Source organism: Giraffa tippelskirchi, chromosome 11, assembly GCF_054371585.1.
Source record: "Giraffa tippelskirchi isolate mGirTip1 chromosome 11, T2T-mGirTip1v1.2.pri, whole genome shotgun sequence".
Lineage (NCBI taxonomy): Eukaryota > Metazoa > Chordata > Mammalia > Artiodactyla > Giraffidae > Giraffa > Giraffa tippelskirchi.
Genome location: NC_137285.1, coordinates 133,815,632 through 134,097,451, shown reverse-complemented (window position 1 = coordinate 134,097,451; position 281,820 = coordinate 133,815,632). Strand labels below are relative to the sequence as shown.

Here is a 281,820-nt window from a genome sequence, read left to right as displayed (position 1 = left end):
AAGTGGTCCTAAGGAAACTTTTAGTCTTAAAAGTGTTTTTTAAATTAATAATCTTTACTTTTTAGAGCAGTTTGGGGCAAAACTGAATGGGAAGTATAGAAAGCTCATGTATAACCCACCATCACAAATGAACAACCTCACCCACTAACAATGTCCCATGTCATAGAGGTACATGGTCATTATAACTGATAAACTGACATTGACACATCTTTATTACCTGAAGTCCATAGTCTATTATGGTTCACTCTTGGAGTTGTCTGTGCATTTGAACAAATGTATAATGACATGTATCCACCACTACCATGTCATACAGAGTAGTTTCCCTGCTCTAAAAATCCTCTATCCTCCACCTATTCCTTCTCCACACCCACCCACTCACCCAATCCCTGATACCACTGATCTTCTTACATCTTCCTAGTTTTGCCATTTCCAGAAAGTCATACAGTTGTAATCATACAGTTTGTAGCCTTTTGAGATTGGCTTTTTTGGCTTAGTAATGTTCATTTAAGTTTCCATTTTGTCTTTTTATGGTTTGATAGCTCATTTCTTTTTAGTGGTGAATAATATTCCATTATCTAAATTTACCACTATTTATCTATTTGCGTTCTGAAGGACAACTTGGTTGCTTTCAAGTTCTGGCAACTGTAAGTAAGGCTGTTATAAACATCCATATGCAGGTTTCTGTGTGGACCTAAAGTTTCCAACCCATTTGGGTAAGTACCAGGGAGCATAACTGCTGGATCAAATGGTAAAAATGTTTAGTTTTACAAGGAACTGCCAAACTGTCTTTCAAAGTGGCTGCACCATTTTGCATTCCAGTGAGCAATAAATGAGAGTTCATTTTGCTCCACATCCTAACCAACATTTAATGTTGTCAGAGTTCTGGATTTTGGCCATTTTAATAGGTGTGTACCTCTTTGTTGTTTTGACTTGCAATTCTTTAATGATATGCTGTTGGACATGTTTTCATATGCTTGTTACCTAATCATCTTTTTTGGTGAGATATCTGTTCAAGTCTTTTGCCCATATTTTAAATCAGGTTATTCCTTTTCTTATTGTTGAATTCTAAGGGTTCTTTGTATAATTTGGATAATAGTCCTTTATCAGATGTATCTTTTGCAAATGTTTTCTCCTAGTCACTAGCTTGGCTTCTCATTCCTTTGACTAAAGTAATTTTAAGGAGTATAAGTATTAACATTTATGTATTAATCAACTGGATAAAAAATTTAAGGAGGTCTAAATGTTGAACATAATGTAATATTTAATAAAACAGTTCATTTATCTGTATGATACATAGTATTACTTAATGTGCTTCTCTTATGTTGGTGGTACTGTTACTCCTATAATTTAGTATAACCTTACTATATTAAAAAAAAATTTAATTTATGTATAGATAAAGGTCACAGAAGTAAATTCAGTTTTAAGCAGTAATATATTATAAATTTGCCTCAAACAATATATTAAATATTAAAACTGTGCTAAGGAAAATAGCACTTTCACAATTGCAATTAAATTGTTTAAATAGAAAGTTAGCACCCCCAAGTGAAAGACAGATACAGCAATACCATGCTGTAAACATTGTTTTGAAAACATGCAATACATTGTTTACATAATTATGTGCCATTATATGAGGAATAACAATTAAACATTCTTCAAATAAACATTGAAACAAGCAACAAATATTTACTTAGCATAAAGTTTATTCACATGTATAAAAAAAGTCTGTAATAGGAAATCCATTAAAGCCAAAATATAATCAAGCATGTAGGAAAAAATGCATTCAAATGCGAGTTGCTTTTTCCAGATAATGAAAGTGCTGATAATACTGAATTGCCTTAAACTTTTAACTGTTAGGGAAACATTTTTAAACAACAAAAAAATGCTGAAGGAAACACAATACGGAAGGTTAAAGGTATCAATATATGTCATACATGTTCCAAAATGCTACATAGGCAGGATTTACAAAAGAATCTAGTTTTTTGTTTTTAAATTACAGAAATTCTAGACATTCTTCTAGTAGTATAAATGCCACATGCAATATTTCAAATAGACCAGTAACTAATACAAACTTATTTCACATTCAGTTAGAATAAAAACAGTATGAGTAATATGAAATTAAGCTTTCAAACAGCACTAACACACTTCTTCTCATTAAAAAATTCACTTATATGTATAGGAAAAGTACACATACACATAACTTATCTGAGAAATAGAAAAAAATTGTTAGAATTTTATAGGCAAACAGGAAACCAGACACAGAGAACATCATTGCTCTAGTTTTCAATTGTTCTGAGAATTTTCACTGAACTCTGTGTATTCACTCAGAGGACATAATATTAATGGTTGCAAAACTTTGACACATAGGTTGTGCTCTCTTTGATTTTTTTCATCTTAAAAAGAGAATATTCTGTGTAGAATTGTCTATCCTATTGAAGGCAGAACCCCATAAATGTGTATTTGTCTTTTTCTAGTCTTTTTCCCTGGTGGCTCAGATGATAAAGAATCTGCCTGCAACGCGGAAGACCCGATTTGATCCCTGGGTTGTGAAGATCCCTTGGAGAAGGAAATGGCAATCCACTCCAGTATTCTTGTCTGGAAAAACCCATGAGCAGAGGAGCCTGGCAGGCTACAATCGCTGGGGTTGCAAAGAGTCGGATATGAGTGTGTGACTTTTTCTTTTCCTTTCCTTTTCCTTTTTCGTACCCGTATTACATTCATTTCCTGATTGTAATAGAGGGGAAAACTGTGTAATTAACTATAAAGTTTTCTGTCAAGATAGATTTAATGGTTAACACTAATCAGTTACTCAGGGAAGAAGCACAAACAAAAACAAATTAATCAAACCAAAAAACCCACTACCAAAAATACAACAGGAATAGAAAAGGGTGAATGGGACAGAAATACATGTCAATAATTTTATGTTAATATTTTCCTTTTAATTATCATAAGTATTTGTTGGTTATGATTTCATCACATTTTCTGTTTTATATTTAAAGTATTATGGATTGGATTCTCAACGTTGGATTCTCTACAAACACCAGTTATTTCATAATCTTGATGAACTCCAGATTTGTTCAGGTTAGAGCAACAGTTTTACAGTAAGTGATGGCATATGACAAATCTATGCTGCTACTGGGTGACAGGGGTTGTCACAGACCCTGAAGCCGGATTTACAGTAAGATTTCTGTAAGTCAACTGGAGTAAACAAGTTCATGGAATATTCAGATTGTGATTCAATAAAAGATAAATCGTATCTTATATTTTTATCCATCTTAAGAAACACATATGTGAGAAAATATAGATGTGTAATATACATTTATGTATAAATGACAAATGTCTATACATTTCTCATACCGACTTAGAATTGTCTATACTTTATAATTTGAGACAGTGTAATTCTATAGGTATAAGATGGGGCTGAGAAAAGCGTGCTTGCTCATTCTAAACCTAGCTCTCACCAACATGTTAGATTTGGGGCAAGTTATCCTTGCATGCCTTAGAGTGATTGCTAAAATGACAGAGTTTGCTTCTAATCTATTTTTAATGTTTCCTAGTTAGCCTCAGAACCAGCATTAGGTGCTTGCTTGCTTTATTTATTTATTGGCTGTGTGACATGTGGAATCTTAGTTCCCTGCCCAGGAATCAAACCCATGCCCCTTGCATTGCAAGTGCAGAGTCGTAACCACTAGATTGCACAGTGGAAACTGAAACAACACTGTAAAGCAACTATACTCCAATAAAAAGTAATTCAAAACAAAACCAAACACCAAACAACAAAAAATTTTGTCAGATGATTTCTTTGCAACAAGTAACCAAAGAGACTCTGAAAATATCAAAGGTAAAGTCTGTAATGATTAAGATCTTTCTTTCATCTGCATTAAGATCACACTGTCTTAAAAGAGAAACATACACTCAAACACAGTGTAATATGATTTATACTTTTTAAACATTTAATTTGGAAGGAACTACCAAATGCATGTGAGTTTTAATCTCATCTCTCTAAAAATTATTAAAAAAATACAATTTTATAAATGGTATTACATAGAAAAAAGCAATGCCTGGCAAAAACATAAAGAACAGAATTTTCTATTTCTCAGGAGTATGTTATTTTTTGAGTTCCTGCAAAGAGGAAACAAATTCACATACACATACACTCAAATAAATTTGTGCACACACATTAATCCCAGTAATTTATAGCTTATACTCTATTATGTTTGTAAGGGGAGACTGGTCACATACACAATTAGAAGAAGATACAAACTATAGGTCAAAATGATTACCTATGATCTTCTGTGTCCAGACATTAAAAGATACAAGGGGTTGCTGGTAACTTTAATCAATATAATTTTGATAGCAGATAAGTAAGTTACTTCTAGGTTCTCAAACTACTATTTATAAACTTTGACAAATTTTCCAGATTAATAGTTATGCATAGTCAGATACAAAGAACTTAGCAAAGAAAATGAGTATGTCTACTCATCAGTAATATGCACAAATTTATCAAGCTCTACTCACTCCTAGATTTGAGGCCTATAATTTACTTCGTGGTATAACAACCCTTGCAAATCCTTGCCATTGCAACCATGTTCCCTCTGAAGAAGTAACTCCCTAGTGTTTGTTTTTTAAAGAAAACTATTGACCACCGCCCCCATAATAAAGTATGACTGATAGCAACAGTTCATGACTAAAATGTGCAAAATCTAGTGAATGCTATGCAATAATTTAAGATAAAGAAACTGATTTTATTAAGGTTATTGATTTATATTTAAATGTCAGATTCTGTGAAGTATTTCCAACCAAAAAGAAATCATAAAAAAAGAGTAGGTCCAATATTATAACTTGGAATAATCTAATAATTAGAATTTTTTTTTTTTTTTCAGTATTCAATACAAAAAAATCTATGGGGCTTCCCCGGTGGCTCAGACAGTAAACAATCTGCCTTCAATGCAGGAGACCCTGGGTTAATCCCTGGATCTGGAAGATCCCCTAGAGAAGGGAATGATTACCCACTCCAGTATTCTTGCCTGGAGAATTCCATGGACAGAGAAGCCTGGCAGGCTACAGTCCACGGGGTCGGAAAGAGTTGGACATAACTGAGTGACTAACACAACAACAAATCTGCAACCTTTTTCTGTACAAAGGATACAGACAGTTCACCAGTTCTAGCTGTGACATCCATAACAGATTCTTTTGAACAGAACAGTGCTCAATTCTTGACCGCAAGGATACACAATTCCTTATCCAGCTGCTAATGATCAAATTCAGGTTAAAGATGCCGACAGAACTCCAGTGGCAGAGAACACATGCTTATTTCTCCTTTACTCTCTACAGTTTGTCATAAAGGGCTGAATTGACCTGTCTTTTTTGGTTCAGGGAAAAGCACCACTTAAATAATGTGAATATCCTATATCACCAAGACAATGAGGGCTTAGTGAGATGGGAGTGACATAGACTTTTTAAATACCCTAAAATCATTTGCTGTCCCGGGGTAAGGTGGTGGTGGTGAAACACTCTGTTTTCTGGTCAATGCCACTGCTTGTTCATAAGAAGGTAATCCTGTATCTTCCAATGTAGGTGGCGATGGAGACAGGACAGCCTCCTCTGGTCTTCTGAAGATAATGGAAGGGGTGTGTCTGCCCCTTCTTACGTAGGTATCTGCAGACCTAAACAGAGATAGCATTGAGGTCTAGGAAAGGCAATATTTTAGGTTAAGACAGCAATATTAAGAAATCCAACTATTTTGATCAAAGTTGAACCTGCTGTATTAGTATAACAAGTTTTATTTTACCCATAAACTCTGAATGAGTCTTGGTTTAGTGGGAAGATCAAGAGCTTTGAAGTCAGTCATGGGTATGAAACAAGATCCTATCATTTCATAGCAATGTGACCAAAGGCAAGGTAACCTAACTCAGGTTTCTTCCTCTGTAAAATGGGAATAATAATAGCTATGTCAACAGAGATGTTTTGTGTGGATTGAGAAAGATTATGTAAGGCATCTAAGCAGTGTCTGGAATACTGTAACGAGGACTCAAAACACGTGAATTCTTTTTTTCTCCTATTCCTGAATTAAAATTTTCTCAAAGTATGGTGTTAAACCAAATCCAGGCTTTGTTGAAAGGCACTACAAATCAAAGCTAAGGAAATTGATGCCACAGAGGTAATAACATCAGTGGATGCCCATCTCTCTCCTTTGTTACCCCTGCAGCCCTGCTACCTGGTCCATCCCTCCTCAGCAGGACTTCTATCCCATCATTCTTCTCCACAAAAGTCTAACTTGAAGTCTACTTTCTACTGAATCAACTTCCAACTCCTGTGCCTCCTTTTCAAAGCCTCCCTTAATCTAGCCTTGCTTTATTTTATAGCTCTCTGCCCTTGCCAAGGCACTCTCCAAGGTACTCTCCATTGATCTCCACAGATCCAAGCCTAACAATTAAAAAAAATTTTTTTTTAATTAAAAAAAAATGGCTTAGTTCAAGTTCCACCATTTTTCACAAAACTTTGTCACCTATACCAGCCAATGAAAACTGAAATGCAATACTGGTCTGGTGTTCCGAAACTACATTTCCCCTTCTCACTTGTGAATTACAAATTATAATTTAAACATAAGTAAATTGATCCATTTAGACTGTGAAGTTGGCTGTCTATGAAGCATCTATGCAGAAATTAACCTCCTATAGTATGGTTAATAAGATAATTAAAATATATAGATAATCCTGAACCTATAGTCAATATTTATAATAGTATTCTTTCTAATAAGAGAGAGTTTAGCAGACCCAAAATACTGTACACTTTTGCAAACTAAATTAATATCAACTTGCCTCTTAGAATACCTTTTCCATTGAGAATTATAATGAGATCTGAGATTCAAAGGAAAGAGAGGAAAAGAGCAGAGAGAGAAGAAAAGAAAAAGGTCTATGTAAATCAAGGAATTGGATAATCTGCCCTCTAATAGTTGAGAGGTGACTGAGAGGCTCAGAAGTTTAGTTGGAGGGCTCGATACAATTCCTCCTCTGTCGGAAATCTGAAATGTACGCATGGTAGGCTTGTCACTTGCCACATTCATTAGCTTGTGATGAAAAGTTCTACTTGTTTGCTTATAGGAAACAGGAGAGACAGATGTTTTATTTGAACAAATAAATTTTTCCATGTTGACTTTCAAAATCTGTTACAGGAACAGTATAATTATATTAAAATCATTAAGTGTTTTCACAGTGATTTTTTATGTACACCTTACATGACTGAAATCAGAAAGTACACACCAAGAACATCTCAGATAAGCTGACAGCATTATAGTATGCCTATTTTCCCCCATAAAATATAGGGACTAAGAAATGAAAAGATCTTGTTTTCTATTTCTTGGCATGGTTTTACAAAAGAATGAGACAAACTTCTAACAATGATCTCATTTTTTACTCTCTTCTTTTTCAAAATATTCCTCACCCTTCCCCCACTTCCAGACTTGGCAAAAATGTAGAAAGAGAACATGTAACTCTGTTGGAAGAATTTCTTGGGACAAATGATAAAAAGTACTTTAGTCAGTGAGTAAGTATTTAAAAGTTAATCTTAACACAAAGGAATGTCTGGTTAACCTAGTTTGAAATGTCCCCTGTAAAGGGTTGCTCTGAGAATCAAAGTGAGACAGTAGATGTAAAAACGACCTGTAAATGGGACAGCATTCTACTGTACTAACACTAAGGATAACTAATCTTACTTTTAAAATAAGAGATACTGGGTTTTCAAAATGTAAGAATGACATACACAGAAAACATGCATAATAATGGCACCTCTTTACTCCATGTGTCTGAATTCTGCTTCTACTCATGCAGCAAAGAAGCTAGAAGGCTTCAGAGAAAAAAAGGCATAAGGTAAGAAGGTGTAGTGGTGTAGAAGAGCAGAAAAAGGAAGAAAAACAGGAAAGAGAAGAGAACGATGTTGAGCATGACCCTGAACAATGGCTCTGTTCACAGATCTTCAGGGAAATTATTAAATACTGAGAGCATACACATGGACTTTGGGGAAAAATATTGTAAATGGGATAGAAAAGAAGGAAAGATAAAAGACAAGGAAAGTCTTTAAAGATAAATATTCCAATTTCTTCATTAACCCATGAATTTCCAGGTATCCTGCAGCTTGTGGAAAAAGCCATATTAAATAAGATCTTAGTCAAAAGCCCTTGAAAATGGGAAGAACTTGCTGATTTTCTGTCTGTTACGTAGGTGAAATTAATAGAAACCTCAGCTTAAAGATAGTGGCTTAAGAAAAATTACACAAAGTTTTCCTTACTTTCTTTCACTTTTCAAACTTTTAGAGGATTTATAGAACTCTCAGTCTCCTTAGTTGCTGCCCATGATCACGTAATGCCTCAGGGGACAGTTTAGTAATTCCAGCTGGGGCACAGAATTATGCTTTACTTTGCCCCTGTCCTCTGCCCCCTTTGCTGGCATGTCCTCCTCTTCAGGGGCTTCCCAGGAAGCAGTGGTAAACAATTTGCCTGCAATGCAGAGGACACGAATTCAATCCCTGGGTTGGAAGGATTCCCTGGAGAAGGAAATGGCAACTCACTCCACTATGGCTGCAGAGAAACTCCATCGACAGAGGAGCCTGGTGGGCTACAGCCCGTGGGATCACAAAAGAGCTGGATACAACTAAGAGACTAGAACAACAGCAACAACCACCTTCCTCTGCATTCTTACTATGGGCATCCTTTCAGACTTGCCTCTGCCTTTGCCTCTGTCCTTTCATCACACTCAGAAAACTTGCCTACTCTCACGGCTTCAGCTTTTATCTTCCAATGGATTTATCCTAATTCCATCTCTATTGCCCTAAACTCTTACCTTAACAATAAAGAAAAAATTTTTATTATGGTAAAATATGCATAACATAAAATTTGTCATTATAACCATTTTCAGGTGTACAATTAATGGTATTAATTATATGCACAATGTTGTACAGCCATCACCACTATCTATTTCCATAATCGTTTTATCACCTGGTCAATAATGAGCGTCTTTGTAGAATTTGGAAGCGTAAATAGGGTAAATAAGGATATACAAGAAATAATTCTGATTGCCTGTTTCGCATGTGTTGCTTTTTTTTTTAAATAAGGTAGTTCTACACTTTTATCTATACTTACAGGTAAGAATATGAATGATAATAACTTTTTATTCTAATGATGTTGAGATTTATTATGCAAACAATGATGGCCTTTAGGAAGCTTTACTAATATGCTGGAATTCAGTTAATAGCAATGTATTAATATTGGCTTGTGTTAGTCACTCAGTCATGTCCGCATGGACATGGATTCTTTGTGACCGCATGGATGGGAGCCTGCCAGGCTTCTCTGTCCATTGAATCCTCCAGGCAAGATTACTGGAAGTGGCTACCCATTGCTTTCTCCAGGGGAATCTTCCTAATCTAGGGATGGAACCCAGGTTTCCTGTGTTGCAGGCATTCTTTACCATCTGAGCCACCCAGGAAGCCCAAAGTTGGCTTGTTAGTTTTACAAATGTAATATGGTAACATAAGAGGTTAACAATGAGGGAACTGGTGAAGGATATATAGGAACTCTCTGTGCTATCTTTGTAACTTTCCTGTATATCTGAAATTATTCCAAAATGAAAAATGTACTTCAAAATATAGGCAGTCATTTTTTTAGCCATTTAAAAATAATAGTATAGAAAGTATAATCGTGAATTAACTATTTTCACTTGATACTTACCCAGGATATTGTTGCCTGTGACACTTGGTGATACAAAGATAGTAACCAACTAATCCCAAAATAACCAAAAATACTCCAGCAGCAATTAATCCGGTCAGAAGGCCCATAACGTCGATTTTCTCTCTGTTAGCATCTTAAGAGAAATCATTAAACTAACATAAATATAACAACTGAAATGCACCACCTATGATTTCAATAAATTTAACATTGAGTGTAAGCACATTATTAAGCATCTAATAATTAATATTGGTTACTTTTAAAAGTCTGTGCCAGAGACATGACCAGAAAAAAAAAAAAAAGATATACTTCCTAAAAGCCCTAGGTATGGCTTCATTTATTTTTATTATTTTAATTAAAATTATTTATTCATTTTGGCTGTGCTGGGTCTTAGTCGTGGCATGTGGGATCTAGATCCCTGACCAGGGATAGAACCTGGGTTCCCTGCATTGGGAGTTCAGAGACTTAGCCACTGGACCACCAGGGAAAGTCCCTGATTTATTTTAAATGTCTTCTTAAATGGATAAAAGTCAAGACTAAGCGGGATAAACATATTCTTTGTTCAACTATACACATTTTGGTATTAACTACTGAGAGAAATTTACTAAGCAACTCCAGAGTAGCTATGTAATACAGTCTCCCTACAGCTGGAGCCCTGCCTATGAGGAATAAAAAAATTGCTGGCAAAAACAAAACAAACCTGAGTAAAAAGCAGCTAGAGATGATCAATGCAGATAAGACAAAGAATCTCCCCTCTCTAGAAATTACTTAATTCTATCTAACAATCTTAATTTACTTAGTAGCACAAGTATTCCATTCACTTGTAATGGTAAAAAAGAAAAGAAATTAAAATAGCTTACTACTTAAAAGTAACAGTCTTACTTTTATTCTGTGCAAGTCCTGACTTAGCTGAGCTGTTTAAAAGAGCGAATTAAACCTATTATCTCATTTCCCTAGTATCTCACCAAACTTGATTTTCAGTGTGTAAATAGATGAATGCGGCCTTCTCTGTCTTAGATAGCCCAGTGTATAATTGAGAAATCTTCAAGGTTTACAAGGTATGTATGTTGTGCAACAACCGAACTCAAACAATGAAACTAAAAATGTACTATGATAGAGGGTGGGAAAAAAACATTAAAATTGATCCATTCTTGCCTTACCTGATTTTGTGGTTGGTCCTTTAACTGAATATTCTTGCCAAAATTTCATCTAAGAGAAAGGTAAAAATTTCCAAGTTTATTTAATTTCTTTAATGTCATTTCATTTGGTCTTAAGGACCTAGACTAGGGGTGATAAACGCTTGGCGTGTGCCACAGGTAGGACACCAGTTCATTCATGCTGGAGCAAGTGACTCACTCTATTAAACAATTAAAGCATTGCCACCCACCACCGTTTCTTCCAACTCTGAAATTGGCCAGGGGTTTACTGCTAGTGCCGGCTCTTTACCACTGGACCCCGATATTCTTCCTTCATTGGCTCAGGGCCCTCACTCAGGTATCCAGAGACACTATCGAATTAGAGAGTCAGTGAAAACAGCAGAGGTGGAAGTTGAAGCAGGGGACTCATGATCGTGTTTGGAAAGGAGTCTGACTTTTTTCTACACTAGGTGAGCCTTCAGTTTGCTAGGAGATTTTTATAGGTTTTTTAAAAAAGTAATTTATTTTTGGCTGTGCTGGGTCTATGTTGTTTGCAGGCAGGTTTTCTTTTTGGCAATCAGGAGCTACTCTCTAGTTGCAGTGCGAGGGCTTTTCATTGCGGTGTCTTCTCTTGTTGCGGAGCACGGACTCAGTCGTTGTGGCCCACGGTTCACGTGCCCCGGGGCATGTGGGATCTTCTGGGGCCAGGGATCTAATCCGTGTCCTCTGCATTGGCAGGCAGGCTTTCAACCACTGGACCACCAGCGAAGCCCTTGCTCAGAGATTTTATTGAAAGGTATTTATTGATTTGGAAAGACATCCCTGAGACTTTTTAAGTTCAGTGTTACTTGAGAGAATGGAAGCCGTTTTTAAGGAACCGTGGTAAAACTAGAAAATGGGTTTGTGAGAAACAGAATAGAATTTCAACAGACACAGCTACAAGGCAGAGAGTCTTTGTTTCCTTTCTCTAATAGATGCAGCAGATAGTAGCAGGGAATGGGAGGCTGGGGATAATTTGGGAAGAAAAAGAGGTAAGTTTCAGTAACACCTTCATTTGAAGAATACCTAGAGAGGTTCTTATTGACTAAAGAGTAAAATGGGATTCTTGAGGAAGGGGAAAAAGAGCTGAGGTTATTTAAGCTTGGGGTTATTTACAAAAATAAAGAATCTGGGTCACTTGATATTCTTAAAGAATATGCTAGATTATAACAGGGACAGTGCTGGCTATTTGTTTTGTACTTTTCAGGATTAACAGACGGAAGTTAATTATATTTTAAGGGAGAAATTCTAGAAGTTTATTGCCAAGCTCCTGAATGCAAGGAATATATATTTTATCCTCAGTTTTTAGGGGAGCATATGACATATAGTAGATTGTCAATAAATACTCAAAATCTGAATATACTCATCAAAAAGCTAAGTCTTGATAGGAAAAATTTCTTTGAGTTTTGACCGATTGAAGCCTGAGTCAGAGAACTCAATATCCTGAAGTTTAATTCACTGTGCTTCAAGACTGTCTTTGAATATCATAAATGTTAAACACAAAATTATAACATAATTGATAATTTACTAATTACTGTAAACTCAGGAAAGTATAAAGTAAAATCTAAATGGGTTAATTAGCATTTTAAGAAAGTAGAAAGAGATAACAGGTATACAATCCTAATTTTATTTAAGGCATATAATTTCTAATGCCTGAAAGTACCAATTTTTAAAATACAATTTAATAAATGTCTAGCCAATTAACATCATCAACAAAATTACCGTTTTATCTTCATCCACAAAAATCTCTCTGGCTTCCTCATAATTACAAAGTTCTTCTATGCATTCTCTTTCTAGGTCACCAGGAGTGAAGAGCTCCAAATCAAATCTATTATATAGGAGGTGTCTATGTATGAACAGGTTTGCTTCTTCTTTTGATGTAAAAACTAACAAAGAAATAGAAAGATTTCAAACATTGATAAAAATAAGGCAAAAATTCCTGTTTTAATTATGGGAAGAGCACATAGTTCCCTTGATGTGGTAAGTTATGCCCAACTTTCTTCTGTGGTTTTAAAATCTGACAAAAAGAAATATCATCAGTAAAAATAATTCCTGCTAAAGACGAAATACAGATATCAATCAAATTCCAGGACATACTTGAGTAGATTATGTCCAAAGTTACCAGCATAAGTGAAAAAAAATTGAGTTTCATTTTTTCCTCTAGACAATTATTTTTCCAATAAATGACAGGCCAGACTACGCTATTTCTAAAGCACTGGCTTCCTATTATTTTGACTGAGAAAAATTAGTCTGGTGTAGTGGCAGAGTATTAGACACAGAAGACACAGATTTTTCTTTTCTGATTTGGCTTAGCTATCAGCTGTATATCCAGGGATAAGTCACTTACATCTCTGAGTTGCCATTTCCTAAATCACTTTTTTTTTTGGCAGTGCTGTGTCGCATGCAGGATCTTAGTTCCCAACCAGGAGCGAACCCATGCCCCCTGCATTAGTAGCACAGAGTCCGGCCCAAGACTGCCGGACCACCAGGGAAGTCCCAGGTGTGAGTCTTAACATAGCTGTTTTGTCCAGTATAGCAGCCACTAGTCACATATGGTATAGAGGACCTGAAATGTGGCTAGTGTGAATTGAATGTGCTGTAAGTGTAGAATTCAGACTTAAATCGAAGAAAGTGGAGAAAACCACTAGACCATTCAGGTATGACCTAAATCAAGTCCCTTATAGAAAAAAAAAATACCACAGTGGAAGTGAGAAATAGATTCAAGGGATTAGATCTGATAGACAGAACACCTGATGAACTATGGATAGAGGTTCACTAACATTGTATAGGAGACAGGGATCAAGACCATCCCCAAGAAAAAGAAATGCAAAAAAGCAAAATGGCTGTCTGAGGAGGCCTTACAAATGGCTGTGAAAAGAAGAGAAGCCAAAAGCAAAGGAGAAAAGGAAAGATATACCCATTTGAATGCAGAGTTCCAAAGAATAGCAAGGAGAGATAAGAAAGCCTTCTTCAGTGATCAATGCAAAGAAATAGAGGAAAACAAGAAACAATAGAATGGGAAAGACTAGAGATCTCTTCAAGAAAATTAGAGATACCAAGAGAACATTTCATGCAAAGATGGGCTCAATAAAGGACAGAAATGGTATGGACCTGACAGAAGCAGAAGATATTAAGAAGAGGTGGCAAGAACACACAGAAGAACTGTAAAAAAGATCTTCACGACCCAGATAATCACGACCGTGTGATTACTCACCTAGAGCCAGACATCCTGGAATGTGAAGTCAAGTGGGCCTTAGGAAGCATCACTACGAACAAGGCTAGTGGAGGTGATGGAATTCCAGTTGAGCTATTTCAAATCCTCAAAGATGATGCTGTGAAAGTGCTGCACTCGATATGCCAGCAAATTTGGAAAACTCAGCAGTGGCCACAGGACTAGAAAAGGTCAGTTTTCATTCCAATCCCAAAGAAAGGCAATGCCAAAGAATGCTCAAACTACCGCACAGTTGCACTCATCTCACACGCTAGTAAAGTAATGCTCAAAATTCTCCAAGCCAGGCTTCAGTAATACGTGAACTGTGAAATTCCAGATGTTCAAGCTGGTTTTAGAAAAGGCAGAGGAACCAGAGATCAAATTGCCAACATCCGCTGGATCATCGAAAAAGCAAGAGAGTTCCAGAAAAACATCTATTTCTGCTTTATTGACTATGCCAAAGCCTTTGTGTGGATCACAATAAACTGTGGAAAATTCTGAAAGAGATGGGAATACCAGACCACCTGACCTGCCTCCTGAGAAACCTGTATGCAGGTCAGGAAGCAACAGTTAGAACTGGACATGAACAACAGACTGGTTCCAAATAGGGAAAGGAGTATGTCAAGGCTGTATATTGTCACCCTGCTTATTTAACTTATATGTGGAGTACATCATGAGAAACGCTGGGCTCGATGAAGCATAAGCTGGAATCAAGATTGCCAGGAGAAATATCAATAACCTCAGATATGCAGATGATGCCACCCTTATGGAAGAAAGTGAAGAACTAAAGAGCCTCTTGATGCAAGTGAAAGAGGAGAGTGAAAAAGTTGGCTTAAAGCTCAACATTCAGAAAACTAAGATCATGGCATTCAGTCTCATCATGAACTCAGTCCATGGTTCATTCAGTCTCATCATTTCATGGCAAATAGATGGGGAAACAGTGGCTGACTTTATTTTGGGGGGGCTCCAAAATCACTGCAGATTGTGACTGCAGCCATGAAATTAAAAGACGCTTGCTCCCTGGAAGGGAAGTTATGACCAACCTAGACAGTATATTAGAAAGCAGAGACATTACTTTGCCAACAAAGGTCCGTCTAGTCAAGGCTATGGTTTTTCCAGTAGTCATGTATGGATGTGAGAGTTGGACTATAAAGAAAGCTGAGCACCGAAGAATTGATGCTTTTGAACTGTGGTGTTGGAGAAGACTCTTGAGAGTCCCTTGGACTGCAAGGAGATCTAACCAGTCCATCCTAAAGGAGATCAGTCCTAGGTGTTCATTGGAAGGATTGATGTTGAAACTAAAACTCCAGTACTCTGGCCACCTGATGTGAAAAGCTGACTCATTTGAAAAGACCCTGTTGCTGGGAAAGATTGAAGGCAGGAGGAGAAGGGGAGGACAGAGGATGAGATGGTTGAATGGCATCTCCAACTCAAAGGAGATGAGTTTGAGTAGACTCCGGGAGTTGGTGATGGACAGGGAGGCCTGGTGTGCTGTCGTCCACGGGGTCGCAAACAGTTGGACACAAGTGAGCGACTGAACTGAACTGAACACCAAGTGTAGAAAGGGACTTCAAAGACATGGTTAAGAAAAATGTAAAGTATCTCAATGTTTTCTATTACTTATATTTGTAATATTAGGTTAAATATTTGGAATATATTGGGTTAAATTAAATACTTTATCAAAATTAATTGCACCTATTTCTTTTACTTTGTAAAATGTGGCTGCTAGAAAATTTTAAATTATTATTGTGGTGCACATTCTATTTCTACTGGCCAGTGCTCTTCTAGCATCTTCATTTCTATGTTATAAATAAGATTTATGAGCTATTTGAACCAAGGAGGGGAGCCAGAATGGGTTCATTAGTGCTAGTTGTTTTGAGAAATATTCTAAAAAGGTAGACCATTCTGTCCTGTGACAAAATGTTGGTTCTTTCCTCTGCTTTGTCTTCTTGTGGATTTTACGCAACCATGAAACAGAATGAAAAATTTTCCAACTCGCCATCATTTCTCATTGGGATTCTTATAATGGCCCTCTAAGGCCCTGTCCATGACAGCGACAGCACATTTCCAATGTGCCTGGATCTCTCCTGCCTTTGAACTTGCTTTCCACTGACTAGAACTTTCCTCTTTTAGTTTGCATTCTCACTTCCTTCCGCATTTTGTTCAGTGTTACCTTGAACCCCATCCCTACTCACCCACCTCTGGCAATCCCCATCCCACACTGTGTTTTTCTTCATGGCACTTTCCAGCTAGTGTTCTATATGCTTTATTTACTCTTCTGTTACCACTCTGTTCCCCTAGCTAGAAGGAAAATTCCATTAAAGCAGGGATGTTGACACATAGAGGTGCCCTCCAAATTACTTATAATAAATGAATGAACTTGACTTTCCTCTTGGACCTAAATTCTCGGAGTTGAGGCAATTCAGAGGTATGGTGTGTTACTCAGCTTGGCACAGGTTTATAACAGTAAACCAGTGATGAAGTAACTTTGAGTCTGCTTAACTTAGCTGTATTCTGCTTACTTACAAGATGTAAAATCTGATTTCAGAACGGAGAATTAGAAATCTGCCTCTGCATTGCTACTTCTCAAATATGCCCAGATCTTTACATTTTACTGGCTAGAAAAGCAGTGCCAAATTTCTCATTGTTGGCCTCCTGTTATCTGAGTTACAAAACACCCCTGACCTCCAAATGGGACTTTCAACTTAAAAGGAAAAATAAGAAAGTGAGTCACAAACACTTTTATTGTTCCTGAAGTGATATTTATGCCAGTGAAAGTCTTGACTGCTGTATAAAACATGCCTTCTGGGAGGGACTGTTGTCCAGTACTTCCCTGAGGTTGAAAGTTCTAAATCAGTCCATGGTTCATCTTAGACCTTCAATGCCTTATCAAACTTCTTGCCTCCCTTATGATCTCAGGAGTAATACTGTCCTTTGTTATTTGGGTTCTAAGTAGCCTGGATTTGCTTTTAATTAAAAGAGGCAAACTCCCGTGCCCCTGGAGCATCCTGAACTTGCAGCAAGGGTTCCTGTTTTTCCTCTGGCCATTGCCAGATACACTGGCCTTTGCACTTTTGTATCTGCTGCTTCAGATTGTCTTCTCATCTTTATTTCTCCTGTCTTAGACCGTCCTAAGAGGCTGTCTATTCCCCTGTTTTAAACCCACCAACTGAGATATTCTATTCTCCTCCTCTCTCCTGTCTCTCCATGCTTTCTAAATAAATTCCCTTTGAGTCATTTAAATCCCACTTCTCGGCTTTATCAGAACACAACTGAAGGTCCTTTATTTTCCTAGTTACTTTTCATATCTCCATGTGTTATATCTCATTTGCAGAGAGCACTGGCTTCTGTGCTATACAACTCTCCAGAGACATAGCTATTATGCTAACTAATACCTAACTAATACTAATGCTAACTAATACTGCTAACCAATACCTCTGCTCTTGAACTCTCTGTTTCTACTTCTGTCATAGAGTTTATGGAGATTATCAGTTTACACCCTGTCTCGCCCACTAGATGAAGCAGTCCATGCGGATTTCCACTCAAGAATACTGGAGTAGGTTGCCATTTCCTTCCCCAGGAGATCTTCCTGACCTGGAAATCAAACCCAGGTCTCCTGCACTGCAAGCAGACTCTTTTTTTTTTTTCCATTAAAAAAATTTATTTACTTTTTAATTGAAGGATAATTGCTTTACAGAATTTTGTTTTTGTTAAATCTCAACATGAATTAACCATAGGTATACATATGCCCCCTCCGTCTTGAACTTCCCTCCAAGCGCCCTCCCAATCCCACCCTTCTAGGTTGATACAGAGCCCCTGTTTGAGTTCCTGCAGGCAGATTCTTTAGCAACTGAACCACCAGAGAAGCCTTTTAAATATACACACTTCCTCATTTATATTTCCCAGAGATATCTCCAGCCTTCTGCACCCAAGTATGATCTCTAACTTCCTTCCATAGTTTATGATGTCCTGGAGAGTGTCTTTTATGCCTATATCTTGTGAATGAATGAATGTACTCATAAACATTCTGGACCCAGCATGTGGTCCTGCTGAGTGTGGATCATCAACCTTATATATGAATGGACTTACATATACGGTGCAACGTGGAAGGCATCAAGGATTTCCTTCCAAATCTCCCCCTGTTCCACTAACTACCTTATCCGGTTGCTTAGGATTCTGTGGTCAGTGTTTGATTCCTTAAGGTTAAGATATTGCCCTGTTTTAACACACACACACTCTCCTAGAAGGCTTGAGACACTAAGCTGTATTAACCATTATTAGCGTTATGATTAGGAATTTTAGTGTAACAGATCCTTCTCAAAAGAGAATGAGAGTAGGACCTGAAGAGAATGAATGTGGGACAGATATGTGTGGGGAGGTGGATCCAAAGCATTGGCACCAGGTAGGGAAGCACAGTGACTTGGCAGGGATAAAGGAAAGCCAAGTTTTTTCTTTCCTGTTTTCTGGGTTAGGATTTCAGAATGTGGTCAGGAATCTGTTTATGACCTGGAGACTACAAGGTGCAATTCTAGGTTAGCAAGCCCCAAATCTAATCTTCTCACATCATCCAACTTTACCCAGATAACCAGACATTTAAAAGTAAAAAAGGACCTCAGAGATCACTCCACTCCTCACTCCCTCATTTTAAAAGCTGAAAGGGGGTTAAGTAACTTGCCCCGAGTCTGCTAACAAATCCAGACTAGGTCCTGGACTCCTTGTCCTTCTTTCCAAGAAGAACAGCTAATTATGCTCATCAGAATTACTACACAGCCTCATCTAGAAAAACGGCACTCACTGATTTTCAGAAGTTAAAACAGGTTTCCATTCAGTTAACCACCAACGTGGTCTTAAATACATATTTACAAAAGTAACTCTCAGAAATAAAAATTGCAGTTAACATAACAAACCACAACATTACCAAATAAACCACAAATTAAAGCGCATTTTAGCGTTTCTACGATTGATGAGGGCATGTAATTTCAAAGACTACACTTTCTCGTTTGAGCCCTGGAATACAGGCTCGGGTTTTCAGCATGGTTTTCTTGGGATCTGCAGCCAGGCTTACCTTCTTCTCTCGCATGCCTAGACTCCTCCGGACTTCTTGTGAAATGAGGAAACGCGAAGCTAACTACGGGCAGTTGGCTGAGTAGCACCAGGAGTGGAAACATAGTCCGGCGACTGTCAAACAAACTGAAACAAAATAACCAACCAACCAAAAACACAGGTCAAAAGTGCCCCCAGCTCAACAGTTTAAATTCCTGTGGGAACGAGTCACCGACCTGTTGTGCTCAAAGTCATCGCGTGACTGCGCCCCGCGCGCGGTTTCGGTCGCTAGGGTCCGACCCGCGCCCGGAAAGCGGCCCCGAGAGCTCCGGGGCACAAATGCCGCCTCCCCTCCATCCACCCGCCCAACACCCCTGTCCCCACCTCCCTAGCCCCCGCCCTCCGGACTCTGCGGCCGGCTGAGCGGGCGCCTGTCGCCGCGACGACCCTCTGCGTTGCAATCGGACCCATTCCGCCGAGGAGGCCCCCTCCCAGCCACCCATTCCCTGCCGGGGCCGAGCCGCCGGGCCCCCGCACCTGCAGCTCCGGGCGCATGTTCCAGCAGCAGCCGGGCCGGAGCCCCGTGCTTCGGTCGTCCCTGCGGCCGCCAGACCCTCGGTCTCCGCGCCCCCCGAATCCGCGCCTTGCTCTCCGCAGGGCGGGAGGGGGCCCCACGCTCGGGCCGAAGAAGAGCCTAGAGTCCGCGGAGGGGGCGCCCTGGCCGGCTCCGGGACGCGCGGCGCGAGTCCTGCCTGGATCCCGGGAGGCCGCGGAGTAGAGCGGTGAGAACCGGAGAAGGCAGCTACCTGGGAGCACCTGGCCGCGCTCCTCCCCGCGGGGGCCGGCGCACCTGCGGCGGGCGGGCGGTAGGCTGGCGTCTCCAGGAGCCGCGCCTCGCAGCCGCCGCCACCTCTTTCTGCGCTAAGCCCTGGGCGAGTCCGGCCGCCTGCAGCCAGTTTTGGCCCCGCCTTGGCGCGCGGGTGGCGGGTTTGGGACTGTTTCTAGACCCTGCGTCCTCCGCTGACTCGGGGCAGCGTGAGTTCACCTCCCAGCGCTAAACAGAAACCACCTGCTGAACCCTCTCGCCCGGGCGCGTCCGGGGATTTTCGATTTGGGTTTTACTAGGCGACGAGCTCTATCTTAAGACCTTAGGTCTCAAAGGGTGGTCCGCGAAGGAGAACAAAATCTTTATCAGAGCATATGAAATGGGAAGTGACCTTAAAAATTAACTGATTACGTTGGTTTTCAAATCGTGGTCCGCCAGGTCTGGGCCATCTCCAAGATCCTTTCAAGGGGTCTCCGTGGTCAAAACTATTTTCTTTATGATACAAAGACGTAATTTGCCTTTTTCGCCGTCAGTGTCTCCTGAATGTACAGCGGAAATTTCCAGAGGCCATTCGACGTGTAATGATGTCATCACCCAGCTAATAGAGTGCTTCATGTGTGTTGTGCTTTCCATTATTTTCTATGGTAGTAGATTTAAGTATCAGCATGTACGTTTTTTTTATAGAGATTAATAAAATCTGCCTGTTCTTAGTTTTTTGTTTTTTCCTGTACTTTTACTAGCTAGCTTTAGTCATACTTGGCAGGATATCTATAACCTCACTTTTTTTTTTTTTAATAAGTAGTCGTCTGGAATCTTGAGCTTTGCTTTGAGCCTATGCAGAAATACAACCAAAAGTAAGTACAATTTGTTGTCTTGATTTGAAATAATATTATGAAAATTTCTCAGTTTAACAGATAATATGATAAATATCAGGGCTTCCCTGGTAGCTCAGCTGGTAAAGAATCCGCCTGCAATTCAGGAGATCCCGGTTCGATTCCTGGGTCAGGAAGATTCCCTGGAGAAGGGATAGGCTACCCTCTCCAGTATTCTTGGGCTTCCCTGGTGGCTCAAACAGTAAAGAATCCACCTGCAATGGGGGAGACCTGGATTCGATCCCTGGGTTGGGAAGATCCCCCGGAGGAGGGCATGGCAACCCCCTCCAGTATTGCCTGGAGAACCACATGGACAGAGGAGCCTGGCGGGGCTACAGACCATGGGATCCCAAAGAGTGGGACACCCCCGACTGACTAAGCACAGCACAGCATGGTATATATCATTAGATATAATTCATGTAAGTAAGAGCTCTTTGTAGATCCTTAATAATGTTAAAAAATGTGAAGAGGTCTTGAGACCAAAGAGTTTGAGAATTACCTACCACCTCAAGTTTTGAAGGCAGCAGGTGGACAGAGCACATACTGGGTGTTCACATACTGCCTTGTCCAAACAACACTTATAACAACTCTTTGAAACATTATTTAAGGTTCCATGCTCTGGCCAAAGTGGCTCAACACTTGGTAGAAGCCAGAAGAAACGTTTTTTCCCCCTTTCTAATCATTGATTAATTCAATTTCCACCAAATTTTATTTTTTCCTGCAAAGGTAATTGCCTACTTTATTCTAAATATTTAGAATCAGCTGAGTTCTTTCTGTTTTCTGCAGAAATTTTGTTTTCACTGATTCCTTCTCAGTTCAGTTCAGTCACTCAGTCATGTCCGACTCTTTGCGACCCCATGGACTGCAGCATGCCAGGCCTCCCTGTCCATCACCAACTCCCAGAGTTTACTCAAACTCATGTCCATTGAGTCGGTGATGCCATCCAACCATCTCATCCTTTGTCGTCCCCTTCTCCTCCTGCCTTCAATCTTTCCCAGCATCAGGGTCTTATCAAATGAGTCAACTCTTCGCATCAGGTAGCCAAAGTATTGGAGTTTCAGCTTCAACATCAGTCCTTCAAATGAACACTCGGGACTAATCTCCTTTAGGATGGACTGGTTGGAGAGTCTCCAAGGGACTCTCAAGAGTCTTCTCCAACACCACAGTTCAAAAGCATCAGTTCTTTGGTGCTCAGCTTTCTTTACAGTCCAACTCTCACATCCATACATGACTACTGGAAAAACCATAGCCTTGACTAGACGGACCTTTTTTGGCCAAGTAATGTCTCTGCTTTTTAATATGCTATCTAGGTTGGTCATAACTTTTCTTCCAAGAAGTAAGCGTCTTTTAACTTCATGGCTGCAATCACCATCTGCAGTGATTTTGGAGCCCCCCCAAAATAAAGTCAGCCTGTGTTTCCTTCTAGACAGTGCTTTTTCTTTTTCCTTCTCCCAGTCTTTCCTCGATTGCCATTTGTCCACCCTGTTCTTTAAACTGTTTCTATGATAGATATCTCCTCAATCCTTTTATTGTTCTTAAGCAATTTCGATTACACTGTGAAGGGGCTAAAAATGATTTCTTGTAGTTTACATCTTAAACAGGGAACATCTCTACTAGAACATTCATTCTTCTATTTATTCATTCATTTAGCCCTGAGGTTAGAGAGAAAAACACCACAATCTCTGTTCTGTAGAATTTAATCTAAGAGCTATATCTAAGAATGTGGGCTGAGTAAAGTTCTTATCAAAGGAAAGAACAGACTTACTTATCTTTAGCCTCCAGAGAACCGGACAGAGTTCTTTTATGTTGTTCATGCTCAGTACATTTTTATTTTTAATTTTTAATTTTTAAAATACTATTTCATTTTATGTTTTGGCTGTGCCCTGTGGCTTGTGGGATCTTAGTTCTCTGACCAAGAGTTGAACCCAGGCCCTCAGCGGTGGAAATATGGAGCCCTAAACACTGGACTGCCAGGGAATTCCTTCAATACCCTTTTTTGGAGTGATGAAAGCGATTTGTTTTCAGGTAGAAGAAGTGCGTTATATTGTATTTGGAGATGCAAATAGTCAGATGCTTCATGCTGTGGAATAAACAGACATAAACTTTGATGACATTCCTTGGTCGAATTCATCCACCCACATATCTGGGTATCTGGATCAAAACAAATGAGGCTTTGTGTTCACATCAAATATCAGAGTTTATAGTCTGAGAGGGGAGTCAGATACTGAAATAAAAGTCTGTTTCTCAGTGGTGAATGACAGCCCTGCACATTTCCCTGTGATAATATTGGCTCCCAGAGAATACTACAGCACTTGGCAGTATGAACACAGACTTCAACCACTGTGGAGCTGCAAGGTGTTTTGAAATTAGGTAGCAAAGAGAGAAAATAGTAACAACATTGTTTAAGATTGTCTATTTCTTCTGCTATTTATTTGCTCTATTTATTTCTTATTTTGTGCCACTTGCTTTTTTAAAGTCACAGTGTTCTTATGCTTTTTCTCCCATAACATTTTAAGTGATTTTATTCTGGTCATCTGCAGAACTGGACTAAATATTGTGATTCTCTTTTTACAGAGAAGAATACTGAAGCATGAAGTGTAAAGGGTCTCAGAGAGTCATGGGCCAAGTGGTAGCCCAGCTCTTGACTCTTCCCAGTGCCTTTTATTATCAAGCAGTGGGGGTCAGGAGGTAAGAATTGTTTAATTTCAAAAGAAAGAAAAAAAATTAGAGCAGTGAGATTAATGGACTTGGATTAATGTGATAATACATCTCTGAGTTTGAGCGCATACCCACCCACTTACATGTGTCAACTCAAGAATGAAATGGAAACTCGCTGTATTGTGTGGGCATGAGGATTGACTCAAAGACTGTGACAGGAAATGTTAAGGCTGCAGCCTTGAAGCTCTGCAATGTTTAGGTCACATCCACATCCTTAAAGACACAGTGATAACTGTGTCACTAGACTACTTGGAGCAGAAGATGTGACTTCACGGAACTTAGGTGTCGGTGACATTTTAGCCTTGATATTTCATCATCGGATTTTTGCTGTTCTAATTTATCCCAGTAAAATCAGTAGGTGGAAGATAAAAGACTCCTATGCTTCAAGGCTGATTATATCTCTGTATGCAAGTATTTTCAGATTCAACAGATATGCAGAAGGGTTAAAGATTTTATTTTAAACATTTACTTAAAGCTCCCTAAAGGAACTTTTGACTAGAGCTCCCATTTAATTCTATCATTTAAGAATAATGACTGTTAATAGCAAGATAAAATAAAAAACAGTATGGGAGGTTATCTGGCTTCCTGATCACTTGATTTTGTGTCATGCTGTGGGTGGTAACAAGAACCACATCATGGTTAAAAACCAGTAATCCTTAGAGTCTATATGGAGCACATAGGAAACTTGAATCAGTATGGTTCTGAGATGCTCTCTGGGGCCTGTGACATGGTCAGAAAACTCTTACTCTTTGTTTAGACCTTGGCATTTTTACAGCTATAACTATTTGTTTCACTCATTGGGCTCATTTTATCATCATAATCTTACTCTCTGATTGCTGCACAATTTTTTTGACCTCTTTTTTGTAAATCCATGTTCAAGTAATCATAGTGTTCTAACTAAACAGATTTTTTTCATACAGAAGTTTATTTGGCATCAGTTGCAAAACCATACTTTCATGTACAATGTCTAAAGAGAGAGTTTAGACAAATCACATACTTTTAGCTATGCAACTGAGAGTGTTTAAGAATCATTCATTTATTCTGCATCAAAGAAGGATAATAATGAAGTATTAATGTTGCTGGTACTGATTAAAGACACAACATTGTATAGAAGACCTGTTAGGAAATCCACAACTTAGGATCCTGTTTATTCTTCATTGGTATAGAGTTCTCTTTTGTTATTTTATGTACCACCCTGGCTTCAAGCTCTCAAAATGGGAGTTCTCAATGACTAAATTTTGATATATATAATGGGGGTTTTAAAACACTGCTTATTTTACTGGTGCACACTAATAGCTTTAGTAGAGTTTATGGGTCTCCTTTGCTTTCCTGGTGGGTTAGCAGTAAAGAATCCACCTGCTAATGCAGGAGGCACAGGTTCGATCCCTGAGTTGGGAAGATCCCCTGGTAGAGGAGATGGCAACCTACTCCAGTATTCTTGCCTGGGAAATCCCATGGACAGAAGGGCCTGGCCGGCTACAGCCCATGGGGTCGCAAAGAGTCGGACACGACTTGGTTACTAAACAATAACAATAACAAAAATAGGTCTCCTTTACCCACCCTTGACACTGCCATTATGATATCAGCTTGAGAGCCGGAAACAAAGTTTACCAGTTTTTGTACTTTGTAAGGCACGTGGCAGGATCTCCTGACTATGAAGTGAATAAAAGAAGGATAAGTTCTATTCCTGGGTCTGTTTCTCTCTAGCTTTGAACAGATCATTTCTCATCACTCTCTCTGCCTCTTGAGACACTGAGGTGGTAGTGGCTTAGTTGCTAAGTCGTGTCCAACTCGTGCGACTCCATGGACTATAACCTGCCAGGCTCTTTTGTCCATGGGATTTACCAGGTAAACATACTGGAATGGATTGTCATTTCGTTCACCAGGGGATCGTCTCAATCCTGGGATCGATCCCAGATCTCCTTCATTGCAGGTGGTCTCCTGCATTGCAGGTGGATTCTTTACCAACTGAGCCACCGAGGAAGCTCTGGGACATTGAGGGTTTGGTCTGAATGAATTTTGACTCCTTTCTGTGCTAAAATTTTATGTATCTTTGGTCATTAATGATAAAAGTGAAAGTGATAGTCACTTTGGTCACTCAATTGTGTCTGACTCAGTGAACCCAGAGACTGTAGCCTGCCAGGCTGCTCTGTCCATGAGGATTCTCCAGGCAAGAATATGGGAGTGAGTTGTCATTTCCTACTCCAGGGGATCTTCCCAAGCTAGGGATCGAACCCGCGTTTCTTGTGTCTCCTGCATTGCAGGCAGATTCTTTACCGTCTGAGCCACCTATAGAGGGCTCTATTTAAGTAATTTTCTAATTTTATTTTCTATCTGAATAGTATTGGATTATTTGTTTTCATGTAATTTATTAAGAGGAAATCATTATATCAAAATATAAAATTTGAGGGGAACTCACTGGCGGTCCAGTGGTTAAGACTCTGCATTTCCAATGTAGGAGGTACAGGTTCCATCCTTGGTTGGGGAAATAAGATTCCCCCCGTGCCTTGTGGTGCAGCCAAAAATAATTATATTTATATATATTTGGAATTTACCTGTATACACAAATTGTCTATTTTATTATTTGTTTGCCTTCAATTATACAAAATTGGAAGTAAATATAACTTTCTATGCAGCAAAAGAGATTTTATTTTTTTATTTTATTATTTTTTTAAAATTTTATTATTTTTTTAAAGTCTTTATTGAATTTGTTACACTATTGCTTCTATTTTCTGTTTTGGTTTTCTGGCCGTGAGGCATGTGGGATCTTAGCTCCCTGACCAGGAAGCGAACCTGCATCCCCTGCATTGGAAGGCAAAAGCTTAACCCACTAGGCCACCAGGGAAGTCCCAAAAGAGATTTTAAAACGTTTTAAAATTTACTTTCTTTGGCTTCTCTGATAATTTGATTTACACTTTTCATTCTTGTGTTAACAGGTGACACTGACACAGAATCTTTTCCCTATTATCAGGACTCCTATTTTATTTCTTTCCAACTTTGCTGTCTTTTTCTTGGATTTGTATTGAATTTATACCTTTTTTTTTTTTTTTGGTAATTCTACTACCATTTTCCCTGTTTTAGCTCTTCCAGTGCCTCAATATTTTTTTTTTTTTCGTTTTCTCTTTTATCCTGTGAATTTAGAATGTAAAAACAGGGGGGCACTTTGATCTTTCTTCTCTAAGGAGAATCATGTTTTCTCTTCCTTTTGTACCTACTCTGAAATTATCTGTATAGTGTTAGACACTCAGTATCTATTAAATGAATTAAATTATTAAGAATTTATTAGTTTTTCAACAGACAAACAGAAACTCAAGCTCATAGATGCAGGGAACAGAGTAGGTTGTTAGAGGTGGGAGGTGGGGAGTGGGTGAAATGGGTGAAGAGGGGTCAAAAGGTGCAAACTTCCAGTTCTAAAATAAATAAGTAATGGGGATGTAATGTACAGCATGGTGACTATAGTTAATAATACTGTATTGCATATTTGAAAGTTGCTGAGTAGATCTTAAAAGTCCTCATTATAAGAAAAAAAATTTTTTGTAAATATGTATGGTGATGGATGTTAATGAAATTTATAATGGTAATCATTTCACAGTAGTATGTATAAATATTGAATCATTATGTTGTATACTTGAAACTAATATAATGTTGCGTGTCAATTATGTGCTTCTTAGGTGGTGCTAATAAACTAATATAATGTAGTACGTCAATTATACTTCAATTTAAAAAATTTAAAAATAATTTTTAAGTTTTTATTGCCATATAGTTTTATTATTCTGTTTTTGTTTATGTATTCCCTATTTCCCATTTCCTGATTCCATGTTTTTTCCTTTTCCTTTCTTTCCCTCTTATTTCTTCTGTTATTTTGGAAAATTTTTTCTTGTGATTGTTAGCTATCTTATCTTCTTTCCCTACCTAAGGAATCTCTGTAATTTTCATGGGTTGAACTACATGAAATTACCACTGTTGTAAGTAAAAAAACAAATGTTTGACTATCAGCCATTTCATGTGGTTGAACCTAATAGTTTTCCTCAGTGTCTAGCACAGTGGTTGGCAGATGCTCAATTCATATCTGCTGAATTAATTAAGAAATAAATTTTCCTTTTCACTGGTTTTTCTGAGGGCCTGGGTAACACTAAGCAGAGAGTGTTTTACCAGTTGTGGATTCCGAAGTTTTTAGTCATCAATAATCTTACTGATTTGCTCACTACCTGGTTTTATTAGTTCTCTTCAGTAATATGTGAAAGATAAATCTGAGGATATGCTTGTGAGCATGTGTTTACATACATAATGTTATTGTACACATATTTGCATGAGTGTTAGTAAACATAAATTTCTGGAGCATATGTCTTTTTGTGAGCTTTTTTGGACATCTGTGTGATTAGGGTCTTGGAAAAGACCCCGATTATGGGAAAGATTGAAGGCAGAAGGAGAAGAGGGCAACAGAGGATGAAATGGTTGGATGGCATTGCTGATGCAATGAACATGAACTTAGGCAAACTCTGGGAGAGAGTGAAGGACAGGGAAGCCTGGGGTGCTCCAGTCCATGGGGTCATGAAGAGTTGGACACGACTTGGAGACTGAACAACAACAGTGTGATTAGCAACTCACAAAGCTGAAATATCTTAAAAGAGAAGTAGCATAAATTGAGAGGAAGGTTAGATTTCTTTTATACATATATGTAATTTTATTTATTTATGTATTTTGGTTGTGCTGGATCTTCATTGCTGTGAGGGTTTTTCTCTAGTTACGGTAAATGTGAGCTACTCTCTAGGGCTTCTTATTGCAGTAGCTTCTCTTGTTGCGGAGCACAGGCTCCAGGGAGAGTGGGCTTCAGTGATTGAGGCACGTGGGCTCAGTAGTTATGGCTCATGGGTTCTAAACCACAGGCTCAATTGTTGTGGCCCACGGGTTTAGTCACTCCACAGCCTGTGGAATCTTCCCAGGCCAGAGACTGAACCCGTGTCTCCTACGTTGGCCTGTGGATTCTTTACCAGTGAGCTATCAGGGAAGTCCTAGATTTCTTAAAATACTGTTTCAGTCTCATTAGCAGTAACATGAAATATCTGTTATTCCAAAAACATTCACCTCTGATGTTCTATGACCCTCATTGAGCCTTTGAGAATTCATGCACACTGAAATAACTGCTCAGCCTTGGAGAGTAGACATTAAATAAGGAAATATTTTAGGTTTCCTAAGCTGTGACGACTAGAACGGCTGACCTTGTTAGGGAAGATTTTTAGTTCAAGATGCTTTTAATATCTAACATGTTAACTCATAATCCCGTCTTTTCTAAGATCCTTGTTTCATGCACTGGCAAACAGGTGCAGATATTTTAAGAAATTTATCTAAGGAAATTTACCAAGTGAATCGGGGAGCACTGAAACTAGGATTTCTGGTTTCTACCCAATAGGATTTCCACTTCACTCCATTGTCATTAGTATTCACTTCATCATTCAGTAGTTTTGTTTATGATTCACACCCTATGAATCATGAAGTTTCTTTTATTTTCTTTTAGTCATGAAAAGGTGAAATTCAAGATGTCTCTGACATGTGATATCAGTCTCTCATTCAATGAAGAACATACGTTTTCTTTCTTTTTTTAAAATAAATTTCCATTTAATAGCAAAGCAGTATGTGCTGCTGCTGTGTTGCTTGTTGTATCTGACTCTTTGTGACCCCGTGGACTTGAGCCCTCTAGGCTCCTCTGTCCATAGGATTCTCCAGGCAAGAATACTGGAGTGGGTTGCCATGCTTGCCTCCAGGGGATCTTCCCGACCCAGGGATCGAACCTATGTCTCTTATGTCTCCTGCATTGGCAAGCGGGTTCTTAACCACTAGCACCATCTGGGAAGCCTTCTTTGTAAAACATCCAAACAATATAAAAGATAATTAGTAAAAAGACAACTGTTCCAAAAGAAAACTGTTAAAAGTCAGTTTCCACATAGCCCAATCTTTTCTGAGTGAGCTCTGAAGAAACTGTTTAAAAGCTTATGTCATAGGAAATTTTGTTAAGTGATGACTCCTTGGACACATTTAATATTGCAATTATTTTCTTTGTACAGACTCTGTTATAATGTGTAATGTCTTAAAAATGTGTTTTTAAGAGTTGTCTCTCTCACATCTATTTCCAAAATAAACTCCAGATGGCTTTAAGAATAAAATAAAATAAAAAATGACCCCATAAAAGAGTTAGAAAAAAAGACAGGTGGAGAATATCTTCTCCGAGAGTGAAGAACTCTCTAATAATGAAAGTAAAGGAAAAATGATAAAGAACAAGATTGATACATTTGACCTCATAAAAATTTAACATTTTTAGCCTTATAAGACACCATTAAAGTTAAAAGAAGAAATCTGAATAGCCAATAAATAAATCTTAAAAAATGTTCAGTTTTACTAATAATGGAAGAGATGAAAAGTAAATGTTTGTTAGTTACATTCAGTACCGAGAAGGATATGATAAAAAGGCAGTCTCTGTTCGCTATTGGAATAATCATTTTAGACAGCAATTTAGTTATTCACTTCAATTAAGATTGAATTCTTAGTTCAATCTTATTTCTATTCTTAAACATCATAAAAGATTATTGCCTTGGCTATTTTCATGAACCTGACCATTGTACTTTTGCATTACTGGTTTGTAAAGGTAATATCTCATGGATCGTCCATCTAATTGTAGATCTAATGTCTCCTCAATTACTTCTATATTTTACCTATTTATCATTTTTTAGATATACCACTAATGAGCTTAATAGTGTCCTAGTTTACTCATAAAAGTAAAAAAATCGACAAGTTGACTGCAACAAAGTGAACTGGTTCCTCCTGCCTCCACTTTTCAAAAAACTTTTAATTTTCTATTACAAAAGCAACATTTATGTTTATAGTAGAAAATTTTAGATGATGAGGACAGGGGACAAAGTTGTCTCATTCTACATCCAAGTGTACCACTTGGAGGACATCATTTTAGACCTTTTTCTAGCCATAAATGTATGTATGTAGTATGATGGTGGTGGTTTAGTTCCCAAGTCATCTCCGACTCTTTTGACCCCATGGACTGCAGCCCGCCAGACTACACTGTCTATGAGATTTCCAAGGCAAGAATATTGGAGTGGGTTGCCATTTCCTTCTGTGGGGTATCTTCCCAACCCAGGGGATCTTCTTCGAACCTGCTTCTCTTGCCTTGCAGAAGGATTCTTTTCCACTGAGCCACCAAGGAGACCCGTGTATGTAGTATAACATATTGTCAAGTTAACCTTCGGAAAGCTTATAAATGTGTATGCCCACCTGCGTATAGTGGGAAATGACAAACAAGATCATCATTTCCCCTTGTCAATGTGTTTATTAATATTTAAAAAATGATTTTAAGTGGTTTAAAAATAGCCATTTTGTTTTAATTAGGTTTTTTAAAAAATATAATCAGTGAATATATATAGATCTTCTTTAGTTCCCCATTAATACTTTTTGCTGGCTTGTATTTTAGCTAAGTGTAATCCCAGGATTGTTGGAACTGTTTTGTTTTAGTTGGGCCTAGTCTATTCTTGGAATTTCTACAGAGCAATAAATGATCATTTGTCTATGATTTGTTCTGCATGCAAATTATAATAATATAATCTATAGAAGTTGCTCAAATCATTTCACCTTAGCATTTAAGGTCATATCTTTCCCTTAAAAAAACACACTTCCTTAATAATATCTCTTTAGACATTCGAGGGGATACAAAGATAAATAGTAATATAAATAACATTCTTCAATAATGAGATATTCACATAACATAACATTTATCATTTTAACCATATTAAAATGCACAATTCCTTGGGTTTTAGTATATTCACAACAGTGTACAGCCATCACCACCATCTAATTCTAGAACATTTTCATCACTCAAAAAAGAAGCCTCATACCTCAACTTAATCAGTCCCTCTTCTTTCCCCCTTATCCTCTACTGGCAACCACTAATCTACTTCTGTCTCTATGGATTTGCTTATTCTGGATATTTCATATAAATGGAACCATACAATATTATATGATCATTTGTGACTGACTTCTTTCATTTAGCATGTTTTCAAGGTTCATCTATGTTGTAGTTTGCATCAATACCGCATTCACTTTTATGGCTGAATATTCCATTGTGTGAATATACCACATATTATTTATTCATCAATTGATGGAATTTGGGCTACTTCCAATTTTGACTCAAAAAATAATGCTATTAGGAACATTTATTTACTGTATAAGTTTTTGCATGAACATATGTGAACAAAATTCTCTTGGATTTATACCTAGAAACGGAATTTCTAAGTCATATGGTAACCCTACATTTAAATTTTTGAAAAATATGTAACATTTCTGAAGACTTAATATGTGTGTGGCACTTAGCTAAGGAGTTGACTTGCATTTTCTCATTGAATCCTCACAGCTTTCTGTGGTTGGTCCAGTTTTTATGTCCATTTTAAAGATGAGGGCACTACAACCCAAAGATGTTAAAAAGCTTGCTCGAATATCCAGAGCTAGTTGAAACAGATCCAGGATTTGAACCACTTCAGTCTGGTTATAGACTCTGAACTCTTTACTACTATTGCCTTGACACGTATGATTCAACAAGGGCAGAAGATAGCTCACAAGTAATAAAACAAGATGAAATGAAGTAATGGGTTAAGAGGATTGGAGGTGGAGAGCAGATTTGGGAAAGGCTCATTAGAAATGAGCCTTAATTTATGGGAACAAGTTCAAGAGAGGAGCTGGGATAAAAGCCAACTAGGTGAAAGGACTATTACAGGGATGGCAAGTTAGTTTTATATCAAGTGCCAATTCCAGTTCATTGGTAGTGACTCTCTGTAGCACTGTGTGGAGATACTATATGCCAGCTCAGTGGGAAAGAGAATGATGAGTAATTAGCAAACTCTGCCATGGGCAAGGGAGGGGAGATTTGAAGACCTTATGATACGAATTTTCATCGCTGGACTATTACGCTCTGGAAATGAGAAATTATGGGTCATGTTCTGGAAAACAATGACTATATGATTTTGACCAGATCATAAGGTATGTGTGGGAAAGTTGAGGCTGAAACAAGATTGGAAATTTGTGATGAGGCCAGATTGAGCAGCATTTTAGATGATAGACTGATGAGTTTGTACTTAAGTAGATAGTGAGGAGTCATTGAAGATTTTTCAACAGGGGAATACTGGCATAGGAATCCTACTATAAGAAGATTAATCATACATGGCATACAGAATGAACTGACATGGAGAAAGATCAGAAACAAGGAGACCAGTTAGGCTGATGTTAAAAAAATTTAGTAGATGGTGATAAAGTCATGTTAAAACAGGAAATTACCATCCTTTCTCACTAATTCCTTGAAGATTAGAATGTAGGTGTGAGGAAACGAACACTCTAATATTCTGCTAGTGATACATTAGTTCAGCTTTTCTGGAGGACATTTTGGCAATGTGTATAAAAAGCCTTAAAAATGGTTTATTCTTTTTAATGCAGTATCTAGAAATTTGTGCCAAGGAAGTAATTCTGAACATATGCAGAGATGTAATTCCAAGGGTGTTCATTGCATTGCCATTAAAAAAAAAAAAAGTAGCCCAGAAACTGGCTGTGTAGTTTCTCTTCATGTCACCAGCCCACCTGAGTCATGACTTGGCATTTAATTCACTGTGGAGAGCTCCCTGCATGAAAATAATTTAGTTAGTAATGGTGAGTTTGCTAAAGATTATGTAGGGGAGAAAGAAAAAAGACTTTAAAAAAAGATTGACAAACATTCAGTAAACTTGATAAATGCTCCTTAGATATCTCTGCTTTCTCCACAGTGCTGAGCAGGGGTCATGTCTCTGCCCCTTCCCCCACTAGCACTTAGACCTGCTGCTTCTCTTCTCATTTTTACTGTTCTGAGTTACTTTTTCTGTTTGACTTTGAGAATCAAAGTCTATTCTGAGTAGGCCTCTTTGGAAAGCTGGTTTCTATTAGAAAAAAAGTGTCTCTAACTATTTCTTCCCCCCATTCTTCCCTGGAATACACTGCATATTTAAAATGGATAACCAACAAGGTCCTACTGTATAGCCCAGGGAACTCTGCTCAATTCTATGTGGCAGCCTGGATGGGAGGGCCGTGTGGAGGAGAATGGATACATGTACATGTATGGCTGAGTCCCTTTGGTGTCCACCTGAAATTATCACAAATTGTTAATCAGCTATGCTCCAATGTAAAATTAAAACTCTAAAAAAAGAAAAGAAAGTGTTGAATATTTGTGGAGGATATAAAAATTACTTGTGAATTACACAAAACTTTGGGGAAATACATGTTTAAAAAATAGAAGGGACTTGTTGAATAAATTATGACAATTTGTTACTACTTAACAAAAAAAATTTTTATGCAGGGCACATCATGAGAAACGCTGGGCTGGAAGAAACACAAGCTGGAATCAAGATTGCCAGGAGAAATATCAATAACCTCAGATACGCAGATGACACCGCCCTTATGGCAGAAAGTGAAGAAGAACTAAAGAGCCTCTTGATGACAGTGAAAGAGGAGAGTGAAAAAGTTGGCTTAAAGCTCAACGTTCAGAAAACTAAGATCATGGCATCCGGTCCCATCACTTCATGGGAAATAGATGGGGAAACAGTGGAAACAGTGTCAGACTTTATTTTTTTGGGCTCCAAAATCACTGTTGATGGTGATTGCAGCCATGAAATTAAAGGACGCTTGCTCCTTGGAAGGAAGGTTATGGCCAACCTTGATAGCATATTTAAAAGCAGAGACATTACTTTGCCAACAAAAGTCCATCTAGTCAAGGCTATGGTTTTTCCAGTGGTCATGTATGGATGTGAGAGTTCGACAGTGAAGAAAGCTGAGCGCCGTAGAATTGATGCTTTCGAACTGTGGTGTTGGAGAAGACTCTTGAGAGTCCCTTGGACTGCAAGGAGATCCAATCAATCCATTCTAAAGGAGATCAGTTCTGGGTGTTCATTGGAAGGTCTGATGTTGAAGCTGAAACTCCAATACTTTGGCCACCTCATGCGAAGTGTTGACTCATTGGAAAAGACCCTAATGCTGGGTAGGATTGGGGGCAGGAGGAGAAGGGGACAACAGAGGATGAGATGGTTGGATGGCATCACTGACTCGATGGACATGGGTTTGGGTAGACTCCGGGAGTTGGTGATGGACAGAGAGGCCTGGCATGCTGCAATTCATGGGGTCTCAAAGAGTCGGACACGACTGAGTGAGTGAACTGAACTGATAGCTAGAGTATATTTGGAAAGTGATGGATTATAGATTTTCATTGTGTTAGTATTTACAGGGGTTTGGGTTGATTCCTTTTCATTCCTTTGAAGGCAGAGTTGTTACATAGTTTTCTGTTTTTGGTTGTTGTTTCACAGTTTTTACAAGTATATACTCTCTAAATTCAGGAGAAGGAAATAGCAACCCACTCCAGTGTTCTTGCCTGGAAAATCCCGTCCATGGTGGAACCCCATGGATGCAAAGAGTCGGATATGACTGAGCAAAAAGAAAAAAAAAACCACTTATTGAGCACTCTTTGGAAACATTTTCTCCCTAGGTGACTGTATTTATTTTTGTGGTTTTAAACATTACTTTTGTGCTGACAACTCCCAGATGTATACCTCTAGCACAAATATTTCCTTTGTATTCTAAACACATATTATCTCACTCCAAACTAATATATCTATCTTTGGTATCTCTACTTGATGTCTCATGGACAGCTTAGAGTTACCATGTTAAACCTGGTGCTCCCTGATCCTGGTCTTCCTAAACTTGGAAAGTGGTAGTACCACCTGAAAAGTTATTTAAGTCAGAAGCTTAAATTCTGACTTAAGTCAGGCAATCTTAATTCCTGATTCTTTCCTGCTGCTGCTTCAGTCGTGTCCGACTCTGTGCGACCCCAGAGACGGCAGCCCACCAGGTTCCCCCGTCCCTGGGACTCTCCAGGCAAGAACACTGGCGTGGGTTGCCATTTCCTTCTCCAGTGCATGAAAGTGAAAAGTGAAAGTGAAGTTGCTCAGTCGTGTCCGACTCTTAGCGACCCCATGGACTGCAGCCCACCAGGCTCCTCTGTCCATGGGATTCTACAAGCAAGAGTACTGGAGTCGGGTGCCATTGCCTTCTCCAAGATTCTTTCCTACCCTGTATCTAATTTATTTGCAAGTTCTTTTGAGTACTGCCTCCAAAAGAAAGCTACCAATCTGTCTCTCTTTTTATTTGCCCCAGGTCTCAGTTGCAATATACAGGATCTAGTTCCTTGACCAGGGATCAAACCCAGGCTTCCTGCACCGGGAATGTGGACTCAACCACTGGACCACAAGGGAAGTCCTGACGTTAACAGCTTTTTCATGATTGCTACCCCTACACCAGAAGTTTCCATGCAGAGAGCACATGATGTGTAGAGGCACAGAGACCTAGGAGGACTGGATTATCTGAGGAAACCACAAGCGCATCAGGCTGGTAAGTCCATGTGGTTTTAAGGAGATGAGGCTGGAAAGGAGGTCCCTGGGGAAGCAGGAGAGGATGGGCAAAGGCAGCAGGCAGGTTTGTGTGAGGACCTCAGCAGGCAACTGGAATAAATACTCAGGCCACCTCTTTTTAGAAATACTAGTAAAGAAAAAAAAAATCTTACCTGTACAAAGCAACATAAGCCACAGTATTTTTAATAAGCAAACAGATGTTACAAAACTGTTTCCATTTCATCTGGAAGGATAGGTATTTCTACATGTACAATATCAAAGGAATTACTATTAAAAGTAGTTATTAGAAAACTAAAAATAATACAAGCATAAATATTCCTTCTGAGTCATGAGTGAATGGATTTAATCTCAAAGTCAGAACTAGTTTTGCACTGGCAGGTTTTTATATGTATATCCAATACGTATACTTGCTTGCTTTCTTCTCTCTCTATGTTAAAAATTTGAAATATACCGTAAAATTCACCTTTTTAACATGTTCAATTCAATGTTTTTAGTATTTTCACAAAGTTGTGAAACGATCACAATGATCTAATTCCTGGACATTTTTTATCACCTCCAAAATAAACCCTACATCCATTAGCACTGACTTCTGATTCTCTCTCTTTATACTCCTTAGGAATCTGCTTTCTATCGCTATGGATAGTCCTATTCAAGATAGTTCATGTACATGAAATTGTACCATATATAGCCCTTCTGTGACTAGTTTCTTTTCACTTAGCATAATGCTTTCAAAGTTCATCCATGTTGTAGCATGTATCAGTACTTCATCCCTTTATATGGCCAAATAATATCTCATTGTGTGGATATACCACATTTTATCTATCCATTCATCACTTGATGGGCATTTGGGTTGTTTCCACTTTTCGACTATTATGAATAATGTTGCAATGAATATTTGCTTACAAGTTTTTTTTTTCTTATTGGAACTATTTTTCACAATGAGGATTTTTCCCCCCAGACCCTGAATTTCTTCCAAATCTACATTGATCAAACCACATGTTTGAGAACATTTCTTCTGAGGTCCATTCTCTGATGAAAAAGATCAGTTCCAACTGGGGAAAGTTACCTGAGTCTCTGCCTTTTCAGCTGAACATTACACCTATTGCCTAGAAAAATAAATCAAATACCCAAGAACTCATCTTGGGTCAAAGGAAAAAAGTTATTTGTGCTTATAACAAAAAAGTTATTTATGTTTTTATCTTATTTTTCATATGATGTGAAATGTCATAAAGTCAGATGAGCTGCATAAAGCATTATCACTTTCTTTTAGGAGAAAGGAGAACTTTCTTCACTTTTTTCTTCACTCCTCTATGTCCAAAATTGAAGGCAGTTGACACTGTAGGGTCCATCACATCTTCTGAACAAAAAACCACTTATGACACTTTTCTTCCATCCCTAGAAGCAAGTAAAACTGAGTCTCAAGTGCTACATGTGCATGTGCTTAGTCGTGTCTAACTCTTTGCAACCCCATGAACTATAGCCCACCAGGCTCCTCTGTTCATGGGGATTCTCCAGGCAAGAATACTGGAATGGATTGCCATGCTCTGCTCCAGGGGATCTTCCTGACCCAGGAATCAAACCGGGGTCTCCTGCATTACAGGTGGATTTTCTACCAGGAGAGCTACCAGGGAAGACCCAAGAGCTATATTCAGTTCAGTTCAGTCACTTAGTCGTGTCCGACTCTTTGCGACCCCATGAATTGCAGCACAACAGGCCTCCCTGTCCATCACCAACTCCCGGAGTCCACCCAAACGCATGTCCATCGAGTCAGTGATGCCATCCAACCATCTCATCCTCTGTCGTCCCCTTCTCCTCCTGCCCCCAATCCTTCCCAACATTAGGGTCTTTTCCAATGAGTCAACTCTTCGCATGAGGTGGCCAAAGTATTGGAGTTTCAGCTTCAACATCAATCCTTCCAATGAACACCCAGGACTGATCTCCTTTAGGATGGATTGATTGGATCTCCTTGCAGTCCAAGGGACTCTCAAGAGTCTTCTCCAACACCACAGTTCAAAAGCATCAATTCTGCAGCGCTCAGCTTTCTTCACTGTCCAGCTCTCACATCCATACATGACTACTGGAAAAACCATAGCCTTGACTAGACAGACTTTTGTTGGCAAATTAATGTCTCTGCTTTTAAATATGCTATTTAGGTTGGCTATAACCTTCCTTCCAAGGAGTAAGCGTCTTTTAATTTCATGGCTGCAATCACCATCAGCAGTGATTTTGGAGCCCCCAAAAAATAAAGTCTGACACTGTTTCCACTGTTTCCCCATCTATTTCCCATGAAGTGATGGGACCAGATGCCATGATCTTAGTTATATAAGAGCTATATAAGACTTCTATATAAGACTATATAAGAGTTATACAAGAGCTATATGAGACTCCACAAAAAAGAATGTGTACTTTGTACTACAGTAGTCTCCCATCTGGGGCTTCCCAGGTGGTGCTAGTGGTAAAGAACCTGCCTGCCAGTACAGGAGACATAGAGACTCCTGTTTGATCCCTGGGTCAGGAAGATCCCCTGGAGGAGGGCATGCAACCTCCTCCAGCATTCTTGCCTGGAGAACCTCATGGGCAGAAAAGCCTGGAGGGGTACAGTCCATGGGGTCACAAAGAGACGGACAAGGCTGAAGCAGCTTAGCATGCACTCATGCAGTCTCCCACCCTAGAGAGGTGAAGAGGGGTTCCATCACTGGACTTAAAAACTGTTTTGTTTCCTTTTACCAACCTTTTGCTAAACCCAAGAATGCATTCATAGGGTAAACATGTGCATGGTATAGTCATTCCTTAGATGAATGAAAAACATTAAAAAACAAAACAAAACCAAATATCCAAAGGCTTCTGAGAAAGAAGTCAACCACAGCTTCCTTCTCCAGGAGAAAAATCCCTCTTACCATCCCAAACTGTGAACTCAAATGTGGGAAAATATATATTTATAGAGTTGTGATGGTTTATTCACATATCTTGTGATATCTTGTCTTTAGGCTTCTTTATCACGTCAACAGTTTTATTGCAAAATTGGACCTTTTTTCTTATCCAGTAAATCTATGGTAAAGGATGAGTCAGAATTTAAATATATATGTAACTCTTTAAGCATCTCCCATTTCAAGTTAGAACATATATTTGGAATTTACTGCTTCAAGTCTCAGCTGTGCTTGTCATGATATTGGCTAAAACTGGAAGACATTTAAAAAAAACAAAACCGTGATGTCACCTGTTTGTTGTTGTTGTTTAATCACTAACTTGTGTCTGACTCTTTGTGACCCCATGGACTATAGCCTACCAGGCTCCTCTGTCCATAGGATTTCCCAGGCAAGAATACTGGCATGGGTTGCCATTTTCCTTCTCTAGGGGATTTGCCTGATCCAGAACTCAAACCTGATTCTCCTGCATTGGCAGGCAGATTCTTTACCTCTGAGCCACTGGGGAAGCCCCCATAGTTGCTATTTATGTTCAGTGTTCTTGTTTGGAACAAAAGATAAAGAATTCACAAATACCACCATCTAAACACCTGTTTCAAATCAGATATCAGCCTTCAGCTTGTAAAATAATTTCTTTGTGATTAAGCAAATAGCAGCAGAAGATGCGTGTCAGTTGCTTCTTTCTTCCTAGAGAAACTGCCAGGGATGACTGCCACCCAGGAGCTTCTCTGTGTTGAATTTCAATTCCAAACTGAACTTCAATAACTTCTTCTGGTTGAAAACAAGACAGTTGTGATTCAAAACCTCACACGGTGCAGAAGCACTCCAGCACCTGGGCTAGGCGGCCTGCTGGCTGAAAGGCCAGCTAGCCTCAACACACCCCACCCTGCTGTCTTTGCTCCTTTTTAAGTCCACTAACCCTCTGTTTACAAGTCTTTTTATGGATGTATGTTTTCTCTCTTTGAAGTCTTATTTCACTTGGGGGCTGAAAGCTGACATTTCACTTATTATTCTTCATTTTAAATCATCTGAGGATTATCAAAATTGGCAGCCTACACAGTGTTTAAAAAATCAGGAAATTTCCAGAAAGTCTAGAATATTTGGAAGTTCTAGTAACATTTGGCATCGATTGGCTGGAGCTGAGTAGAGCCCCTCCAACCTTCATCATCTTCTCCTGTCTTATACTTGGGCTGCTTTTCACATTGTTCTTACTTGGCTCCACAGATAATTGAGTTTTCAAGTCCTGGTTAAAGCCATTTGGCATGAGTTCATTGTGAATATTGACTCGCAGAGCAAAGTATAATGTTCTTCACATAGAAATAGATTTTGAAGCAAATCTAATCAAGAAGGTACATAAACTTTATAGGGAAGATTATAAAACTTTACTGAAAGAAATCAAAGAAGACCTAAATAAATGAAGAAAAATAACATGTTTAAGGATAGAAAGATTGAATTCTCCCTCATATAATCTAAGTCAGTGCAATACAATAAAATAAATACAATACAATAAAAATTCTGACAGGCTTTTTGTGAAAACTTGACACAGAGTCTATAACTGTGTCATTATATTTCTAAAGTTGATTTAGAAAAGCAAAAGGCCAAGAAAAAACAAGACACTCCTGAAGAAGAACATGGTGATGGGAAAGTTATTCTACCAGATTTCCACATGACTTAGAAGAAGTGTGGCATTACAAATCAAAAGGATAAAAGGACTCTGCAATAAAGGGTACTGAAACCATTTGTTATCTGTATGGGAAAAGAGTTCAGTCTTCATACATATAATATATGAAAATAAATTTTAGGCTGATTATTGTTAGTATCATTTTGGCCACACCCAAGATAAGGGGTCTATTTCTTTACATCTTAATGTCAAAAAAATTGAGGAAAGGTACATATTTTGTTTATTATTCTATGTAAGAGATGACTACCCCTCAGGGTGTAGGAACTGCAAACATGAAAAACACTAACAATGTGAAACATACAGTAAAGGAATTTCCTTTTCCCCTCCTTTAAATAGCTTGATGAATTTGAAAGACCACTGGATTAAGAGTCAGAAACCCAAGTTTCTAGTTTTCCTCTATCTTTAGTTGTGTGAGCTTGGGTAATTAATTTAGTCTTACTGCATCTGTTTCCTTAACAAGATTATTTCTAAGACTCAGCTTTAAGTTCAGTCATTCTGTAAGTTAGAGAGCCTCTCAACCAAAAAGAAAGTAGGCATCTATATTCATCATTTTAATAAAGATATATTCTATTAATTTGGAAAAGCAGAAGAGAGTATTAATTTTCCTCCCACAGTCTTAATGAAGAAATAAAGAAACTAATTTTCCATTACTATTCAAGGGGCAGTCCACTCCTTCACAGATTGTAAATTAATGTAACAGATCCAACCAACTGAACAGTCCATGCATCTTTTTTCCCCTCTCCAGTTCTAAGCCCAGGAACTGTGTTTTATATAAACAAAGTTGAAAAAGTTAACTAAAAATGAATGCTATCTTAAAACTTAAGTTTATACATAATATTGTAGTTACCTGCAGACAGTTTCCAGTGTCTTTGACCTTGGAACATTTATTAAGCATTTTGTGTGTCTAAAGCACAGCAAATATTATGATTTTTACTAATTATAATTTTCCTAATTAAAGTAACTTGTATCTATAATGTCTTGCTTTCCTAAGGTGTTCAATGTAGTTAGCATATATTAAATCATTTATCTTTCCAACATATCAGTGAAGCTAGTAGGAGAAGTACTGTTCTCATAGTATTTAGGAGAGTATTAAAAGCCAATAATCATAGGTCATAATCACAAAGTAATTTTTGTCATGAATATTACAATTAGATCTCTCTTTCTCTCTCTATGTATTTTCCTCCCCCATTTACTTAGTATTTAGGGGGAATTCCCTACCACGTCCATCCTAGTTGGATGCAGGGATCTGCCTTCCACTACTGAAACCAAAGAGCAGTGATATTCCCTCTCCCTGGTGAGTAAGGGCATCTTTTCTAGCATCCAGGATTTGGGCACTCCAGCTCAGGGCCTAGAATCTTTTTTTTTTTTTTTTTTAATATTGGAGTATAGTTGATTTTGGGGTGCAGATCTTTCTCAATGCTCAGTTGTGTCCAACTCTTGTGTGATCCCATAGACTGTAGCCCACCAGACTCCTGTGTCCATGGGATTTTCCAGGCAAGTATACTGGAATGGGTTGCCGTTTCCTACTCCAGGGGATCTTCCCGACACAGGGATTGAATTTGCATCTCTTGTGTCTTTTGCATTGGCATGCATTTACCACTGACGATAGGAAAAGGGGACAGCAGAGGTTGGGTTAGATAGATAGCATCACCGACTCAATGGATATGAATTTGAGCAAACTCTGGGAAGTAGTGAAGGACAGAGGAACCTGGCATGCTGCAGTCCGTGGGGTCGCAAAGAGTCAGACATGACTTAACGACTGAACAACAACAAGTAATAGCTGATTTAACAATGCTGTGCACGTTTCAGGTGTAAAGTGATTCAGTTATACATATGCATATGTCTATTCTTTTTCAGTTTCTTTCCCCATATAAGGTTATTAGAGTATTGAGAGTAGAGTTCCCTGTGCTGTACAGTGGGTCCTTGTTTAATTGTCTATTTTATATATAGTAGTGTGTATATGTTGATTCCAACCTCCTAATTTATCCCTCCGCCCCACCATCTTTCCCCTTTGGTAACTGTAAGTTTGTTTTTCTATGTTTGTCAGTCTGTTTCTGTTTTGTAAATAAGTTAATTCATATCAAATTTTTAGATTCTGCATATAAGTGATATCATATGATATTTGCCTTTCTCTTTCTGGCTTACTTCACTTAGTATGACCGTCTCTAGGTCCATCCATGTTGCTGCAAGTGGCATTATTTCTCTCTTTCTTTGTATTGACTGCACCACAGGCATGCAGGAACTTAGTTCCCCAACCAAGAATTGAACCCCTGCCCCCTGCAGTGGAAGTGCAGAATCCTAACCACTGGACTGCCAGGGAATTTCTAATTTCTTTCTTTTTTGTGGTTGAGGAATATTCAGCTGTATATATGTACCACACTTTTTTTTTGCTTTTGCTTTTTATTTATTTATTTTTGGTGGTGCTGGGTTTTTGTTGCTGCACAGGCTTTTCTCTAGTTGCAGAGAGTGGAGGGTATTCTTTGTTGCTGTGCACAGGCTTCTCATTGTGGTGGCTTCTCTTGTTGTAGAGCATGGGTTCTAGAGTGCTCAAACTTCTGTTCATTCCAGCATGTGGTCTCAATAGTTGCCCTTCCTGGGCTCTAGAGCACCGGCTCAATAGTTGTGGCACTCAGGCTTAGTTGCTCTGAGGCAAGTGGGATCTTACCAGACTAGGGATTGAACCTGTGTCTCCTGCATTGGCAAGCCGATTGTTTACCACTGAGCCACGAGGGAAGCCCATACCACACTTTCAGTATCCATTCATCTGTTGAAGGACATTTAGGTTGCTTCCATGTCTTGGCTATTGTAAATATTGCTGCAATGAGCACTGGAGTACCTGTATCTTTTCAAATTATGGTTTTCTCCAGATATATGCCCAGGAGTGGGATTGTAGGATCATAGGGTTGATCTACTTTTACTTTTTTTTTTATGTTCATAGCAGCTTTATTCAGAATAGCCAGAAGGTGGAGGCAATCCAAGTGTCTGAATAGGTAAACAAAATGTGGTCTGTACATACATGCAGTGGAATTGAGGCAGGAGAGAGATAAACTCCATGTTGAGCAACTGAAGTCTGTCCCCTGTGGACAGACACTCCAAGATAAAGACAATGGCAGGGACAGAGAGGAGCTGTGTCCTGTCCAGATAAAAGATAAAGAGACCATCTCAAAAAGCATACTTTTACTTTTTTAAAGAACCTCCACACTGCTCTCTGTAGTGGCTACACCAAATTGCAGTCCCACCAACAGTGTAGAAGCATTTCCTTTTCTCCCCACCCTCTCCAGCAAATATTGTTTGTAGACTATTTTTTTAAAGATTTTTTCATGTGGACCGCTTTTAAAGTCTTTATTGAATTTGTTACAATATTGTTTCTGTTTTGGTTTTTTGGACCTCCAGGCACGAGGGATCTTTGCTCCCGGACTAGGAATCAAACCCACACCCCCTGCATTGGAAGGCAAAGTCTTAACCACTTTTGATGATAGCCATTCTGACTGGCATGAAGTGATACCTCATTGTAGTTTTAATTTTCATTAGCTGTGGTTTGTCCGGTAATCATGTATGGATGTGAGAGTTGGGCTATAAAGAAAGCTGAACGCTGAAGAATTGATGCTTTTGAATGTGTTGGAGAAGACTCTTGAGAGTCCTTTGGGCTGCAAAGAGATCAAACCCGCCCATCCTAAAGGAGATCAGTCCTGAATATTCATTGGAAGGACTGATGCTGAAACTGAAAGTCCAATACTTTGGCCACCTAATGCAAAGAACCTACTCATTGGAAAAGACCCTGATGCTGGGAAAGATTGAAGGCAGGAGGAGAAGGGGATGACAGGGGATGAGATAGTTGGACAGCATCACCGACTCAACAGACATGAGTCTGAGCAAGCTCTGGGAGTTGGTGATGGACAGGGAAGCCTTGTGTGCTGCAGGCCATGGGGTTGCAAAGAGTCGGACATGACTGAGTGACTGAACTTAACTGAACTGAATAATTAGCAATCTTGAGCACCTTTTCATGTGCTTTTTGGTCAGGCCCTTGAATCTTGAGGGAGTAACATACAGATGCAGAAACAATTTAGGAATTACTTGTGCAGACTAGCAAAGACAGCCAGAATCTACAATGGTGTTGAATGTCTGATGTCAATCATATCCTGTGGTGTGACCTCAGCCAGCCTCCAAGCCAGACCATTCCTCTGGTATTATCTGGGTTGTGGCTCCTGATGATCAATGTTCCTTGGCTTCAGCCCATTTTCTGAATCTTCTCCCCCAGGGTTCTCAATAGTTTTGTGAGCTGCCCAATACCCTTCTAATATTAACTCCTCTTCTTCTTATGCTAGTCATAGTTGATTTCAATTACTTGCACACAAGAACACAGATTTCCTTAATCTAACTGCTGTTGAAGGCTTCATATTTTAATCAATGAATTGTCCTGTGTATTTAGGATGTTTAAGTTTTGCACTAAATTTAAAATGTTCTCTACATATTAGTTGAAGTCTAGGAAATACAAAGCAGAATGTGTAAAATATTCTCAATTTTATAGACATTTGTGAGTAGAAAAAAGTACCAGAAGAATAGATAATGAAAATACTAATAAATGTAGTGGGAAATAGGTTTGATTTCTTTGTGCTCTATTTTGACATTAAAAAAATTAACATTAATTATTTTATACTTAAGAAAAACCTGTAATAACTTAAAATTCTGTTTTTCCAAATGGAAATTTACTGTTAAACATATCCACACACAATTTACTGATTTGTGAAAGTGTTAGTTGCTCAGTCATGTCCGACTCTCTATTACCCGAATCTTTATGACCCCATGGTCTGTAGACAGCCAGGCTTCTCTGTCCATGGGATTTCTCAGGCAAGAATACTGGAGTGGGTTGCTATTTCTTTCTCCAGGGGATCTTCCCAACCCAGGGTTTGAACCCGGGTCTCCCGCATTGCGGGCAGATTCTTTACTGTCTGAGCCACCAGGAAAGCCCCAATGATTACTGATTTGGTAGGCTTTTATTCAACTATTCATGAATTGGGCAGCATTTAAACTAGCAGATGGACAAGCGCTCTGAAGAACTGCACAAGATGGTTTAGTCGCTCAGTCATGTCCGAGTCTTTGGGACCCCGTGGACTGCAGCACCTGAGCCTTCCCTGCCCTTCACTATCGCCCTGAGTTTGCTCAAACTCGTGTCTGTTGAGTCAGTGATGCCATCCAATTATATCAGCCTCTGCCGCCCTCTTCTTCTCCTGCCCTCAGTCTTTCCCAGCATCAAGGTTAGAGATTTTTATAGACCAAAGTGAGCAGGAACAAGGAAGTTGTACTGGGCATTTGCTGGTTGGTTAGAGCAGGGTTTCTTTCTAATATGAAGTGAAAGAGCATCTTGGAGCAGGTCGGGTAACTTAGGCTGAGCAGGCAAGCACTGATCGGTTGACCTAGGACTTCCTTTCCTAGGAGAGCCAAGCGTAGAAACATAGTTAAGTTTTGGTTTGCTGACATGGGGTTTACCATGAGTAAATCAGCTTGAGCCTCACTTGTTTACTTTAACATGATAAAAACAGGAAAAAACTGGTCCTCATCTTACAAATATAGAAAGAAAAGTCATCATTTGGTTTCAACAATTACCAACATATGGCTTTCTTGTTTCATCTGATGTGTCCTTTACTTCCACTCATGCTAAATTATCAACTCAGAAAAATTTTTTTAGTTTAATTGATTATTACTTCTTTTGCATATGTTACTCTCCCTTTTAGGAATTCTTAACCAACATCTGCTTCTTTCACTCCTCTAAACCTATTATAGTTTTCTTTCCTTTATCATTTGTCTCTTTATTCTGGTCAAGTTTCTATGCTTGCCTCCTCCTTTACTAATCCTGCTTCTAACTTTGTTGTGTGCTTCAATGCAATTTTAAATGCAGTCTTTCCTATTTTCAAAGTGTTTCGTTTTTGTGAATGATTATTTTGTTCTCATAAATGCAATCTATTCAATCTTATTGAGAAAAGAAATCAAAATCAGAAATTTTTCTAAACTTTTTTTGTTTTCATATTGAATTTATTTTAGAGGGAACCATTCCTCTGATTATCCTAGATCAGGAGTGGTTACACTACAGATCTCAGGTGCCTGCTTTTGGAAACAGTTTTATTGTAATACAGCCATGCCCCTCTGTTTACATAGTGTCCATGGCTGCTGTTGTATTGTAAAGTCTAAGATAACAACTTTCCTGCTACAATACAACTGTTTAGTTGCCACAGACTGTTTGGCCTGCAGAAGCTAAGATATTTACTGTTTGGCCCTTTATAAACAAAGTTTGTTGACGATTTTCCGAGGCGGCATATTACTTTTGAATTTCAGAATGTTTTCATAGTTTTGGAGATTTTTATTTGCATATCAACACGGATTATGAACAAGAGGTTAGTACCAGAATCCAAAGGAGGTCTTTTCAAATTTTTCCTGCTTGGGGCCCCACATTAGACCTACCAAATCAGAATTCTCTATTGTGCCAACCTTCTTTCTCTCATTACCCTGGCTCCACTGTCAAGAAGATACCCTGACCGTCTACTTTTATGGCCAGCTCTTTAATTTGTACCTGGGAAGGGAGGCTAGCTGTCTGGAAAAAGTCTGCTTGGGAAGATTAGCTTTTCTCTTCATGCTTTTCCTTGTTTCTCCTCTGTGTTAATACAAACCAATGGGAATCAAAATGTTATTTTAAGCTGTTTGAGCTTGTCACAAATAACAGTAATAAGTAACCCAAATAAACTTGCATTTTTAGCCTCCTTTAATTGGTTTCCTACTCAGAGTATAGATTATACACATTTATACATATTAACTCACATAGGGTAATGTGAGTGAACACCACTATTATCTCAGGTCAGATGACTTTGCCACTTCATAACAAGAAAAGAGGACTTTCTAAAATGAGTCTTACACCCTAAATAGGCAAAAAATTAATCATAAATTTGGAATTATTGTCAGCCTCTTTGTGATTTGTGATTTAAGTCTTTGAATTTTTTGCCCTTCTGGTTATTCAAGTTTCAGAATTGGAGTAGGAATTGAGAATTTTATTTCCTTCTGACTTTAAAATTCTTTACCATAACAATACTTGAATATAGCTCTGGAGCTTATACTAGTGGTAAGCTCTAAGTCTCCACAGAGGAGCTCTGCTGGCTAAGAGGGCTGGCTAGGAGACAGGGGAAGGGCAAAATGATGTAGAAAATAATTGAAAAAATAATACCATAGTTTTTCCCAGGACTGGTCCAGGTCTCCGTTACTTGATCTTATGAAGTTGCTTTTAACTGACTTAATAGGGATGTTTCAAGTCACATTTGGTTAGAATATGAATTTATTAGATAAATATGATCTTCAGAAAATTACCTCAATTTGGCTTTGTGTTTTATATCTTTCTTTAACTTAGATCCACATTTCAGATACAGGTTTTTACTTACTTAACTCTGTGAATAAAGGAGCCCAACAAGCATTTTAGTATATTTTATAGCAGTATAAGTTTTAAGAGTTCTTTCATCCTTTCCCTACTTATGTGGAATTCTTATTAATGTCAGTGGGATTTACTGTGATTGAAATGAAAGAAGTCTGTGTCCTTAAAAGTTTGTAAGCAGACTTTAGATATATAAGTTGTATTGCAAATTTATGAACAACGTATAAAATTTTAAATAGCATTAACATGAATAGAACAAAATAAGATGTTAAAGATATGTCTGTATTAGGTATTGAAGAGAATCAGAGAGGAAATTGAATTAATTATCTGGGTTATTGCCTTCTTTTATTACTTTAAGTTTGAGGCAGAGTATTGGGAAAGGCTTACTTCTTGGGTTGAATGATGAAGTGCTTTCTTTGAGATATAAGATTCAGTATGTTTGCATTAGTAAATCAAGGACTGCAAGGATAAAATCACTGTCTTCCAGGTCAATTTCTCTTTGCATCCTTTCCTTTATCTCACAGTTTGAGTCATACAGGTGAGTGTTTTATCTGTGTTCTACAACTAATTTTGGAGGAAGAAGGGGGTGGGTGTTGTACATTCCATTATATACTACAGCATAAGTGAGTCTCTATTTTGTCTCAATGTAATTACTCAGTGAGGAATAGTCCAGCTTCATTGATCGAAACTATATAGACAAGGCTTAAGTATATCTTTGTTTTGAGGTTATAGGCTAAAATTTTAATCTAGTAAAAAAAGAAAGAAGAGGAAAGAGAGTGTAGAAGATTCAGAGCAGCACATTCACACTATTTCCAGGAAAATATTTGGCCTATTGAACAGGGTAATACCCAGCATTTGAAGCCCTAGGCAAAATCCATCAGTAAGTCCTAAAACTTGGAAGAATGGAATAAAAGAAAGGAAAAGACAGGAATACTGTTACTGTGAAGTCTTTATCTTGATTAACTAGGAGAATAATGCTATAGCAATGGCATAATATAAGTAAAGGGGTCAGAAAGAGTATCTGGTTGAGGGGGCAAGTGAGATAAATTTCATAAACTTGCTGGGTTTGTCTCATCCCTTTTCATTAAGATTTGGATTGGAAGTTAAAAGAAAAACTCAGTATATTAGGAGGCAAAAAGTCTTAGGAAGAATATGTTTAATGCAAATTTTATGATATGAGGTATTTTGGGGGGCAGGGCAAGCATCTTGTGAGATCTTACTTTCCCTAGTTCCCCAGCGAGGGATTGAACCTGGGCTCTTGGCAGTGAAAGTGTAGAGTCCTAACAACTAGACCAACAGGAAAGTCTCAGGGAAGTTTTGATTTGTTCTCCTATGTAGGGTATATATATACACCACATAAGGTTAAATGAAGTCAACTAATCATAAGTTAAAAAAAACTCCCACCAAATTATAAGCTCACAATAAAACCTCTCCCATAGTGTATGTAGTACAAATAGTAAATGTTTTATAGTTGATTAATCTGTTGTCCTGATATTGACATCTAAAATTCAATAGTTAATTGATATGTTACATTGTTATATATGTCAAAATGAAACACCAGAGTGAAGATCCAATAGGTACAAGAATTTTAGAGAGATTTTTGACTACAATTTATGGCAACATGAAATTCTTTGTTACGTACAATTTTTACTTTAAGTATATATCCATAAATATATATTAAATGTCTATCATGTGCTGAACACTGTGCTGAGGCTGCAGATACAAAGATGAGTAAGATACAATCTCTGCCCACAAACATGGAAACAAATAACTATGATGAAATGTGGTAAGTGCTGTGACTAACAAGTTATAAGCACTTGTTTTCACTATAGCATTTATATAAGCTATAGAACCTGTTCATTTACTTTGTGCAGATAACATTTTTCTTCAGTGTACATATTATCTCCTGTTATTTTCCTAGGGAGTCACTGTGCTTATTCCTGACAAACTCTAAGTAGCTCCAGGCCTATTAATATAGGATATGGAAACTGTGATTATAGAGAACCTAGTTTGGGAGACATGTAAATATGCTCACTCCCTTTAGACACCAAGTAAAAATGACATACTCTCACTCTCTGACAATTATGGTTAGGGTTGGATTAAAACATTCTGAAGCCTTAATCTGTGTCAAGTGTAAAAGTGATTCTACATTATAATAAAGATCTATAGTTTATTCATAAAGGAACACATTCTGTAGTGAGGAAAATTCTTACTTTGCATATATGTAAAGTTTGTTGTTGTTGTGCAGTGGCTAAGTTATATCTGACCCTTTGCGACACCATGGACTGCAGCATGCCAGGCTTTTCTGTCTTTCACTGTCTCCCAGAGTTTGCTCACACTCATGTCCATTGAGTTGATGATGCCATCCAACCATCTCATCCTCTGTCACCCCCTTATCCCCCTGCCTTTGATCTTTCCCAGCATGAGGGTCTTTTCCAGCGAGTCAGCTCTTCGCATCAGGTGACCAAAGTATTGGAGCTTCAGTTTCAGCATCAGTCATTCCAATGAATATTCAGGTTTAATTTCCTTTAGGATTGACTGGTTTGATCTCCTTGCAGTCTAAGAAACTCTCAAGAGTCTTCTCCAGCACCACATTCAAAAGCATATGTAAAGTTACAACAGATTGAGAGGATGAAGTGAGGACAGAGAGCTAAAAGGGGGAAAAAAAGAGAGAGTGCAGAAGAAAGAAGAAATTTCCCATCAACTGGGCTTGGATTTAAATGCCTGATAGCCACTTAACATTATTTCACTCATTCATTAATTCATTTAATCATTTAATACTTATTGAGTTCTTATAAACAATAGGCATAATAATAATACATAATAACAGTTATCAAGTATGGAGTGCTCACTACCTGTCAGGCACAGTACTGGGCTCTTTATGCACCTTACCTATTGTATTTATATCTTATAGTTGGACACTACTATTTATTCCCATTTACTGATGTGGATGTTGTGGCACAAAGAGATTCAATACCATGCCCAAGGTCATCAGCTAGTAAATGACAGAATCAGAATTTGTATCAAGCCATGTGCTCTTAACCACTAGATATGTGCCATCCACTCTGCTAGCCTTTGGGGATTTAAATGTAAGTATGACCAGAGTCCCTGTCCTGAAAGGGTATGCCAGGCAAGTGAAAGAAGTGTATGGAATTCTAAAAAGTTTTATTATGTTTATTAACTTTTAGATAAGGCATGTCTCTATTAGCAAGTTATTCAACAAGATAGTCATCCACTAAATAGAATTCATTATAAGTAAAATAAAATTTTAAAAATTAAATGACTTTTTCAACAGTTATTTTCACTTCAAGGGTATCACTTTCACTTCTGGGATGTCAGTTTTAGGCCTTTGTACACACAGAAATTTTTAAAAACAAATTTCCATTTTATTACACTATATTAAAATACCTTTTAGATATTTTGACACAGATATCTGGACTAGGTAGTTTCCATCTGGCTGCTGCTGCTGCTGCTGCTAAGTCGCTTCAGTCATGTCCGACTCTGTGCGACCCCATAGACGACAGCCCACCAGGCTCCCCTGTCCCTGGGATTCTCCAGGCAAGAACACTGGAGTGGTTTGCCATTTCCTTCTCCAGTGCATGAAAGGGAAAGTGAAGTCGCTCAGTCGTGCCTGACTCGTAGCGACCCCATGGACTGCAGCCTACCAGGCTCCTCCGTCCATAGGATTTTCCAGGCAAGAGGATTGGAGTGGGCTGCCGTTGCCTTCTCCGGCCACTAGCATCAAAATTCTGGTGTTCAGAGATGATAAAACAAGGTCGGCAACATAACTTACAGAATGAAGTCTTAAGGCTTCTGTCTATGCAGTACGAAACAGAAAATCTCAACTTGGGGAATGGTGTCTAACTTAAAATGAATCCTCACTTAGGTCCTCAGGCCCTTTCATAAAAAATCTGCAACTGGGATCAAAGAATCTGAAAGTCCTCCTTTAGGATTTTTTACTTCTTGTCTTTAGACTCTTCCTTTCATCTCTTTCCCACACAATTGACTAAGGCAGTAAATTAGATCTTGAAAGGTACACAAGGGTTGGTAGCACCATTTCTAGTATGAGTCCATTAAATAATCATGTGATAACTATGTAATTATGTATTATGGCAATCATATGATAAATAGTTGTATACAATAAAAATGTTACGATTATAATAGAAAGGGGTTTGTTCCCTCACAATTTCCTTATTATTTTTTGTGTAATCTTCAAAATATCAGTTTAGTGCACTATAATTTACTCATTCTTTAATTTGATATTTAGATTATTTTCAATTTCATACTATTACAGATAATGCTGCAGTAAATAGCATTGCATGCATATTTTTCCCACACGTTTTTTCTTTAATATAAATTCTTAAGTGAGAGAAAAAATATTATTTTCATAGCTTTTCTGTGTATTACCATATTGATTTCCAAAAAGGGCATGCTGTTTATAAAGGCATCAAAGATATGAATGACCTATTTAATCACATACTTCACTGACATCAGATCTTACAATTCAACCACAAAAATTGCTAATATAGAGACTTCCCTGGAGGTCCAGTGGTTAAAACTCTGTGCTTCCACTGCCGGGGGCCTGGGTTTGATCCCTGGCCAGGGAACTAAGATCCCACATGCTGCATGGCTCTGTCAAACACTACCAAAAATTTGCTAATATAATAGGAATAAAAAAAAATCTCAAGAAGATGTGATAGATATATATAATGAAATATTACTCAACCATCAAAAAGAATGAAATAATGTCATTTGCAGCAACATGGATTAGACCTAGAGACTGTCACACTGAGGGAAGTGAGTCTGACAGAGAAGCAGAAACATTATATGAATCCTTGTATTTGGAATCTAAAAAGACATGATACAAATGAATTTATTTATAAAACAGAAACAGACTCACAGATTTAGAGAATGAATTTATGGTTGCCTGGGGGGAAGGATAAGGGGAAAGGATAGTTAGGGAGTTTGGGATGGACAAGTCCACACTGCTATATTTAAAATGGATAACCAACAAGGACCTACTGTGTAACACAGGGAACCCTGCTCAATGTTATGTGGCAGCCTAGATGGGAGGGGTGTCTGGGGGAGAATGGGTACATGTATATAGATGAATCCCTTTGCTGTCCATCTGAAACTATCACAACATTGTTAGATGGCCATACTCCAATACAAAATAAAAAGTTTAATTAAAAAATTAAAGAAAGTAAAAAAAAAGTCTCAAGTTTATTTTGACTTGCAATTCTTTGAGGGACTACAGGGATGGTCATCTCATGAGTTCTCTTGCTATATATAAAAGAAAATTTCAATTATCGCTTAAGGCAAGTCTACATAGTTATAACATAAAAGAATAAGTTGTTAGAACTTATCAGGTCTTGTTAAATATTAAAAAAATTTTTTTAATTCCATAAATTTAATTGATGTCACATTGTGCTAAAGTTTTCTCTGATTCTTCTTGGAATTCAAAGTTATAGTTTTAATCAGCATACCTGTTGCTGTGTTCTTTGAGATTACTTATATTTTTATGCTTTGAAACTGTATACTTATTTTTTAAAAGTTTGAATATATTAATATGCTATGTAGTTTTCTAAATATTCGACATTTCAGAATGATTATTTCAAAGTTTTCATTACTATAGATAGCACTGCTATGAACATCTCTGTACAATTGTTATTCTTCCTTCTCCTGTCTCCATCTGATTATTCTCCTTGGAATGTTATCTCATAACTGGGATTACTAGGTCAAAGGATGTGCCTAATTCTAATTATTAATTGTTGTTAACATAAGAATGCATTATTTTAATCAATTAACTACTCTTGTTTTAAAGTAGGCACTTCAGTGGAAACCAGCTGTTTTCCATTGAATCAGATGTCTATAGAGAATATTTTAGAAAAGGAGAAATGGCAAAAAATTTTCCAAAAGTTATTTTAAATATTTCTTCTAGGGACAAGTTATATTTTATATTTACCAACCACTGAGAAATTTGCATTGAATTATAAGGACATTCCTTGTAGCTCAGCTGGTAAAGAATCCACCTGCAAAGGTGGAGACCTAGGTTTGATCTCTGGGTTGGGAAGATCCCCTGGAGAAGGGAAAGGCTACCCACGGGAGTATTCTGGCCTGGAGAATTCCATGGGCTGCATGCAGTCCATGGAGTCACAAAGTCTGACACGACTGAGCAACTTTCACTTTCACTTTATAAGGAGATCAGAAGTCATTAAGTTCAATTCCTTAACCTCTCTGAACACCTTTTCTTAATGTGCAAAAAGTATGTAGTAACAGTTGTTGTGGAGACTGAAACAAGATAATACATGTGAAACATTTAGCTCATTGTATGACACAGTAAATTATCAGTAAATACTAGTCATTATTAGAGTATAGCTGTTATAGTTAGCATATACCAGAGTGAAAGGTTGTATTCCATCCATTCATTTATTTGGCATTTATGTACCAGGCATTGTCTGAGAATTTGGTATGCAAAAATGAACAGAATTACACAGGAAAGGAAACCACAGACAAAATGAAAGGCAACCAACTGAATGGGAGAAGAAATTTACAAATGCTGTGACTGATAAGGGGTTAACATCCCAAGTATATAAACAGCTCATACAACTCAACATTAAAAAAACAAACTACCTGATTGAAAAATGGACAGAAGACCTGAATAGACATTTTCCCAATTAGGACATGCAAATGACCAACAGGCCTATGAAAAGATGCTCAACATCACTAATCATCAAGGAAATGCAAATCAAAACCACAATGAGATATCACCTCACACCTGTCAGAATGACTGTCATCAAAATGAACACAAATAACAAATGTTGTTGAGGGTGTGGAGAAGAGGGGACTTTCATTCACTATAGGTGGGAATGTCAATTGGTGCAGCTACTTTGGAAGCAGGAGGTTTCTCAAAAAACTAAAATAGAACTACCATCAGTTCAGTTCAGTTGAGTTGCTCATTCGTGTCTGACTCTCTGGAACCCTGTGGGCTGCAACACGCCAGGCCTCCCTGTCCATCACCAACTCCTGGAGTTTACTCATACTCATGTCCATTGAGTCGGTGATGCCATCCAACCATCTCATTCTCTGTTGTCCCCTTCTCCTCCCGCCTTCACTCTCCCAGCATCAGGGTCTTTTCAAATGAGTCAGCTCTTCGCATCAGGTGGCCAAAGTATTGAAGTTTCAGCTTCAACATCAGTCCTTCCAATGAACACTCAGGACTGATCTCCTTTAGGATGGACTGGTTAGATCTCCTTGCAGTCCAAGGGACTCTCAAGAGTCTTCTCCAACACCACAGTTCAAAAGCATCAGTTCTTCGGCGCTCAGCTTTATTTATAGTCCAACTCTCACATCCATAGATGACTACTGGAAAAACCATAGCCTTGACTAGATGGACCTTTGTTGGCAAAGTAATGTCTCTGCCTTTTAATATGCCGTCTAGGTTGGTCATAACTTTTCTTCCAAGCAGTAAGCGTCTTTTAATTTCATGGCTGTAGTCACCATCTGCAGTGATTTTGGAGCCCCCCCGCAAAATAAAGTCAGCCTCTGTTTCCACTGATTCCTTCTAGACAGTGCTTTTTCTTTTTTCTTCTCCTAGTCTTTCCTCAATTTCCATTTGTCCACCTTGTTCTTTAAACTGTTTCTATGATAGATATCATAGAAAGACTTCCCTGGTGGCTCAGATGGTAAAGCGTCTGCCTACACTGTGGGAGACCTGGGTTCGATCCCTGGGTGGGGAAGATCCTCTGGAGAAGGAAATGGCAACCCAATCCAGTACTCTTGCATGGAAAATCCCATGGACGGAGGAACCTGGTAGGCTACAGTCCATGGGGTCACAAAGAGTCGGACACGACTCAGCGACTTCACTTCACTTCATGATAGATATCTCCTCAATCCTTTTATTGTTCATAAGCAATTTCGATTATACTGTGAAGAGGCTAGAAATGATTTCTTGTAGTTTACATCTTAAACAGGGAACATCTCCACTAGAACACTCATTCTTCTATTTATTCATTCATTTAGCCCTGAAGATAGAGAGAAAAACATCACAGTCTCTGTTCTGGAGGAGAATTTAATCTAAGAGCTATATCTAAGAATGTGGGCTGAGTAAAGTTCTTATCAAAGGCAAGAACAGACTTCCTCATCTTTTGCCTCCAGAGAACCCAACAGAGTTCTTTTATGTTCTTCAGCGCTCAGCTTTCTTTATAGTCCAACTCTCACATCCATACATGACTGCTGGAAAAACCATAGCTTTGACTAGATGGACCTTTGTTGGCAAAGTAATGTCTCTGCTTTTAAATATGCTGTCTAGGTTTGTCATAACGTTTCTTCCAAGGAGTAAGCGTCTCTTAATTTCATGGCTGCAGTCACCATCTGCAGTGATTTTGGAGTCCCCAAAAAATAAAGTCTGTCACTGTTTCCACTGTTTCCCCATCTATTTGCCATGAAGTGATGGGACAAGATGCCATGATCTTAGTTTTTGAATGGTGAGCTTTAAGCCAACTTTTTCACTCTCCTCTTTCACTTTCATAAAGAGGATCTTTAGTTCTTCTTTGCTTTCTGCCATAAGGGTGGTGTCATCTGCATATCTGAGCTTATTGATATTTCTCTTGGCAATCTTGATTCCAGCTTGTGCTTCACCCAATCCGTTTCTCATGATGTACTCTGCATATAAGTTAAATAAGCAAGGTGACAATATACAGCCTTGACCTACTCCTTTTCCTATTTGGAACCAGTCTGTTGTTCCATGTCCAGTTCTAACTGTTGTTTCCTGACTTGCATACAGGTTTCTCAAGAGGCAGGTCAGGTGGTCTGGTGTTCCCATCTATTTAAGAATAAAACAGTAATTTGAACAGACACATGAACCCCAATGTTCATAGCAGTGTTAGTTACAATTGTCAGGGTATGGAAGCAACCTAGATGTCCATTAATAGATGAATGTATAAAGAAGTGCTGGTATATATATACACAAGGGCCTACTGCTCATGCATTGAAGAAATGAAATTTTGCCATTTGCAGCAACATGGATGGACTTGGAGGGTGTTATGCTTAGTGAAATAAATCAGACAGAGAAAGACAAATACTGTATTTGTATGTGGAATCTAAAAAAATACAGCAAACTACTGAATACAAGAAAAAGAAACAGACCCACAGATAAAGGGGATAAACTAATGATTACCATTGTGGTGAGGGAAGGTGGGGAGAGGCAAGAAAGGGGCAATAGAGGGTTAATAGAGGTACGAACTATTATGTACAAAATAAATAAGATACAAGGATATATAGTAAAATACAGGGAATGTAATCAATGTTTTATAGAGTATGTGCTTCCCTGGTGGCTCAAACTGTAAAGAATCTGCCTGCAGTGTGGGAGACCTGGGTTTGATCCCTGGGTTGGGAAGATGCCCTGGAGAAGGGAATGGCTATCCACTCCAGTATTCTTGCCTGGAGAATTCTATAGACAGAGGAGTCTAGCAGGCTACAATCCATGGGGGTCACAAAGATTCAGACATGGCTGAGCGACTAACACTTTGGCTTTCATAAATGGAATATAACCTTTAAAAATTGTGAATCACTAAGTTATACACCTGTAAGATATAATATCATAGGTGAACTATAGTTTAAAATATTTTTTTAAAAGTAAACAAAACTAGTCTCTGCCTACATGGAGCTTATGTTTCGGGTTATAGACAGTAGACAAACATACCATGTTAGCTGGTGATTGTGTTACAGAGTATAAAGCAAGAGGCAGGTGGCGGAATTCCCAGCAGTCCAATGCTTAAGGATTCTGTGCTTTCACTGCTGTGCCCCTGAGTTCATTCCCTGGTGGGGGAACTAAGATCCCACAAGCTAGCCCTGCAGCTCCACCAACAAAACAGAGAAACTCAAGACCTTGTGGAAGCCCAATAGGGAAGCCAATAGTGCAGTCTATTACAAAGTTTCATTTCAGGGGCACTGTTTACATAAAAAAAAAAAAAAGCAAGGGAAAGGGGTAGTAGGCTACATGTATGGGTGTTACTGTTTTATTTAGGGTAGTCAAGCAAGGTCTCCCTAAAATGGTGACATTTGGGCAAAGACCTGAAGGAAGTGAGAGAGTTAAAAGAGAGTTCCAGATAGACTTTTACCTGCAAATATGGTTAAAAATTTGAGGACAGGAACCATTTCTTTCAGATTTTGATAACAGAGCAAAAACTATAGATAGGAGGCCTGAAATACATTGGAGGCCTGAACTATATTGTATTCTACATTAGTTAGGTGCTGGAATAGGTGTTGTGATTATCTCTTTATTATTTCACTTAAAATCAACATTTAATTTTTTGCATGGATAATATTTTCACCTGATTCAAACATAAAAAGTATATAAAGATCAGTGAGGGCTCTCTCTTTCTCCTGTCCCCATTCGCAGTTCCTATTGCTCCTATTAGGTTTCACTTTATCCTTTCAAAGATTTTTTTTCTCTTCTTAGGAGGTCTCAAACTGAAAACTTGAGATCATGCACCATCACACCATCACACACGGCTGCCACTCATCAAGCTCCTTGTAAGCTGATTCTGTTGGATGCCTGTCAGCTGTGAACCCGTTCACTCTCAGAAACACAAACAGAATCCCAATAATTTTTTTTTTTAACACAGATATGTAAACCAGTACTTAGAGGAAACAAAGAAAAACATGGAGCATCTAGAGATAAGTTTCCAGGAGCTGTATCTTAAAAACAACCAACCAAACAAAAAAAACAATCGTATCACCCCAGGTGCTCAAGATTCTCCACCCACGCTCAACTACAGAGCCAGAGGAATGAAAACCGGAAACGCTGTAAGGCGAACCGGAAGTACTGTAAGGCGAACCGGAAGCGTGGGGCGGCGGGGCGATAGAGGCCTTCGACTGAGGTAACTCGGAGTGGTCAATAGCTTGCGGGTGACTGTTTGGAGGCAGTCCCGGTTTTTTTCGTCTAAGGTCCATTTAAGAGTTTGACCTGCATCTCTGGCTGCTCAGGGTATTTGACTTGCCCCCAGGTCCCCTGATTTTTGCGTTGTGGCGTCTAGAATCTTACACCCGCCGGACCTGGGAGGGTCCTGCACTGTCTGACCTCTCTCTCTTTGGGCTTCTCGTGGCTTTTCCTGAAAACGTTGTGGAGGCTGCAGGTTAGTACGTGGGTCTTGTGTGTTCGTTATAGGGAAGGGTAGCCGCATCCATCTTATACGCGTGCTTTAGGGTTGTTTTGTTTGTAAACATCGTATTTGCATTTTAGAATCTATAATCATGTTGGTCACTCTTGTGAAAAATTTAGGAGTTTGGTGCTCAAAGTTAGTATCATTTCAGACTCTGACTGATGGGTTTTAATTACAAACAAACAAACAAAACCAGTACAATTCATTTAGAAAAAAAGTGAAGATTCCCCATCTGTTCTGAAAAGCATTCGGTCTTGTATGTAGAAGTTACTTAATAAATTCATATTGAACCAAACCCATATACTTATTATTATACGTTTCTTTGTTATACTCTTAACTCCAGAAAGATTTGTAATAATCTTAAAAAAGTGTGAAGATTCCACTAAGGCTCTTCCCCCTAGATTAATGAAATTCTTTATTTTTGATTATTTGCTGCTTTTCGTTTGTTGTTATAAATGTCTGTGGATATTTTTGTTTTGTACCTTGAATGGAAAACCATTGCTGAAATATTCCAACCTGAAAATCAACAAATACTTTGTAGGTGGAATTTATTCTGCAGGCCTTCACAGTTCTCTTTGCTGTTATTTCTTTAGCCAATCTGAGTGTTTATGGTAACCCTACCTGGTTTGAGGGTTAGTTTGGAGTAGTTAGTGAATTTTTCAAAATTACATTTTCTGCTCGATGATTTATGAAGTGTGCTAATATAACTTCAATATTTTCATACCATATTATCAGGAACTAGCATTAATTTTTATATCAGAGTGCCACTAGGTGGCAGCATAGTGTTTTTTTAATAGTTTCTTTAGTTTTGACTATGAATTTCATAACTCCTCCTGCTGTCATAGTGCTGTTCTGATTGTAGTAGGTATCTGTCATGCTGAATGCCAGGCACTGGACTAAATAGGCATATTATCTCATTTAATCCTAAACAACAAATCCACCCTCCAACATAACTATTCCCATTATTCTTTTATCATCTGAGGAGGATGTGGGAAAGTGATTAAATAATAATGCAAGGCCTATAAACTACAAGGCTGATAAACTACACAACCAATAAGTGGTAGAGCCAGAATTGGAATACAGGTGCTTAATTACAACTTCTTGCTAGTCAAATTAAAGTTATTGGGAGTTTGACCAAGTGGTGAAGAACCAGCAATTAAAATGAGAAATCTGTGGATATTCTGAGAGAGGTGAGAACTGAACATTGTTTTTTAGTTTTTTGTTTTGTGTTTTGACGTGGATCATTTTTAACATCTTTATTGAATTTGTTACAAATTGCTTCTGTTTTATGTTTTGTCTTGAATTTGTTACAGTATTGCTTCTGTTTTATGTTTTGGCTTTTTGGGCATGAGGGCATGTGGGATCTTAGCTTCCCAAAGGGATCAAACCCACACCCCCTGCATTCGAAGGTGAAGTCTTAACTACTTGACTGCCAGGGAAGTCCCTGAACGTTGATTTTGTATAATGTGCATCAAGACAGTTGGAGGTGTGTGGTTTCCAAAAGCCAGTATTTCCTAAATTGTCTTCCAAGGAGCACTAGTCCTTGGAGATGCTTCAGTAAAAAAAAAAAAGTTCCTGTAACCAGAAATGCTTGGAAATTTCAATAAAGGCTCTCAAAAATCCTGCAGTAAGGAAACCTGTTTAACCCAACTCTTTTGGAATATTCCACATTGAAAAATACATTTTATGTGTAGGCCAATATAAACATGTTGGTCAAAAAGTTTGTTCGAGTTTTTCTGTAAGATGTTATGGAAAAACTCAAACTCATTTTTGGCCAACCCAATATTTACATCTGAAATAAAATACTAAAATACACATGAGGAAATACTTACCTTTATATTTTTTATTTTATTTTTTTCCAGTCTTTTTTTAAAAATGGTAAATATCTGTTGATATTTATTCTTCTATTAGTCCTGATAATATTTGAATGATGAGAGGATGAGATGGTTGGATGGCAACACCGACTCGATGGACCTGAGTTTGAGTAAGCTCCGGGAGTTGGTGATGGACAGGGAAGCCTGGTGTGCTGCAGTCCATGGGGTCGCAAAGAGTCAGACACGACTGAGTGACTGAACTGAATAGTTGAATGAACACAGTGTTTCTTGCAGGGAAATTATCCTTGATAATAATTCAGGCAAAGTAATTCAGGAAAAATTTTATTGATGAAATTCCCCAAAATACATTCTTTGGAACACATATTCCCCAGAATATTAATTGACATTATGAATAATCAAAAAAGTGTTTCCTGGTCAAGATAAACTTGGGGGATTTAGGTTAAATTTAAACCAATTCTACCTATGCTAGTGGTACTATTCATCTCTAAGATGAGGAGTTAATATTCAGTGTTTCCCAGATTTATTTGACCATGAAACCTATTTTTAGAGGTTTACCTTGTGACCTTGTGCCCATTAGAATACACTTTGGGAAATGATCATGTTGATAATTAGGGCCAAAATGTTTTTGTTGTAATGTGTGCATTTCAGGTGAAAATTTTGTTGTAAATTATTTACCTAATTTTTATAACTCATTTATCCTATTTGGTGGTATTGACATGGCAGAAAATATGTCAGAAAGCCTTTCAGCTTCTTAGTTTTCTTACCCATGGAAACTTTCTGTTAATAAGAAAAGTCTTTATGAAATTCTCCAGCACTGGTTAATTTCATATAAACTAAAACTTTTATTTGCAGTTTAAATTCAGTAAGCAGTAAATTTCCAGGTGTGTTAGAGTGAGCCACATGAAGACATTTTGGTAATTTTTGTTTCATATTTGGGAACATTTGGAGTTTAGTTAAAGGTTAAGTGTTTAAGAAATGGGTAAAGGATTTTCCTACATTTTATTTATAAGCTGGCCAAAGTCAGTGCTTATGTACTTGATCCAGAGATCTCTGTTGTGTTGTTTTAGATTAGTTGAATTTATGGTACCTGTAATAGTTTATTTCGTGTTTGGTTCCATAATGATCATTAGGGAGAGAATTTCCAGTTCTCTCTTTCACACATCTCAGACTATTCATTTTTAGAATTTAAGTATTTCTGACTTTACAAAATTTGTATATGAAATTCCTACTCCTTTTCTTAAATCAAGAAGAAATTTGGCAAAGATTTTACTGTAAATAGAGAATATTTTACTCATGATAGTGTAAAACATTTTCTGTAAGAAGCTCGGTGTTTTGGTAACTACACATAATTTATAGAAAATTTGAAGAAATACTTACCATAGTGTGTTTCTCACTGGAGCTTAAGAAACCTTAAGAAACCTGTAAACACAAAACAGTTAATGAAAAATAACTTTTGTGGCAGCATTATCAATTGACATAATATACAAGATTATGTGAACTAGACAATAAGAACAGGGCAGTATACACAGTAAGGTGCTAATCTTATGGGCAGCAAGTACAGGAGCAGTTGGTGAAAAATAGATTTGTAAGAAAGTTTTATGGAGGAAATGGAGTTTGATCTGATTTTTGTTTAAATATGTTTAAACAGAAAAAGTAGAGAAAGACCTTCTATGTTAGAGAATGAATGTGTGATGACGTTAATCAGTTCAAGTTCCTTAACATGGCTTGAAATATGCTCAAGACCTGCCTGCCTGCCCTCTCTTTTTGTATTGAATCACATGATCTTTTTTCTGTAAAATGTTTGAATTTCTTCTCTTCTGTCCCCTACTTTTCCTTGATTGCGTGCGTGCTAAGTTGCTTCAATTACTTATGACCTTAAATCTCACTTAATGTTTCATTTTGTGAAAACTGCTCATTAACAACCTCCTTTCAGTGTCATATCTTTTTGCCTTTTTTATACAGTTCATGGGGTTCTCAAGGCAAGAATACTGAAGTGGTTTGCCATTCCCTCCTCCAGTGGACCACGTTTTGTCAGAACTCTCCACCATGACCTGTCCGTCTTGGGTGGCCCTACAGGCCATGGTTCATGGTTTCATTGAGTTAGACAAGGCTGTGGTCCATGTGATCAGATTGGTTAGTTTTCTATGATTGTGGTTTTCAGTCTGTCTGCCCTCTGATGGAGAGGGATAAGAGGCTTATGGAAGCTTCCTAAAGGGAGAGACTGACTGAAGAATTGATGCTTTTGAATTGTGGTGTTGGACTCTTGAGAGTCCCTTGGACTTCAAGGAGATCCAACCAGTCCATCTTAAAGGAACTCAGTCTTGAATATTCACTGAAAGTACTGATGCTGAAGCTGAAACTCCAATACTTTGGCCACCTGATGCCAAGAACTGACTCATTTGAAAAGACCCTGTTGCTGGGAGAGATTGAAGGTGGGAGGAGAAGGGGATGACAGAGGATGAGATGGCTGGATGGCATCACCGACTCGATGGACATGGGTTTGGGTGGATTCCGGGAGTTGGTGATGGACAGGGACGCCTGGCATGCTACAGTCCATGGGGTCGCAAAGAGTCGAACGCGACTGAGTGACTCAACTGAACTGAACAACCTCCTCCTTTCCAAATCAATTTGTGTCTGTTCGAACTACCCTCCTGTCCTTCAGCCAAATTTGATTTCCCTTTATTTGAGTCTGTCTCATGAACTGTTTCTTGAATTCCTCAATAGACTAAAATCTCTTCTCTGAAGGTTAATTAAGTCAGAGTTTTACAGCTAGAAGTAGCACTAGACATCATCTGCTTCAATTTGCTATTGTACTTATAACTATCTGGGTAATGAGACAGAATATTTACAAATTAACAGTCAAATTATAATTTAAATTTAGCTTAACATGCTTATTTTATAGGTGAATAAATGAGGCTTGGGCACTATGTACTTTGAACCCTTGAGAGTGAAAGTTGAAAGTGTTAGTCACATCCAACTCTTTGGGACCCCATGGACTGTAGCCCACCAGGCTCTTTTGTCCATGGAATTTTCTAGGCAAGAATACTGGAGTGGCTAGCCATTCCGTTCTCCAGGGGATCTTCCCAACTCAGGAACTGAACCCAGCTTTCCCGCATTGCAAGCAAATTCTTTACCATCTGAGCCACCAGGGAAGCCCCTTAGGAAACCCTTTTTTAATCTATCATGTCTTTTATATCATGCCTAATGTTAATCTGTCTGGGTTTACACTTATTTGAATAAATGTTTTATCTACCTTTCTAGACTTTGACGATAAAGGCCATTAACTCACATTTGTATCACTTGCAGTTTCTTGAACAGAGAATGCATTTAATTATATTCTCTTATTCTTTGCTATCTCTATATAAGAAGTCTAATTTAAGAAATCCATAGTGGACACTTTGTCATTTTTCTTCATTACATAATTATTCTTCACTATGATATCCTTAAGATGTCTTAGGATATAAACACATATATTTTCAGATATCTTAAGATACACATACAGTTTCAGGAAACACTTTCAGCACAACATGCAGTGCAACAAAAATTGAGTGCCTGACTTTAGTAAATTACTGTATAAGGCAGTATAAGGAGGGAGGTGGTCACTCAGGCCCTTTGCTCAGTTGTATGACTTGTACCTCTCAACTTTTGTCCTATCTATTAAATATATGCTATGTAATTAGATGCTTTAAAGAAAGAAAAAAAAAAAAAGAAACTTGGCCACTAGTCTCACTACTTAAAAGGTAATAGCTAACACACAGTTATTGCTAATACAAGATAGAATGTGAGTGCAAATTTAATCAGTTCCAGTTTGACACTGTGACACTGTGCCATGTGGAACATAAAAAACCCTTTGGTTCTTCACTTTTAGAGGGAATACACTCTAGGAAATATTTGACATGATTATCATACTGTTACAAATGGTCCTGATGGACTTAAGGTGATTTTCCAATGAATCTTGTAACAATCCAAGGTTAGATACTTAAATAATGATTGTGTATTTTTAAATCCTGTTTTGTTCATTTTTTCTCAGTCTTTTTCAATCTGTACACACTAGCTTGTGTGTAATTAATGAATGCAGTATTTTACATGTGGGCTCACTTTTTTGACATGTCATTCATGTTTTACACAAATATTAATAAATTACTTATGAAGGAGACATGCTTATAAAATTGCTATGGCATTCAGTTCAAGTCATAAGAGTATTTCCAAGAATAAAAAGTATGATGAAAAGCTAACTATGGGCTATCTAAGAAAAAAAAGGTAACTTGGAACTTACAGCTTTTTAACAGAGAGTTTTGGGGGAAAAGCTCTTCAAGTTTTAGTAACTGAAAAATCAAATTTTTGTTAAATATTTGTAAAGTTGTATTTGATGATTTTGTTTATACTCTGAATGTTTTAGCTAATGTCAAAGACTACCAGTTGTTATTATGTGAAATGATAGTGTGAAATTGATGCTGTTATAGTATAACAATAAGGACGTGACTCATGTATTTTATGTACACATGCATTCAACTGTAGTGACAAATGGCTTCATGCTGTGTGATTAAATGCATATTAGCGTTTGCCCTAGGCATTTGATTATTACCATCTTTACTTCATTACATTACCACACTGTATGGCCATATAATTTATAAGATAATACACACATCACTTTGTTGCTGATAGGAATTATTCTGTTTTATGGATGGTGTCCTTTAATTTTGCCTTTCATGGATTATAAAATTGGTTAATATCTGCTGAAGTGAATCACTGGAGAAGCAAATAAAGATGTTGGCCTCAGGTCACAGTGTCATTTGTGATACTGGCAAAATCTTACAGGCTCATTTATCCCTGTACATGATTGATAACAGCATGGGTTAAATGGAGAAAGCTTTGCTTCTATTAAAGGATCATCATGAATGAAGACCTCCCACTTAAAAGTCAGGCATGATGAGAAGACAAGAGACTATCTACAGGTCAAATTAAATAACTTAAATAATTTAAGTAGAATGACAGTGTAATTTGTCCATTCTATGTTATTACTCTAACCCCTATCAGAATTATAGGCTAACTTACTTTCTTCTGTAGAGTATTTAAAATGTAATTTTTAATAAATACTTACAAAGGTAAAAAGGCCTTTAGAGCTCTTAAATTGTGGTAAAATATAGATATTTTTTATGTGTTTCTGAAAAAAATCTCTTTTTTAAAAAAAATTGCAATACTTGTAAAATACTGAATCAAGTTTTATGGTGAATGCTGAGATAATGCTTTAGGCATTTTATGGTATTATGACTTTATTTTAAAATGTTTTAATAATGAAATATAGATAATATAAATATAGTTTTTTATTATAAACGTGTTTACAAATTCTATCAATACATTTATTATAATAAACTTCTATAAATGAACTATTTACAAGAGTTTATTAGTAACATTACAATGCCAAATGTTAAAAATAAAGATACAGTCAGCATTTTTTAATGACTGCTTTCCTATATGGAATCATTGTTTGAGTTTAGCTGTTCAAATTGTCTTTCAGGGTAGGGAAGCCCTATGCATTTTTGGATAATAAAAGCAGTATTGAAATGTGAGAATGTTTTGATCTGTTAAGAGTAAAATATGGATGAAACCTCAAATTAAATATTACATGTCTCCTTTAAATGACCAAAGAGATGTGTTTTGTGCATAAAAGCATTCTCATTTCTTGTTCATTAGCTGTTGAACCCTTACTATGTGCCAGGACTTTAATATACTACCTTATTTAATCCTCACACCCTCTGAAATAAGTATCCCTGTTTATAGATGAGGAAACCGAGACCCAGAGAAGTCATACAGCTGATAAGAAGAGACAGAATTTCAACCCACATCTGTTGGGGATTCTTAAAGGAATAAAGGTGGATATGTTGTTTTCAAAATACATTATAAAAATCTATATTTTACCACAAATCTTCAAAACTAATGTATTTCTCACTTTATCAAGCTGGTTGTGTCATATTGTGAAAGCTGTTTTTGGATTGTGACTCTCAGTAAAAAATACATTTCACATCATGATCCAGCACACATACATGTGTTTGCATTTACATATGATTAAAAGTTATGAAATTTCTCACAAGTGAAGATTGCTGGTATATTCTAATCTATTCTGTTCTTGTCTATTCTTTTTCATGGTAAGAACTGCCACTTGCAACTAAACTGATTTTATATCTCTCTAAGGCATCTGATCCCATCACTTCATGGGAAATAGATGGGGAAACAGTGGAAACAGTGTCAGACTTTATTTCTTTGGGCTCCAAAATCACTGCAGATGGTGATGACAGCCATGAAATTAAAAGACGTTTACTCCTTGGAAGGAAAGTTATGACCAACCCAGATAGCATATTAAAAAGCAGAGACATTGCTTTGCCAACAAAGGTCCATCTAGTCAAAGCTATGTTTTTTCCAGTAGTCATGTATGGATGTGAGAGTTGGACGGTGAAGACAGCTGACCGCCTCAGAATTGATGCTTTTGAACTGTGGTGTTGGAGAAGACTCTTGAGAGTCCCTTGGACTGCAAGGAGATCCAACCAGTCCATCCTAAGGAGATCAGTCCTGGGTGTTCATTGGAAGGACTGATGTTGAAGCTGAAACTCCAATACTTTGGCCACCTCATGCGAAGTGTTGACTCATTGGAAAAGACCCTGATGCTGGGAAGGATTGGGGGCAGGAGGAGAAGGGGACGACAGAGGATGAGATGTTTAGATGGCATCACCGACTTGATGGACATGGGTTTGGGTAGACTCCGGGAGTTGGTGATGGACAGAGAGGCCTGTTGTGCTGCAATTCATGGGGTTGCAAAGAGTCGGACACAACTGAGCAACTGAACTGAACTGAATGGGGCTGAATGCCATGATCTTAGTTTTTTTAATATTTAGTTTTAAGTCGGATATAGTAAGTGCTTGCATATAGTTAGTGCTCAATAAATATTAGTTGTTATCCTTTCATTTTAGGTGATGACATATATCATCAGGTAGTGATAACTTGACTATTTTCTTATTACTGGACATTTAGTTGTTTCCAATTTTTCTTTCTTGTTTTTATTAAGTATTTAGTAGTAAACATCTATTAACATGAAAGTTATCCTGCATTTAGTATTTTTTCTTTTGAATAGAGTCTTCTAAATGGAATCTGTATAGTTTATGACTCTTGGGATATTCTCAGTTCTTTTCCAAAGGATTGTTTTCACTTCATTTCTACCAGAACCATTTGAATGCCTGTTTTACTATCCTTTTACCAGTACTAAATATTAATTAAAAAAAAAAAAAACCTTTGCTAATTTGGTAGATAAAAATGTCATTTTAACATACATTTTTTGGCTTACTAGTACAACAGTTTTAAAGAAGAAAAGCAGTCAGTTTTATCTTGTTTTTTAGCTCATTTAGAGATATGTAGTAAACTATCATGGAAAATTGTTTTATTGACCCACATACATTCTTCCTTTTTTTTTTTTTTTGGCCATGCTCTGTGGCTTGTGGATTCTTATTTCCCAGATCAAGGATTGAATTCAGGTCCTCAGCAGGAAAAACGTGGAGTCCTAACCACTGGACCACCGGGGAATTCCCTCTTCCTCTTTCTTGATGACAGTACTTGACATTTCCCGAAGTAGTCCTCTTCACTTTCTCAGGCATGTGATGTTTATGAGATTAACCTGGATTGACTTCATCTCTAGCTCCAAAGGTTGAGTTTGTTGAACTGTGTCTACATAAACCTGGAGCTCAGTAATTGGTTCAGGGATGGAAAGGTAACCCAAGCATTCCCAGTGTGGTACCTTTAGGACTTTTATTGGGACACAGGCTCTCCTATTTCTTGTTGAAAGAAGGAATAAGGAAGTGTGTAGCCTTGGTAGCTGGTTGCAGAAGTTTTGACATTATGAAATGATAGCCTGTTGAAAATGTAGCCAACATTAAGGGAACATAAGCAAAAATTAAAAGAATAACAATACAAGTACTGGTCACGTAGATTACCTTAAGCCAAATCTAATTCTAGTCTTTAAATCAGTCAGTTCAGTTGCTCAGTCGTGTCCGACTCTTTGGGACCCCATGGACTGCAGCATGCCAGGCCTCCCTATCCATCACCAACTCCTAGAATTTACTCAAACTCATGTCCATTGAGTCGGTGATGCCATCCAAGCATCTCAATCTCTGTCATCCCCTTCTCCTGCCTTTAATCTTTCCCATCATCAGAATCTTTTCAAATGAGTCAGTTCTTCGCATCAAGTGGCCACAGCATTGGAGTTTCAGCTTCAGCATCAGACCTTCCAATGAATATTCAGGACTGATTTCTTTTAGGATGGACTGGTTGGATCTCCTTGCAGTCCAAGGGACTCTCAAGAGTCTTCTCCAACACCACAGTTCAAAAGCATCAATTCTTCAGTGCTCAGCTTTCTTTATACTCCAACTCTCACATCCATACATGACTACTGTAAAAACCATAGCTTTGACTAGACAGATCTTTGTTGGCAAAATAATGTCTCTGCTTTTTAAATCAGACAAGCCAATAAATTTTCTTTTCTTTTCTTTTTTTTGTTTACTTGAGGGAAAATTTTTATTGGAAATGTCCTCTTAATGGAGGGTGGGAGGTGGATAACATGGTTTCCATTAACGAAAGCTCTTTTGGCCAATATTTTAAATTATCCTTGTTTGGCTTTTTTTTTCCCCCAGTGAAAAAAACTCGGTGCTCAGCTTTCTTTATAGTCCAATTCTCACAGCCATACATGACTACTGGGAAAATCGTAGCCTCGACTAGATGGACCTTTGTCGACAAAGTAATGTCTCTGCTTTTTAATAGGCTGTCTAGATTGGTCATAACTTTCCTTCCAAAGAGTAAGCATCTTTCAATTTCATGGCTTCAATCACCATCTGCAGTGATTTTGGAGCCCAAAAAATAAAGTCAGCCACTGTTTCCACTGTTTCCCTATCTATTTGCCATGAAGTGATGGGACCAGATGCCATGATCTTAGTTTTCTGAACGTTGAGCTTTAAGCCAACTTTTTCACTCTCCTCTTTCACTTTCATCAAGAGGCTCTTTAGTTCTTCTTCATTTTCTGCCATAAGGGTGGTGTCATCTGCATGTCTGAGGTTATTGATATTTCTCCCAGCAATCTTGATTCCAGCTTGTGCTTCTTCTAGCCCAGCATTTCTCATGATGTACTCTGCATATAAGTTAAATAAGCAGGGTGACAATATACAGCCTTCATGTACTCCTTTTCCTATTTGGAACCAGTCTGTTGTTCATGTCCAGTTCTAACTGTTGCTTCCTGACCTGCATACAGGTTTCTCAAGAGGCAGGTCAGGTGGTCTGGTATTCCCATCTCTTTCAAAATTTTCCACAGGTTATTGTGATCCCCACAGTCAAAGGCTTTGGCATAGTCAATAAAGCAGAAATAGATGTTTTTCTGTAACTCTCTTGCTTTTTTGATGATCCAGCGGATGTTGGCAATTTGATTTCTGGTTCCTCTGCCTTTTCCAAAACAAGCTTGAACACCTGGAAGTTCACAGTTCACATATTGCTGAAGCCTGGCTTGGAGAATTTTGAGCATTACTTTACTAGCGTGTGAGATGAGTGCAATTGTGCGGTAGTTTGAGCATTCTTTGGCATTGCCTTTCTTAGAGATTGGAATGAAAACTGACCTTTTCCAGTCCTGTGGGCACTGCTGAGTTTTCCAAATTTGATGGCATATTGAGTGCAGCACTTTCACAGCAGCATCTTTTAGGATTTGAAATAGGTCAACTGTAATTCCATCACCTCCACTAGTTTTGTTCATAGTGATGCTTCCTAAGGCCCACTTGACTTCACATTCCAGGATGTCTGGCTCTAGGTGACTGATCACATGGTCGTGATTATCTGGGTTGTGAAAATCTTTTTTGTACAGTTCTTCTGTGTATTCTTGCCACCTCTTAATATCTTCTGCTGCTGTTAGGTCCATGCTATTTCTGTCCTTTATTGAGCCCATCTTTGCATGAAATGTTCCCTTGGTATCTCTAATTTTCTTGAAGAGATCTCTAGTCTTTTCCATTCTATTGTTTTCCTCTATTTCTTTGCACTGATTGCTGAGGAAGGCTGTCTTATCTCTCCTTGCTATTCTTTGGAACTCTGCATTCAAATAGGTATATCTTTCCTTTTCTCCTTTGCTTTTGGCTTCTCTTCTTTTCACAGTTATTTGTAAGGCCTCCTCAGACAGCCATTTTGGATTTTTGCATTTCTTTTTCTTGAGGATGGTCTTGATCCCTTCTCCTGTACAGTGTCACGAACCTCCATCCATAGTTCATCAGGCAATCTGTCTATCAGATCAGTCCATTAAATCTATTTCTCACTTCCACTGTATAATCATAAGGAACTGTAAAGTGTTTTTTGTTGTTGTTGTTATAGCAAGCCTCTTTAAGCACACCTGAGTTTGTGTTAAGGAGGTGATTTTGTTTATTTTATCCTTTTTTAAAATTGTAGTTGATTTACAGTGTTGTGTTAGTTACTGCTGTACAGCAGAGGGATTCAGTTATGCATATCTCTTAAAAGCTTCTTTTCCATTATGGCTTTATCATAGTATATTGATAGAAATTCTCTATGCTATACAGTAGGATCTTATTGTTATCCATTCTGTATATAAAAGCTTACCTCTGCTAACTCCAAACTCCCACTCCACCTCTCTCCCAACCCTTTTCCTCTTGGCAATCAACAGTTTGTTCTCTTGTGTCTGTGGTTTTGGTTTTTTTTCATAGATAGGTTCATTTGCGTCATGTTTTAGATTCCACATATAAGTGATATCATATGGTATTTGTCTTTCTGACTTCACTAGTATGATAATTTTTGGTTGCATCTATGTTGCTACAAATGGCATTACTTTGTTCGTTTTTGTGGCTGAATAGTATTTCATTATATGTATATACCATATCTACTTTATCTATCCATCTGTCACTGGACATTTGGTTCCACTTCTTGGCTATCATGATTAGTGCTGCTGTGAACTTAGGGGTACATGTATCTTTCTGAATTATGTTTTTGTCTGGATATATGTCCAAAAATGGGATTGCTCCATCATATGGTAATTCTATTTTTAGTTTTCTGAGGACCCTTCTTACTGTTTTCCATAGTGGCTGCACCAACTTATATTCCCAACAGGGTAGAAGAGTTCCCTTTTCTCCACACCCTCTTTAGTTTTTGTTATTTGTAGACTTTTTGATGATGGCCATTCTGACTGGTGTAAGGTGATGCCTCATTGTGGTTTTGATTTGCATTTCTCTAGTAATTAGTGATGTTGAGCATCTTTTCATGTGCCAATTGGCCTTAAGGAGGTGGTTTTTGGAAAACCCCTTAACATGGGAACTGGTTGCCAGGAGAAGCAACCCTGTGATTAAAAAGATAGGAACTTTCAGCCTCTCAACCCCCAGCTAGACCTCCTGGTAGGGGTAAAGAGCTGGAGAATGACTTGGTCACTAATGATCAATCAATCATGTTTATTTAATAAAGCCTCCATAAAGATCCCTGAACTACAGGCATTTGGAGAGACTGATAAACAAGGATGCTTCTATGTGCTGAGAAGGCGACACACTCCGGACTCTACAGAGACCGAGGCTCCTTTGCTTGGGACCCTTTTAGGTCTCTCTCTGTGTATCTCTTCATCTGGCTGTTTATTCACATCTTTTCATTTCCTTTATAAACTGATAATCTAGTGAGTAAACATTTACCTGAGTTCTGTGAGTTGCTCTAGCAAACTGATCAAACCTACAGAGGGGGAGTCATGGAAACCTCTGCTTTACAGCTAGTTGTTCAGACATACAGGTGACAACCTGGACTTGTGATTGGCATCTGAAGTGGTGGTGGGGATAGTCTTGTAGGCCTGAGTCCTTAACCTGTGGATCTGATTCTGTCTCTAGGTAGATAATGTCAGAATTAAGATAAATTGTAGGACACCCAGCTAGTGTTGCAGAAATGCTTGGTGTGGGCAAAACCCCTACACATTTGGTGACTAGAATGGTTAGAAGTGAAGTATTGTGTATAAAGGAAAACAATAGAGTTGTTCTTTATAGTATTCATTATAGTATTCATTCTGCTCCTTGGACGTGTTCTCCAGTCCTTTGTTTTCCTCTTGTCTCTACCTCTGGATTCTTGGCTCAGTTCTTTGAAAGGCTTTTCATTTTCCATGAGGAATAGTCTCTGCAACTGAGTAGCTGTTTCAGTCATGTTTTCTACCTGTAGAACTTTATGGCCCAGAAGATCCTTCACTTTGAGCTGACTCAGTCTTTTTTAGTCCAAGCTGGTAGTGCTCCTACTAATACCATGAAAAGACAAAAGCAAAAAAACTCACCAAAACCCAAAACCCATTAAACTAACTCAAAAAGCATAACACTTTCTGGATTTCCTATGAATTTTTTCTCCAAAGCCATACCCATAATTCTAAGATGGACTTCTGTCTACTTTGGACATATCAGGCTGCTCTGAGATAATGCCCTTGAGATTCTTATATAGTAATATTGCCTTGCATTTTCTAAGGCATTAAAGGCTCTTGGTTTTATATTTATTTTGAGCTCTTTCTTACTATGAGAATTTTTGTTGATTAGAGACTGGAAGTGTGAAATGGTTTTAATTTTCCAACCTAGCACATATTGGGCCCTTTATATTTCCTCTAGATTTGAATGGATGAACCTAAATATTTCCTTCTTTAATTTATCTGTCTTTACATACCTTTAATATTCCACTAGAAAAAAAGACCAGTTGACACTTGCAACATTCTCCCTGGAAATCTCCTTAGTCATATTCACATTTTAATTAGGTATATTTTTGTTTTTTTAATCTTCCAAGTTGCTTTAGTCCTCTGGCCAGTTACTAGATTTACAGACTCTAGTAACACTTCCTCATTGCTCTTCCAGTTTTGCCTCTGCTTACCATGCAGTCCCCAAGTCAGTGCTACATATTTTGGGTTTTTGTGTGGTATCATTTCATTTCTAATATTCTTTTCTGTATCATTTACTTGTTGCTGAATAACAAACCACCCCAAACTAGGTGGCTAAAACAACAATAATTTATTATTTCTCATAATTTTGTAGATTGGGATGTTAATCTGTTGATTTTATTAGGCTATTTCATACAAGTATTATTTAATTGATGGGTTTGCTCAGAGCTGAGTTCAGATAGAAAAATTAGAACTCTTGGGTTTTTATATGTTTTTTTCATCCCAGATTTCATAAAGCAGGGTTTTCTCTGGGGATCTTTCTAAGAGTTCAAAGGCAGAAGCTACAAGACTTCTTGAAGTCTAAACTCTGGTACTCTAAACTCTGGTGTCAATTCTCGCACATTCTATTGATCAAAGAATGTTATACAGCTAGCCTAGACTCAAAAGAGGAAAGAAATACATTCCATTTCTGGATGGGAGAAGCAAGAAAGTCATTTTGAAAGAGGTATGAGTGCTGAATGGGAGGAATTTGTGGCTGTTAAACATGTATGTAAGAATATATACACAGTATATAAAAAACTACCAGATAAGAGAGGTTTTTATGTTCATAAAACAGAAACAGGATGCTATGAAAAAAATACAGTTCTGTAACAGAAAAGAACTTTTGGACATTAAAAAGATAAATTTCAACAGAATGATTGGGAGATAAAGGGGAGGAGATCTCTCAGAAAGTGGAACAAAAGTACAATAAGATAGAAATAAGAAAATAGGAGAGATAAGGAAATTAATGATCAATATATGCAATTCAGCATCTTGCTAAAAGGAGTTTCAGAGAGAACAGAGAATGATGGGAGGATGTTATGAAATAAATAGTATAGGCCCCCTTTTCTATAACTGAGGCCAAACTGTCATATTAAGTATGAGGTTGGAATAGTGTAATTTTGAGACATTTTTACGTTAAAAGAACTTAGCTTCCATTCACCCATCCATAGGAAGCTACTGGGGGGTTACTTTTTATTAAGACTAGGAAAAAAACAAACAAAAAAAGAAGGCATAGGAGACAGGAAACAACAGTTCCATATAAGAAGATGTCAGTGGAAAACTGGAAAACAATGGCTGTGCATCCAGACCAGGCCAGGTTGGAGCAACAGAATGGAAGGATGTGGGAGAGTCATGACTGAAATAATTTGATGTTTTTGAAAACTTAGAAAAATTGTTGACTGACATTTTTTTGGTGCATTTGAAAAAAGAAAATAGCAGGTACAAAGCAAAATAAGAAATGGGAAGAAAGTCTTAACAGTTACTAAACTTGAGAACAACTCAAAAGGACATATAACAAATGATACTTTTCCTGGCTTGGCAGTAAACAACATCTGTGTGTGTGCTCATTTGCTCAGTTGTGCAAGAATACACAGAACAACTGTACAAAAAAGATCTTCACGACCCAGATAATCACGACCGTGTGATCACTCGCCTAGAGCCAGACATCCTGGAATGTGAAGTCAAGTGGGCCTTACAAAGCATCACTACGAACAAAGCTAGTGGAGGTGATGGAATTCCAGTTGAGCTACTTCAAATCCTGAAAGATGATGCTGTGAAAGTGCTGCACTCGATATGCCATCAAATTTGGAAAACTCAGCAGTGCCCACAGGACTGGAAAAGGTCAGTTTTCGTTCCAGTCCCAAAGAAAGGCAATGCCAAAGAATGCTCGAACTACCGCACAATTGCACTCATCTCACACGCTAGTAAAGTAATGCTCAAAATTCTCCAATCCAGGCTTCAGCAATATGTGAACTGTGAACTTCCAGATGTTCAAGCTGGATTTAGAAAAGGCAGAGGAACCAGAGATCAAATTGCCAACATCTGCTGGATCACCGAAAAAGCAAGAGAGTTCCAGAAAAACATCTATTTCTGCTTTATTGACTATGCCAAAGCCTTTGACTGTGGGGATCACAATAACCTGTGGAAAATTTTGAAAGAGATGGGAATACCAGACCACCTGACCTGCCTCTTGAGAAACCTGTATGCAGGTCAGGAAGCAACAGTTAGAACTGGACATGGAACAACAGACTGGTTCCAAATAGGAAAAGGAGTACATGAAGGCTGTATATTGTCACCCTGCTTATTTAACTTATATACAGAGTACATCATGAGGAACGCTGGGCTGGAAGAAACACAAGCTGGAATCAAGATTGCTGGGAGAAATATCAATAACCTCAGATATGCAGATGACACCACCCTTATGGCAGAAAGTGAAGAAGAACTAAAGAGCCTCTTGATGAAAGTGAAAGAGGAGAGTGAAGAAGTTGGCTTAAAGCTCAGCGTTCAGAAAACTAAGATCATGGCATCTGGTCCCATCACTTCATGGGAAATAAATAGGGAAACAGTGGAAACAGTGTCAGACTTGATTTTTTTGGGCTCCAAAATCACTGCTGATGGTGATTGCAGCCATGAAATTAAAAGACACTTACTCCTGGGAAGGAAGGTTATGGCCAACCTAGATAGCATATTTAAAAGCAGAGACATTACTTTGCCAACAGAAGTCCGTCTAGTCAAGGCTATGGTTTTTCCAGTGGTCATGTATGGATGTGAGAGTTGGACAGTGAAGAAAGCTGAGCGCTTCAGAATTGATGCTTTTGAACTGTGGTGTTGGAGAAGACTCTTGAGAGTCCCTTGGACTGCAAGGAGATCCAATCAATCCATCCTAAAGGAGATCAATCCTGGGAGTTCATTGGAAGGACTGATGTTGAAGCTGAAACTCCAATACTTTGGCCACCTCATGCAAAGAGTTGACCCATTGGAAAAGACCCTAATGCTGGGTAGGATTGGGGGCAGGAGGAGAAGGGGACGACAGAGGATGAGATGGTTGGCTGGTATCACTGACTCGATGGACATGGGTTTGGGTAGACTCCGGGAGTTGGTGATGGACAGAGAGGCCTGTCGTGCTGCAATTCATGGGGTCGCAAAGAGTCGGACATGACTGAGCGACTGAACTGAACTGAACTGTAGCTTGGGAGGCTTCGCTGTCCATGGAATTTTCCTGGCAAGAATATTGGAGTGGGTTGCCATTTCCTACCCCAGGTGATCGTCCTGACCCAAGGGTTGAATTTACATAGTTACAATAATTTAAGCCAGTAGTTCTCAAAGGTTTAAAGATACTTTTAAAGATTATTAAAGATCTTAGAAAACTTTTGTTTATATGGGATATATCTTTTGCTGTTTTCTGTATGAGATGAGAAATTAAAACTGAGAAAATTTTTTGATGTTTATTCAAATAAAAATAAATCATAAATTGTAATGTGAAATGACATTTTTATAAAAAAGAACATATTTTCCTAAACAAAAAAACTTAGTAATAAAAATGACATTGTTTTCTATTTGTGAATCTCCTTCATATCTGGCTTAAGAGCACACAACTAGATTATCGTATCTGCTTTTACATTTTTCTGTTGCAATATCATATTATGTAGCTTATGGAAAATTCCACTGTGCACTAGTGAGAATAGGAAAATAAAGAAGGCATATAACATGGTAGTATTATAATGAAAATACTTTTTAAGTTGCAGACCTCCTTAAAGATCTTCTTACATTTTTATAACTATTGATGTAAACTGACCTTTGAGTCAACCTAAAATTGTGCTGTGAGTTTGTTGAGAAGATGGAAGAAGTGAGCTGAATTAATTACTATAACAGGATGTAAAAAAATACAGTAAAAATAGATACATTAAAAAAGAGTTAAAGCATTTAGAAATATTTAGGTATATATCAGAAGAAACAGCCAAAATAATTGAAAGTGACTCTGGGAAGAGGGAATGGCGAAATGTAGATCAGCTGATCACTGCTTTCCAATGTTTGCTCTCTGGCTCTTTTTTTTTATTTTAACACAAATGCAAATATTACTTTGGGTAAAATTAAAAATTAACAAACACAGGAAAGAAAGAAAATTAAATGAGATATAACCCTGCCCTTAGGGGTCATCTAATGTAAGAGTGATCTTATATACCAATTGTTGTTGTTGTTCAGTCACTCATTTGTGACCCCATGGACTGCAGCAGGCCAGGCTTCCCTGGCCTGGCCTTCATTATCTCCTTGAGTTTGCTCAAACTCATGTCCATTGGATCTATGATGCCATTCAACCATCTCATCCTCTGTCATCCCCTTCTTCTCCTGCCCTCAGTCGTTCCAAGCATCAGGGTCTTTTCCAATAAGTCAGCTTTTCACATCAGGTGGCCAAAGTATTGGAGCTTCAGCATCAGTCCTTCCAATTACTGTTAAACATAGGTAGATGTACATAGTTATAATAGATTCTCAGTTATATGGTAGCATGATAGATTGTAATTCCTTGGCAACAGATAACAAAATTTTACTAAAACTGCCTTAAACAAGAAGGACATTTATTGTCTTAATTATACAAATATAGAGGTTTAGTAGATCCCTGGTATGGTATAGTTGGTGCCTGAGCAATGTTGTCAGGGACCAAGGTTCCTTCTTTTCACCACTCTGCCATCCTTACTGCCCTCAAGCTGACTCCCTTTGTGGTCAAATGGGGCTTCAGCAATTCCAAGTGTTAAGATGAGACAGAACAATATCCAGCATAAGAAAAGGCATTTCTTCCTGTGACTCCTAGGAGCAAAAAGAACTTTCTTACAAGCCGCCTTTCAGAATATACTTTCCTTCTGAACTCTTTGACCAGGATTGAGTTGCTTGCCTATTTATAAATCAATCAGTGGCTATGGTATGGAATTATGTGACTGGTTTAATTTAATCTTGAATGGTGAAGAGAATGGGGATTAACCACTGTGACTCCAGATATAAGACGTATTTTAAGATAGTTACATATTATTATAATTGTTCAGCAAAAGAGAGAGTGAACATCCTTTTATTGTTTCTGATCTTGGAGGAAGATCTTGCAGCTTTTTGCCATTATAATGTTAGCTGTGGGCTTTTCATATATGGCCTTTATTATGTTGAGGTAATAAAGAAGAGCAATGCCAAAGACAGTTCAAACTATCACACAATTGCACTCATCTCACACACTAGCAAAGTAATGCTCAAAATTCTCCAAGCTAGGCTTCAGCAGTAGGTGAACTGAGAACTTCCAGATGTTCAAGCTGGATTTAGAAAAGACAGGAACCAGAGATCAAATTGCCAACACCCATTGGATCATAGAAAAAGCAAGAAGATTCCAGGAAAACATCTACTTCTGCTTCATTGACTACGTTAAAGCCTTTGACTATGTGGATCACAACAAACTGTGGAACATCCTTAAAGAGATGGGAATACCAGACAAGCTTCCCTGCCTCTTGCTAAACCAGTATGCAGATCAAAAAGCAACAGTTAGAACCAGAGGTAGAACAACCGACTGGTTCCAAGTTGGGAAAGGAGTACATCAAGGCTGTATATTGTCACCCTGCTTATTTAACTTATATGCAGAGTACATCATGTGAAACGCTGGGCTGGATGAAGCACAAGCTGGAATCAAGATTGCCAGGAGAAATATCAATAACCTCAGATATGCAGATGACACCACCCTTAAGGCAGAAAGTGAAGAGGAATTAAAGAGCCTCTTGATGAAGGTCAAAGAGGAGAGTGAAAAATCTGGCTTAAAATTCAGCATTCAGAAAACTAAGATCATGGCATCTGGTCCCATCGCTTCATGGCAAATAGATGGGTAAACAATGGAAGCAGTGACAGACTTTATTTTTTTGGGCTCCAAAATCACTGCAGTTGGTGACTGCAGCCATGAAATTAAAAGACGCTTACTCCTTGGAAGAAAAGCTATGACCAACCTAAACAGCATATTAAAAAGCAGAGACATTACTTTGCCGACAAAGGTCTGTCTAGTCAAAGCTGTGGTTTTTCCAGTAGTCATGTATGGATGTGGGAGTTGGACCATAAAGAAAGCTGAGAGCCAAAGAATTGATGCTTTTGAACTGTGGTGTTGGAGAAGACTCGTGAGAGTCCCTTAGACTGCAAGGAGATCCAACCAGTCCATCCTAAAGGAAATCAGTCCTGAATATTCATTAGGACTGATGCTGAAGCTGAAACTCCAATACTTTGGCCACCTAATGCGAAGAACTGACTCATTGGAAACACCCTGATCCTGGGAAAGATTGAGGGAAGGAGAAGAAGGGGATGACAGAGGATGACTTGGTTGGATGGCATCACTTACTCAGTTGACATGAGTTTGAGCAAGCCCCAGGGGTTTGTGATGAACAGGGAAGCCTGGCATGTTGCAGCCCATGGGATCGTAAAGAGTTGGACACAACTAAGGGACTGAACAACAAGTGTACTTCAAATGTTGAGGTACTTGTTTTGTTTTTTAATCGTTGTTATTTTAACCCATTAGGTTTTCAGGGGGCTGTTACAACTGATAAAGGATTTATATATTTAACTTATACTTCCAAACTGTTTTCCAAAGTGGTTTTACCAGTTTACACACTGACAGTGTCTAGGAGTTTCCATTGTTTCACTTCTTCATTAATACTTGGTAATGTCCAATTTAAAAATTTTTTTTAATCTGATGAGTATGTCTGTGGAATCTTGGAGTTTTAGTTTTCATTTTCCTAATTACCAATGAAACTGAGCACATTTTCCTGTGTATATTGGCTATTTGAATATCTTTTTTTATGAAGTACCTGTTTAAATACTTTGCATACTTTTCTGTTAGTTTATCTGTCATTTTTTTCTTACTACATTTAAAATATATTCTTGGTGTTAGTCTTTTTTTTTTTGGTTGTATGTGTTAAAAAGAACTTTTTCCAGTTTTTGATTTATCTTTTTATTCTCTTTGATATTTTTTGGTGAACAGAATTTCTTAATTTCAGTAGTAAAGAGATTAGTCTTTTGCTTCATTATTAGTCCTTTTGGTGTCTTGTTTAAAAAAATCCTTCCTCAGTTCAAGAGCAACTAGTATATTCTGTAGTATCTCACAACAGGATTATACTTGTGCTTTAAAATTGGTTCTCTGATCCATTTGGGATTATCTTTGCATATTATGTGAAGCAGGGGTCAAATTTCACTTTTTTCTGAAATAGATGTGTAGTCATCCCAGAACTATTTATTGAAAATAAGTAGTTCTTCCTTGTGTATATGATATATAAGTATGTGCACACACACAAGAACATCCATTGGTCTGGATTCCCGGTTTTATTTCATAGGTCTTTTTGTATTTTTCTGCAACATTGTCACATTGTCTTAATTACTCTAGTGCTATAATAAAACTTCATAACTGATGGAGCAAGTCTTCCCACTTTTTAAAAGAGTATCTTGGCTATTCTTCGTCTTTTGCATTTCTGTTTCCATATTAATTTAAAAATTATGTTACTAAGTTTTGTAAGAACTATTAGGATTTGTCTGAGATTGCATTGAATTGAGTTTTTCAATTTGGGGATAATTGGCTTCTTTTCACTTTTGAGGCTTCTGGTATATGAATATGGTATATTTCTTCATTTATTTAGATATTATTTAATCAAGTTTTATATTTTTCTGCCTAAAAATCTTAAACATGTTTTGTTAGATCTATTCTAGCTATTGCAAATGTTATTTTAAGTTTTATTCTCAAGATTTTTTTCTTAGTGTACAGGAATACAGTTGGTTATTGTGTATTATTTTTATTTCCCTCTAGTTTGCTGATTCTCTTATTTATTCTAGTATTCATTTGTAGTTTTAAAAAGATATTTTTATTTGCAGTTATTTCTTCAGTGACTTGCTTTTCAGTCTATACACCTTTTATTTCTTTTTCTTGCTTTCTCATACTACCTTTAATAAAATGTAGTGGTAACTGAAATTCTTGCCTTATTCATGATCTCAAAGAGAATGCTTTCAATTTTTTACTATTAAGCATGATGTTGCTGAAACCTTTTTGTAGATTCTGCTGATTAAGGAAATTCTCATTTCTTTATTGTTTTCTGAGAGCTTTAAAAAGTATCATAAACAATTGTTGCATATTTTCAGATGCTTTTAAAAAAATCTGTGATCATGTAGTTTTTTTTCTTTTAACATCTTAGTATATAGAATTACATTAACTGATTCTCTATTGTTAAATCTTATGTTTCTGTGGTAAACTTACTTTATTATCATACATCATTTTTATCTATTGTTAGCTTCAGTATGTGCTGTTATTTTGTTTAGAATTTGGATCTACTTTCATCAGCTATACTTGCCTATAATATTTCATTTCTATATTTTGATTCCTTGTTTTGGTATTATCTGTATGGTTTAAGTCCTTTGAAATTTTTTCTGACACTTTACTGTGCTATCTGTAGATACGGATTTTTAAAAATCCATTGTGGACTAACTGCAATTTTTTCCTCTATAATAAAATAGACTTTATGACAATTAATATGCATACATACATACACTATACATACACTATGTACATTAAAAAGGGTAACTATAGCTTTAAGGATGCATATCAAAAGTATTAGAGGTGCTCTGTAAAGGTTTGGAAAAGGAATGGAATTAGAAAACAAGCACAAAGTATTCAAGTACAGAATTCTGCAGGACCAAACAGGTGAGCCGTGAACTAAGTACAATTAATTTAACGTGAGATTAAAACAAAGTGATCCTTTTCTCCTCAGTTTCTCAGTCAGAGTTAAATCAAATGCAGCATTTTTTGATTCGTTGGGATTCTTGATCTGAAGCTTGATGTTTTCTTCATTTTTGGATAATTCTCAGTTATTAGGTTTTCAGAATGTAGCCTATTTCTCTCTTCTTTTGGGAATGCTTTTATAGCCTCTCACTTTATACTTCATCTTTCTTAACTTTCTTCTGTACTTTCCAGTTTTCAGTTTCCTTGCTGCATCCTCCCTATTGTACCTGGTCGCTTTTCTAGTACACTGATTCTCTTTTCAACTATGTCCAGTCTTCTACCAGACATACGGATTGAGTTATCAATTGTTGATTATATATCTTTCGTACCCAGAGATTATGCTGGGATCTTTAAAAAAATCTCGTATTCTTTGCAGATATAATAGTTTCAACCTTGACTTTATTTCTTTAAACATACTAAGCATATTTGTTTTGAAAGTCTGTTTGTGATAATGCCAGAAATCTACGATATGTGTGTGCCTGTTTCTGTTATCTGTTTTTTTTTAAACTTATTCTCATTATTCAGTGCTTCTTTCCATGCCTGATTATCTTTATGTGCTACTCACTCTCCCTGAAAAATTATCCAGAAGATTCCTTGAATACCTACAATAAAGAGAGAGACTTTATATTTGCTTAATTAGCACTTCCAGTATGGAAACATTTAAAATCATATTCACAGATCACGTAGCTTTCACTATCCTGTGAAGTAACTTTTGTTAACAAATTCATCTGAAGTTAAATTTTTAAAAACTTGTTGGGATGATACTTTTTGTTTAATCTTCTCTTTCTTCCTTTCCCCTCCCTTTTCTCCTTTATACTTTGTTTGTTTGGCACCAAAGTAACTCTCCTATTGAAGATGATTATTTTTCCTTCAGTTTTATCTGAGAGTTAACTCTTCTGAATTCTACTTAATATAGTTGGCCTTTTATTAGACTCCCTGCTTTGGCAGGCCCTAGGTTTGAATTCTGTATCTAAGCCAGAGGCCGCCAAAGCTGTTACTAAATTTTATAACCATGTAACATTCATCAGTGGAGAAGGCAGTGGCAACCCACTCCGGTACTCTTGCCTGGAAAATCCCATGGATGGAGGAGCCTGGTAGGCTGCAGTCCATGGGGTCGCAAAGAGTCGGACTCGACTGAGTGACTTCACTTTCACTTTTCACTTTCAAGTATTGGAGAAGGAAATGGCATCCCACTCCAGTGTTCTTGCCTGGAGAATCCCAGGGACGGCAGAGCCTGGTGGGCTGCTGTCTATGGGGTCGCACAGAGTCGGACACGACTGAAGCGACTTAGCAGCAGCAGCAGCAGCAGCAACATTCATCAGTTCTTTCAGTAAGACAGTTTCATTCATTGAAAATAATAAACCACTTAAAAACAGTAGTTTTCATTCATGTGTCATATAAGGCTGTCAAATGAAAAGTATTCCTTATAATGGGCCATTGTCCAAGAAATCTATTTCACTCTGAAAGTAGATTCCACCCCTTTGCTCACCTTTTCAGTCTCTCTCAAACAAGTTTCACAGCAGAAAAATATTTGTGAGCAGAGAAGTCAAATTCAGGAAGAAACTTAGATTCCTTTTTTGTATTCTTCTGCCAGTAACTTCATAACCACGGAGTTGGGTTTGGCAAACTTTAAAATTCTATTGACCTGAGACTTCCCTGGAGATCAGTGTTTAAGACTCTGTGCTTCCGCTGCAGGGGGTGCGGGTTTGATTCCCGGTTGGGAAACTTAAGATCCCGCATGCTGGGCGGTACAGCCAAGGGAAAAAAAATATCTATTGACCTAATCAGTGAGCATCATTAAGCTATAACAACATAAAATTCATAGTCAAAATACCTTGATTTATAGAGACTGGTAGGAACTTGACACAATAAAAGTGTTGATATTTTATTAAAATCAAGGCAATTTAAAAACATGAACAGCATCCTACATCATTTAGTAATGCAGAACTCTATTTTAGTCAACTCTGAAAACTTGAAAGGGCAGCAGTATCTTGATTTCATTAAAATGGAAGAACATTAGGTTCCCAAGCACTGCAAAGACAGTACAATATAGTGTTTGGGGCAGGGACTCTGGAGTCAAAGTGTCTGTTTTCAAATTCTACTTTCACCACTTACTAGCTGCGAAACCTCTGGAAGTTTACTAACCTCTCTGTTCCTCAGTTTCTTCACCTGCAAAAGTGGGGATGATGATTTTACCTATCCAAGAAAGATTTGTTTTGAGGATTGAGTTATAATAATATATATTATGAGCTGAGACCTCCACCTGGCAGGTAGTATGTGTCCTTTAAGTGTTAACTGTTATTTCTAAACAACCATTTGTCTAAAAGCCTTCACCTGAACACATGAATAGCAATAGAATGGAACACTGAAATGGAATGGAATACTAAAATGGAATGGAATACTGCATTTCTGTTAAGAGGGAATAATGGGAAACTTGAAGATAAAAGAAGTTCCCATTGCCCTCTTCTTACTGATATCTCTTGACACATCACCACAACTTGTGGAACCACTCCCCCTCAGCTCCACAGCACGTATCCACTTACCTTGATGTCTGCTCCATTTGAACAGCCAAAATCCATGTCCAAAACCGAGCTCCTGAACTTCCCAGCCCTGCCTCCCCAAATGCTCCAGCCTGCAGTCTTCCCTCCACTGTTCAATCCACCCAGGTGGTGCTCAGGCCAAAAACTTCAAAATTATCCTTGACTCCTCTCTTTGTCTCACCTCACATGGAATCCGTCAGTCAATCCTACTGGCTAGGTCTTTGATGCTTTTAAGATTTTAAAAATATTTTATTTGCAATTGTTAATTGTTTTTAGTTGGACTGTTAGTCCAAATAACCTAGCCCATTATTTTCAGGAATGGAAGTTTCCCTTTTAGAAAGTTTCATACATACACAATTGTGATGGTTAATTTTTTTGTCAAATTGGCTGTGTCACAGTACCCAGATACGTGGTCAAACTATCTGTGAAGATAATTTTTAGATGAGATCAACATTTAAATCAGTAGACTTCGAGTAAAGCAAATTACCCTTTATAATGTGGATGGGCCTCATCTAATCAGTTGAAGGTTGTAAGAAAAAAAGATTGAGGTTCCCTAAGGAAGAAGGAATTCTGCTTCCAGATTGTTTCTGGACTTGAGTTGCAATATTACCTATTTCCTGGGTCTCCAGCCTTTTGGCCTGTCCTAAAGATTTTCGATTTGTCAGGCCCCACAATCACATGAACCAGTTCCTTGAAATAAACATTTCTATATATACATACTCTATTAGTTCTCTTTTCTCTGAAGAACATTTGCTAATATAATACCTATGAGGATGGCTAAAATAAAAAGTAGTAATAATACCAAATACTGTTGGGGCTTTGGAGAAACTGAACGCTTGTACATTGCCAAATGGGGTGTAAAATGGCATAACCACTCTGGAAAATAGTTTGACAGTTTCTTTGAAAACTGAAAATTGACTCAATATTTATTCAGCCCAGCAGTTACACTCTTGGACACTTATCCCTAAGAAATGAAGACATTTGTTCATGTAGAAACTTGTACATGAATGTTTATAGCAGCTTTATTCATAAGAGCCAAAAACTGAGAACAACTCAGATGTCTTTCAGTGAGTGCATGATTAAACCATAATATGTCTATACCATGGAATATTGCTCAGCAATAGAAAGGAATGAACTATTGATATGCACAACAACGTGGATGAATCTCAGTGTAATTATTATGAGTGAAAAAAGTCCAGTCTCAATGGGTTGCATGATAAATGATTCCATTTATATAATATTCTGGAAATAATAAAATTAGGGAAAAGATCAGTGTACTGGGTATGGAGACAAAGAAGCTGCACGAGGGAGCCTATGTTGATGGTACAGTTCTATATTGTGATTATAGTGGTACTTGAATGAAGCTATATGGATAATAAACTTTCACAGAATTATAAACACAGATGCATACACAAACTAGTGTATGTATAATGAGTAAAATCATCATAAGCTCTCTGAGTTGTACCAATGTCAGATACACAGTTTTATTATTGTCCTGTTATTATACAAAATGTTAACATTAGGAGAGGCTGAGCGAATGGTGCATAGGACTCCTTGTACATTTCTTTGCAACCACTTGTGAATCACTTATTAGAATGAAAAGTTAAAAAGAAAAGCTTCTTGCAGCCTGATTCATACTTTTTTCTGGGTTGAGAAAGACATTTAAATGCCTTAGTTTGCAAAAGGCAGTTATCACATTCCTCCTTTCCCAACTTTGTTGGGTTTAAAGATTGCATTTCTGTTAATTAGTATTCACACTGTCCTTACAAAATGCTTTCTATCAAAGCAAAGTTAAGAAGCACAGTATCTGTCCCAGACTTGGTATGATCAGGTTAGTACTGACCAAAGCCTTGTCTGTAACATTAGGAACCCAGTCTTTGGGTGTTTAGGAGCAGAAAATTTGTTCTCAAGGGTACTAAGGTAACACAAAAACCCTCAGCCACCGAGAGATAGAATAGGATCATTGTTGCTGAGTGTTTTGTGTATCAAGATCGGAATAACAGTGATGACAAAACTGTTATTCATTGTTAAACCTGGAGGGTTACGGGATACAAGTTGTTTTATTTTTACGGTAACTGTGCTTTTACTTGAAAAGCCTAAATAATTTTTTTTCAGTTAAAACCTTTTTATATTACAGGATATAAATGTTAATATGGAGAACGATTTTAAGACTGAGTCAGCGTCATCTGCCTTCTCTCTTCAAAGTTCTTCAGAGACATTGTTTTCTATTCAGCTATTAGATTTCAAAACAAATTTACTGGAAGCATTAGAAGAATTACGTATGAGAAGGGTAAGTTTCTTTTTAAAACGTTAAGTCAGAGAACTTGATTTTGTTCACTATTTTTTTGTCTTGAGAGAAAAAGACAACAAAATAGCTTCTTATTTAGAAAAAAGAAATTTAGCCTCGCTAATGGAGTAAAAGAGAAAAGGTCAGATTTAGTCAACATCAGGAGGCGGAAAAGAACTTATAAACTAAGGTAAAAAATAGAAGAGATTTGGTAAGGTAGCTAGCACTGAGTGCCTTGGAATGCATAGATGGCATTACAGTTGGATACTGTGACTGATAAAAAAAAAGAACTGCTGTTTCAGAAGATTACAGTTTTGATAGATGCTAATAAAATGATTAAATGATTAAACAAATAACATGATTAAGTGACAGAATAAATATATAGTATTTTGACTTCAAATAATAAAATATCCCTGTTTTTAAAAATGATAACCCTGAGATTTTTAGAAAGGGGATATCTAGTATTAAATTGTAAAAGATGTTTGGTTTTAGCAGGAGATTTGCATTGGACAAAAACCCTTAAAAGCATTTCATTTCTGAGACTCTGTAGGTCTGAATTTGCAGAACATGTTGTCAGCTCTGTGTTAGATTTGAGTTGGTAAGATTATGAAATGAAAAAAATAAATTCTTAATCATTGTAATATTGATCTAGGGATGAAGTAATTAGGACTTACGTTTAACTGAAGGTAGAACAGAAGAGAGAGAATCAGTAATATTTGGTGACTTCCTGGAAATAAAGTATAAGCAGGAGTAAAAAAAAATCTGAAACATTTTTATCATATGAACCCTGTTTTAAGATTTAAAAATATTGAGATTTGTTGTCATAATAAGAAAATTTAATTACCACAATGTTTATCCTATATATAAAGCTACTTTCAACCAATATAACAGAAGTATTACAAAGGAGAAATTCTGCTTTAAAAAATAAATATCTTGGATAAGTATTGAAAATAACTTTTTATAAAGCTAGCTTAAAATAGTATCTTTTCTGAGTAAAGTCCCCTACTATTATTGTGTTGCTGTTGATTTCTTTTTTTATGTCTGATAATATTTGTCTTATATATTGAGGTGTTCCTATATTAGGTGCATATATATTTATAACTGTTATATCTTCTTTCATTGATCTCTTGATCTATGTAGTGTTGTTCTTTGTCTCTTCTAATAGTCTTAGTCTTTATTTTAAAGTCTGTTTTGTCTGATATAAGTATTGCTGCTCTGGCCTTCTTTAGATTTCCATTTGCATGTAATACCTTTTTCCATCCCCTCACTTTGAGTTTATGTGTGTGTCTTTAGATCTGAAGCGAGTCTTTTATAGACAGTGTATATATGGGTCGTGTTTCTGTATCCATTCAGCCACACTGTGTCTTTTGGTTGGAACATTTAGTTCATTACATTTAAGATAATTATCATTATGTATGTTCTTATTGACATTTTGTTAATTGTTTGAATTTGGTTTTATAAGCCTTTCTTCTTCTTTATTCTTTTGTGATTTGATGACTCTCTTTAGAGTTATGTTTGCATTTCTTTTTCTTGTGTATATCTGTTACAGAGTTTTGGTTTGTGGTTTACTATGAAGTTTTTGTATAGCAATCTAAATATATTCATGATTGTTTTAAGTTATTCATCTCTTAATTTCAAATGCATTTTAAAAACCCTATATTTATACTCTGCTCCCCTAATTATTGCTGTTGTTGATAGCATATTTTACATCTAATCATTTTGTGTATCCCTTAATTGCTTATTGTGGATATAAATACTTTTGTCTTTCAACACCCTACTAACTTTGTATGTGGATGATTTCCTACCTTTACTGTTTCTTTCCCTTTACTGATGAGCTTTTTCATTTCCTCATTTTCTTGTTTCTAGTTGTGGCCTCTTCTTTCTCCTAGAGAAGTTCCTCTAACCGTTGCTGTAAAGGAGAAGATATTTGCAAGTGATATGACCAATAAGGGGTTAATATCCAAAATATATAAACAGTTCATATAACTCAACATCAGAAAAACAAACAACCTGTTTAAAAATAGGCAGGAGAACTGAATAGATATTTTTCTGAGGAGGATATGCAGATGGCTAACAGGCACATGAAAAGATGCTCAACATTGCTAATCATTAGGGAAATGCAAATCAAAACCACACTGATTCATACCCATCAGAATGGCTGTCATCAAATAGAACACAAACAACAAATGCTGGCAAGGATGTGGAGAAAAGGGCACCCTCATGCACTGTTGGTGGGAACGTAAATTGATGTAGCCACTGTGGATAACAGTATGGAGATTTCTTGAAAAACTAAAAATAGGACTACCATATGACCCAGCTATTCCACTCCTGGATATATATTTGAAAAAACTCAGATGCTAATTCAAACAGATACATCACACACACACACACACACACACACACACACACACACACACACACACACATATATATCCATCCATCCATTCATTTGTCCATACATGTGCAATGGAATACTTAAAGTGAAAATGTTAGTTGCTCAGTTGTGTCTGACTCTTTGCGACCCCATGGACTGTAGCCCACCAGGCTCCTTTGTTCATGTAATTCTCCAGGCAAGAGTACTGGAGTGGGTAGCCATTTTCTTCTCCAGGGAATCTTCCCAACCAAGGGATTGAACCCAGGTCTCCTGCATTGGAATACTACTACAATGGAATACTACTAATCCATAAAAAATGAAATTTTGCCATTTGCAGCAACATAGATGGACTTGGAGGGCATTATGCAAAATGAAATAAGTTAGAGAAAGTCGAATACCATATGATGCCACTTAAATGTGAAATCTAAAAATTATAACAGACTAGTGTGTATGTGAAAGTCACTCAGTCGTGTCTGACTCTTTGCGACCCCATGGACTGTATAGTCCATGGAATTCTCCAGGCCAGAATACTGGAGTGGGTAGCCTTTCTCTCTCCAGGGGATCTTCCCAACCCAGGGATCGAACCCAGGTCTCGTGCATTGCAGGTGGATTCTTTACCAGCGGAGCCACAAGGGAAGCCCAAGAATACTGGAGTGGGTAGCCTATCCCTTCTCCAGCGGATCTTCTCGACCTAGCAATTGAACCGGGTCTCCTGCATTGTAGGCGGATTCTTTACCAACTGAGCTATGAGGGAAGCCCAGCAGACTGGTGAATAAAACAGAAAAGCTGACTCATAGATGAAGAGAACAAAATAGTGGTTACTAATAGGGATAAGGAAAGGGAGGAGGAGGGACATACAGGGGTAGGTGAAAAAAAGGGTTATTATGAGGTTATGTGAAAAAGATGCTTGCTCCTTGGAAGGAAAGCCATGACAAACCTAGACAGTGTATTAAAAAAGAAGAGCCATCACTTTGCCAACAAAGATCCATATAGTCAAAGCTATGGTTTTTCTAGTAGTTATTTACAGATGTGAGAATTGCACCATAAAGTAAGCTGAGCGCTGAAGAATTGATGCTTTTGAACTGTGATTTTGAAGAAGACTCTTGAGAGTCCCTTGGCCTGCAAGGAGATCCAAACAGTCCATCCTAAATGAAATCAACCCTAAATATTCATTGGAAGGACTGATGCTGAAGCTGAAAGTGTAATACTTTGGCCACCAGATGTGAAGAGCCGATTCACTGGCAAAGATCCTGATGCTGGGAAAGATTGAAGGTAAAAGACGAAGGGGCGGCAGAGGATGATATGGTTAGGTAGCATCACCAACGTGATGGACATGAATTTGAGCAAACTCCGGGAGATGGTGAAGGACAGGGAAGCCTGAAATGCTGCAGTCCATGGGGTGACAAAGAGTTGGACATGACTGAGCGACTGAACAACAACAACAGTGCAAAATCATGTATGTGAAACTTTTGAGAATTGTGAAGCATTGTAGAATTTGAAGAATCTTTCATTCAGTAATAATAATAAAATACACAAGTGGGAAATCTGAAAAGCAGTCAGAAGTGGGAAAAGATTCATTATTTTCAAAAGAACAATAATACTATTAATAGTGGACTTCTTGATAATAATTGTTTAGTCCAGGAGACAGTGACATGATACTTTAAAGTGCTTAAAAGAATTCTGTTCCCCCCCAAAACAGCCCCAAAAGTGACATCATGAGTATTGAACGAGTTTTTCTAAGTGGAAGAAGTAATATGTAAGTCTTAATACTATGCAGTGCATTTGTATGGCATTCTGGAAGAGGCAAGACTATGGGGATGAGAAACAAATCAATAGTTGCCAGGTGTTGAAGGATGGGATAGGGATTATCTATAACTGGAATGCATAAGAGAATTTTGAGGAGTGATGGACTCTTCTGTATGGTACACTGATGGGAGAAACACTTCTCCATGCTTCTGTCAAAATCCATAAAACTGTACACCACAGTGAACTATACTATATGCAACCTTTATAAAAATTCAACCGGAGTGTGGGGAGAATTTCAGGATGGAATGCAGACTGTGAAAATATATGTATCTGTTTCACCATTACTTCAGTGAAAGAAGTGGGTGGGAAAAGAAGCTGATTTAAAAACTTTAGAGAATGTACGTTGAGTTGATCAGTTCAGTCGCTCAGTCATGTCCAACCCTTTGAGACCCCATGGACTGCAGCATGCCAGGCTTCCCTGTCCATCACCAACTCCTGGACCTTGCTCAAATTCATGTCCATCAAGTCGGTGATATAAGGCTGAAGACAAAAATGCTTAAATGTTTGCATTAAACACTCCCTGGTTGGCAAATTTCTTTTTTCTTTTCTTTTTTTTTAATATTTATTATTTATTTTGGCTGCACCAGGTCTTAGTTGCAGCACATAGGATCTTCAGTCTTCATTGCAGCATGTAAACCCTTAGCTGCAGTATGCAGGATCTTTAGTTGCAGCATATGGGATCTAGTTCCCTGACCAGGGATTGAACCCAGGCCCCCTACATAGGGAACACGAAGTCTTAGCCACTGGACCACCAGGGAAGTCCCGGCAAATTTATTTTTCATAGGAGTAATACTAAGACTACTTATAGCTATGCTAGGGTTGAACAAATTAAGCAAGTTATTGAGCTGGATAGAATTTTTTTGTCTGTTGAAGGAAAAAGTTACAAATAAGTATGTGTTGGGGGAGTCTAGAATGAATTCTGTAGTGTGGTATTAAAGTTGAAGATATCAGTATGAACTCATTTAGTATAAACAGATACAGAAATACAGACATGTATACACATTGGTTAAACTATATACATAGATTTTCTGGCTCTGCTGAAAGGACATAGAGGTAGCAACACTCCCATAGCAGGAACCATGTATAGTACTCACTTTGTGGTTCTAAATGTCATTATCTAATAAAGGAACCAGGACCCCTTGAAGAAGTGGCTTATTCTAGAGTTGGATATCTTGTAGTGCTGGAAGGTACTTTAAGAAGTTACTTAAAACAGAGTGTCAAAAGGATACGGAAACCAGCCTGGAAGAATTTCCATGAACATAGCTGGAAGAATTTGAGCAACAAAATAAATGATGATAGTGTTGGATTGTAACCCAAAGAATAAAATAAATATCCATTATACCCTACTAACATAAGTGAATGATAAATAAATGAGGGAGATGGGAAAAATCTTTTATTCCAATTAATAAATGTAGGAGGAAGCAGAGAAATAGAAACTATCCTTAAAGCATCACAGTAATAATTACTGCAGCAAGATCCACTGATGAATGCTAAAATTAGTAGATGAAACTTTAAGGAGAAATAGGATAGTTGCAGTACCTTTGCCAAATTGTTAGTAAGTTACTGTGGTGGTTTTATACATGTTCACAAATTGCTTGATACTCTTTTCTCTAGGAAGTGAAGCTTAATTTCCCTCGCCTTGATTGTGGACTAAGTTTTAACAGATAGAAAATATAAAGGAAAAAATAGTTTACTGTGGAGAAGCTTGGCAAATACCACCTTAACTAAGTGATTAAGTTTAAGATCCCCAGAAAGAATTGGGTGGTGTAGTAATTCATATGAACATCAAGTACTCATGATATGATGTGATGAGACGGGAACTTTACTGCTGTGGTATTCTTCTTGAAACATAGTTTAATCATGAAAAAATATCAGACAAACACCATATTTGGAACATTCTACAAGATATCTCATCAATGTTTGTCAGAGCAAGGTCATAAAAAACAAGAGAGAAATTATTACAGATTGGAGAAGTCTAAGGAGACATGATAAACTGTAACGTGGTGTCCAATATTATATCCTGGAACAGATATTGGTGGAAAAACTAGTGAAATGTGAAGAAATCTTGTAGTCTAATCAATAATATTGCAACATTGTTATTTTCTTAACTTTGATAAATGTACCCTTCTTATGTATGATTTTAATGTTAGGGAAGCTGGGTAAAGGGTATATATGAACTCTACTATCTTTATAAGTCTTCTGTAAGTCTAAAATAATTTCAAAATAAAAAGTTTGTAAAAGAAAATTTAGACTTTGAAACTGAAAGTTCAAGAAATACTATAGTACAAATCAATATGATTTTTTTTTTAATTTTAAAGAGATAATAAGCAAAACTATATCTGATCATTCATTTACTATTTCCTGAACACTTATGCCAGGTTTTAAAGAATATAATACCATGTAATAATAAAGGAGTGCAGAATATACTGTGAGTCTGGACAAGGAAATGTCTAATTTTACTAAGGGGAGTGAGGAAAGCTTCATAGAAGAAATAACTGATGCAGAGATGTTGTGAATGAGTAGAATTTCAGATCAGTCTTTTTCGGGGTTTATCAGTTATGCTGTTCTTTTCAGGGAATTCATTTTCCCCTTTGATTCTCTCTGTTGCTTGTTTGTTTTGTGTTTTATTACTATCCACTCTGATCTTTATTATTTCCTTACTTTGTTTAATTTGTTATTCTTTTTGTCTTGAACTTCTAAAGACAGTATTTAGTTGATTAGTTTTCACCTTTTTCCTTTTCTAATGTACAGTGTATAAGATTCTAAACTTTTCTCTTAGCATGCCTTTAGTTGGATCCCACAAACTTATGTAGATTGATTAACTATGTTACCTACATCTTTATTATCATTCAGTTCAGATTACTTTCTAATTTGAATTGTAATTTATTCTTTGACCCATGCATTACCTAGATGTGTACTACTACTTCTACAAATATTTGAGAGTTTCATTTTACTTTTTATTAACTTTGAAAAATGATTTTTTGGATAATTTTATGTCAGATTATAAGCTCTACATAATTTCAGTCACTTAATATTTGTGGAGCTTTGTTCTCTAGTCAAGCATATAATCAGGTTTGGTGAATAGGCTAACAGAGATGAACTTGAAAAATATATAATATGTATTCTGTATTTCTTGGGTACAATATAGAATGACTGTGAATTTAGTGAACTTTGTCAATCTTGTTCATATCTTCTGTATAATTACTATTTTTTTTGTCTGCATTTTCCTTCTCCTTTTTCTTTATCTGTACGTATTTCAGTCTGGTTATATTTTCCCCTTCCTTTGTTAATGAATTTTCAGTTTATGTAGTTTGCTGATTGGGTCAATCTATTGAGTTCTTAATTTTCCTTCTTATATTTTCAGTCCTAATATTTTCATTTGGTTCTTCTTCTATAACTTTCATTCCTCTGCTGAAATTGATATTGTCATATAGTTTCTTGCATCTAGTTTCATATATCTATATCTATATCTATAGATATAGTCTATATCTATATGTAGTATATATATATATCTATGAACAGTATGAAAAAGCAAAAAGATATGGCTCCAGAATATGAACCCCCAGGTTGGTAGGTGTCCAATATGCCACTGGGGAAAAGCAGAGAAATAGCTCTAGAAAGAATGAAGAATCTGGGCCAAAGTGGAAATGACACTCAGCTGTGGATGTGTCTAGTGGTAAAAGTAAAATCTGAGGCTATAAAGAACAGTATTGCATAGGAACTTAGAATGTTAGGTTCATGAGTCAAGATAAATTGGACATGGTCAAGCAGGAGATGGTGTGAATGAACATTGACATTTGAGGAATGGGTGATTTTAATTCAGATGACTGTTATATCTACTAATGTGGGCAAGAATCCTTAGAAGGATTGGAGTAGCCCTTATAGTCAACAAAAGAGTCTGAAATGCAGTACTTGGGTGCAATCTCAAAACCAACAGAATGATCTCTGTTCATTTCCAAGGCAAACCATTCAACATCACAGTAATCCAAGTCTATGCCCCAACCACTAAGGCCAAAGAAGCTGAAGTTGAACGGTTCTATGAAGACTTACAAGACTTTCTAGAACTAACACCAAAATAATATATCCTTTTCATCATAGGGGATTGGAATGCACAAGTAGGAAGTCAAGAATATAATCAATCAGATTTAAATATTGACCCTCTGGTGATGTCCATGTGTAGAGTCGTCTCTTGTGTTGTTGGAAGAGGATGTTTGCTATTACCAATGTGTTCTCTTGGCAAAACTCTGTTAGCCTTTGTGCTGGTTCATTTTGTAGTCCAAGGCCAAACTTGCCTGTTATTTCAGATATAGATGGGGAGAAGTGGAAACAGTAATAGATTTTATCTTCTTGGGCTCCAAAATCAAGTCACTGCAGACAGTGACTGCAGCCATGAAATTAAAAGATGCTTGCTCCTTGGAAGGAAAGCTGTGACAAATCTAGACAACATATTAAAAAGCAGATACACCACTTTACCGGCAAAGGTATGTATAGCTAAAGCTATGGTTTTTCCAGTAGTCATGTATGGATGTGAGAGTTCGACCATAAAGAAGGCAAGAATTGATGCTTTCAAACTGTGGTGCTGGAGAAGACTCTTGAGAGTTACTTGGACCGCAAGGAGATCAAACCAGTCAGTCCTAAAGGAAATCCTCTGAATATTCATTGGATTAAAGCTCCAATACCACCTGATGGGAAGAACTGACTCATTGGAAAAGACCCTGATGCTGGGAAAGATTGAGGGCAGGAGAAGGGAGTGACAAAGGATGAGATGGTTGGATAGCATCACTGACTCAATAGGAGTGAGTTAGAGCAAACTCTGGGAGATAGTGAAGGACAGGGAAGCCTGGCATGATGCAGTATATGGGGTTGCAAAGAACTGGACACGACTTAGTGACTGAATAACAATATCTATAAACTCAAATATATGGACCTGTAGATCTGTTTCTGTTGTCTTTTTTTCCTTCATTTTTGGGTCATTTGACTTTTTGGTGGGACGCAGACAAAAAAAAAGCAATGATTTGCTAAGGAAATTAGTAGGAAGGAAACTGGGTAATTAATGGTGTAATTCTTGCCAGGATAATCCCATGGACAGAGGAGCCCAGGGGGCTACAGTCCATGGGGTCAAAAAGTCGTACATAACTGACCAACTGAACATGCATGCAATGTGGTAAATAACATTAAGCAGCATTTCAGTTCCCCATAAAATTAGTTGTGCTGTTATAACCCTTTTGCAATTATAATAATTTGTAGAATCTGTATCCTGAACTACATGGAAAACTGGGAAAATGAGTGTTATCCACATTGCTGAAAGATAACATTATAATATACTTCTACTATGTTAGGATTTTGGTATAACTTCTTGCTTTTTATTAATAAATATTATTTACATTTTATTTGAACTTTTCACTTTTATTCATTCTTCAGGCAGTTATCAAAAATCATTAATAAAAATTCTTATTAAATTGTCAGTGAGAAAAAAATACGATAAATTTGGTAAGGAAATCCCATATGTAACTTCAGTAAAATATCCAGAAATATAGAACCTTAAAAAAGGTTTTAAAGACTAAACCTTAAAGTGTTTATTTTTTATTAGCTGCCTTAGGACTGCAAGCATTTTATTGTTTTTACAAAAACAATAAAAGAGGAGTAATTTGCTGGTTTATTTACTCTTTATAACCTTTAGAAAGTGACATGCTTTTTTTAAAGTACTTGCTTCAGGCTGTAGTTTTACACGATGGACTGTGTATTGGTCAGGCCTCTTCAATTCTTGACCCTGAACAGATTTAGGGACGTAGTATATATAGTAGGCTCTTGTCCAAGTAGCCAAAACTGTAACTGGGTACTTTTATTCTCCTTTTCAAACTCATAATCCACCTCCCACGAAATGGCCCAATTCAGTTTTTCATGTTGTCTAATACAATACTAATCACTTTTTCAGAGGGTTTTTTGGTTTGATTAAGTACAAAGTATCAAAAATAAATATTTCTAATATGCATGGCATAGCCTAAATGTTCACAGTTAAAGAAAAGCTGTTTCCTAAGAAAGAAATTTCTCTTTTAGGAGCTTTTGAATTTATGGTTATTGAGCTGTTGAAGATTTTGTTTATATCCTTAGATGAGGTTTGGTAGTTTGTCGTTTGGAATAATTGGTCTGTCTCTGTAAGTTGTCACATTTATGAGCATAAACTTGTTTGTAGCATTCCCTTAACTTTTTAATGACTATAGAACTTCTGTACATGTTTTCTTTTAGCATTTTGCACATATTTAAAATTATTGATTTAAAGTCTGCCTAGGTCCATTGTCTGCATTTGCTCAGAAACAGTTACTATTAAATTGTTTGTTTTTTCCTGTGTATGAATCACTCTTCTGTTTACCTGGATGCCTTATAATTTTTTGTTGAGAAATGGAGATGGACATTTTGAGTATGTGACAACTCTGGAAATAAGATTCCTCCGTCTCTCCAGGGTTGCTGCTTGTTTTTGTCAGTTTGTTTAGTGACTTTGCTGAAATAATTTTAAGTCTTCAGTTTTTGTCATGTGTGTCATGTTCTTAGCTTAGTGATCAGCTAGTGCTTTGTCTGACAGAGACAGCCTAAAATACCTGGAAGCAAAACAAACAAGAAAACCTCTCAGTCTTTGCAGAAGAGCTGGGTGTGAGTGTGTGTGTGTGTGTGATGAGTGTGTGTGTGTGGTGACAGTCCTTTAACACTCAACCAGCCCCCTTTCAAGTCTACCTGTCAAAGTTTCCAATAGAAGCCTCAGATTTCTCTTGTGATACTTGTGTTTATTGTGTGGACGAATTCAAGAGTATTACAGTATTTTAAACAAAATCAGAGTTTTTCTAAATAACTGCTTCCTGGTTGACTTTAGACTTTCTTCCTTGATTTGGGGTCTCTTTGTGCTGCTTCCCAGAGCGGGTCTGTTTTTGCAACTCTTCCAGCTATATCTCACTGTTTTTAACTTGACCCTAATTAGTTGGGGTGGTGGTGTCAGGTAGGGAATAGGAGCATTTTCTGATGTTTCTATTAAGCCCTCAGCCTTTGGTGAACCTGATTCTCAAGGTGAAGCCTTCACTAGAATTCTGATCCCTCTTCAGTATTTAATGGTAGGCCTAGCATGTATTCCTTCCCCTGCCCCAGTGATAGAGCTGTTGTTTTATTTTCTAGCCTTCTCTCGGCTTCAGTGGGTTTCCACAAGTGCTCTCATGCTACAGTTTTTATTGCCCTTCCCCCCCGTAGATTAAGGGTTTTGTTCTTTCGAAGAGATAAGAAAGATAGTCTTGTCTAAGTAAGTTTTTAGTGTTGTCGGTTGATTCCTTTTCCTAGCTGCAGAGGTTTTCCACTAGTGTCCTTAGATATACTTTTGATTGTCCTTTCCCCTGCAGATTAAGTTTTTGGTCTGTAGGAGATTTAGGGAAGATGGTTTGTGACTGCTCTTCTCCTCTCCAACCACTACCACAGGGGGAAAGTTTTCTCAGATTCTTTCCTTCCTTCTCTGTAAGCACCTTGTGGGTTTCATGGAAGAAAAACCTGTCAGAAAGCATTAACCTCCTTATTTTTCGAGCCGTCAGGAGATTCATCTTCTTACACCAGCCCATGCTCTGCCTTTAGAAATGTATTAAGGACTTGTAGCTGAGCTTTCTTATCAGTACTCAGTGGCTTATGTCCCAGGTAAGCAAATGCTGTGGTTCTTTTCTCCCTGCAGGCACCTGTCTCAATCCAGATTTTGGATTACTTGGTTGATATGGGACCTCAGTTCTCTGATGAATTTAACTAACTTGCAAAATTTCCAACTTTTTTTTCTTGTTGTAAGGGTGGGAGGATGTTGTTTTTTTATCTCTTTAGATCTTTCTCTTTACTGCCATTTTTCTTCTTTTTGACTTAGGAAGCAGAAACTCAGTGTGAAGAGCAGATTGGTAAAATTATCATGGAGACACAAGAACTTAAATGGCAAAAAGTAAGTATTTCCTCCTCTGATTATCATTTTATTTAAAAATGTATTTTAATCCTTACTTGCAAAGCTAATTTTTAAATTTCCAAAACATAATATTTGGAGAATTGTGCATCATTTTAGAGAGTCTCCAGAAAATTACAACTAAAACTGTTAATAACATTTGGGCTGCCAGAAAACAGATTAGCCATTTTTTTTTCAGGCTTTCTAATAAAAAATAGCAAAGGATAACTCTGGAAACTATTGTGAATTATTTCATATCTGAAAAACATATTGTGTATTATAGAAGAGTCAAAGTATTTTTTAAGAAATGAAACCTCAGAATAGTACCATGTTTTCCTAGGCTATTATTACATATTATAACCAAATATTAAAAAAAAATCTGATTCTCTTTTGATCCTTATCCATATAGAAGCATTTTTGATAGTGCTTCTCTTGCCTTTCCAGAAAAGTAATTTTAACAGCTAAAAACTTAAAGCTTAACCAAGATGGCCCTTCTTTTCAGTGTTTGGCAGTTTTGAAACAGGAACTTGGAGATAACATGTCAGAATCAGAATTCACATAATAGAGAGGATAGGCGTACGATGGGAATTTTGAGGCCAGACAGATCGACAAGGTTGTGTAGAAATGGAAGTAAAACCAGAGTTGGGTTACATGAGGGACAGGTCTGAAATAAAGAAACCTGTCTGTGGAGAGGAAAAAACAGGTGAATTCCAAATACAATTTAAACTTCCAAGCATATTTCAGAACGTGAAGTCATATCTTGTTACGAATAGAGAGCATTAACAGTCGAAAGTTATTGGAATCCTTAAGTTACTCAGTAAGTTTAATAAGTCCAGTTTAAATACCAGTTAGAGATCAGTCCTGGGTGTTCATTGGAAGGACTGATGTTGAAGCTGAAACTCCAATACTTTGGCCACCTCATGTGAAGAGTTGACTCATTGGAAAAGACCCTAATGCGGGAGGGATTGGGGGCAGGAGGAGAAGGGGACGACAGAGGATGAGATGGCTAGATGGCATCACTGACTCGATGGACATGTGTCTGGGTAGACTCCAAGAGTTGGTGATGGACAGGGAGGCCTGGCGTGCTGCGATTCATGGGGTTGCAAAGAGTCGGACACGACTGAGCGACTGAACTGAACTGAAATACCACTTGTGTATTTGGGATACTTACACTGATTCTAAGGTTTATGTGGAAATAAACTTGAAAAAACTGACTGGGAAAGTTTTGAAAAGAAGGAGGATGAAATAGTCACACTAGAATCTTAAACATATTTTAAAGCTGCAATAATTGAAATAGCTTGATGTAGTATACATGAACAGATAGTATATAACAGAGTCCAGAAATAGATCCAAATACATGAGATAATTTAGTGAATGGTAACACCAGACCACCTGATCTGCCTCCTGAGAAATCTGTATGCAGGTCAAGAAGCAACAGTTAGAACTGAACATGAACAACAGACTGGTTCCAAATTGGGAAAGGAGTACATCAAGGCTGTATATTGTCACCCTGCTTATTTAACTTATATGCAGAGTACATCATGGGAAATGCTGTACTGGATGAAGCACAAGCTGGAATCAAGATTGCCAGGAGAAATATCAATAACCTTAGCTATGCAGATGACACAACCCTTACGGCAGAGAGAGAAGAAGAACTAAAGAGCCTCTTGATGAAAGTGAAAGAGGAGAGTGAAAAAGTTGGCTTAAAATGCACCATTCAGAAAACTAAGATCGTGGCATCTGGTCCCATCACTTCATGGCAAATAGATGGGGAAACATGGAAACATTAACAGACTTTATTTTGGGGGGCTCCAAAATCACTGCAGATGGTGACTGAAGCCATGAAATTAAAAGACACTTGCTCCTTGGAAGAAAAGTTATGACTGACCTAGACAGCATATTAAAAAGCAGAGACATTATTTTGCCAAAAAAGGTCCATCTAGTCAAAGCTATGGTTTTTCCAGTAGTCATGTATGGATGTGAGAGTTGGACTATAAAGGAAGCTGAGCACCAAAGAATTGATGATTTTGAACTGTGGTGTTGGAGAAGACTCTTGAGAGTCCCTTGGACTGCAAGGAGATCCAACCAGTCCATCCTAAAGGAAATCAGTCCTGAATATTCATTGGAAGGACTGATGTTGAAGCTGAAAGTCCAATACTTTGGCCACCTGATGCAAAGAACTGACTCATTTGAAAAGACCGTGATTCTGGGAAAGATTGAAGGTGGGAGGAGAAGGGGGTGACAGGATGAGATGGTTGGATGGCATCACTGACTGAATGGACATGAGTTTGAGTAAGCTCCGGGAGTTGGTGATGGACAGGGAGGCCTAGAATGCTGCAGTCCATGGGGTCTCAAAGAGTTGGACACAACTGAGCAACTGAACTGAACTGAACTGAAAGGTGGCTTTTCAAATCTGTGGGGAAAAGTAGATTTTTCAAGAAATGCTATTAGAACTGGGTACCATCTGAAGCAAAATAAAACCAGATTTCTTCCTTATTTTACGAACTTGTAGAAAAGTAGAACTTTCATATATTCTTATTGGCAATGTAAATTAAAAGTGTCTTGTTGAATTTCCCAAAATACATAGGTCCCATAACTTTCTATATAACCCAATTCTAACTTGTCCCTTTTGAGATACTGCTAAGACTGTCTGCATCTGATAGAGTGCCTGATGAACTATGGATAGATGTTCGTGACATTGTACAGGAGATAGGGATCAAGACCATCCCCAAGAAAAAGAAATGCAAAAAAGCAAAAAGGCTGTCTGAGGAGGGAAAAGCAAAGGAGAAAAGGAAAGATATACCCATCTGAATGCAGAGTTCCAAAGCATAGCAAGGAGAGATAAGAAACCCTTGCTCAGCAATCAGTGCAAAGAAATAGAGGAAAACAATAGAATGGAAAAGACTAGAGATCTCTTCAAGAAAATTAGAGATACCAAGGGAACATTTCATGCAAAGATGGGCTCAATAAAGGACAGAAATGGTATGGACCTAACAGAAGCAGAAGATATTAAGAGGTGGCAAGAATACACAGAAAAACTGTACAAAAAAGATCTTCATGACCCATATAATCACGATGGTGTGATCACTCACCTAGAGCCAGACATCCTGGAATGTGAAGTCAAGTGGGCCTTAGGAAGCATCACTATGAACAAAGCTAGTGGAGGTGATGGAATTCCAGTTGAGCTATTTCAAATCCTGAAAGATGCTGCTGTGGAAGTGCTGCACTCAATATGCCATCAAATTTGGAAAACTCAGCAGTGGCCACAGGACTGGAAAAGGTCAGTTTTCATTCCAATCTCTAAGAAAGGCAATGCCAAAGAATGCTCAAACTACTGCACAATTGCACTCATCTCACATGCTAGTAATGCTCAAAATTCTCCAAGCTAGGCTTCAGCAATACGTGAACCGTGAGCTTACAGATGTTCAAGCTGGATTTAGAAAAGGCAGAGGAACCAGAGATCAAATTGCCAACATCCGCTGGATCATCGAAAAAGCAAGAGAGTTCCAGAAAAACATCTATTTCTGCTTTATTGACTATGCCAAAGCCTTTGACTGTGTGGATCACAATAAATTGTGGAAAATTCTTAAAGAGATGGGAATACCAGACCACCTAACTTGCATCTTGAGAAACCTGTATGCAGGCCAGGAAGCAGCAGTTAGAACTGGGCATGGAACAGCCAACTGGTTCCAAATAGGAAAAGGAGTACTTCCAGGCTGTATATTGTCACCCTGCTTATTTAACTTACATGCAGAGTACATCATGAGAAACGCTGGGCTGGAAGAAGCGCAAGCTGGAATCAAGATTGCCGGCAGAAATATCAGTAACCTCAGATATGCAGATGACACCACCCTTATGGCAGAAAGCGAAGAGGAACTAAAGAGCCTCTTCATGAAAGTGAAAGAGGAGAGTGAAAGAGTTGAGTTAAAGCTCAACATTCAGAAAACTAAGATCATGGCATCTGGTCCCATCACTTCATGGTAAATAGATGGGATAACAGTGGCTGATTTTGTTTTTTTGGGCTCCAAAATCACTGCATATGGTGATTGCAGCCATGAAATTAAAAGACGCTTACTCCTTGGAAGAAATGTTATGACCAACCTAGACAGCATATTAAAAAGCAGAGAACTACTTTGCCAACAAAGGTCCATCTAATCAAGGCTATGGTTTTTCCAGTAATCATGTGTGGACGTAAGAGTTGGACTATAAAGAATGCTGACGCCAAAGAATTGATGCTTTTGAACTGTGGTGTTGGAGAAGACTCTTGAGAGTCCCTTGGACCACAAGGAGATCCAACCAGTCCATCCTAAAGGAGATCAGCCCTAGGTGTTCATTGGAAGGACTGATGTTGAAGCTGAAACTCCCAATACTTTGTCCACTTGCTGCGAAGAGCTGACTCATTTGATAAGACCCTGATCCTGGGAAAGATTGAAGGCAGGAAGAGAAGGGGACGACAGAGGATGAGATAATTAAATGGCATTACTGACTCAATGGACATGAGTTTGAGTAAATTCTGGGAGTTGGTGATGGACAGGGAGGCCTGGCGTGCTGCGGTCCATGGGGTCGCAAAGAGTCGCACATGACTGAGCAACTAAACTGAACTGAAGACTCTATCAAGGTAGTGTCCTCAGTTACTGCAGTGAATTCTAATAAACATGATTTTGCTTTGTTAACAGGTTGTTTGGGTGTTTTGTTGAGTTCATTTTTGTATATGGTGTTAGGTAAGTGTTCAGCTTCATTCTTTTGCATGTGTGTATCCAGTTTTTCTAGAACCTTTGGTTGGAAAGACTGTTCTTTCCCCGTTGAATGATCTTGGCACCTTTGTCAAAAATAATTTGACTATGTGAGAGGGCTTATTTCTGGGATGTTTATTTTGTCCCATTGGTCCATGTGTTTTTCTTTATGCCAGTACTATACTAGTTTGATTCCTAGAGCTTTCCAGTACATTTTGAAATCAGGACGTGTGAATCCCCGAACTTTGTTCTTCTTTTTCAAGATTATTTGACTGTTTCGGGTTCCTTGAGATTCCATTTGAATTTTAGGATGAGTTTTTCTATTTCTGCAAAAATATCATTGGGATTCTGATAGAGATTACATTGAATCTATAGAAAACTTTGGATAGTATTGGCATCTTACTAACATGAAGCTTTCTAATCCCAGCACAAAGGATGTGTTTACATTTTTTATGTTTTATTTAATTTAATTTCTTTTGGCACTGTTTTGTAGTTTTCATTATACAGGTCTTTTATCTCCTTGGTTGAGTTAATTCCTATGTATTTTATTCTTGTTAGTGCTATTGTAAATGTAACTGTTTTCTTAATTTCATTTTTGGATTGTTCACTGTATTGAACATGCAGCTGATTTTGGTGTGACTGTATCTTATTACTTTGCTAAATTCATTTAATCAATTTTTTGGTGGAATCTTTAGGGTTCTATACATATAAGACCTGCAGATCGATAATTCTACTTTTTCTTTTCCAAACTGGATTTCTTTTTCTTGCCTTATGCTTTGACTAAGGCTTCCAATACTATGTTGAGTAGAAGCTGTAAAAGTGGGCATCCTTCCTTTCTTGCTAACCTTAGAGGAAAAGCTTTCAGTCCTTTATCATTGAGTGTTATGTTCACTGTGGGGTTTTCAAGTATGGCTTTTGTTATGTTGAGGTAGTTTCCTTCTTTTCCTAGTTTGTTTTTTTTGTAAATCATGAAAGGGTATTGAATTTTGTCATTTCCTTTTTATTTCATAAGTTGAGATGATTGTGTGCTTTCCCCCCCTTCATTGTGTTAATGTGGTTTATTGCATTGATTGACTTTTTATGTGTTGAACTCTTCTCTTATCCCAAGGATAAATCCTACTTGGTCATGGTGTATGATCCTTTTAATATACTTGTGAATTCAGTTTGCTAGTGTTTTTTTTTGAGAAACGTTGCATCACTGTTCTTTAGGGGTACTGGTCTATAGTATTCTTTTTCTGATATGTTTTTTCATGTGGCTTTGGTATCAAGGTAATACTGGCTTCAAAGCATGAGTTAGAAAGTGTTCCTTCCTTTTCAACTCTTTGGAAAAGTTTGAGGAGGATTGCTGTTAATTCTTCTTTAAATGTTTGATCAGGCTCAGGGCTTTCTGTGTTGGGAGTTTTTTTTAATTACAGATTCAATCTCCTTAATAGTTATAAGCTAAATTGAAGTCACTCGGTCGTGTCTGACTCTTTGTGACCCCATGGATAGTAGCCTCCCGTGCTTCTCCGTCCATGGGATTTTCCAGGCAAGAATACTGGAGTGGGTTGCCATTTTCTTCTCCAGGAGATCTTCCTGACCCAGGGATTGAACCTGGGACTCCTGCGTTGTAGGCAGACGCTTTACTGTCTGAGCCACCAGGGAAGTCCTAATAGTTATAGGTCTATTAAATTTTTCTGTTTCTTTGTTATTTGGTAGGTTTTGGATTTCTAGGAATTCTCCGTTTCATATAGATTACCCAATTTGTTGGCATACAATTGTTCATAGCGCTCTTATCAGTTCAGTTCAGTTGCTCAGTCGTGTCCGACTCTTTGCAACCCCATGCACTGCAACACTCCAGGCCTCCCTGTCCATCACCAACTCCTGCAGTTTACCCAAACTCATGTCCATTGAGTTGGTGATGCCATCCAACCATCTCATCCTCTGTCGTCCCCTTTTCCTCCTGCCTTCAATCTTTCCCAGCATCAGGGTCTTTTCAAATGAGTTAGCTCTTTGCATGAGGTGGCCAAAGTATTGGAGTTTCAGCTTCAACATCAGTCCTCCCAATGAACACCCAGGACTGATCTCCTTTAGGATGGACTGGTTGGATCTCCTTGCAGTCCAAAGTACTCTTATAATACTTATTATTTGTGCAGGATCAGTAGTAATGTCCCCACTTTCATTTTTGAAATTTGAGCACTTTCAAAATTTGAGCCTCTTCTTTTTTTCTTAGTCCATCTGTCCTGTGTTTAGTCGCTCAGTCATGTCTGGCTCTTTGCAACCTCATGGACTGAGGCCCTCCAGGCTCTTCTGTCCATGGGGATTCACCAGGCAAGAATACTGGAGTAAGTTGCCATGCCCTCCTCCAGGGAATCTTCCCATTCCAGGGATCGAACCATGGTCTGCCTCATTGCAGGCAGATTCTTTACCGTATGAGTCATCAGGGAAGCCCAGTCTATCTAGGTAAAGGTTTGTCAGTTTTGTTAACTTTTCAAAGAATCAACTTTTAATTTCACTGATTTTCTCTATTCTATTTTTCTTTTCTAAAGTTTTTAAATTTATTTTTGGCTGTGTTGGGTCTTCGTTTCTGCGTGGGCTTTTGTCAAGTTGCAGAGAGCGGGGGCTACCCTCTAGTTGTGGTGCACAAGTGTCTCACTGCAGTGGATTCTGTTGTGGAGCGTGGGCTCTAGGGCACCCGGGCTTCAGTAGTTGCAGCTCACAGACTCTAGAGCACAGGCTCAGTAGTTGTGGTGCATGGGGTTAGTTGCTCCACGGCATGTGGAATTTTCCCAGATTAGGGATTAAACCCATATCTCGAACCTGTGTCTCCCACATTGGCAGGCTGTTTCTTTACCACTGAGCCACAAGGGAAGCCCTCTCTATTGTTTTTCTATTCTCTATTTTATTTATCTCTGCTGTAATCTTCATTATTTTCTTTCGCTGGCTAACTTTGGGTTTAGTTTGTTCTTCTCTTTATCAAGTGTAAAGTTAGGTTGTTGATTTGAGATCTTTCTTGTTTTTTAATGTAAGCATTTACGTTATAAATGTTCCCATTACCATGTCTTTTGTTGCATCCCATCAGTTTTGGTATGTTGTATATTTGTTTTCATTTGTCTTTCTTTATTTTCTAACTTTCTTTGTGATTTCTTTAATCACAGTTGTTTAATTTCCACAAATATATGGGTTTTCTAGTTTTCCTCCTGTTACTGACTTCTAACTTCTTCCCATTGTGATCAGAGAGGATACTTTGAATGCAATCAAAATCTATTGCAACTTAGTTTATAGCCTAGCATATGGTCTGTCCTGGAAAAATGTCCAATGTGCACTTGAGAAGAATGTATGTTTTGTTTTGGGGTAGAGTGTTCTATTTATGTCTGTTAGATCTAAGTTGTTTACTGTGTTATTCCAGTCTCCTCTATTTCCTTGGTTATCTTCTGTCTGGTTGTTCTGTTTTTGAGAATGAGATGTTGAAGTCTTCAACTGTTATTATAAAACTATTTATCACTTCAATTCTGTCCATTTTTGCTTCATATATCTTGGTGGTCCGTCATTTGGTTCATAAATGTTTATGATTGTTATCTTTTTCCTTATTGAATGTTTTATGAATATATAATGTCTTTCTGTGTCTATTGTAATTTTTTAAAATTTAAAGTCTACTTTTTTGTTTGTTTGTTTGGTTGGTTGATTGTTATTTTGGTGAAATATCTTTTTCCACTTTTTAATTTTAACATATTTATGTCTTTAGATCTAAAGTCAGTCTCTTGTAGTTAGCATAAAGTTGAATCACATTTTCTGTGCATTCTTCCAGTGCTTGTGTTTTGATGAGAGACTTTAAATGTACATTTAAAGTTATTACTGATAAAGAATGATTAACTTCTATCATTTTGCTATCTGTTTTACAAGTATCTGATAGATTTTTGTCCCTCATTTCCTGATTACCATCATCTTTTGTGTTTAGTTGATTTTTTATGGTGAGATGTTTGAATTCCTTTCTCATTTCCTTTTGTGTATATTCTCTAGCTATTTTCTTTTTGGTTACCATAGGGATTACAGTTAGCATCTATCATTATAGCACTCTAATTTGAATATGTAACATCAATAACTCTATTCCTTTATAGTTCTATCTACACCCCTTTCAGTTGTTGATATGACAAAATTACATCTTTATATATTGTGTGCTCAAGAGAATAAACTAGTAGTTTTAAATATGTATTAATCTCTGAATTTTTTTATAATAGCAACTTCATTGATTTTTAACAATGTTTATTTATTTATTTGGCTGCACTGGGTCTTAGTTGCAACACATAAAATCTTTGTTGCCACATGTGGGATCTTCATTATGGCTTGCAGGATCTTTAGTTGCAGTAGGCAGGATCTAGTTCCCTGACTAGAGACTGAACCCAGGCTCCTTGCACTGGGAGCATGGAGTCTTAACCACTGGACCAACAGGGAATTCCCTAGTCTCTAAATTACATAGAAAACAAATGTGGAGTTACAAATCAAAGTTACAGTAATACTAGCTTTTAGTCTAATAATTTTTTAAGTATTAGTTTCTTAAATCATGTAGAAACAAACAAAAAAATTGTTAGAGTAATACAAGCTTTTGTAAATTTCTCAGGTATTTACCTTTACTGAGATTTTTATTTCTTCATATGGAAATAAAGACTTTTTTTCTTCATATGGAATAAAGACTTTTTTTCTTCATATGGAAATAAAGATTTTTATTTCTTCATATGGACTCTTTTGTGTCCTTTCATTTCAACCTTCAGGTCTCCTTTTATCATTTCTTGCAGGGCAGGTCTAATGGGTAATGAATTCTCTCAGCTTTTATCTGCATTTTAGATCATGTAGAGGAAAGGCAATTTAGATGAGATGGTAATAGGACTGTGCAGTATATTTACTGAGTCCTTGGAGTATAATACTTTGCTCATTTATCCAAAATAAAAAAATGTCCAAGGTTGGGGTATCAGTAGCCAGTTTCATGTGGTAAGCTCTAACAGATGTGTGTGGTGAAAGCCAATGAGTGTAGGAGAGTGTGGACTTAATGGTCTTGAGTGTTAGACATAACCTTCTTGATCACGGCAGTTCAAGAATGTGAGATTTAAGATGCCATTAACTTTCTACTTTCCTTCAAGATTGGAAATGATTGGGACAATGAAATATCTAAATAAATGACAAGACTTTGCAAAATTCCCTAATAACAGGTCCAGTAAAAAATGCCTCTGTTACTGGAAATACTCCTATTGGGAGCACAAAATCAAGTAATTTTTTCATACTCTCATAATTATAGCTCTCTCTCAGGAAAAAGTTTCGATCCATCCAGAAAAGTAGTAAGCAATGATCAGAACACATTCAGAATCCTTTACAAGGGTTAATTTTAGGAAATCCATTTGGACACGTTCAGTGGAGGATCCTGAAGCTTGGGTTTACAAGGATAACAGTTTTACTAGGATTGTGAGGGAGATGTAAGATTTGCACCAGAGACATCCTCAAAAATCTTATTAAGATTACCCCACCAATGCTAATTGAATATAGTTTTTAATATGTCCTTGTTCCGATGGGTAATTTCTTGTAAATGTTTGCAGAGTTCCATTGAGGTTCTCTGGTGCCACCAAGTGTCTGTCCTGAAAGTGTCAGGGATTCTCTTGTATTTTACAACCATGTATTCTTTTCAGACTCTGGAGCCAGTTGTGGGAATTCCAAAATAGCATTTGTTGTTGTTGTTGTTTTTATCTCCAGGAAGATTTAGCTTTTTAGAGTATCATTGGGCCAGGAGCTAACTGAGGGCTGCCTATGTGTCATAAAGATAAACTGGAATATTTCTTTTAGGCTTTATTATCCTGTATAGTGTGGTTTCATGATAGCCACCTCTTTAGGAAGCATTAGAGTACTTAAAAACTGTTGTTCATTTTAATTGGTAATCCTATTGAGGTTAGAAACTCGCATTGTTTTTACAGTATTACAAAATCATGGACTACTCCAGATACTATTCCAAATAACCTTGATATTATTGATAGTTTTATGTTAACTCTGTTATCTCTTGACACTTGGCAAACTCTGCTGAGTGGGTAAGAACTGTCATCTGAACTGGTTTTACCTCTGGTAAAGAGTCTTGTTTTAGGGGTCAGTTGAGACTCTTACAGTATACCTTACCTGATAGTTCCAATTTCAGTTTCGAAAAATGATATATCAATAGATAATACCTGGGTTCAATCCCTGGGTTGGGAAGATCCCCTGGAGGAGGGCATGGCAGCCCACTCCAGTATTCTTGCCTGGAGAATCCCCATGAACAGAGAAGCCTGGCAGACTACAGTCTGTGGGGTCGCAGAGTCAGACATGACTGAATGACCAAGCACGCAATATTAAACCCAGATTTTCTAGGAGTTTTAATAAATCCATTTGAGACATAGTGATTGTTTGAACAGAGGCTAGATCTCGTGAAATTCCTCTTCTTTGGGTAATTAGGAAAAGAGTAGCAATCTTTAGAGGATAGCCCTGAGTTGAAATGTATGAGGGAGAAAGTAATAAAAAATTCATAGGAAGTAAGCCTGCTTGCTGAGAAATGTGTTTTTAGTAAGTGTCCAGGCTTGTTCAGCATATAGAACTATCAAAAATTTAAACAAGATCCTTAAACCAAGTCAAGTAGAAGCTTCTGCTAGTTTGGCTGCTGCTAATACTATCCTTAAATAAGGAGTAGGATTTTCCCAGTGGGTCAAGGGGAAGATTGTAGTAAGCAGTTGGGTCCTGCCGGTACTTGTGGTGTTCTGTTCGAGTATTAAGGACTTGTCTGCATTGCTCAGATACAAATAGAGAGAAAGCTTTGTGACAATTTGGAGGGCTCTAACTGCAGGTGTGTGTGTGTGGGGGGGAGCTATTGACAAGTTATTTTTAAATGACAAAATTCTTGTTTTTAAGTTCCTAAGGGAAAAGTTCCATTATTGAGAAATTAGCCAATATCTGTAGTAGTCAGTGAAATCTAGACAACTTCCTAATTTTCTCTTAGTAAGCAGTCTTAGAAATTACTGAGTGGCTCATAATTTATCAGGAGTGAGAGATTTACCCCCCCTTGGGGTAAATTATACCCTAAATAATGTACTTTATTCTTACAAAATACTAAAGCTTTTTTTTTTTGGAATTTTCATGCCCTTTACGAGCTTAAACAGTAAATAGATAAATGGAGTTAGTCTTAGAGCTCTTTTTATCTTTAGATCTTAGCAAAAACTTGCCTACATATTGAATAAGTGTAGAGAGTTACAGGGAGATTTAAGGTCCCTAAATTCCTCAGTAAACCCCTGAAGCATCACTGTTCAGGTAAATTGTTGACTCTTCCAGGACAAAACAAACAGGTGAAACTGGCTTGATCTAAAGGTACACAATAGAAAGCAGAACACACAAATATAGAGTAGTAAAATATATAGACTCAGGAGGCCCTGAAGATAAAATAGTTTTTGGGCTCAGTACTATCATGAGTTGGAGAAGTGGTTATTTTATTTATGGCCTTAAGGTCTTGAACAAACATTCACCCTTTGGGTTCTTGAATGGGGAACAGTAGTGTTTTAACGCCAGTATGGGTATGATTGGGCTTCTCAGGTGGCTCAGTGATAAAGAATTTGCCTGCCTAATAGTAGATGCAGGTTTGATCCCTGGGTCAAAACGATCCTGGAGAAGGAAATAGCAATCCACTCCAGTATTCTTGCTTGAGAAATCACATAAAGACAGAGAAGCTTTTTGGGCTACAGTCCAAGGGGTCACAGAGTCAGGCATAACTTAGCAACTGAGCATGCACATGGAAATCTCCTATTTCTAGATTTACAGCTATTCACAAAAAGTGGGGAGAGAGCTGGAGTTCACACCTACTTCATAATCCTCTCCTCAAAGTACTTGTCCCTGATGTTTCCTATAAATTCATTCTTTCCTTGTTGCAGCAGTAGATTAGAGTCTAATAAACTGGGCAGTAACCTCTGAAAAATTTTGTGCAATATCTACAGGTTTTCTAAATGCCTAATTTTTGGGTAATTCTCTGGTGGTCCAGTGGTTAGGACTTGTTGCTTTCACTGCTGGGGCCCAGGTTGAATCCCTGGTCAGGGAACTAAGATCCTCCAAGCTGCATGATTTGGCCAAAAAAAATTTTTAATGTCTGGTTTCCTATGCAGCTTGGGATTTCTTAAGTCATTCTTGGGGTCTTCTTACTTTGCCTTTTCTATTCTTTTTTGCAGCTGAACCAATTGATACAGACCTTGGAAATGGCGTATTACTTTTTAAAATTAGTTATGAGAATTAAAATATTTTAAAGTAATTGCTAGCTTCAGAAAAAATAAAAGTTGTGTGAGAATAGAAATGTAATCATGATATACCATGTGGCTTAGCATTGAATAAAAGTTGCATGATTACAAGAGGATAAATACTATTAATACTTGCCACATTTTTTGTATAACTCTGTTGGAAGAATAGAGGGAGGACATGTAGGATTATGGTTGTACAAGAGCCAAATTCCCAACTATCACAATAGATCAGTAGATCATTAAAAAAATTCTTTTAATTGATTCAGTTCAATTCAGTCGCTCAGTTGTGTCCGACTCTTTGTGACCCCATGAATCTCAGCACACCAGGCCTCTCTGTCCATCAACAACTCCCGGAGTCTACCCAAACCCATGTCCATTGAATCGGTGATGCCATCTAGCCATCTCATCCTCTGTCGTCCCCTTCTCCTCCTGCCCTCAATCTTTCCCAGCATCAGGGTCTTTTCCAATGAGTCAGCTCTTCTCGTCAGGTGGCGAAAGTATTGGAGTTTCAGCTTCAACATCAGTCCTTCCAATGAACACTCAGGACTGATCTCCTTTAGGATGGACTAGTTGGGTCTCCTTGCAGTCCAAGGGACTCTCAAGAGTCTTCTCCAACACCACAGTTCAAAAGCATCAATTCTTCTGCACTCAGCTTTCTTCATAGTCCAGCTCTCACGTTGTTGACAAAGTAATATCTCTGCTTTTTCATATGCTGTCTAGGTTGGTCATAACTTTCCTTCCAAGGAGTTAGCGTCTTTTAATTTCATGGCTGTAATCACCATCTGCAGTGATTTTGGAGCCCCCAAAAATAAAGTCAGCCGCTGTTCCTACTGTTTCCCCCTCTATTTGCCATGAAGTGATGGGACCAGATGCCATGATCTTAGTTTTCTGAATGTTGAGCTTTAAGCCAACTTTTTCACTCTCCTCTTTCACTTTCATTGTATATGTAGGACTATGGAATAAAATAAACATTTGAAAGTGGTTATCAGTTTTAGATCTAATTTTTTTAATTATAAGAAGTATTTGATAAAGGTAGAAGAAAAAATTCGTCTTGAATCTGAAGGACAGGACACAACTTCAACTAAAAAAAGGTGGAGAGGAAAGAAATGAAATTGTGTATATGAATTTTTTTTTTTAATGCTCTATGGTACTTCTGGTTTTTTAAAAAATTATTTCAGTGAGTTTAAAGAACATATGTTACCATGTAAACACTTGCGCTTAGGTAATAAAATTGTTTTTTTTGAAACTCTTAAGACTAGTCTGCTTGTGTAGTGGACTGTTAATTTTAATAATTTTGATGATGTTTTCTTGAAGAAAACTTTGGATGAGCTATATTCAGAGTTTAAAATTTTAAAAAGCAACATGTTTTATCATGAAGAAGCAACTGGAAGCAAAATTATTGTATGCTGAGTTCATGACAGTTAAAAAAATCATAAAATTGTCATAAGTTGCATCTTAAGAGCCTAAAATAATATGTACAATGAAGATGTTTAATTTGTGAATCTAATAAAAATTTAAAACTGAGTTGCTGTAATTTATGTTTTAACTTTTCGTAATTTTTAAAATAGGAAACTCTTCAGAATCAAAAGGAAACATTAACAAAGCAACACAAAGAAGCCATGGCAGTTTTTAAAAAGCAGGTAATTTCTTAAGGATAGACAAACACTACAGTTTTAAATATTGCACTTTTCCCACTTCTCATGAATATTATGACATGTTGTTCTTCATACTCACTGAAGACAGAAAGTGTGTTATTGGAAGCAGGAAATGAATAAGGTTATTTTGAATCACAACTGATAATACTGTAATGTAGTAGAATGACTTAATTAAGGAGAAAATTATTTTCTTGGAGAGGTGTTTTCATTTGTCCTAAATAAACTATGTAAGTGAAGGTGTATTCTTGCTCTTTCTATCCCTTCTCCCCCAAGTCTTTAATTAGCATATCCAGGGGCTTACGTTTTCACATTATTCCTTTACCCAAGCAAGAATTATAACACTGGTGAAAAGCTAAGATGCAAGTAGGGAGATACAAAGGATGAGGAGATATGATTATCATTCACCTCTGTAAATTTCAAGTATCAGCATATAAAAGAAAAATCAGTAGAAAAATAGAAAAAATAAAGGAAAAATATTTTAAAGAAATGAAAAACAACTCCTTCCATTATTTTGAATTCTAAATTCTATAGCTCTTCTTTACTACCTCAAATTTCTTTTCAGTCCCTAGTTATAAAATATAAGTGTAAGAAATGTGCCTAAGGAAAATATACTCTGAAAGTGCTTTTCCTATAGCCATGCCAACATCACCATTTTTTCTTCTTTTTTCCTTTCCTCTTTTTGTTTTTATCTCTATACAAGTGTGTGTGTTTAGAAAGAAATGCATAAAAAGAAATAAACCTATATAACCGAAATTACTAGTGGGTTACTGCTGCTGCTGCTGCTAAGTCGCGTCAGTCGTGTCCGACTCTGTGTGACCCCATAGACGGCAGCCCACCAGGCTCCTCCGTACCTGGGATTCTCCAGGCAAGAATACTGGAGTGGGTTGCCATTTCCTCCTCCAGTGCATGAAAGTGAAAAGTGAAAGTGAAGTCACTCAGTCGTGTCTGACTCTTCGCCACCCCATGGGCTGCAGCCTACCAGGCTCCTCTGTCCGTGGGGTTTCCCAGGCAGGAGTACTGAAGTGGGGTGACCAGTGGGTTAAGGTTATGGATAATTTACACTGTAGCGTGGATTTGTTTGAGCAGATGGTAAACTTCTTCCTTGTAGTCCGAAATTGGCTTTACTTAAGTTATGGGAGTTTTAATTGAAGGGTAAGGAAGCAGAAACCAACTATACAGCATAGTATTCTTTAGGGGAGAGCAAGTCTAAGTCTCTGTTACCACAAGGGACTCTGGGCAAGAAAGAAATCCAGGTATCTGAAGGTTAGAGGAGAAAGTGCTATTGCATTCTTTATTTTTTCCTTTAAAAAATATTTGTTTCTTTTTTTTTTTTTAAAGAAGGGATTCTTGAATGTAAGTGAGGAATATGGACAATGAGATGGAGAAATGCCAAAGAAGTTTTATTTCTTAACAACTTTGCCTAGTATCCTTGTGTTGCTTGGAATATTTAATTACTTTCCTTTGGCAAGTTCACTTTAGTTTTCCTATTTTAAAATGTCATTTATTTATGTATTAGACTGACACATGCATTTTTTAAAAATTTCAGAAAATACTGTCAGTGCAAATATAAACTATATCAATTTCATAAAAGTGTGCTTTTAGAAAATGTTATATGTTATTGTTATGAGTAGATGCGACATACTGAAACATTTAAGAAACTGGGGGAAAAAGCGTTCAAGGATGATTGATACTCTGATCATAAGATTAAATTGTTCATTTACTTTGGTGACTGGCTTGTCCCCCAATTTTATATTTTTATTATTTATTTTCTCAGTGTAAAAGCATAATCATGTTGTACTAAGTTCAAACAATATAGACATTTCTGTAGTCTCATTGGGCTTCCCATGTGGCGCTAGTGGTGAAGAACCTGCCTCCTGATGCAGGAGACATAAACGACACGGGTTCAATTCTTGGGTCAGAAAGCTCTCCTGGAGGAGGGCATGGCAACCCACTCCAGTATTCTTGCCTGGATAATACTGTGGACAGAGGAGCCTGGCAGGCTGCAGACCATAGGGTCGCAAAGAGTTGGATACCACTGAAGTGACTTAGCACACACATAGTCTCATTGCCCAGTGCAAATCACTGGTAACATTTCATTTACCTGTATTTTGATTTTTAAAATTCTTTATCAGTTGCAAATGAAGATGTGTGCCTTGGAAGAAGAAAAGGTATTTATTAATTTTTTAATAATTTGAAACATAGTTAAATGCTTTTAATGATCAATTGTTCACTATAATGGAAAGGAGCATCGGTAATAAACAATGGAGACTATTAATTTCCTAAAATTTTAGAAACAGGAAGGATTTAAGGGAATCTTGTTACTTCAGCTCTTATCATTTTACATTTAAGAGTATTGGGGCCTAGTAAGATTTAAATGACTTGCTGAAGCTCCCATTTTGAAGTGGTAAAGTTGAAACTAGAACCTAGATTTCTTCAGCCTTCAAATTAATGCTCTTTCCACTACACTGCAGTGTTTCTATTAAGTATAATATGTTTTTAATGCCTTTTCAATGAAATTACATTCTTTAAAACACAGTAAAATAGCTAATACATGTTTTTATTATATCAAAAGATATGCCATTTATAATATTAAAATTTGTAGCTATTTTTAGCAAAAGACCTTTCTTAAAAATTTTTATAATATCCCTATATTTATAAAGCAAATGCAATTGTATCTCATTAATTAGATTATATTTATTCTAGCTATATGAATTAAATAATTATATAGTGTCCATAAGTTCTCAGGAATGCTCTACTGATAAAATGATTTATTGTTATGATGAGGTTTTCCATTTCATGATATTTGTAATCTTGTGTAGACCTTATTATAATTTTATGATATTTTATAGTCACTAGAAATATAGGTTATAGTACAGTTACAAGTTTAAAGTCTGTGAAGTATTTAGTTTCAAGTAGAGATTTTGGTTCTTGAGCTCTTGTTTTCTCTGTTAATAATGTCACTTACATTGGAAATTAGTGAAATACAGTTTTTTTGCTTAAAGGGAAAATTTCAACTTGCTACAGAAATAAAGGAAAAAGAAATAGAAGGATTGAAGGAAACATTAAAGACATTACAGGTAAAGTAACTTAGTACTGCTTGAGAAGTAATTTGGTATTTTAGCGTTGTATCAGTAAAACACCATTAAACATGTAATCTAGCAAAGTGAAGCTGACAAAAATTCATGTCATATATTATATAACTCAGTCCTTTTTTTTGAGAGCCTTTGATTTCAAATTAGTAGGATTTTTGCTTTACTTTTTGTTTTAAAAGGAAATATTAAAATGGCTTTTATTATTTTTAACAGTACTATAATTAGATATATGTTATTTTTAACACTTTATAGACAAAAAACAAGTTAGGCATATATATTATAACTGATTTATCTGTGGTCCTTAAAAATTAACATAAATAGCCTTTATTTAGTTATTATTATTTGCTAAGTGGAAAACTATGCTTATTTTCTGCAAATACAAAGGTAAAGAAATACCCCTTGCCTTTAAGTTGTTCAGTCTCATAGAGAATACAGAGGTATACAACAAATGATAGTTAATTAAAGACATATTTATTAAGGTCTGCTATGTGCTAAATGCTGCTCTAAGCACTGGGAATACAGCAGTGAATAAAAGAGACTTTTATCCTCTGTCCTTGTGGAGTTTACATTCTAAACTAAATAAAAAGTTAAGTAGAGATTTTTGGGGGAAAAGATATTCATATGATTTCAGAGTACCACTTACAGATAATTATAAAGAGCAAAGTATATTTTCACAATGGAAGGATTCTGATGGTTACTACCTTAATCAGATAATTATACCGTACTATGCATTTGTTTAAGCAGTTGACAAGCTTTCTTCCTTTAGTCTGATTACAGTAAGGACAAGCACTCCTTTTCTCCATATCTTCACCAACACTTCTTATCTCTTGTCTTTTTGATCACAGCCATTCTATTAGATGTGAGTTAATAACCTCATTATGAATTTGATTTGCATTTCCCTGATTATTGTGGTGATGAGCATGTTTTCATATTCCTGTTGGTCATTTGTATGTCTTCCTTTGAGAAAATGTCTATTTAGTTCCTCAACTCATTTTTTAATACTGAAATCCTGAAATACTGAAGCCATAAAACTACTAAAAGGAAATGAGCTTTTCTTAGTCTAAGCAATGATTTTTTTAGATATGACACCAAAAGACTAGGCAACAAAAACATAAATAGAAAAGTGGGACTACATGAAACTAAAAAGCTTCTGCACAGCAAAGGAAATAATCAACAGAGTGAAAAGGCACTCTGGTTGTTTGGGGTTTTCTGATATTGAATACGTATGTATGAGTTCCTTCTATGTTTTGGATGTGTGTGTGTGTCTATGTGTGTGTGTCTGTGTGTGTGTGCATGCTCAATCACTCAGTCGTGTCTGACTCTTTGTGATCCCATGGACTGTAGCTTGCCAGGTTCCTCTGTCCATGGGATTTTTCAGGCAAGAATACTGGAGCAGCTTGACATTTTCTACTCCAGGGGATCTTCCTGACCCAGGGATTGAACCCACATATCTTGTGTCTCCTGCATTGGCAGGTGGATTCTTTACCACTGTGCCACCTGGGCAGCCCCTATATTTTGGATATTAATCCCTAATCAGATACATGGTTTGCAAATGTTTCTTCCATTGTGTAGGTTGCCTTTTCACTCTGTTGATTATTTCCTTTGCTGTGCAGAAGCTTTTTAGTTTCATGTAGTCCCACTTTTCTATTTTTGTTTTTGTTGCCTAGTCTTTTGGTGTCATATCTAAAAAAATCATTGCTTAGACTAAGAAAAGCTCATTTCCTTTTAGTAGTTTTATGGCTTCAGTATTTAAGTCTTTAATCTGTTTTGTGTTGATTTTTGTTTATGGTATGAAATCTTGTGCATTGTTTGAAATATGGGTCCAATTTCCTTGTTCTGTATGTGGATATCCAGTTTTTCCAACACCATTTATTGAAGACCGTCATTTCTCCATTATGTTCTTGGTGTCCTTGTCAGAGATCAGTTGGCTACAGACATGTGGATTTATTTCTGGGCTTTCTAGTCTGTTCCATTGGTTGATATGTCTCTTGTTGGTTTTTGTTTTGTGTTGTTTCTTGTCAGTACCATGCTGCTTTGATTACTATAGCTTTGAAATATATTTTGGGATCAGGAAGTATGATGTCTTCGGTTTTATTCATCTTGCTTAAGATTGCTTTGGCCATTTAGGGTCTTTGATGGTTCTACATAAATTTTAGGATTTTATTTTTTCTATTTCTGTAGAGATTGGCAATGTGATTTTGATAAGGATTGCACTTAATCTGTAGATCACTTTGGGTAGTATACACATTTAAGCAATATTAATTTTTCCATCCATGAACACAAGATTCCTTTGTATTTATATATGTTGTTGTTCATTTGCTGTCATGTCCGACTCTTTGCGACCCCATGGACTGCAGCATACCAGGCTTCCCTGTCTTTCACTATCTCTTGGAGTTTGCTCAAACTCATGCCCATTGAGTTGATGATGCCATTCAACCATCACATTTATATATGTCTTTTAAATTTCTTTTTATCAGTGTTTTATAGTATTCAGTGTACAAGCTTTACCACTTTGCTTAAATCTGTTCCTAAATATTTTATTCATTTTGTTGCTATTGTGATTTTCTTTTCAAATAGTTTGTTTTTTGCTTATAGAAATGTGGCTGATTTTTGTATGTGGATTTTGTATCCTCAGTTTTATTGAATTCATTTATTAGTTCTAACAAGTTTTGTTGAGCTTTTAAGGTTTTCTATATGTATGATTATGTTAACCTCAAATACCAATAATCTTACTTCTTCCTTTGTCTTTTGGATGCCTTTCATTTTTTTTTTTTCTTTTTTCATTGCTCTGGCTAGGACTTCTAGTACTCTGTTGAATAGAAGTGATGAGAATAGGCACTCATGCCTTATACAGGATTGATTATGATGATCACTGTGGGTTTTTTATATATGACCTTTATTGTGCTGAGGTAAGTTTCTTATATGGCCTTCCTTGGTGGCTCAGTGGTAAAGAATACACCTGCCAATGCAGGAGACATATGTTCAGTCCCTGGGTCAGGAAGATCCCCTGGAGAAGGAAATGGCAACTCACTCCAGTATTCTTGCCTAGAAAATCCCATGGACAGAGGAGCCTGGCAGGCTGCAACCCATGGGGTTGCAAAGAGTCCAACATGACTTAGCAACTGAGCACACACACAGGTTTCTTATATACCTGTTCTGTTGAGAGTTTTTTAACTTGAATGAATGTTGAATTTCATCAAATGCTTTTTCTGTGTCTATTGAGATGAACGTGTGGTTTTTTTCTTTCATTTTGTCAGTGTGGTGTATCGCATTGGTTGATTTGCATATGGTTGACTATCCTTTTATCCCAAGGACTGAAGTGCATTTGTTAATGGTGTATGGACCTTTTAATATGCTCTTGAATTTGATTTTCTAGAATTTTATTAAAGATTTTTGCATCTTTGTTCATCAGGGCTACTGGCTTATAGTTTTCTAATAGTGTCTTTGTCTGGTTTTGCTGTCAGAATGGTGCTGGCTTCATAAAATGAGTTTGGAAGTGTTCCCTGCTCTGTATTTTGGAAGAATTTAAGAAGGATTTCTGTTAAATCTTCTTGGAATGTTTGGTAGAACTCTTCCACAAAGCCATCTAGTCCTGGGCTTTTCTTTGTTGAAAGGTTTTAAATTACTGATTAAGTGTCCTCATTTGCTATTGGTATGTTCAGACTTTTTAGTTCATTCAAATTCAGTTTTGGTAGGTTGTGTTTTTCTAGGAATTTATCCATTTCTTCTAATGGGAGAATTTATTGGCATATAATTATTTTTAATAGTCTCTTATGATACTTTTTATTTCTGAGGCATCCACTGTAATGTCTCCTTTTCATTTCTAATTTTGTTTACTTGAGTCTTCTGTCTTTTTCTTAGTCTAGCTAATGGTTTGTCAATTTCACTTATTCTTCCCAAAAAACTTAAGTCTTAGTTTTGTTGATTTTTTTCTATTGTTTTTCAATTTGCTATTTGATTTATTTCTGTTTAAATTCTACTATTTTCTTCCTTCTGCTGATTTTGGCATAGTTCTTTTTGTTTTTTCTAGGTCTCTGAGATGTAAAGTTAGATTGTGTGAGTTTTTTTTTTTTAATGTAGTCGTTTATCATTATGAAATCTATTATATTGCTTTTGGTGCATTCCATAAGTTTTTGTATGTTGTGTTGTTGTTTTCATTTTGTCATGAGATATTTTTAAAATTCTCCTTTTCTAAAAAAATAACATAATGAATGTTCAAGAATTTGTCATTTATTTTCCAAGTACTCATGAATTTTCTATTTTCTTACCATTAATAATTTCTAATTTTATTCCATTGTGACCAGAAAAAATACTTGAAATGCTTTTGATCTTCTTAAATGTAAGACTTTTCTGTGGCCTATCACATAAAAGTTGATTTTTCTGTGATAGACATATGATCTGTCTTGGAGAATGTTCCATGTGTGCTTGAGAAGAATGTGTGTTCTTCTTCCTTTGAGTGAAACTTCTGTATATGTCTGTTAGGTCCATTTGATCTGTAGTGATGTTCAAGTCAACTGTTTCTTTAGTGATTTTCTTTCTTCTATCTGTTATGGAATGTCAGGTATTGGAGTCTCCACCATTATTGTGTTTTTGTCGATTTCTCCCTTCAAGTCTATTGATATTTGCTTTGCATATTTAAGTGCTCTGATGTTGGATACATATATATTTATTGCATCTTCCAAATTGACTCTTGAGCACTATATAATGACCTTTTTTGTCTCTAGAGCCAGTTTTGACTTAGTTTATTTTATCTGATGGGGCTTCCCTGGTGGCTCAGATGGTAAAGAGTCTGCCTGCAGTGCAGCAGACCTGGGTTCAATCCCTGGGTCAGGAAGATCCCCTGGAGAAGGAAATGGCAAACCACTCCAGTATCCTTGCCTGGAAAATTCCATGGACAGAGGAGCCTGGCAGACTACAGTCCACAGGGTCACAAAAAGTCAGACACAACTGAGTGACTTCAGGCAATTTTATCTGATGTAAGTTTAGCCACCCTGCTTTCTTTTGGTTACTCTTTGGTATGTCTTTTTCATCTTTTTACTTTTAGTCTCTGTGTGTCCTTGACTTCCCTGGTGGCTCAAATGGTAAAGCGTCTGCCTACAATGCGGGAGACCCAGGTTCAATCCCTGGGTCAGGAAGATCTCCTGGAGAGGGAAATGGCAACCCACTCCAGTACTCTTGCCTGGAAAATCCCATGGACAGAGGAACCTGGTAGGCTACAGTCCATGGGGTCGCAAAGAGTCGCACACAACTGAGCGACTTCACTTTCACTATGTGTGTCCTTAAATCTACATTGAGTCTCTTACAGATACTATGTCACTGGCTTTTTAAAAAATTCATTTAGCTACTCTATGCCTTTTTATTGGAAAGTTTAATCTATTTACATTTAACATAATTATTAATTGGTGTGGAATTACTGTTGTCATTCTGTTGACTGTTTCTGTTTTAGTTGTTTTATACATCTCTTCATCTCTTGTTTTGTTATTTGAAGTTTTTGCAGTGATTTTAAAAAGTCTTATCTTTTGATGGGTGTTCCATAAACCTTATATCCTTTCTTCACTCTCGTTCATTTTTCTTTTCACTGGTCAATTTAAAATGACCTGTCTTTGAGTTCACTGGGTTTTTTCCCTCCTGTTTCATTGAATGTGCAGTTGGAACTCTCTATTACATTTTTCATTTCATTCATTGTGTTCTTCAGCTCTAGAGGTTTTTTGGGTTTTTTTTTTGATTCTTTCCTTATGACTTTTACCTCTGTTGAACTTCTCATTTTATTCATGTAATTTTTTTTCTAATTTTGTTGCATTTTCTATCTGTGTTGTCTTAAAATTTACTGAGCTTCTTTAAAACAATTTTTTTGAGTTCTTTTTCAGGTAGTTCATAGATATCTAATTCTTTCAGGTCAGTTACTAGAAATTTGCAAAGTTCCTTTGGTGGTTTCATGGTTCCTTAATTTTTTGTGTTCCTGTAGCCCTTTGCTGGTATTTGTGCATTGAAGGAGCAGTGCTTTTGGACTAGCTCTGGTGAGTATGAATCTTGACCTACTGGTGGGTGTGAGAATGCTAGCCGAGTAGGGTATATGGTGGTGGTGGTACCGGGTATAGTGCTGGGTCTGGCATCTCTGACTTGGTTTGGGAGCAGTGGTGCCTCTGGCTCCCAAGAAAGAGCACAGTGGCCTGGGCTCCAGGGAGCTCCATCAACTCAAGTAGGTATAGACATGGCAAAGACTTTAAGGGTCCTTGGAGGTGAAGGTTGCTCATGTCCATGGTAGTGATAAGGGCTTTTGAGGTGTTTGGTGGTGAAGGCTGCTAGTGTCTTCCTGCTCTCCTTTTCTCCTATTTGGGGAGAGTTGTGGCTGAGGGCATTTCTTTGGCACCAAGCTGGGTGAGCCTAGAGGATGGAATGACACAGATGAATTGCTGCCTATACTTTTCTGTTCAGACATCCTTGTTTTTTGGTGCTGTACTGGGTTCCTACAGCTTCTTAATTGTACTCCAGAGGTCTTCCAGAACTGTTTTCATTCATAGGTACTTGTTAAGTCATGTGGAGGAAGTAGAATTGGGGGAAAAGGACTGGGTCCTCCTGATCGACCATCTTTCTGATATCACTCCTGTGAATTCTTTATATTTCTCAGAAATAAGCCCTTTTTGTTTGTGTTCTGGGCTTCAGATGGTTTTTTCAGTTTGTCATTTGTATTTTGATTTTGTTTGACTTTTACCATTTGCTATAAATTATTTTCCTTTTATGGCTTTTGAAGTTTGTCATGGTTAGAAAGGCATTCACAACTACAAAGTTATACAAAGGATTTGCCCATATTCTTTTATTACATCTATGTACTCAAATTTTACATTATACCTTTGATCAATTTGATGTTTATCTTTTGTAACACAGTATGAGATATGGATCTAAGTCTATATTTTTTCAAGTTATTAAGTTGTCTTGACACTGTTTAGATTCTCCTCATTTGAGATATTAAGCAATTTTTATTTTGAATTTCTTTAGTTACTTTGATGTAACAAAGTAAATAAAAATTAAGTAAAACAAAATGTCAATGAGTTCCAAGAAGAATGTTTTCAGTAAAAAGAAGGGCATAGATTCTGTTCATCAGATTGGATGAATAAGAGGCTGGAAGATACTGATATAGTAAAAAGTCCTTATATCTTGTTTCAGCAACAACAGCAATGCAACAACAAACCAGTAAGTGATCAGAAACTCCAGAGAAAACAGATGACTTGATAACTAGGATATAAAGTATATTACAGTTTGGAATGGTTTTGAGCAATTGATGGGTTAAAACAAAAGAGAAGATATTTAGGTCCTGACCCTAGTAAAATCATCCTTCATGTAGCATATTGGTCCCAGAAAAAAATGTGGTATTAACATCCTGTTAGGTTTTGCATTAAAAAAATCTGTATTGTTTTTAATGACATAAACAAGCACTGTTGACTTCCCATTTTTTTAGAGTTAACCTATAAGCAAAGCATGGAAGACTTAATTTTGGTTACATAATAAAATTTAAATGTTACTAACCTTGTTGATGAAAAAGTAAAAATGTAGGGCATGAAGTTGATGGTGATATCCAGAAATATTCTTTCAAGTAGATGGAAAAGAAATAGAAGTTTAAGGCTACTATTTAAAGTTTATATAGTTACACAGTTTAGTGATTCTTTTCATACCTTAGATATCTAGTTAAAGATGATCCCAGTAGAGAAATTTAAAAAATTGTTACTGTAGTTGAGTAAACAAATTACTATTATAGCTCTTTTAAAAGACTCTCTAATGTGTTTTTTTACAGTGTTTTAAACTAGGCATAACATCTCTTTTTTTCTGGATAAATACTGAAAAATGTTACATTTTTTCCTACTAAAATGTTGTCAATCAAGAAATACATCAATTTTGTTATAAATGCTTTGTTCTTTTAGTATTTTTTTTCTTAAATTGTTTCATTTGATACCACTCATGCATGTTTAATTATCAGATTAATTATCCCCTTCTCCTCCTGCCCTCAGTCTTTCCCAGAATCAAGGTCTTTTCCAGAGTCAGCTCTTTGCATCAGGTGGCCAGAGTATTGGCACCTCACCATCAGTCCTTCCAATGAGTATTCAGGGTTGATTTCCCTTAGGATTGACTGGTTTGATCTCCTTGCAGTCCAAGGGACTCTCAAGAGTCTTCTCCAACACCACAGTTCAAAAACATCAATTCTTTAGTAATGCTGCATTACAGAATGTATTTTCTTGAATGATTTAAAAGTAATATGCGAATCTGATGCCCTATCTCCTCCAATGCTATACTGTCTCTCCTATAATCAAGGACATTCTCCTGCAAAACCATAACACAACCATAAAATTTTAAAGTTAATTTTGATATATAATTGTAATCTAATTCTCACATTCCATTCAGGTTTTACCAGTTGTCTTAGCAAAAGGATCCAGTTTAAAATCTTACATTACTCTTAGTTGTCATGTCTCTTTGATCTCTTTCAGTCTTTAACAGTTCCCCAGTGTTTGCATGATTTTTATGCCTTTGAAACTCTTGAAGATCACAGACCAGTTATTTTGTAGAATGTCCCTCAGTTTCTGTTCATATGATATTTCTTCATGAGTAGAATCAGTTTATGCACTTTTGGCAGGACTATTACAGACATAAGGCCTTGTTCCTATAATTTAATCCTGTCAGATAATTGGTTATTTCAGTTTTATTTATTTTGATGCTCAGATTGTCATTAGTTTGGCCAGTAGCTATCCATTCAGCTGCTTTTTTAGCCTTATGGACATGTCTTTATCATTCTTCAGTGTTTTCTTGCTCTTAGGTAAAAACAAAATATGCCAGGATCACCTTGTAGTTTAACTAACTAACCTTGCCTTAGAATAAATCATTTCTCAACAGTGCCCTGGTTCCTTTCAGTGGAAAATGGAATGTAGACATGCAGATCTCAGCACTGTTACACTCATTACTATTGGGGTGTCACTGGTCTCAGACTCTGTCAATGGACAGAGCTAGGGAATTGATGTATGTATTTATATACACACAAATATATAAGCATGCATTTTTAATTATGTTTGTTTCTCTATCAATCTATATATGTCAAAAACCATGAATTCACATTACTTCCAATTCTAATCCAAAATTCAAGGTTAATTTTAATTTCTTTCCCTTCCATATTTATATATTTCCTTTCTTTTACTATAAAAATATGACTTTTTTTATTCTTAATAGATTTACTTATTTGATAAATTACCCTATATGTGACCAGGCTACCATGCTGCTACGCCTTCCTTCCTAATGTGGATACCCTCTTTTCCCTGCTTCAACTCCCACACCTGGGTCACCCTTTTTCAACACTGCCTACTAACCACCTTGCTCAGCTTTTGACTTCCCACAGTAAATTGCCTCACCATTCAGGCCTGATTCACTGTTCTGGAATGCTGCTGCCATGACCCTTTCACTTCTTCCCCACCTAATGAACTTGGGACTGATTTGTTCAGGAATGGGATAAGTTAAATATTTTTTATCACAGTATTTTAAAAAATTTATTTCCAAGTAACATAAATCTAGTTAATGGAAAGTTAATGGAAAAATAGATTTGCTCTAAACAAATGTATTTTACAGTCAGTTTTTCATAAAATTTTCCATAAAGTGAGGGATAACTAGGAAAACATTTGTGCTTTATCTTTGAAATTGCTTTCTATAGTTAATACATTAATTAGTATTAGTATCTTTTTGATCCTGTGTTAGAAAGATGCCTATATCTGATATTGCAAGCCCATTTTATGTGATTTCAGAATGAAAAATCATTATATAGAACATCCACAAAAATTTCATATCAATCTAGTTACGTTACTTTCAGATTTGATTTGTCATAGGAATGCAGCTACATGGTAGTTTTTTAAGTTGGGAAGTGCTCTAGAGGTATTAATAAAATAGAGTTGTGAGTCATGGTTCAGAAAGAATAAAAGGGATATTAATGCAGGATATTAATGTTTCAAGGACAGTGACCTGAAAAAATTTGGTAAATTTTCTCTGTTTATCTGTTTTCTCTTTGGGTAATGGTAGTTGTATTAGTAACGGTTCACCTGGGAAACCGAACCAATATTGTATATGTATATGTATATGTATATGAATATACACACACACACACACACATAGGGGCTTCCCAGGTGGTGCTACTGGTAAAGAATCCACCTGCCAATGCAGGAGAAAGTAAGAGATGCAGGTTCCATCCCTGGGTCAGAAAGATACCCTAGAAGAAGAAATGGCAACCCACTCCAGTATTCTTGCCTGGAGAACCCTATGTACAAAGAAGCCTGGCAGGCTACAGTCCGTAGGGTTGCAAAAAGTCGGACATGACTGAAGTGACTTAGCCCGCATATATCTATGGAATTGACTCACACATTCACACTTCACAGAATTTGGAGGCAGAAAAGTGCTATGAAAGCTGAAAGTGTAATTCCAGTCTGAGTTCCAAGGATTGTCTTTTTTTTTTTCCTCTTATTTTTCTAGGTGGGCTTCCCTCGTGGCTCAGCTGGTAAAGAATCTGCCTGTAATGCGGGAGATCTGGGTTTGATCCCGGGGTTGGGAAGATACCCTGGAGAAGGGACTGGTTACCCACTCCAGTATTCTGGCCTAGAGAATTCCAAGGACTGTTTAGTCCATGGGGTTGCGAAGAGTCGGACACGACTGAGAGACTTTCACTTCACTTCACTTCTACCCTTTTACTTTTCTTTTGTCTGTTTCCCCTAAAAATTACTCTGATCTCATCCAGTGTCTTTTCTTTAAAATGGGATTACATGCAAAGGGCTTCCAAATGTTTATCTCTAGCTCCAGATGCAGCCTGGATTGACTATTGGATGTCTAAAAGACATCTCAAACTTGACGTGTTCAAAACTAAGTTCCTAAAGTCTCATCCCCCTGAAAACTAAATAACTTATTTGTCTCTTTGTTGTTGTTAATTACAACTTCTTTCTTCCTGTTGCAGATTTTTTTTTAGCTTTTCTCTCAGAGTATATCAAGAATCCACACTTCTCACTATGTATTTTACTAACACTCTGATCCTCTTTTATCATCCTCTTTCATCTCAATTGCAGTCATTTGTTAAGTGTTTTTCCTGCTGCCACTTGTGTTCTCCTTCAGTTTTAACATAACAGAGTGATCCTTTTAAAGAATAAGTTAGGTTATGTCACATTTGTGCTTGCAACTCCTCAGTGGCTTCCTGTCTCATTCAGTGCAAATCATTATCATGTGCTACAAGACCTACAGTGGTTTGGTGCTACCCCCTCTCCTACTCTCCTCTGAACTCATTTTTTGCTGTTTTTTTTTCCCTTGCTTACTAAACCTTCCAGCCACATTGGCTTCCTTGCTGTTCTATGACTACACAAGACATTTTCTCACCTTAGGGCCTTTGCAGTTGCTGCAGTAATCTTCCTTACTTTCTGTTGAGTCTTTACTCACAAGTTGCCCTTTCAGAAAGACTTTCCTGGCCATCTGTGTAATTCTCTTCAGTATCTAGTAGAGCCATATATTTTAACTTATTTATATTGCTCATTATCTACATTCCCCAGAATTTATACTGGACAGGATTTTTTGGTCCAATACTAGACCTTCAATGTCTACATGAGTGCTTTACTTATAGTAAGCATTCATTGTTTGTTGAAGAAATGAATCACACATAACTGATTCCACCAAAATGAAATGAAATTATTAACTTACTCAAGGCAGCATGCTGAAAAATTTATTTCATAGGAAATGTGAAGTAATGACTCTTGTTTAAATTTTAATAAATACTCGGTGAGTTCAAGTAAATAAGCACTCGTACATGGCTTTGTTGTTTTTGTTAAGTCGCTCAGTCACGTCTGACTCTGTGACCTCATGGCCTGTAGCCCACCTGGCTCCTCTGTCCTGGGATTTCCTGGGCAAGAATACTGGAGTTGGGTTGTCATTTCCTTCTCCAGGGGATCTTCCTGACCAGGGATCAAACCCACATCTCCTGTATTGGCAGGCAGATTCATTACTGCTGAGCAAGCAGAGAAGCATTCATACATGGCTAGTTGGAGCTTAACTTGGCCTACCACTCTGGAGGACTACTATGTGACAATTGTTAAGTCTATAAAAATGAATGCATCTTAGGAGTTCTGCTTCATGGAATTCATTCTGCTGAAATGAATAACTACAGAGTTTTTTTTGGTACAGCATGTTTATTTCAGAATTCTTTCATAGAACTGAAAACTGGGTAAGTCTACAAAAATAGCAATTTGATGAAACTACGGTAGAAGGTTAAACAGTGGAATACTATGTAGCCATTAAAAACTTGTGTTGTAGATTAATTTGTGATATAAAAGTGTTTGCTATATATTAAGTAAAAATAACGTTACAAAATAGTACATATATTATTATTCTACACCCCACTGACTCTTTTTTAAAATACATAGAAAAATACCTGGAAGCACCATGGTATTAATGATTGTTATTTCTGGGTTGTGAGATGGTTTTTTTAAGACAGCATTTTTCCTTGTGCTTATCTATTTTATCAAAATTTTTTCAACCAATGAGCTAATGTTAAGTAGCAACCTGCCTAGAGTTCTTTGCTGTTCTTGCTTTATTTTTCTTCATAGTAGCTGTCACTCTCTAACTTCTATACTTTTTGCTTATATTTTATCGTCTGTCTGCCACCACCCCCACTAGACAGAAAGCTTGTTAAGGACAGGGACTTGGTTTGCTGTTGTATCCCAGGATCCTAGGAAAATGGCTGGCATATAGTACTTGCTCTATAAATACGTGTTGAATAAATAAACGAATGTATTTTGTTATGAGAAATAAAGTTATGGTAAATAACACTTTGAAAAAATGTCATTAGAAGTGCATAGAAGATAAATGTCATATTATATAGCATACAATTTTAGTTTCAGATGGAATTTATAGAAAATAGCTAAAAAGTTTTAATGAAGTTTTTTCTGCTTATTTTATTCAAGGTTTCTAAATATTCTTTACAGAAGAAAGTAAGTGAAATGGTAAGGAAATTTCAAAATATTTACCCACTCACCCCAAATTAGTACATAATGTGTACAGTATTTTTGTCAAATTAATGTGATGCTTACAGTAAAAAGGAGTTGAAACTGGATATTGATATCCGTTTTAAAGGACTGAATTATAATTTCAGATGTAGCTTAAATGAATTATTTCACAAGTTTATTTCCAGTTTACACAGTGTTTACGTGTGTGTGTGTTAGTCACTCAGTCTTGTCTGACTCTTTGCAACCCCATGGCCTGTAGCCTGCCAGGCTCTCTCTGTCCATGGGATTTCCCAGGTAGGAATACTGGAGTGGGTTGCCATTCCCTTCTCCAGGGGATATTCTCAACCCAAGGATCAAATCTGGGTCTCTTGCATTGCAGGCAGATTCTTTACCATCTCAGTCACCAGGGCTCAGTGTTTACATATGATAAAATAAATTTAACATAGTTCCTGAATTATTGGTAGAGGTCTGTATCAAAATTGAACAACAAAGAAGTGAAATCAGAACTGTGAAATCCCTTACTTTAATGATGTCTTTTATAGGTATTTGTGTAAACGTGTAGTTATTACTTTTAGCCTGAAAAATTGAAATAACATGAAGTAATGTTTGAATACTGCACTTGGGATATGGTACTCACCCTTTATCATTCAACAAGTGTTTTTTTGTTGCATATTCCTCTTATGTAATATATTAAAATTAATATTTGCATTTTTACAACAATATTTTAGGAAATATTTACTTTGATATTCTCTCTATCCCTATTTGATACAAAATAATTTTTTCTCTGTATTTTTGACTGAGCAAAATCCTCCCATATCCACTTATATCTTAAGAGGGCTTTTTGGGTGTCTTTTTGCTATTTCATTCACTTTGGAGCAGACTATAAGGCAAGTGAAACTAATTTTTGAGTAAGGTTTGTATATTTATGAGAAGTAAGAAATGAGAAATCAATCCTTATGACATTGAATACAAAAATATAAAGTAAGTATTTTGCTTATTGAAATGTTTTGATGGGTTAGAAAATAAATGCCTCAAGAGAGATTGCTAAGCTTGATTGAGTAAAAGACCTGAAAATTCTGTCACTGTTCAACTGGAAAGACTAAAGATAATATTGTCAGACTCTTTTAAACTATGATTTTAATTAAGGAGCTGAAAAACTAGATTCCGGTTTAGCTTTAAGTACCATGACATTTGTACTGAAAGTCATCTTCAACGCTACAGTGGTTTTACACAAAATATAGTGAAATTGAATAATGTACCCTCTGACCTGGGAGATAAGGCTACAAGTTAAAGATCAAAGGCAACATAAAATGTGGTTTTTTTTATTCCACTTTAAAATTTCATCAGACAGATACTTGTAATCTTAAAAACAAATGAAAACATGTAGTATACTTGTGATAGTGTTTGGTCAGTTTTGAGCATTTTATTATTGTGAATTAAGGTTCTTAAGAACCGACTAAAATGATATTTGAATTATAGTTATAATTTTTTTCTGACATTTCAAGGCATTAAATGAATCACTTTGCATTAAAATTATTTTATATATTGATAGGCAGACTGTATATTTTAGATGATTGACTTAAAAGTTAAAAATAATCTTTTTTATAAACATTCTTTTATTATTCATTTTACATTATTCTTATATAGCTCAGGTGACTTTAAAAAAAAATTTGTTTATTTTTGGCTGTGCTGAGTCTTCATTGCTGAGCAGAATTTCCTCTAGTTGTGAGCAGGGGCTACTCTCTAGTTGCAGTGTGCAGCTTTCTCGTTGCACTGGCTTCTCCTATGGAGCATAGGCTCTGGGCTGTGTGGTCTTCAGTAGTTATGGCACATAGGCTCAGTAGTTGAGGCTTGCAGGCTCCGGGGCACAGGCTTGGTCATTGTGGTGCACGGGTTCAGTTTGCCCTGCAGCATGTGGGATCTTCCCAGATCAGATTCTGAACCTTGTCTCCTACATTGGCAGGCAGATTCTTTCCCACTGAGCCATCAGGGAAGTACTAAACAGCGTTCAATAATCCAATTAATTTTATTCAGATTAGCACAGTATCTTTTTATATTACTTGACTGTGCAAGACAGGAAACGATAGTCATTTGTGTCAAGGCAGGACTTTGGGAAGCATTTGATAAAGTTGTGTCCCAAAAGAAATCATTTAAAAATAGTACTAATCTAATATTATAAAGAAGTTCATGATTTCCTATAGGCAGGCTCTTAACTATTAGTAAAATTCTGTCATGTGGGAATTCAGTAAGGTGATTTTCATGTGGTGGTGGTATGTCTCTAGATAAATTAACTCAATTATGGATGGAAAGATTCACCTGTCTCTAAAAGTACCAAAACCTTCTCTTGAACAAATGATCATATCGATCATTACCAATAAGACAAATACAATAAAATATGGTAAAAAATAAAGTATAGAACATCAAATTAATTGATTTGGTCATTGATGAAAATCTTTCCTGTTTTGTATAGGTGACTATGTTGTGTAACTGAGTAACCAATAGAACTAATGAACAAAATAAAACTTATCTAACCATCTCTTAGTTACAGTTTCTTTTTTGTATATTACTTTTCCTCTAAAGAAAAGACTTACGAGAAGGATTTAGTTTTCTTTATTATAACAAAATTTCAGCATTGAAGGTTTTGATGAGATTTGGAATTACCACATATTTTCATTCAGAGTAGAACATTTTTAGACTAAAGATTTGTCTGGAAATAATCTTTGTGATTATAATATTATATACATCTGTACACATAAAATATGTAACTTTAGTGTTTTTGAGTTGTGACCGAAAAGGTGGAAATAGCTTAAGGTTACCATGAGTTTTTTAAAAGTGAATTTTATAGCCCATTGATTTATTTTGGGTTTATATTGAAGAAATTGAAAGGTGATTTGCAAAATGAGGAAATATATAAAGTTTATTTATAAATATATAAATAGAATGAGGACTATATAAAGTTTGGTTTTGGGTTTTGAATCTTTTTCTCTAAAATTATATAAACTAATTGTTCATTTATTTCCTTATAGAGATTTTTCAAATCAGTCTCTATAAGGAAACAAGAAAGGAGAAAATGAGCAGCTTTGGTTTATTAGTAAGTATAGTTGTAGAAAGTTGAGTGTAAATGTCATTTTTAAATTATTTCTATTTTAAGTGCCTTAAGGGTCTTTTAAGTAAACTTTTAGACCACACACACACATAAACACACACGCTCATAATTATGTATATGCTGTTTTTCTCTAATCTTGATTTTCAAAGATTAAATTTGTTTAAAATAAGGTATGTATGTATTTAGAAAGCAGTGAATCCTGACATTATTTTCTTGTGAACAGTCTTTCCATTTAGTAGTAAAATTGTGTGAAAGAGAAAACAAGTTGACACAATTCACAGCATTAAAAAGAACAAGAACACTATATACTCAGTGATTTCTTAGTCATAATCTTTATTATGGTACCATCTGGTGGCTCAGATGGTGAAGAATCTGCCTGCATTGTTGGAGACCGGAGTTTGATCCTGTGTTGGAAAGATCCCCTGGAGAAGGGAATGGCAACTCACTCCAGTATTCTTGCCTGGAGAATTCCATGGACAGAGGAGCTTGGTGGGCTATAGTTATGGGGTCACAAAGAGTTGAACACAACTGAGCAACTAACACACACATGTATGTAATGTTATAACAGCACCATCACTATAGTTGTATTATTTTTTATAATGTTCTTAGGTTTCTCAGGCAGGTGTTACCAATCTGCTTTTTGTTGCTGCCCAAAGAATTTACACTGTTGACAGTCATGCAGTTAGTGGCAAACTGCCCTCTTCATCTCAAAACTAAATCAAGGCAGCCAACTAGGTTCATATGTGAACAGTCCTACAGGGTCCTATGTGAGCCAGTGAACTCTAGGAGCCTACTGTGATTTGAAAGACTTTATAGCATTTATCATGGCCATTGAATAGACTAATTGTATTTGAAAATCAGAGTTGTGTCATGCAGAACAAATGAAACTGTATTTTAATTCAACTTTGCCTTCAAGCAAAGGATGTTGGAATAGGGTATATTACAAACTAATCTAATGTGTATAGAGCTCTATGTATGTAGAGAATACCTGTGAACTCGCTTTAATCTTTGCTGCATTTTTTTTTTTTTTTGGCTGCACCATGCGGCATGCAGGATCGTAGTTCCCCAACCAGGGATCGAACTTGTGCCCCCTACAGTGGAAGTGCAGAGTCCTAACTCCTGGACTACCAGGGAATTCCCCTTTGCTCATTTTTAATTATCAGGATTAGTTAACCTCTGCAGGCACTGACAGTATTAATGTCTGATTATATGTAGTAGACAGTATTCTCATAAAGACTGTATGAAAATTGATTTGGCTTATAGATTGAGAGAATTCCTTAAATTGAAAAAAAATGTTTTTAGACCAATCTTTAGTGAAATTGTATTGGGTTGCTATACATTTCCTGAAAGGAATGTAATTCTCTCAGTTCAGTTCAGTTGATCAGTCGTGTCCGACTCTTTGTGACCCCATGGACTGCAGCACGCTAGACTTCCCTGTCCATCACCAACTCCTGGAGCTTACTTAAACTCATGTCTGTGATGCCACAAACTCACATCCGTGATGCCATCCAACCATCTCATTCTCTGTCGTCCCCTTCTTCTCCCACCTTCAATCTTTCCCAGCGTCAGGGTCTTTTCCAGTGAGTTGGTTCTTTGCATTAAGTGGCCAAAGTATTGGAGTTTCAGCTTTAGCATCAGTCCTTCCAATGAATATTCAGGACTGATTTCCTTTAGGATGGACTGGTTGGATCTTCTTGCAGTCCAAGGGACTCTCAAGAGTCTTCTCCAACAACACAGTTCAAAAGCATCAATTCTTCGGCACTCAGCTTTCTTTATAGTCCAACTCTCACATCCATACGTGACTACTGGAACAATCATAACTTTGACTAGATAGACCTCTAGATTAGAGAATTAAGTGGTGTTTTAGAGGAACAGAATATGGGTCATTATTTTTCATTGTTTAGTTATTGATAATAGTGACTACCTAGGTAAGCATAAGTGGAGAAGGGCATGGCAACTCATTCCAATATTCTTGCCTGGGAAATCCCATGGACAGAGGAGCCTGGCAGGCTGCAGTCCATGGGATCGCAAAGAGTCAGACACAGCTGAAGCGACTGAACAGGTAAGCATAAGATCTCAGGAGTAAGTGTACTTGTCAGTTTGTTTGCATTTATGACTGCTGCATGCCTAATTCAAATGATTTAAGTAGTGAATTTGAAAAGCCCATAGAAGTACAGGAAAAAATTTAACTGATCTTTTAGGAACGTTGCCAGCTTATCATTTTGCTTAAAATCATTAAAAAAAAAAATCTTTGAAAAGATGTTCACCAGATTTGCCAAGTCAATATAGTTAGGTACAACTTAAATTATAACATATGTTCCTTATTAATATTACAGAGGGTTATTCTTATTCCAAATAAAAACTAATTAATCTATTGAAGGCACCTTTATCATTTAAGGAATAGTAATAACAAAACATTATAATGTACTTGTTATATAACAGGCTCTTGTTTTAGTGCTCTGTATTTATTATTAATAATTTGTGTTATCGTCACAACTCTATGAGGGAGATGCTGTTATAATCTATTTTAAGGACAGGGTAGATTATTTTCCCAAGGTCACACAGCAACTAAATTACATAGGCAGACTATCTTTTGACCACTCTACTATACTGCCTGTTTTTTGGTGTTAAGCAGTATAAAATGGCTCTGTTTAACTTATGCAAAAGGAAATTTAGCGGAGACACAATCAGAGAGTCAGGAATGGTTTTGAAAATGAACAGGGACTAGGTTAATACCAGGGTTTGTGAAGCTGGATGTAGGAACCCAGGACAGAGGTCTCATCAGTCCAGATAGGGTCACCACTGAACTTCTTTAATTTTATGGTCTCTTTCGCTCACAATTGAAATTCCAATAAAGTAGAAATCAGTTGGTTTATTTGGGGTAATATGCCCTACACTTTACTAGGGAAGTATAGGACCCTGTGAATTTTAGTCCTGCCAGATTGTAATGAAAAAGTATTTCAAAGAAATACTTGAAATTGTGTTACTTTTGTGTAAGGGAAATAGACGCTGGCTAGGTAAATCTAACAAATTGCCAATGTTGGAACTGTATGAAATAGCAGTTCACTCAGAAAGTAATTACTGAGTACTTGTTGATAGACCTAGATTGTTCTTTGTTTTTCATCTCTCAATAGAAATGAAGCATGTGGCAGAAATGAATGAAAGTTATGAAACCAATCAATGATTCTGCTAATGCCAAAATCAAAAACTTGAAGAGTGTTACTGATTCTGTTAACATAATATTTCTTTTAAAAACTTTAAGTCATTTTTCTAAGTATGGAAAGACAGGCTCCTTTAGCTGAAAGCAGTCAAGGCCCATATTATATTATATTGATACATAGGGTCCAGTTTTTACCAACTATGTCTCCCAGCTTAACTTTCTGCTATATTATATTGTCTCCCTGTCACTGATAGATATTGTTTTTATGATTCCATTTTTAACACAGTGAGAAGGTGCTGTATCATTAAAATTAATTTCAAAAAAATTATCTGAGTTTGGATAATGCATATTATGATTATGCCAGCAAATTTAGAGAAAAATTTATTTCCTAAATTGTCAAAAAGTATTGCTTTAATAATACTCCCCTCACTTTGCTTAGTGCTGTACTGGACTAACTAACTTTTCTATATACAACCAACTGATTTTTTAAAAGAAATTATAAACAAGGGAAATAAAATTTTAAGTGACTATTTTGTTATAGGAAAAAAAGTGCTTTAATTTTGCCTAAATTTAGAAATATCTGTTAACTAGCATTTTCTCCCTAAGGTATACTCAGAGAATACTTTTTCATGACATATTTATGTTAATAACAATAGTTATTAAAAATGATAAATATTTATATATGTTTAATAAATGTGTGTATATGTATGAAGTGTGTTATGTATGTAGAACATTTAAAATAACTCTTCAAAATAGGAACAGAAAGTCCAGTTACATCTTCTGGCTAAAGAAGATCATCAGAAGCAACTGAATGAAATTGAGAAATACTATGCTATAATAACAGGTCAATTTGGATTGGTAAAAGAGAATCATGCAAAGTTAGAACAAAATGGTAGGTTCTATCTTACTTAAACTTACATATTTAATAGGAAATGTTTAAATGGACTTATTTATAATGAATAAATTGAACTTATCTGATACTGGTAATAGTAAATGGCAGTTTAATTAACATTATTAAATTCAGCAATAACTAAATATATATTTCATTGAGGTCATTTTCCTTGTCCATGTTAGTAGTATTTCCTTAAAATGTACTTTGAAATAATGTTTTCCTAACTGTCTTTCATGTTGCAGTACAGGAAGCAATACAGTTAAACAAAGGACTTTCGGCTTTAAATAAAAAACAAGAATCTGAGATACACAGTTTAAAGAAGGTATGATTGATATAACTTTTTGTATTAAATAAAAATTGACCTAACATAATTAGTTTTATAAAATAATATCAGGAAAGTTGGGTAGTTTTATTTGTAGAAAGATAAAGAAAATGTTTTAAATACAGATTTATAAACTTTGAGTTAAGATTTCAATAAGTGTAATGAATGAATTTGTTCTAACCCACTCAAAATATTGCTTCTTTGACACATTACTAGTGGCAAACATTTTTATGGTGATACGTATTATCAGTAAGCATTCGTTATATGTTAATCTCATTAGCACCATTCATTCATTCAGTATTTGAGTAGCTCTATGTGCCAGGTACTATATGACACTGAGGATACAGATATGAAGAAAATAAACATGTTCCTGCTTTGTTGAGTTATAGTCCAATGGAGGAGTTATATATAAAACAGTTACACAGATAAAATAATTTAAAATTGTTATAAATGATATGAAGAAAAAATAAAGGATGTGATGATATTTTCATAGGTGACTTTATTACATTGGAGGTAAAGTGGTTGGGGAGGGAAGAGATTAATAGTTCAGGCAAAGGAATGGCAAAAGCCTTGATAAAGGAAAGAGTTTAGTATATTTAAGGAACTAGAAAAAGTCTGGTATGGCTGGAGCACTTTGAGTGAAGGAGTGCATTGGATATTTATTGGTTGCTTACTGAGCATCAATATCCCGTTTGTCCTTCCTAAACTTACCCAGGTTCTTGTTTTCATGCCTCCAGCTTTAGAGAGGAACCCTAAATTGGCAAAAAGCCAAAAACATATTTCATTACTCTAGCCAAAATCATTGGTTCAGGAATAGATAAATGACCTTAGCCAGTGGTTATAAACCAGGAAGAATGTAACTCCTACTGGGACTGGCAGTCATACTATTAATACAATCATGAGAAGCTAAAAGGAGCAAGCTGACGATATGGATGCCAGATTGCTGTGATGTGAAGAAACCTGTTCTTTGATGACATTTATGAGTTCCTGAATGGATCAACCCTATATTTGCCCTTCCTCTAGACTTTCAGTTTTGTGAGCCAGTGAATCCCCATTATTTTTTTAAGCCAGTTTCATTAGGACTAGTTTAATTTTCCATTATTTGCAACTAAAAATATCTCCACTGATACAAGGGGAGAGTGGTATGAGAGGAAAGAGAAGTAGGCAAGGCCTTTTTCTTTTTACTGAGCATGACCTCTTATTTCCTTCTCCTAATCTTTTCAAAGCCCTAAATGGAATAATATCCACTTTGGACCACCTCCTTATCCCTGAGAGAATTAAGTACCTGTCTTTACTGACACTCAGAAAATCCTTTGGAGCAATCACTAAGTGACACTTAAATGTCTGTGATTTTCTGAAGTTTGAATATGATATACCTGGGTTTAATTTTTTGGTCACATTTTCTTCTTGGTGTTCTCTGAGTTTCTTGGATTGTGGTTTGGTGTGTGACATTAATTTGGGGAAAGTCAATCATCAGTGCTTCAAATATTGCTTCTTTTCCTTTTCTTCTCCTTCTGGTATTCCCATTATGTGTGTTATAATTTGCGTATATGATCCTCAATTGATGGATGTTCTCTTATGCCTTTTTCAGTCTTTTTATTTTTTGTTTTCAGTTTTGGAATTTCTATTGTTATATCCTCAAGCTGAGAGATTATTTGTTCAGCCATGTCCAATCTACTGTTGAGACCAACAAAGGCATTCTTCATTTCTATTGCAGTATTTTTGATCTGAAGCATTTCTTTTTTATTCTTGTTTAGAATTTACATCCTCTCTTTACATTATCCATCTGTTCTTTCATGTTTTGTCTTTTTTTTTTCTATTAAAGCTTTTAGCATATTAATCATAGTTTTTAAAAAATTCCAACTCTGATAGTTTTAAATTCCTGACGTATCTGACTCTGGATCTGAGGCTTGTTTAGTCTCTTCAGACTTTGTTTTTTGCCTTTTAGTATGCCTTGTAATTTATTTGTTGGAAGACAGACATGATATACTGGGTGAAAGAAATTGCAGTTAATAGGCCTATAGTAATATAAAGGTGGAGGGATGGGTGTCTTACGATTAGATTGTCCTGTTACCCTTGGATTGTGAATTTCGCCAGTGCTTCTCAGTCCCTGCCCACCCACCTCATATTGTACAGGATGGTTGGAGAGTTGGATATTACTCTTCCCTCAGGTAGTTTAGATTCAAGTCAAATAGTTTCTCATAAAGGCAGGACTTGTTGCTAAGAACAGAATGAGTTGGTGTATTTCAGAATGGTTTCTTTTCCTCCTGCTTCTAGCAGGATGAATTTTTCTCTGATATTCACTGTGAGAGGACCTTGAGATAAAATGTCACAAAAGTTTGAGTCCCCCGCCATTAGTTTGTCTTGCTGAATTTTTTAACTCCCAGAATTGTCTACTCTAAGCCTCCAGGAATTAGCCAATTACAGTTCAATTTTTCCTACCTTGGCATTGGTGCCTGTAAAAGTTTCTGTTTATGATTTTCTATAGTCACCTCTCCATTCCTCTGATTTTTGAAGTAGCAGTTTGTCTTATGACCTCCTTTCTTTGGCAGATGTAAGAGGAGTTGTTGATTTTCAGTCTGCTCAGCTTTTTACGTGTGGTAGAATCAAATGGAAACTCGTAACTAAGCTTCTTACATGCTGGAGCAGAAACTGGAAAACTGTTTTTAACTGTAATTTTACCAAAATTAAAAATATATTATGATAATTTATTTATAGAGACACAGGCTCAAGTTTTGAGAATGTTTGTGCTACCAGATGAATGACATATACTTTAATGCATAATTCAAGAAATCAGGAAATTTTACTGCTTAATTTTTTAGTATCATTTCAAGGAAAGCAAGACCACTTGGGCTAAAGATTGACGTGACTTCTAAATGCTAAGCCAGGGTTCAAAGACCATTAATATTTGTAACACTGTTATATCTAGTCTTGTTCTTATATATAAAAAAAGTGAAAGTGTTAGTCTCTCAGTCATGTCCGATTCTTTGCCACCCCATGGATCGTAGCCTGCCAGGCTCCTCTGTCCATGGAATTCTCCAGGCAAGAATATGGGAGTGGGTAGCCATTCCCTTCTCCGGCAGATCTTCCTGACTTGATTGTATCAGTTCAGTTCAGTCACTCAGTCGTGTCCGACTCTTTGTGACCCCATGAATCGCAGCACGCCAGGCCTCCCTGTCCATCACCAACTCCCGGAGTCTACCCAAACCCATGTCCATCGAGTCGGTGATGCCATCCAACCATCTCATCCTCTGTCGTCCCCTTCTCCTCCTGCCCCCAATCCTTCCCAGCATCAGGGTCTTTTCCAATGAGTCAACTCTTCGCATGAGGTAGCCAAAGTATTGGAGTTTCAGCTTCAACATCAGTCCTTCCAATGAACACCCAGGACTGATCTCCTTTAGGATGGACTGGTTGGATCTTCTTGCAGTCCAAGGGACTCTCAAGAGTCTTCTCCAACACCACAGTTCAAAAGCATCAATTCTTTGGTGCTCAGCTTTCTTCACCATCCAACTCTCACATCCATACATGACCACTGGAAAAACCATAGCCTTGACTAGACAGACCTTTGTTGGCAAAGTAATATCTCTGCTTTTAAATATGCTATCTAGGTTGGCCATAACCTTCCTTCCAAGGAGTAAGCGTCTTTTAATTTCATGGCTACAATCACCATCAGCAGTGATTTTGGAGCCCAAAAAAATAAAGTCTGACACTATTTCCACTGTTTCCCCATCTATTTGCCATGAAGTGATGGGACCAGATGCCGTGATCTTAGTTTTCTGAACGTTGAGCTTTAAGCCAACTTTTTCACTCTCCTCTTTCACTTTCATCAAGAGGCTCCTTAGTTCTTCTTCGCTTTCTGCCATAAGGGTGGTGTCATCTGCATATCTGAGGTTATTGATATTTCTCCCGGCAATCTTGATTCCAGCCTGTGCTTCTTCCAGCCCAGCGTTTCTCATGATATACTCTGCCTATAAGTTAAATAAGCAGGTTGACAACATACAGCCTTGACATACTCCTTTTCCTATTTGGAACCAGTCTGTTTTTCCATGTCTAGTTCTAACTGTTGCTTCCTGACCTGCATACAGGTTTCTCAAGAGACAGGTCAGGTGGTCTGGTATTCCCATCTCTTTCAGAATTTTCCACAGTTTATTGTGATCCCCACAGTCAAAGGCTTTGGCATAGTCAATAAAGCAGAAATAGATGTTTTTCTGGAACTCTCTTGCTTTTTCAGTGATCCAACGGATGTTGGCAATTTGATCTCTGGTTCCTCTGCCTTTTCTAAAATCAGCTTGAACATCTGGAAGTTCACGGTTCACGTATTGCTGAAGCCTGGCTTGGAGAATTTTGAGCATTACTTTACTAGCGTGTGAGATGAGTGCAATTGTGCGGTAGTTTGAGCATTCTTTGGCATTGCCTTTCTTTGGGATTGGAATGAAAACTGACCTTTTCCAGTCCTGTGGCCACTGCTGAGTTTTCTAGATTTGCTGGCATATTGAATGCAGCACTTTCACAGCATCATCTTTCAGGATTTGAAATAGGTCAACTGGAATTCCATCACCTCCACTAGCTTTGTTCATAGTGATGTTTTCCAAGGCCCACTTGACTTCACATTCCAGGATGTCTGGCTCTAGGTGAGTGATCACACCATTGTGATTATCTGGGTCGTGAAGATCTTTTTTGTACAGTTCTTCTGTGTATTCTTGCCACCTCTTCTTAATATCTTCTGCTTCTGTTAGGTCCATACCGTTTCTGTCCTTTATTGAGCCCATCTTTGCATGAAATGTTCCCTTGGTATCTAATTTTCTTGAAGAGATCTCTAGTCTTCCCCATTCTATTGTTTTCCTCTATTTCTTTGTATTGATCGCTGAGGAAGGCTTTCTTATCTCTCCTTGCTATTCTTTGGAACTCTGCATTCAGATGGGAATATCTTTCCTTTTCGCTTCTCTTCTTTTCCCAGCTATCTGTAAGGCCTCCTCAGACAGCCATTTTGCTTTTTTGCATTTCTTTTCCATGGGGATGGTCTTGATCCCTGTCTCCTGTACAGGAGACTTGATTGTATAACTGCCCATAAATTGGTTTCATATTCCCTAGACTTTATTCAGGGACCAGAAGTAAGCTCATAGGAGTAGCCCAGTACAGAATGTTAGAATGGTAATAAGCATGTGTCTCTAGCCCTTAAAAGTCTTATGTCTATCCAACAAACTACCTAAGAGGACAATTTATATGTAAAGAATATTTCTTTTCAGTCACATTTAAGGATACTAAAGATGGCTCTTTTAATATAGGGAGAGAAAGTTGTAATTTGAAAATTTTGTCTGTCATTTCAAATCAGAATTGTTAAGTGCACCGTTCAATTTTTTAATTCTAAAATACCCCGATTCTTTTTTTTTCCTTTTTTAAATTAATTTATTTTTTAATTGAAGGATAATTGCTTTACAGAATTTTGTTGTTTCTGTCAAACCTCAACATGAATCTGCCATAGATATACATATATCCCCTCCCTTTTGAACCTTCCTCCCTGGACCGTTCATTTCTATCAGTACAAACTTGGAATGGAAATGTAAACAATACTGACTGAATAGTTGTGAATAATCACATTTTTAGTGATATCGCTTTAGTTTATTTTTTTGTTTATACTGTTATCATTGTCTTAAGTGATTAAATCATTAATTTGGTGATTATATTAAGAGTCATATGTGCCTCCATTGAATTAGTGTTTGCATTGTTATGAAAATATTATACCTCATAAAGTTCTCTACTAAATTATATGTTTTTTAATAAATAAGAACAAATATGTCATTATAACATAATTGTTTGTTTGTTATTTAGTCACTCTGTCATGTCTGACTCTTTGCAACCCCATGGACTGTAGCCCACCAGGCTCCTCTGTCCATGGGATTCTCCAGGCAGTAGTACTGGAGTGGGTTGCCATTTCCTTCTAGACTATTGTATTTCTAATGTATAGTTTAAGACCGACCTGTAGATGGAGATGAGGTCTGTGTAAATCCGTGGAGAGTTTCCTGTGCTGGATTTATGTGGAAAGAGTAAAGAATGCCCGTATACATGAGTAGAATAGTGTTGCTCCTGAGCACACTTGTGCTCTTTTCTCAGATCTGGCCACCTTGTTCAGGGCTGCCTAAATATACTGATGTGTCATGTCATGGTGGCCTCTGTCACTATAGAAAGTATTAAGTCAGTAATCATGCTGCTAAATAGTTCTTGGAAGAGAGGTTTTACAGAAGAGTAAAGTGGGAATGTTATTCTTTGAGAGTTCCGTATTCAAATAGCTGAAAGGATAAGAATTTATAAATGTATTTTAACAGATAGTTTTTAATATTTCAGACATTCTCGGTATAAGAATTTTGTGTTTTTTAGTGTAGTCTTGATTTTTAACTTTAAGAAAACTTTTTTTCTGTTTTTCTTCTTTAGAGGCTAATCAAGCCTAATATTAAAAACTTCTTTTTAGATTACTCATTTAAAACTTTTAATCATTAATTTTCCAAAGTTAATTTTTCTTTTTCTTTTATGCTGTTGTTTGATTTTGTCCAGGACAGTTATTGGTTTGTGATAAGATGGAATTCTTTTTTTGTGTGTGGAGCAAAGTTAAACAGACCAAACTTAGTTGTTAGATAAAACTAAGTATTACAGTTCTGAATGCTGGGTTCACCATTATGGCAATCATGAAGGATTCCTGATACTATCTGTGTGCTGCATTCATAACCTCTGCTATTTGTCTGAGTAAACGTCAGAGCACTCAAGGAGATAGTGATATTTAACAGACTACCTCATACCAGGAGAGGAGGGGTAAAGGAGAAAAGGGCATGATATTTATGACTCTAGGAACTATAAGTTGTAATTTAATGAGATCAAAGCATGTACTGTTTATTTGCTGCACTAACAGCTTTGAATAAAATGGGTAGAAAACAGACAATGTACTAAAAGTTCAGGATATTTAAAAGCTATAAGGGCTATAAAATCAAAAGCATATTTTCAGTGGAAAATCATTTCTTAAAGACTTCTGATTTTAATTTAATATGCTGTTAAGATTAAGTAATTATAAGAGAAAAACAAAGACATAAGAAATGATGAGTTTCTACTTTCATCAGTTGCATACTGGATTTTCTTCCCCTTTCTTCTCCCTTCCCACTTCCCTATTGTTTCATAATAATTATTATAAAAGAACTGATATATTTCAGAGTATCTTCTATAAAACTTAGCTGATTACAACAGCTCTGTGATTTCAGTTGTTGAAAAAATGTAGAAAGACATAAAAGTTTGTTCTACTTTGTAACCTTGACAGAAAAAAAACTTCTAGAAAACCAACCCTTTTTTAATTTACAGAATTGTAAGATACTATATCTGAATATAAGTTTTAGCCATATACCTTAGTTTAATTATATTTTTATCAATAGGACTTTGTATCTTAGGAATGAGTCTAGAACAGATCACTCGTATGAAACAAGCCATCTAATTAATTTCTAAGTTGTTTACTTCATATGGGTGTATCTTGCTCTAAGAAAACCAAATATAAAAAATTAAATAAAAATGGTTGCAAGTTTTCTTTTAAAAATCATTTTAGTGCACAAAAAAGCAGCTTGAAAGCAAAGTTTTAGAACATCATGTGTAAAGAAAAATGTACATTATTTTAAACCTAATATCATTGTGTCTTTTAAAAAATCAATCTAGCATATAAGACTTTTTTATTAATCAGGTGGTATTTGACTAAATACCAAGTAACAACACAAATATTAGTTAAATTTAGATTAAAATTTTGAGGTCTTCTAACAGATACTTTCCCTTAGTCTCCTAAAGTTTTAAAAAGTTTAATTAATTGATGAATTGACTGTCTTTATTTTTGTATTCTTCAGTATCCATAGTCAATTTAACTGTTAACCCATGTTTTTGAATATTTATCCAGGATGAATATATTAAGAGCAATAAATTCTTTTATTCAGTAAGTTCGTTGAGTCAAAGACAATCTAGCTTATGAACTAGAATAATGTCTTTTTTATACTGTCTTGTTTTCTAGAATATCCTTGGATTTGAATTTATAGTGCAGAATTAACCCATATTAATCTCACAAGTTTAGGGTTGTTAATTAAGTCAGTTAAGGTTCTAGCCCCAAATATGCTGTTCTTCTAAAGTTAACATAATGCCAGTGACTCACCAACTACTAAGCTTTATTTTTTATTAGTGGTAAGGAAATTGTAGTTCAGTTCAGTCTCTCAGTCATGTCCGACTCTTTGCGACCCCATGAACCACAGCACACCAGGCCTCCCTGTCCATCACCAACTCCTGGAGTCCACCCAAACCCATGTCCATTGAGTCGGTGATGCCATCCAACCATCTCATCCTCTGTCGTCGCCTTCTCCCCCTGCCCTCAATCTTTCCCAGCATCAGGGTCTAATCTGTAGTAATCTGTTAACATTCAAATGAGGAGCATCTGCCTGTAACACGGTGGTCTACAGGGTTGTGGTTATTTCCTTGATTAGAATAAGTCATCTGGTTCAATCAGTGATTAAACCCTTAGCACTATACTATCCTGTATACTATACAATTAACTCAGCACTATGCTATACCTATCACTTTCTATGCAGTTTTACAAATTGACTATGAACTACTATCATGCCATTAACTGCTATCTGTTTGGCTGACATTGAGTGTTCTCACCAAGTTTTTAATTTATTTTTATTGCTATTTGCTTTATCCTGAATAAATCACCTTTGATTTCATCAAATCCTGTTTTAGGCAAAGATGAGTCACATTTATTTCATATCCTGTTCATCATTCTTTTCTTCTTAAATTCATTAAAAGTTTTTAGCACCTCTTAGATCCCTGAATGTATTAAGGTGCTATGGGATAAGTATGAAACGTGGTACCTTTCCTTGTAGTTCATTCCTACCACCATTAGGATTTCAGACCACTTTATTTTAAAAGTAGAGAAAATAATCATGGAACCCCTTGAATTCACTGTGGTGAAGTCTCTAAGTTGTGTCCGACTCTTGGGACCCCATGCACTGTAACCTGCCAAGCTTCTCTGTCCATGGGATTTCCCAGGCAAGAATACTGGAGTGTGTTGCCATTTCTTTTTCCAGGGAATCTTCCCAACCCAGGAATTGAACCTGGGTTTCCTGCCTTGCAGGCAGATTCTTTACTCACTGAGCCACCAGAGAAGCCCTGAATTCACGTTAGTAGTCATAATAAGTAACAATGCCTAGCACATAATAGATGCCCAACAAATACTTGCATGATTATTACATGCCAGGCACTTTGTTTTGTTAAAAAAAATTACATCCCCATTTAACAGATGAGGAACTTGAGGCAGAATGCAATTAAGTAGTTGCCTAAAGTTACACAACAAGGAAAATAGAGTGAGGATTGCAATTCAAATTTGGCTCCAGAACCTGTTATCTTAACCATTCTACTGATAACAGTAGCAGTATAAGCAATTTATCCACATAAGTTTCTTCTCTGCTTCATTCACCATTAGAAAGCGTATAATTTATTAAAAGGAGAAGTTGCCAATATTCATCCTCTTGAACTACCAGGTCCCCATAAGCTTTGACTCTATGTATACAGACTAATATTTCCATTACCTTGAAACTCATTAAATACTGCTTCTTTTGGGCTTTGTCATTCGGCCCTCCTTCTCCAACCTGAGCATCCATTTCTATCATCTGTACCATTACACACCCCACTTAGTTCTTGGATTGACTTTTTAGTGTCCATTACTTCACCCAGTCCATTGGCCTGTTCCTGCATACACATAATTCCCTGCATAGTATTTCTCATTTATTCTGTTTCTCTTGACTCATACTTTACCTTTTTCTTTAAAACTAAACCTTTCACTATAGTCTTCCTAAGGAGGTACATGAGTCAGACCATACTAAGTGTTGCTTTTCTCTTTGTATTCTCATTTGCAATATGAGTTTAATGATATCTGCCTTTCTAGTTTTATATATCGTGCATGTGTGCGTGCTCACTCACTCACTTGTGTCTGACTCTTTGTGACCCTAAGACCATACCCTGCCAGGCTCCTCTGTCCACGGGATTCTCCAGGTAAGAATATTGGAGCAGGTTGCCATGCCCTCCTCCAGGGGATCTTCCCAACCCAGGGATCAAACCTGTGTCTTTTATGTCTCCTGCATTGGCAGGCAGATTCTTTACCACTGAGCCACCTGGGAAGCCCCTTACAACAAATATAAAATAATATATGGAAAAGCACTTCAGAAAGTTTACCATGCTGTAGAAATTTATGGGATTATTGTTACATGCAAGTGAAATTAGCTTAAAATTAAGGCAAATTTTGATGGATTTGGTTTTTCTGCACCATAACTGTAAGAGGTTATTTGTATTGACTTTCAAGACAATTGAAACATAGCCTCATCCGATAAACTTTTTATCGGATAGGAAAGTCTGAAATTTCTTCCAACTCATTAATTGCTTTTTCTCCCTTCATGCTTGAATTATATTGTTTCTTCAGTGACTAATTCTCTTCTTCATATCTTCTATTTATCTTCTTCATATCATCTCAAAATTTCGTGGGATTGTAGGGATCATCTGATTTATTGGTTTTTAATCTTTCTTTAATTGTAGAACCTTCTGTTAAAGATTGGAGGCTCAGTATAAAAACAAAGTAGAGCTACTTGTGCTTGAAGGGAGAGTTGAAAGAACACTGGAGCCATGCATGTTGACTCTTCCTGCTCTATCAGCAGCTATGGAGGGGGGCCATGGAACCTCTAGGACTTCTTGGAGCACAATTTAAAAACAACTGACTGGATCCAACAGTTAGGTGAATTACTCAATGTCAAGTAGCTTGTAAAAAAGACTCTCTATTTATCCTCACTTTGTACCATATACTGTTTGTAGTCAGTAATATTCTAAACAACCTATAAATTTAATAATGTTAGTTGAAATTCTTCACGTAGTAGATGTGATAATTCCTCAATGTCCAGTGCATCTCATAATGATCAGTCTGTCTTTAAGCTAATTAATATCATCTCCAATCTTCATGCCAGTATTTGGTTCAGGAATGAGCATGTGATCTAATTCTGGCCAGGGGGAGGTGGTTCAAAGAAAAAATATCCTTACTCTTTAGAAGGAGCTCCAGGAAGAGACTATGCAATGAGTTGCTATGCAATTCCTAAATTACCTCTTGCTACAGAATAAATTTCCTTATCATTTAGTGGTTTAAGTATGGTTTTCTGATAGTTATAACCTAAGCATCCTGATACTAATTCATATTTTTCATTACAGAATATTGTATTTTGTACAAAATGATATTGAAAATACAAAATCTATTGATTTTAAATATTTGTGACACATTAAGAGTCTTTGGGTACAAATAAATTCCTCTGGCTCCCTAAGTGTCCTCTTTTTCCCCCCAATTCATCCAAAGCTCTGTCATAACGTCTTTCTTTTTTTCAATTAGCTCATCCTCCTTAGTTCAACCATTCACTTTATATAGATGACTTCATATCTATATTTCCAGTCCACATTTCTTTTAATCTGCAGTTCTGTATTTTCAGCTGCCTGCAGGTCATCTCCTTTTATGACTTACTGTAATTTCAGGGTCAGCCATTGATTCTTCATTATTCCCATCCTTCCTCCTCTGATCCTGCCCACCCCCACCCCCCAAAAATTCATACAACTCTCCTTTCAAAGGAAACCATCTTGCTGCCTATAAAGGTAACTCATCACTGATACACTGAGACTTTTTTTGAGGGAATTTATCATATATAACCTTATATATGATGTATATCATATATAACCATATCTATCTATCTATCTATCTATCATATATAAATTTGAAAAATAATGAATGAATTTTCTTTTAGAACAGTAACACCCTATGACTTAAGTTTAGTGATTTGTGCTTTTTGGCTTTTTAAAGAGTCAGTCTCTTAAGAAAGTTCCAAGTTGATGCTTGTGAACTGTGGTATTGGAGAAGACTCTTGAGAGTCCTCTGGACTGCAGGGAGATCAAACTAGTCAATCCTAAAGGAAATCAGTCCTAAATATTCATTGGAAGGACTGATTCTGAAGCTGAAGCTCCAATACTTTGGCCACCTGATGCGAAGAACTGACTCACTGGAAAAGACCCCTGATGCTGGGAAAGAGCGAAGGCAGGAGAAGGGGACAACAGAACATGAGATGCTTGGATGGCATCACCGACTTGATGGACATGAGTTTGAGTAAGCTCCGAGAGTTGGTGATGGATAGGGAAGCCTGGCATGCTGCAGTCCGTGGGTTGCAAAGAGTCGGACACAGCTGAGAGACTGAACTGAACTGAAGAGTCAGTCTCAGAATATCATCCATCTCTTACTTATCTTTAATAGATTTTTCATCTGTTTCATCAGTGAAGCACATTTTTCGTTTTCTTTTCATTTTCCTGATTCTCTTTTTCGCATTTCATAGTTTCCTAGTCTATCTTTATTTAGACAGTTTGAAATAATCTTTTTCCTTCATTTCCTCTGTCTATTTCATTATATCTTCCTTTAGAATGTCTCATATTTTCATTATCCATTTTCCAATAGTACAGGCATTCATCATCTCATTCCTGGATTAATAAAATATCTCTTAGCCAGTGTTCTTTCCTTCAGTTTTTGTTCACTCTTTCTGCCAGACTAATTTTACTAAGTTATTCTTTTAATACATTGCCTCTATATGCCTGACACATCTACTTAGCACATGTGGAAAGAGTTTTAAATTGAATAGTTCTCCTTTGTCTTTCAAATCAAGTCCCAAACTTTTTTCCAGCTTTATTGAGATACAATTGACATATAACATTATTTAAGCTTATGGTATACAATATGTTGATTTAGTCTCAAACGTCTTAAAATTAGCTTTCCAGAACTTCCATGATCTGGTCCCATTTCACATCTTCAACATTGTATCCTACTATGTCCTAATAAGCATCTTCCATTCTTTGTAATCTAAAAATCTTTGTTGCCGTTATCATAATTCTTAATTTTCCCTGTCTTTTTGCCTTTTTCTCCTTCATATTCCCTACAGCAACTTGAAATGCCTTCTCTCAATTTACTTGTATTGAATGAGATTGAGTCAGGAAACATGGCACATTGGAATGGGAAATTGAGAGAAGTTTGATGGAAGAGCCATTTACAAAATTGTGGGTAGGGTTAAAGGAAACCAACAAGGGATAGAAGCAGTTGGGGAATGATTACACCACCTGGACCTGGTGGTGACAAGGGAAGGAAGCAGATCCTGGAACCTGGAGAGAGCTATAGGTAAAGCTATTGAAGAAAGCTGCAAATCCGAAGCTGTGGCCTTGGGTAAAGGTAGAGCTGTTGCTAGTTTGTGGTCATGTAGGGAGGGAGCTGGGAAAAATACCTCAATCACCCTGTCTTCCTAGCATACTGATTACCGGTGCCTCTCAGAGATTGAACCCAACCAAGGCAGAGGGAAGGGAACTTTGCCTGCGGTATCCACAGATGCCAGCCACACAGGTCATAGAAAAAGAGTGGAAAATGAATCAGGAGGCACAAATGCAGGATATCCAGTATACTACTTACTCGTCTAGGCTCACCAGCTTCATTTAAACTTCTTTCCTTATTCAATACATGCTGATTATTCTCTTAGTGCATTATTTTGTCTGCCTGCTTTTTGGAGATAGGAGAATAAAGCCCTATCTCTTGACCCATGTGGTTACTTTAGCATTTTATGCAGTATACATATCTAAAGGGGATATGTGAATTGAGAACAATGAATTTTTTCTCCTGGATTTTGGACTAAGCCCAAAGAGATTTAATCAGTTGTGTTTCTCTCTAGGTGGCTAAGACTGTAACATATAGAATTCTGGAGGTATTGAGAGCCCAGTTTTCTGCTACTCCTTTTTCAGCTTCCTTGATACCACACACCGTTGGTTTCACTCCTACCTCAGTTGACTTCAGGTTTCTGTATCAGCAGCTTATTCAACCCATGAATCTTGGACATTTTTAGAACTCAGTCATTTGTCATCTTTCCTCTTACTAAAAATGAAGTGATAGCTTCAATAGCTTTACATACCATTCAAAAACTGATACATGAGAAATGTGTTTATTTTAGAGAAAATACTTAAAAACAAAATGAGGAAAATAAAAATTTCCCATAATCTCATCACCCTAATGAACCAATTTCAGTTTTTAAGAATTGAAATTTACTAATCAAGATCTTAACTGTAAGATGATTTTTTTCAGCAAAGGAATTTGGATGTTGTTCATCTCAGACTTGGAAAATGGTCAACAGCCAGGAAACGTATATCCAGAACCATAGCATGAAACCAACTTCCACCACTAAGCTGTTTTACACTGCAACTTATACCATCACTGTTGACCATAGTGGATACTGCCACTGGTGCAGGAGTATCACTGTTGTTCATGGAGGCTTGAAGTGACTAGCATGGCCTCTGCTACCTACTGACTGGTTCCTGATTCAATATCCAAAATAGGTGCTGCTGATTAGCAGAGCCTGATATCATGTTTCTGAAGCTAGTATCTGGCATTTCTGGCTTCTGTTGGGGGCTTTCAAAGTTCAAAGGAAATTCAGTCACTCAGCTGTGTCCGACTCTTTGCAACCCCATGTACTGTAGCACACCAGGCTTCCCTGTCCATCACTAACTCCTGGAGCTTGCTTAAACTCATGTCCATTGAGTTGGTGATGCCATCCAACCATCTCATCCTCTGTCGTCCCCTTCTCCTTCTGCCTTCAATCTTTCCCAGCATCCGGATCTTTTCTAATGAGTCAGTTCTTTGTGTCAGGTACCAAAGGACTGGAGCTTCAGCATTAGTCCTTCTAATCAATATTCAGGGTTGATTTCTTTTAGGATTGACTGGTTAGATCTCCTTGCAGTCCAAGGGCCTCTCAAGAGTCTTCTCTAGTACCACAGTTCAAAAGCATCAATTCTTCAGTGCTCAGCTTTTTTTCTGGTCCAACTCTTACATCCATACATGATTACTGGAAAAACCATAGCTTTGAGTAGATGGACCTTTGTTAGCAAAGTAATGTCTCTACTTTATAATATGCTGTCTAGGTTTGTCACAGCTTTTCTTCCAAGGAGCAAGCATCTTTTAATTTTATGGCTGCTGTCACCATCTGTAGTGATTTTGGAGCACAAGAAAATAAAGCCTGTCACTGTTTGCATTGTTTCCCCATCTATTTGCCATGAAGTGATGGGACCGGATACCATGATCTTAGTTTTTTGAATGTTGCGTTTTAAGCTAACTTTTTCACTCTCATCAAGAGGTTCTTTGGTTCCTCTTCACTCTCTGCCATAAGGGTGGTGTCATCTGCGTATCTGAGGTTATTGATATTTCTCCCGGCAATCTTGATTCCAGCTTGTGCTTCATCCAGCCCAGCATTTCTTCTGTATTCTGTGTAGAAGTTAAATAAGCAGGGTGACAGTATTCAGCCTTGACATACTCCTTTCCCAATTTGGAACCGGTTCATTGTTCCATGTCTGGTTTTAACTGTGGCTTCTTGACCTGCATACAGGTTTCTCAGGAGGCAGGTCAAGTGATCAGGTATTCCCATCTCTTTCAGAATTTTCCACAGTTTGTTGTGATTCACACAATCAAAGGATTTAGTGTAGTCAGTGAAGCAGGAGTTGATGTTTTTCTGGAATTCTTTTGCTTTTTCTATGATCCAACAGATGTTGGCAGTTTGATCTTTGGTTACGATGCTGTGTAATCAAAAAAATCAGAACCTTAAACAGTAGTACAATAGGATACACACCAACTCAGAAGTTGGTATTTCTGGATTTGAATGTATTCAGATGTATCTGTTAAACTCAATGAACATGTAACTTCACAGTGTAGACTTCTTTTACATCCCCGTAAAGTCTGTCCTCTGCAATAATGCCAGAGTTATTTTTCTAAAAGGCACATCTTGTTATGTCATTCTCTTAACCAAAATCCTTCAGTGGTTAATTCCTCATTGTCTGTAAGATAAAATTAGAACTCTTTAGCTTGGCCTACAAATCTTTCGATACTTGAATTTTGCCAAATTTCTAGTCAAAACTTGTTCAGACACTATTTTGTGTCCAACTCCTTGCGATCCCATGGACTGTAGCTCACCAGGTTCCCCTGTCCTTCACTGTCTTCCAGAGTTTGCTCAAATTCATGTCCATTGAGTTGGTGATGCTATCTAACCATCTCATCCTCTGTTGCCCCCTTTTCCTCTTGCTCTCAGTCTTTCCCAGCATCAGGGTCTTTTCCAGTGAATCAGCTCTTTGCATCATGTGGCCAAAGTATTGGAGTTTCAGCATCAGTCTTTCCACTGAATATTCAGTGTTGATTTCCTTTAGGATTGACTGATTTGGTCTCCTTGCTGTCTAAGGGACTCGTCTCCAGCACCATAATTCAGAAGCATTAATTCTTCGGCAGTCAGCCTTCTTTATGGTCCAACTCTCACATCCATACACGACTACTGGAAAAAACCATAGTTTTGACTATATGGACCTTTGTTGGCAAAGTAATGTCTCTGCTTTTTAATACCCTGCGTAGGTTTGTCATAGCTTTCCTTCCAAGGAGCAAGTGTCTTAAATTCTTCCCCCTTACCCATGACATACTAGTTCTGGTCATATCATATTAGTTCTGTTTCCTTGAAAAATACCATGCTCTTTCATGTTTCTGTACTTTTCTGAGTGTTTTTGCCTGCAGTATCTACTCATTGTTTGTCTTCTTCAAAAATTTATCTTTACAGACTCAGTTTAAATGCCACTGTCCTGTGTATGCCTTCTTGATGCCCTCAACCAAACTGTTTCATCCTTTAAACTTCTGTACTTTCCTGTATTAAAGCACTCATCACATTATATTATAATTATTTCTTAAATAAATTTTTATTATTAGCTGCTAATAACTTGGGAGTTGATAATCTTTTATATAATCTTTTATCTTAGAGGATTTTTGTTGAATAAATCAGTAGGGAAAACACCCTACTTCTGGTTGATTAGTTGATTTAGTTAGTGTATTCTTTTTAAGAACAAAGATCATGCATTCTAGCTTTGTGTCATTGTATTTGCCTATTTTGTAACCACAGACATCATTTCCATGTTGGTTAATTATATTGCAAGGAAAATAGGGAAAACAGACGTTGATGGGCCAGTGTTAGTCACTCAGTCGTGTCCAACTTTTTGCAATCCCATGGACTGTAGTAGAATAGGTTTAAAATGAACTTTAAAACTGTCAGAAAAGTGCCTTGCTTTAATGAAATATGTATACTGAATTCTTTGATGTTTTTTATGTTAAGGAACTTAAAAAAGTAACTTCAGACTTGATAAAGACCAAAGTCACATGTCAACAACAGAAGATGGGAGCAGAAAACAATTTAACAATTAAAGAACAAAAATTTCAAGAACTTGAAGAAAGACTCAAAATGGTACTTATTTAATATATCCTTGTTTATAAAATTAACATTTTTGTAAAATTTATGAGTTATATAAACAATTGAATAAGAGTATAATACAAAATTTTTCCTTCTTTGTAGAGTTAATATACATAGTAAAGAAAGATTTCATGAATTTTTGAAAAATTGCTAGATAACTTTTGGCATTATCAGCAAAACTTCAGGATAACAAAGTTTGTCTATAACCACTTTATTTTCACTTTACTATGGTATCAGGTAATCAGGACTTCCCTTGTGGCTCAGTTGGTAAAGAATCCGCCTGCAGTTCGGGAGATCTGGGTTCAATCCCTGGGTTGGGAAGATCCCCTTGAGAGGGGAAAGGCTACCCACTCCAGTATTCTGGCCTGGATAGTCCATGGGGTTGCAAAGAGTCGGACATGACTGAGTGACTTTACTTTCACTTTCGTGTAATTGTCTGGCATAATGATATCTTCAGGAAAGCTTTTGGAGATGAGAAATTCTGTTGTTTTCAACATTAACATTTATAAGTTTGCACCAGCCTGTCTTGAATATCTAACACCATCTTTAGTTCTCTAGAATCATTAATTCAACAGTAGACAAACATTGGTACTTTGGAGTAAAAATAGGTCATGATATTCCTGAATTTGTTAAGTCATGAATTGAATGTATGATTTGCTGAATTTTGTATCTTAACTTTAAAATTATTCAAATTTTTAGGAATTGGAATTAAATAAGAAGATCAATGAAGAGATAACCTGTATTCAAGAAGAAAAACAGGCAAGCAATCATAAGATATTTTGGAAGTCAGTAAATATTCTGAAAACCAAATACAGTGGGGAAAATAAACAACAAATGGAATCATGCCTAGGTCAATTCCTAGCACTTAGTAAACACTCAGTTGGTGTATATTGAATGGATAAACACTCAGTTGGTGTATATTGAATGGATTACATATGTACCTTTTAAACCAAGTCTAACCTGTATTCACATTAAAAAATAAATCAGGGACTTCCTTGGTGGTCCAGAGGTTAAGACTCCACGCTTCTAATGCAAAGGGTGAAGGTTTGATTCCTATTTGGGAACCTAAGATCCCACATGCTGCACAGTACTGCCAGAAAAAAAAATCAGAGGAGAAATGAGATGGTCATCAAAAGGTACAAACTTCCAGTTGTAAAATGAGTTAGTTCTGGGTAGGTAATGTGCAGCATGATGTCATATTTGAAAGTTGCTGAGAGAGTAGAGTTTTTTTTTAATAAGACTCTGAAGACATATTCTTATTTTAAAAATATTTATTTAGTTGAGGTCTAGTTGATTTACAACATTATATTAGTTTTAATTATGTAACAAAGTGATTCAAAATTTTTATAGATTATACTCCATTTAAAGTTATCATAAAATATTGACTGTATTCCTTGTGCTGTACAATATATCCTTGTAGCTTATTTATTTTTTACAGCGAGTAGATCTTAAATGTTCTCCCACATACAAAAAGTTGGTGATTATGTGTGGTAATAGAGATGTTAACCTTATTTTGGTAATTACATCACAATAAATATGTGTATCAAATCATCATATTTTATACTTTAAGCTTAACACATATGTCAATTATATCTCAGTAAAACTGGAAAAAGATTACATTAAAATAATTTATAAGGTGTATAAATATAAATCACTGTTTTCCTAAGTTTAGACTACTGGTACTCTAGCAGATAATTATTGAAATGTATTTATGCTTAGAGCATGCATTTATAGGACATTATACTCTCATTTGAATTTGATATTTATAATTATTCTATTCTTAAAAAAAGGTATGCAAATAAAATTTCTCCTGTTTCTTTTTTTTCTCTTCTGATTTTCCTCTGTTTGATCCTGAATGCATACCAGGCCATCCTCACCCATCAGCACTATGCCATTTTAGTAGCAGTATATTTACTGTTTGAGGAGAAAGCCAACAATAGTTTTGTTTTGAATGCTTTACATTTTTCAGCAGTCTTAGAATCCATGTCCCATTTCAAAAACTTTGTTAATTATTTGAGGAACTCTTAGAAATAGTACTTTTTAAGAGATCATATAATACAAATTTCATTAAATTTTAATAAAATGTGCCATTAGTTTATTTCAGTATATTGTTTTCTTATGGCATTGAAATTAAACTGTAATAAGAAACTAGAAAATATATTTTAAGAATGTGAGTTTAGAAACATACCTACTGCCTTAAAACTTTTCAATTAATATATCATATTTATACTTTTTTAAAGGGTATCATCATTTCTTTCCAACAATTGCAGCAGTTACTTCAGCAACAGACTCAAGCTAATACTGAAATGGAAGAAAAATTGAAGGTGATAAAAGAAAATAATTAGGAGAGATATATATATATATATAAAACACATCCTGATTTTATATATATATATATGCATATTTTCATCTAATGAGCTTTACCTGTTTAGTTGCTTTCATATGTCCAGCTTTATCTGAGATCATTTTGAATTTTAGGGGTCAAGTATTGACCTCCTTCATCAACTTGGTATCAGTGTCCAAAGAAATGAGCATTTTTTTTTAGCATTTAAGTCACTAGTTAAACGTTCAGTTTTATCAAGTAATTGATTTAATTTTGTAACAGATTGGGTATTTTTTCTCTGTGTCTTAGGATTTTGGCCAAGATTCAAAACTGAAAATAAAAGGTGACAAGTGACACCACATTCTAGGAGAGTCATCAGTGAGCTCTCGGAAGTGGGGTGAGAGGCAGATCCCTTTTCACAAGAACGTAATAGAACCGGTCCTGTTACCACAACAATCACCGCATCATCTTCTTCCCATTATATATAAGAAAATGACTGGGGAGAGGAAGAAGTTATGGGAGTGTTTTGGGAATGAGGGTTCATTAAGTGATGCTTTTCTCTTACATCCCTAGTGGAGAGAGATGTCTTTCCCCTCATGAATCTAAGTGAAGGAGTCTACAGGAAAATCGTGTAAAAATTGGGGTACAAGAAGGGGAGACTGACATCTTAGTTTTTTAGATGGATGCTTGCGATGCTATTGAACCTAAAGGTTCACTGTGGTGTTGCCAGTAAAATGTGATAAATTCATTTTGTGGGAGAATTCGGTGTATGTACGTGTCTTGAAGTTTAGAAGTTGTGTACCAAGAACGTCTAGAATGATGCCCAGTTTTAGTCTAGAAATTTCAAGGAGTAAAGTTTTTGGAGGAATCTGTTCCGATGAGACTTGGTGTGTATTATGCTTGTTCTAATGCTGTATGGCCCTAGAAGGGTCAGAAGTGAGAACATGGTAGTTCCTTGGCTTCATATGAAGGGCATGTAGTGGTTAGTGAAAGAGCAGGAACTGCCAAGTGATGGGATGTCCAACTCAAGAGAAGTTGGAGACATGTTCCACTGTGGTGGCCAGTGGAAGATATTTGTGCCCCTCTGAAGGGATTCTTGATAATGAAACATGAAGCTCAACATTTCCCAAGAAAAGTATGTTCACCTCTGATGAAAAGACCACCATCAGCAGAGGCCTGGACCAGCTTCATGAGAATGTATGTAACCAGTGCAGTTGCATAAGGCTGATAGCCAGAAGAGCCTCAAGTTTCAGGTTTAGTATTCTGTGGTCACTTCCTTGACATTTTTATTAGCTTTTATATTTAAATGTATGCTTTGTAAATTAAGTCTGATGGTAAAATGGAGCTTGCACCAGGGCTTGAAGCCCCAGCTTTGGCATTTTCCAGCCTTCCATTGCCTCCAAGGAACCATTCTTGGCTGCTGTCTCTTCTGCCCTTTGGTGCCCTGGGCCCTGCATAGCCTTGTCCTCCCTGCTCCTATCTTGTCACCACTCTATGTTGGCTGGGTCACATTGGTGGGTAGAGGCCTGTGTGTTCTATTGTTGCCCTTTACCAATGTTTGGGCTTCCCAGCTGGTGCTAGTGGTAAAGAACCTGCCTGCCAACGCAGGAGACATAAGAAACGTGGGTTTGGTCCTTGGATCGGAAAGATCCCCTGGAGGAGGGCATGGCAACCAGTATTCTTGCCTGGAGAATTCCATGGACAGAGGAGCATGGAAGGCTACAGTCCATAGGGTCGCAAAGAGAAGGACACAACTAAAGCAACTTAGCAGGCACACCCCACACTGGTGGAGGCCTAGATGTAGCAGGGCAGGTCTGAGTTGAGTGCATGTGCCCTGCAGCATCTTCTTCCCCAGGTTGGCCATGTCTCGCACATTAGGTAGTGTTTCGGCAGAAAGTGAGTCCTCAATCCAGGTAGTGAGCTGCATCCCTGCCTGGCAGTTGCAATCCTTTGGGGGTTACCCATCTGCCAGAGGGCCCATGGGATGGAGAGACTGACTTCCCCAACTTCAGACAGAACACAATACATGGGTCTTGCAACTTGCAGGAGGTAGAACTCAAAGCTAAGTCTTGTGGTGAGGCCCTTAGGCATCTGTGAGGATCTGTCTTTGGCCTGTGACTATCCCAGGGGACATTAAAAAGAAAATAAAAAGCACCATGATAGGTGAATAGGAAGAAAAAGGAGGAGGAGAGAGACAAAAACAGAGATGGAGGAACCATAAAGAAAAGAAAAGGTTTAGTATCAGTGTCTTTAATAGCTTTTTTTTTCCTCTTTTTTTAAATTTTGCATTTGGCCCCAGAAATTATGCTGAATCCATCCTCACTGAATGAAACCAAACTTAACCTGAACAGTGAAACACTATCTTTTCACCATTAATGTTCTATGATTAGTTATGTAAAGAGAGGTTTGCCTTGCTCATTTCTCTTGCCTGCCCCCCCAGTACTGTAGGGATTTCACCTGGAAGACAGAGAGGGAAAACTTATGCTAGAGCCAAATCTCTCCCTTCTTTTAACCCTTTCACCTACTCCAATAAAATATTTTAAAAAATTTTCATAAAGTCCTGCTGCTGCTAAGTCACTTCAGTCGTGTCCAACTCTGTGCGACCCCATAGACGGCAGCCCACCAGGCTCCCCCATCCCTGGGATTCTCAAGGCAAGAACACTGGAGTGGGTTGCCATTTCCTTCTCCAGTGCATGAAAGTGAAAAGTGAAAGGGAAGTCGCTGAGTCGTGTCTGACTCTTAGCAACCCCATGGAATGCAGCCTACCAGGCTCCTCCATCCATGGGATTTTCCAGGCAAGAATACTGGAGTGGGGTGCCATTGCCTTCTCCTCATAAAGTCCAGTTATCCGCAAATATGAACAAAGCTTGTGGAGATGATGGAATTCCAGTTGAGCTATTTCACATCCTAAAAGATGATGCTGTGAAAGTACTGCACTCAATATGCCAGCAAATTTGGAAAACTCAGCAGTGGCCACAGGACTGGAAAAGGTCCGTTTTCATTCCAGTCCCTAAGAAAGGCAATGCCAAAGAATGTTCAAACTACCGCACAGTTGCACTCATATCGTATGCTAGCAAAGTAATGCTCAAAATTCTCCAAGCCAGGCTTCAGCAATACGTGAACCGTGAACTTCCAGATGTTCAAGCTGGATTTAGAAGAGGCAGAGGAACCAGAGATGAAATTACCAACATCTGCTGGATCATTGAAAAAGGCAAGAAGAACTAAAGAGGCTCTTGATGAAAGTGAAAGAGGAGAGTGCAGCCATGAAATTAAAAGACGCTTGCTCCTTGGAAGAAAAGCTATGACCAATCTAGACAGCATATTAAAAAGCAGAGATGTTACTTTGCCAACAAAGGTCCGTCGAGTCAAAGCTATGGTTTTTCCAGTAGTCATGTATGGATGTGAGAGTTGGACTATAAAGAAAGCTGAGCACCGAAGAACTGATGCTTTTGAACTGTGGTGTTGGAGAAGACTCTTGAGAGTCCCTTGGACTGCAAGGAGATCCAACCAGTCCATCCTAAAGGAGATCAGTCCTGGGTGTTCATTGGAAGGACTGATGTTGAAGCTGAAACTCCAATACTTTGGCCACCTGATGTGAAGAGCTGACTCATTGGAAAGACCCTGATGCTGGGAAAGATTGAAGGCAGGAGGAGAAAGGGATGACAGAGGATTAGATGGTTGGATGGCATCACCGACTTGATGGACATGAGTTTGAGTAAACTCCAGGAGTTGGTGATGGACAGGGAGGCCTGGCGTGCTGCAGTCCATGGAGTTGCAAAGAGTCGGACACGAGTGAGCGACTGAACTGAACTGACCTCCTCTACCCATCTTATAGATGCTTAATGAGGATTATTTCCCTAAGGTGTTAAACCTTCTTCCAAGCAACATATGAAATAATTTATTCAAATTCTTGATGAAAGCAGTTACCAGGATTGCCCCCTAATCCATTTAAAGGAGGTGAAACATAGATTTTTAGGGTGAACAAAATGTTAGAGATAAGCCAATCTAACCATCTCATTTTGTGATGAAATAGAGATCCACAAAAGGCAGGCAGTATAGTTCAAGGCCCCAAATAAGTGGCAAAACCAGAATTAAATCTTTGTCTCGATTCTACTTCAGCACTATTTCTACAACATTACATTGTTAAGATATTTTTTCCTAGATCTGTTGGAAATGCCACTCTTGCTGGATCAGTTATACAAAGACCACAACTTTCAAATTGCCCTTCATCAGCTCTAAATCCAATGTTTATGTATTGTTGAATTCTACAGGGCCTATGGTAGTCATAGATGTATCTATTAGGTCAGTGCAAAAGTAATTATGGTTTTGGACTCTGAATTTTAAATCATTGTAACCAGGCTCAAACACATCTTTATTAGTCAAAATAGGAACCATTACAAGCAACACATTTTTTACCAACAGGAGATGTTTGTTAATTCCTGTAGCATAAACATCAGTGCTTCAGGATTCAACAGACTCTTGGAAAGCAGCCTCTTGCTGGTTGTGGAAGCATTTTTCCCTGCAAAAAGTTGTAGACATGCTTGAAGAAGTAGTAGTCAGTTGGTGAGAGATCAGGTGAATATGGCAGATGAGGTAAAACTTTGTAGCCTAATTGGTTCAGCGTTTGAAACGTTGGTCGTGCAACATGCAGCTGGGCATTGTCACGGAGAAGAATTGGGCCCTTTCTGTTGGCCAGTGCTGGCTGCAGGAATTGCAATTTTTGGTGGTTCTCATCAATTTGCTGAGCATACTTCTCAGATGTAATGTTTTCGCCAGAATTCAGAAAGCTGTAGTGGATCAGACCAGCAGCAGATCACCAAACAGTGACTGTGACTTTTTTTTCATTCTTGTTTGGCCTTGGAAAGTGCTTTGGAGTTTCTTCTTGGTCCAGCCACTGAGCTGGTCGTCGCTGATTGTTGTATAATATCCACTTTTCTTTGCATGTCACAATCCAAATTGAGAAATGGTTTGTTGTTGTTGTGTAGAATAAAAGAAGAGGACACTTCAAAACGACATTCTTCTGATTTTCGGTCAGCTCGTGAGGCCCCCACTTACCGAGTTTTTTCACCTTTCCAATTTGCTTCAAACGCCACGTGACCATAGAATGTAGACATTGAGTTCTTGCGCCTTCTCGTGTAGTAGCTTCAGTGATCCTCTCAGTTGGTTTTTGTTAGCTTCCAGTGGCTGCCCACTATGCTCATCTTCAAGGCTCTCGTCTCCTTTGCAAAACTTGTTAAACCACCACTGCGTTGTACGTTCATTAGCAGTTCCTTGGCCAGATGTGTTGTTGATGTTGTGATTGTCTCCACTGCTTTGTGACCTGTTTTGAACTCAAATAAAAAAAATTGCTCAAATTTGCTTATTCTCTAACATCATTTCCATATTTCTGTAGACTAAAGTACATATAAAATAAACAGCACTGTGGTACATATACACAATGGAATATTACTCAGCCATTAAAAAAAATACATTTGAATCGGTTCCACTGAGATGGATGAAACTGGAGCCCATTATACAGAGTGAAGTAAGCCAGAAAGAAAAACAACAATACAGTATACTAATGCATATATATGGAATTTGAAAGATGGTAACGATAACCCTATATGCGAGACAGAATAAGAGACACAGATGCATAGAACAATTTTATGGACTCTGAGGGAGAAGGTGAGGGTGGGACGTTCTGGGAGAATAGCATTGAAACATGTATATTATCATATGTGAAACAGAACACCATTCCATGTTCGATGCATGTGACAAGGGCTCAGGGCCGGGGCAATGGGATGATCCAGAAGGATGGGATGGGGAGGGAGGTGGGTGGGGGGTCCAGGAAGGGGAACACATGTAAACCAATGGCTGATTCATGTCAATGAATGGCAAAAACTATTACAATATTGTAAAGTAATTAGCCCCCAACTAAAATAAATAAATTTATTAAAAAAAAATAAATAAAATAAAATAAACAGCAAATAATTCACTAGCAAAAAACATAAAGCAAGAAATGCACATCAAAATGATGTATAACAACCACATTTATTTAAGAATGTATTCCAGTAGCAAATGGCAAAGTTCAACAGTGCAAAACCATACTTATTTTTGCACCAACCTAGTAGTTTCTTTGAGTTAATGATGACAATAACTATGTTTCCAGGATTTTTAGCTAAAATGGCATTATTTTAGATAATCCAAATGCCTCTCTTTTTTACTAGACCCGTTATTGCCTAAGCCTTGATGGTACATAGAGAAACTAGATTTCATATAGTAAAATTTCAAACAAAGTATTAGCAAGAACAAGATAAAATTGTCTGCTTTTTATTTTAACAGTTAAGGGCCTTAAAAAATAGTACCATCTATCATCACTTTCATTTTATAAAAGATAACATTTTAACACCAAAAGTATATTAAGGATGTAATATCAGATAAAGGACAGTCCTTTATAAGAAAACACATTCGATGACCTTATATTGACATTTTTTGCCATGGACTAGTGAGATTTTTGTCATGGATCAGTTCCTGTTTACAGACTTGTGTTGGAGAACCATTGATATATAGTATAACAAAATATTAATGTTGAACTGTTGCTAAGGATTATGCTGCATAGACATCTCAAGTGTTTTCCTGAGGAGCATTCTAATTCCACCTGTACTAAAAGGGATCATTACTCTTCATAATGGCCTACTGTGTTTCAGTGCCTGCAATCATGCTGTCATCTGTCTTATTTTTTTTAAGTACAGTTTGGAGCATAGAGACCTAAAGTCTCATGATAGAGAATATTTTTTACTGTGATTTAATTATGGTTTAGTCCAGATAAAAGTATAGTTATGCTGCTATAATCATAGTGTTAGGAAGACTATTTATTTAGTTTGCTGCTATAGTCATAGTGTTAACATGAATAATTTACTTAGATTAACCAGAATAATTTACTTAGTTTTTGGTATATTAAAGCATTAACTAGTGGTTTTATTTTGATTTTCCACAATATATATTTTGTCAGAGAAGGTTTTCAAATTTGTTAATCCAGGTGCAGATAATACCAAACAATTCCCTGGTAGAGTATAACTTCCATAAAAATAGTAACATTTTTACTAATATAATTCAGTTCAGTAGCGTCCGACTCTTTGCGACCCCATGAACCACAGCACACCAGGCCTCTCTGTCCATCAGCAACTCCCGGAGTCCACCCAAACCCATGTCCATCGAGTTGATGATGCCATCCAGCCATCTCATTGTCTGTCGTCCCCTTCTCCTCCTGCCCTCAATCTTTCCCAGCATCAGAGTCTTTTCCAATGAATCAGCTCTTTGCATCAGGTGGCCAAAGTATTGGAGTTTCAGCTTCAACATCAGTCCTTCCAATGAACACCCAGGACTGATCTCCTTTAGGATGGACTGGTTGGATCTCCTTGCAGTCCAGTATAAGAGCCCAAAAAAGTTTCTGACACATAATAGGAGCTCATTAAATCTTATTAAATTAATGAGTGATTAACAGTGAGTAAATTCAGACTCTGCAAGTTCAGATATTGCCAGGTCAGGGCTCCTGGTTAAATATATTGGATTGAACCTATACATTCCCTTCTGTTTCCTTCTGAAGCTACAATAAAATGACATAAAAACCACAAGAATGCAGAAATGGGAAGAATAAACAATAAAAATAAAGTTTTAAAAGTGGGAACCAAATGGAAAATTAGTCATTTACTCAGCGACTGAGAGAAAGTAGAAACCCAAGTTAAAGCAACAGAAATTATCAGGAATTGCAAGCATCATGTGCCTCTAAAGATGCATAACTGGAGCCAGTAACTAGAAGGTCTGCATGAAAAGCTATTGCACGTTCTTCTCCCTAATCTGCAGTCACTTCCTATCTTCTGTTGGGCAAAAGATAGAGAATTAGTTGGAGAGTTTGATGAGCAACTGAGACTGGAAAGATCCAGTGGTGTGCTGGAGGCAATTTGTACCAGGGAGAGCTGGTTGTTAGAGCTGTTGTCATTTTGTAAGCTGATTTAAATAAGTGGTAGCTTGAATTAACCACAGTGGGTTTTTTTTTTTTTAACTTCAATGAGATTGGCAAATGCTACAAATCAGGCTTTTTGAGACCTAGTTTACTAGCACAGTACTGAAAGTATTATTTTAAAAATAGTTTGGAAAGTCTGTATACTGAATTCTGAAGCTGTCAAGCAGTCTCCCCATTTGGAGGACAGTTAGCCTTGTAGCGTCCAGGCAGCAGAATGGAAGATTCTGTGGTGACTAACCTGCAATTAAGCTCTCCCGATGAAACAGTTCAGCCAGATCAATGCACAGTGAAGCCACCACTGTAGTGACAAAACTTTGTAGTTGACAAAACTTTTAGTTGGCTATTTGATACTTCATTCTTAAATATGAACAAACAGTTAAGGATCACTGGGTATTTGAAAATCTCCAGTGTGAAAAACGGACAAATAGGGTAATGAAAAAAAACTTGGAGAAGCTAAGAAAATATACTCAGTGAAGAGAAATGTATTTGTTAATCCCAAAACAGTAATTTAGGATCTAAAAAACATTCATAGAATAAAAGAGAACCCTTAAATATATTAGCATACATTAAAGGTAAATGGAAAGGTTAGAAGATAACATCAAAATAATCTAAGAAAGTAGAACCAAAAGACAAGAGGATGGAAAATAGGAAAGAAAGAAAATGAGGGGGTTGTTCAAGAGGTCTGGTGAGTTTCAGAGAGAACAGAAAAAGTGGAAGGAGAGCAAATGACCCAAGAGATAATGCAGGAAAGTAACCCAGAATTGAAGGATCTGAGTTTGTTTTGCTTAACACCAATGCATATCATTATGAAATTTCATACTAAAAGAAGATTATTAAACTCTCTGGGGTGGGGAGGGGGGCAAAAAAAGTAGGTCACCTATAAAGGATCCAAAATGAGAATGGCAACATAATGGCTTCAAACTTCTCATTGGCAACCCTGGAAGGTAGAAGATAATAGAACCATGCTTTCAGAGGTTCCAAAACAGAATTGTACTGTATTTAGCCAAACAAATTAAGTATTGGTAGAAAAAACATACTTTCAGACATGCAAGGGTTCAAAAAATATGATATTTGTCTGCTTTATCAAAAAGTAACAGGCTGCTTTACCAAGACAAGGGAATAAACCAGGAGGAAATCATGGGATCTAGGAGACAGGAGACCCACCACAGAAGAAGAAAGGAAATTCTCAAAGATTGCCTGATCAGTGTAGCAAGATGAAAGAACAGTCAGTCCACATTGTAGGAGAATGATGGACTGTCTCCAAAACATGGAAACTGAGAGAATACCAGATACAGGCACTTTCTTTTAGATGGGGGTATAGTTACAGACAGGAAATGACTGATCTATCTAATGTGCTTTTTAAGAACATAATGCTTTTGGTCATTTATTTTTACTAGGATATTCTGGTATACTCTCCCATATCTCCTCTGAACTTTTCGATTTGTCTGTCTTCTAAAATAGTGTTACTAATATAAATAGATACTGTAAATATTTGTTAGAATGTTAAAGTACTAAGCACCTGTTAAACAATACCCTTGTAAATATTTGGAAACTGCCTTGTTATTATCATATGTTACATATAAATTAAGATGAAATCATGACTTCTATAAAAATATTTACATTGTCCCAAAGTAGAGACAGTCAAAATAGGAAATCATTGAGTGCTCTCAAAGTGCATAGTTCTTTATGAGCCAGAGAAGAATCTTTGTGTTAAAATTGTTTTATCAAATGTTTTCAAAACTTTGCATAATTGTGTCATCACATATTGATATTCTATGTAATAATTGAGGACTCTTTAAATAGTTGAAATACTGTGAAGGCTTTAAAATGAGATCTTACATAGTGATATGGAAGTTAAGCAAGATACATTATTCATATTTTTAGAAAAGCAAATGGCAGAACAACAGAGTATGTGCAGTATGGTTTGAAAGATGTATTTCATGTACTTGTCTGCTTATAGACAATATTTGAAAGGATACACAAGAAAGTACCGCTGGTGGGGAGAGCTGGAAAACCAGTAGAGGAAAACCTGGCCTTTTCTCTCTGTATCCTTTGTGTGGCTTGGATGTTGACCCTGAATGTACTTAGCTTTAGTAATGATAAACAAATTAACATAAAAATTCCAGATATGTTAGACATGCAGGTAGAGTTCTTATTATTTGTCTTTTTACAGAAGTTTACTTGGATTATCACCAGACACTGAAGAAACCTAATAATATTGGTGATACTGGTTTAATATCTTTTAAACCTTTGTCTTAGAAAACAGTGATAATTTTACCCTTTAAAGGTTTTTTTGGGAAGGGGAGAGGAGAGTGTGGTAGTGATTATATAATATGTTAATTATGAAGTAATAAGTTAATTAGTGAATATTGAAGTTCTACTAAAAAAAGTGTTAATTTGAAATTAAAATTTTTAATTGTATTTAAGAGTTTTCCAGCCAATTAATTTCTGAAATAAACAGATATGGAAAATATATTCTGTAGTAGTTAAAAATTTTTAGTAGGGTTAGGCTGGATTATGCTACATTTCATATTTTTCAGTGCTGTACTTTATATTACTTTTTTCAGTACATTAAAACTTATGCAGTGAAACTGAATAATGGCAATGTTTTTATACCCTTTTATAGCCATTTCTTTTTCATAACCTCCCCCTATTTCCTGTTAACTAAACTATAAGCACCTTTCTGTTAATTTATGAAAATTATTGTTGAGATAGCACATTATCACTGATCTGTATGGCACTTTCAGCATGTTAGAAGCAAAGGTCCAAGCAACATAAAACACATCAAAATTCATTAATGTGGTATTGATTATTTTTTGGATAATTAATTTTATTGCAGACCCTTGAAAGAGATAATGAGCTGCAAAGGGAGAAGGTAAAAGAAAATGAAGAAAAGTTCCTTAATCTTCAAAATGAGCATGAGAAAGCACTAGGAACCTGGAAGAAGCATGTAGGTTTATTTAATAGTAAAATTTTTAAATATTTTAAGTAGTTGTAGCCATTTAAAATAACTATTAAATGCTAAGAAAATATTTCAAAAATATTATAGGAATAAAGTCGGACACATTTTATTCTTGCACTTGTATTTCTAAAAAGTGAATGTTTTTAAAGCTAAATTTAATAAAATTTTCTGTAATGCTTTCATGCATGAAAAACCACACATATACACTTTGTATGACTTTTCATAGGTGACAGAAATTAATTTTCCTTTTCGTAAAACCATTGATAGTGTTTTAGTAAATGGTATAATAAAGAATTATATAGGTATTATTGTTGGCTAATCTCTTTAGCTTTCCTCAGCAGTTTGATTGAGTCATATTAAAGCCATGTTTAGAACATGTATATAGTAGTTGGGTTCTCTAGTATTAACATTTTATCAAGAGAATTGTTATGTTATTAACATGACTATTTCCTTAAAGCACAACTTTTTTATTTTACATTAAATTTTAATTTCAGTGAAGTAGATAATAAAATGTGTAAAGTCATATAAAGTTGTGAAATATAAGGTTCATTTTAAAGACTGGTGAACCCAAAATCAGTTCTATTTATTATCTATTTTTTTTGCTTTCAATTCTTTTAAAAGAACTAAAAAAAAAATGGAAGGTAACTATTTGTAAGTTTATGAAAGCTATATTTTGGGAAAGTAAGATATTTTAAACTATTATACTAATTATACTATAAAATTCTAACACTTATTAATACAGTTTATAATAATATATATCTGTGTACTATGCTGTAGTTGAGTTTGTTTGATATAAATTGTTATAAAGGTAATTCTTGATTTTTTGATCCATTTGCAGCTAACATGTTCTCTTAATTTGTATTTTGGAGAGTTCAGATTTTCACTGATGAATTTGATAAGCTTTACCAAATTCTCAAAAAGTATTTTGTAATTCATTAGATCAGAATACTATAAAATGCTTAATGATCCCTATATAGGTAAAGTTCATCATTAAGCAACAAACATAGTAATTTTCATTTTAGCTTCAGCTAATCTGCCTTGCATCCCAACACTTCTGTCTAATTTCTAATGTTTAAAAGACCATGGAAATAGTATTGTCAGGGTAAGGAAAACTATGATGTAAAAAGAGAACATAGACTTGAATATGCCAGTCATGCCCCCCAAATTAGTTGAGATAAGAAAAGTCAACATTTATTTTTCCTAGGATTTTTTTCAACTATGTCCCTCCCCAGGGGGTGGAAAATCAATGGATTTAAGAGAAATAAGCATTCAGATTCCCTTGTGAGACCTGTTTATAATTTGGGTGAAATTGGTTTTGTCTTAGGATTTTTAGCATCTGCATTCATTTCACTTTATGCTTCAGTACTTAATAAAACATAGTTAAAAATTTTTAAATTCTATAGGAATTTATAGTTAAAATTCTATAGGAATTTTCTTGAGTGGGAGGTCAGATCTACTCTTTAATTGTATTTCTGTCTCTTTGTAAGCATTTCACCACTCTTGAGTGAAGGGTAATTGTAGTATTGCTACTGAGGTCAGATCAAGGTAGGTTTTTAAAGAAACTAAAAGATAGTAACAAAAATAAGATGACATCATATATACTGCTTCTTTTTTAATAGTGAAAGAGTACTGTACAAATTGAGCAGTGAATATTACTAGACAATATATTTTAAAATTCATAGAAATGTCATATGTAATGTGGTATGTGTACCAGCAACCCACCCCAGTATTCTTGCCTAGAGAATCCCATAGACAAAGGAGCCTGGTGGACTGCAGTCCATGGAGTCGCAAAGAGTCGGACACAACTGAGCGACTAACACACACATATAGCCAATAAGATATTTATAGGTAAGACAGTAATAAATGGAGATGTTCAGAAATTATTTAGAGAAAGGGGGTATCACAAAAGAAATTCAATTCACATTTGTTGAGCATCTATTATGTGTTAGGCACTATTTTAGGTGCTGGATTTTCAAAGGTGCCTAAAATACAAAGATTATTAAAGAGCTCACACTCTCAAAAGACAGATAATTATTAACTACAATAGTATGGAGTGTTTTTAGTAGTATTAGTATTAACAAATTACTATGAAAGCACAAAATAAATCATATTGTTTAACTAGGTTGGAGAAAGTTTTAGAGAAAAGATGACCCTAGAATTTGGACTTGAAAGATGAATAGGGTTTCACCAGAGAGAAGGTGCCTGTTTCCTATACTTCTCATTCCACTCTGTTGGCATTCCATTTAAGAAGGGATAATGATGGAGGCATGAAATTGCTTTCTCAAGGATGAATGGTCTGATCTAGAATGTGACATTGCAGATGAGGTTGAAATCATCTTCTGGGGAGTTCTTTTCTGAGGAAATTGAATTTTATTTTATAAGTAATGGGAAGCCATTGAGATTTTTAAAGCAGAAAAGTGACTTAGATCTGCAGTTTAGAAAAATAACTCTTGCAGTAGTATGGAGAATGGCATTATGGAAAGAGATCAATAAGAAGAATATTCTAACCATGAGCCCATGAGGATGTGAATTAGGGCAACAGTAGTGAGGATTGCAGTCCATGGGGTTGCACAGAGTTGGACACAACTGGGTGACTGAACAACAACAACAACAGTGAATATAGAGAAAAAGAGATAGATGCAAGAAGGACTGGAGGTAGAATTAGCAGGATTAATCACATTTTATATATAATGGGTTTTAAAGGGAAAGAAGTCAGCTATAATTCTGAGATTAGTATAATAATTTATACAGATTAGCAGAATAATCATATCACTAAATGACATAAGGAATGTGAAAGGAGAAGCAGATTTGGTGGATGAAAATGAGTTTAATTTGGAAATTGCTTATTACAGTGACTGCAGGGCATCTGACTTGAAATTTATATCATGTATTTGGAAACATGAATCTAATCTTAGGAGAGATGAGATAGAGATTTAAGGCTTATTAGCATAAAGATGAAGTTTGAAGGTATAATAAGATCATCTATGGAAGGAGTGGAAGACTTGAAGAGAGGGCTTAAGAAGAAAGAGCTTTGGGGAATGCCAGAATTTTGTGAGTGGTTAGTGTGGGACAGGAGGGGAGAGGGAGCCTGACAAGAACAGTGAGAAAGGAGGATGAAGAGGGAGTAGTACCATGAAATGAAGAAAAGAGGCTGTTTGAAAATAAGTTGTCTACACAGTTGTGCTACAATGCTGTTAAATGGTATGAAACTTGGAACAAGTCCTTTTGCTAATTTGCAGGTGGTAATAGATAAAAAAAATCAGTAGGACTTGAGGGCAGAAGTCTGGTTGTTAAGGAGTGAAAGTAAAGAAGGAAAGTGGTGTGGCTCAGTTGTGTCTGACGCTGTGACCACATGGACTGCAGCCCACAAGGCTCCTCCATCCATAGAATTTTCTAGGCAAGAGTACTGGAGTGGGTTGCCATTTCCTTCTCCAGGGGATCTTCCTGACCCAGGGATCGAACCCGGGTCTCCCACATTGTGGGCAGATGCTTTACTGTCTGAGCTACCAGGGAATCCCTTAAGGAGTGGAGAGAGGTTAGAATTGGAAAGTAGCAAGAGTGAACTTTAAGAAGTGAGAGAGAGTAATTGAGTCAAGAAGAAAAAAGTTGCAGTCATGACAAGAGCATATTTGTGGGCTGAAAACATGCTAGTATAGTGGGGAAAATTGAGAATATCTAGGCGAGAAGAGATCTTTGCTTGAGTTAGTTTCTAAGGGAGATAAGAGAGGACAGGGTAGAGAACACATGAAGAGTTGAGCCCTGGAGAAGAAGATCCTTGCAGAGATAGGTAAAAAGATGGTTAAAATAGGTAAGGCGAAGGGAAAGTAGTTGGTGAGCTCATGTCTGTTAACCCCTACAAGGAAAATCACATGCATTAGTAGAATTTTTGGTAGTTTAAAATTGTTCAAGAAAAACTTTTGTAATATTTTATGACAAAATGGTATTTTTCTTTTTCCTGGAACTTATTTTGTCTCACATTTGAGGTTCCTATGAAGGAGAATCCTACCAAGAAAAAGATTATAAAATTTATAGCCAGTAGAAGACTAGTGTGTAGATATAAGTATTAGGCTGAAATGTCAGTTTCTAACTGTAGTACTTAGTACTCAGTATTCTTCATCTAGTTGAGTTGAAATCTGTGTATCTAATTTGCAACAAGAAAATAAAACTTTAAGAAAGCAATGAAATGGTAACCTTTATAGAATTTTTATGAATAAAAGTTAATTAATTTTTCATTTGTAACAAGGAGTGATTTAATGTAGTACTTAAGAGCACAGCTCCTAGGCTTAGCCTTGCACTTGAATCTTGACTATCACTTTATATCTACCTGATCTTGGGCAAGTTACTGAACGTCTATGAGCCTCACATTTCTCACCTGTAAATTGGAGGCTGAAAATAGGATTTTTAAGAGTATGAAATTATGTTTATTAAGTACTCAGCACAATTCAATAAATGGTAGCAGTTAATATTAGTAATTACTTTGGGAATGTTTTCATTGTTTACAATTTCTAAACACTTGTGTTAATGAAGTATTTTTATCTACAACTAATTTATATACATGCTCATTTTGGTTAAATGTTACATACTAGGTTGAAGAACTTAATGGAGAAATTAATGAGATTAAAAATGAGTTATCATCACTTAAAGAAACTCATACTAAGTTACAAGAAGATTATGATGAATTATGTAATCAGAAAAAGTTTGAAGAAGACAAGAAGTTTGAGGTAAAATTCAAGTATGTGGGGTATAAGCTCTTAAAAGAAATTAGGACCATCACTGATGATTTTCTCCATGCTTTATATTTTCACTTTCTCAACTTTTAAAAATGAGTGTAAGCATATAGTCTGTAGTACATTTTAAATTAATTTTTTATACAATATGACATAAGGATTAAGAATCATTTCTTGGACATGAATCTTCAATTTCAGCATATACATTTGTGGATAGACAATTTAACACTTGCTTTATTAATGTAGCATTATAAAAAGTCTTAAAATGTGGTAGTATAAATCCTTCAATTTTGTTGTTCTTTTCCAAAATTGTTTTGGCTATTGTGAGTCCTTTGCATTTACATATAACTTTTAGAATCAGTTTATCAGTTTCTAAAAGAAAAAGTCTATGGTATTTGAATTTGGCTTGTGTTGAATATATAGATTAATTTGCAAAGAATTTACATCTTAACATACAATTCATGACATGGTATATCTTTGCATTTATTTAGATTTTCTTTAATACCACTCAGAAATGTTTTGTAGTTTTCATTGTATAGGTCTTGCAAGTACTTTGTTAAATTTACCCCTGAATATTTCATGTTTGGGGCTCTTAGTATAACCAGTATTTTTAATATGAATTTTTCTAATTGTTTCTTGCTATTACATAGAGTTAAAATTGACTTCGTATTCTTTTACGATTTTAATTAATTTATTATTGTAGTATGTTTTTCTTGGTTGAACTTTGGAGTTTTCTCAGTACATAATATGTTGTCAGAATTTAAAGCAGATGAATTTTACATCTTTTTCTTCTCTATGCGTTTTATTTTTTCCTCAACTTATTGCAGTACACTAGCTAGGACTCTTCAGTACAGTGTTAAATAAAGTTTTAAGAGTGGACATGATTGCTTAACTTTTCATCTTAGATATCATTCATCATTTCATGTTATATTTGATCATTTCATATTATATTGAAAGTGAAAGTGACAGTCGCTCAGTCATGTTTGACTCTGCGACCTCTGACTCTTTGCGACCCCATGGACTATATAGTCCATGGAATTTTCCAGGCCAGAAAACTGGAGTGGGTAGCGTTTCCCTTCTCCAGGGTATTTTCCAAACCCAGGGATCGAACCCAGGTCTCCAGCATTGCAAGCAGATTCTTTACCAGCTGAGCCACAAGGGAAGCCCAAGAATTCTGGAATGGGTAGCCTATCACTTCTCCAGCAGATTTTCCTGACCCAGTATTAGTCATAGATTTTTTTTATATGTGCTCTTTATCAGATTGAAATTTCCATCTGTTCCTAGTTTGCTGAGTTTTTATCACTGAATGGGTATTAAATTTGTCAAATGCTTTTTCTGTATCTGTTGATAAGATCATTCTGTTTTCTTTATTCTGTTAATGTGTCAACATTAACAATTAATTACATTGATTGATTTTCAAATATACCTTGCATTCCTGAGATATCTATTGTCCTTTTAATATATGGCTAGATTTGATTTGCTAATGCTATGTTAGGGGTTTTGAATTGATGAGGAATATTGATCGGTAGTTTTTGTTCATGTTTTCTTTTCATGCTTTTGGTCTAGTTTTTCTATCAGGGTAATAGTAGCCACCAACCCTGCAGCAGGGTTACTGCAGGGTTGGTGGCACTGAGTGTAACAGTACATGCATGGGATCTTTTGAAGGAGGTCACCACTGTCTTCATTACCTCCACCACAGTATGGCCCCAGGTAAATAGCAGGGAGGGAACAACAATTCCACCCATCAACAGAAAATTGGATTAAACATTTACTGAGCACGGCCCCTCCCATCAGAAAAGACCCAGTTTCTCCCTCAGTCATTCTCTCCCATCAGGAAGCTTCCATAAGCCTCATATCCTTCTCCATCAGAGGGCAGACAGAATGAAAACCACAATCACAGAAAACTAAACAATCTAATCACATGGACCACAGCCTTGTCTAACTAAATGAAACTATGAGCCATGCCGTGTAGGGCCACCCAAGATGGACGGGTCATGGTGGAGAGTTCTGACAAAAATGTGGTCCACTGGAGAAGGGAATGGCAAACCACTTCAGCATTCTTGCCTTGAGAACACCATGAACAGTATGAAAAGGCAAAAAGATAGGACACTGAAAGATGAACTCCCCAGGTCAGTAGGTGCCCAATATGCTACTAGAGATCAGTGGAGAAATAACTCCACAAAGAATGAAGAGATGGAGCCAAAGAACACCACCACCCAGTTGTGGATGTGACTGGTGATGGAAGCAAAGTCCGATGCTGTAAAGAGCAATATTGCATAGGAAGCTGGAATGTTAGGTCCGTGAATCAAGGCAAATTGGAAGTGGTCAAACAGGAAATGGCAAGAGTGAATGTCAAGTGATTTTAGGAATCAGCGAACTAAAATGGACTGGAATGGGTGAATTTAACTCAGATGACCGTTATATCTACTACTGTGGGCAAGAATCCCTTAAAAGAAATGGAGTAGCCATCATAGTCAACAAAAGAGTCCGGAATGCAGCACTTGGATGCAATCTCAAAAACGACAGAATGATTTCTGTTAGTTTCCAAGGCAAACCATTCAATATCACAGTCCAGGTCTATGCCCCGACCAGTAATGCTGAAGAAGCTGAAGTTGAACGGTTCTATGAAGACCTACAAGACCTTCTAGAACTAACACCCCCAAAAAATGTCCTTTTCATTATAGGGGACTGAAATGCCAAAGTAGGAAGTCAAGAAACACCTGGAGTAACAGGCAAATTTGGCCATGGAGTACAGAATGAAGCAGGGCAAAGGCTAATAGAGTTTTGCCAAGAGAACACACTGGTCATAGCAAACACCCTCTTCCAACAACACAAGAGAAGACTCTACACATGGACATCACCAGATGGTCAATATCGAAATCAGATTGATTATATTCTTTGCAGCCAAAGATGAAGAAGCTCTATACAGTCAGCAAAAACAAGACCAGGAGCTGACAGTGGCTCAGATCATGAACTGCTCATTGCCAAATTCAGACTTAAATTGAAGAAAGTGGGGAAAACCACTAGACCATTCAGGTAAGACCTAAATCAAATCCCTTATGATTATACAGTGGAGGTGACAAATAGATTTAAGGGACTAGATCTGATAGAGTGCCTGATGAACTATGGATGGAGGTTCGTGACATAGTACAGGAGATAGGGATCAAGACCATCCCCAAGAAAAAGAAATGCAAAAAACCAAAATGGCCAGCTGAGGAGGCCTGACAAATAGCTGTGAAAAGAAGAGAAGTGAAAAGCAAAGGAGAAAAGGAAAGATATACCCATTTGAATGCAGAGTTCCAAAGAATAGCAAGGAGAGTTAAGAAAACCTTCCTCAGTGATCAGTGCAAAGAAATAGAGGAAAACAATAGAATGGGAAAGACTAGAGATCTCTTCAAGAAAATTAGAGATACCAAGGGAACATTTCATGCAAAAATGGGCTCAATAAAGGACAGCAATGGTATGGACTTAACAGAAGCCGAAGATATTAAGAAGAGGTGGCAGGAATACAAAGAACTGTACAAAAAAGATCTTCATGACCCAGATAATCACGATGGTGTGATCACTCACCTGAAGCCAGGCATCCTGGAATGTGAAGTCAAGTGGGCCTTAGGAAGCATCACTATGAACCAAGTAGTGGAGGTGATGGAATTCCAGTTGAGCTATTTCAAATCCTGAAAGATGATGCTGTGAAAGTGCTGCACTCAATATGCCAGCAAATTTGGAAAACTCAGCAGTGGCCAGGACTGGAAAAGGTCAGTTTTCATTCCAATCCCAAAGAAAGGCAATGCCAAAGAATGCTCGAACTACCGCACAATTGCACTCATCTCACACGCTAGTAAAGTAATGCTCAAAATTCTCCAAGCCAGGCTTCAGCAATATGTGAACCGTGAACTTCCAGATGTTCAAGCTCTATTTAGAAAAGGCAGAAGAACCAGAGATCAAATTGCTAACATCCGCTGGATCATCAAAAAAGCAAGAGAGTTCCAGAAAAACATCTATTTCTGCTTTATTGACTATGCCAAAGCCTTTGATTGTGTGGATCACAACAAACTGTGGAAAATTCTGAAAGAAATGGGAATACCAGACCACCTGACCTGCCTCCTGAGAAACCTGTATGCAGATCAGGAAGCAACAGTTAGAACTGGACATGGAACAACAGACCAAATAGACCAAAAAGGAGTATGTCAAGGCTGTATATTGTCACCCTGCTTATTTAACTTATATGCAGAGTACATCAAGAGAAACGCTGGGCTGGATGAAGCACAAGCTGGAATCAAGATTGCTGGGAGAAATATCAATAACCTCAGATACACAGATGACACCACCCTTATGGCAGAAAATGAAGAAGAGCTAAAGAGCCTCTTGATGAAAGTGAAAGAGGAGAGTGAAAAAGTTGGCTTAAAGCTCAACATTCAGAAAACTAAGATCATGGTATCTGGTCCCATCACTTCATGGCAAATAGATGGGGAAACAGTGGAAACGGTGTCAGACTTTATTTTTTTAGGCTCCAAAATCACTGCAGTTTGTGACTACAGCCATGAAATTAAAAGACACTTACTCATTGGCAGAAAAGTTATGACCAACCTAGATAGCATATTAAAAAGCAGAGACATTACTTTGCCAACAAAGGTCCATCTAGTCAAGGCTATGGTTTTTCCAGTGGTCATGTATGGATATGAGAGTTGGACTATGAAGAAAGCTGAGTGCAGAAGAATTGATGCTTTTGAACTGTGGTGTTGGAGAAGACTCTTGAGAGTCCCTTGGACTGCAAGGAGATCCAACCAGTCCATCCTAAAGGAGATCAGTCCTGGGTGTTCATTGGAAGGACTGATGTTGAAGCTGAAACTCCAGTACCTTGGCCACCTTATGTGAAGAGGTGACTCATTTGAAAAGACCCTCGTGCTGGGAAACATTGAGGGCAGGAGGAGGAGGGGGCGACAGAGGATGAGATGGTTGGATGGCATCACTGACTCAATGGACATGAGTTTGAGTAAACTCCAGGAGTTGGTGATGGACAGGGAGGCCTGGCGTGCTGCAGTTCGTGAGGTCTCAAAAAGTCAGACACAACTGAGCAACTGAACTGAACTGAACACTAGCCACATAAATTGAATTGGAATGTGTTCGTTTCTTCTTAAAGTGTACTGTGTTGAACTGCTGCTGTTTACTAAATATTAGATACAATTCATTAGTGAAACTATCTAGCCTTTTTCTTTGTGGGAATGTTTTTACAAACAAATTAAGCTTTGAAATTATCAGATTATTCAGATTTTCAGTTTCTTTATATGCCAGGGTGCAGAAAACAATTGACATAGCAGGTTTGCAAAAGGCCTCTAGAAGACCTGCTTGTCAGTTTGGCTGTTGACTGTTAACTGGAAATTGGATTTAGGGAGGGTTACCACCATTTCCTAATAGATGGGAGTGGTTCACGGTGCTTAAACTACTAAGTAGTTTACTGCTTTCTTTCTGGAAGTCAGTAGTTTGGTACATGCAAGGCAGAGAGTGACCAGCAGCCAATTAAGCTTTGAGCACCAAGTCTCTAATGAGCTTCCTGGTAGACAAGAGTTCACATTTGTGGTCACAATTATTGCTGCAGGAATTAAGCATGTCCTATGTGATTCTACTAGGAGAAGACTCTTTTTATTTTTTGGAAATTGATTGAATTTATTCAGTTCAGTTCAGTCACTCAGTCGTGTCCAACTCTTTGTGACTCCATGGACTGCAGCACGCCAGGCTTCCCTGTCTATCGCCAACTCCTAGAGCTTTCTTAAACTCATGTCCATTGAGTTGGTGATGCCATCCAACCATCTCATCCTGTCATCATTATGTAACCTTTTATGTGAGGAAGAACTTACAGAACCTAGTTCCAAAATTCATGTGAGAGTGAAGAGAAAGAGAGTAAATGACACCAACAGGAGATACAAATCAGCTGATTTCAAATTCAGATTATATCTATATGCTATAGGAGAGGACTCTTGAAAGAAGTTTGTACCTGGTTTCTTCCAGACTTCATCTCTTGTGCCTTTTCCCTTTGCTGATTTTGCTTTATATCCTTTGCTGTTATAAATCTTAGGAGTACAACTGTATATTGAGTTCTGTGAGTCCTTATATCAAATCACCAAACCTCGGGGTGAACTTGGAGACCTCCAACACTGTCCATTTTGCTAATTTTTCTCTTTCAAGGAACTTGTCCTTTTCATCTGAGTTGTCAATTTATTGGTTATTGGCCTTTCTTCTTCTCTAATATAAACATTTAAAGCTATTAATTTTCCTCTAAGTACTGCTTTAGCTTCACTCTACAAATTCTGATGTATAGTGTTTTCATTCTTACGCAGTTGAACGTATTTTAAAATTTCTCTTGTGAGTTCTTTGACCCATGAATATGAGTTTGACCAATAACCTTGCTGTTTAATTTCCAAATATTTAAGAATTTTCCAAGTATCTTTCTGTTAATGATTTCCAATTTAAGTAAGACTTTTATCCTTTTTACTATATCAAGACTTGTTTTTTGGCCAAGTATGTTGTCTATCTTGGCAAATACTTTGTATATTCTTGAAAAGAATGTATAGTCTGTTGTTGGTTGGTGGAATGTTTTATAAATGTCAGGTCAGTTTGGTTGATAATGTTGTTCAAATCTTCTTTATCCTTACTGATTTTTTGTGTAGTTGTTCTATCAACTGATTATGATTTATCAGTGAGAAATCATTAATTATAATTGTGAATTTATATTTCTCTTTTTAGTTCTGTCAGTTTTTGTTCATGTGTGTTTGAGCCCTGTTATTAGATGTATACACAGTTATAATTATTATTACTTCTTGATTGACCTTTTTATTATTTAAAACCTCCATCCTTATCCTAGTAATATTATTTTGTCTGATATTAGTGAGCTACTCCATCTTTTATGATTAGTGTTTGCATCATGTATTTTTTTTCACCTTACTTGTGTGTAAGGAGTAGATCTTACATGGCAAGAGAATTTTGAGCCGAGTTGTTAAAAATAATGAAGAATTTCCAGATAGAGATTTAAAATAGATGAAATAGCATGAGCAAAGAATCAGAAATGTGAAATATCGTAATTCAGTATGTAAACTAGATGTCTGTTAGTGAGGCTGCTATAGAGGTTGCTAGCAGTGCAGTAAGTATCAGGAGAAGAGGTTGAAAAGATAGGCAGAAGACAGACCATAAATGGCTGTGTAGACTGTTCGTGGAACTTTGTTCTTGACCATGTCATTTGGGGGCTTTTAAACAAGGGAGTACACTGATTAGATTACTTTTTTAAAATTATCATTTTGGTGATAATATGGTTAGACAGTGAGACAAAACTAAGGGCACAGGTTCCAGCTTGGAGAATACTGAAGTAGTCCAGGCAGGAGATATTTATTGCTGTTTTAATATTCATAAATGTAATATAGCTTGAGAGTTGTAAGTGGCAAGTAATTCCTACAACATCTGATTGATTATAAAATTAATATAGACTTCCTTCATAAAAAGTTGATCAGCATTCATTCACTTTCAAATTGAAAATATTTTATTTAATCAGACTATAAATCATGTTTTTAAGAAATGTACACAGTATAGACGGAGAAGGCAATGGCACCCCATTCCAGTACTCTTGCCTAGAAAATGCCATGGACGGAGGAGCCTGGTAGGCTACAGTCCATGGGGTCGCTAAGAGTCGGACATCACTGAGCGACTTCACTTTCACTTTTCCCTTTCATGCACTGGAGAAGGAAATGGCAACCCAGTCCAGTATTCTTGCCTGGAGAATCCCAGGGACGGCAGAGCCTGGTGAGCTGCCGTCTATGGGGTCGCACAGAGTTGGACACGACTGAAGCGACTTAGCAGCAGTAGCAGCTTAGCAGACAGTATAGACACTTTAAAATAAAAAAGTGAAGATCATGCATAACCCCAACCACCCAGAAATAGTGATTATTAAAATTATGGTATATGACTTCCAGAGTTTTCCTATACATCAGTTTGTATAGAAACAAATAGACATTCATATACATGTACTTTTTAAAAACTGAAATAAAATCATACTTTCTCTGATGTTCTGTAGACCATTTTTATTTAGAAATTTATTTTATTGTGGTAAAATATATAACATAAAATTTGCCATTTTAAAGTGTTAAGTTTAAAATTACAATTATAACTCAATGGCATTAATTACAGCTACAATGTTATATAGTCATCACCACTGTCTATTTCCAAAATTTCATCATCCCAGACAGAAACTGTGTAACCATTAATCAATAACTTCTGATTTCCCCCTCTCCACAGGTCCTGGTAGCTTGTCATCTACTTTCTGACACTGAATTTGTCATATATTTTATATAAGTGGAATTATACAATATTTGTTCTGTTTGGTTTATTTTATGTAGGTGATGTTTTCAGAGTTCATGCATGTTGTAGCACTTCATTCCTTTTTATAGTGGAATAGTATTCCATTGTATGAATATACCACATTTTGTGTATCCATTTTTCTGTTGATGGACACTTGGGCTTTTACCTTTTGGCTGTTGTGCTGTTTTGAACATTGGCATTCAACTAGCTGTTTGAATCTCTAGTTTTAATTTTTGGAAGGTATATACTGAGGAGGGGCACCAAGTGATTTCCACTTCCTGGTATTCATGTTCTGTTGTAATACCCTCCATGTATTTTGAGTTGGATTTAGTAACTTTCTTCTAGTTAATAGACTATAGCAGAAGTTATGCAGTGTTACTTCTGAGATTAGGTTATAAGAAGACTGTGATTTCTGTCTTGGGTGAATGAGACAGTGAGACACTCTCAGTCTGTCTCTGTCTCTCAGTCTCTTTCTCTCTGAGACATGTAAAGAAGTCTCAGCTATCCTGCCAGAGAGCCTACATAGTGGAGACGCCCTGGAGTATAAAAGGCCACATAAAAGAGAACTGGGCACTCCAGCCAACAGCCAGCACAACTGTTACCCATGTAAGTGAGCCTTCTAGAGGCAGAAATTCCAGCCCACAGCCAACACAACTGTTACCCATGTAAGTGAGCCTTCTAGAGGCAGAACTTCCAGCCCCAAATTTCAGATGATAGCTTGACTAGGCCCTCATGAGAGACCTGGGTCGGAACCATCAAGCCAAGCCATTCCTAAATTCCTGATCAATCTAAAAGATGAGATAGTAAATGTTTGCTATTTTAAGCCACCGTTAACTCTTTTTTTTTTTTTTAATAAATTTATTTATTTTAGTTGGGGGCTAATTACTTTACAATATTGTAATAGTTTTTGCCATACATTGACATGAATCAGCCATGGGTTTACATGTGTTCCCCTTCCTGAACCCCCCACCCACCTCCCTCCCCATCCCATCCCTCTGGGTCATCCCATTGCCCCGGCCCTGAGCCTTTGTCTCATGCATCGAACATGGAATGGTGTTCTGTTTCACATATGATAATATACATGTTTCAGTGCTATTCTCCCAGAACGTCCCACCCTCACCTTCTCCCTCAGAGTCCATAAAATTGTTCTATGCATCTGTGTCTCTTATTCTGTCTCGCATATAGGGTTATCGTTACCATCTTTCAAATTCCATATATATGCATTAGTATACTGTATTGTTGTTTTTCTTTCTGGCTTACTTCACTCTGCATAATGGGGTCCAGTTTCATCCATCTCAGTAGAACCGATTCAAATGTATTTTTTTTAATGGCTGAGTAATATTCCATTGTGTATATGTACCACAGCTTCCTTATCCATTCGTCTGCTGATGGACATCTAGGTTGCTTCCATGTCCTGGCTATTGTAAACAGTGCTGCGATGAACATTGGGGTACACGCGTCTCTTTCAATTCTGGTTTCTTCGGTGTGTATGCCCAGCAGTGGGATTGCTGGGTCATATGGCAGTTCTATTCCCAGTTTTTTAAGGAATCTCCACACTGTTCTCCATAGTGGCTGTACTAGTTTGCATTCCCACCAACAGTGTAAGAGGGTTCCCTTTTCTCCACACCCTCTCCAGCATTTATTGCTTGTAGACTTTTGGATAGCAGCCATTCTGACTGGTGTGAAACGATACCTCATTGTGGTTTTGATTTGCATTTCTCTAATAATGAGTGATGTTGAGCATCTTTTCATGTGTTTGTTAGCCATCTGTATGTCTTCTTTGGAGAAATGTCTGTTTAGTTCTTTGGCCCATTTTTTGATTGGGTCGTTTATTTTTCTGGAATTCAGCTGCAGAAGTTGCTTGTATATTTTTGATATTAATTGTTTGTCTGTTGCTTCGTTTGCTATTATTTTCTCCCATTCTGAAGGCTGTCTTTTCACCTTGCTTATAGTTTCCTTTGTTGTGCAAAAGCTTTTAATTTTAATTAGGTCCCATTTGTTTATTTTTGCTTTTATTTCCAATATTCTGGGAGGTGGGTCATGGAGGATCCTGCTGTGATTTATGTCGGAGAGTGTTTTGCCTATGTTTTCCTCTAGGAGTTTTAAAGTTTTTGGTCTTACGTTTAGATCTTTAATCCATTTTGAGTTTATTTTTGTGTACAGTGTTAGGAAGTGTTCTAGTTTCATTCTTTTACAAGTGGTTGACCAGTTTTCCCAGCACCACTTGTTAAAGAGATTGTCTTTTCTCCATTGTATATTCTTGCCTCCTTTGTTGAAGATAAGGTGTCCATATGTGCGTGGGTTTATCTCTGGGCTTTCTATTTTGTTCCATTGATCTATATTTCTATCTTTGTGCCAGTACCATACTGTCTTGATGACTGTGGCTTTGTAGTAGAGCCTGAAGTCAGGCAGGTTGATTCCTCCAGTTCCATTCTTCTTCCTCAAGATTGCTTTGGCTATTCGAGGTTTCTTATATTTCCATACAAATTGTGAGATGATTTGTTCTAGTTCTGTGAAAAATACCATTGGTAGCTTGATAGGGATTGCATTGACTCTATAGATTGCTTTGGGTAGTATACTCATTTTCACTATATTAATTCTTCCAACCCATGAACACGGTATATTTCTCCATCTGTTTGTATCCTCTTTGATTTCTTTCATCAGTGTTTTATAGTTTTCTATATATAAGTCTTTTGTTTCTTTAGGTAGATATATTCCTAAGTATTTTATTCTTTTTGTTGCAATGGTGAATGGTATTGTTTCCTTAATTTCTCTTTCTGTTTTCTCATTATTGGAGTATAGGAATGCAAGGGATTTCTGTGTGTTAATTTTATATCCTGCAACTTTACTATATTCATTGATTAACTCTAGTAATTTTCTAGTAGAGTCTTTAGGGTTTTCTATGTAGAGGATCATGTCATCTGCAAATAGTGAGAGTTTTACTTCTTCTTTTCCTATCTGTATTCCTTTTATTTCTTTTTCAGCTCTGATTGCTGTGGCCAAAACTTCCAAAACTATGTTGAATAGTAGTGGTGAAAGTGGGCATCCTTGCCTTGTTCCTGACTTTAGGGGAAATGCTTTCAATTTTTCACCATTGAGGATAATGTTTGCTGTGGGTTTGTCATATATAGCTTTTATTATGTTGAGGTATGTTCCTTCTATTCCTGCTTTCTGGAGGATTTTTATCATAAATGGATGCTGAATTTTGTCAAAGGCTTCTTCTGCATCTATTGAGATAACCATATGTTTTTTTTCTTTCAATTTGTTAATGTGGTGTATTACATTGATTGATTTGCGGATGTTAAAAAAACCTTGCATTCCTGGGATAAAGCCCACTTGGTCATGGTGTATGATCTTTTTAATATGATGCTGGATTCTGTTTGCTAGAATTTTATTAAGGATTTTTGCATCTATGTTCATCAGTGATATTGGCCTGTAGTTTTCCTTTTTTGTGACATCTTTGTCTGGTTTTGGAATTAGGGTGATGGTGGCCTCATAGAATGAGTTTGGAAGTTTACCATCTTCTGCAATTTTCTGGAAGAGTTTGAGTAGGATAGGTGTTAGCTCTTCTCTAAATTTTTGGTAGAATTCCGCTGTGAAGCCGGCTGGTCCTGGGCTTTTGTTTGCTGGAAGATTTCTGATTACAGTTTCGATTTCCGTGCTTGTGATGGGTCTGTTAAGATCTTCTATTTCTTCCTGGTTCAGTTTTGGAAAGTTATACTTTTCTAAGAATTTGTCCATTTCTTCCAAGTTGTCCATTTTATTGGCATATAGCTGTTGGTAGTAGTCTCTTATGATCCTTTGTATTTCTGTGGAGTCTGTTGTGATCTCTCCATTTTCATTTCTAATTTTGTTGATCTGATTCTTCTCCCTTTGTTTCTTGATGAGTCTGGCTAATGGCTTGTCAATTTTGTTTATCTTCTCAAAACACCAGCTTTTAGTTTTGTTGATTTTTGCTATGGTCTCTTTTCTTTTGCATTTATTTCTGCCCTAATTTTTAAGATTTCTTTCCTTCTACTGACCCTGGGGTTCTTCATTTCTTCCTTCTCTAGTTGCTTTGGGTGTAGAGTTAGTTGATTTATTTGATTTTTTTCTTGTTTCTTGAGGTACGCCTGTATTGCTATGAACCTTCCCCTTAGCATTGCTTTTACAGTGTCCCATAGGTTTTGGGTTGTCGTGTTTTCATTTTCATTTGTTTCTATGCATAATTTGATTTCTTTTTTGATTTCTTCTGTGATTTGTTGGTTATTCAGAAACGTGTTGTTTAGCCTCCATATGTTGGAATTTTTAATAGTTTTTTTCCTGTAATTGAGGTCTAATCTCACTGCATTGTGGTCAGAGAAGATGGCTGGGATGATTTCAATTTTTTTGAATTTACCAAGGCTAGATTTATGGCCCAGGATGTGATCTATCCTGGAGAAAGTTCCGTGTGCACTTGAGGAAAAAGTAAAATTGATTGTTTTGGGGTGGAAAGTCCTGTAAATATCAACTAAATCTAATTTGTCTATTGTATCATTTAAAGTTTGTGTTTCCTTGTTAATTTTCTGTTTAGTTGATCTATCCATATGCGTGAGTGGAGTATTAAAGTCTCCCACTATTATTGTGTTATTGTTAATTTCCCCTTTCATACTTGTTAGTATTTGCCTTATATATTGTGGTGCTCCTATGTTGGGTGCATATATATTTATGATTGTTACGTCTTCTTCTTGGATTGATCCTTTGATCTTTATGTAGTGTCCTTCTTTGTCCCTTTTCACAGCCTTTATTTTAAAGTCTATTTTATCTGAAATGAGTATTGCGACTCCTGCTTTCTTTTGGTCTCCGTTTGCATGAAATATGTTTTTCCATCCCTTCACTTTCAGCCTGTGTGTGTCCCTAGTTTTGAGGTGGGTCTCTTGTAGACAGCATATATAGGGGTCTTGTTTTTGTATCCATTCAGCCAGCCTTTGTCTTTTGGTTGGGGCATTCAACCCATTTACATTTAAGGTAATTATTGATAAGTATGATCCCGTTGCCATTTACTTTGTTGTTTTGAGTTCGTGTTGAAACATCCTTTCTGTGTTTCCTGTTTAGAGAAGATCCTTTAGCATTTGTTGGAGAGCTGGTTTGGTGGTGCTGAATTCCCTCAGCTCTTGCTTGTCTGTAAAGCTTTTGAATTCTCCTTCATATCTGAATGAGATCCTTGCTGGGTACAGTAATCTGGGTTGTAGATTATTCTCTTTCATTACTTTAAGTATGTCCTGCCATTCCCTTCTAGCCTGAAGGGTTTCTATTGAAAGATCAGCTGTTATCCTTATGGGGATCCCCTTGTGTGTTATTTGTTGTTTTTCCCTTGCTGCTTTTAATATTTGTTCTTTGTGTTTGATCTTTGTTAATTTGATTAATATGTGTCTTGGGGTGTTTCGCCTTGGGTTTATCCTGTTTGGAACTCTCTGGGTTTCTTGGACTTCTGTGACTATTTCTTTCCTCATTTTAGGGAAATTTTCAACTATTATCTCCTCGAGTATTTTTTCATGGCCTTTCCTTTTATCTTCTTCTTCTGGGACTCCTATGATTTGAATGTTGGGGCGTTTCATATTGTCCCAGAGGTCCCTGAGGTTTTCCTCATTTCTTTTGATTCTTTTTTCTTTTTTCCTCTCTGCTTCGTTTATTTCCATCATTCTATCTTCTACCTCACTTATCCTATCTTCTGCCTCCGTTATTCTACTGTTGGTTCCCTCCAGAGTGTCTTTTATCTCCTTTATTTCATTATTCATTCTATATTGACTCCTTTTTATTTCTTCTAAGTCCTTGATAAACATTTCTTGCATCTTCTCAATCCTTGTCTCCAGGCTATTTATCTGTAACTCCATTTTGCTTTCAATATTTTGGATCATTTTTATTACCATTGTTCTAAATTCTTTTTCAGATAGATTCCCTATCTCCTCCTCTTTGGTTTGGTTTGGTGGGCATTTCTCATTTTCCTTTACTTGCTGAGTATTTCTCTGCCTTTTCGTCTTGTTTAGGTTCCTGTGTTAGGCGTGGCCTTTCTGTATTCTGGTAGTATGAAGTTCCTCTTTATTGTGGAGGTTCCTCACTGTGGGTGGGGTTGGACAGGTGGCTTGTCAAGGCTTCCTGGTTGGGGGAGCTTGTGTCGGTGTTCTGGTGGGTGAAGCTGGATTTCTGCTCTCTAGAGTGCAATGGAGTGACCAGTATTAATTTTTGAGATATCTATGGATTTGGTGTGCCTCTGGGCAGCCTGTATATTGATGCTCAGGACTATGTTCCTGCGTTGCTGGAGAATTTGCGTGGTATGTCTTGCTCTGGAACTTATTGGCTCTTAGGTGGAGCTTGGTTTCAGTGTATATGTGGAGGCTATTGGATGGTCTCTTATTAATTAATGTTTCCCCTGGCTTTCAGTCTTATTCTTGCAGTAGCCTCAAGACTTCTCCTTCCATATAGCATCAATAATAAAACTTTTAGGTTAATGGTGAAAAGATTCTCCACAGTGAGGGATACCCAGAAAGGTTCACTGAGTTACATGGAGAGATGAGGTGAGGTGGGGGGGTTGAGGTGACCAGGAGGGGAAGAGGCGAATTCAAACGTGGAGAGAGCAATCTAGTCAGTAAGCACTTCCCTCTGTGCTTTCCACAGTCTGGAACCCTCAGAGTGGTTCACAGAGATACATAGGGGGGGGAGGAAGGTAATAGAGGTGGGCATGAGTAGAAAGGGAGGAATCAAGAGGGGAGAGAGAGATCTGGGCAGTATCCTGTTCCTGAAGTGTTCTCCGGTACCCAGAACACCCTCAGAGATTCACAGAATTGGGTTGAGAAGAGAAGGAGGAGGGTGGGAGATAGAGGTTCCCTGGGGGAGAAGAAAGAGCATCAATAGGGGGAGAGAGTAATCAGGCCAGTGATCACACTCATGAGTAAAAATGGGTCCTAAAGATTGGGTTCTTAAATGTACAAAATTGATATCAAATATGTAAAACAAAGATTAAAAATCTAGAGTAGAGGTTAGACTCATAAAACTTACAATATAAAAAAAAAGAAAAAAAGGAAACAGTGTAAAAAGAAAAAAAACAGTAAAACAGTAAAAAAAGAAACAGTAAAAAAAAGTAAAACAGGAAAAAAACAGTAAAAAAGGAAAACACAAAAGGTATAAGATATATGTATGCAGTTTGCTTCAAAAATAGGGTTGTTGTTTTTTTTGCAAGTTAATAGTGGATTATGAAAATGAAAGTTAAAGGTGTAATAGAGGACTTGAAGAAAAAGGAAAGAAGAGAAAAAAAATTTTTAAATAAAAAAGACAAAGAAAAAATTAAAAAAAAAAATAGTAAAAAAATATATATCCCGGACTTTCTCTGGAGCTGTTGTGAGCAGTGTGGGGTCTGCTCAGTTTCAGATAGATCCTTATTCCTGCTTATACTTTTCAAGATCTATAGGTCCCTTTCAATGCAGTCGGTATTAACTACAGGGATTTTAATCTGTTGGCCTGTCACTTCCAAGGCGCTTCCCTCTGTTTATTTGGCTTCTGTTTGGAGGTCTCTTCGGTATCTAATTTCCGCCCTGCAACAAAGGGGTGGAGGTGGTCTCTTTAGGTTCGCTTATTCAGTCGTGCTGTGGGGAGGAAGGAACACTGCAAATCTGGCGTGTGTGTGGTGAGCTCGCAGTGTCTCGGCCGCACTGGGTTCGCCCCCGCTCACGGCGTGTGTGCTTTCCCCGTCTACCCTGCTCAGGCTTCAGGTTACTCGGCCGGGGAGTGGGCCCTGAGATGCGTGCACTTCCCAGGTCTAAGCCGCTCAGGTTCAGGCTTCCGGTTACTCCACAAAGGCGCAGACTCGGTTTCGCCCGCGGCTTGTGCCGTTTCCGGTCGGAGCTGCTCAGGCGGCCAGGAGTTTGGCGAGGGCACTCTCCCCTGTTGGGGCGGTGCGGCTTATCACCTCCCTGGTCCCCGCCTCGGTTTACGGGCGCGCCCGGCTCCGGTGTGCTTTGTGTCGGTTCTGGGGAGCTGGTCTCTGGCTGCGACCCTCCCGGCGGCTGTCGACCCTCCGGGATCTCAGGCAGTCTTTGCTTAGAAACTGGGAGCCTGTTTGCAGTTTGGTAGGGGGTCCCCTCTCTGGGGCCGAGTTTGCCCCTTTCCGGCTCTGGCGGGCCCCGCCTGCCTGCTGTGTCCGGCGGGGGCTGGGGCGGTCTGCAGCCGGCTAGCTCTCCTCTGGTATTGCTCAGTTCTTTGTTCTGTGAGCAGGCCGGCAGTGCCTTAGAGTTGGGCTTTTTGCGGGATAGCTCTCTCTCTCTCTGGCTGTCCCACAGTTTAGGTTACTATCTCACGTTAGCTCCCTCAGATTGCCCTCAGGGCACTCGGGCTCAGTCCTTACCCTAGGCAATGCCGCCCACTCCTCTCCGTTCAGCCCCCACTTGCTGGTGGCGGAGATGCGAGCGTCTGGGGTTGTTTGCTGGGAGTTGCTTTAGGCACGTAATCTGTGGGTTTTATTTATTTTTTCTCCCAGTTACGTTGCCCTCCTAGATAAGAAATCTTCCCCCAAACCCGCTGGTGAGAGGGTTTCCTGGTGCTTGGAAATTTCTCCTCTTTTACGACTCCCTCCCCGGGACGGGTCTCCGTCTCTAACTCTTTTGTCTCTCTTTTTACCTTTTATAATTTCTCCTACCTCTTTTGAAGATAATGCGCTGTCTTTGTGGATACCTGATGTCCTCTGCTAGGCTTCAGAAGTAGTTTTGTGAAGTTTGCTCAGCGTTTAGATGTTCTTTCGATAAATTTGTGGAGGAGAGAGTGGTCTCCCCGTCCTATTCCTCCGCCATCTTAGCCCCGCCTCCCACCGTTAACTCTTAATATGGTTGACCCTGGAACAACTCAGGGGTTAGGGGCACCAACCCTCAGAACAGTAAAAAATCTGTATATAACTTATAATCAGTCCTTCGTAAAAATGGTTCCTTCATATCGATGGTTCAGCATCCACAGGTTCAACCAACTGCAGATGTATAGTACTGTAGTAGTTACTGTTGAAGAAAAATCTGTGTATAATTAGACCAGTGCTATTCAAACCCATGATGTTGAAATGTCAACTCTATAAGTATCCTTCTAGGATTTCACAGTTAGTAGATACTGAAACAGGATTTGAACCTATATTTATCCAACTCCAAAGCTCCTGGCAACTATCATACTATTTTTCTCAATCTCCTTTGCAAACTTCTCTTTTGCAAGTTTCTCTTTCCCTGCCTCTCCTTTGGGGATTTTCATTAGCATTTTATTCTTTATTCTCTTCTTAAAGTATACTCTCAATCAGTCTCATCAACCAGTATGTCTTCAGTTGACATCTATCTGCCAGTGATCTTCCAACCTATTTTTCCAAGTCAATTTTTCTCTTAAAAGCTCCCAATCAGTACATCTAAATGTTCACTATACATCTCCACCTTTTTGTCTTACTTAACTCTTCAAACTCAAGAAATTCAAAATGAACTCGTGATATTTTTCTCTAAACCCTCCTATTCCTGTTTTCTAGCTCAGTAAGTGACACTCACCAGTCCCTTAGGGACCCCGTCTGACCTCTGCAAATCAGTCTTGACTTTCCTCTCAGTTTTTATATCCAGTCGCTCAACAGTTGATGGTAGCTCAGCACATAATTCATGCGTCTGTTGAGGCTTCTTCGCTTTACTGATGTCACCTGGACTGCTGTGGCGTTCTCTGGTTTACTGGCGTCACCTGGACGCTGTGGCGTTCTCTGGTTTACTGGTGTCACCTGGACGCTGTGGCGTTCTCTGGTGCTTCTCTCTGCCTCATGTGTTGTTTCTCCTTAATTCAGGCTTTCTCAGATACCACGTGCAACTTATTAGTGATTCATGGAAATCGGCCTAGCAGTTCATGAATGGCATTCTTTTAAAAATGAAATTAACTAATGTAGTATACAAAACATTAGAATGTATCTCATTGAGTGGGTGTTGTTTGGTATGCTCATTGTGTTATGAGGCATACTTATTTCTTATTGCAGTTTTTAATCAGTGAAGTTTGGAAAACAATCCATTCTTTATACTGCAGCCAGAATGGTCTTTCCAATCAGCTCATATTAATAACCTTATCTAAAATCCTTCAGTGACTTCTCATTGACTTCTGTTAGAGTCTGAACTTCTTAGCATGCTCTTTGGGGGCCCTTAATGATCTAGGCCTAGCTCAAGACTCATTTCTGTCCATTCTTCTCACAGCGTCTAAGCTCTTGCTGAAGTAAGTCACAGGTAGTTCTACGAAGTAGAACTACATGAAATGACTATCGTTTTGTTTGCTTTTAACATCTGTAAATGCCATGTCTTCTCCCTGGAGTGCTTTCTTATCCCCATCTATATTAAAATTGTCTGTTATTTCTTCTCCTGTCTTTCCCAGTTGACGATAAATTTTTTGAGGATAGCGACTATATTTTGTTCATCATTGTATCCCAAAGCTTAGCGCAGTGCTTCCATGTAATATGTGTTCAATATTTCGGGGGAATAAAAAGATGTTGAATTGATTCACTATTTTAAAGATACATAGAAACACCAAGCACTCAAAACAATTTGCCTGCCATGACTACTTTGCTTTTAATAAAGGAGTGATTCTTAATATGTGGTATTTGTAATAATGTGGAATGCATGTTTGAAAACATCTAAGGCTCTCCATTTTATTTAAATATGATAGACTATACAAAATGAACTTAGAGTGATCTTGTTATAAAGAGGAATATATTAAATTTAGTAAAAGAGTCATTTGGCTTTCAAATACAAGTTGCTGGATGATTAACTGAAACATAGATTCCACTTTCATTAGCAAAATTTGTTCAGATATTTTATACTTTTTAACAATATGTTTTTTACATTAAAGGAATCTTTTCCATTTTACACTAGAATCTTCCAGAAGAAAACACTGAAATGTCAGTGGAAAAATCAGAAAACACCATCATACAGAAATATAATTCCAGGCAAGAAATAAGGGAAGAAAATACCAAGAGTTGTTGTTTAGACACTAAATACAAAGAAAAAGGGGAAACAAAAGAAGGCCCATTTTTAGAGGAAATCATTATAGGTAATAAAGGTAACCCAGTTATAATGATGTTTTCTAATTTTTATATTGGTCTTTCAGGGGAATATAAATTTCATTCTTTGCTTTGAGGACCTAGTAGTATGATTGGAGAAATACTTTTCTATTTGTATGTCTTAACAAAAGGACTTGTATGTCTTTTGAGCTGTTCTTTAATAGAGTCAATATTCAGGGGAAAAAATACATTTTTGCTTTCCCTTCTCATCACTTACTAGTTGGCTTTTTGCATTCTGGTTTCTGCTTTCATTTCTTTGCTGAGAGTGTTCTCTGAGCTGCCAGTAACCTTTTGATGACCAAATTCTAGAGCACTTTTCTTAGTTCAAATTACCTTTCTGTAACCATTGAAATAATTGACTAATTCATCCATATTGAAAAAGAGTTGTTTAAAGAAGGTAGTCTGAGGGTGTTCAAACCTAGGCTGAACAACCACTTGGTGGGGATGTTGTAGAGAGAATGATTGGATTAAAAAAACCCTTCATGGCCTACAGATTATTGTAACTATACTGAAATTTTGAAATCTATGGTTAAAACCCAGATGAATAAAATTAATATCTTAAGTAGATATTCTGTACCCAAAAGTATTCCAGATTTTAAAAATACTTACAAGGTAGTGAGCAAAAAAGTGATGGAAAGAAACCAGCTGGCAACTTCTGGATCTAGGTAATAAGAGAAATTACAATATGACTATTAGTGTAAATTAATTTTTATCTAATCAGCTGTGTGTTTATATGGAATTGTACTGTATGTGCAAAAGGAAGTAACAGACTAGAGAAATAACCATTTTGTAATGCCCTCAGCTTACTTTTTTAAACCAAAACTACTTTCTCTGTTATGAAATACAAATTTAATATGAGTAGAACCAAATATTTTACCATGCTTATTAAAAGGAACTCAGTATTTATATCAAACTGATGTCATTATGTTTGTGTAATAACTTGCCAGTGAAATATTTAAAATTAAATATGTTTTTTAAAAACAGTTAATATGTGTTATAAAAGCAGGCTTTAGTATATAACCCAAAATTTTACTGTGTTCTCATTATAACAGACTTACAGCTTTTTGAAAAAAGCTCCAAGAATAAAGTTGATATTGTTGTGCCTCAGGATGAAAACCAAAGTGAAATATCCCCAGGCAAAACCCTCGGCATAGAAAAAGAATTAATTAGTGAAGGACAAACCTTGGATATTACCAACTTTACAAAAGTGGTTTCTACAGAAATAAAAAACAAGGTGGACTTGGAAAAAGATAAAGAGTGTACAGAACTTAAATCACCAAGTAATCCCTTTGTAGTGGCAGATACATCAATGGAAATAGAAAAGATACATCTAGAAAGAACTGAAGGATTAGATCTTCACCATGCAAATGTACATCTGGGGGTCGAAAATAATAGAACATCATTTAACAGTATTTTAAATGAGATGGCTTGCCATACAAATCATAAAAAAGATGTTTCTCAAGATGAGCCATTCAAACAACAGTTCAGATTGTTTCCAGGGACTCAAGAAAATACCACAGAGAAGGTAATTACAAATAGCCACCAAATCAAAACAGATTTGGATTCTTCTGTAGATGTAAAAAGGAATCTTGTCCAGTCTCAGAAATATAGTTTACAGGATTCAAATAATGTTATGTTAGATGATAAGCAATGTAAAGTAAGACAGACACAACTGTTAAATAAAAAAAGTGAATGTAGCCTATTGCCTTTTAAAGAAACTTCAGATGTTCAGCAAGTTGGTGATAGTCCTTCAGAGCAACCTGAACTAGCTATTCCTTGTGATATAGCAATCAACCACCCCATTTCTTCTGCTGTTTTCAGTGACAATTTGAATGTACTTTTAAAGAATTCAGATAAAGTTGTTAATATCATGCCTATGTTGGTGACACCCAACTCAAGCCCTGGGAAAAGAACAATGCGGAAAAATCTGAATGATATGCAAAACAGTCAAGTTGAGAACTCTTTGGGGAATCTAGAAAACAATGTGACTCTTTCCCATCTTCAAATTAACAATGAGACTATAGATGTTTCACAAGCCAAAGATATGAAAACTGCTATTCATGTGAAAACTTCCACAGAAATGGAGTTTTCCAACAAAGAAAGTCAGATTGATGAGAATCAGATAACTGAAGTTGAAAAAAAAGACCTCTTCCCTAATGAAAGACAGCATACATTGTTAAATAGTACAGAGAAAACGGAGTCATTAAATGACATTGTTTCAGGAAAAATTTACAGTGAAGGACAGCTGGAAGAATCATGTTCATTTCACATAAAGCCATCTGGAGATTTAGTAAATATAAGTGGAAGGCCAGCCTTTGATCTTTCAACTTCAGATAAAAAAACTGAGAAAACTCTAGTGTATGTGAATTTTTTAGGCCCTAGTTCTTGGTCAAAAGTAAATCACATTGAAAGTCAAACAGTGAGCACTTCAACGTCTAGCATTCCTTTGCTGCTGAAGGAGAGACCAGTAGGTCTGTTAGAAAACAAAAAGATTGTTTCGATGACACTTTGTAAAAATGTTAGTGTGGATGAGGCCAGGAAGGATGTTGGACCAGGTAAGAAAATAATTATTTTAAAATTTGTTTTTCTACTTATTATTCATGGTAAAAAATTTTCCAGATTGTTTAATATGAAAATTTATATTACTATATATATATTATTTTGCCTAAACTTGAAGACTCTGTATATGTATATATATATATAAAAGTAGGGAAGGTTTTACTTAAATGGAAGCAGATTTCTTTTCACTTAAATCTGAACCAGTATTATCAACATGTACAGAGGTCAACTGCATTTTGGAAATTAAAAAAAAATCCTTTTCATTATCAAAGAACTGAAACTAGCAAAAACAATCACATTTATGTCATTAATTTTAAATTAGGAACGTCTCCCTAATCCAAGTCTCTCTTTTTTTTTTTTTTTACTTTCTAGAGCAAATGCAGTAAAGTTGTTAAGGCTTCTGCCTACATTCATGTTTACTCCTTTTCTTTCTATACTAAACACACACACACACAAAACAAACTTCCTTCTCTCAGAACTGTTTTAGTTTCTCTGACTTTCTTCTAATTTTTCCCTCCTTCCTTAATTTTTCTGTTTTGTCTGTCCCTTCACTAGCACCACAAATCCAGCTCTTTGTTGTTTTTGTTTGGCAAGTAATAGTGAAGTGAAAGTCCCTCAGTTGTGTCCAACTCTTTGCGACCCCATGGACTGTGTAGCCCACCGGGCTCCTCTGTCCTTGGAATTTCCAGGCAAGAATACTGGAGTGGGTAGCCATTCCCTTCTCCAGGGGATCTTCCTGACCCAGGGATCGAACATAGATCTCTTGCATTGCAGGCAGATTCTTTACCACCCGAGCCACACAGGGAAGCCAAGTGAAAGTGTTAGTTGCTCATTTGTGTCCGATTCTTTGTGACCCCATGGACTATAGTCCACCAGGCTCCTCTGTCCATGGAATTCTCCAGGCAAGAACCCTGGAGTGGGTAGCCTTTCCCTTCTCCAGGGGATCTTTTCAACCCAGGGATCAAACCTGGGTCTCCCACATTGCAGGCAGGTTCTTTACCATCTGAGTCACGAGGAAAGCCCCAAGTAATAGTGAGGTGTAACATTACCTTTCATATCCTTGATGTTTATCGTTTGAAAACATTTTAAATTGAATCCCTTAATAGTTATAGATCAATATTGATACATTCAAATAGTAAATATTTCAGATAGTAGGGACTGTTGTATTCTTTAGAGTGTAGTAAAAACTGCTACATGAAATAAAAAAATCCTCCAGAATAAAGAAAGAGGGAGGGGGAGGTAAATGGATGACATACACATGACTTAATATTGAAGGTACTGAAACTAGGTGATGAGTACATTGAGGTTCATTCTCTCTACTTTTGTGTACTTTAAAATTTTCTTATTAAAGACATTTTAAAATAGAAATGCAGTATATCTCATGTATAGGTACTGCATAAATGTAACTTAAAGATAATTACTGTTTAAGAAGTATGATCATAATAAAAATGTTTGCTAATAGCAATCTCAACATGTTTAAGTTGTTGGGGCTGTTAGGCAGTCTTAGATTTTTAGGGAAATTGCCTCTTTAATAATATACATTTAGACCCATTACAGAAATATGGCTTATAAGGAAAGCTTTGCATGGCCCCTCTTGACTTTTAACAGGCTTCTTTTAAAAAGGAAATTGAGAAAATTTTAAAAAGAAGTGGGAATTAAAAGCAAAGCAAGTATATCTTATTTGAATTGAGAAGTAATGTATGGAAAAATACAAAACACAAACACACTGTAAAATCTCATTTCACAAACTATCATTTTCCTGATATAATAAAATGCATTAACTTCAGATTCCATTAATTTTGTCCGTCAAATGCAGCAGTTAGTTTAATGCTGTTAGTCAATGGACAGGTCTGACATTTACCATTTTCTTACAAGTCCTTCCTTCTAAATTAAATCTCAGTGATAGAATTAGGATGCAAGGAGAGATGACTAAAATTCTATAGTAATTCAGCTTGTAAAATACTCAGACTCATAAAAGATACTCCTAAATATCTTTTAGCCTTCAAAGACATGTTTTTCTAAATTGTTATCTATTTATTAAAACACAGTGACCCCCTACTAGACAGCCCTTTGTTGGACTTCTTATAGCCAATTTATTTTTAAATATAATTTACACATCTTTCAGTTGGTTCAGACTTTTCCCTTTGAATTAGTAAGATGTTTACTATATAAATGTTTATATGCATAGGCAGTCCAGTTACCAGGGGAATAAGGATAACATTTTAATGTATGTTATATTGTTCGAGAAGATCCTTACACTGTGTCACTCACTGGTTTTAGCGTGAAATCAGCAGGTTTTTGAAAGTAGCAATAAAATGTTTTCTGAAATGAAGTACCTAATGTAAGAGCAAAGTCCATGCAAACCAGTATTCAACATAAGAAGAATATAGAAATTGTTACTTTTTAAATACAAAAGCATGGGATCAGAGAAAAACAAGTTTAGTCACTAAAATGAGTCCCTGGAGAATAAAATTCAGTTGTCATTTCCTCTTTGTCAACCAGATACTACCAGCATTAACAGAGTTGCTGACACTTTGAATAATTCAAGTATCCATCCAGATCCCAGGGGAGAGCCCAGTGAAGAGAGGAATGCAATTGCAAAGACTTTTTATGATTCTTCTTTTCCCACAGAACATGTAAGTCAATTAAAAATATTGCCGAGCAGACCTTAGTGAGCTAATTCTACAGATATGTGTAGAACTGTATGCATCTGGATGGTTTAAGACCTAACTGATCTCCAAAATAATATCAAGAGGGCAACATGGCACCATTTTTCACAATTAAGGTTGATGGAAAACAGCAGGAAAAAGTCACAGTGTATAAATCAAATAGATATAATCCAGCCTGTTTTGGGAAGGAGAGTGTGAGGTAGTGTATCATGTACTTCTATTTTTCAGTCACCTAAATTTAGGAATAGTGGCATTTGAGCATTTACTTATTTTAACTATTAAAAAATAGTTCACTCATTTGAGCGTTTTAAATTATAATAAAAGCTGCCTTAAATAAGTTTGGTTGTTTTTAATAGTGCTTAAGGTAATTTATATTATTTTCAGAAAGTGACTATTCCAAAGGAAGAAATTGTCTATTTTAAGTTATTTCAATTAAAACACAGTATGTGAAAGGATCAAATATTCATAAATATATGATATCAAGTATGGATATAAATATTAAGCAAAGTATTTGTAGATGTTATATGGCTCCAAGAATCCATTTGTCATATGAAAAGCAACTAACTACAACTTACAGGTTTTTGTTGGGTTGTTTTTTTTTTGGAAAATTTGTAAGTTTTTAAACTTAAGTGTGCAAAACTTCAGTGCAAAAAAGTCTGTATTGTTCAAAGTCTAAAAAACAAATTCAAGTGTAACTGCTACAAGGAACCCAAAAAGGTTAGGAAAAATGACAAAAAAGCAACTGCATAGTCACTGTATATTTTAAATTTTAAAGATGCACATTAAACAACTTTTTTGAGCACATATAAAGTGAAAATTACAACAGTAACACAGCCTTATGAGTAAGTTTCTAATAGTACATTTTATTTCCATTTTTAAATTGGAGAAACCTCGAGTAAGGTAGCCTAGCTGTCCCTCTGGGAAAGTTGAAACTAAGATCAGGATCTGCGTTTTTCACCTTCACATAATGAGCTCAGACCAGATCATTTCAGCTTGATGCGCAAGTGTTCAGTCTTTAAACTGTGGTGACTCATGCACAGTAGACTAGGCACTGGGAATCTAAGTTCTGACCTTTAGCTAATTGGGTAAGTCATAGAATCAAATCAAAAGCAAAAAGAAGCTTGAGTATCAAAGGTAGACATCCATTCTGATTGGGTTGAATACTTGACACTTCTAACACAATTGTCCTATTTTCAAACAGTTTAAGGGTATGATGGAAATTTCACATCTCCCTTTCAAGCCCATTTTTATTAAAAAAAAAAGAAAAAAAAACAACCCAATAGGTAAATTCTTCATACCGCATCCCTAATGTTTTTTCTGTAATTAATGTCAAGAATTTATAAAATTTAAAACTTTTTTGAAGAAATATTTCCATAACAGCTTTAAAACCATATTGAGTCTGTGACACAAATGTGAAATAATTTTCCAGAGCATTAAGAACAGTTTGCAGTGGACTTAGACTAGGTATCTTGGCTGTTAGTTAGATGCTACATCACCTTCTCAATTTTCGTTAATAGAAGTTTCTTCTCAAAATACTGGTGCACAGAAAACATACTAAATGTCTGTTTAGCAAAGTTATCATCACTTGGTGTCAAGCAGTGTGCTCTGTAATTATCCCAGCCGATGCTTGGTTACCAATTAACATTTAACATGGGACAAATTTAAAAGCAGGTGAACTCTTTTGCTTAGTCTACTGAAAAGGCTGTGATCCCTAGATTAAACAAGACCAAAATCGAGCCTCTTTTATGACCCCTGTTTACTTGCTTACTTATGCTTTTCTACATCACGGGCTGTTGAATGACAGCTCATGGGCCAAATGCAGCCTATTGCCTTGTTTTTATTAACAATAAAGGCTTGTTACAACAGCCATACCCATTCCTTTACCTGTAGTTCTGTGGCTGCTTTTGTGTTACAGTGACGGAGTCACGCAGTTGTGAGGGAGGCCACTTGGCCCACAAAACCAAAAATGTTTACTTTGGCTCTTTTACAGCAAAAGTTTGCCAACTCTTGTTCTAAATGAAAAGTGAATTTTATGAAGACTTACAGCCAGAAAGGAAATATAAGTTCTTTAAATTTTTCAACATATTTTTATGTATACTGTCCATATCTGTCTTGTAAAATTCTGGGTAGTTATTATGAGTTAATTCACTTTTCTCCTGTAGATCCAGAGTAATGTGTTTTTTATTCTTAGAGGGGGTTAGGTTGGCAGCCTGCTGCAATCTTGATTCCACCCAGGAATGATGGGCGAGAGGGGCCAGAAGTAAGCAGTCACTTGTTTCACACATTGAGTATTAGGTTCATTCAGAATTTTAAAATGTAACCACAGGCTTAAAGAAAGAGGACTAGTACTAGGCTGGGGGAAATTTTAGGCCAAAGAGCAGATCTTTTGAGTCAGGCAGAAAGAGATGAAGGGTGAGTGATTTTTTAAGAAGGAAAGGAAGGAGCCAAGATATGTGGTAACATATGTGTAACTAGAATTACTGATGTAGGCTGCAAAACCTAAGTTAAGTTAAATAGGACAAGTTTTGTTAAATGTAAACTTTAAAATTACATCCTGCTTCTCTCTATGGCCAATCCTTGCTTCTGCCCCTCCCACTAAGTAGGAAAAAGGAAAGTGTAATGTGTGAATGTCTCCTTCCTTTTTCCATCAAGTCAAAAGATACGGATTTTGGGAAACTGGGTAATTTGTACTTGGTCTCAAATGCACCAAGATGTTTCTAGCATTTTGTTGGCAAAACAGGACCATTATGTCATACAGATCATCAAATCATTTTACTACAAAATCAGAAGCAACCTAGCTTTGGATTTGGTCTACTTCTCTGTTAACTATTCTCAGTATTGCATGAGGCTGACACACTGCCTACACATGGATAACTTTAATTCATTTTGGCCCTGTGAGCTACACAAGGAATGTTGAACACTTACATGTCAGACATTATGAAAAATATATATTTATGTGCATTTTATCCAGTTACTCTTTACAGTAATAGCATTTTGTAACTGAAAGAATCTGATGAGAAAACTAAGGTCCACAGAAGTTAAATGAATTGCTTAAGACCTCTTTGTGGTCCTTTGTTGATACTTTTGCTTTCATCTGTTAAAAAACATAGGCAATGAGGCAAACATGAACCCAGCGTCACTAGGATCAGAGGCTAAGACTCTGAGGACATTGGTGGTTGACTAGAATTCTCAGGAACCAAACAGAGCAGTCCAAAAGGACACATCCTTTAGGGAACTGAGATAAATGTAAACATTTAAATTCAATTTAAAAAATTGTTACTGTATAATCTCACTTTGAAAATACAATGTTACAAAAATATGCCACTTTTGTCAGATTGGAAAAGACTTTAATGTAAGGCAGTACTCAAAGATCTTCACAAAGATTTATGAACAAATGACATTATAGCTGAGTAATAGTAAACATTTTCCAACAACTCAAATGTCCAACAATAAATTAGATTATGGAACATGGAATACGATGGAGCCATGCTCTTTCTAGAGGGAAATTTAAAAATGTTTTTAACCCAGCATAGACAATCATATAAATGATCCATATTTTTAAAAACTGTATATATAGAGTCTAGGATACTTATATCAAAATGTTTAATGGTGGTTGCAATATTGGGTAATTTTAATCAAATTCTTATTGTTCTGTACTTCAAAAATATATTCCCATTCAAGAGAAGATTTTATCTAAGAAGACCATATAAGATTTTTTTAAGAATTAACTCAATTTTGTCACACCCTGCAGCATGTGGGGAATTCCCTGACCAAGAACTGAACCTGTTCTCCCTGCAGTATAAATGCCAAGTCTTAACCATTGCATCACCAGGGAAGCCCTCAAATTTGTTTGATAGGGATAAATTGGAAACATGTCAACAATAGGTCATAGTTATCACATCCATAAAAAGTATTTTGCAGCCACTGGCATTTGCTTATGAGAAGTTTGTATTGTATAGGAAACAATTCAGAAGGAAAAACTGATATAAAATTCTATAGAATGGTCAACACTAAAATATAGATGCTAAAAATAGAAAGACTAATAGCAAATACCAAAATGTTGACAGGTCTCTCTGGATAGCGGACTATTAGTGATTTTTAGTTTCTTTACACTTTTCTCTATTTTCTAAACTTGTAGTTAATTATATTCAGAAAAAACCTTCAAAAAACTTCTTTAACACAGTATTAGAAGTATGACCCAATGTGGTGCCTTGGAAACACACCAACTTAACACCTCACTGCGCTTTCCTGTTTCTCCACAATGGTGCTCTGAAGCGTAAGAGGAAACCTGAAGTAAAAGGCAGTTTGTATACAGCAGTTTACTTCCATTAGCATTTAAAATTTTCCCCAGCCTTGATAGAAGATACAAAACATAGACTTGTTTGGGAAGGGAAGGGGAGTAGCAGACAAAACAGATTTTTATCTGCATTGTTTTAAATATGTTTTCTTTCAAAGAAAGCTTAAGACTTTTAAGAAAACATTTGTGGTATCCCTGGAGTCTATCTTGAAGAGCTATTTGAAGAGCTACTACATGAGCCTACAAATTCACATTTTATAGTTATTTTTGATGCCAAAATTACTAAGGTGGTAGCTGGAAAATAGCCAAGACAACAGTGGGTTTTCATCACACACCTCTAATTGTAGAGGCTGAAGGATTTTCTTTACATGCTTCTTGATGACTGGTTAGAAGATGAGTAATAATTTCAGTGGTAAAACAAGCTTGGTATTTCCTAGGTGAAAACAAAGCTTCTGAAATCAACTCTGCTACAAGGCCATTTTCAGGCAGTCAAGATTAAAAATACTGATTTAGATGCGTCCTCTTCTGGTGAAGCTGACTGGCAGCACTTGGTAACAAATCAAATAAATGAAACTGAAAAGTCTCTAAGCTTAGAAAATGACAACCAGCCTGAAAAAAGAAAAGCAGAAGAGATGGCAGAAAAAACAGATTAAAATAATGTTGATAAATGCTTTCAGCGTGAATTATTTGAAATATTGATATGGTTTCAATTGGAATACAACTGTTATATCAAAAGCTTTATAGTTGTACTCACTTTACCAACTTTTTCTTTGATGAAATTACTGTTGTGTTTTCGCTGAATAAATGCTTCATTTAAGATAGCTAAGATTGCAAGGTTTGATGTTAGCACTGAATGAATGTTAGCATTTAATTCCCTTTAGTTAAATTTGTCTTTCTTCCATATACTCTTTCATCAAAGCTCTTGGTGCATCTCAAAACCCTTCCTTACAGAACACAACATATGTATTATACAAAACAGACAGTGACCCTTTGTAATTTATTACTTTGTATGCTCTGAAATGGTGATTTCTTTTAAATATGAGACAATAAATGTTCAGACTGTAGTCAGATTTCAGCCTATGTTTTACTAAGATTTAGATTTTTCAAAAAGAACAAAATTATACAGCGTAAAAATTCAGGTGTCAGAAAGACTCAAAAGGCTGTTTTTCACTTTGTTCAGGTTTTGTTTCCAGGCATTAAGTGTGTCATAGAGTTGTTGCCATTGCTGTTTCCCAAATGTCCGATGTGTGCTATGACTGGAAAAATGAAAAACAAAGTTATTAGTCAACCTTTTCTCCTTTGGTATTCTTTTATAACATAATACACTTGTATCTAGTTAAAACAGCAAGGTTAAATATATATAGAAGACAATGTAGAGTTGTAAAAATGACTAGAAGCTTTTTAAAAACAAAACAAAACAACCTTTATTTGCCATACTAATCCTAAACCAGGCTTCCCTTGTGGCTCAGCTGGTAAAGAATCCACCTGCAATGCCAGAGACCTGGGTTCAATCCCTGGGTTGGGAAGATCCCCTGGAGAAAGGAAAGGCTACCCACTCCAGTATTCTGGCCTGGAGAAGTCCATGGACTGTACAGTCCATGAGGTCGCAAAGAGTTGGACACGACTGAGCGACTTTCACTATTCACACTAATCCTAAACCATCTATTTTCCTGAACTACATAAACCAGACACAGAAGTCATTAGTATTCTAGCCAGTGCTGAGCCATTAAATGAAATGTGCTGGAAAATAGGACTCTTTCATTAAATAAGCTAATCACATTCAGTCTGAACTTTAATAAAATTATGATAAATAGGAACTATTTAACTACAGTCAACTGATAAGAACACCACCTTGGTTCTCTATAAACATTTAAGTGAAACAGAATAAATTGTTCTACAAAATGCTGCAAAGTATTAGTGTCTTACCTGACGACAACTTTTCTCTGCGTTTGATCAATTTTGCAGTAGACCATTTTAGTTCTTACCGCTGGAAAAAAGAGGTTTTACATGACTTATTATATGGAAAAATTCCCAAGGAAAACAGCCTAAAGCACAAAACTGTGACCAAGTAAGCCATAATAAAACTTGACAGTTTCCCAACACTATTTTACAAACTAGCTCTTTGAAGCACAGCAATATGATACAACCAAAAGGCAGGCCACGTGTTTGTCCTCGGGCTGCTGCACCTATCTGCATTAAATATCACATACGATTTTCAGTAAGAATTCTAGTGTTCTTCCTGAAATCACAAAACAGAAGACACAGGAAACAGTTTCTTAATAAGGTACTATAGGACTGTTTTGGAGACTTAAGAGCATTCCGATGAAATAATGTGCATTTTATTAATCTTAAAAAGCCCAGAAAAAAATCCTAATTACATTGCACTTTATAAGGCAATTATTAAGGCTTCCCAGCCAACACAAGAGACGCAAGAGACATGGGTTTGATCCCTGGATTGGGAAAATACCCTGGAGAAGGAAATGGCAACCCAATCCAGTTTCTTGCCTGGAAAATTTCATGGACAGAGGAGCCTGGTGGTCTACAGTCCACAGGGTTGCAAAGAGTCGGATGTGACTGAGCACAACGCACAATACAATTATTGGAGAAGAAGGACCTATTCCTAGGCCAATTATAAAAAAGTGATAATGGTTAGTATTTTCAGATCATTTACTATGTGTCAGGCACTGTGCTGGCACATGCATTAATTAAATCCTCACAACCACAAATTAACATTCATGTTTCACAGCTGAAGACCTAGTCTCAAACACAGGTTTAATACTAAAATCTAGGCTCTTAACCACTACAATATACTGCCCTGAAGGCCTTCTGTTCTACATGACTTCAAGGAATAGGTACACACCAAAAAACACGTGTGCTCAGTCACTCAGTCGTGTCCGGCCCTTTGTGACCCTATGGATTGTAGCCTGACAGGCTCCTCTGTCCACGGAATTCTCCAGGCAAGAATACTAGAGTGGGTTGCCATTTCCTTCTCCAAAAAAACCACATAGCAACTTACTGAATATATTCCCACTGAATTTTCACAGTACTATAAATATAATCTGCTCAACTACTAAACTCAGTTTTAAGATTAAAAATCTTATGTTTCATAGGGTAGAAAGAAATTCAAGAAAATGTTCCAATTGCCTTACCATCAATAACAAATGCTTCAACATCATCAGCTCCAATTTGAAGTTCTTGTTGCATTGTGTCAAAAGAAATTTCTTTATTTTCCACTGCCATTCCCATAAAAGTAAGCAGTCTCATTTTTGCCATATTCTGTTCATGTAGTAGGCCTGAGAAACACAGTAGTGAAGCCAGATAAGCATCCATACTAATTACAGCCCTGCATGATAACTCTTGTGTAAAATTGTGTCACAATGTTAGTTTTCACAAAGCTTCTTGTATTTGCAAACCATAAACTGACCCCATAATCATATTATGGAGCATTTAAAATTATTTTTCTATACCTACATTTCTTTATTGCTTCAGTGCCACGGGTGACACATTCAATGTTAAGATCAGGCTATAAAATGATATTTTTAGGCCCTAAACATTTTGTACATTTTATATTTTTAATCTTTATTTTATTTATTTTAGGAAATAAAGCATACAAAATGCATTTCCTAAGAACATTCTAATTTTACTAAATTACTTAAAACTTATTTTTACTAATAAGCTCTCCATTTAAACACAGGATTCTGTATCTGTTGATACTTACTGTTTTCTTAGTTACTGGTAAGCATGGAGTTTTAAAATATTTTAACATACATTCAGGTATGAAAACATTAAATTTCCCTTTAGGCCACTTTGGATTTAATACTTAAAAGTCAAACTGCAAAAGTGTATTTAACATTTACAGGTTTAAAATGATTATAGTGATACCTGTTCTTTTTAAGGCAAAAGTAGAAAACTACAAATAATTCAAATTTTGCCTTATAATTTCTAATGAAATATTATTACAATTATTCAGATCAGAAACAATTGTCAGACCTAAAAGCAAACTACCTAGTCCCCATCCTTTCTCTTTAAAAAAATTAAAATTGAGGAGTAAAGAGATTAAGTGACTTACTTATTAGTTACAAAGTGGCAGTACTAGGCCTAAAAAATAAGTTCATTTACGAAATAACTAGAAATACAAATATATACAAATCATGAATACCCAAATCATCTATTCCTAAATAGAAGCTGAATTATAACACACAGATTACTCTATTTCATGTTAATTTCTTAAAACATTTCTAAAGTTAATTTAGAAATACTTACACGTTCCTTCTCTCTGAACTTTCAGATTATGTAAACTCAGCAAATGACACTCACTAGTAATTAAGAGCCTCAAGTTTGTACTGGTAAAAAAGTTCTAAGTACTCCATAAATAAATTTGAAATGTATAACATAATATTAGCAGAAGACTAGGGAAGCCCATTAATATAGGACATAATTGTTAATTAGCTGTAATTATGATACAGGCTTTCTATTTGGCACAGATTCAACAAAAACATGATCATCATAACTCAAATGAATGAGGTACCCAAGTAAGTACTGCTAAGCAGGTTTAATGGAAATCTACAAGCATCAAAAAATCAATTAGTGCACATTAACCCTAATTAACAAATGCAAATTAGATGCTGATTAACTTTCTGAAGCAAGAAGGTAGCAACTGGACAACACTAGATTACATGTGGACATGTTAGGGCAATTCAGGTGACACAAGAGAGTGCTACTGTTGGCTCAAGTTGTCAGTGTTAATAAAACGAAGTGTTTTGAGAATAACTGATGCCACCTGTGGAATCTACACATTTATAACCAGACTTTCAGCTGTAATAATGTCTTAATACATTTAAAACCCAAAAATAAACATTTAATAAGATGTTTTTCTCCAAAACATCTTTTACAAACAACTTACTAAAAATGATTGCTAATTTGCATAGATTGTGAGACACAAAAGGCTAAACAGGGAATCTGATTTGTGGTTTACATAGAAATTCTGTTATGTTTTTCCTATCACAGAGAACAAATACAAAGTTTATTTGTATACAATATTTGTCAATACAAGAAAATTCCTTAACAGTACCAGTTCTATGGACATACATATTGTCCTCTTTTAATATGATAAAATTATAGAAATTCCTAAAATTTCTAAGATATAATTTAAAATACTTGTGAAGTTAAATTTATTTTACTACTACTCTTTGTGCAGTTACAAGCTTACCATAAATCAAAAAACTTATCAGAGGAGGGAAGATTATTTCTCGAATGAATTACGTAAAACCATGGTCTAACACATGGAAATCTGCATTTAAAAACACTTCAAATTGATGTTTAAAGTAAAACAAAGAACAAAATTTAAAGCCTTTAGGGTTCTTATTCTCAAAATCAAACTATTAAGCCAGTAAAGTATGAGTTAAAAACTTGTACAAAGCTGTGCTTTGTTTCATGAAAGTAGATTACCTTCAAAGAGAAAGTCACAGTGTTCTGTGTCATATTTCAATTTTAAAGTTATAAAAAAATCTAATTTTATGGAAACATTTATTCATTACTAATATGTCAAAACCTTAATGCAGTAATAAAAAAATGTGCATCATTGAGCAATTTCTGCATTGTCACTGACCCGTCTTAAAATGCTGCAATATAGAAAACGTAATTTTAATGCATGCAATAGCTTATGAACCAGCGCTCCTTTGAAACAGTCAATTACACATCAATGGGGGAGTGTCAAAGTGTTAATTACTACTCCTTTTTCTTTGGTGCGTAAATAAAGAGGTTGCTGACATTAACATTCCATCACATAGCTTCATGCCACAAAACAAATTAACTGGGACAGAATGTGGTTTTCTGGGTCTAGTGCACCTGGCAAAGCATTGAACACAAACACACTTGCATCTACGTTATCTTGGTGTATTTCAAACGCCTTATTATGTTCAGAATAATTCAATCTTCCCTAATTCCAATGGCTGCACAAAAGTTATAGGTGACAGGCATTAATGATTACCAAATTGAGGACTAATAGTATAATCAAAGTAGATTACAAATGTATTCTTTATCTACACTTCAACCAACCAGGAAGACTAAATTCAATTTTAATATGGAAAATTACAACTGGCCTTTGTGTTCTGATCATTGTCCAGTAGAAAAACTAAGCACCTTAGCTTCATTTGTCTTCACTCTCTAAAAACAGAGTTTTAGAACAAGTAAATCTGTTCAACTACAGATTTTCTAAGGTTTCTCTGTTTAATTTTAGCCATGTTAAAAACATGCTCCAGAAAGAAAATACTGCATATATATGCAGTCTGCTCAATGATGATGAGTAAGATTCAATTCAGCAACATTTACTGAACTCTGTTGGTCTAGAAAGAGAACTTCAAGATAAAAATCACCAAGCTTAAACTTACTATGCTGTCTTCAACAAACTGTCACACAAAATCACAACTCCACTTCTAACTTCATCTATAGCTTCACTTAGATCTGCTTAGGAATACAGTATACTTTGTTCATTGGGGGCAGTGATGGAGAACCAAGTGTAAAAGACTCTATTAGAAGGAAAAAAGCTATCTGCTATAATTATGTAACTGTGGCTTTTTAAAAGAAGTACCATAAATTTAAATCACCATGCATCTAAGGAATAAGATACACCACTGGTTAGGGTAATCTACACATAAGGCCATGATCGTATTTTCTGGATCATACATTCCTATCTCTCCTTACCCCTCCAAAGAATAATCCCCAAAACTTACCAAGTGAATCAATGAAGTCTTTATTATTCTGATAAAACTTGACATATGATGCCAATTTAGCACTCACAAAAATGGTTAAAAGCTATACAAATAAAGACAAAAAAAAAAAAGACAGTATTCAATACAGAATCAAGATTTATACTAGCTATTTTTAAGACACTGACTCCCAGCAAGGAGACTCTACATTTCAATCTGTTTGATCAAATTACCATGTAAATATCCTTTCATCAAATTCACTTAGATGAAACAATCAGTAAATACAATGAGCTCTAAACGATTTACCCCAAAAGACGGCAGTAATGATGTAGTACTAATAGAAAATAATCTATAATGTATTTATAATTGCACTAGAAAAGTGCATTCATGTGTTTTTAAATAGACTTATTATTTTCCTAATTGGGGCTAGCTGACACTATACAATATGAAGAAATTTGTATTCTCCAAGTTCATAATGGAGAAGATGAAGGAAAGAAAGGAAGAACAGGAGTGTTCAGCAGTGGAGAAAAGCTAAATGTTAGTCCTAAATTTCAGTCTGTTCCTGATAAAAAAAAAATGAATAAATAGTTCTCTTTCTAGATTTCTGAGTTGTGTTCATTCATACAAAGAGTTCTGGGTTCAGTGTGTTAGATTTAGCAGAAAACACGTTTCACATTAATGATAAACTACTTACATCATGAATAAGCTCGCCTTCCAAAAACTTGACTGGTTTTAAAGTAAGAAGATGGTCAAAAAGGAATGCATTTGGATCTTTCAATGCTCGCACAATACACCTTAATTAGAAAACAAAATCAAAGCTCAGAGTCTTGAAATTCAGGTACATTTCACTAGCTTTGCAGACTGCAAAATATATTCAATTAAGTGAAATATCTAAGAGTTCAACATACATGGCATAAAAAAAATTACAAAACTGGGGTTAAAACAGGCCAATAAATCGATCAGTGATGCCTGTTTTAACAAAATTATTCAGACAAAAACACAGTTGAAGAGAAAGCACCACCAAAATAATCAAAGAATAAAATAGCAATATTTTACCATTTATGTCAGACATTAAGTACTTTAACATGTATTATCTCATTTCATCCTCCCAGCACTCTGAGACACTTAAAACTATTATCATGCCCACTTTACCAAAGATGAAACAAGCTCAGAAAAGAACTTGCCTGGTTTTAAGGGCTAATTAAATGGTCAAGTATTTGAATGCAGGCATTCTAATCTGAGTCAATGATGATCTTTTCCACTAACTACCCTTTCTACCAACATCCATCATATACAGGTTCTTGGGAAGCAATAACCCTATAAAGAAATTACCACAATTTCCATCCCATAGATTTAAAAAAACTGATTCTACTCTTATCGCTACTAAATAGACCTAAAACTGCTTGAAGCAGTTCTCGTTAGCAATAAGTTAATTTTTATACAAATCCCACCTTTCCCCATCAACATTCCTTAATATTACGGTAAAATCAAACCAAGAACAAGTTCTGCTACTCAGGTTGGGAACCCCAATTGCAGGAATACCCCAAATAGCAAACACTATAGGGCTATTTCACATGCATTCTATGGTTCTTTCAATACCAAATCTTGGATTTTGGTAGCTACATTAGAATCATCATGGAGCACATGCTATCAAATGGGTTTGGATCCCTGGTGGATGCAACCATGATCTCCATTATATGACTGAATACTGTAGCTTGCCTCTGCCCCGACAACAACAGCCATCACTGGAACACTGTGTTAAACATTACCTGTGGGCATCAACTCGAGCCTGGGAAGCATTGTCCTCCGTGTAACTGCCTAACAATTCCACCATAACTTTTGATGCAGCATCGCTAAAAAGAAATACAACTTTAGGAACTTCAGAGTATCATTACTGCCATTCATTCGTTCAAAAATATTTACTAAGTGCCAATACTGTGCTGATGATACACGTACACTGGTGACCCAGAGACACAGTTCTTCTCTATGGAAAGTCATGGAACTTTCCTTCTATTAGGAAAGAGAAACAACTAAGGAAAAATAACAACTAACAAGTATGTGCCATAGGAAAATAGTGATGTTATACAGTAATAAGAGTCGAGAGAGGAAAGAGGAGGCTATTTCACATAGAATGAGCAAGGACAGTCTCCCTCTGAGGAAATGACAACTAAGCCGAGACCTGAAGGATGTAACCTAACTGGCTATGAAGAGTACTGCAGGTGGAAGGCTGGGGCTGGGTGCCTTTCCAGGCAGAGAAGACAAGCTATAAGAAGCCCTTGAGGAGAAAAAAGATTTTTTGTCTGAGCAACTGATAGCATAGTACAGCTGAACCTCAGCCAACACCAGATATTTAAATAACTCCACTAATGACATCCTTCCAATTAAATCACCCCCAGAATTACATGATCAATTTTGACTGCAGTGAAAAATATGGAATAATTAAATGCCTCACTCAATCTGAACTTAGAAAATGTTTATCTTCACCCTTTATTTCTTCTTTTAAACTGATGAAATCTTCAGCCAGTTACAGAAAGCTTCAGTTTGCTAAGTAGGAGAAACACTCTTTTCATTTTCTAAAAACCCTTCTTTTCTCCCCACATTTGGATTCAACCTGGATAAAAGCAGTAAGAGCTACACTATTTTAAAAAAGTTAAATGACATTCTAAAACTTCCCATAAAACTAAGCTTCAAATATATTACGTTGGGGGGGTGGGGTGGGAAGAAGGCTCACGAGGGAGGGGATATATACATACACTTATGGCTGAATCCACGTTGTACGGCAGAGAGCAGACAACACTGTTAAACAATTATCCTCCAATTTAAAAAACAAATTACTATCTTGTGATACACTGCAAGCATGGGCACATTTTTCAGTTTTAACAGCCATAGTATACTTCAGTCGAATACATCTTTTATCAGTTAAAGAAAATCTGAATTCACAAAGATCAGATAGTCCATTTAAAGAGCACAGTATCTGACATATAATAAGGCCTCAGAAAGTGAGACACTTTGCACTCATGAACCACCAATATAAATAAAATCATGAAGGAGGCACCAATAAGTGTAAGCATTTCTTACTAAGAGGGCAAGGTAACTCCCAGAATTCTACTTAGAAGCAGAAACAACAACAAAAAGACCATTTTCCGGGTACTAGGCAAAAACCAAATCTTAAAACTTAAAGCAGCAGTGTGACAGAAATTTATAGCTTAAATTACTATCCTCTCCTAGTTCCCTTAGCAGCCCTGGTGGCTCAGATGGTAAAGAGTCTGCCTGCAGTGCGGGAGACCCGGGTTCGATCCCTGGGTCAGGAAGATCCCCTGGAGAAGGAAATGGCAACCCACTCCAGTATTCTTGCCTGGAAAATCCCATGGATGGAGGAGCCTGACAGGCTACAGTCCATGGGGTCGCAAAGAGTCGGACACGACTAAATGACTTCACTTCACCTAGTTCCCTAAGCGTGGGGAGCATTCACCGACTTAGGGCCCGTTACTGCCCAACACCTTGGGAATACAATGGGGACAGACAAGGTTCCTGACCTTCACTGAGCCTTTATTGCTTTGTGGTTGTTTAGTCACTAAGTCATGTCTACTTCTTTTGCTATTCCACGGACTGTAGCCCGCCAGGCTCCTCTGTCCATGGGATTTCCCAGGCAAAGATACTGGAGCGGGTTGCCATTTCCTTCTCTAAGGGATCTTCCCCAACCCAGGGATCAAACCCAAGTCTCTTGTGTCTCCTGCACTGGTAGGTGGACTCTTTACCACCGCACCACCTGGGAAGCCCTCACTGAGCCTACAACCTCATAAACCTCTTAACTGCGGGTATGAAGTGACATGATAAGTGGAGGGCACTGTAAATACGGGAGGAGCATCTCAGGCAGAGTCAAGGAGTTGAGTGTGGGTCTAGACCAAATATAGGTCACCTTTCCACGAAGCACCAGGCAATAAATATTTTAGGCTTTAGAGGTCACAGTCTCTACCTCAACTATTCAAATCTTGGCGAAAGCAGACATAGATAATACATAAAAATGTAAATATGGGCATGTTCCAATAAAATTTTATGGATACTGAAATTTGCATTTCATATAATGGCCACATTTCAACAAATTAGCCTTTTTTCGACACCCTCCCACCATCAATCAGTTAAAAATGTAAAAACCATTCTTAGCTTGTAGACCATACAAGAACAAGTACCGGCCTCTCTGGTCCAGACTGGGAAAGAGCATGGTGCTTTTGTATCTGACACAGTTCACTATGTCTAGAGTATGATACCAAGAGGAGGAGCAGTGGGTGGGTGTGGGTATGTGTACAAGGAGAGAATGGGGGGAGGGTGTATCTATGTAGAGAAAGCAAAGGTTTTGTAGTTTGTCACTGCATCATACAAAACTGGCAAGATTATTATCACATTCGCCAAGTCCACAGTACGGCAATACATGAAAGCCCATGTCAGAAAGGACTTCTATATCATACTAAGAATTTTGTACTGTACGCTAAAGAAAATGTAAACCTAAAGAATGATATACTGAAATTTTTGTTTCACAAAATCACTGTAAATAGAATAAACAGAAGATGACTTCAAGATGTCTAGCTAGGAAAATAGACTAATTCAGAGGGAGAAAACGATAATTCATTTTGGTTATACTGAGTTTGAGCAACTGTGTGTGCTTAGTCACTCAATCACGTCTGACTGTTTGTGACCCCGTGGACTGTAGCCCACCAGGCTCCTCTGTCCATGGGGATTCTCCAAGCAAGAAAACTGGAGTGGGTTGCCATGCCCTCCTCCAAGGGATCTTCCCAACCCAGGGATTGAACCCAGGTCTCCTGCATTGCAGGTGGATTCTTTACTGTCTGATTCACCAGGGAAAGGCCCCAACTAAATAGAAACAGGTAGAAAGCAGCTGAACATAAAAACCTAAAGTTCAGAAGAGAAGCTGGGTTGAATGCCTCTGGAAGGGCATACACACTATAGTTCCATAAACCACCACTTCATATTGCCTTGCGTCACTGCTTCTTACATATACTGCTTTTCCAACATGTTCGTTTTTCAGAAATAGTCATCATTCATCTAGCACATATAAACTGAGTGCCTACTCTTGTCAGATACTGTCCTAGCAATGAAAGTTAAGGTCCTTGTGAAACTTACATTCTGGTGGGGACTGACAGATAATAAACATTAAAATATAGTAGGTCAGTTAGTAATAAGTGCAATGGGAGCAATAATAAAAGAGGGAAGGTGGGGGGAAGCAATGCAAGGGTAGAGGAATGTTATTTTCACAGACAGCCAAAGGCCTTTCCAACGAGGTAACAACTGAGCAGATCTGGAGAAGGGAGGGGCCAAAAATGAGTTGTGAATGAAGCAGAGGCTCTAGACAGGAGCCCCCGAAGTCAACTGAAGGAAGCGTTTCAACAAGGAAAGAATGCTCACCTGTGACAAATGCTGCAGGTGTTTCTTAATACGTTAACATTAGGGTGTGTCCAGGAGAGGACAGATGGGTACTGATGTCTCAATCTCTCCGAGAATTAGCTTTGGGATTCTTTAGAAGGTAACCTTAGTTACTTCCTTTTTACGCATAAAGACTGAGGAGCTACTAAATAGCAATTAGAGACACCACCCAATGAGTAGTCATCAACAACACTCACCATTTTAAATGACGGTACAGAAAAAAAGACTAATTTTTTAAAGATGAGCTTGAAAAAAGTGAAAAGGATAATGATAGGAATAAAGTAATATTCACTGAGTGCTTTCTTAATAATAAAACCACTGTTTTAAGAACTTTGTGTATATATTATCTTATTTAATCTTTCCAATAATGCTATTAGGTACATACTACTATTATTTCCACCTTGAAGTTGGAAATTGAGGTACAGACATTTATTTAGGGTCATACAGCTAGCCTGCGGCTCAGATGGTAAGGAATCTGCCTGTAATGCAGATGACCCGGCTTTGATCCCTGGGTCGGGAAGATCCCCTGAAGAAGGGAATGGCAACTTACCCTAGTATTCTTGCCTAGCGAATTCCATGGACGGAGGATCCTGGCAGGCTACAGTCCATGGGATTGCAGAGTTGGACATGACTGAGCAACTAACACATAGCTAGTAGGAAGGCCAAGATTTGAGTCCCAGTAGTTTTATTCCACTGCTTGCACAATGATAGTGTATATTAAAATACAGATTCCTTCTCCAGTAGCTTTCATGCCCTCCCTATTTGAATGGTCTGATATAAAACTATTTAACACTTACTGACAACTGGCTGGAATGCTGCCGCAAGTGTACAAGCACATAACAGACAGTAGCCACTGATACAAAATGAAATAGGCTGTTAATGTAAAATCCCCTGCTTACTTCTCTTATAATAAAACACTGCAACTTTCACAACAAAAATATAATTTTCTCTTGTATTAATAAATGTAAATGGTCTGCAAAAACTTACATTAACATAACAGAAACACTATTATTGATCTTCTCTAATATATGAAACACCCTACCACTGAAAACCACTAAAAACTGTGCAATAAAACTAAACTGAAGACTGATTACTTTTTGTAAAAGTTTTTAACCACTATATGAAAAGAGAAATTGAAAAGCTAGGTCAAAATGGCAGGATTATCCTTCAATACTGATTCAAAAAACTGGGCCAAATCTATCATTTGGTTGCATCCATAACTGGATGAGGAATAAATCTTTTGGGCATGCAGTTTGCTGGGCTAAATACAAGCCTTAGAAACTCAAGACCCTGCAAAAGCACAATAAAATTTAGTACAGTCTATTGCAAAGTTGGGCTTCCTTGGTAGCTCAGATGGTATAAAGCGTCTGCCCACAATGTGGGAAACCTGGGCTCGATCCCAGGTCGGGAAGATCCTCTGGAGAAGGAACTGGCAACCCACTGCAGTATTCTTGCCTGGAAAATCCCAGTGACAGAGGAGCCTGGTGGGCTACAGTCAATGGAGTCGCCAAGAGTCGGACACAACCGAATGACTAACACTTTTCTTTCGCTTTCATTGCGAGGTTTCATCTCAGGGACACTGTTTATGTAAGAGAAACTGACTAAAGGAACTGACTGACAGACCCTCACCACCATTAAACGAAAGTGATAGCACTACCCTGTACTAAGACATCAAAGCTTAGTCTAATTAAATAACTTAGTCTAATGTTACACACAGCTTTGGGATTAACAGTTGTAACAGTTTTAGGAAAGCAAGCTTTGCTTTTTAGAAAGTTTAAAGATGGGAAACACTATTTCAAACTTTGCAGTCTTCTTTAATTTAGTAGGTGAAATTTATAGGAAGAGATTTATAGCAACTCCTCACAGAACAAAGTAAGAGCAAAAGCACTTATCCTACCCAACTACTTATATTGCCTGTTAAGTCAGTACATGAATTCTGAATACCTTTTCTTACAATCCACAAGTGCCTCATAAAGTAGTCTTAAAAGGGTGTGTTTTTTTTCAGTGGTGAGGTTCCAGTCAGAAATCCATTTTCTAACCTACAACAAGATTGATAAAAGGAGACAATTTAGTGACATGGTGAACATATTTGCTTGTTATTTCTTATAAGCAGAACAAGTATTCCACATCGTAACTCACTTGATCCAGCTCAGTTGGAATATACTGGATGGCCCCACAAGATGCTGCCACTTTAATGAGGCTGCAATACACTGTATATCTTACAGGAGTATTCTTATCCATCCCATGGAAAAGGTTGCTTAGCCTGGTAAACATATAATAAAGCAGTGCTTGAGATCAGTGACTATGGTGAGTACATTGAGGCCATCTGCTCTGACAACAAACTTAACAGAGATACTGTTAACGAACATCATATTGCAAGGAGGGAAATGGGGCCCAAAGACACATCACCAAGAAGTCACAGCTGAGAGTCAAGTTCTAGAATTCTTTTTACAAATAAATGACAGAACATGAAGAACCCATAGAAAAACTGAGCCTCTTTCAGTTCTTAACTTACAACTGCAGTCTCAGAGATGGACGTTCACCTTCCCGAAATTTGACCAGTTTCTCACACAGGCTTTCAATCAGAGCTTCTTGCTTATCTGGTTCCAGGATCAACAGGAGGGATACCACGCTGTTCATCACACTTTCAACGTCTACACATGTATGGACAACACAACAGTGATACTATAATATTTAATGTATCGAGTTAGATATGTATTTCCAGAATTTTAATATATCAAAGACCACTGAACATAAAACTTAAAAAACTTAAAAACAGAGAACACGTGAATTTAAAATAACCAGCTCTGCTGTACCATTATCATTCAGAAAGCAACTTACACATTGTATTAAATGAGGAAGAACTTACTACCCAAGATTTGGTTTTCAACCAGTAAAACAGAAGATTGATTTACACGTTCATATAGTATACAGTTTCAGTTTTTACTAGCAAGATACTAATTATATGCCAAGTTTAATCTCAAACCTTAACCAGAGATTTTAAGACTCCTAATTTTCAAAATTTCCCATTTTATCTCAATAAATAGAGAATTAGTCAAATAATTAGCTTTTCGATTACCTGAAATTACATCCCATTTGATAATGTAAACCTTATGAAGAGATTCGTATTTTTTCTTCAGTTCATTCTGAAATTACTGTGCAATAACACTCAAAAAACAGATGTAAAAAAGATGTTTTCTCAAAATAGGCTTACTTCACAGGTTTAACACAAGAGAATAAATTGAAAGTGTGTGCAAAGATTAAAAACAATGGTGCTTTAAAGTTCTAAGGTCTAAAACAAAACAAATATAATTCACAAGTTTTAAAAGTAGGTCTATGATTAGTAATAATACAAAAAAATTAAAAACAAACCTTTATCATCTTCCTTCAGACATACATCACAGGCTTCAATAATCTGAGCTAAATCTACATGAAGTCCACCTTCTGAGTTCTCTTCTGAAATTTCAGCTCCTTTAGATTTCAAATAAGCGCGAAGCTCAGCAGCCTGTTGAATCAAATAAGATTGCTCTATATCTATTAGACGAACAATTAATTACAAAAGGCAAGATCTAAAAGCATTCTGTCCTGTTTCTTAAAAAAAATAAAATGTGAATACCACGTTTAATGATGACTTTAAATCATGTTATAGATTCTCTCTCCTACCTCATCCACCATCAGTCTCAAAGGTTTTCCTAAATAAGTAGCTACACAGACCCACAATGACCCCCACACTGACCACCTTCAGAATTTCTCTCACATCACCTATATATCCTGCTGGACTTTCAGTATACAGCAAAAGCCTTTCTAACATAACCCAAGCTTTTTTGCCGGGCAAGTGGGGAAAGCGAATAATTGATCTGTTTTAAAGAAATGAAGTTTTATTGCTCTCAGGTCTACGTAACACAGATAATTTTAAAAGTTACAGACATTATCCCTGTAAGAGAGTAATCATTTGTTAAGTAAATGTTTGAGGACCTATATGAGATAAGCACTGTGAGAGACACAAAAATAAAAAGATGCCTTTGAGTGTCACCGTTTATAATATGTTTCTATCAAATTGTATCTATGATGTAATTACTCTTTTAAAATGCATACCTGGATCAGAAAGCACTGTTGGACTTATAAAAACATAACTATAGTACCACATCCAGGTATTTAGGCATTTTCTACTCTAACGCACACATAATATTTAATAACTTATTCTTTTGAGGACTTGGATTTATGGCAGCCACACATGAATGTAAACGGTGTTTAAGATAATAAAGACCTGAAATGGAGATGTAGGGCCATGTTAGCACATGTATAGGCATCACATTTCTAATCCCACAGCTATATCTGGCTACCTAAGTATATGAAACCTGTAGATCTGATGGTGCGATCTTTTCAGGTAACACAGAAACTTCACATGAGTTGGTGTCATAAACAAGATTTCATAAAACAAATCTCACCATTTCAGAGAGCACTAAAATATCACTGTATATTTCTCTATGAAGGAGACATAGTACGGTTCCCACACCCCCAAGCCCCCAACAAAGGCATTTATTTACTTTCTGCTTTGCATGCACAAAGCAAACTATTCAATCAACACTTTGCTGTTTTCCTCTGGCATCCCTACTGGCCACAGGTGGTTAATCGGAGAACTTGAGGGAAGGTAAACTCCTGAAGCAATCATCTATTTACCCAAAAGGAATGGCCAGGGTGAAACAAGAACAGTAGCATAACCTAACTAGAAAAGACACTTTAATATAATCAACGGCAAAAACTTTCTGCATCAACAACCCTTTTCCAATTAAAAAAAAAAATAACTTTTTTTCCCTAATAACCTAATAGCCTACTGTTGATAACATGATTCCATTCCTCATCAGACAAGCTTTTTTTCCTTCCACATCTTTTCTAATGCTCAACTCCTTCCCTAGCTTGCCCCCCACCCCTCCATTTTTCTTTCCCTTACTCTGCTCTTCAGGTCTGAAAGTTATCCTAGACTAGTAATGTTTTCTCTTCCATCGAAACCGAAATTTCCATGTTAGCAGAATAGCAGAAAACTACAAAATGACAACACTTAAAACTTCGGAGAACAGTTTTCAGTTCTGCAAAAATAATTTAAGAGAAACAAACTTCGAGTTTAGTTCAACTTGAGACTTCTCCGTTTAAAATGAGAAGCATTACCCATGCATACATACCAAAAAGCAAACAGCAACTTAAAAATATTAAGACCGTTGACCAGGTGTATGCCTCAAAAGTCTGGGGGTGGAACTGACGTTATGCTTTCAGAACTCTCACTCTTGCTCAAGTAAGAGTATAAAATACAGTCTACATACGGTCACACAGTAGTAAAGCCATCTTGATCTTTAGTACCAAATTATTTTTCCCTGAACTGCTTACTGAAGATTCGCCACCTCCCACTCCGGATGTGGCTGCATTTCGGGGACGGAAACAGATACCCTTCTCAATGAGTCAAAAGTACTGTGTCGACAGACAGAAGTGACTACAGGCTGGAAGAGTCCCGACACCAACCAGGAAGCAGGCCGTCGAGCCTGGGACCCCGCCCTGAGAGCGCCGGCGGGCGGGCTGGGGCAACTCCAGGCCCGGAACGTGCGCCCCTGCCTCTCGGCCTGCCCACTCCCGGGTGCGGAGGACACAACAGCGGCTCTCGACTTCGGGGTTGGCTCCGCGGGGCAGCGCTCCGCCCGCCTGGCCCGGGCTCAACCCCGACTCGGCCCCTCACATCCCTGAGTCTCCCCCCACCTCCCACTCAGGCGGCATCCGCGGCTCGGGAGCACACCTGATCTTCCTCGCTGATGTCGATGAACGCCGGGACACTCATGGTGAAGGGCCCGGGCACCGTGGACGTCGCGCTCGCAAACCACGCCGACCGGAAAAGGGAACTGGGCCGCGCGGCGGCACCTCACAACCGCTTCCGGGTCACCCGCCGCGGGCCTTGCGGGGCGGGGTCATCGACAGGGACGGAACCACGGAGACCAATCCCAGCACGCATTCTGGCTGGGGGCGGGGCAGGGGGAGCGGGGACACGTGCAGGGGGAGCGGGGACACGTCCAGGGGGCCACCTTCCTGGACTGCCTCCAGCCGCCTCTAAGTTCGGTAGTTGCGGCTTGTCTTTCGAGTTGCAGCCGCGTTTGTGGCTCGCGGAGCCTACCTAGCGTTTTGAAGTTTTAAGCCAATTTTTTTTCGACTTATAATTTAACCCACTTTTAAACCTTTATTGAGGGACTAATTAGCAGGCAGTGCACTCTGCCCTGGGGATAGCGGTAGTTTTCCGGGAAACTCCCGCAGCGGCAGCTTACTTTCAGTGGAGGCACACAGAACACGCAGTACCGAGTAATCAGAAAGGCTCTCCTGGATGGCATCATGTTTAACAGCACGGGCTGCCGAATCGAGTTCTTCGGGGTGGAATCCCTGCTGTACCGTTTGGATGGATTTGTGATTTGCGGTAATTGCTTAACCGCAGCGTTTCATCTTCCTGTTGGAAAAATAAAATCAAGTACTTACCTCATGGTGGCATTGTGAGGACTAAGTAAATTAATAAATAAAGCAATTAAAACACGGTGAACTCTGGATGTCTTAGCTGTTATTCAATAGTCACGTAACTGTTAACTGGCACTACTAAGAGAAAAGCAGAGAAAGGAGTGGTGTGTGTATGACTGTGTGTGCATGCCTTTTAAGATAGAGTGAGCAAAGAAAATGGATCAAGTATTAATGAGAACTGAAGGAAATGAGGAAAGTACCAATGAATACTTAACCTAAATGTACTCCCACTGATGAATGGATAAACAAAATACGGTATATGCATAACAATGGGCTTCCCGCATAGCTCAGTCAGTAAACAATCTGCCTGCGATGCAGGAGACCTGGGTTTGATTCCTGGGTCAGGAAGAGCCCCTGGAGAAGGAAATGGCAATCCACTCCAGTATTCTTGCCTGGAAAATCCCATGGACAGAGGAACCTGGGGGGCTACAGTCCATGGGGTCGCAAGAGTCGGACACGACTTAGTGACTAAACCACCACCAATGAATAAGTCTGCCGGAAACCTTTTTACGCAGAAGACAGCAAGGCAAGGACTTGAAGCAGGTGCAAGGAATGTGTCTATTTTGGGCATTCCATATAAGTGGAAGCATAACAATATGGGGCCTGTGTCCTTTTTCATTTAGCATGTTTTCGAGGTTGTAGCATGTATTAATCCTTCATTCCTTTTTATTGCTTAATAATATTCATTGTTATGCATATACCATATTTTATTTATCCATTCATCAGTGGGAGCACATTTAGGTTGTTTCCATTTTTTGGCTACTATGAACAATGTTTTTAGCAACACTCATGCACAAGATTTTGGAGGAACATGTGTTTGTATTTCTTTTTCCTGGGAGTAGAATTGCTAGGTTATAGGGTAACTTCAGGTTAATTTTTTTGAGAAGCTATTTTCCAAAAAGGCAGCAGCTTTATTTTTAATAGCCCCAAATAAGAAACAACCCAAATGTTCATCAACAGGTGAATGGATGGAGTTTTCTGGCAGTCCAGTGGTTAGGATTCAGCGCTAGCACGCCCATGGCTTGAGTTCAACCCCTGGTCAGGGAACTGAGATCTCACAAGTAGCATAGCATGGCCAAAAAAACCCCCAAAACACAGGTGAGTGTATAAACAAGTTGTTATATATTCATGTAATGGAATACTGCTCTGTAATAAAAAATGATGGAATATCAATACATGCAACAATACGGATGAATCAAAATAATTTGTTGTGTGAAAGAAGCCAGACATACTGTATAATTCCACTTATATAACCTCTAGAAAATGCAAACTAAAGTAGCAGCACTGTAGATTGTTGTTGCCCAGATGATGAGGACTAATATTTAAAAATAGTATCTCAGATTGAATTAGTTTTTAAATGCATCAAAAAATTTAGCTTTATTTTGTGAAACAAAATAAATATTCTGTGGGCTTTTTTTTTTCCTTTTTAAGGGAGACAAGTCTCTTTAACTTAGACAAGTGGTACAAAAAATACTGTCTATTTTTCTATAAAAGGCATGTTTAATACATTGAAAGTTTCAGATAAAAAAGTTTGGTGCCAATTGAAGAAATTTGGAGCCAGCTGAAATTTGAGCAGGCCAATTTCAGCTTGATCCTATGCCCAAAACTAATATACAGGTCAACTAGTGTGTTAAAGGCAATAAAATGAGTTGTCATTTATGCTGCCACAATAGCAACCTATTATTATTGTGTCATATTCTTTAATAGAGTTTCTTGAAAGTATATCTCGAAATTTTCAAAAAGTGAATTGAACAGGTCTCCTGGCTTCTAAAAGGGAATATTCTCTAGCTGATTTTTTATCTGAAGAATACAACCAAATATTTATAGATCTTCTTTGTTTCTTAATTTGTCTGCTTTCGCTCTAGTAATATCTCCTTGTTTTTTCTAATTAAAAATTCTGGAAAACCTAGGTTTAGCTATATTTTTAATTATCTTATTTGAAAGGACCATATTAATATATTCACATGAAATTTTATCATTGGAACAAAATTACATATTTTGCAAGAAGAATGCTTTGTGTGATATTGATAACCCAAAATCTGTCTTCAAGTTTGTATCAAGTATCTCAAAGCTATGGAATTATTCATCTGATAAATAAAAGTATATTTTTATGCTAAAATAGTACATGTAGTTGATTACCTAGATAGTAATGCTATATTTTAAAGGATAATCTATTTGATATGAGCATTATTAATAATAATTAATCATCATTCTTTTACTGAATCAATATTCTCTGAACACTGAGAAGGTGGAAACGTTCTCATTATTCCATTCCTTCACTTATGGAAGTGGTTGATACAAAGAAAGTGTAATAAATATGTGTTATATTAGTGAATGATATCATAGAAGTTAACTAAATTAGCATATAATAAATCTCTGGTCTTTGCTTTAAATTTTAATTTTGAATGAAAAATAGATGACTACAACATTCTAGAAAGACATGGAAAAGAGTGAGGGAAAAAGGTGTGACAGAGACTGCTACTTGTCAGCCTGCTATCCATCCTCTTATCCCTTAGTTGCAAATCCTCCCTGTAATATAGGTGTGGCAATGCACCCTTTCTTGCAACTAAATTTATCAGCCTTATCGCTGGGGTAGCCAATGAGATGTAAACGAAAATTTGGGGAGGAGCTTCTGGGAGAATGCTATAAAAGGAGCAGACTCTTCTGTCCTTGGCCTTTTTCTTGCGGCCTAAAAACACATGTACTCGATGGTGGGAGTTTCAGTGACCAAACTAAGACCAAGATGTGATCTTAAAGGTGGAAGCTGTGATAATAGACAGGAAAGCTGGAAAAGCCTTGTCTTGAAAGTGAAAGTGTTAGTCCGTCAGTTGTCTCCGACTCTTTGCAACCCCGTGGACTGTAGCCCGCCCAGCTCCTCTGTCCATAGGAGTCTCCAGGAAGAATACTGGGGTGGGTTGCCATTCCCTTCTCCAGGAGATCTTCCCGACAGGGATCAAACCCGAGTCTCCTGCATGGCAGGCAGAATCTTTACAAGTCTAGATGAGCCATCTAGACTTGTCTTACATAAGAGAAAAATAAACCTCCATCTTGTTTAATTTACCATTATATTGGATTTCTCTCCTATTCAACTGAGTCTAATCCTGATTGACACAGAGAAAAAAGTTTGAAATCTAAAGTCATAATTTTGTAAATAAAAAGTTTATTTTGTAGGTTAGCACATTTTTGTAATGTGTATTTATGGTGGGAATCTCTCTTAGGGCTATTGTGGTATAGCACTGAATTTACAAAGCAATTATCATCTTAAGATCTCAGAGATTTATAACTAATAATTAAATTTTATACTAGTGATGCAACATGTGATTATAGTGACTTTGTAGGTGAGACAACTAATGTTTAAGCCAGTTAACTGGTGGCTTACTGAAATGTATTGTATCGGAGCTATAGATTCAGTAGTGGAACTAATACAGTGCCGGTGATCATTAGAAAACTTTAATCTTCTCAATTAACTTTCCCAAATTCATAAGGCTAACTTCTTCATTTCACATGACACAGTCAATAATTGAAGCACTCATAAATCTGTTGAAGCCAAAGAAGACACATTCATCATTAATGTTTTTAAAATAATTTCAGAAAGACATGTTTATACCGGAGGGAAAATCTTAATGTATTCAAGAGTCATATCATCTGCAAACCATGAGAATGCAAGAGAAGTTTTATGAGCTGATAATTTTTACATTTTTGGGAAAAAAATTATTTTTAGCTTCTATATAAGCCACACTAACCACAATCCTGTGAGGTATTAGTTTTAAAGTTTTATTGAAAGATGAAGCAAACAGAGGCTCAGAGGAGTTAGGCAGCTTTGCCAGCATGAGACATAGAGCATCAGTCAATATGGATTTCTATTCAAGTCTGTCTCACTTGAAAGTTGTTGCTCTTGCCTCTTTTTTTGTGGATTGGTGATGATTTTATTTCCAAAATAGAATGTAAGAGGTCTTTACCTGATGTGGAATATTTACTTTCAAAATAAATGTTTGTATTGAAGTGTAACATGTTCAGAAAAATGTGCCAATCATAATTGGATAACTTTGCTGAATTATCACAGTGAGCATACACATGCAACCATTATCCAGGTCAGATAAAGAGCATTCATTAGCCATTGGGGAAATGCAAATTGAAATCAAAATAAGATATGCTTTCAAATCCATAGAATAGCTATGATAAAAAAAGACAGACAATAACAAAGTGTTGATTAGGACATGGAGAATTTGGAACCCTCATACACTGATGATGAGCCACTCTGGAAAAGTCTGACAGTTTCTTAAAAGGCTAAACATAGAGTAGTCATATGATGCAGAATTTCCTCTCCTAGGCATATAGCCAAGAGAATTGAAAATGTATGTCCATGCAAAACATATACACAAATGTTCATAGCAGCATTATTCATAATAGCCAAAAACATTCATAATAAGCAAATATCTATCAACTGATGAATGGAGAAACAAAATACGGTATATTTATACAATGGTAGATCATTTGGCAATAAAAAGGAATGCTACCACATGAAAGAAACTTGAAAATATTATGCTACGTGAAAGAGGCCAGAAAAAACACATGTTATATGATTCCATTGGTGGTGTATATGTGTGTTGCGGGAGCAGGGGGTAGTTGAAGAGGAAGAATGAAGAATGATAACTAAAGGGTAAAAGGTTTGTTATGGAGTGAGATGAAAATGTTCCCAAATTGATTTAGGTACTGGTTGCACAACTCTGTGAATATAATAAAAACCATAGAATTGTAGGTTTTAAATGGGTGAAGTGTGTGATATGGGAATTGTATCAACAGAGCTGTTTTTAAAAAGAAATAATGTACAGAAGAGGCAGATGGGGAAAGAAATAGTATCTTCATTATGGACAGAGATAGATAATATGCTTTGATACAGTGGTTGTAAAGACAAAGAAACAGAACTTGAATCACTTCAAGTCTATCAATCTATGTGAGTGCTTGAAGTTTTTATCTGTGTTTAATATATAAAACAGTGAAACAGAGAGAAAACTGAAAGATGTAATATTTTTGTATGGTAAGTGTGAATTTTACTTCATATGTAATATATTTTCCTGAATTTGAAAAGTATCTTTAAAATCAAAATTTCTTCTTTTTAGATTGTTAATTATTTAAAAACTTATATATGTGTGTGTATAGATATATACATGTTCATAAAATTTAACTAAAAAATGATTTCGCTGTCTACATTTTTTAAGGTCCCAATTATTTAGTTTTATTTCATAACTATCATTGAAAATGATTTTGTCATGTAGTTGAGTAGGTGTTTAAAAATAAACATGCTAGGGACACTTCTGCTGCTAAGTCGCTTCAGTCGTGTCCGACTCTGTGCAACCCCATAGACGGCAGCCCACCAGGCTCCGCCGCCCCTGGGATTCTCCAGGCAAGAATACTGGAGTGGGTTGCCATTTCCTTCTCCAGTGCAAGAAAGGGAAAAGTGAAAGTGAAGTCGCTCAGTCATGTCCGACTCTTTGAGACCCCATGGACTGTAGCCTACCAGGCTCCTCTGTCCATGGGATTTTCCAGGCAAGAGTACTGGAGTGGGGTGCCATTGCCTTCTCCAAGGGACACTTCTGCACGTGTCATAAATGTATTGCTCAATAAATCTTCACATACAAACATACCAGAACCAAATTAACAGAGAATAAAATGAGAACCTCAAAATACCTTATTGTGTGCCCCTGGGTTCCTAACTAGTCTTTGGAGCAAGGGCCTAGCACAGTGCTTGATACTCATCAGATGACTTAACAACATTGAACTGCTCAAAGAATAAAAATATTACTCTCTTGAAATGAAGCCAAGTACCACAATTCATCTCTAACTAGATATATTTCTAGCTATGAAAGTTCTTTTCAAACTATAAAAGGACAAAACAAAGAGCTTAATGAAGGAAAACATATCAAATTTCTGCTGATCCAGAAGCTCCATGAATGAGCAGGATTAATATTTCAAGATAGATTGTCTAGGATTTTCTTCTAAAGTCTCAGGAGATCAAGGTCTAATGCCCTGACTCAGACTGTTCTCCTCTCTAAACTATTAACATCAGAATTAATTATTTCTGGTAGTTTTTCATGACAGGGAAAGGATGTTCTGAAGCATAGTTGTTTTGGAGGTAAAAACAACCCAGTTACAGCCATGCTCCTTTATGCTCAGGGGCTCCATTTCCATCTTCTGTATGGATCTAAACAGATTTTACTTCTCTGGCCTTATATTCCATCCCTATATATACCCTAATATTAAGCTACAAAAATTCCTTGTAATTTCTCAAACGCAAAGATTCTCCCCACCTCTGTCTGAACTCAGTGAACTTGTGCACGGCTGTCAAGGCTCTCTTTACATATTGCCCTCTGGATGAAGACTAAGCCTTTCCTGTCTGCTGTTTCCATCTACACTCAGCCTGGCCCCACCTCACTGGCTGCGCCTTATCTGTGCTCTCATCTCCCCCAGCACATACCACTATCTGTGCGCTTGCTCGGCATCCTGCTCCCATCAGGGTGCTTTAGTTCCCACCCCCTCCTCCTCAAGCAAAGGGACTGTATCTCATCTGTGTAGTCTCGGTGCCAGAATCACATTTGCTTAATCAATGCTTTCTGAATTTCCTGTGCATTTATTATGTATCAGACTCCATTCTGGGCACCTGAGACACACCAGTGAACAAAACCAGCAAAGGTCCATGCCCTTGTGGGGCTTGCATTCCATCAGAGAGAGACAAATGGAAAGACTTAATAAATAAGCAAATCATATATTATATTGGAAGGTGATAAGTTGCATAGAGAAAAAGAGAAAAATATTGATCAGGGTAAGGGGAAGCAACAGGCAAGGGCTGGTTGATAAAGGAGTGGCCAGCTCACCCAGCGGTGTAAAGTGAAAGTGTTAGTTGCTCAGTCATGTCCAACTCTTTGTGACCCCATGGACTGTAACTCACCAGACTCCTCTGTCCATGGAATTCTCCAGGCAAGAACCCTGGAGTGGGTAGCCATTCCCTTCTCCAAGGGATCCTCCAAACCCACAGATTGAACCCAGATCTCCTGCGTTGCAGGCCAATTCTTTACCGTCTGAGCCACCAGGGAAGCCCTTCACCCAGCAGAGGGGAATCCAGAAGCAAGAATGTAAAGGTTTCATTTGACCTACATGTAGGGGACTGAACGGGAATTTCTCAGGCTGGAAGGTGGTAATGAGAGGTTTAAACCCAAAAGAGCATTCCAGGCAGAGGAACCCGTATGTCCAAAGGCACACGACCTTGAGAATTGCTGATGTGATGGTGGAAGTTCAGTGTGGCTGGGGGAGGGTGCAGTGCTGGGTTGAAGCCGTGGAAGATGAAGTTGGTGAGGAGCATGGGGCCAGGATGTGAAGGGACTTGTATGCCCTGCTAAAGAGTTTGCACTTTACCCTGTAGACAGCCGGAGTCCTGTTGATGATTTTATGCAGGGGAATGTCATGTTTATATTTATTTTTAGGAAGATAATTCTGGCAGATGGACCAGAGTGGTGAGAGACTGGGCAAGTCACTTAACCTTTCCCTTCCTCTATTTTACCATCTATCAAGTGAGACGAGGCATATCTGTTCTACTTACCTCGTAGGATTCTGGTGAGAAATAAATGAGATAAGAGATGTAAAAACGCTTTGAAAAGTAGATGGTACTATAAAAATGCAAGCTGGTGCCATTGTTATTTCAGCTGTGCTGTGTTTGGGAATGTGGTTTCAGAGAGGCCCAAAGAATCAAGGAGGGAAGCAGAGGGACGACCCCATTTCTGTCTTCCTGAAATAAAACCCAATAATACTTTAATTTATTGAATGCCTATTTTGGCTCTCTGCTGTACAAAGAGCTAAGGGGGTTTTATAGAAAATAAAGTAAACCAACCCTGGGGAGTTTATAGTCTAACTGGAGAGAGTTCGTACCTCTAGGAAATGAAAACAAGTATGTGAAAATATGAGCCAATGCAAAAGGAAAATGCTAGAGGAGGGCAGAGATGGAAAGAGTCAAGAGAGACTTCCTCTGAGAAAAGAAAGGCATGAATTTACTCTAACGAAGATGGTGATTTGATACATAACAAAATCGCTGTTAGTCCCCTCTCTCTGATGAGGCAGAATGGGCAGAAGAACTAGGGAAACATTTCACCAGGTAGAAAATTGCATTTCATAATTGGTTGCATCATACAGATCATCTTTCTAAAAGCAATGCAAACAAATTATGACATTTTCAAAATTATGAGTTACTTGGTAACAAACACAAATAAGCCTCATTACAGAAATATCTTGGGTCCATCTACCTACTGCTTTTCCATTCTCAGGTATGTTTGGGATAAAAACAGATTCTTGACATATGAAATTGTTTCTCTAGGCTCCTTCATGAATGTAAATCTCCTCCTTTGAATTATACCTTTCTATCTCCTGCTAGCACATGCTGTTCATAAATATATTACTGACAATTTTATGCCCGTTTGTATTTTCTTTTGTAGAGATGATAAGGTGTGTATCTTTGTAAGAGAGGCAGAATCCATGATGTTTTGAGGATATTGATAAAGGATGATATAATAATTAAGTTTAATAAGAGATATATTAACTTCTCTGAATTGGTGAATTATCCTTTTACTCAAGGTTTTTGGTTAGGAATTATATAACCTTTAAGATACTACTTTGATAAAGCAAGCATTCAACTGAAATAGATTTCTTCTTATGTGAGTTTTTATTGTGTGCTTAGAATGTGCTATAGATAGTTCTAAGTATGTGCTTAGCATGTGGTCATCACCTTATTAAACCAATAACCTGACAAAGGAGACAAGATTTACACATAAGAAGCAGTTAGCAAAAATACACTACAGTATGTGCATGGATACTAAGTCGCTTCAGTTGTGTCCAGCTCTTTGTGACCCTATGAACCATAGCCCACCAGGCTCCTCTGTCCATGGGATCCTCCAAGTAAGAATACTGGAGTGGGCTGCCAAGGAATCTTCCCAACTCAGTGATTGAACCCACATTTCTTACATTTCTTATGCATTGGCAGGTGGGTTCTTTACCACTGGTGCCACCCAGGAAGCCTACATTATAGTATAAATTGTACTAAATTATGAGGCATAAGCTAAAAGAGCTATGGAAGTGAATTAGTTTAGCTACAATTTTTTAATTTCAGTGTTGATCTATCAATGAATGCAACTGATAGTGAATATAAAATATGACTATTTCCCTTGACAAGAGTCTGCTAAAATGGAAAGCTTATGGCTTTGGCATCCAGTTGATCTGGGTCCTAATCTAGGCTCTGATTTCTTCGAGCTGTATGGTGTGTGGCAAATTATTTAACCTCACCAACGAAATGCAGCTATTAATAGTAACAATCATGACTTTTGTAGATAGATAATGGGAATTCCTAGAAAGAAGTGCAGTATATCAGCATCTTTGTATTTAGCTCTGCCTCTTACCAGCTACCCTAAAAAGCAGCCGTTGTTAGGTATTTTCCTGAGAACCCTCCAAAACTAGGAAAAGGCAGTTACTTTCCTTGACATTTAGGATAATTGTCCTTAGGTGCTGAGAGTGTGCAGTGGAAGCATGATTTGAAAGGTGTGGTAGGATGAATTATGAAGATGCTTGAAAGTCAGGCAGAGTTATTAAGGCTTCAGGAGAAGAACAACTAGAGTTTACTGGTAGGTCTCAAGCAGGGAGGTGTCAGGATAGAAGTGATGGGACATGGAGAAGCTGGGGAAGTGAGCATGGAAAGAAAAAGAATTAGATATGAGACATTTTAAAATACCATTTTGTCCTCTTATTCTAAATGTAATACATGCATTGAGGCAAGTTATTGCATTGCATGTGTGCTAAGTCGTGTCCAACTCTTTGCGACCCTATGGAGCCCACCAGGCTCCTCTGTCCATCAGATTTTTCTGGGCAAGAATACTGGAGTGGGTTGCCATTTTCTTCTCCAGGGGATTTTCCTGACTCAGGGATCGAGCCCTTGTCTCTTGCCTCTCTTGTATTGGCTGGCAGATTCTTTACCACTAGCAGCATCTGGGAAGCCTCGCAGCAGGTCAGGAAGTACACAAAATATAAAGAAGGAAATAATTACCACAAGTCCTTCACTCTGAGATACTTGTTGCTTGTGTTTTGTCGTATTTCTTCTGAGTCTCTACAGTCATTACCCCTAATAGACATTTGGGGAGAATATTGAAATAAAGATGATGTAAAGCTTATATATGTCATGCTTCTGGGAAGCCTTCTTGGATTTTCATGCAGGATTTATTCTCTGTGCTTATAATATTTTATACATATGTAGCAGGAGCCCCCAAATAACTTTAAACCAAATGAAATTAATGTAACTAATGTCAGTTATTTTAGGAGTTATTTTAGGAGTGACTCTTCTTTAAGGGAGGATGGCTCTTTTAGTTGTAAGAAAAGCAACTTACAATGTGCCTTTTGAGTTGTGCAAAGAAAAAAGCAAATCCTGCTTTGGGATAGAGCAGTTCAGGATTAGTTGCTAAATTGTTTTTTTCATAGCAACATAAAAGACAATTTGGCTGCAATCAAGGATTGTTTCTGTAAAAATTATTATTTAAACAGGGCTTTTGCCTTCAGGGACAAGGGAGAGATTTGGAGATGCTTGACTTGGGTGAAGCCTGAGGACAAGCCATTGAGAACTTCTGTCTTAAGGTTTATGAGCTGACTCTTGTAAGCCAACAGTAGTAGGCTGAGGGCTGAGCAAAGAGATGTCCTGTAAGTGACTTCCTAGAAATGGGCATCATTAATAAACTCTAGGTTCTAGCAATGCTTTCATAAACACTAGAGTATTTATCAGCAGTGACTTGCAGAATTAAAGGAAGCAACTATAACAGCTAGAAGTGCTGTAGACTTATGGGAACATAGAGCCTGAAGAAATGAGTGAGACACTTCAGACACTTGTATGGATAAGATCCTTAACACATCAGGTACATACTATTCTGAGACCTCCACAGATACTAATTCCTTTAATTTCGGCAACAACCTTATCATCTTCAGTTTATAGATGAGGAAACAGAGGCACAGAGAAGTTAAATACCCCAAAGATATCCAGGAATTAGTGGAGACTCAAGTCTGCTCTTAAGCACTGAATGCTAGTCTGTTGGAAAGGGATTATACCATCAGTAGACACACAGGATGGTGGTTCAGGCAATGTCCATGGAGAATCAGAGGGAGAGGGAGCATACAAAAACTGGAGAACTTAGGAACTTCCATCAGAGCATTTGCTAGGCATTTTCATTCATGCACCTCTCCCATCCACCAGGCTGATTTCCTCGTGGACAGGAATGTGTTGTGTTTCCTCTGTATCCTCAGTGCCAAGCACAGTGCCTGGCATATAGATGTGCAGCAACACTCAGAAATATTTACTTCAAAGAGCACACGGGACGCATCGATGATAACTCCAAAGTATTGAGTCTCGTTAGCTAAGACAAGGATGTTGCCACTGAGAGAGAGCTAATTCTTTAGTTGGAAGATCCTTATAGCCTAATAGTGCTTCCCTAGTGGCTCAGACGGTAAGAGCATCTGCCTGCAATGCTGGAGACCCAGGTTCGATCCCTGGGTCAGGAAGATCCCTTGGAGGAGGGCATGGCAACCCACTCCAGTATTCTTGCCTGGAGAATCCCATGGACAGAGGAGCTTGGTGGGTTATGGTCCATAGGGTCACAAAAAGTCAGACACAACAGAAGCAACTTAGCATGTATATAGCTTCCTAGAAAAGTCTGCATTAGGAGATGGGCTGAATTTCACTTGTAATTTTCTCTCCAGTGCCAGGGTACAATAGGGCAGGAGCCAATCTGAGATTTACTGCCTCGAATATTATCAAGATATTTGAGAACAGTTAATAAGAGCAATCTATGAACTTAGTAGGATTTATAGCATGTTTAAGTCTTCTGTCTAGCCCTAATATATAACAAAACACAATGGGACATTCAAGTAAAATTCATGTAGAATGCAAGGTGCACAAAATAGCTAGCTAGTGCCCCAGTGCCTGAACTTGAAACTTCTGTTCCTTACTAACAAGTCCATGGGGAATTTTGGACCACTAATGTACTGAAGCTAATGATCTTTCACTGTGTTTAGCTTAAAATAAAACACCTTGAATAATCTTTGTTTAGTAGCATTGCTATTATTGTTGTTGTTAGGTTTAGTTCAGTTCGGTTTAAGTCAAGAGCAAAAGCAAGATTTTACCTTAAAACCGAAAGACAAATATGAACAATTCAAACATTGACAAAAATGGAGAGAATAGTATAATGGCTTCTCATTCAGTTTCAAAAGTTAGTTGTTTGTGGCCAATCTTGTTTCATCCACTTGTCCATACTCTATTCCAGATTAATACGAAGCAAATTCTAAATACCCAAACACCGCATCATTGTAGCTCTAAACGATAAAAACTCCTTTTTTAAACTTACCACACCTTAAAAATTAACCACACTTCTATAACATCACCACATATCTAGACAGAGTTCAAGTTTCCCTGATTGTTTTGTTAGATTTTTGTAGTTTGCTTGAGTAAAGGTACAACTAGATTCTATACCTTGTGATTGATTGTTATGTCAATTAAATCTCTTTTAATTTACAGGTCCCCCTGCATGTCTTTTTTTTTTTTCCTTGTGATTTTGGTTCTGAAGGGTATCTTGCTTGTGGATTTTATAAATTGGGTCTAAGCAAGTATTTTTTAGCATGTTCCCTTTTTCCCTGTATTTCCTATGACTTGATTATTATTAAACTCTAAGGTTCTGATTAGTTTCATTTTAACAGGATGTTTTAGAAGTAGTGGTTTATAGATGTGTACTTCTATCAGCAGGTATGTAAACCTGGTTATTTCATTTTTGTGATATTAGCAGCCATGGATCATCATTGCCTAGATTCATTGATTCATTAGGGTTTGCACAGTTCACTGATTCATTAGGGATTGCCTTGATTTTCCTAACTCTAGAATTCCTTCCATGTTTATCAGCTGAAAGAATTCTATAAAGAGAAAACTCCTCTGATAAACTATTTGATTACCCTGGGATATAGTTCATATGAAAAAAAAAGAAGGACAAATATTTGATTGAGTCTTTCTCTTTATTTATCACATTTTAAAATAATAAGTTGATGCCCCACCATCCTTTAAAACTGTCAAGGAAGCATTTCAAACTCAGGGACTTATATATACTTTATGTATCTCAACCCATTATTATTATTGGCCAGTGGGATCTTTTGCAAGTTGTCTCTTGACTGCTTTTAAGAGCCCTCAGGAGCCTTTAAAGACTTTCTAACTTTCAAAGAGAGATGTTTCAGGCTCATATTGTAGATTTCCAACCCTAAACCTGGAATCAGCTATTTATCCACGGAGCTTTGGGTAATTTAGAGGGAAATGGTATTAAGAAACCACAGTCTGAGGACTAGGGGTACTAGGACTTGTTTGAATTTTAAAAATTCTAGATCCAAATGCCAAAACTTTTCAATATTTAGAGCACCAGTCATTTAGAGGGGCTCACAAGAATACTTTTTCCCCCATAGAGAATTACTACTTAGATAAAGCACTGTGTTTTTTGAGCATCCAAGTTTAGAAAGAAAGCATACTATCTAGAAGGAAGTAATAACATAATTAATTCACACTTAGAGCCTATGACAGGCTGAATGTGCATTACTGCCCCACCCAAAGATATTACCTGATATGACAAAAGAAACTGTAGATTCTGTGATTATATTAAAGATCTTGAGAAGCAGAAATTATCCTATATTATGCAAGTGGGCTTATAAGATTACCCAAGTGTCCTTATAAGAGGGAGGCAGAAGAGGAGAAGGTGATACAGCAAGGGAAGCACAGATGGAAGTGATGCGAACACAAGCCCAGTAATGCCAGCAGGCATCAAAAGCTGGAAGAGGCAGCTAATAGATTCTCTAATGGAGCCTCCAGAAAGAATTGGCCCTGCCGACACTGATTTTAACCCCACAAATCTTATTTTGGACTTACGTCTTTCAGAATTGTTAAGAGAATAAATTCCTGTGCTTTAAGCCTTCAAATTTGTGGTAATTTAGAACAGAGGAGCCTAGTGGGCTACAATCCATGGGATCACAAAGAGTCAGACACAACTGAGCACACACACATAAAAACATAAATTAAAAGCAACAATAGAAAACCAATGTAAAAACTTACCCTAAAATGAAAGGCACTTGGGCAATACGTGGGCTTCCCTAGTGGCTCAGACGGTAAAGAATCTCCTTGCAATGCAGGAGACCTGGGTTCAGTCCTAGGGTTGGGAAGATCCTCTGGAGAAGAAAATGGCTACCCACTCCAGTATTCTTGCCTGGAGAATTCCATGGACAGCGGAGCCATGTGGGCTCCAGTCCATGGGGTTGCAAGAGTCGGACACAACTGAGTGACTAACACTTAGTGGGCAATGTATTTTGGAGTTTTTCTGCTTTTCTGCTCTTGTCTGCACCTTGGGCCTCAGAGTCTTGTTTGGAAAAGACTGTTGCTCTTAGATCCCTTCCAGGGTCAGGGCGATGTTGTCCCGCAAGAACCCCAGGGTCACCTTTCTGGTCTGCACCCAGTAGGTGTCTCTGTGGATCTTTCAAAAGCCAGTCTACCTCACTTATCCCCAGGCCTGTTCAGCCAGGCTGGAGGAGTTGCTCTGTCTTTCTCAGGCTTGTCCCGTGCTTTGTTCTCCTTCGTGTCCCTGACCTTCTGCTCTGGTCAAGGCTTCCTATGCTCCCCTCCCCCTGTTCTCAGGAACGATCTGGTAAACTCATTCACTCTCAGGTATGACTAATGATATCATAAAAACAAAGCAAAAAGCAGAAAAGTTGTGCCTTAGAGCAGGGGTTCCCAACCTCTGGGATCTAATAATGATGATCTGAGATGGAGCCGATGTAATAATAATCGAAATAGAGTGCACGATAAATGTAATGTGTTTGAATCACCCCAAAACCATCCCCCCACTCCCATGGAAAAGCAGTCTTCCATGGAACTGGTCCCTGGTGCCAAAAAGTTTGGCAACTGCTACCTTGGAGGGCCTCAGGGGTCTGGTGAAGAGCTCATGCTAAAATGAAAGAAAGTAAAAGGACTAGTTAACAGGGTAGTTATTAAACTTCACTTTCCACCTCTGTCTTAACAACTTGAACTTGGACTCAAGTAGCAGTGGAGGTGATCTGCAGGAGGTCTGACTGCAGGTAGCCATCACCAGGTTGTAAGGATTATGTGAAACTCACAGCAGCTGTCAGATGCTGACATGACGGGTTACCTGGGGCCGGCAGCAGGATGGAAGGAGGGACAGCCAAGGCTCTCAGACCCACTGCTCTTAGTCATAACAATGACTGTTAGCAAGTAATAAAAGAGCTTTTCATCAACCATCAACCGTGGAATAATTGGAAACATATTTTTGTGAGGAAAGAAGAGGTAATGGGATTTTGCCGTCATCGTAGGAAATAAGGAGCTGAAAACGATTTCTTCTTTAATAGGAGTTCAGAGACTGGCGCTTCGACCTTGCAGTCTGTGTGGTTTACATGAGAAAGTGGGAACCAGCCCGCTGATCGAATGCTTCGTAAACTCTCTCCCTGACTTATGATTTCTAAGACAGACACGGTACGTACTGGCTGCATTTGGCTTCATGCTTCAAAAGTTTAAATAAATAATCCTTCACTTCAATTCTGCAGCTATCAGGGAAAATGATATTGTTTTTACTCATCCTGCAAGGGGAGGCACTTCTGAAGTGTCCACGCTTTCAAGCAGAAAGAGAGCATTTCTGCCAATGAAGCGTGGAGTGAGGTCCCAAGTCACCAGCCGAACTTTTTATCACAAAGGAAAGATGAATGCTCCCATCTAAGTCTCGGCTGCTTGCTATTTTTCCTATATATGGTCAGTGGTTTCCATAGAACCGAGTGTGAGAAAGGCTTTAGATAATGATGTTTTCTTCTCTTGGCTAACTGAAAGTTTTTGATATTTAGGTGAAAAAGTCAGAATGCTTTGTTAGATGGGTTGTAAAATTCACGAGGGAGCAGCAAATTCAAACTGGTGTTGAGTAGCCTCAAGGGGCCATGGCAAGGTTACTGTACTTAGGAAGAAGGGAAATGAATGTTCTTTTAAAATTCCGCAAAGTCTCTTTCATAAAAGTGTATCAATCCCCATTAAAAAACACAACTTGATAACTTTGACTTCCTTTGGCAAAATAACCGTGAGAGTTTGCTATGAATTGGACATCAAAGAACCAATAAATTTAATGAGTAGTTTTCAACACTAAAGGCTCACTAGCCAGTACGTTTCACTATTACTGTGTCCATGTTAAGACAAAAATAATTTCTTGAGACACTTCTCAAGCCTTAATACAGAGAATATGCCCATGACCTGTCTTACGAATAGGTAGACTAGCAATGTAAAGGCTTGTGGCCAAGAATATGCCTCACAGTGCCTAGAATGTTGTCATTAAAGATCCATTGCTTTCCGTTAAAAAGTCTTTTCTAGACTCTCTGCTCTGCAAGTCCAAAGGATGCTATGTAAAGTTACACATTGTCAGAGTACTTTTCTCTGGGAAAACGGGAAGGCTGTTTGGAAGCTTTGAGAGAAATGGGGGTAAAGTGAGTTTGAAAGATTGGGAAAGAATGCAGCAGCTGAAGGGATAAGCTGCATACTCTTCAAGTCTTTCATAGGATGCTCTGAATCTTCCCATTATCTCAGGGGTTGCAAACTCATGTATCTATGGGGCATCTTAACTATTGCACCTTGAAGCATAAAATACCACATCATGGAATATACCTTCCTTTTAAGAGACATGCAAGAATATGTCACATTACTGGTATCATATGAGGTTGGTTAAATGGGTTAATAGTCTTACGGAAGAAAAGCATTATTTCTTAGGTTGTCCCAGCAAAATTGAATCTAAGTAAGCCATTATATAACAAATTTTTATCTCATATGACAATGAAGAGTGTTGAAGGTAAGGTTGTTCCTATGTGAATTCTACCACCTCTTTGCACGGAGATTGGGTGGGTTGTTCTGATCTGTGTGAGTGGAATTTCTCATTTGAAGCTAGGGGGGAGACCAGAACTAGGAGAGAGAGAGTGGAGTTGAGAATCTTGTGAAAATCCTAAGTTCGAAAAGCCAGTAGTGGGATGTGATGGGTCTTCGAACAGAAGTTGTTGTTGTTGTTCAGTCGCTAAGTCGTGTCCAACTCTTTGCGATCCCATGGACTGCAGCATGCCTGGCCTCCCTGTCCTTCACTATATCCTGGAGTTTGTTCAGATTCATGTCCATTGAGTCAGTGGTGCTATGTAGCCATCTCACCCTCTGCCTGCCCCTTCTCCTCTTGCCCTCAATTTTCCCCAGCATCAGGGTCTTTTCCAATGAGTCGGCTCTTTGCATCAAGTGGCCAGAGTATTGGAGCTTCTGCTGGGGAGTAGTGTATACTGAAGTAGGGGTGTGGAGGCTTCTGCTGTTTGTGCCTTCCTTACAGGAAGAGCTAGGGGGTGTGATGTGTAGTGGGTTAGGCAACTTAAACGGCCAGAGTGGAAAGGACTGTGGGACAATGAACACCCCGGTGTAATAAGCATTTGATAAACATAGAAACTCACTGAAGTGTAGTGAGCCACATATTCTCAGCCATATGGATAGTATACATATAATAAGCAATTAAGCATTTTCAGAACTAATTTTATTTGTTTCTTTTTGGCTGTGCTGGGTTTTCGTCGCTGCTCACAGGCTTCCCCTAGTTGTGGTGAGCAGGGGCTACTCTCTAGTTGCGGTGCACAGGCTTCTCACTGCGGTGGCTTTCTTGTTGTGGAGCACCGGTTTTAGGGCACTCGGCTTCAGTAGTTGCAGCTCCCAGGCTCTAGGGCACACATTCAGTAGTCATGGTTCACAGGGCTAAGTTGCTCAGCAGCATGTGGGATCTTCCAGGATCAGGGACCGAACCCGTGTCTCCTGCATTGACAGGAGAATTCTTTATCACTGAGCCACCAAGGAAGCTCAGCAATTTAGCATTAAAGATGCAAAGTTCAGCCTCTAACTATAAACTAATGAAATTCCGAAGCCGTATATGTTTAACAATATCACAGAGTAGATAGGCAGCTTCATGATGTGATGTGTTGGATGGATGGATGAATGCATGGACAACCTCTAACTCCCAAAACATTCCTCCCATTTGCCATTCTACCATTACAGATTCCTTCCTTGGCCAACACATCACCACAAACAACCTCTTTACATACGTAAATAAACCACGCTGAGTATTAATATATTAGTTACACTAACAGAGGCCATATCTGTAGAGCTGTGCAGTTTTCAAAGTATCATCTTGTAAATATTCAGTATCACTTTTTGACATTTATGGGCAGAGATCAGGAAGGAAATGGGAGTTTTGATGGAGAGATACGGGAGGATTAATTTGGGAGTAGAGGTCAGAGGTGATAGCTAGAGTGGAGAGACACATCAGAGGGCTCCAGGCATCGAGAGGGACTTGGGAGCAGCAGGGGCCTGGCTGGCCAAGAGAGGGACCACTGCCAGGTGACTTCACTACATCAGCATCTTTACACCCAGTTCTGCAAGGTGCTTGCTGACATTCTCTTTGCTGCTCGGCTATATGACTTGGATCTACTCTCCCAGTGAGTTTAGCAGCCCCACAGCCCTGCTATTTCTGGAGGCAAAAGCTTCATATATTGATATCCAGGGACAAAAATCTGGGAACATTTTTTGTTGTTTTGGAAGGACATGGTGAGGAGTTACAGAATGATAGCTACAACCTTGGGATTTAGTGACTTAATTCAAGAACTATTCTTTAGCAATATGTGCTTCGAATTTAAAAGATAGTTTGTATGTATTATCTCCTTACTTTAGTACCACTGACATACTCTCTAAATTCTAGATATTGGCAGGCATTTGTGGGGGGCGCTTTTTGCAATAAAGAGTCAAATAAAAACTATATTTTTAAAAAACATAATGTGAGCCTTAATAATGGATAAACCATTTAAGTGGAGAAAAGACAAAGAAGAAAACTGTAATAACCATGAGTAGCAATTTTCGGTTTGGTGGATTTTTTCGTGCTGTGGCTTCAAACAAATTTCAAAGTAAAGATGACTTTGGACAGTTGACCAAATGGAGTGTGTGAGTTTACGTATTGATTTGGTAGTGATGATAGTCTTGTTAGAGCCAGACTGAAGGGGTTGGGTCACATTCCTTCCATGACATTTTAACGAGCGGTTTAGGGAGTGTGGCTGGTGTGGTGATAGTAAGTGGGGAGAAGTGGCAAAGATTAACTCACTATTCATTTGCCTGAGTGCAGAATTTGATACCTCACTGTGGCTGGTACTGTCAACACAATGGTAGAAAGTATAAATTAGATGATGCTCTACAATATCGTGTATGCAGTAACTTCACTTACTGATTAAAGTGTTTTCTAAGGGTTTCAATTGTTAATAATAGTCTTTTCCCAAATTTTTCTGTAAGGCTCATGTATGGTTAACAGTATATTTGTATCTTTGTTGAGCTATAATGTACATACCATGAAATTTATCCTTTAAAAATGTGCAATTCTGTAGATATTTTTTCCAAAGACCTGTGCAACCATTACCCTTATATAATTCCAAAACAATTTCATCACTCCCCGAAAGAATACCCGTCCCCCATTAGCAGTCACTCTCCAAGTGTTTTTACAGTATTTAGTTGACCTACAAATAAAAAAGTAGAAGAGGTTGTTCAGGAATATATCACCCATGCGAATCAGGGACTTAAGATGGACCCTTCAGACGTGTGAGGAATCCACTCTCTGATGAGCCAGCTTGTGGCCTGCCCTTGATTTTTGATTCTGGCCCAATTTTTTTTTTAACTGCATGCAAATCTCAGCTGCTGTCAGAGCAGAGAAGAGCAATCTGGACAGTGAACAACTAAAAGTGTGAGATACTCAGTGGTGTACAAAGTTTTATATATCATTTTACATCATTCTCTTTCAAAAAAATCTCCCTTGGATTTTGATTTATTTTACTAGTTAATAATAATAAAACTTTAATAACCTACTTACAAAGCCATGGATAGCAGTTTAGAAATAGTGAGTAAAGAATCTAAAATAATATCTGGCCCAAAACCACTAAACAAACCATGACTACTGTTACTAACGATGATTTGTGCCCCCATGTAATGTTTAATTCATAGTTATCAAAGGACTTTGTAAACCATTCATTATCTATTTTCAGGGGAATTCAGTAAAACTCTCTGGCAGGCTACGGTCCACGGGGTCGCAAAGAGTCAGACATGACCGAGCTTCTAAGCACGTCAGTAAAACTCTAAAAAACTTCGTGTTATTGTGTGCTTAGTTGCTCAGTCGTGTCCAACTCTGCGACCCGGTGAACTGTAGTCTGCCAGGCTCCTCTGTCCATGGGATTTTCCAGGCAAGAATACTGGAGTGGGTTGCCATTTCCTTCTTCAAGGGATCTTCCTGACCCAGGTATCGAACCCACGTCTCCAATGTCTCCTGCATTGCAGGTGGATCCTTTACCCACTGAGCAGAAAACCTTACAGGATGCTAACAGTGTATCATTGTTAGTGCAAACCACAATCTATTGTCGTGTAATTGACAGTGGATGTGGCCCAGTGGTAAAGAATCTGCTGTGCAATTGCAGGAGACATGAGACCTAGGTTTGATCCCTAGGTCAGAAAGATCCCCTGGAGGAGGATATGGCAACCTACTCCAATATTCTTGCCTGGAGAATCCCATGGTCAGAGGAGACTGGCGGGCTAAACTCCATGTGGTCGCAAAGGGCTGGACATGACTGAGCGACTGAACACAGACGCACACCTATCAGCTACACTGTTGATCCTGTGGATTGGTTATACTAGCTAAACAGATATTCTTCCCTCATGGCTCTAAATGTTCCCCATGGAGAAGGAAACGGCAACCCACTCCAGTATTCTTGCCTGGAAAAGTCCATGGACAGAGGAGCCTGGTGGGCTGCAGTCCATGGGGTTACATGACTGAGCACGCGTGCATGAGGGTGGAGGGAGATGGGTTGGTAGCAATAAACTGGTAGAACTAAAAAAAACAAAAAATAAATAAATGTTCCCCAAAGAGCAGCTTTCCCAGAAAGAGACAACTATTTCAGTTCTAACTTGCTTTTCCTTCCCTTGCCCTTCCCCATTCTCCATCTTTTTGTTCATTTTCTTTGCTCTTGTTGCTAAAGGCCTTTGAATTTATGTCTGACCTTGGTTGCTTTGGTCTGTGATTAGTTCAAACAATATGATCTAAGGTTTATAGTATGCAAATGTGTTTAGAAATTTTACAAAAAGTTAATTTCTTGAAAGATTTAAAAATTCCTTCCACTTATGTTTGTCCAGTATAACATAAATGTTCTTGAAATTTTTTCTTTCGTTAAGCTAGGTATTCATCTATGAAGTGAAGTGGAAAACTGAGGTCATCACTTTCGATCTCTACTCTTGAAAACACAGAAAACAGGAAGAGAAAACTGGGATATCAGTTTTCCACGTTTCTAAATTAGTGTATCTCTTACTCTAAAGAGAAAAGAAGAAAGAATTCATAAAATGGAGCCCACAATAGTAGATTATAAGTTATATGATTATTTTTTAAGTTTGGGGAAATTTTCAATTTATATCTTGACTGAAGGTTTAAGAATTATCCATCTCTAGCTGTATATACAGTCTGAATGATAAAGGAATGAGTTGGTATTGTAGAAAGAATTCTCCTGGATTAGTGGCTAAGGCCTCAAGATATCTTGGGGACATACATGATGAATCCACATTTCCTCCCATTCTTCTTTGAGAACACAATTGTGCTTTGAGTAAATTTGTGTACATCTTATCAGAGGCATAGCTGAGTATCTTTTTTTCTTCTCTTTTAACAGTACAGCTGTGGGTTTCTGGATGATGGTTGATGAATGAAAGCAAAATTTATGTAAGTACAGAAGCTACTCAACTGAATCTGTGTGTGGGAGAGGGGTCAAGGTTATTGGTAGAAAAAAAAAAGAAGAGAGAAAGAGCTAGTGTGAAAATGAATAAAATAATTTTCTCTTGACCCAAGACAAAGATTATGTTCAACATTATGCTTGTTTCTAGTCAGCTAATGTTTTTTTTTTTTTTTTTTAATTCTCCTGGTTGCATTTCTTAAAGAAGGGCAATATATGTAGCTGTCAAATTTTTAAAAGTTTTCTGAAAAGGATTTTGGGTCATTTCATGGAGTTTTAAGAGACCCCACAGGAACCTCATTGAAACTCCTAGGATATGGCATTTAAACTTGGAAGAGATCTACTCCTTGCTACTCAATGTGGTTCAAGGACTAGTAGCATAGAGTATCACCTGGGAGCTTGTTAGAGATGTAGAATTTCTAGCCTCACATCTGAATCACTAAGTCAAAGCTACCTTTTAAATGAGACACCCAAGTAATTTACATGTACATCCATTAAAGCATGAGAGACTCGGATGTCGTCCATTTTTTTCCCCATGTAGGAACGAAATGGAATGAATGTCAGTATATCTGAAGATGATGAAATTATGACTATGATGATGGGTAAAGAGAGGTTTAAAGTTTCTATTTTAAGTGGGAAGATAACATTATAAACCAACACCAGTCAACCAAACAAAACCCACAACAAAATGGTGGGAAATCAAAGAAGATGAATGTAGAAACTTTAACAGGAAGAATTCAGAGTAGCATCAAGATAACATCAAAACCAATAAACAGCTGGAGGTGGGGGTCAAGATACAGGCCAGATTGGGAATCACTGCTCCCAGGGAGCAGAGTGACCTAGGCATGATTCTATACATTTAGTAGACAGGGAACAGTTCTCTGATGATTTTCAAACAGCCCTGGGCTTGTGGTTTTGTCGGTGGAAATTCCTAACCTGGGAGTCTACAAGAGAAGTCTCTAATAATACTGAAGTGTTTGTTTGTTTGTTTTAGCACAATTTTGTTTGAAGCAAGTAAGCTATGTTTTGGGACTGTTGTAGCAGGTGTTTTTCTTAATCTTTCTTTTTTGCTTTTTTAAGGAGAACTGCTGAGTTCAGAGGAAATGAGTACTCTTTTATTTAAATTTCCTGAGATTAGAGGAAGAACATATTGCCAAACAATGCCTCTTCACTTCAAAACCTCTCCTCATAAATTATTTGAGGATATCTTATTAAAAGTCTGTAAAATTTCCTATTAAGAATGGTTGATTGCAGTCCAGATCATCATAGCTTTGGTGCTTTCCCTGAAATACCACAGCTGTCGGGAAGAAATATATTTTGAGACAAAAGGTTTTGTTTCCCCAACAATAAATTATTTTAGTGATATTTCAAGATAGATAAAACTTTCACTTATGTTTGAGTGAAGGAAGATCCTACTGATAACTTGTTAAAAAATCTATAAAAAGAATATGAGAATGTAGATGTAGATAGCAAATTAAAATCAGACTTCCTTTAAGTTTAGCAAAGCAATTATTTGTAAGGCCAGTGAAGATTATCATTATGGATAATGAAATGATTTACTGGAATATTTGGAATGACATTCAATATGGCCACATCTCTGCACAACCTCAAGTTGGTATTTTCAACTTTAACCTTGAAGCCATTAAGAAAAAAAAAAAAAACCTCTCCTCTAGTAATATTTTATGTAAATTGCTAAACAAAAACCTTGCCTATGGCGATGTGGATCCTAAAGGAGGTAGGAAATGCCTTGTCTGCAGTGCTGATGTAATAATCCATTGATTTCATTGCAGATGAGCTCTTGAAAACAAAGCTGTTCTCCCCAATTCTTTCGGTTCACCCTCTGTCAGCTGCTTCCCCCATCCCTAAACAAGGAGAATCTTCCTTTACATAGTCATAAGGAAATGTATCAATATTTTGTCAAAGACATTTGTTTTCAGAGTTGCATCATTACTGAAAGTAATGGTGTACATTGAGCAAGTTGCTAAAGATTTCTAATTTTGTTTATTTCCTGGACTCATAAAACAGTCTGTGGGCCAGCAAAACATTTTGTTTTATTTTGTTTTCAACTCTGATGTAAAATCAATGAGGAAAATTTGCTATGTCTTCACCATTTCCAGAGTGATGTTAATTAAGAAAGATGCAGTCCATTTTTCATCTGGACCCTGAAAGCAATTCTACTGACTTCTGGCAAATGCAGATCTTTAATATTTAAGTGATGGATATTAACAGTAGATAGAGTTGGGAGGTTTGAGACTTCACATAACTCAATAATGATATAACTCACCAACTCTAATGATCACAGCAAAGTGGTACAAAATACTACTAAACGCTGATAAAACAATAACTTTAAATGTGTGATAAAATAATCCTATTATTCATTCATTTGTTTTTAGTTTACAGATGATAAATAAATTGTGTTAATGTACCTTTTTGAAATTAAAAAACTGAGGACTCCTTTGTAATTTTTAAAATAAGAAACTATGTGTCTCGACTCTGTACGATCTCAATACCTTCAGTCTATGAAATTTTGCACTTTGTTTTGTCCCAGATATGTTTCGGTGTCTCCTAGTTTATGTTCTATGGGAACTTGAATAGAATTTTCATCCTACTATTGTGTGAAAATTGTATACTTCTTAATTATGTTGAATTGATTCATGGTGATTTTCAGGTCTGCCATATCCTTCTACTTCTCTGTATATTCATTTTATTAATTTTTGAGAGTTTGATGTTGAAAAACCAACTAAAATCTTAATTTATCTACTGAAAAATAGTTGTAATATATAGTGGAGCTATATATAACTTTGTTCTGCATTTTCTAAGTCTCCTATAAATGTGTTATTATACTTCCACAATATAAAAAACAAAAAAGAAAGAGAAAAAAATATGTGTCCCAAAAGCGCACACTTGTCCTTTCGTAGAGTACCTGAAATTAAAAATGATACAACTCCCTGGGTATTAGAGTAAATATTATCGTCAGTTTTATATTTGAACAACCTCATTTTGCCTCGAATAAAGAATCTGCACATAGTACGTCCATGCTGCCTTTTGCATCCTGCAGTTGTTAAAAGAACATTAATCATTGAAACAAGGTCACAAGCAACAAAGGCCAAAGAGGGTTCAAAGTTTACAGGTCCAGGCATTTATCAGGTAGAAATAGGCTACATTTCAATATTTTGTAAAATACCTTTTCATGAAAAAGCTATCAGTCATAGTATAGCTTGGCCAAACTCTGGTTATTCCAGTGAACAAAGTGAATGATGACAATGAATCAAGAACCCCTTTATGAGTTTATGTTTTTGCAGGACCACCAGGGCTTGAACACACGTTTTTGATTTCTAGAAGGATGTGATTATGATGTGGGGATGGCTTCCTCCCTTTGGCAAAAGCAAAAGATATATCAAACTTGCCTCCACTTCTGATAGGCAGATTAGGATCAATTGGTTAAGGAAATCACAGAGCTAGTACCACTAACTACCATGAAAATTATTGTTTTCCACTGACTTTTGTGATACTTTAGATTATTTTTTATGGGAGAGGTATAAAACAGAATGCTTTGGTTTGTGTTAAGCTTCGGCTTGTATTTTACCATTTGACGGTGTCTTAAAAGTGAATGTAGGTGTGTTGCGTTTAGTCTGTGTATTTTCCCTATTTGTTATTGGCTTTTTCATATTCATTTGAAATGTTGATTTTAGGGACTTCAAATCTTCCAAGTTCAGAGAAGAAACAAATTCTCCTTTTCCCAATATAAGAAACTTTGAATTTACGTGGAGATGAGCCCTTTGGTATCTGAGTAATTTTTTAGCAGTGTTATTGAGATGTAACTCACATGCCACACAATTCATCCATGTAAGGTGTGCAGTTCCATGGTTTTTGTGTGGTCACAAGGTTGTGTAACCCTCACAGCAATCAGTTTTACAACAGTTCACCTTTCCAAAGGAAAACTGTACCCACTAGCAGTCAATCCCTATTTTCTTCCAAACACCCCTGGCCTTAGGCAACCACTGTTCTACTTTTTGTTTCTATAAATTTGCCTATTCTGGATGTTTCATATACATGGAATCATAACACTATGTGGTTGTTTGTGATTGGCTTCTTTCACTTAGTATAACATCTTCAAGTTTCATTCACGCTGTAGCATGTATTAGTATTTCATGCCTTTTCATGGGCAAATAATATTTCATTTTATGGATATGCTACATTTTGTCTACCCATTCATCGGTTGACAGAAATTTGGGTTATTTCCACTTTTTTTGGCTATGGTAGCTCATGCTGCCATTAGCCTTTGTATGCAAGTTTCTGTGTGAACGTCTGTTTTAATTTCTTTTAGGTATATAACCAGAAATGGAACTTTTGGGTCATATGATAACTCAATGTTTAACATCGTGGGGAGCTGCCAAACTGTTTTCCAAAATGGTCACACCATTTCTGCATTCCTATAAGCAAGGTATGAGGATTCCAATATCGCCACATACTTTCTAAAACTTGTGATTACAGTCTTTTTATTTTAGCCTCCCTGAGTTTAATTTGTACCATTGTTACAAATTAACAATGACATTACAAATGTCAGAATTAGACACTGAAAAAAGTATTATATTTAAAAAGTATTTGATTAGTAGAAAAAAATATTTAATGAAATAATTAGGCAAAAAAGTATTTAACAGAAATAGAGCAATTAAATTTACACACTACTTTTAACTTTTTGAGAGTTTTCATATCTTTCAGTACACTATAAAGGATTAAAACTCCACTTCTAGAGTTATGTAACTATACCCCCATCCTCATGAGCCCCAAAGTTTTCTGTAGTAGTCACAGGAAAGAGGTTACAGGATGGGCCAGATAATATGATTGGTAGATGGAAACATTACGAAGTGCTTCATACATGATATCAACCAGGGTGAGTCAATACTGTGTCAACATTTTGTCAAAAATATAAATTAAATCACTAAAAAATTTAGCTAAATAAGATGCTTAGGTTCTAAGAAAGCATAATTTTCATTGGATATGTAGTCTTCCTTTATAAAAATGGATCATAATTCATTTAAACTCGCCTAATTTGGGGATGTGTAGTCATTCTCCAAACTTCACTAAGATAAATAATGCTGCAATGGATAATACAGCAATTTCTCTCATGCCAAATAAAGAGTTGATAGACTGAATTTCCCCTTGCTGGCTTTGGCTTCATGGAGATCCAGTCTGAGATTATCTCGAGATTGTGTGAAGTTGATGCAAAGCAGACGGAGCTTCACTTAGCAAGGGGTTCATCCGAAAGACCCCTATGAGCCCACTAAACAGGGGCATTCCAAGAACTCAATTTATCTGTCTTAAAAGGTTAAGCTCTCATGTTGACCCTGCCAAGATTCAGACCTATGCTCCCAAGAAGGCTACATGTTCTGAGACTGCTGTAGGCCCTGAGTAGCCATTCCCTTCAGCTATATCAGTGTGATTTCTTTATCCCCAAGGCTCGAAGGCAAGGATTCCATGACCTAATGGAAATTTCTCTTCCCATTTGAGACTATGCAGTATAGACTTCTCTCTTTTTCCAAAGAAGTAGACTTTACTGTGGTAGAAAGACTTTTTGAAAAAAGTCACATAGAGACAGCCGAAGTAGTATGTTACACTTCAACATATAAATCAAATCCAAGAAGTAGCATACTAAAGTGAAGTAAGTATGGGATTGAAAGTCAGAAAAGCTTGAGTGAAGTCCTCATCCTGTCTCTTACTAGCTGTGTGACTTTGGATGAATCACTAAACTTCTCTGAGCATCTTCTTTTTAACAAAATGCAAGAGTTTGATTCGATGATTGCTATAGACTTTTCTACCTCCAACGCTCTATGCTTTCCAAAACAAAAATATTATTAGACTATCAAGTGCAGGTAAATTTCTGAAGACTGAATGATGTTACTGGTGGTGTACGTGACCAATTCTAATTTGTCTGTTTGTTGTGGATGTTACACAGTAGGATTCGTTCATTTTTTACAGCTTATGAAATAGTTGTATACATTCTGTGATTTAATTACTTCTCAGTTCTTTTTACTTAGAGAAACTAAGCAACTTGCCCAAAGTCATACATCTACTCAGTGACATGGCCCAGGGCTCCAACCCATGTCTTCCCTATCTAAAGGCCATGTTCTTTCCCCCACATCACTATTCCCCTGACCCCCATACATCAACTACTTTATACTTCAGGCACACTGAGAAACCATTAAAAAGGTGAATTTTAATACCAGATTCTTATGTGTGTGGGAGACGGGAACACTGAATGTATATAGAATGTTCCATTGGTGGACAAAGTTGATACCCTCTCTTAATCCAGTCACTCCATCTGATTACCACCCTCTCTCACCCTCAGTTCTATCATGGCCAAGTCCTTAAACACTGTTTTTTCACTTCACATTCATTCCTTGGGCACTGAAGTCTGACTTCTGCTCCCAACACTTCTCTTGGTAAAGTGGTCTGTGGCAGTTTGGCGGAAGGGGTCCCAGCCGACAGTAGAGCCCCCTTCTCTAACTCAGCCCCAGTACTCGGAAACAGGTCCACACTGCCGTTCTACGCGAGGTTATCAAACCCCACAACAACAGCTGATCATTTAAGAATAGATACATGACTTGATGGGCTTCTCAGGAGCCTCGGTGATAAAGAATCCAGCTGCCAGTGAAGGAGACATGGGTTCAGTCCCTGGGTTGGGAAGATCCCCTGGAGGAGGGGGCAACTGCTTCCAGTATTCTTGCTGGGAATATCCCATGGACAGAGGAGCCTGGCAGGCTATAGTTCATGGGGGTCGGAAAGAGCTGGATACAACTGAGTGACTGAGCACACTACACATGACCTGACCTGGGCCGGTCTCCCAGAACTTTGAAACTTGAAAAGAAATCCAGAGACCTGGAGTAATTGGAGCTGAGCTGGTAAATGGTAGTGTGCTGGAGACAGAGGACACCAGAAGCTCCAGCACAAATTCCTGCAGTTGCCTTGATTCAACTCTCCCTCTGACATTTTATGGGCTTCCCAGGTGGCTCCGTGGTAAAGAATCCTCCTGCCAATGTAGGAGACACAAGAGACATCGGTTCCATCCCTGGGTTGGGAAGATCCCCAGGAGGAGGGCACAGCAACTCACTCCACTATTCTTTCTTGGAGAATCCTATGGACAGAGGAGCCTGGTGGGCTACAGTCTGTAGGGTCGCAAAGAGTCAGACATGACTGGATCGACTTTGCACGCTGACTTTTTACAAGACTGCTTTCATTGCTTAAATTGCTTACCTAGGCTTCCTACCCAGAGACTCTTGATCAACACATTCATCAGTAATCCTTCTTCCCTTTAAATTCAATGGACCCTGTTGTTAATTCCCTTTCTTGAAGTTCCCTGTTTGTCTTCATGACATCCCCTCCCCATTCTCTTCCCTCTTCTTGGATGACACCTCCTTGCTATCTTCAGGGGGTCCTCTCCACCTTCTCTGCTTCCTAGGCTCCATCCTTAGATTCTGTTGCTCTCCTTATTCCAAATTTTCACCTGGGTGATCTGACTACTCCCATGGCTTCATCTGCCTGCACAGGGCTCCACTCGCGCTGTCCTAAAACATTTTTCCTTACATAAGACGTCTTCCCTCTCTAATCTTCCAGCCTTGGCTCATGCCCTACAGAGCTTGCCACCAGCTCCCAGTCCATTTCCTCTGGCTAGCTCTTCTGCATCCTTTTGGATTCAGCATGGATATTATATCCCACAGCAGGGATCTTGCAATTCTTTTGCTCTCAGTAGGTACCAAATTCACTTAAAAAACTATGCACGCTCTTGCACAATTTATGGTGACCATTAGAAAGTGTTATCATAAGTTTAGAAAGTTGCAAATGAGTTAATTTCTAGTTTACTGGAAACACAGACATTTAAAAATAAAACTAGACTTTAAATGCTTCAGTGATTTGATGCTTTTCATACCTTTTTAAAGAATGCATCGATCTGCTCTTTAATAGTTTGAAATTTTTATCATTTCGCTTTCCCTTTGCATTTATATTTTCATTCTACTTCTTACCCACATGAAAATTATTTTAATCTTGAAAATCTTTCATTGATCAGTCTCTCATAGTTCTTTGCCACATAAATATGTAAATAAATTGAAATTTTAAAAGTCCCATGATCACAAAATTTTGTTACATTTTTTCTTCTGGATTGAGTTTTCATTACAATTACATAGCACATGCAGCACACACTAAAGCAAAAGATTATAAAATATATTACAAATCTCAATAAATAATTATTAACCACAGAAGTAAATGATTAATGAGACAGGCCTTCATAAAATGGATTTATACATCCACAGATACTTATTACTTATTACCCAAGTGAGATAACATTTCTGCATCAAGTCTCTTCCAATTTTTCTTTTACATGTAAGCATTGCAAAATCTCAATCACAAACAGAATCAAAGTGTTATTTATTAGGGCAATGTCATATTGACTCTTTGAGCCCTGCAAAATGACTATTTAAAAAACAATTATCTAGCATAAAAATTATTTAAAATTTTCTTTTGTTTAACAACTATATTATATGCTCCTTTAATTTTGTAAAAGGATTTGTGCTTCAGTTAGTAGAGTAATTTGTTTTCTCAATTTCTAGGACATAAACCTGAAGTTTTTAGCAAAACTTACTGAATGACTATTAATTATATCAGTTACTTTTTCACCAAGCTGTATCTTATTTAACCTACTATGTTCAGAAAGATTTGGGGAATATATTAAAAAAAATTGATTTCAAAACTCCTTTGTTGATACTTTTTTTTTTTTTTTGCTAAATATTGCCACATGCTTAAAATACATTTTTATCAAATCCTAGGAGCTTCCAAATATAATCCTTCAACTTATGGAAAATATATAAAATACAACCTAACAAGCGTAAATACTTTGGCCACCTGATGGGAAGAACTGACTCATTGGAAAAGACCCTGATGCTGGGAAAGATTGAAGGCAGAAGAAGAAGGGGATAACAGAGGACGAGATGGTTGGATGGCATCACCGACTCAATTGACATGAGTGTGAGCAAGCTTCAGGAGTTGATGATGGACAGGGAAGCCTGGTGCGCTGCAGTCCATGGGGTCGCAAAGAGTCAGACATGACTGAGTGACTGAACTGGCATAAACAATCTTCACTCTTAAGGGAGATGCATTTGGTCTTTCTATGTGGAAAGAAATTAATTGTTTTATGATCTATTTGGCTTTGGGTTATGTGGGTGTGGGTTGTTTTTTTTTATGACATCATAACTGACCCAGCTGGAGAAGGAAATGGCAACCCACTCCAGTATTCTTGCCTGGAGAATCCCAGGGACAAAGGAGCCTGGTGGGCTACAGTCCATGGGGTCACAAAGAGTCAGACACGACTGAGTGACTAACACACACACACAACTGACCCAGCTATTCTGTTAATGTCCACATTTCCCTGACTTTGCAGCATCTTGTGTCCTGCTGCTATTTCTGAAGGGCAATTATAATCTGGAAATTGAACAGAAGAATGAATTCATTTAATCTGCAGACTATTTTTAAAGCTATTTTCTTTGTAAATGTTTATTATATGGCTTATTTCATTCAGTTAAGACTGGGTAAAGAAATTAAATTAGATGCAAGAATAGAATTGTATTGATCATATGTTGATGGAATTAAGTTATACTAATTGCATGACAACCATCCTCCAATAATCAGAATACTTACAATTACTAGGTACTCAGTAAATGCTTTGCTGAGGAAATCAATAATGAATGGGGAAAGAAGTCCCAAACAAATGTTAATAGTTGCTTGAAATTTTCCAGTAAACTATGCCTACTTCTGAAATTTCTCCTGTTTCTAATTCTCTTAAAAAGAAAATTAATATCAGCAGCTTACATTTATTAAGTTTCTACCAGGTGTCAGGCACTGTTTTAAGTGTTTTGAATGTATTAATTTATCACACTATGGGGTTGCTATAAAAATTAAAAGTGTATAAAGTTCTTACACAAACATGGAAATCTGTATCTAATATTAAGAGATTTAGTTGATATCTTTCTAAATTTTATTTAACTGCGAGATGACATTATTCCCCAGTCCTCTAAGAGTACAGGTTACATATGTCTACAGTTGCTACAAAAGCCTCTCATTTTATTTTATTTTTTAACTTTTTTTTTTTTTTGAGTCACACCTTGGGGCTTTCAGGATCTTAGTTCCCTGAGCAGGGATTGAACCCAGGCTCTGGCAGTGAAAATGCCAAATCCTGACCACTGGACCACCAGAAAATTCCCAGAAGCCTTTGCTTTTTAAATAACCAATTCAAATCCTTCCAGAACCCGTGTTGATAAGCCAAACTCTGTTTTTGTGGCATTTTGAAGTATTCACTTTTTTCCTACATAAATAGGGAAAGAGGAGAGTGAAAAAGTTGGCTTAAAGCTCAACATTCAGAAAACTAAGATCATGGCATCTGGTCCCATCACTTCATGGGAAATAGATGGGGAAACAGTGGAAACAGTGTCAGACTTTATTTTTTTGGGCTCCAAAATCACTGCAGATGGTGATTGCAGCCATGAAATTAAAAGACGCTTACTCCTTGGAAGGAAAGTTATGACCAACCTAGACCGTATATTAAAAAGCAGAGACATTACTTTGCCAGCAAAAGTCCGTCTAGTCAAGGCTAGGGTTTTTCCAGTGGTCATGTATGGATGTGAGAGTTGGATGGTGAAGAAAGCTGAGCACCAAAGAATTGATGCTTTTGAACTGTGGTGTTGGAGAAGACTCTTGAGAATCCCTTGGACTGCAAGAAGATCCAACCAGTCCATCCTAAAGGAGATCAGCCCTGGGTGTTCATTGGAAGGACTGATGTTGAAACTGAAACTCCAATACTTTGGCCACCTCATGCGAAGGGTTGACTCATTGGAAAAGACCCTGATGCTGGGAAGGATTGGGGGCGGGAGGAGAAGGGGACGACAGAGGATGAGATGGCTGGATGGCATCACTGACTCGATGGACATGGGTTTGGGTAGACTCCGGGAGTTGGTGATGGACAGGGAGGCCTGGTGTGCTGCGGTTCATGGGGTCGCAAAGAGTCGGACACGACTGAGCGACTGAATTGAACTGAACTGAGATATCTGACCCTCTGAATCTGTTCACAGTGGCCATGGGTGCCATTATCCTCAACCTGCCTAGAGAAAATGTACACATTTGCCAACTATGGAAACTGTTTGTTCTCTGGATCTGTGAATCTGTTTTTGTTTTGTTGGTTTGTTTTAGATTTCACACGTAAGTAAGATCATGTGGTAATTGTCTTTCACTTAGCATAATAGTTTCTAGATCTATCCATGTTGTCATAAATGGCAAGATTTCATAATTTATAGCCTAGTAATATTCTACTGAATATATTGGCCTCAGCCTATCCCATGAGAGTCCTGGAGCTGGCAGAGCCTGTCAGGGTTGCTTGAAATGAGGCCAGGTCTTTATTTTTCACCAACATCTTCCACCCCCCTTACCAGTGACAAATTATAGGATGGAAACTGCCCCTGGGGCAAGAACATCACATTGGATAGGCAGCACGTTTCAGTGAAGGGCAATTCCTGGAGCTGGAATCAACTGTGAGCTGTCAACAGCCACCATTCCCAGCAGCCAGGGGAACCTTGCTCCAGTCCTGCAGGGGAATCTGGGTGGTACAGTATGCGGCATTCACGACAGCAACAATGAGAAGGAAGGAAGGAGGGAGGGAGGTTAGTTTTATAAAAATTACTGAGTTTTCATATTTCAAGAAAGTTGATCACCGAAGCTGTTGACCTAATCTAAAAGAAAGATAGTCCTCATCCCACCTTCCCACACCCCTGGCAAATGGAAATGTTTGAGCTGGATATTCTTACGGAAAAAATGAACCTCATCCCTTACCTCAAACAATATGTAAAAAATTATTCATTATCATAGTGGAAATATCATAGTGAGGTGAAAGTCCCTCAGTCATTTCTGACTCTTTGCGACACCACAGACTGTAGCCTGCCAGGTTCCTCTGTTCCATGGAATTCTCCAAGCAAGAATACCAGATTGGGTTGCCATTCCCTTCTCCAGGGGATATTCCCAAGCCAGGGATCGAACCCAGGTCTCCCACATTGCAGGCAGATTCTTTACAGGCTGAGCTACCAGGGAAACCAGGAAACATCATAACCCAAATGTCAAAGTTAAGCCATAAAATTTTTAGAAGAAAATACAGAAGAAATTCTTTGTGACTTTGGGAAAGTAAAGATTTCTTAGATAGGACGCACAGGCAAAGAACAAATCATATGAAAATGTGATAAATTTGATTTTGTTAAAATTTAAAACTTCTTTTCTTCTTAAGCCATCATTAAAGTAAACGTGAACCACTGACTAGCAGACAATATTCACAATACGTATACGTTGCCAGAAACTTGTATCTAACATATATAATGAGTGTTTACAACTCAATAATTAGACAAAAACCCAATTTAAAATGTGCAAAAGATTTGAACAGAAATTTAACTAAAGGAAACATATGAATGGCCAGCAAGCATGTGAAAAAGTAGTTCCATTTGACAGGAACAGAGTGGGTGTTCAAAAGAATAGAGTGGAAACTCATGAATATCCAATTATACTTTATAAATAAAAAATGTATTGATCAACAAAGAAATAAGTTAAAAATATATATATATATATATATATACATAAAATTTATTTTTATTCACCTTTTACGCTCAAATGATGATCTGGATGATAAATTATGTGGTCACCTCACCTGTGAATGTAACTCTGACTTCCCTAGTTGGGTATCATGAGTCTCCATTCCCTTCTCTTATTTTCATCGAGATATAGTTGCTGTACAATATTATATAAGTTATAGGTGTACCACATAGTGATTCACAATCTTTAAAGGTTATGCTCCATTTACAGTTATTATAAAATATTGACTGTATTCTGTGTGCTGTATAATATATCCCTGTAGCTTATTTTATACATAATAGTTTGTATCTTTTAATCTTCTATCTCTGTCTTGTTTCTCCCGCTTTCCTCTCCCCAGTGATAACAACTAGTTTGTTCTCTATATCTGTGAGCCTGTTTCTTTTTTGTTATATTCACTAGGAGAAGGAAATGGCAACCTACTCCAGTACTCTTGCCTGGAAAATCCCGTGGATGGAGGAGCCTGGTAGGCTACAGTCCATGGGGTCGCACAGAGTCGGACACGACTGAGACTTCACTTTCACTTTTCACTTTCATGCATTTGAGAAGTGGCAACCCACTCCAGTGTTCTTGCCTGGAGAATCTCAGGGACGGGGGAGCCTGGTGGGCTGCTGTCTATGGGGTTGCACAGAGTTGGACGTGACTGAAGCGACTTAGCAGCAGCAGCAGCAGCAGTTTATTTTAGTTTTTAGATTCCATGGATCAGTAATATCATGCAGTATTTGTCTTTCTCTAATTTATTTCACTTAACATAATGCCCTCGAAGTCCAGCAATGTTGCTGTTAACAGCAAGGTTTCATTCTTTTTTATGACTGAGTAGTATTCCATTGTATATATTAATGCATATATTTACACCAGTTCTTCATCTATTCATCTGTTGATGGAAACTTAGTTTGCTTCCATATCTTGGCAACTGTAAATAATGCTACTATAAACATGGGGTGTATATATCCTTTAGAATTAGTGAGCTTTTTTTTTTCAGGTATATCCCCAAGAATGGAACTGCTGGGTCATGTGGTAGTTTTGGGTTTCCCAGGTGGCTCAGTAGTAAAGAATCTGCTTGCCAATGCAGGAGATGCAAGAGACCCAGGTTCGATCTCTGGGTCAGGAAGATCCCATGAAGGTGGAAATGACAACCCACTCCAGCATTCTTGCCTGGAAAATTCTATGGACAAAGGAGCCTGGCAGGCTACCGTCCATGGGGTCACAAAGAGTCAGACATGACTGAGCGAATATGCATGCATGGTGGTTATAGTTTTTTGAGAAACTGTCACTTCCTTCTTTTTCATACACATTCTGCTCCTGTCAAATGGAACTATTTACTTTTCTACATGCAGGGCTTGTATTTTTCTGCGTCTTTGCCTCGATTTCTGTTAATTCCCAATCCTCAACCCCATTCCTATTTTCACACACTTGTTTCCTACCACATTTTTCAAGGACCCAGCTTACTCTTCTATGAAGCCCTTTTCTCTAGCCAGATCTCTGTTTCTTAGCACTTTAATTAGTTTGGATGATTTATCACATTTTACATCTGTAGTTCTTTAAATGCATGTTTCACCTCCTCTTCTTACCTCCAAGTGCTTTAAGGTCAGAGGCAGTATCTTATTCATCTTTATATCACCCACAGTTCCTAGTACAGTGTATGTACTCAGTAAACATTTGTTAAATAGATGAATACGTGAAAAAACAAACAAACCAATGAATGAACGCTTTGTTTAGCACAGATGCTGAGCATCATATCAGCATGTGTGGTGTACTGAAACAGACTTATAAGGCTTTTTTTTCATTGAATTTGTGATCATTAGTAAAATTTATGAATTCATTTTAGGATAAGGTCTGTGGACACGGAGTAGTTAAAAATCTTTCTTTCTCACACTTGTGATATCTTGAGATTTATCGGAACGCTTTTGACATCCTGCTACAAAAAGAAGAGGGAAATTCTGAAATGTGGAAGTTCTATTCAAAAGGTCTTGATCCATGGTTTGCCTGTCCCCAGGACAGCCTGTTCCAGCATAATCAGGACTCCAGCCAACAGCTCAGATATTGACGTGATGCCCATTGTTCAAAGACTCTGCCCCCAAGCTTCTTCCGTGAGGAAGAGCCAGGATTTTATCTAATCATAATTCAGGCTGATCTATAAAGGCACACTGACATGATGTTTCAGAATTTTTGAGTATGCCCGCCATAATGCTTAGCATATTGCCTCACGCATAATACATGTTTGTGGTTCAAAAAATAATAATATGCTGCTGCTTCTCCTGCTAAGTTGCTTCAGTCATGTCCGACTCTGAGACTCTAGCCCATCAGGCTCCTTTGTCCATTGGCTTCTCCGGGCAAGACTACTGCAGTGGGTTCCATGCCCTCCTCCAGGGGAATTTTCCTGACTCAGGGATCAAGTCCGTATCTCTTAAGTCTACCTGCATTGGCAGGCAGGTTCTTTACCACCAGCATCATCTGGGAAGCCCAATAATATGGTAGTCACTCCTTGTCCACAAGGAATACATTCCAATACCCCAGCAGATGTCAGAAAGGGAAGATAGTACTGAACACTATATATACCATTTTCCTATGTATATCTATTTATGATAAATTTTAATTTATGATTTTAGCATAGTAAGAGATTAACAACAATAATAAAACTGAACAGTTATAATATACTATAAAACAGAATGTGGTCAACCTTGGAATATTTTAATGCCTCTTTATCTTTTGAGGACATAGAATCAGTAAAATCATGGGCTTTTTTTCTTAGCAGCTCAAATGATGCCAATGTATTAACTTAGAGTTCTGAAGTTCTACATAAGTTTACGTACATGCAGTACATGTCAGAAGTCTGATGTGTGTCTCACTGGGCTAACATCAAATTGTGGCAGGACTGGGTTCCCCTCTGAAGTGCTGTGTACCCAGTCATTTTGGTCCTGTCTGACACTTTATGACTGCCTGGACTGTAGCCCACCAGGCTCCTCTGTTCATGGGATTTCCCAGGCAAGAATACTAGAATGGGTTGCCATTCCCTTCTCCAAGGAATCTTCCTGACCCAGGGATCAAAACTGCATCTCCTGCATTGCAGGCTGATTCTTTTACTGCTGAGCCACCAAGTCCTTGCTTATTTAGGTTGTTGGTAGAATAGAATCCTTGCTAGGATCTCCGTTTTCTTGCTGGGTGTCATCTGAGGGCTGGTCGCAGCTTCCAGAGTCTGCCCGCATAGCCACATGATTTGGCCTATGGCCCCCTTTCCTCTATTTTCAAAGAATCATGGGCACTCTTAGCATACTAGAAACACTGGCAGGTTTGGAAGTATGGAGTAATAAAAGTCAAATATATGCAATGAGTTCTTAAAACGGTATTAACTAAGGATAGTGATATTAAAGCATCTCCCCAGATGCTTTATTAAGAAAGCCATTCTTACATCCAACATGAGAACTGACAAAAGGTCAGTTCATGATTTCAAGATGTATTGATAAATCACATGGGCATTCGACACTAGAAACCAAGACAGAGATCTGGAATTTAGGACAAAGGGATAACTCTTGAAAAGGCTCTGAATAAATGAAGAAAGCTCCCTTAATCAGTTCTCACGGACTCCATAAAAGACATGTAACTTTATGATTCTTATCACAAAGTGCAGCCACCCACGTCTCAGTCACTTCAGTTCAGTTGCTCAGTCGTGTCAGACTCTTTGTGATACCATGGGCTGCAGCAGGTCAGCCTTCCCCGTCCATCATCAACTCCCGGAGCTCACTTAAACTCATGTCCATCTAGTTGGTGATGACATCCAACTGTCTCATTCTCTGTTGTCCCCTCCTCCTCCTGCCTTCAATCTTTCCCAACATCAGGGTCTTTTCCAATGAGTCAGTTCTTCACATCCAGTGGCCAAAATTTCAGCTTCAACATCAGTCTTTGTAAAGAATATTCAGGACTGACTTCCCTTAGGATTGACTGGGTGGGTCTCCTTGCAGTCCAAGGGACTCTCAAGAGTCTTCTCCAACACCACAGTTCAAAAGCATCAATTCTTTGGCGCTCAGCTTTCTTTACAGTCCAACCCTCACATCCATACATGACCACTGGAAAAACCATAGCTTTGACTAGACAGACCTTTGTCGGTAAAGTAATGTCTCTGTTTTTTAATATGCTGTCTAGGTTGGTCATAGCTTTTCTTCCAAGGAGCAAGCATCTTTTAATTTCATGGTTGCAGTCACCATCTGCAGTTATTTTGGAGCCCCCCAAAATAAAGTCTGACACTGTATCCACTGTTTCCCCATCTATTTGCCATGAAGTAATGGGACCAGATGCCATGATCTTAGTCTTCTGAATGTTGAGTTTTAAGCCAACTTTTTCACTCTCCTCTTTCACTTTCATCAAGAGGCTCTTTAGTTCTTTTTCACTTTCTGCCATAAGGGTGGTGTCATCTGCATATCTGAGGGTATTGATACTTTTCCCGGCAATCTTGATCCCAGCTTGTGCTTCATCCAGCCTGGCATTTCTCATGATGTACTCTGCATATAAGTCAAATAAGCAGGGTTACAATATACTGCCTTGACATATTTCTTTCCCGATTTGGAACCAGTCTGTTGTTCCATGTCCAGTTCTAACTGTTGCTTCTTGACCTGAATACAGATTTCTCTGGAGGCAGGTAAGGTGGTCTGGTATTTCCATCTCTTTAAGAATTTTCCACAGTTTGTTATGATCCACACAAAGGCTTTGGCATAGTCAATAAAGCAGAAGTAGATGTTTTTCTGGAACTCTCTTGCTTTTTCGATGATCCAATAGATGTTGGCAATTTGATCTCTGGTTCTTCTGCCTTTTTTAAATCCAGCTTGTACTTCTGGAGTTTCACAGTTCACATACTGTTGAAACCTGGCTTGGAGAATTTTAACCATTACTTTGCTAGAATGTGAGATGAGTGCGATTTTGAGGTAGTTTGAACATTCTTTGGCATTACCTTTCTTTGGGACTGGAATGAAAACTGACATTTTCTAGTCTTGTGGCCACTGCTGAGTTTTCCAAATTTGTTGGCATATTGAGTGCAGCACTTTAACAGCATCATCTTTTAGGATTTGAAATAGCTCAGCTGGAATTCCATCACCTCCACTAGCTTTGTTCATGAAACTATGAGCCATGCCGTGTAGGGCCACCCAAGATGGACGGGTCATGGTGGAGAGTTCTGACAAAACATGGTCCACTGGAGAAGGGAATGGCAAACCACTTCAGTATTCTTGCCTTGAGAACACCATGAACAGTATGAAAAGGCAAAAAGATGACACTGAAGAATGAACTCCCCAGGTTGATAGGTGCCCAATATGCTACTGGAGAAGAGTGGAATAATAACTCCAGAAAGAATGAAGAGATGGAGCCAAAGCAAAAACAACATACAGTTGTGGATGTGACCGGTGATATAAGTAAAGTCTGATGCTGTAAAGAAGAATATTGCATAGGGACCTGGAATGTCAGGTCCATGAATCAAGGCAAATTGGAAGTGGTCAGACAGGAAATGGCAAGAGTGAACATCGACGTTTTAGGAATCAGTGAACTAAAATGGACTGGAATGGGTGAATTTAACTCAGATGACCATTATATCTACTACTGTGGGCAAGAATTCCTTAGAAGAAATGGAGTAGCCATCATAGTCAACAAAAGAGTCCAAAATGCATTACTTGGATGCAGTCTCAAAAATGACAGAATGATCTCTGTTCGTTTCCAAGGCAAACCATTCAATATCACAGTAATCCAAGTCTATGCTCAGACCAGTAATGCTGAAGAAGCTGAAGCTGAACAGTTCTATGAAGACCTACAAGACCTTCTAGAACTAACGCCCCAAAATGATGTCCTTTTCATTATAGGGGACTGGAATGCCAAAGTAGGAAGTCAAGAAATACCCAGAGTAACAGGCAAATTTGGCCTTGGAGTACAAAACGAAGCAGGGCAAAGACTAACAGAGTTTTGTCAAGAGAACGCACCCATGTCTGGGTGAAGGCTGTTCCTCAGGCAGGATGTGCCTACTGGGTTTATGGGCTCCCTGAAGGCCAAGGTAGCCCAGGTGACATGAACGAGGGGAGAGTAGGAAGAGATGAAGTCAACTGAAGAGCAGGGACAGTAAAATTGAAGGTTCGGGGAACACCTTCTAGAGGAAAAGGTGATGCTGGGAGAAAAGTAAAAGCTCAAATTAGATAAACGGCTTTGCTCATAGGCTAGATCTCAAGTCAAATCTACATATTCAAGGGTTTCCCAGGAGGCGCTAGTGTTAAAGAACCCGCCTGCCAATGCAGGAGACACAAGAGACGTGGGTTTGATCCCTGGATCGGGAAGATCCCCTGAAGGAGAAAATGGCAACCCACACCAGCATTCTTGCCTGAAAAGTCCCATGGACAGAGAAGCCTACAAACCATGCTGTCACAAAGAGTCAGACAGGACTGAGCAACAGCACGCACGCACTACATATCCAACATTCACTCCACAGCCAGGTAGGTGCCAGGTATAAAAGATAAATGAATAGTCTGGATGTCTAACAGGTTCTGTGTGGCTCACAGATCCATCTTCCACGAAATACCCCAGAGGTTGTCAACCATTTTATAGATACAACTAAAACTCAGCCACCCTTTCAGGGGCTGGGAGGCCATGGTGTAAGGCTGTACCAGCAAAAAACTGATTTAAACAGGGTCACCCCCTACTTGCCCTCAATGAAACGCCTCCTTGGAAGGAGCTGCGAGGCCTGGCTTTGGATGCCCCCGAACTCTCTGGAGCTCTGGGGCTCCACTTCCGGGCCCAAAGCCAGGGTGGAGCATATGGGAGCTGCTGTGCGAGGCTCCTGGAGTTCAAGGGCAGGCCTGGCTTTCTTTTCTAAGCTTGCTCAGATCTTCAGCCAGCTTACCCACTTAGGAAGTTCGCCTTGCCCTTGTGAAGAACAAACATTTACAAAAGATGGCCTGGAATTCTGCTCCGGTGTCATTTAGGGAGGCCAACTGTTCCCAAGGCTGTGGGCCAACTTTTCCTCAGCAAGAAGGCCCCTCCATGTGGGCCCCTCATTACAGAGCTCAGGGTGCAAATGAGGTTGATGGTTTTCTGTTCTCTTCCCCTTCCCCTTCTTATCTCCCATAGAAAACAAGATTCACGGTGTTTTCCCTCATTTTGCCTTCATTAATCTTACTAGGCGTCGGCAAATCTTGTTCCATGAACGCCCCAATGGGAAATGTTTTCTTTACTGAAGTTCACAATTCTCCTATTCAAATCACTAATTTCCATGGTTTCACCTCAGTGCTTTGGTGCTCTCAGGCCTTTCAGGAATGAGCTCAATTATCAACCCTGAGTGAATCTGAAACCTGATTCCGTCTTCTTATGATCTGATGAAAGGAATGGGGTTTTATAAATGTCACTAAAGAAACAGTCAAACCTAGACTGCTAGTGGCTGGCGAGGCAATAATTCCCCCCTGTGAACTTGTGGCTTATTAGCTTTCGAATATTTGAAGCAGATCAGTGGTCCGGTGGTCATTGTGTGTCTTAGGGGGTTAAGATTTTACCCTGAAAAACATTCCTTATAATACTTGGCATGCACATTCCAAAAAAAAAAAAAAATCCTATCAAGAGACTGGCAGTTTTTAAATTAATTATTTGAGCTTGAACAATTCAAAAGCATCATCAAATTAAAACAAGGTAATTTGGCACAGAGGTTATTGCCCATCATGTCTTCTAATTACTTTTCTGTATTTTGAAAAAACAAAAACAAAACATTAAATGCTGAGATAATGAACTTTGGGGGCGGCGTTCCGCAGCAATCCCCTTGGTGATGGAAAAACAGTGCTGACTTCCAAACAGACCCATCTGATCTTTCCCAGAAAGATCTGTTTGTAGGAAGTGGCAAGTCAAAGACTCAGGCTCTTTAGAACATCTTTGCAGCACCACAGCCGCAAATTGCACACACAGTTATGGAGCAAGGAGAATTTTTTAAAAAATAGACACGAGGGTGCTTTAAAAAAAATTCAACTTTTTAAAGTATAATTTACATATTATTAAGTAGATCTATTTTAGGTGTGTAACTTAATGAGTTTTGACAAATGTACACAGCTGTGTAACCACCAGTGCAATCAAGATAAAGCACATTTCCATCACCCTCCAAGTCTCCCTGTGTCCCTCATAGTCCATACCCCTCATCCATTCCACTTTTCAGGCCCAGGCAACTGCTGATCTATTTTCTGTCACTATAGATTAGGATCTCATATAAATGGAATCATAGAGTATGTGCTCTTTTGTGTCTAGCTTCTTTCATTCATCAAAACATTTTTTAAAAAATCTGTCCATATTTCTATGTATATCCATAGCTTGATCTTTTTATTGCTGAACAGTATTTTACTGTATGATGTACCAAAATTTGTTTTTTTTCCCCCAGTTTTTTCTATTTTAATAAAGCTGCTATGAACATTTGTGTATAAGTCTTTGTATGGACACATCAAGTGTTTTTGCAAGAATAAACATAAGAAATAGAAAAGGTTTGTGTTGAGCCCATAAGTTCAGTTGTCAAAGGGGAGAGGTGGGTGATGTAGATGAGGAAAGCAGGGCAGCTATAAGCCAAAAGGGGTGGTGGGGACTCCAAAAATTTACCATAGGAATAGTTTTCAACTCCTGGTTTGTAGAAATCATGTTAAGAAATATGAAACAGTAATGAATCAAAAGCAAGAGCTTTACAGATCAACTCATTCCTTTGGGTCAAGGAACAAAGCACCTTTTCCAGATTTTCCCTTTCCCACAAGCATCATGGCATTAAGAATCAAGAACATAAAATTTAGGCTTAGACAGTCTTGGGTTTGAATTCCTGATCTACACCCACTAGCTATTTATATGATCCCGGACAAGTCTCCCAACTCTCTGAATCTTACTTTCCTTATTTGTAAAATGGGGGTGATTTGATAACAGCTATCTCATAGAGGGTGATAAAGAATAAATGAAATAAAGGCTTATCGGGGTTAGTCTAAAAGTTTCTAGTTTCTAGAAAAGCACTGATTCTCTCCCTCACTTTGGCATAAGTTGCATGCCAGTCCCAGACACATTACTCCATCTTATGTTATTAAATCCTCATTCTATTTTATTAAACAGGAAATGAGTCTCGGAGTGATGGTGAGCCCAATGATGAGAGTGGAGGAGGAGAACCACCAACTCTAGCTGGTCTTTGTGATGCTTCCCAAAAGCACAAGCCATGATGGCCTGACACTTTTTGAGACCCTAGATGTCTGTCCTCACACATTTGCCGTGAGTCTCACCTTTCCCCCATCTCTGCAGCCTCTGCAACTGTCCACAGCCCATATGTCCAATGTTCTCAGGAGTCACTGGAGGCTGAACTTCCCTAAGAGCAGCTCTCAGGCTAACCTGAACCGGGCTTTCAACTCAAGCACTGCTCTACACTGTTTTCCCAGGACCTGGTTCAGTGCCTGGCATGTGGTAGGATCTAGGTCTATGTGCATTGAAGGAAGGAAGAAAGGAGGGAGTATTCTGGGAACAACGTAGCTGTTCCCAACAAGAACATTCTTCCTACTGCCTGTGTGTGTGTGTGTGTGCGCGTTTGTGCATGTGTGCGCACACACACACAGAGCTTGAACCCATGAATGATTGCAATAAAATGTAATTATATCCCAGTAAAAGGAGAATCAGGCAGATTATTTCTATAGATGTGGTATTGCTTTTGGGCTTATACAGTCTCTATTGAAAATTTAAAAGTCTATAGTCATTTGCTTTAAATTTTATATATTTGATATGTGTACACACACAAACACACACACACGTGTGTGTCAGCTGACTTACCAGAGAATAAAAGTTCAACTAATAAAAAGATTATATTTAATTAGGATATTAAGGAATATCTGTGTACTAAACATTTTCATTCTAATGAGAGAACTTTCAACTCTAATATTTTTTGTTTGGTTTTCATTTGCTTATGAAAATTTGGGAGCAACTCCTACAAAGAACACATTTCTAGGAGTTTTTTCTTCCTGCATTAATGGTAGCTATTAAACAACACCAAAATTTTCAACTCCAGGCTGTGTTTGGCAGGAGAGGACCTATTACAAGAAATAGATCAAAGATCTTAAATGACCAGGTATTTGGTGAAGTGCTCAGTAGAACAATTTTTGAAGAAATATTCTTAGAAACTGGTAACTTCTTTCTGCTGTCCCTTCATATCATGCTGGGGCTAGATTTGTCAGTGTTGTAAGAGATTGACTTGTGGGTAATACAATCACACCAGAGAGCTGAAAGAGACTCAAGGCAGCACGGAGTTCCAAAGCTTCACTTTCCTGAAAAAGAAAGTGAAATATGGAATCTAAAACACAAAACAAGTGAATGAACACAAAACAGAAGCAGATTCATAGAGAACAAAGTGGTGGCTGTTAAAGAGGAGGAGGAATGGGGAGATGAGTGAAATATGTAAAGGAATTAAGAGGTCCAAACTTGTGGTTATAAAATAATAAGTCACAGGAATATAAAGTGCAGCAGAGGGAATATAGTCAATAGTATTGTAATAACTTTGTATGGTGACAGATTATAACTAGACTTGTCACGGTGATCATTTCATAATGTATAAAAATATCTAATCTCTGTGTGGTACTCCTGAAGCTAATAGAATATTGTAAATCAATTATATTTCAATAAAAAAACAGAAAGTGAAATGACTCCTTTCGTTCACAAAGCAAATAAGTGGCACTGGTAAGTCCAGAAGCCCAGATCTTCTAATAGTCACGCCAGTGTTAACAAATGCTATACACCTTTTATTTTGAAAAGTTTTCAAACATAGGAAAGCAGAAAAAAGTAGTACAATGAACAATACACACTCCACATACCTTCAACAAATTTAAATATTTGCCACACTTGCTTGATATTTTCCTCTTTCTGCCTGTACACCTGAGTAAAGTTTAAGACTTACATACAATTCTTTAAGTCCTTGCTATATATGCCATTAAAGAATGGTGGATGGTGGTTTAGTCGCTAGGTCATGTCTAACTCTTGAGACCCCATGGACTGTAGCCCACCAGGCTCCTCTGTCCATGGAATTCTCCAGGCAAGAATATTGGAGTGGGTTGCCACTTTCTTCTCCAGGGGATCTTCCTGACCTAGGGATTGAACCTGCGTTTCCTGCATTGCAGGTGGTCTCCTGGACTGCAGGTGGATTCTCTACTGCTGAGCCACCAGGGAAGCCCATTAAAGAACACTATACTCAAAAGTTACCTTAAAAATTCTTTTCTCTGTATGGTTATAATAACAATTTGATGTACAGTTAAGTTCATTTAGTCCTGTTTTGATTAAATTTTAGGGCTTGTTTTTTTCCATTTGATATAAGAATTTTTTAGAATATAAACATTTAATAGTAGTAGTTGTAGTAGTGTTTACAGTGTTCAAAAGTCCAGGTGATACAAAAAATGTCCTTTCCTTTTCATATCCTTATAGAAGTCTCACTCCCCTCCACAACCCCTCTCCTTCATAAATAAATATTTTAATCCTATTGCAGTTTGTCCTTCCCGTAGTTCTATTTCAAAAAAATAAGCAAATACATATATATTAATAGTCTTCCTTTGTTCTTACATATAAGGTAGAAATTACTATTACTATAATGCAATTCTGCATCTTCATTGTGTTTCATTTAACAATATATCCTGGGGAGATCTCTGTATTGGTTCATCGTTCTCTTTTATGGCTGCAAAACTTTCCATTTTGTGGATGATCCTGACAGCTCCCTTTTTTTCAATGGACATGTGGGCCATCTCCGATCTTTTGCTGTAAGATAATGCTACAGTGAATAACTATATTCTTTCACGCATATGTTGTTTCAGATTTGTGGAGGCTTGTTTTCAGAGCAGACTCTTAGAATATTGCTTGCCAAAGGATAAATGCATGTATAATTTTAATGGATGTGGCCAAATTCTTCTCCATAGGAACATAGCATTTTGCATCCTACCAAACCTGTGTGAGAAACCTGTTCCTACACAGCCTCACAGTGTTATCAAGCTTTGGGGTTTCTGCCAGCTAATAGGTAAGAAATGGTGTCTCAGGGCAGTGTTAGTTCACAGTTCTCTTATTATGAAAGAAGTTGAGCATTTTATTGTGTACTTAAAGAGTTATCTGTATATCTTTTCCTATAAACTGTATGGTCATGTTTTATGCCCATTTTTCTATTAAGTTTTTCTCAAGAGCCTTTTATATATTAGAGAGTTAGTCCTTATTACAAATAAAAGTTGCATCTTTGTATTTGTTGTTATTACTGATGTAGTTTGCCTACGGTGTTATTTTGTTACTCAATAAAAAGCTTTTAATGCATTTAAATTTATTATTTTTTCCTTTTATTACTTTCAGCCTTTGAGTCATAATTAGGCTTTCTTCACCGAAGATTATAAAGGAATTTCTTTTTGGTAATGCTCTGCCTTTATTTTTTATTGATACATTTAGATCTTGGGTCCATTTAGCATTTATTCTGGTAACTGTGAGTTTTTATACAAATTTTATACAAGTTTTTATACAAATTTCATTTTGGCATTTGACTTTTTCTCTATTTCATAGCATTTTTAAGATTAATCAATCAAATGTTTTTATATTTTATCATTGGCATCTTTTCTGCTTTTAAAAGTAGAGTATACAGTAACTGTGGTCGGAATGAAAAGCAAAGTATAAAGAAGCAGAGAAATCACTTTTAGGACCATGCAAATTTTCAATTTTAACAGTAATATTTTTTATTATTGTGATAATACAGCTTATACAGCTTTGTTGGCAACCCACTCCAGTATTCTTGCCTGGAGAATCCCAGGGACGGAGGAGCCTGGTGGGCTGCCGTCTATGGGGTCGCACAGAGTTGGACACAACTGAAGCGACTTAGCAGCAGCAGCGGAGGCAGCATAAAGCTTTGTATCCTCCTCTTTTTCGCTTAACATTCTAGCATAAGCACTTTCTGATGGTCCTAAAAGTGATTCATAAACGTGTATTTTACTGCCTGCAAAACAGTCCCTAATTGGGATATATTATTATGTACTTACCCATTTTCACCTTGTTGATATACTTTTTTTGGTTACTCTTTCAATTGTATAACCACCTCTGTGATGACTATGTCTACATGGTTCAATTTGGAAGGAGGTTCCAGAAGAGGAATTGCTATGTGAAAACTTAAGCACATTTTTTTAGACTCCTGATTCATAGTTCTGAATGCTTTCTAGAAAAGTTACAGCAATTAACATTGCCACCAACAACATATGATACTATCACTACAGCATTTTTGAGAAATATCTTTTCCCTTCAACAAACTTTTATTTTTTAGATCATAGAGGAAGTGAAATTCTTAGCATGGAGCAGATAAAAAAGTATTATTCAGAATATCTTTGCATTGACCAGTAAATTTAGTTTTATCTTCCTTAAATTTTGTGTAAGTCATTATAATGATGTTTACATAATCAAAGGGCTTCCTGGTAGCTCAGCTGGTAAAGAATCCGCCTGCAATGCAGGAGACCCCAATTTGATTCCTGGGTCAGGAAGATCCCCTGGAGAAAGGATAGGCTACCCACTCTAGTATTCCTGGGCTTCCCTGGTGGCTCAGCTGGTAAAAAATTCACCTGCGGTGGGGGAGACCTGGGTCCCACCCCTGGGTTGGGAAGATCCCCTGGAGGAGGGAGGGCATAGCAACCCACCCCAGTACTCTTGCCTGGAGAATCCCAATGGACAGAGGAGCCTGGTGGGCTACAGTCCATGGGGTCATAGAGTTGAACACAACTGAGCGACTAAGCAGAGCATATAATCAAAATACTACTAAAATTTCAGATGTGTAATTTGCATCCAACTAATAAAATATGTCTCATATTAATTATTTTAGCAAATATTTATTGTCTTCTATGTTCCAGGAACTATGTGGGTCATATGAGATACACCAGCAAACAAAAGTCACCCCTTCATGTATTTAAGTTACTGGGCCAAGCCTTGAAGCATCTGAGTTTGCTACATCTTTTATACATTAGGCTGTCTTGCATTTATTCTTTTGGAAATATGTACCATTTATTTATCAAGCATATATATGTTGATTGCTTTCATGGTGCCAGACAGTCTTCTGGGATCTCAAGATAAACCAGTAAACAAAGATCCTCCCTCAGAGAATCTGTCTTCTAGAAACGGAGCATGCAATAAACACTAAATGTAACAAATGAGTAAGCTACATAATATGTTCAGTTCAGTTCAGTCTCTCAGTCGTGTCCAACTCTTTGCGACCCCATGAATCGCAGCACGCCAGGCCTCCCTATCCATCACCAGCTCCCGGAGTCTACCCAAACTCATGTCCATTGAATCAGTGATGCCATCCAACCATCTCATCCTCTGTCGTCCCCCTCTCCTCCTTCCCCCAATCCTACCCAGCATTAGAGTCTTTTCCAATGAGTCAACTCTTCGCATGAGGTGGCCAAAGTACAGGAGTTTCAGCTTCAACATCAGTCCTTCTAATGAATACCCAGGATTGATCTCCTTTAGGATGGATTGATTGGATCTCCTTGCAGTCCAAGGGATTCTCAAGAGTCTTCTCCAACACCACAGTTCAAAAGCATCAATTCTGCAGCGCTCAGCTTTCTTCACCGCCCAACTCTCACATCCATACATGACCACTGGAAAAACCATAGCCTTGACTAGATGGACCTTTGTTGGCAAAGTAATGTCTCTGCTTTTAAATATGCTATCTAGGTTGGCCATAACCTTCCTTCCAAGGAGTAAGCGTCTTTTAATTCCATGGGTGCAATCACCATCTGCAGTGATTTTGGAGCCAAAAAAATAAAGTCTGACACTGTTTCCACTGTTTCCCCATCTATTTCCCATGAAGTGATGGGACCAGATGCCATGATCTTAGTTTTCTGAACGTTGAGCTTTAAGCCAACTTTTTCACTCTCCTCTTTCACTTTCATCAGGAGGCTCTTTAGTTCTTCTTCACTTTCTGCCATAAGGGTGGTGTCATCCGCATATCTGAGGTTATTGATATTTCTCCTGGCAATCTTGATTCCAGTTTGTGTTTCTTCCAGCCCAGCGTTTCTCATGATGTCCTCTGCATATAAGTTAAATAAGCCTGGTGACAATATACAGCCTTAATGTACTCCTTTTCCTGTTTAGAACCAGTCTGTTGTTCCATGTCCAGTTCTAACTGTTGCTTCCTGACCTGCATACAGGTTTCTCAAGAGACAGGTCAGATGGTCTGGTATTCCCATCTCTTTCAGAATTTTCCACAGTTTATTGTGAGCCACACAATCAAAGGCTTTGGCATAGTCAATAAAGCAGAAATAGACGTTTTTCTGGAACTCTCTTGCTTTTTCGATGATCCAGCAGATGTTGGCAATTTGATCTCTGGTTCCTCTGCCTTTTCTAAAACCAGCTTGAACATCTGGAAGTTCATGGTTCACGTATTGCTGAAGCCTGGCTTGGAGAATTTTGAGCATTACTTTACTAGCATGTGAGATGAGTGCAATTGTGCGGTAGTTTGAGCATTCTTTGGCATTGCCTTTCTTTGGGATTGGAATGAAAACTGACCTTTTCCAGTCCTGTGGCCACTGCTGAGTTTTCCAAATTTGCTGGCATATCGAGTGCAGCACTTTCACAGCATCACCTTTGAGGATTTGAAATAGCTCAACTGGAATTCCATCACCTCCACTAGCTTTGTTCATAGTGATGCTTTCTAAGGCCCACTTGACTTCACATTCCAGGATGTCTGGCTCTAGGTGAGTGATCACACCATCGTGATTATCTGGGTCGTGAAGATCTTTTTTGTACAGTTCTTCTGTGTGTTCTTGCCACCTCTTCTTAATATCTTCTGCTTCTGTTAGGTCCATACCATTTTAGAAGGTGGTAAGTATATGGGTAAGCAGAGCTTGGAGCTGTCAGAAGCAGCTTTGCACTATGTAGGCAGAGTCCTAACCCCCAGTCTCCTCCACTATTATTTCCCACTAAGTTCTCTTTGAGGGCAAAAATATTCTTATATCTTTTTAAAAACGTTTATTTTTGACTAGTTTTAAGCTTATCCAACAAGTTGCATGAAGAGTGAAGCATGTTCCTGGATACCCTTCACCCAGTTTCCTCAAATGTTAACATCTTACAGACCCCCATCATCAAACTCAGGAAATTAACATTGGTACAATTTGAATTTCACCACTTTCCCTCCCCAGTGTTCTTTTTCTGTTTCAGCATCTCATCCAGCCTCTTACATTGCACCTGGTTGTTAATTCTTAGCCTCCTTAAGTCTGTAAGAGAGTATGATAGGCTTTCTAAATCTTTTATGACCTTAACAATTTTGAAGAATAATCGTTGTTTTGTAGAATATCTCTAAATTTGAATGTCTGATGTTTTCTCATGATGAGAGCAAGGTTATGAATTTTTGACCAGAACGCTAGCAATTATGTGATGTCCTTCTCAAATCAAGGGGACCATGATGTCAGTATATTATTTTATAACTGGTAATTTTAACTTTGATCATTTGGTTAAGGTCATTTCTGAAGAGTTTCTCCACTGAAGAGTTACCATCTTTCCCTTTGAAGTTAATCAATATCTTGAGGGACATGTTTTGGGACTTTGCATTTTTTCCCATTTGTATTTTCCCTGCCCTTGCCCGGCCACTTCTCCAAGGAGCCTTGGTTCCTTTTATTGGAGGATGATGTTTAGAAACCAAGATCTGGGCACTGGATGTGAATGTTGAGACTGGGTACCATTGTCTCTAGGTCCTCTCACAGACAACTAGGAAACTATATAACTATAAACCATTCATATATACTCATCAGTACCATCTATACCCACCTATATTTCTGTATGTATCTTTCATCATATTTTGATCTGTGTATGCATTGTATGTATATATATATATATACATATATGAAAAAAAGTAAATGTTAGTCGCTCAGTGGTGTCTGACTCTTTGTGACCCCATGGACTGTAGCCTGCTAGGCTCCTCTGTTCATGGAATTCTCCAGACAAGAATACTGGAGTGGGTAGCCATTCCCTTCTCCAGGAGATTTTCCCACCCAGGGATCAAACCCCAGTCTCTTGCACTGCAGGGAGATTCTTTACCGACTGAGCCACCAACATTGATATAATATTATCAGTTTATACTGATAGATTGGATTTCAATTCAACACCACAGGGCTCATGTTAACCTTTTCCTTTTCTTTATTTGCAATGGCTTTCACTAACAGTGAGAAATCAGGTTGCGATTATCTATAACCTATTTATTTATTTGTCCAGTAAACTTTTAATAAGACATCTTTACTAAATAGAAGACAATGTTTACAGGTAGTTCTCTTTGTCTTTGGCCTGACAATATTCAGTCAAGATACTGTTTTCCATGGTTACTTAACTCAGCTCTTTTCATCCTCCTTCCTATAGTGTAGTTACACAACTCATTTGTAGTATTTGCAATCTACTTTTCCCTCTATATCCTGGTTAGTTTTTGTTTTATTTTTTAGGGCATATAAAAAAAGATATCTGAACTATTACTATGGTTTTAAAAAGCATGGCTATAGGAAAAGGTAGACTCAAAAATGCTATTCATCTTTTAAAACTCATTTCTTGGTACCATATTGGCAGTTCAATCAATATTTGCTCAATAAAAGAATTAATTTATAATGTCAGTGCAAAATTCTGAAAGCATAGTTACAATAGTATTTGAAACTAAAATGATGGTATTAGAAAAACATAGCTGGGAAAGAAAAATTTAGAAGAAAAAAATATTAACAGAATCAAGCTAAATCAGAGGGGAAAATGGCTTCAGAGTCTCACTTTGGCTTTTCTGATTTAATTCTGTAGCTTTTCAATCAAACACTTCTAAGGAGTCATACACAAATTTGAGAAGTGCCAAATTTGTCAAAGATGTCTCAAAAACTGAGTAATGCTCATATCAGAGTTTAAGTTAGCCAGAAAGCAGAGTTACCTGCAATACCATTTTTTAATCCATATATATATAGATAGATAGATATAGATTAAATTTCTACAGAATCTCAGATGTCTTCTTTCTGTTTTCTTTGTCTCATTGTAGAATTTAAAAAACTTTCAAACAAAGGAACACATTTAATTATTTAACATTTTGAATCTGCATGCTTCCTCTAAGTAAATGTCATAACAGGCCACAAATAATTTAAATTACCAAATAATTTAAATTTCATTACTCAAAAAGTAGAGGGTTGGAGGATTGGGCAAAGGTTTTATTTCTTTTTGTTATCAGCATCTGTGGGACATTTTCTACTGTCATTTGGTTTTCTAGGTCATGTTTAAAGGAAGTCAACATAGGGTTCTTCATAAAGTCTGTAAGTGTGTTTTCTTTTTTTAGAGTGGGGAGATGAGGAACTAGATATAACAAATTACAATACATACTGTAGAAAGGGTTTTCTGAGGCTAGTCGAATTAGATCCCTATCAGCTAGACTTTTCTTGAATATGTTCATCCTGTCTTAAAAGCATCAAGTGGCTTTGAAGTTGCAGCCATTCATATGTGTACTTTTTTGCAGGCAAATTCACCAAAACAGAACCATTTCCCCAGCCCCTCACTAGTACTCTTCCTGGGCCCTCAACCCCTCTCCTCCTGCCAAATTGAGCTCTCAGGAAACAATCTGCATCAGTTTACTCCAACTTCTATGAATTAAAGTCCACAGGGTAGGAAAAAGGAGAAGGCAACCAGCCCTGGGGGTGGGGGATGGATGGGAGTAGTTGTATATACCAGGCACTGTGCTGGGGTATATTTACTTATATCTTAAGCCTCATGTCAAAAATGAAAAAAGGGTAGGGATTTGATCACCACGTTAAAAGAGTGTAAGTGGGAAAGTAAAAAAAAAAAAGATTTTAGCAGATGGAGTCATCTGTTTTGTGAAAACTGGTCTACTCAACCTATTGTCAAGGTTGGAAACAGCATCTTCTTTAACTTGTGCTTGACTCTTTCTTGTGTCCTGGCTGGTCTTGTCCTTGAATAGTGTTGTTCAGACTCTGAATAGTGTTAGCTGAGGATTAAGTTGTTTTCACTGACAATCAGAAAAGATTCCATTCTCTGATAGAGTTCATTTCACAAATATTTATTGAGCTCCTGCTTCACGAATCTCGTTTCCTCTGAAAGGGTAAATGGGAGAAGATGTACATGGAATAAACCATCAGCCTATTTTCAGGAAGCTCACAGTCCAGTGGTAAACATATTGAGAGCATGCTTGGGGAGTGTGTATGTGTGTCTGCCAGAGTGGGTCTCCATGCTGTATGATGTTTACTTTCTAGTCTCCATCAGCTCCAGGAGTCTCACAAGTCCCATGTTCCAATTTTCCTTTAACCTGCCATAAACATGGTCACTTTCTCTATCTCTCAGACAACAATAAACGTGGTGGGCCAGTGATAAGTAACTCTGCGAGGGCTGCTCTCTTTCTAGCTAGAGGAAGCTTCCTTATCCTTGTTAGTGCTGGGCAGGATTTAGGGGCTTAAGCTTGGTGTCAGAGCACCTTTTTCTCTCCCAAGATACATTACTTTTTTCTCAGCTCTTATCTTGATTCACTCAGCTGTGTCTCTTTATCTATGCTCTTGCCCCAACGCAGGGTGGATATGAGACGTGTTGGTTCCTTGTCCCTAGGAGTTGAGAGAGAGAACCTGAGTCAGTGTGCCTAAGAACAGTCTCATCCCTTTAGATGGTTTTTTCCTGCCAGGATTGCTGGGGTGAATTCAGAGGAAGGGAAGAGGACCACCGTGAATGTCTACTCTTCCCTTCTATGTCTCTCTGAAGTCCTGGGTATGGGGCGGGAATTGGCTTCATGTTCATTTTCTCAGAAATTGCCTAGGACTTGTTGAGAAAGGTGACTCCTAACTACTCTTGGACTTGCCCCAGCCAGTTTCATTAAAATGCCAGCTGTTTCAACAGCTAAAATGTCTCGGGTATACCCTGTTTGTTGTGATGTGTTTTCCAGAAGGGCCCTGAGCTCCTGGCTGATGAGCTTGAGGGCTGGATCAGGGTAACCACAGAGTGGGCAAAACTTGTCTGCATGCTCATTTCCTCAGTCTCAGGTAGGACCAAATGTTGGCAGTTGCAGAGATCTCTGAGAATGAGATAGTGTCTTTTGCTGCTAGCTTTTCTTTGCACATGTCTCTAAACCTACAAAGAAGTTGAAGACAAAGGGAATTTCTGAGGACAGGGAAATGGACCATAAATAGCCACAAATACTCTGGTTTTACAGAGAAATAAAAGTTATGACTCTTTGATTTACTTCCCCCATCTCACAGGTTTTTGGAACTTAAAGCCTTGGACCGAAGAGGTTGAAACCTAAAAGGTAGTCACCAGGAAGACAAAGCTGATATTTCTATTTACTTTTTGAATGTCCTGCAGAACTTGTAGGTAAAGAACTCACAGCGCTGTCTAGAGTTTCTAGGTATTAGTCACTCAGTCATGTCTGACTCTTTGTGACCCCATGGATTGTGGCCTGCCAGGCTCCTCTGTCCGTGGAATTCTCTAGGCAAGAATATTGGAGTGGGTAGCCATGCCCTCCTCCAGGGGATCTTCCAGACCCAGAGATCCTGTGTTGTAGGCAGATTCTTTACCATTTGAGCCACCAGGGAGGTAAAGATGTCCAAAATGTTTTGGACAGTATGGGAAAAGAAAGCAATATTGCAGACGTAATACTTAATCATGCATCTATATGATTGCATGTGTTTGTATAAACACTTCAAAAGTATTTTTATGATATTTACAAGTCATGGGAGGATATTCACAGAATAATTTCCACTTGTTACCTTAGGATGGGGGTAGCAAGGAGAGAGATAAGAGGGTGGAGGTAGGGAGACTATTATTTTTTTCTTTTATACCCTTCACATCTGTTCAAATTGTTATAATAAGCTTTTATGTTTATATTTATAATTAGAAAATAAAGCATTCTATTACAAAAAGGAGCTGGAAGGTTTGCTTGTGCATCTGAGGCTGTCTGAGGTGGGGATTAAATGAGAGGCTTGCTAATCAGGCGGGAGAGTTTTGAGCCTCACTGAGCCCCTTGAACAGAGCAGGGGCTGCCCCATGGGCTGTGCTGCCCCAGGGAGGAGGCCAAGGAGGCTGTGGGCAACAGGACTGCGGAAGCCTGCACTTCCTCAGGCCTAGCCTCCAGTAGATGTCCTTGCAGACCCCACGGATGATCAATCAAGAGTCTGGTTAGACCTGGGACTGGAGGGAACATCTTGAAACCAAAGTGAGCTGATAAGCATGGAGCACTTTACCAGGGCCTAGAGTCCAATATTGTTCTTAGTTATAGCCAACGATGAGTGGGCACCGGGGGCCAGAGAGCTCGCTAGTGCTTGGCAAAGCTCTCCTTTCATCAGGGCTTCCCTGTCGGGTCAGATGGTAAAGAATCTGCCTGCAATGCAGGAGACCTGGGTTCGATCCCTGGGTCGGGAAGATGTCCTGGAGAAGAGAATGGGTAACCACTCCAGTATTCTTGCCTGGAGAATCTCATGGGCAGAGGAACCTGGCGGGCTACAGTCCATAGGGTGGCAGAGTCAGAGACAACTGAAGCGACTTAGCACATACGCACAAGCACATATAGCCTCCTAGTTTTTCCAGCACTTTCTCACACCTGGTTAATCCTCTTTGGTCTTAAGTTTTCTAAAAAGCAGCAAGCATACTGCATTTCCTTCAGTCCTCCACAGGGTCTGATGTATCACAGCCCCTCACTAAATGTAGTTAGCTGTATTTATTTGTCGGACACATTACTGACAGGACTCGGACCCCAAATAGGTTGGAATAGAAGCTCCCCAGGTCAAGTAGGGGAAACCAGAAGCAGATCAAGCCTTGGGGAGAGCCCTGGGAACACTACTTTATGTGCAGAAAGTGTTCTAAATTCTTCAGCCTGCTCTTTCCTCATATCATTTCTCCTCTTCCTCTTCCTTTCCTTATAAAAACATCTGAGTTTGTGTCCCAGGATAAGAGAAAAATGCGGGTCCTACCCAATTTAGTTCTTCCTCTACTGATCTGATTAGAATAAACAAGAGCCTCCTAGGACTTGTAAAAAAAAAATCCTTACTCAGATCTTGGATGAATTATTGCTGAGAGGTTTTAATTGGCTGTGGTTGGCTTCTGACCTCTTGTACAGATTGATTTATGAGGTGAATTTGCAATCAACTGTTGGAAAAATTGATAGCTTGGTAACAGACAGAAGTTGCTATTTGAATAGGGCTTGGAAAATATTTATGCCATCTCAGCCCCCACCACAAACACCCACTTTCATATCTGAAGACAGCACTCCCTAGGAAACTGAGGGACCCTAAGCTAGCCCTATGTGTTCTGTTTATAAAATCAGATACATGTTGCTATTTTCGAATCTGTAGGGAGGGAAATATTCAGTTAATGTGTAGAATTATCTGTTTTGCTTTTCCTATAACTGTTTTTAAGCCTCCTACTCAATTTTACATATAAAAGTTTCTCTTTCAACGCAAAAGTGATTGCTCTTTTCCCCCCACTATTTTAGTATATTTCGTGTGGTTCTTTAGGAGGCATGACTTCTACTTGTGAATCACTCTCTCAGGATTTGGACAGATTTGGACATAGTCCTTCAGACTGCAGGACGGCAGGTCCTCTTTCTTTGCACAGAGAAGGAAGTCAGATTTTGAGGGACTGTGTGAGGCAAAAGATGCTGTGAGTCCATGCAAAGTGGTGTAATGACTGCATCAATCTACGTGCCTGGCCCTAGATCCTTTTAGAAAACGGGAGATCTGGGCTCAGTGATATTACTCTCCAGTTCACATTCCTTCTAGGATGCAGGACACAATTCAGATCCAATGAGCCATTCTTAGAAAATGGTTTAGAAATAAGTGAAGCATTTCCTTGCATGAATTCCTATAGCCTGTGTGTTACACTGATTCACATTGATTATCAGCCACCTGTTACCTTGTCCCTGTCTTCTTTAGCCAACAAGTTTCTAAATGTTCCCAGCACTTTGCTAGATACAGAATCAGTGTCTAATAACTTACTGTTAACTTTGTTCATTTATTCATTCATTCAGCAAGTCTTTGAGTGCCTACCATGAATAACCTCTGAACAGGCATCTAGTATACAGTGGTGAATAAAACAGAGGTGGCTCTTAACTTCACGGGGCATAGCTTCTTTGGGAAGGAAGACATGGAACAAGTAAAACATATAAACACATCATGACAGATTATTATACATGCTAAAAAAGAAAAAGAGCAGGAGGCTGTGGGGAACAATAACAGAGGATGCTGACTCTACATTTCATAGTCAAAGAAAGACTCCCTGAAGAGGTGACATTTAAGCTGAGACCTGCAGAAAAAAGCCAGCCATGAGAAGAAGGGGTAAATCATTCCAAGCAGAAGGGACAGCATGTGCAAAGGCCCTGCATCAGAGTAGGACTGAGCAGGTACAACCAAAGAACTAAAAAGGACCTGTGTGCATGGAGCATAGTGAGAAATGCAGAAAGATGGAGGATAGATGATCAGAAGACCAGTCATTTAAGGGCTCTACAGCCTAAAAGTTAAGAAGTCTGGACTTTGTTCCCTGAACAGTAGGAAGATGTATTTATCCTTACAAAACCTCACAAAGACACTGCATTGAATTTCTGGCTAAAATAGGCCTCTTGCCAGCCTTGAGCCAAATTAAATGAGGACATGTCTTTTCAGAAAGTTTACTGTATCTCTTTTGGTATGTGTTCAATGCATACTAGATACCCTATCTATCTATCTATCTATCTATCTATCTATATTACACAATTGGGATAGTATTTGCTTGTGTTCACAATGTATCTTGATTTTTAATGACTTCATATTATTTTCATTTGGATGTGCCATAATGGATCTAGCCTAGTTCCTATTAGACATTTGAATCTAATAACATAGTAACAATATTAATAATTTAATGATAAATACATAACAACATACAGAACTTACACATTAATATTGGCACACAGACACCTGATTATTTTCTTGGGGAAAATTCCTAGGAATGAAATTGTTGGGCCAAAAGAATATGTTTACTTTTATGATTGAACCAAAAGTGCCAGCCTGAAAAATACCAATTTACATGCTCATGAGAGAAATTTGAGAGTAGCCATTTCAACAAACATTTCAACAGTTTTCAAATGGTATGTATTGGGCTGTAGAGAAAATGAGGAGTTATTCATGTTCACTTGGGTTGGAATCTTGGGTCTCATAAGCTTCATGTATTACAGGTAGGTACACAAACTTACCCTGAAAGACAGTTTCTTCATCTGTAAAACAGGGGAGATAATAGTATTTGCTTCATAGGACTGATGCAAAGTTTAAGAGAAATCAAGTTTGGAAAATGCTTAACAGAGTACCTACCCAGAGTAAGTATTACTCTTTCTCCATCCCTTCCTCCCTCCCTCTCTCCCTCTCTTTCACACACACACACACACAATCTTATGTTATGTTGTGAATTTGGGTACTCTTTTGAGCAAATAGTAAAAAGAAAATTCCAGTCTTTGTTATCACATCTTTTAGGCATGAATAAAGGGTTTTTCTACTTTCTCTTGGCAAACAAGAGTGTAATTTCCACATTCAAAGGTGAAATTTCTCCCACATGGCTATTTCCTTTTAAAGAGAAGACAAATCGTCTTTGCCTACCACTGTGCTTAGAGACTATCTGTTTTGCGTTTGAACCTTTCACTATTTGCTCACGTTATAAGGCAAAAAATGTGGTACAGAAGTAAGAGCCCCTAAAGACCTGGGTGGGAAGGCTAGTTCTTGTCACTTCCAGGCCCAAGCGTGGCCTTGGGCTGGTTGCTCGCCCTTTCTGAGCCTCATTTCTTCCCACTGTAATATAGGTAATGCCACCTCTCAGTGTTGTGAGGATTAAATGAGATTAACACAAAGAAGGCCTCTTAACCTCTGCTGTGTAGGAGATCAATAAACGTTGAATCCAAATCTCATATCTAGCTCCCAAGCAACAAACAGTGAAGATGTTAGGGGAAACTTCCTACATTCATGAGAAAAGACATCTGCTCTTGAGTCTAGCTCAGTCTTTTATTCCTACGATGATCAATTGCTTCTTCCCTTTCATAGGCTGACTTATAACCAAGATAAGAAAACACAAGTGATAAGGACACCGATGGATCTCCTGACACACTGCAGAGTTATTTGAATGATTAGGTTGACCTGCCATCTTCCTCTTTTGTCAACCTAGAAAAACTCTGCAATGGCCAAGAGGTCCAAGGCAGCCAGTAGCCCAACAAACTGAAGACTGGAAGGAGTGCCTGAGTTCAAGGTAGTCCTGAAAGAGTGTCAACAAGCAAAGAACCACTGTTTCTCTAAAGTTTACTGTGGAAACCTCCATTCCAATTGGGAGTGATGGCCAGAACCAACTTGGGCATATACAGAGTTTATTTGAGGTGGCAGGCTAGGGAAGGGCCTATAAGAAAAAGCTTGGGAGGATCAGGACTTTAAAAATCATAACTCAAACAATGACTTTTTTTTTGAGATTTCTCTAATTAGTTTTTTCATTCTTGTAACTTCTAGAAAGCTCTCCTCCCACACCCATAAACAGGTAGAAATTCTCAAATTCCAAGTTCTTAAGCTATTGGCCAGTGCATGGGCTTTGAGACCAATTTATATCTGCAACCCAGGTTGCTCTACCTTTTCTTGAAGTGTAACAATCATTTTGAACCTCTCTCTCCATCTCTACTAGTGACAATTCCATTCTTTTACTTGTTGGAGCAGAAAACTTTAGGGTTCCTCTTGTCTCCTGGCTTTTTGTCTTGTTTTTTTTTTTCTTATATCCCTGTCCAGTCTGGTTGGAAATCCTATTTGCTATACCTTGAAAATATATCCAAGCCAATAAGACCGTTTTAAATGAACTATTATCATTGCTACCCCTTGGCTATAACCATCTCTTTCCCGATTATTACAATATTCCCATCATTGTTCACCCTTGTTTCATTCTGATTATTTCAGTCTATTTTCAACACATCAGGAATATGAACCCGTTTATCTGTACAAGTTGGAAAATGTCAGAAACCTCCAGGGGACTTCCCTAGTGGTCCAGTGGTTAAGAATCCGCTGTGTAATGCAGGGATCTGGTTTTGAGGGACTGGTTGGAGGACTAAGGTCCCACATGTCTTGGGGCAGCTAAGCCTGAGTGCAGCAACTACTGAGCCCACCTACACCCTCTGGAGAGAACTTAGACTTAAATTAGAACTAGAGAGCCAGGTGTGGATTCCCATCCTGGCTCTGCCAGTTCATGCATGGGTGGCCTGCCCATGTTACCTCCATAACATCTGTCTCTTCATCAGAAGATGAGGGCTGTAAAAAGGGTTAGCCCAGAAAAATTTAAGACATCTTTGAGAAGATGTCTAGCACAGAGAAAGTTTTTAGTTAACAGTAACTATTATTTTTCTTGTCCCTAAGCTTTGAAATTTATATAAAAAAAGACAATGACCTTTTGGAATATGTTCCCTTGTGAACTAGTCTGGGACTTCCTGGACCGTGAACCTGTCCCACTACATCATGTCAAATGACCTTATATGAAACTGGATTGTGAGACTTTTGTCCCCTTGGAACTATGGAATACACATTATTAAATATT

The 281,820-nt window shown here is 37.5% G+C and overlaps 3 protein-coding genes and 4 long non-coding RNA genes across 38 annotated transcripts; 3 read left to right on the top strand and 4 right to left on the bottom strand.

Annotated features, from left to right (window-relative positions):
* Nucleotides 1–3,822: 3,822 nt before the first annotated feature.
* Nucleotides 3,823–20,064, bottom strand: PRRG4 (proline rich and Gla domain 4). Of its 4 annotated transcripts, none has more exons than XM_081543793.1 (6): nucleotides 19,682–20,064; nucleotides 19,167–19,291; nucleotides 12,613–12,776; nucleotides 10,876–10,924; nucleotides 9,719–9,851; nucleotides 3,823–5,663 (listed from the first exon to the last, which is right to left on the bottom strand). In XM_081543793.1, the coding sequence occupies exons 2-6, from the start codon at nucleotides 19,267–19,269 to the stop codon at nucleotides 5,429–5,431; spliced, it is 684 nt and encodes a 227-aa protein (XP_081399919.1). In that variant the 5' UTR covers nucleotides 19,270–19,291; nucleotides 19,682–20,064; the 3' UTR covers nucleotides 3,823–5,428. The 4 variants fall into 4 exon arrangements, with proteins under 4 accessions (XP_081399919.1, XP_081399920.1, XP_081399922.1 ...); XM_081543794.1 differs by having other exon boundaries at nucleotides 19,951–20,064; XM_081543796.1 differs by having other exon boundaries at nucleotides 4,863–5,655.
* A 38,817-nt stretch (nucleotides 20,065–58,881) lies between these two features.
* On the top strand, nucleotides 58,882–203,100 carry CCDC73 (coiled-coil domain containing 73). Of its 27 annotated transcripts, none has more exons than XM_081543715.1 (19): nucleotides 58,882–58,932; nucleotides 66,831–66,922; nucleotides 87,221–87,373; nucleotides 99,430–99,501; nucleotides 114,061–114,132; nucleotides 116,280–116,315; nucleotides 117,150–117,224; nucleotides 130,199–130,237; nucleotides 137,263–137,398; nucleotides 137,641–137,720; nucleotides 154,964–155,092; nucleotides 155,798–155,857; nucleotides 157,339–157,422; nucleotides 168,263–168,373; nucleotides 172,972–173,106; nucleotides 192,324–192,510; nucleotides 193,564–195,066; nucleotides 197,573–197,706; nucleotides 202,474–203,100. In XM_081543715.1, the coding sequence occupies exons 3-19, from the start codon at nucleotides 87,236–87,238 to the stop codon at nucleotides 202,687–202,689; spliced, it is 3,207 nt and encodes a 1,068-aa protein (XP_081399841.1). In that variant the 5' UTR covers nucleotides 58,882–58,932; nucleotides 66,831–66,922; nucleotides 87,221–87,235; the 3' UTR covers nucleotides 202,690–203,100. The 27 variants fall into 27 exon arrangements, with proteins under 27 accessions (XP_081399841.1, XP_081399843.1, XP_081399839.1 ...); XM_081543714.1 differs by having other exon boundaries at nucleotides 58,887–59,187; XM_081543717.1 differs by lacking the exon at nucleotides 66,831–66,922 and having other exon boundaries at nucleotides 192,324–192,501.
* On the bottom strand, nucleotides 58,889–64,761 carry LOC145526921 (uncharacterized). Its single transcript, XR_014069303.1, has 2 exons — nucleotides 64,047–64,761; nucleotides 58,889–61,822 (listed from the first exon to the last, which is right to left on the bottom strand). It is a non-coding gene; the product is annotated as an uncharacterized LOC145526921 (long non-coding RNA).
* On the top strand, nucleotides 158,535–166,091 carry LOC145526920 (uncharacterized). The gene is made up of 2 exons (XR_014069302.1): nucleotides 158,535–160,902; nucleotides 164,825–166,091. It is a non-coding gene; the product is annotated as an uncharacterized LOC145526920 (long non-coding RNA).
* LOC145526918 (uncharacterized) lies at nucleotides 161,760–191,089 on the bottom strand. Its single transcript, XR_014069300.1, has 2 exons — nucleotides 190,974–191,089; nucleotides 161,760–162,741 (listed from the first exon to the last, which is right to left on the bottom strand). It is a non-coding gene; the product is annotated as an uncharacterized LOC145526918 (long non-coding RNA).
* Nucleotide 203,101: 1 nt separating the features above from the next.
* EIF3M (eukaryotic translation initiation factor 3 subunit M) lies at nucleotides 203,102–220,084 on the bottom strand. 3 transcript variants are annotated; one of them, XM_081543772.1, is made up of 11 exons: nucleotides 219,965–220,084; nucleotides 217,555–217,687; nucleotides 216,698–216,836; nucleotides 216,322–216,445; nucleotides 216,127–216,221; nucleotides 210,513–210,596; nucleotides 209,438–209,537; nucleotides 208,768–208,849; nucleotides 205,186–205,329; nucleotides 203,963–204,023; nucleotides 203,102–203,292 (listed from the first exon to the last, which is right to left on the bottom strand). In XM_081543772.1, exons 1-11 carry the CDS (start codon nucleotides 220,004–220,006, stop codon nucleotides 203,172–203,174), a joined length of 1,125 nt encoding a protein of 374 aa, XP_081399898.1. In that variant the 5' UTR covers nucleotides 220,007–220,084; the 3' UTR covers nucleotides 203,102–203,171. The 3 variants fall into 3 exon arrangements, with proteins under 3 accessions (XP_081399898.1, XP_081399899.1, XP_081399901.1); XM_081543773.1 differs by having other exon boundaries at nucleotides 219,363–220,066; XM_081543775.1 differs by lacking the exons at nucleotides 216,322–216,445; nucleotides 216,698–216,836; nucleotides 217,555–217,687.
* A 16,097-nt stretch (nucleotides 220,085–236,181) lies between these two features.
* LOC145526919 (uncharacterized) lies at nucleotides 236,182–267,585 on the top strand. Its single transcript, XR_014069301.1, has 4 exons — nucleotides 236,182–236,305; nucleotides 242,563–242,612; nucleotides 246,950–247,066; nucleotides 264,379–267,585. It is a non-coding gene; the product is annotated as an uncharacterized LOC145526919 (long non-coding RNA).
* The last annotated feature ends 14,235 nt before the right edge of the window (nucleotides 267,586–281,820 follow it).

Coding starts and splice junctions, on each gene's coding strand:
- CCDC73 (XM_081543713.1), top strand. CDS start 87,236: ATGGAGAACGATTTTAAGACTGAGTCAGCGTCATCTGCCTTCTCTCTT. Junction 116,316..117,149: donor GTGCCTTGGAAGAAGAAAAG/GTATTTATTAAT, acceptor TTTTGCTTAAAG/GGAAAATTTCAACTTGCTAC. Junction 195,067..197,572: donor CAGGAAGGATGTTGGACCAG/GTAAGAAAATAA, acceptor TTTGTCAACCAG/ATACTACCAGCATTAACAGA.
- EIF3M (XM_081543772.1), bottom strand. CDS start 220,006: ATGAGTGTCCCGGCGTTCATCGACATCAGCGAGGAAGATCAG. Junction 210,597..216,126: donor CTTGTGGATTGTAAGAAAAG/GTATTCAGAATT, acceptor ATTTCTTTTTAG/CGATGCTGCATCAAAAGTTA. Junction 209,538..210,512: donor GCTCGAGTTGATGCCCACAG/GTAATGTTTAAC, acceptor TTTCTAATTAAG/GTGTATTGTGCGAGCATTGA.
- PRRG4 (XM_081543793.1), bottom strand. CDS start 19,269: ATGTTTCCACTCCTGGTGCTACTCAGCCAACTGCCCGTAGTTAGCTTC. Junction 10,925..12,612: donor TTGTGGATGAAGATAAAACG/GTAATTTTGTTG, acceptor CCTTTCTCTTAG/ATGAAATTTTGGCAAGAATA. Junction 5,664..9,718: donor CACAGGCAACAATATCCTGG/GTAAGTATCAAG, acceptor ATCTCTGTTTAG/GTCTGCAGATACCTACGTAA.